Source organism: Ranitomeya variabilis, chromosome 5 (genome assembly GCF_051348905.1).
Source record: "Ranitomeya variabilis isolate aRanVar5 chromosome 5, aRanVar5.hap1, whole genome shotgun sequence".
Lineage (NCBI taxonomy): Eukaryota > Metazoa > Chordata > Amphibia > Anura > Dendrobatidae > Ranitomeya > Ranitomeya variabilis.
In genome coordinates this window covers 411,876,837-412,165,194 of record NC_135236.1, presented here as the reverse complement: position 1 = coordinate 412,165,194, position 288,358 = coordinate 411,876,837, and the positions used below count along the sequence as shown (strand labels likewise).

The window sequence follows — 288,358 nt, the reverse complement described above, 5'->3', positions numbered from 1 at the left end:
CCTAACCGCTTTAATGAGGCTGTCCGTGTCTTTCAGAGGAAAACAGCTGTGACCCCTAGAGGAAGAAGAAGATGATGATGATGATGAAGAGGAGGATTTAGATGTATCTGAGCCCACATCTTCACAATCCGTAACACTGGACTCAGGAGATGGGGACCTGTGTCTGGTCTTCCTTCGCTTTTTACCCCCTTTAGGGATCTAAAAGTGTCTTCCACCTGATTTTTTATCAGGGTTTTGAGGTCTGCTGCGAACCTGGGAAGCCCTTTGGATACTGTCTGTTGTACACACGCACTATAAAGCCTCTTCTCCCAAGTAGTAGGAAGATCCTCTCTACAAAGGGTGCAAATTCTATGCTTAGATTTGCCTAAGCTTTTTTTCCCCTAAAGTAAGAAGAGACAAATATATATCCTTACTATCACTGACTTTCACGAAGATCACTTACCACCTTATGGACACATAAATACCGGTTGGGGATGATCCGCATCTGTCGTTAGCTTATCCCTTGTACCGGACGCCGTACTGGAATCCTTACTATGACCAAAACTTCATGAGGAACATGCCCATATAACAATTGAAGACAAAATAAATCAAAATAAATATTGGGCCATAATGGATATACTATGGGATAATCGCTACCTGAAAACAACTAACCATAGAAAACAAACGATCAAACACCCAACATCATTAAGATGCAAACAAATACTTTATTTCATAAAAAATACAGTATACATAATCAGGATATTAGGGAAAAAACAGGGGGGGAAGAGTTGAAAAACCTCAAGTCACAGGTGCAGCAAGAAACGGTTGAGGGTGCAAACATGTGAACCATGTAATAATATGACTAGTCATCAACTAGGTTCTACACAAGAGAAATTCCTATAAAGTGCCTAGGCAGGAAGGTAAAATAGAAAGATTTTTATTCCTTTACAGGTATATATAGAAGCTAAGATGTTCTTAGTATATTTATACAAAATGTTCCATATACAATAACCACTATATAACAAAATGAGACATGTATATTTTACCTGCAAAGGCACAATAGATAATCACGGTCCACCCACACTTCAGGTGGGCGGGCACTGACTGTGATCGGAACTTCGCCAGGCTTCCTCCTTCGCATGCTGTACGCTGACTATGTGCGACGGTGTATTTGATTTCCATGACTACGGTTGCGTCATGAGAAGGGGGCTGGCAGAATCCAAGCCAAGCTGATGATGTGATCAGACTGCAGCGGTCACACTCGAACATGTGCTAATGGCGGCGTAGATAAACATGAGTGGTCACTGTGATCTTCATGTGTTCTTCCACTAAGTGTTTGGCATCCCCGTGATTGTGATGATAAAATGCAGCTGATGCTTTGAATTGGGATTGGAGGGTGTTTGCTATTTTAATGTCCCTACTTCCCTTTACCCATCACCCCTTGAAAAAGGCTCATACGCCGAAACGTGCGTTGGGGTGGGTGCACGCGGTGGACCGTGATTATCTATTGTGCCTTTGCAGGTAAAATATACATGTCTCATTTTGTTATATAGTGGTTATTGTATATGGAACATTTTGTATAAATATACTAAGAACATCTTAGCTTCTATATATACCTGTAAAGGAATAAAAATCTTTCTATTTTACCTTCCTGCCTAGGCACTTTATAGGAATTTCTCTTGTGTAGAACCTAGTTGATGACTAGTCATATTATTACATGGTTCACATGTTTGCACCCTCAACCGTTTCTTGCTGCACCTGTGACTTGAGGTTTTTCAACTCTTCCCCCCCTGTTTTTTCCCTAATATCCTGATTATGTATACTGTATTTTTTATGAAATAAAGTATTTGTTTGCATCTTAATGATGTTGGGTGTTTGATCGTTTGTTTTCTATGGTTAGTTGGAATCCTTACTATGCAGAGACCCTGAGCGTCCTTTACCGGTAACATCCGGTTGTCCTTTTTGCATCCGTCGCTTTTGCGAGAGGGGTGATGCTCCTAGTTCGCTCATGTTGGGGGACCGCCGGCTAAACTCCATGGAAGCGCCGACCTGAATTACATTTCCCCCTTTATAGCGGTGATTCCCGCCGCCTATTCAAACTTGCACATGCGCAGTAGCCCTGCTCGCACTCGCGAGGCCGCGCGCCTGATCCCGCGCATGCGCAGTGGCCAATCCCCATCATTACAGCGAGAGAAATTCCTAATCCCGCGCACAAGCAGACGGAGACTGCGCCCCCAAAATGGCATCGCGCGCGGGTATGCTGAATCCCGGAAAGCCCTGGGTCTCTGTTGTGAATTCTGTTCTTGGGCTCCCTCCGGTGGTTATAAGTGGTAGCGCTGCTGTCTGTCCTTCACAGCAGTTATCAGGTGTGTCCACTCTGGACTGGGCTATTTAGTCTGGCCTCACCCTTTAGTCAGTGCCAGTTGTCCATTGTATTCTGGAGGATTCACATCCCTTCATGGTTTCTCCTGCTTCCTGGTCTTTTCACCAAGATAAGTTCTGCTTGTTTTGCAGCCCACATGTTGTGTGCCTCATTGTTCAGTGCATTTCATGTTTTTTCTTGTCCAGCTTAATCTGTGTAAGGATTTATGCAGTCAAGCTGGAATCTCTGGAGAGGCAGATATACCCTCCATATCTTTAGTTAGATGTGGAGTTTTTTGTATTTTCTGTGGTGGATATTTCCTAGTATTTTAATACTGACCGCATAGTTCTCTGTCCTATCTTTCCTATTTAGCTAGATTGGCCTCCTTTGCTAAATCCTGTTTTCAGCCTGTGTATGTTTTTTCCTCTCCTCTCACAGTCAATATTTGTGGGGGGCTGCCTATCCTTTGGGAATTTTCTCTGAGGCGAGATAGTTTTCCCTTTTCTATCTATAGGGTTAATTAGTCCTTCAGCTGTGTCGAGGTGTCTAGGATCAGTAGGTACATCCCACGGCTACTTCTAGTTGCGGTGTTAAGTTCAGGGTCCGCCGTCAGTATAGATACCACCTTCTCCAGAGTACGTCCAATGCTACTCCTGGGCCACCAGATCATAACAGTACAACTGGCCTACAATGAGTTAACCGCATCTCAGAAGAAGGGAAAGAAAGTGCTGAGCCATTTTTTTTTCTGTACTCTGTTGTGTTTTTTTTTCCCTCTTTACCTCTGGGTGGTTCAGGAGTTTGGCGCTGACATGGATGTTCAGGGACTTGCTTCTCGTGTGGATCAACTTGCTGCTAGAGTACAGGGTATTTCTGATTATATCATTCAGACTCCAGCTTTGGAGCCTAGAATTCCAACTCCTGATCTGTTTTTTGGGACAGGTCTAAATTTCTGAGCTTTAAAAATAACTGTAAACTGTTTTTTGCTCTGAAGCCCCGTTCCTCTGGTGATCCTATCCAGCAGGTTAAAATTGTCATATCTCTGTTGCGTGGCGACCCCCAGGATTGGGCATTTGCCCTGGAACCTGGGAATCCGGCGTTGCTTAATGTAGACACCTTTTTTCAGGCGCTTGGGTTATTGTATGATGAACCTAACTATGTAGAGCATGCTGAGAAAACCTTGTTGGCCCTGTGTCAGGGTCAAGAAGCGGCAGAATCATATTGCCAGAAATTTAGAAAATGGTCTGTACTGGCTAAATGGAATGAGGATGCTTTGGCGGCAATTTTCAGAAAGGGTCTTTCTGAATCCGTTAAAGATGTTATGGTGGGGTTCCCCACGCCTGCTGGTTTGAGTGATTCTATGTCTCTGGCCATTCAAATTGATCAGCGCTTGCGTGAGCGCAGAGTTGTGCATGCTATGGCGTTGTCTTGTCGTCCTGAGCCTATGCAATGTGATAGGATTGTGTCTAGAGCTGAACGACAAGGATACAGACGTCAGAATGGGTTGTGTTTTTACTGCGGCGATTCTGCTCATGTTATTTCTGATTGCCCTAAGCGTGTCAAGAGAATCGCTAGTTCTGTTACCATCAGTACTGTACAGCCTAAATTTCTGTTATCTGTGACCCTGATCTGCTCATTATCGTCATTTTCTGTCATGGCATTTGTGGATTCAGGCGCCGCTTTAAATTTAATGGACTTAGAATTTGCCAGACGTTGTGGGTTTCCCTTACAGCCTTTGCAGAGTCCTATCCCTTTGAGGGGTATTGATGCTACACCATTGGCTAAAAATAAACCTCAGTTTTGGACACAGTTAACCATGTGCATGGCGCCAGCCCATCAGGAAGATTGTTGTTTTCTGGTGTTGCATAATCTGCATGATGTTATTGTGCTGGGTTTCCCATGGTTACAGGTGCATAATCCGGTGTTGGATTGGAAATCTATGTCTGTGACTAGTTGGGGTTGTCAGGGGGTTCATGGTGACCTTCCTTTGATGTCAATTACCTCCTCCCCCTCTTCTGAAATTCCTGAGTTTTTGTCAGATTTCCAGGATGTATTCAATGAGCCCAAGTTCAGTTCCCTTCCACCGCACAGGGACTGTGATTGTGCTATTGACTTGATTCCAGGCTGTAAGTTCCCTAAGGGCCGACTTTTCAACCTGTCTGTGCCAGAACATGCTGCCATGCGGAGTTATGTTAAGGAGTCTTTGGAGAAGGGGCATATTCGGCCATCTTCTTCTCCATTGGGAGCAGGTTTCTTTTTTGTTGCCAAGAAGGATGGCTCCTTGAGACCCTGTATTGATTATCGCCTCTTGAATAAGATCACGGTCAAATTCCAATACCCTTTGCCTTTGCTCTCTGATTTGTTTGCCAGGATTAAGGGTGCTAGTTGGTTTACTAAGATTGACCTTCGAGGGGCATATAATCTTGTTCGTATTAAGCAGGGCGACGAATGGAAAACTGCGTTCAATACGCCCGAGGGCCATTTTGAATATCTTGTGATGCCATTCGGACTCTCTAATGCTCCATCTGTGTTTCAGTCCTTCATGCATGATGTATTTCGGAATTATCTTGATAAATTCATGATTGTATATTTGGATGATATTTTGATTTTTTCGGATGATTGGGAGTCTCATGTGAAACAAATCAGGATGGTATTTCAGATCCTTCGTGATAATGCCTTGTTTGTGAAGGGGTCTAAGTGCCTCTTTGGAGTACAGAAGGTTTCTTTTTTGGGCTTCATTTTTTCTCCCTCATCTATAGAAATGGATCCGGTTAAGGTTCAGGCCATTCATGATTGGATCCAGCCCACATCCGTGAAGAGCCTTCAGAAATTTTTGGGCTTTGCTAATTTTTATCGCCGTTTCATTGCCAACTTCTCCAGTGTGGTTAAACCCCTGACCGATTTGACAAAGAAAGGCGCTGATGTGACGAATTGGTCCTCTGCGGCCGTTTCTGCCTTTCAGGAGCTTAAACGCCGATTTACTTCTGCCCCTGTGTTGCGTCAGCCGGATGTTTCTCTTCCTTTTCAGGTTGAGGTTGACGCTTCTGAGATTGGGGCAGGGGCCGTTTTGTCTCAGAGGAATTCTGATGGTTCCTTGATGAAACCGTGTGCCTTCTTCTCTCGAAAATTTTCGCCTGCGGAACGCAATTATGATGTCGGTAATTGTGAGTTGTTGGCTATGATGTGGGCATTTGAGGAGTGGCGACATTGGCTTGAGGGGGCTAAACATCGTATTGTGGTCTTGACCGATCATAAGAATCTGATTTACCTCGAGTCTGCCAAACGGCTGAATCCTAGACAGACCCGATGGTCCCTGTTTTTCTCCCGTTTTGATTTTGTTGTCTCGTATCTTCCGGGTTCTAAGAATGTTAAGGCTGATGCCCTCTCTAGGAGTTTTTTGCCTGATTCCCCTGGGGTCCTTGAGCCGGTCGGCATTCTGAAGGAGGGGGTGATTCTTTCTGCCATCTCCCCTGATTTACGACGGGTTCTTCAGGAATTTCAAGCTGATAAACCTGACCGCTGTCCAGTGGGGAAACTGTTTGTTCCTGATAGATGGACTAGCAAAGTGATTTCTGAGGTTCACTGTTCTGTGTTGGCTGGCCATCCTGGGATTTTTGGTACCAGAGATTTGGTTAGTAGGTCATTTTGGTGGCCTTCTTTGTCACGGGATGTGCGCTACTTTGTGCAGTCCTGTGGGACTTGTGCGCGGGCCAAACCTTGCTGCTCACGCGCCAGTGGGTTGCTTTTGCCTTTGCCGGTCCCTGAGAGGCCTTGGACGCATATTTCTATGGATTTTATTTCAGATCTTCCGGTTTCCCAGAGGATGTCGGTTATCTGGGTGGTTTGTGACCGGTTTTCTAAGATGGTTCATTTGGTACCTTTGCCTAAGTTACCTTCCTCTTCTGAGTTGGTTCCATTGTTTTTTCAGCATGTGGTTCGTTTGCATGGCATTCCGGAGAATATTGTGTCCGATAGAGGTTCCCAGTTTGTTTCCAGGTTTTGGCGGGCCTTTTGTGCTAGGCTGGGCATTGATTTGTCTTTTTCTTCCGCATTTCATGCTCAGACAAGTCAAGTCAAGCTGGAATCTCTGGAGAGGCAGATATACCCTCCATATCTTTAGTTAGATGTGGAGTTTTTTGTATTTTCTGTGGTGGATATTTCCTAGTATTTTAATACTGACCGCATAGTTCTCTGTCCTATCTTTCCTATTTAGCTAGATTGGCCTCCTTTGCTAAATCCTGTTTTCAGCCTGTGTATGTTTTTTCCTCTCCTCTCACAGTCAATATTTGTGGGGGGCTGCCTATCCTTTGGGAATTTTCTCTGAGGCGAGATAGTTTTCCCTTTTCTATCTATAGGGTTAATTAGTCCTCCGGCTGTGTCGAGGTGTCTAGGATCAGTAGGTACATCCCACGGCTACTTCTAGTTGCGGTGTTAAGTTTAGGGTCCGTGGTCAGTATAGATACCACCTTCTCCAGAGTATGTCCAATGCTACTCCTGGGCCACCAGATCATAACAGGTCTCAGCAGGCAGACTGATGCTTCGGAGGGAGAGACACGCTGCTCCCCCCATCCACAGAGGGACCCCCCTTGGCTGCTGCTGCGGTTTCTTACCTGGAGAGGTGGCCGCGATCTCCATGCCACCTCTCCTCGCGCACCCTAGAGGCCTACTAGCCCCAGCGGTGGCGCCTCGGGTCACCACACCAGCCGAGGCAGGGGGACCCCTGCTGCCTGAATCGGACTCCCACACTACGTTCGTCCTCTGTAGGTAAGGACTTCTGTAGGTCTCCCATCAAGGACAGGAAACTGTTATGACCTGGTGGGTATGGAGCGGTACTGAGATGACCTGGTGGGCAAAACCAATCATGGACTCACTACGGAGCAGCACTGAAATGACCTGGTGGGTAAAACAGAAATAGGACTAGCTCTGAGGAGGTGGTAACTTTACTGATCGCAATCCCTACTCCTAACACCAACACTAGAAATAGCCGTGGAGCGTACCTAACTCTGCCTAGACGCCTCTGCACAGCCTAAGAACTAGCTACCCCTAAAGATGGAAACGGAAAGCTATCCCGCCTCAGAGAAACCCCCAAAGGAAGATAGCCCCCCACAAATATTGACGGTGAGTGGAGAGGGAAATGACAAACTCAGAAATGAAACTAGATTTTTTAGCAAAGGAGGCCAATACTATCTAAATAGACAGAGATAGGATAGGTTGCTGTGCGGTCAGTATAAAAACTAAAAGTCCACGCAGAGTTTACAAAAATAACCACCACACCGACTCACGGTGTGGAGGGGCAAATCTGCGACCCCAGAGCTTCCAACTAGCCGGAATATTTCATAATGACAAGCTGGACAAAAGAGACATAAATTGAACTGAACAGAAGGTCATAAGCAGGGAAACACCCAAAAAGTAGCAGACTTATCTTAAGCTGAAAATGGACTGGCCAACAGAGAACTTCCAGGAAAGGACTGAATCCACAGGAAATACATTGACAGCTGGCATCCACTAAAGCCAAAAGCCCAGTTAAATAACAAGGCCAGGAAACCGATTAGTGAACGCAGCTGCTAAGTTCCACTTGAAACCACCAACCACCAGAGGGAGCCCAAGAGCAGAACTCCCAAAAATACCATTCGCAACCACAGGATGGAGCCCAAGAACAGAATTCACAACAGTACCCCCCCCTTGAGGAGGGGTCACCGAACCCTCACCAGAGCCCCCAGGCCGATCGGGACGAGCCAAATGAAAAGCACGTACCAAATCAGCAGCATGGACATCGGAGGCAAAAACCCAAGAGTTATCCTCCTGGCCATAACCCTTCCACTTGACCAAATACTGAAGTTTCCGCCTCGAAAGACAAGAATCCAAAATCTTCTCCACCACATATTCCAGCTCCCCCTCAACCAACACCGGAGCAGGAGGGTCAACGGAGGGAACCATGGGCACCACATATCTCCGCAACAAAGATCTATGGAACACATTATGAATGGAAAACGAAGCTGGAAGGGCCAAACGAAAAGACACCGGATTGATAATTTCCGAAATCCTATAAGGACCAATAAAATGAGGTTTGAACTTAGGGGAAGAGACCTTCATAGGAACATGACGAGAAGACAACCAGACCAAATCCCCAACCCGAAGCCGGGGACCAATGCACCGACGGCGGTTAGCAAAACGTTGAGCCTTTTCCTGAGACAATGTTAAATTGTCCACCACATGAGTCCATATCCGCTGCAACCTGTCCACCACAGAATCCACCCCAGGACAGTCCGAAGACTCAACCTGCCCTGAAGAAAAACGAGGATGAAAACCGAAATTGCAAAAAAAAGGCGAAACCAAAGTAGCCGAACTAGCCCGATTATTAAGGGCAAACTCGGCCAACGGCAAGAAGGTAACCTAGTCATCCTGATCAGCAGACACAAAGCATCTCAAGTAGGTTTCCAAGGTCTGATTGGTTCGCTCCGTCTGTCCATTTGTCTGAGGGTGAAATGCCGAAAAAAAAGACAAATTAATGCCCATTTTACCACAAAAGGACCGCCAAAACCTAGAAACAAACTGGGTACCTCTGTCAGACACAATATTCTCCGGAATACCATGCAAATGAACCACATGCTGGAAAAACAAAGGAACCAAATCAGAGGAGGAAGGCAACTTAGGCAAAGGTACCAAATGGACCATTTTAGAAAACCGGTCACAAACCACCCAGATGACAGACATCTTCTGAGACACAGGAAGATCGGAAATAAAATCCATGGAAATATGCATCCAGGGCCTCTCAGGGATAGGCAAGGGCAAAAGCAACCCACTAGCTCGAGAACAGCAGGGCTTAACCCGGGCACAAATTCCACAGGACTGCACGAAGGAACGCACATCCCGTGACAAAGAAGGCCACCAAAAGGACCTGGCAACCAAATCTCTGGTTCCAAAGATCCCAGGATGACCAGCCAACACCGAACAATGGATCTCAGAAATCACCTTATTAGTCCATCTATCAGGAACAAACAATTTCCCCACAGGACAGCGGTCGGGTCTATCAGCCTGAAACTCCTGAAGCACCCGCCGCAAATCAGGGGAGATAGCAGAAAGAATCACCCCCTCTTTGAGAATACCAGCCGGCTCACGGACTCCAGGAGAATCAGGCAAAAAACTCCTAGACAAGGCATCAGCTTTCACATTCTTAGATCCCGGAAGATACGAGACCGCAAAATCAAAACGGGAGAAAAACAAAGACCACCGAGCCTGTCTAGGATTCAAGTGCTTGGCCGACTCAAGGTAAATCAGATTCTTATGGTCGGTCAAGACCACAACACGATGCTTGGCTCCCTCAAGCCAATGTCGCCACTCCTCGAATGCCCACTTCATAGCCAACAACTCCCGATTGCCGACATCATAATTACGCTCAGCAGGCGAAAACTTTCTGGAGAAGAAAGCACATGGCTTCAACACAGAGCCATCAGAGCTTGTCTGAGACAGAACAGCTCCTGCCCCAATCTCAGAAGCGTCAACCTCAACCTGAAAAGGGAGAGAAACATCTGGCTGACGCAACACAGGGGCAGAAGTAAAACGACACTTAAGCTCCTGAAAGGCCTCCACAGCCGCAGAGGACCAATTCACCACATCTGCACCTTTCTTGGTCAAATCGGTCAGAGGTTTAACCACAGTAGAAAAATTAGCAATGAAGCGGCGATAAAAATTAGCAAAGCCCAAAAATTTCTGAAGGCTCTTCACAGATGTGGGCTGAGTCCAATCATAAATAGCCTGGACCTTAAAAGGGTCCATTTCAATAGCCGAGGGAGAAAAAATGAACCCAGAAAAGAAACCTTCAGAACTCCAAAAAGGCACTTAGACCCCTTCACAAACAGTGTATTAGCACGAAGAATCTGAAATACCATCCTGACCTGCTTCACATGAGTCTCCCAATCATCGGAAAAAAACAAAATATCATCCAAATATACAATCATAAATTTATCCAAATACTCCCGGAAAATATCATGCATAAAGGACTGAAACACAGATGGAGCATTAGAGAGCCCGAAAGGCATCACAAGATATTCAAAATGGCCTTCAGGCGTATTAAATGCTGTTTTCCATTCATCACCCTGTTTGATGCGGACCAGATTATACGGCCCTCGAAGGTCAATCTTGGTAAACCAGCTAGCCCCCTTGATCCGAGCAAACAAATCAGAGAGCAAAGGCAAAGGGTACTGGAATTTGACCGTGATCTTATTGAGAAGGCGATAATCTATACAGGGCCTCAAGGAGCCATCCTTCTTGGCAACAAAAAAGAACCCCGCTCCCAACGGTGACGAAGATGGGCGAATATGCCCCTTCTCCAAGGACTCTTTTACATAAGTCCGCATAGCGGTATGCTCTGGCACAGACAGATTGAAAAGTCGACCCTTAGGGAACTTACAGCCAGGAATCAAATTAATAGCGCAACCACAGTCCCTATGAGGAGGCAAAGGACTGGATTTAGGCTCCTCAAATATATCCTGGAAATCTGACAAAAGCTCAGGAACTTCAGAAGAAGGGGACGAGGAAATTGACATCAGAGGAATGTCACTATGTATCCCCTGACAACCCCAACTAGTCACGGACATAGATTTCCAATCCAGCACTGGATTATGTACCTGTAACCATGGAAACCCCAGCACAACCACATCATGCAAATTATGCAACACCAAAAAGCGAATATTTTCCTGATGTGCTGGAGCCATGTTCATGGCTAACTGTGTCCAGTACTGATGTTTATTCTTGGCCAATGGCGTAGCATCAATCCCCCTCAAGGGAATAGGACTCTGCAACGGCTCCAAGGAAAAACCACAGCGCTTGGCGAATTCCAGGTCCATTAAGTTCAGGGCAGCGCCAGAATCCACAAATGCCATTACAGAAAAGGACGACAATGAGCAAATCAGGGTAATAGACAAGAGACATTTAGGCTGTAAAGTACTGATGGTAACCGACTTAGCAACCCTCTTAGTTCGCTTCGGGCAGTCAGAGATAGCATAAATGGCGTCACCACAGTAAAAACACAGCCCATTCTGACGTCTGAACTCCTGCCGTTCGCATTGCATAGGCTCAGAACTCTGCCCAGAGGACACCGCCATATGGTGCACCTCCTTACGTTCACGTAAGCGCCGATCAATCTGAATGGCCAGAGACATTGATTCGTTCAAACCAGCAGGCGTGGGAAACCCCACCATAACATCTTTAAGAGCTTCAGAAAGACCCTTTCTGAAAATAGCCGCCAGGGTATCCTCATTCCATTTTGTAAGCACAGACCACTTTCTAAATTTCTGACAATATATCTCTACTGCTTCCTGACCCTGACACAGAGCCAGCAGAATTTTTTCTGCCTGATCCACAGAATTGTGTTCGTCATAAAGCAGTCCAAGTGCTTGAAAAAATGAATCTATATTGAGCAATGCAGGATTCCCTGGCTCAAGAGAGAATGCCCAGTCCTGCGGGTCGCCACGCAACAGAGAAATAACAATCTTCACCTGCTGAATGGGGTCACCAGAGGAACGGGGTCTCAGAGCAAAAAATAATCTGCAATTATTTTTAAAATTCAAAAACCTAGATCTATCCCCAGAAAACATATCAGGAATAGGAATTCTAGGCTCAGAAACAGGAGTTTGAACAACATAGTCTTGGATACTCTGTACCCTTGCAGCGAGATGATCAACACGCGCAGACAGACCCTGAACCTCCATATCAGCACCAAGCTCCTGCACCATCCAAAAATCAAGGGGAAAAAAAAGGACAAAACAAGCAACACAAAAAAAAAAAAAAAAATGACTCAGAACTTTCTCTTCCTTCTTTTGAGATGCATTTAACACATTGTGGGCCAGCTGTACTGTTATGACCTGGTGGGTACGGAGCGGTACTGAGATGACCTGGTGGGCAAAACCAATCATGGACTCACTACGGAGCAGCACTGAAATGACCTGGTGGGTAAAACAAAAATAGGACTAGCTCTGAGGAGGTGGTAACTTTACTGACCGCAATCCCTACTCCTAACACCAACACTAGAAATAGCCGTGGAGCGTACCTAACTCTGCCTAGACGCCTCTGCACAGCCTAAGAACTAGCTACTCCTAAAGATGGAAACGGAAAGCTATCTCGCCTCAGAGAAACCCCCAAAGGAAGATAGCCCCCCACAAATATTGACGGTGAGTGGAGAGGGAAATGACAAACTCAGAAATGAAACTAGATTTTTTAGCAAAGGAGGCCAATACTATCTAAATAGACAGAGATAGGATAGGTTGCTGTGCGGTCAGTATAAAAACTAAAAGTCCACGCAGAGTTTACAAAAATAACCACCACACCGACTCACGGTGTGGAGGGGCAAATCTGCGACCCCAGAGCTTCCAACTAGCTGGAATATTTCATAATGACAAGCTGGACAAAAGAGACATAAATTGAACTGAACAGAAGGTCATAAGCAGGGAAACACCCAAAAAGTAGCAGACTTATCTTAAGCTGAAAATGGACTGGCCAACAGAGAACTTCCAGGAAAGGACTGAATCCACAGGAAATACATTGACAGCTGGCATCCACTAAAGCCAAAAGCCCAGTTAAATAACAAGGCCAGGAAACCGATTAGTGAACGCAGCTGCTAAGTTCCACCAAAAAGGGCACCAGAGGGAGCCCAAGAGCAGAACTCCCAAAAATACCATTCGCAACCACAGGATGGAGCCCAAGAATGGAATTCACAACAGGAAACCAACTGATGTGGGAGAGAGGTACCGCCGTTTTATCTGTAGGTTTCCTGTCCTTGGTGGGCAGATCCCCTCTCTCTGTGGTGCCGTCATGGGCGTCAGAGAAATGTAGTTATAAATTATGTATAACAGTGCATACTGTGACTGTCTGCATCATTATAGTCAATGGACCTGTTTTCCAGGGGTTCGGATGTACATGCTGATGTGTTGTAAGCATAGCCTACATACCGGACATAGCGCCAATGCATCTGCGCAGGGACCCAAAGGTGGACGGGGGCCCTTGCAGACATGCACTGCCAGTGTCACCATCTGGTGCACCCGACAAGTGCCATCGGGGACAACGACACCCCCCCATGCTTTAAACTGCCCTGTATTCGCGTTTTCTTACTCTGTGAAGTCTCAGGGCAGAGGGTGTGATGATGTCACTTCAGCGTGTCCTCTGTCCTGAGCACTGGAGAAAGACAGAAGTCGCTGAGGAGACCAGCCATGTAGCGGAAAGAGGGAGGGGTAAGTATTTGATTTTTTTTTTTAATGTATCAACCTTTTTATGGGACTCATTCTGTATGGAGCATTACAGTGAAGGAAATAATTATTTGATCCCTTGCTGATTTTGTAAGTTTGCCCACTGACAAAGACATGAACAGTCTTTAATTTTAATAGTAAGTTAATTTTAACATTGAGAGATAGGGTATCAAAAATAAAATCCAGAAAATCACATTGTCTAAATTATATAAATGTATTTGAATTTTGCAGTGAGAAATAAGTATTTGATCCCTCTGGCAAACAAGACTTAATATTTGGAGGCGAAACCCTTATTGGCAAGCACAGCAGTCATACTTTTTTTGTAGTTGATGATGCGATTTGCACACGTCAGGAGGAATTTTGGTCCACTCCTCTTTGCAGATCATCTCTAAATCACTAAGATTTTGAAGCTGTCTCTTGGCAACTCAGAGCTTCAACCTCCTCCATAAGTTTTCTATGGGATTAAGGTCTGGAGACTGGCTAGACCACTCAGTGACCTTAAAGTGCTTCTTTTTGAGTCACTCCTTTGTTGCCTTAGCTGTATGCTTTGGCTCATTATCTTGCTGGAAGACCCAGCCACGACCCATTTTTAATGTCCTGGCGGAGGGAAGGAGGTTGTCACTCAGGATTTTACGGTACATGGCTCCATCCATTCTCCCATTGATGTGATGAAGTAGCCCTGTGCCTTTAGCAGAGAAACGCCCCCAAAACATAATGTTTCCACCTCCATGCTAGACAATGGGGATGGTGTTCTTTGGGTCATAGGCAACATGTCTCTTCCTCCAAACATGGTGAGTTGAGTTAATGCCAAAGAGCTTAATTTTTGTCTCATCTGACCACAGCACCTTCTCCCAATCACTCACAAAATCATCCAGATGTTCACTGGCAAACTTCAGACAGGCCTGCACTTGTGCCTTCTTGAGCAGGGGGACCTTGCAGGCACTGCAGGATTTTAAACCTTTACGGCATAATGTGCTACCAATGGTTTTCTTGGTGACTGTGGTCCCAGCTGCCTTGAGATCATTAACAAGTTCCTCCCATGTAGTTTTAGGCTGATCTCTCATCTTCCTCATGATCAAGGATACCCCACGAGGTAAAATTTTGCATGGTTCCCCAGATCGATGTCGATTGACAGTTGTTTTGTATTTCTTCCATTTTCTTACTATTGCACCAACAGTTGTCTCCTTCTCACCCAGCATTTTACTTTTGGTTTTGTAGCCCATTCCAGCTTTGTACAGGTCTATGATCCTGTCCCGGACATCCTCATAAAGCTCTTTGGTCTTGCCCATGTTGTAGAGGTTTAAGTCTGACTGAGTCTGTGGAGTCTTTTATAAAGGTGACTGTGTAAGACAGCTGTTTTTAATGCAGGTAACGAGTTGAATAGGAGCATCTAAATGGTGTGTAGGAGCCAGAACACTTAATGGTTGGTAGGTGATCAAATACTTTTTTCTCACTGCAAAATGCAAATAAATTTATACAATTTATACAATGTAATTTTCTGGATTTTATTTTTGATATCCTATCTCTCAATGTTAAAATTAACCTACCCTTAAAGTTATAGACTGTTCATGTCTTTCTCAGTGTACAAACTTACAAAATCAGCAAGGGATGAAATACTTATTTCCCCCACTGTAGATATATATATATATATATATATATATATATATATATATATATATATATATATATATATATATATATATATATATATAAAATATATATATATACGCGTTTCCAAAAAAGCAGGCAGCACTCCATTTTCTTAAAGATAGTATGTAGGATTTTAATGAACCCACATGTCTCTGCGACGTTTCGGTTCTGAATGAGCCTTTCTCAAGCAGTGAGTGTTACATCTTAGTGCATATATATAGACAATCCCATCATCCAATTAAAGTGCCATGTTTAACTTGTCATCGTACATATTTACATTGATTGCATAAAGTGCTTAAGTGCTTAATAGTGTCCGGTGTTTACACATTTCATCTGGTGGATTATTAATAATCACAGCAGTTATTCCTGCTTACCTCTGGAGAGACATGCTGTCAATGGAGGAATCACGGTTCTAAATTGGTCACTGCGCATGTCCCAGCGCTTACCAATACGTCATGATCACATGTGTGACTGAAGGCCAATCAGATACCAGGAGGTGGTATCCAAAACCAGGCGCATGCGCTGTAGCGTCTATTAGCGCCATATTGGATGTGGCGAACCACACAGAGTTCTATCCACCGCCATCTTGGTTGTGGAATATCCAGGTACTAGCGATAAATATATTCTAGATGGGAGATCAAATGCCTCTATGCCACTTCTACAAATAGGCGCACGCGCAAAGCGCCCATTATCGCCATATTAAGTATGGCATATCTCCCATACCCATAGAAGTTGTTGCATGCCTCACAGGGTGCTTTATCTCCACTGATCCATTTACTTATCAAACAGCGCTTATAATACACGCCTGTTCTAACGGCCTATAAAATAAGAAATTCTCACTAAGATGCAATTCACTCTTTCCCTGCCGCTCGGACGTTTTTATGCTTAATCCTGCCCTGGCAACCAGAACTGGCCTTGTTACAGACCATCCTCCAGTAACCAAACAGTGTCTAGAGGGTGCACTAAGCCTTTCATGGCAAACTGCCTCACCTCCTGACTCCTGCATAGCGGTAGCAATACAGTCCCGGCTACCACCTAACCAAACGCTGTGTGAACAAAACACAATGATATAGTACTCTTAAGTATGGATCACAAGGAACTATTAACCCTTTCAGGCAAAAGCCACTACTTCTGGACTTTATATTCATATAAAAAGAACAAGAATATTAGGGATTTTTTAATTAAATCTGATGTAGGCCCAAGTAAGATGAGCAGACAGTTGTTCCTGACTGGCTCCAGAAAAAATGGATGTTTTCCTTGCTTGAGTTGCGTGAATTGTACGTATATGGTTAAGGGTGGAATATTTCAACACCCAACAACAGGAAAGACATATAAAATTAAACATTATTTGACATGCAACTCAGATTATGTCATCTACCTCCTGATTTGTCCGTGTAATCTGTGGTATGTCGGTGAAACAACCTGTGAGTTCAAAGTTAGGATGAATCAGCACCGATACACTATAAGAAAGAAGAGAACTGATCTCCCTGTGCCTAAACACTTTACTGAATGTAATCATTCCGAGAGAGATCTAAAATTTAAAATTATAGATAGGGTACCAGTGGATAGAAGGGGAGGTGATAGGGAGCAAGTCCTCAAGAAGAGGGAATTAATGTGGATATATAAGTTGAATACTCTCAGGCCCAATGGTCTAAATGTGGATTTCAAAATGCATGCAATTTTGTAATGTACTGTTTTTCGTCTTGTACTGTGTTGTTGAGGACACAGAAGTGATGGTTTATTACTGTTACTGTAATTTTATATTTAGGAATATTTGATCGGTTGTGGTTATGTTCCTAATTTTATATATTTGTTTTATCTAGGTGATTCTGCTGCCTACATACGGTTATAAGATCTTGCCTGGAGGGACGTGTGGTGATGGAGAGAAATTGAATCTTCTTTTAAGAGATTATTTTCAAGAAATGCAACATAAAATTATGTGAAATAATTAGGCATACATTTGATGTGATTGAAGGCCAATGAATAAATTTTTGCTAAATGATATTTTTTTGCTATTTTTTTGCTATAATAATAGATTATGATGTGATATATAAAGTCCAGAAGTAGTGGCTTTTGCCTGAAAGGGTTAATAGTTCCTTGTGATCCATACTTAAGAGTACTATATCATTGTGTTTTGTTCACACAGCGTTTGGTTAGGTGGTAGCCGGGACTGTATTGCTACCGCTATGCAGGGGTCAGGAGGTGAGGCAGTTCGCCATGAAAGGCTTAGTGCACCCTCTTGACACTGCCTGGTTACTGGAGGATGGTCTGTAATAAGGCTGGTTCTGGTTACCAGGGCGGGATTAAGCATAATAATGTCCGAGCGGCAGTTTAATAGTGCTGTATGTAAGTGAATTACATCTTTGATTAGGTGGTAGCCGGGACTGTATTGCTACCGCTATGCAGGAGTCAGGAGGTGAGGCAGTTTGCCATGAAAGGCTTAGTGCACCCTCTAGACACTGTTTGGTTACTGGAGGATGGTCTGTAACAAGGCCAGTTCTGGTTGCCAGGGCGGGATTAAGCATAAAAACGTCCGAGCGGCAGGGAAAGAGTGAATTGCATCTTAGTGAGAATTTCTTATTTTATAGGGCGTTAGAACAGGCGTGTATTATAAGTAAATGGATCAGTGGAGATAAAGCACCCTGTGAGGCATGCAACAACTTCTATGGGTATGGGAGATATGCCATACTTAATACGGCGATAATGGGCGCTTTGCGCGTGCGCCTATTTGTAGAAGTGGCATAGAGGCATTTGATCTCCCATCTAGAATATATTTATCGCTAGTACCTGGATATTCCACAACCAAGATGGCGGTGGATAGAACTCTGTGGTTCGCCACATCCAATATGGCGCTAATAGACGCTACAGCGCATGCGCCTGGTTTTGGATACCGCCTCCTGGTATCTGATTGGCCTTCAGTCACACATGTGATCATGACGTATTGGTAAGCGCTGGGACATGCGCAGTGACCAATTTAGAACCGTGATTCCTCCATTGACAGCATGTCTCTCCAGAGGTAAGCAGGAATAACTGCTGTGATTATTAATAATCCACCAGATGAAATGTGTAAACACCGGACACTATTAAGCACTTAAGCACTTTATGTAATCAATGTAAATATGTACGATGACAAGTTAAACATGGCACTTTAATTGGATGATGGGATTGTCTATATACAGGTCCTTCTCAAAAAATTAGCATATAGTGTTAAATTTCATTATTTACCATAATGTAATGATTACAATTAAACTTTCATATATTATAGATTCATTATCCACCAACTGAAATTTGTCAGGTCTTTTATTGTTTTAATACTGATGATTTTGGCATACAACTCCTGATAACCCAAAAAACCTGTCTCAATAAATTAGCATATTTCACCCGTCCAATCAAATAAAAGTGTTTTTTAATAACAAACAAAAAAACCATCAAATAATAATGTTCAGTTATGCACTCAATACTTGGTCGGGAATCCTTTGGCAGAAATGACTGCTTCAATGCGGCGTGGCATGGAGGCAATCAGCCTGTGACACTGCTGAGATGTTATGGAGGCCCAGGATGCTTCAATAGCGGCCTTAAGCTCATCCAGAGTGTTGGGTCTTGCGTCTCTCAACTTTCTCTTCACAATATCCCACAGATTCTCTATGGGGTTCAGGTCAGGAGAGTTGGCAGGCCAATTGAGCACAGTAATACCATGGTCAGTAAACCATTTACCAGTGGTTTTGGCACTGTGAGCAGGTGCCAGGTCATGCTGAAAAATGAAATCTTCATCTGCATAAAGCATTTCAGCCGATGGAAGCATGAAGCGCTCCAAAATCTCCTGATAGCTAGCTGCATTGACCCTGCCCTTGATGAAACACAGTGGACCAACACCAGCAGCTGACATGGCACCCCACACCATCACTGACTGTGGGTACTTGACACTGGACTTCAGGCATTTTGGCATTTCCTTCTCCCCAGTCTTCCTCCAGACTCTGGCACCTTGATTTCCGAATGACATGCAAAATTTGCTTTCATCAGAAAAAAGTACTTGGGACCACTTAGCAACAGTCCAGTGCTGCTTCTCTGTAGCCCAGGTCAGGCACTTCTGCCGCTGTTTATGGTTCAAAAGTGGCTTTACCTGGGGAATGCGGCACCTGTAGCCCATTTCCTGCACACGCCTGTGCACGGTGGCTCTGGATGTTTCCACACCAGACTCAGTCCACTGCTTCCTCAGGTTCCCCAAGGTCTGGAATCGGTCCTTCTCCACAATCTTCCTCAGGGTCCGGTCACCTCTTCTCGTTGTACAGCGTTTTCTGCCACATTGTTTCCTTCCAACAGACTTACCATTGAGGTGCCTTGATACAGCACTCTGGGAACAGCCTATTTGTTGAGAAATTTCTTTCTGGGTCTTACCCTCTTGCTTGAGGGTGTCAATGATGGCCTTCTTGACATCTGTCAGGTCGCTAGTCTTACCCATGATGGGGGTTTTGAGTAATGAACCAGGCAGGGAGTTTTTAAAAGCCTCAGGTATCTTTTGCATGTGTTTAGAGTTAATTAGTTGAATCAGAAGATTAGGGTAATAGGTCATTTAGAGAACCTTTTCTTGATATGCTAATTTATTGAGACAGGTTTTTTGGGTTATCAGGAGTTGTATGCCAAAATCATCAGTATTAAAACAATAAAAGACCTGACAAATTTCAGTTGGTGGATAATGAATCTATAATATATGAAAGTTTAATTGTAATCATTACATTATGGTAAATAATGAAATTTAACACTATATGCTAATTTTTTGAGAAGGACCTGTATATGCACTAAGATGTAACACTCACTGCTTGAGAAAGGCTCATTCAGAACCGAAACGTCGCAGAGACATGTGGGTTCATTTAAAATCCTACATACTATCTTTAAGAAAATGGAGTGCTGCCTGCTTTTTTGGAAACGTATCGACTAGAGACGACCGGTGGACGGGTGGTCTGGGGGCTTTGCACCCGAAGATAAGTAAAGAAGTTGTGCTGTTCCAATTTTTTGCTATTATATATATATATATATACATATATATATATAATTAAAAAGATTACAACACAAAAAAGAGAAACAACACTAATTTGACTAAAATAACTAACAAACAATTGGTATTATATCAACATACGGAAAAAGGAGTCCAACCGCTGTCACTTATAGTTTTGATAAAAGGTAAATGTTTATTTTGATAACAACAAGTTTTTAGGCTATCAAGCCTGACTTAAACAAAAAATAATAAAATCACAGTATAACAAAGGTACGGGTAACAAACTACCCCACACATCACCAAAATTGTACAGCTGAAGGTTGCAGGTACCATTAATCGTGGTATAGTTAAATAATAGCACTCTCAACCATGTTGAGCCCCCGGAAGAAGCCTACGCGAAACACGTGTAGGGGCTGCCATACTCCACACACACACCACGGCTCACATGGGTAAGGTGCAGTCATTGACTGTTTTGTTTATGGTTACTCTGAATGAGTCCTTTACATGGTTGAGAGTGCTATTATTTAACTATACCACGATTAATGCTCCTACTAAAATAGTGAACCTGCAACCTTCAGCTGTACAATTTTGGTGATGTGTGGGGTAGTTTGTTACCCGTACCTTTGTTATACTGTGATTTTATTATTTTTTGTTTAAGTCAGGCTTGATAGCCTAAAAACTTGTTGTTATCAAAATAAACATTTACCTTTTATCAAAACTATAAGTGACAGCGGTTGGACTCCTTTTTCCGTATGTTGATATATTATATGGGAGTTGTTTCTGTCCAGATTTGGACATATATGTGGCTCTGTTTTAATTTAGTACAAACAATTGGTATTGTAGTATGTAAGGAAACTAGGACATCATGGAAAAATACTCTATTCTTGATATTATTCTATAAGCAATAAAAGTAATAATTTAATTTTATTTATATATATATTATAGTGCTTAAAATATCTTGTAGTGCGTAGTGCTGTATAGAACTTGCCATCTCTCATATCACATATAAGATATTTTGCTAATGGCTGTACCTCCTAACTTTGATGTTGGAAACAATGTTAGTTCTGAACAGTTACACATTTCCACAGTAATTATTAGGTTGCAATATGCATTTATGGTATTCAGACCGGCTGCAAAACGGAGCATGGCGCTAATTACCGGAACTAATGTGTTGCCTGTTAATGTGGTCTGCTTTTTAATTAGATTTGTCTGCATATTTTCTTAATGTTTTATTTTATTATTGGGTGTATAATCACTCAGTATTCAGCTATACCACTCCGAGCCTAATAAATGCATTACTAGTTATTACAATTACCAACAATCTTCATAAGGGTAAATGACATTAAACCACCCGCTCTACCATTAAATACTAACCCAAGGAAGATGTCTTAAAAATTCAGCCCAATCAATTATTGGAAACCAGTTACTCTAACTGCATATAAAGTATATTTTCCCAGTAGCAACTTCAGCAGTTTAATGTTTAGAGGGGTTGCCAAAAGATTATCATGGCAGTCAAGTGTCTAAAGGATGCTTTCTTAAGGACGCATTCAGAATTCTTTCTTGCACAGATGTGTTTTATTTGCATTTTTCACAGATAGCACATGTAATCATTATAAACCATGGTACTATTTACATGTCTGTGTTTTTTCCATGAACAGTGTGTCTATGCAAAACTCATGGACACTAGTCCGTTTTTTCCAGTATCACAGATTAAAAGTGCCAATATAAGTCAATGGGTCCAGAAAAAGATATACGGCATACGGATGGCATCCATAGACTGTACGTATTTAACATTGCTTAGGTTACGAGAAGCTTAGTAATTTATACAGTATATTTCTTTATACATCTGTGAAAAACACTGATGATAATCTGATGACAAAAAAATGGACACACTGATCAAACACTGATGACATACTGTCATGGGGAGACTAGGTGAGCGAGAGCTAATAACCCGGGCCCCTGCAATTTCCCTCAGACTAGGGAAATCCTGACTGACACTCTACCTGGAGTTTACACTGATGGTGTGCATGTCCAGGCCTCGACCCTCGCCCTGTCTCCTGTTTCAACCCTAGGCTGAAACCAACCGCCCACCACCCAGTGAAGAGGTAATACACCAATACCCACAGTAAGCACAGACAAGGATAAAGTAAAATATACACCACGCCACTCAGGAATACACTATAAATGTGCAGGGCAAAATAAATACAAATATAGGAAGGAGTAAATAAGACTAAGGAAAATACACCACCAGCAACAAATCTCCAACAACCAGCTCTCCACTCCGGACCGAGATAACAACGCACAAGACAGAAGCTATAATCAGCGACGCCCAATGATCAGGAGAACTATTTAAAGGCAATGGGCATGGCCCAGCTTCCAATCCGAGGATCAGGTAAATTAACCCCGGAACAGCTAGATGAAATCTAGCCGACGCTGTCTGTCGAACGACCTGGTCTGAACAGCGTCCGACATGACACATACTGATCCAAACCACTGATGACACTGGTACCGTTTTTTACCTCTTCATGACTTTGGATGTACTCATTATGTCCTGGTAGGGAAGTTATAGCTTTCAGAATAAAGCGCTGCAAAAATAAATTTTGTCTATAAAATAGTTTTTGTGTAAAAGCGCCAAAACTAAAAAAAAACTGTATAAATTTGGTATCGCTGTAATTGTACTGCCCGTAGGATAACGCTGCCTTTTGAATTTTAACACATATAGAACTACATTAAAAAAAAACAAAAAACAATTCCCGAATTGCTGGTTTTTGTTCATTCTGCCTCCCAAAAATTGGAATAGAAAGCAATTGAAATTCATCATGGGCCGAAAGTGGTGCCAATAAAAAAGTAAACTCGCTCCACAAAAAACAAGCCATAACATGACCCTGTCAGCTAAAATATGGAAATATTATAGCTCTCAAAATATGGCAATGCTAATTTTTGCAAAAAAAAAAAAATTAGTGTGTGACAGCAGCCAAACATAAAAAAACTATATAAATCTGGTCTTGCTGTAATTGCACCGACCCCAAAAGTCACCTAATCACTTATACTGCATGAGGAATGGCATGAAAAATAAATAAAACCAATTATTCAGTGAAGCTGCGTTGCCAGCAGGGATGAACTGTGGTGACCTCAGCACCGTGGGAAAAAGCCAGTGATGAGGTCACCGCAGTTCAAGCTCAGTGTCTTCACAGCAGATCACCGTGAAAAATTCTCACGTTGCTGAGGTCACCGCAGTTCAGTACTGCTGGGAATGCAGTCTCACTGACTGGCGGCAACCTCGATGACATCACCACTAGTCACTGATGCTGCGCTTGCAGCAGCTCATTCACCAGTTGTTCTCAGCCTGGACGGTCGCATCTTGGCCCCGTCCACGTTGAAATTATTTATCCCCCAGACATGGATTACGGCGTGGGACAGAACGAGGTGAAGGATATTGTTGTTTTATTTTTTTAGTTTTATTGCAGGAGACGAGAGCTTTGATGGATTTAGGTGTTGGGTGAGTATAACTGTGTTTGTTTTTTTAAAATAAAAATGGAAAAGTGTGTTTTGTTTTATTTCTAATAAAATACTTTATTCTGGCTGTGTATTTATTTACAATACAACTATAGGATTAGTAATGGAGAGGTGTCTTATAGACACCTCTCCATTACTAAGCAGTGGGCTTGATATCACCTGACAATACAAAGTTTACATCAACCCCACAAAGTTAGCAAGGCTGGTTGTCAAAAATGAGGGGGACCTCATGCCATTTTTCAAATTATTTATTTAAATAATTAACAAAACAGTGTGGGGACCCCTCTATTTTTGATAACCGGCCTTGCTGAAGTGGACAGCTGAGGGTTGCAGCCCCCAACTCTGAGTTTTGCCTGGCAGGTTATAGAAAATACAGGGGAACCCAAACCTTTTTTTTTATTACTATTTGTTTACAACGCATGAGCCGGCTGATGAATACTCCCATCAGCTGCTGCCTGCTCTCACTGCTATTAGTGGCAGCAGATATAGGATAATAGTCCCATCATCCGCCACCTGCTGTCATTGTTATCACTTGAATATAACTCGCATCATTCTCCCCTGCTCGCGCTGATAGCCGTCAGAGCAGGTCAGAATAATGAGAGCCGTCTTCAGCACCCGGTCCTGGGAAACAGTGCTTACTGTAGTGCTTCTTCCCTGGTGCCCATCTGTGTGGTACTGATGCTGCACACGGTTGCCACACGTGTGCGCCAAGTATTGCACACATAGACACTGTCATCTCTGGCACTGTTTTTTACCGGTACCGGAAATATCAGGAAGTGTGAAACTGGCCTTAGGCTCGGCTCACATTTTTCCTCCACTCTGCTGAGTGCTTATACCGGGGTTTCCATGTAAATCTCTGAATTATGTGATTCAGACGGAAACCCTGGAGGAAGATTTCCTATAATGAGACAGATAGAGGCACTGTAGACGCCATCTGGTCTATGATCTGGCGGTGTCAGTCTTTTTAGGTGTTCATAAAAGGGCCGTTGCCAACAGTTTTGTGCACTTCTGAAAAGAACAATGCTGAACAGAGGCCAGATGGAGTCCAGAGTATCTCTGCTGCCTCATTATAGCGAATAGATCGCGCAGAGGTTTCATCTGAATCACGTCACTTGGAGATTTAGAAGGAAATCCTGATGTAAACACTCAGCATAGCGAGCAGGATAAATGTGATCCCAAATATTATGCAAAATGCCACGGCGATTAGGGATCAGCTGACTCCACACAGTCTGAAGAAGGCGGAGGGAGATGAGTGAGAGGCTTAGATATGCACTGCGCATGCCCAGGAATCCCAGCCCCGCAGTGCCTTCTGATTTATTCTCACTGCGGGGCGGGATATCGGGCAGGGCGGCCGCACAGGCGCTGTCAGCTAGACTGCATATGAGGACAGAGGACGGGCAGCGCTCACTGCGCCTGCCCAAGGCATGAGAAAAGAGCGCAGGCACCGGCTCATTTGAAAACAGCGCTGAGGAGGCGGCGCCAAGAGGACATGAGTGACGGTGGTGCTGGGGGGGGGGGGGGGGGGCGGAGACCTGCCTCCAGGACTGATTCAAGGTGTTTGGGACAAATTATAAAATGGATTATTTCTGAAGTTACAGCACCAATAACTAACAGAGCCACCCTGTCAGAATGCAGCATTAGTGCTACACAAGGTGGCTCTTTTAGTTACAAACGCCCTTGGGGGGGGGGGGGGGGTGACAGGTTCCCTTTAACTATTTTTTGTGACATAACTCTGATTTTAGGTCATAAATATTGAAAATGTGAAAATTGTTAAATTTACCACTATCATGAAGGACAACATGTCACGAAAAAAACAAACTTAGAATTAGTGGGATCCATTGAAGAGTTCCAGAGTTATTGCCTGATAAAGTGACACTGGTCAGAATTGTAAAATTTGTTCTGATCATGAAGGTGAAAGCTTGGAGCGTGAAGAGGTCAAACACTGACACATGAATCAGGCCTAAGGGTATGTGTCCACGTTCAGGATTGCATCAGGATTTGGTCAGGATTTTATGCAGGTAAAATCCTGACCAAATCTGCACCTGAGGTCACTGGCAGGTCACCTCCGTTGTCCTTGCGTTGTTTCAGCATTGTAAGGACATGCTGCGTTCTGAAAAGACGCGCCACATGTCCGTTTCCGCGGGTCTGCCGCATGCGTCTTTTACTGCATAGTGGAGAAGGGATTTCATGATATCCCCTCCACTATGCTGTAACATCTGGACGCTGCGTGTTTGACGCTGCTGCTCTACGCAGCGTCAAACACGCAGCGTTTCCTGAACGTGGAAACATACCCTAAGGGTATGTGTCCACGTTCAGGATTGCTTCAGGCCAAAACTGCACCTGAGGTCACTGGCAGGTCACCTGCGGTGTGCCTGCGTGTTTTGCTCATTGTAGCAACATGCTGCGTTTTGAAAAAACGCACCGCGCATGCGTTTTCGCGGCAAAAACGCATGCGTTTTTTAATGCATAGTGGAGTCAGGATTTCATGAAATCCCCTCCACTATGCTGTAACATCTGGACGCTGCGTTTTTGACGCTGCGGAAAAACGCAGCATCAAAAACGCAGCGTTTCCTGAACGTGGAAACAAGAGTGTGCTGTATCTGCATTCTGTAAAAAACTGCAACAGGGTGACCCTGGCTTCACTATACTCTTGCCTTGCACATGGATGAACAATAACAAGACAGCTTTAAATGTCATGAAATAATTTGATGAGGAATAAATCTACTTCAAGAAGATTTTCTGACAGAAGAGCAAGGTGCTCTCTATGGAGACCAATTTAAAATGGTTGTCCACTTTTAACAATCCTTTCACTCTGTGGAGGAACCTAGAAGAAAGTGTTGGAAACGTAGCATTACACTGTTCTCTTTCACTTTGTTTGACTGACCATGTAATGTAATGTTCTGGGTTCTTCAGAGCATGAAGCGCATTTTATAGCTGCTTTCTGTTCTAGCTAATTGATTTAGATCTGAGGAGAAGGGATGCACCTTCTCTGTTCTAATAGGAATTGTAAAACTATGTTTTCTAAAACAGACAGCCTCTTTAAAGCTTAGTTTAATTCAGGTTTATCCTAAAAGCAACATTACTTTAGCACAAAAACAAAGGGAACTATTGAGCATATTTTTTTTTATGTAAGGGCTCCCTCACCAGGACAGATGTAGTATTTATTAAAGTGCTTTATAGTGAATCTGTCAGTAGGATTATTATTATTTACTATTACAGCGCCATTTATACCATAGCGCTTTACATGTGAGGAGGGGTGTACATAATAAAAACAAGTACAATAATCTTAAACAATACACGTCACGACTGGTATAGGAGGAGAGAGGACCCTGCTCGCGAGGGCTCACAATCTACATGGGATGGGTGAGGATACAGTAGGTGAGGATAGAGCTGGTCATGCAGCGGTTTGGTTGATCGGTGGTTACTGCAGGTTGTAGGCTTGTCGGAAGAGGTGGGTCTTCAGACTCTTTTTGAAGGTTTCGATGGTAGGCGAGAGTCTGATGTGTTGTGGTAGAGGGTTCCAGAGTAGGGGTGATACGCGAGAGAAATCTTGTGTGCGATTGTGGGAAGAGGAGATAAGAGGGGAGTAGAGAAGGAGATCTTGCGAGGATCGGAGGTTGCGTGCAGGTAAGTACTGGGGACGAGGTCACAGATATACGGTGGACACAGGTTGTGGATGGCTTTGTACGTCATGGTTAGGGTTTTGTACTGGAGTCTATGGGCAATGAGGAGCCAGTGAAGGGATTGACAGAGGGGAGAGGCCGGGGAATAGCAGAGGGACAGGTGGATTAGTCGGGCAGCAGAGTTTAGAATAGATTGGAGGGGTGCAAGTAGGGGCGGGCTGGGCCGGGTGGCAGAGAGGCAAATGCCCCCCAGGCTGCTCCCCCAGCAGCTGTACAGGGCTGGCCACACAGCAAATTGTGCGCGGCCGTGTCCGCTGTACAGTCTGTGACGCGGCCGGCAGCAGACACAGCTGCCCACATCACAGTCCTATCACGCCGGGCCAGGAGCTGTGCCTAACATTGACGGCTGCGCAGCTCCCGCTCCCTCCATGTACAGAGAGTCCTTCTGGGTCAGGTGTCAGACGTGCGCGATGATGTCATGTGCAATCACCCTACTAACCAGAATCCCTCAAAAATGAAGCAAATGAGGCAAAGTCTTCAGCTGAGATGAGTGGGGAGGGAGGAGGTGCTGGGGGATGGAGGATAGAATTGAAGGTGTTGAATAACTGTTTAGGGTTGTGAGACAGGGAGGATATGAGAGATGAGAAGTAGGTTTGTTTAGCTGTGGTGAGTGTGGCCTTGAAAGTAGTGAGGGACTGTTTGAATGCAATGAAGTGCTTGTTGGAGTTGGATCTTTTCCATCTCTGCTCAGCAGCCCTGGAAGCTCGCCTCAGTTCTTTGGTCAGGCTGGTGTGCCAGGGCTGACTGCTGATTTTGCGAGCTTTGGCGTGTGTGAGAGGGGCAACAGATTCCAAAGCTACAGCTATTGTGGTGTTATATAGAGCGGCAGCAGCATCAGCAATGTGTAGGGAACTTATGTCTGTAAGAGGGAGGAGGGATTCAGAGAATGAGTGTAGATCGAGGTGTTCAAGATTTCTGCGAGGGTGTGCAAGTTTGTGGGTTGGGGATTGTAGGCAAGGAATGGAGGGAAAAGTATGTGAGCAGGTTGTGGTCAGAAAGAGGAAGAGGTGAGTTAGAGAGGTTAGATAGGGAGCAGAGACGGGTGAAGATGAGGTCCAATGTGTGGCCATCTTTGTGAGAGTGGAAATAGCTTTGGAGGATATTCACTATATTAAAACATAACTTTTAATAAATATATAAAATACCTGGGCCCTTACCAAAAACACATATATAGACAGTGTAACAGAGTGCTAAAGTGAACCAGTGCTGAATAGATTAAAAAAACTGGAATAGTCTTACCAATTTAGACGGACAAATGGAGGAGGTCTCACCAATTCTGTGGGGTAGGTGGTTCCAGATGAGTACAAAACGAAGAAAAACAGGGTCAGGGGTAGGGAAATGTAATATAACCACTATCTTCCCTGTGAACCCCTGTAGAGCTCCTGTCCTCACAAGGACAGGCCCCAAGTGAGCCCTGCTATGGCCACCCACCAACCACAGTAAACCCTAAATGTCTCTTATCTCCCTACGCGTTTCAACTCCAATGAAGGAGAATCATCAGGGGAGTTATTTATGAAAAATGCCAATGGGTCTTCTTAGTAAATAATAAAAAGACAGTCCATCATAAACCAAACTGGTCCGTGTGTAATTCTATGCAGAACGGGTCCCGCAGTGGCTGGGAGTCCCGCCATAAACCAGCAGAAACCTCAGTAATGTCCGCAGTTTATAATCCTTCTTCTTCCATCTTTGTGAGAGGCTGCAGAAGACCATTGAGTGAGGCCGAAGGAGGAAGTGAGAGATAGAAGTTTAGTAGCAGCTGAGAGGGAAGTGTCAATGGGGATGTTGAAGTCACCCAAGGTGATAGTGGGGATGTCAGCGGAGAGGAAATGAAGTAGCCTGGTGGTGAAGTGGTCAAAGAAGATGGTGGCTGGCCCTGGAGGGCAGTAAATGACAGCCAGTTGGAGGTTGGAGGGGGGTAGATGCGCACAGAGCACAGAGTGCACCTCAAAGGAAGGGAGGGTAACAGAGGGTGGTAATTGGATTGGGGTGAAGGAGCAGTTATCTGACAGGAGAAAACAAACTCCTCCACCATGCTTGCTGCTGGGGCGGGGTGTGTGGGAAAGGTGGAATCCACCATACGAAAGTGCAGCAGAAGAGGCTAAGTCAGAAGGGGTGAGCCAGGTTTTGGTGATGGCGACGAAGGAAAGTTTGGTAGTAACAAAAAGATCATGGATGTAGGAAAGCTTGTTGCAGACAGAGCGAGTGTTCCACAGAGCACAGGATCAACTCTCTTAAATTAAACCTCTCAGCAGTTTTGACCGATATGAGTTATGGCTCTTCCCTCAACAGGGCAGAAACGTACGCCTACGCAAGAGCGCAAACCTTATGTAAAATGTTCTCAATAAAAGCTTCAACTCAATCCACAAAAAAAGCAAGCCTTCACTCAAGTCTGTCATCTATTAACGGAAATACAGGGGGCATCCACATTACTGATAGCTCAAAGGCTCTGGAAAAGCAGAATGGCTCCTGACCAGGCAAAAATAAATTCAGCACATTTTCGGCTCCAAAATCCAAATGCCCCCTCCCTTCTGAGCTGCACAGTGTACCTAAACCACATATAGAGTCCACATTTGGCATTTCTGAAGCGATGAGAGCCTGTCTAACTTACGGGTGCGTACCTCCAGAAGTACGGGCTGGGCATAACGTACTGGTGACTGCAACGTACTGGTGACTTCAATATACTGGTCAATACAGCGTACTGGTCACGACAAGGGGAATTGGCAATTTTCACTCGGTAACATTCATTGTTGTTTGTTTCTGGAAAACACCCAGAGTCAAAATCGTCACTACATCTGTAGATAAATTCCCCAAGGGGTATAATTTCCAAAATGGGGACACTTGAGGGGAGATTCTGCTCTTCTAGCAATTAGGGGCTCTGTATATGGAGTCCGCAAACTGTTCTATGAAAATCTGTGCTTCAGAAGGCAAATAGTGCTCCATCCCCCCTCCTTCCCCGAGTCTTTCCATATGGCTAAGTAACACTGTGCAGTCACATATGGGGTATTGCCACATTCAGTAGAAATTGTGGGACACATTTTGGTGCCATCCTTACCCACTTCTTGTATGAAAACATAAAATCTGGGGCTAAAACTAAATTTTGGTGGTAAAAATATAGTTATTTTTTCTTCACTGCCCAATGGTATAAAATTCTGTGACACACCCGTGGTGTCAATATGATCACTGCACCCCTAGATGAATTCAATGAGAGGTGTAGTTTGTAAAATGGGGTCACTTATGCGGGTTCTGCTGTTCTGGCACTTCATTGGGTCTTCCCGTGGGTCATGGCACCTGCAAACCATAAAAGTAAAATCTGGTACTCTTTGCCTTCTGAGCTTTGCACCACGCTTGAAAGCTTGAAAAATATTTCCCGATTACATGTAGGGTATTGGTTCACTCGGGAAAAAATGGACCTCAGTTTGTTGTAAAAAAAATTCCTATTAGCCCTTAGCAAAATTAAAAACTTGGGGCTAAAACAATATTTTAGTGGTAAAAATGTAATTTATTCTTTCTTCGCCGCTCAATGATATAAAATTATGTGAGGCACATGTGATGTCAATATGATCACTGCACCCCTAGGTGAATTCACATACAGGGAATTTCTGTTCTGTCACCTCAGGGGCTCTGCCAATGTGACATGGCACCCTCAAACCAAAATGGCGCCTCTTCCCTTCTGAGCTTTGCACTGTGTCTCAAAAGTAGTAGTCCCCCACATATGGGGTATCGGCATACTCAGGAGAAATTGGAAAACAAATTATATGGTGCAATTTCTCCTGTTACCCTTATGAAAATGCTAAAATTTAGGCCAAGATAACATTTTTGTGGGGAACATGTGATTTTCTTTTTTAATTTTCTCGGCTCAACGTTATAAACTTAAGTGAAGCACCTGGGGGTTCAAGGTGCTCACCACACATCTAAATACATTCCTTGAGGGGTATAGTTTTCAAAATGGGTTCACTTGTGGGGGGTTTCCACTGTTTAGGCACATCAGGGGCTCTGCAAATGGGACATGACGTCCGCTAATGATTCCAGGAAATTTTACATTCAAAAAGACAAATGACACTCCTTCCCTTCCGAGCCCTGCCATGCGCCCAAACAGTAGTTTTCTCCCACATGTTGGGTATTGTTGTGCTCAGGAGAAATTGCACTATAAATTGTATGGTGCAATTTCTCCTGTTACCCTTATTAAAAGGCAACATTTGGGGCTAAAACATATTCGTGTGGAATATTTTTTTTTTTTTACATTTCCATGGCTCAATGTTATAAATTTCTCTGAAGCACCTGAGGGCTCAAAGTGCTCACCACACATCTAGATTAGTTCCCTGGGGGGTCTAGTTTCCAAAATGGTGTCACTTGTGGGAGATTTTCACTGTTTAGGCACATTAGAGTCTCTCCAAATGCGACATGGCATCCACTACTTGTCCCAGCAAATTCTGCATTCAAAAAGTCAAATGGCGCTCCTTCCTTTCCGAGCTCTGCCGTGTGCCCAAACAGTGGTTTTCTCCCTCATATGAGATATCGACATGCTCAGGAGAAATTACACAACACATTTTTGGGTCCATTTTTTGTTCTTACCCTTGTCAAAATGAAAAAAATAGATCTGAAGTAAATTTTTGGGAGAAAAAAAAGTTAAATGTTAATTTTTTTTCCACATTCCAAATATTCCTGTGAAGCACCTGAAGGGTTAATAAATTTCTTGAATGTGGTTTTGAGGACTTTGAGGAGTGAAGTTTTTAGAATGGTGTCACTTTTGGGTATCATATAGACCCCTCAAAGAGACTTAAAATGTGATGTGGTCCTTAAAAAAATGGTTTTGTAAATTTTGTTGGAAAAATGAAAAATCACTGGTCAACTTTTAACCCTTATAACTTCCTAACAAAAAAAAATTGGTTCCAAAATTGTGCTGATGTAAAGTAGACATGTGGAAAATGTTAATTATAAACTATTTTGTGTGACATATCTCTTGAATTTTTATGCCCTTAAATCAAAATTGAAGTACAATATGTGATGAAAAAACAGTTTCAGAATCACCTGGATCCGTTGAAGCGTTCCAAAGCTATTACCTAATAAAGTGACAATTATCAGAATTGTAAAAATTCTTAAAAATTGGCCTGGTCATTAAGGTGCAAACAACCTTAGGGGTAAAGGGGTTAATGTTATATTGAAATGGTTGTCCAGGTTTGTGATAAAAGTCTACACACAGTCTAGGTTTCTCACAACACACACACCACACGCTGTCAGGACTATCTGGTGCTGCCGGCACGAGTGAATGGTCATGTGAGTAGAAGTATGTATACTTCCGGCCACATTACAATTGGACGTGTCTGGCCTCGCTCAATTCACTTGTATTGAGTGTAGCCACGCATGTCTAGTTGAAACATAACTGCATGTATGCAAATCACCTACTTGCGGTTGCAAGACCTCTTGCTCTCAACGCTGGCACCAGAGGATCCTGACTGCGTACAATGCGTTCACTGTAAGGATTCAGAAGTCTGCAGTTACATAGGGTGACTGCAGACTTTCATCACAGACTTGGACAACCCCTTTAATGCTTTTAACATAAATAAAAACTGTAACGGATGGGGTACTGGGACCGAGGATAGCCTGGAGTGGTGTGACAAGGTGCCTCACCAAGTGTGACCTCAGATGCACGGCAGCTGACGATACCGCGATCCAATGAGGGACGAGGGAGACGTAACCAGGTGCTACCCCAGGACTTACCTTAGGTAGATGACAACTGATCCCCAAGGGACAGAAGGCAGGAATGGCCAGAAATGGTAGATTTAGCAATTTAGCTTTCAGCAGCGCGGAAACCGTCCACTAACCCCTTTTATCTTTGATGTTTGATGGTCACTTATTGTATTTTTCGGATAAGACCCTATTTTGTGTTGATTTCTCCTACAACTCCTCAATAGAAAGAACTGCTTGTTATTATCTGGACAATACAGCACAGGAGCTGAGAAGGCCTGTTTTGAAGACACAAAGGCGTTCTCTGCCTCTGGAGTTCATATCTTAGGATTGGCCACATTGCGGGCAGAGATAGGAGCAGTCTGAGAGGAGAAATGTGAAATAAACAGGTGGTAATAGTTTGAATCCGAGAAACTGCTGGATGGCTTTCAGACTGTCTGGATATGGCCAGCTTAAGGTGGTGGAAACCTTTTAGGGATCCATTTTCAAGCTGGTCTCGGAGATGATGTACCCAAGAAATTGAAGAGAGGTCTGCTTGAAGACGCACTTTTAAAATTTGGCGTACAGATGGTTCTTCCTTAACCTCTGCAGGACATGGCAAACATCCCTTCGGTGTGAAGGCAAATTGTGAGAGAACACCAATATATATTCTAGGTATACTAGCGCACACGTGTAGAGAAAGTTCTGGAAGATGTCATTCACCAGTTCTTGAAATACAGTGGGGGGCATTACAGAGTCCAAAGAGCTTTGCCCGATACTTTTAATAGCCATCTTGGGTGTTAAAGGCAGCCTTCCATTCATCTCCTTGACAAATGGAAATCAGGTTATATGCCACACGAAGGTCGAGCTTCGTGAAAACTCAGGAACCCTTAAGTCGATCGAACAACTTGGAGATGAGAGGCAGAGGGTACATATTCTTGATAGTAACATGGTTGAGACCCCTGTAATCAATACAGGGTCACAGAGAACCATCCATTTTCTTCACAAAAAAGAAACCTGCTCCAGCCGGGGAGGAAAATTTCCTGATAAATCCCCTGGCAAGGTTCTCTTTAATATACTTGGGACATGACATGGGTCTCTGTCTGTGACAGGCATAGATTTGGCTACTTGGGGAGAAGCACCTGGCAGGAGGTCAATAGGACAATCACACAGATTATGAGGTGTGTTGTGCATCCGCTTTTTGGGCTCCCCTGGTGGTTGCTGGTGGTACTGGTGACTTGTTTGCACTTTGCTGCTTCTGTTCACCTGCTTCCATCAGCGTTTGGGAGTTTCCTATTTAGCCTTGCTCTCCAGTCATTTCCTTGCCGGTCATCATTGTAACCAGAGCCTTCGGTTGCATGTTCCTGCTACTAGTCTGCTGATCAGCTAAGTGGACTTTGTCCTTTTGTTTTGTACCTTTTGTCCAGTTTGCAGTTTTTGTAATTCTCTGTAGCTGGAAGCTCTTGCGGGCTGAAATTGCCACTCCTGTGTCATGAGTTGACACAGGAGTCTTAAAGTAATTTCAGGATGGTTTTTGAAAGGGTTTTCAGTTGACCGTGAAGTCCTCTTTTGTATCCTTCTGCTATCTAGTAAGTGGACCTCTCTTTGCTAAATCTACTTTCATACTGTGTATGTCTTTTCCTCTTAATTCACCGTTATTACATGTGGGGGGCTGCTATCATCTTTTGGGGTATTTCCCTAGAGGTAAGCCAGGTCTGTTTCTTCCTCTACCAGGCGTAGTTAGTCCTCCGGCTGGCGCGTGGCATATAGGAAGCCGTAGGTATGCTCCCTGGCTACTATTAGTTGTGTGGTAGATTTAGCTCACGGTCAACTCGAGTTTCCATCACCCGAGAGCTCGTTCGTTATTTATATGTTTCTTACGTTCCCTTGCCATTGGGAACCATGACAGTATGACCGGCCAGTGTTAAACTTATTGGCAGAAGAAAGGAGAGAAAAAAGAAGTCTGTAAATTTTTTTTATTTTTTTTTCTCTTTTTCCCCTATGCTTGCTCCATAGTTGGATCAGTTGTATTTCAGCTCTAATTACAGCCTTTGCCTTTCTCTCCTTATAATCCTTGAATGGCTCTGAGCTCACCTGTTTAAAGATGGATCCTCAGAGTTTGGCTGCAGGTTTAAATAATCTTGCTACGAAGGTTCAAAATTTACAAGATTTTGTTATACATGCTCCTATTTCTGAACCTAAAATCCCTACACCAGAGGTGTTTTCCGGAGATAGATCTCGGTTTTTGAATTTCAAATATAATTGTAAATTATTCCTTTCTCTCAGACCTCACTCCTCAGGAGATCCTGTCCAGCAGGTTAAGATTGTAATCTCTTTGCTGCGAGGTGACCCTCAAAATTGGGCATTTTCATTGGCACCAGGGGATCCTGCGTTGCTCAATGTGGATGCGTTTTTCCTGGCTTTAGGGTTGCTTTATGAGGAACCTAATTTGGAGATTCAAGCTGAAAAAGCTTTGATAGCCCTATCTCAAGGGCAAGATGAAGCGGAGATATACTGCCAAAAATTTCGTAAATGGTCTGTGCTTACTCAGTGGAATGAGTGCGCCTTAGCGGCAAATTTCAGAGAGGGTCTTTCTGATGCCGTTAAAGATGTTATGGTCGGGTTCCCTGCGCCTACAGGTCTGAATGAGTCCATGACAATGGCAATTCAGATTGATCGGCGTTTGCGGGAGCGCAAACCCGTGCACCATTTGGCGGTATCTTCTGAAGAGACGCCAGAGAAAATGCAATGTGACAGAGTTATGTCCAGAAGCGAGCGGCAGAATTATAGGCGTAAAAATGGGTTATGCTTCTATTGTGGTGATTCTGCTCATGTTATATCGGCATGCTCTAAACGTACTAGGAAGGTTGACAAGTCCATTTCAATTGGCACTTTACAGTCCAAATTTATTTTGTCTGTAACCTTGATTTGTTCATTATCAGTTATTACCGTGGATGCCTATGTGGACTCTGGCGCCGCTCTGAGTCTTATGGACTGGTCCTTTGCCAGGCGCTGTGGGTTTGATTTAGAGCCTCTGGAAGTCCCTATACCTCTGAAGGGTATTGATTCTACACCTTTGGCTTGTAATAAACCACAGTTCTGGACGCAAGTGACTATGCGTATGACTCCAGACCATCAGGAGGTGATTTGCTTCCTTGTGTTATACAATTTACATGATGTTTTGGTGCTTGGATTACCATGGTTACAGTCTCATAACCCAGTCCTTGACTGGAAAGCTATGTCTGTGTTAAGCTGGGGATGTCGGGGGGCTCATGGGGACACTCCTATGGTGTCCATTTCGTCATCTATTCCATCTGAGATTCCGGCATTTTTGTCTGATTATCGTGATATTTTTGAAGAGCCTAAGATTGGTTCACTCCCTCCTCACAGGGATTGTGATTGCGCCATAGATCTAAATCCTGGCAGTAAATTTCCAAAGGGTCGTTTGTTTAACCTATCTGTACCTGAACATGCTGCTATGCGCGAGTATATTAAGGAGTCCCTGGAAAAGGGACATATTCGTCCTTCTTCATCACCTTTAGGAGCCGTTTTTTTCTTTGTCTCTAAAAAGGATGGCTCTCTGAGGCCTTGTATTGATTATCGACTCCTGAATAAAATTACAGTCAAATATCAGTATCCATTGCCTTTGCTGACTGATTTGTTTGCTCGCATAAGGGGGGCTAAGTGGTTCTCTAAGATTGATCTTCGTGGGGCGTATAATTTGGTGCGAATTAAGCAGGGGGATGAGTGGAAAACCGCATTTAATACGCCTGAGGGCCATTTTGAGTATTTGGTAATGCCTTTCGGCCTTTCTAATGCTCCTTCGGTCTTTCAGTCCTTAATGCATGATATTTTCCGTGAATATTTGGATACATTTTTGATTGTTTACTTGGATGATATTTTGATTTTTTCTGATGACTGGGAGTCTCATGTTCAGCAGGTCAGGAGGGTTTTTCAGGTTTTGCGGGAGAATTCTTTGTGTGTAAAGGGTTCAAAGTGTGTTTTTGGGGTTCAAAAAATTTCCTTTTTGGGGTACATTTTTTCCCCTTCTTCTATTGAGATGGACCCTGTCAAGGTTCGGGCTATTTACGACTGGACGCAGCCTACTTCTCTGAAGAGTCTCCAGAAATTCTTGGGCTTTGCTAATTTTTATCGTCGATTTATAGCTGGTTTTTCTGGCGTTGCTAAACCTCTGACGGATTTGACTAAAAAGGGTGCTGATGTTGCCAATTAGTCCCCTGCTGCCGTGGAGGCCTTTCGGGAGCTTAAGCGCCGCTTTTTGTCTGCCCCTGTGTTGCGCCAGCCTGATGTTTCTCTTCCCTTTCAGGTTGAGGTCGATGCTTCCGAGATCGGAGCGGGGGCGGTTTTGTCGCAGAAAAGTTCCGACTGCTCGGTGATGAGACCTTGTGCGTTCTTTTCGCGAAAATTTTCGGCCGCCGAGCGAAACTATGATGTTGGTAATCGGGAGCTTTTGGCCATGAAGTGGGCATTTGAGGAGTGGCGTCATTGGCTTGAGGGTGCCAGACATCAGGTGGTAGTTTTGACTGATCACAAGAATTTAATTTATTTGGAGTCTGCCAGGCGCCTGAATCCTAGACAGGCACGTTGGTCGTTGTTCTTTTCCCGGTTTAATTTTGTGGTCTCGTACTTACCGGGTTCTAGGAATGTGAAGGCAGATGCTCTTTCTAGGAGTTTTGAGCCTGACTCTCCTGGGAATTCTGAACCTGCTGGTGTCCTTAAGGATGGAGTGGTTTTGTCTGCTGTCTCTCCAGATTTGCGACGTGCTTTGCAAGAATTTCAGGCGGATAGACCTGATCGTTGTCCGTCTGGTAGACTGTTTGTTCCTGACGAGTGGACCACTAGAGTCATCTCGGAAGTTCATTCTTCTACTCTGGCGGGTCATCCGGGAATTTTTGGCACCAGAGATTTGGTGGCTAGATCCTTCTGGTGGCCTTCCTTGTCTCGAGATGTGCGTGTTTTTGTGCAGTCTTGCGATGTGTGTGCTCGGGCCAAGCCTTGTTGTTCTAGGGCTAGTGGGTTGTTGTTGCCCTTGCCTATTCCGAAGAGGCCTTGGACGCACATCTCTATGGACTTTATCTCGGACCTCCCTGTTTCTCAGAAGATGTCTGTCATCTGGGTGGTGTGTGACCGTTTTTCTAAAATGGTTCATTTGGTGCCATTGCCTAAGTTGCCTTCCTCATCTGAGTTGGTCCCTCTGTTTTTTCAAAATGTGGTTCGCTTGCATGGTATTCCGGAAAACATCGTTTCTGACAGGGGTACCCAGTTCGTGTCTAGATTTTGGCGGGCAGTCTGTGCCAGGTTGGGCATTGATTTGTCTTTTTCGTCTGCATTCCATCCTCAGACCAATGGCCAGACGGAACGAACTAATCAAACTTTGGAGGCTTATTTGAGGTGTTTTGTGTCTGCGGATCAGGATGATTGGGTTGCCTTTCTGCCGTTGGCAGAGTTTGCTCTTAATAATCGGGCTAGTTCTGCCACTTTGGTTTCTCCTTTCTTTTGCAATTCAGGGTCTCATCCGCGTTTTTCATCTGGTCAGGTTGAATCTTCGGATTGTCCTGGAGTGGATGCGGTAGTGGATCGGTTGCATCAGATTTGGGGACAAGTGGTGGATAATTTGGAATTGTCCCAGGAGAGGACTCAGCAGTTTGCTAACCGCCGTCGTCGTGTTGGCCCCCACCTTCGTGTTGGGGACTTGGTGTGGTTGTCTTCCCGTTTTGTCCCTATGAGGGTTTCTTCTCCTAAATTTAAGCCTCGGTTCATCGGTCCTTATAGGACTTTGGAGATTCTTAACCCTGTTTCCTTTCGTTTGGACCTCCCGGCATCTTTCGCTATCCATAATGTGTTCCATCGGTCGTTGTTGCGGAGATATGAGGTACCGGTGGTTCCTTCTACTGAACCTCCTGCTCCTGTGCTGGTGGAGGGTGAATTGGAGTACGTGGTAGAAAAGATCTTGGACTCCCGTATTTCCAGACGGAGACTTCAATATCTGGTTAAATGGAAGGGCTATGGTCAGGAAGATAATTCTTGGGTAACTGCCTCTGATGTTCATGCCTCGGATTTGGTTCGTGCCTTTCATAGGGCTCATCCAGATCGCCCTGGCGGTTCTTGTGAGGGTTCGGTGCCCCCTCCTTAAGGGGAGGGTACTGTTGTGCATCCGCTTTTTGGGCTCCCCTGGTGGTTGCTGGTGGTACTGGTGACTTGTTTGCACTTTGCTGCTTCTGTTCACCTGCTTCCATCAGCGTTTGGGAGTTTCCTATTTAGCCTTGCTCTCCAGTCATTTCCTTGCCGGTCATCATTGTAACCAGAGCCTTCGGTTGCATGTTCCTGCTACTAGTCTGCTGATCAGCTAAGTGGACTTTGTCCTTTTGTTTTGTACCTTTTGTCCAGTTTGCAGTTTTTGTAATTCTCTGTAGCTGGAAGCTCTTGCGGGCTGAAATTGCCACTCCTGTGTCATGAGTTGACACAGGAGTCTTAAAGTAATTTCAGGATGGTTTTTGAAAGGGTTTTCAGTTGACCGTGAAGTCCTCTTTTGTATCCTTCTGCTATCTAGTAAGTGGACCTCTCTTTGCTAAATCTACTTTCATACTGTGTATGTCTTTTCCTCTTAATTCACCGTTATTACATGTGGGGGGCTGCTATCATCTTTTGGGGTATTTCCCTAGAGGTAAGCCAGGTCTGTTTCTTCCTCTACCAGGCGTAGTTAGTCCTCCGGCTGGCGCGTGGCATATAGGAAGCCGTAGGTATGCTCCCTGGCTACTATTAGTTGTGTGGTAGATTTAGCTCACGGTCAACTCGAGTTTCCATCACCCGAGAGCTCGTTCGTTATTTATATGTTTCTTACGTTCCCTTGCCATTGGGAACCATGACAGAGGTGATAGAGTCTGATCCTGCTTTTAATTAAAGACGTCAGCATACGTCTAGTATGCTGCTGCAGCAGGCAAGCCAAGTAAATTAGATGGAGAAGCCGGAAGTCGAGCAGGATGAATGGGCACTAAACATTTTTCGTGGCACTCCTGGCCCCAACGAAAAACATCTCTGCTGAGGATGCTCAGCTTGGTTCATCAAAGACCTTTCAGGAGACCTCTAGAAAGGACTGAAGGTTTGACACTAGAGGATCCCTTCTCCCATAGGGGGTTAAAACACGCCAAAACCTCACCAGTGAGGTGGTACATAATGAAGGCCACCTTAGTCCAATCCGAGATGAACTAATGAGCCAACCGTTCGAAGTGTAGCGTGCACTGATTATTGAACCACCGACATAGAGCAGGGTCACTGTCATAACATGGATGAGCAGTGCGACAAGATCTGAAGACAGATATAGAGCTGGCATACTGTTGGGGCACATTCAACGCTGTTGCAGCTTGGGTAGATGTGAATGCAGGTAGGATAGGATATTAGGAAAGGAAAAAAAAAAAAGTTGAGTTCCAGCTCCTTAAAATTGAAATTGTTTAATGGTGTCCAAAATATTAAAAAACGATACATACAGGTGGATAGATTCCCTCCAGTGGGTGCCCCAAAGCATGAGGGACTAGATGGCAACGCGTTTCGATCAAACGATCTTTCTCAAAGCCATAACTTAATCTGGTTGTGCTGCTCTATATAAGGAGACTCGCCCAACCAGATTCCCAGAATGAATCACATGACAATTCTTAAGGTCCTAATTTAAAATCATTAGCAAACATTGATACATAATAAAATATTCACTTCTTAATCAACAGTAGTGCAGCATAGTTTCATTGCGTTTATTAAGTCCCATCGGGGATCGGGTATTTAAATGAAATATCCAATATGCCTCTCGCGTGAGGAGACGCCTCCTGGCGTCCCCACCGCGAGGAGGCATATTAACCTGTTCAATTCCCTGGATCTGGAAACCTGCAGTACTCCGTGCGTGGTGAGTAACAAAATGTCTGGAAGCCGCCGACATATTTCTGTTACCACCCTGTGTGTTACTTATATCATATAAATGTTCCCGGATGCGTATCTTGAGTTTTCTCATCGTGCATCCCACATAGGATAAGTTGCAATCTCTTCGCTTTGGACATGCGCACACCACTACGCCACCAACGTAATGATGAGCAGGATTCTGGGGGAGAAACAGCGCTGTCACCACGCCCATAGGACCAGACCAGCGTGAGTGACAGCAGAAAACGGCGACTTTACAAAGGTATTTCGGAGTTCCGTGCACCTGCGGTGGTTACTGGTGAGCTGGCTACAAAACTTCTTTTCTGTTATATTAGGATAGGATATTGTACTGTTGGTCTTTCTAGCGGGAGACCTCCAGGTACAAGTCAGAGATAGAGGAATTCCAAGATCCAGCGGATTCCATGGCCTGTGCAAACTGTAACGGACTGGATGGTGGAACCACTGTGCCGTGATCAGAGTAGAACATGGAGGGGCGTGACTAGTTGCCTATCCAAGTCCGACCTTGGATGCACGGCAGCTGGTGATACCGCAATCTAAGGAGGGACGAGGGAGACGTAACCAGGTGCTACACCTGGACTGACCACGGGTAGATGGCAGCTGACACCCAAGGGACAGGAGGTAGAAACAACCAGGAATAATAGATTTAGCAAGTACTGGCTGGCAAGACTGGTATAGTGACTAGCACGACATTCACACAGGAAGGCAGGTACTAACGGGCACGACTGACATCCTGGCAGGTGGGCACAACTGATATACAGACAGGCAGGCAGACACAGCTAAGAGGCAGGCGGGCTAACGTACAGGACAGGTGTACTGGGATACAAGCACTGAGACCTAGCAAGCATGTTAGAAACAAACTACAATGTTGCACAGGCACCTCCATGAAAGTGGATGTACGCTAAATAGTACTTGTCTTCCATCCATTGGCTGGGGACACTTTAGGACAGTGCACGTGGCCCGTGTAAGAAGGAGGGAGCAAGCATGAACCCTATAGCACAGTGTACGGGGATCTGCAAGCGGGTTGTGTGCCCCGGACATCAGCAGCAGGAGAGGAGGGAGGAAGTGAGGGACTGTGGCAGTGAGTGAGTCGGTGTCTCTGCTGGGGAATGGAGGCAGAGGGCAGAGACACCGGCACAACAAAAACGTTGCAACCCTTAACTTGTCAGACAGCACAATACTTTATATTAACATAGCCATGTATTACGAAATCTTATAAGTTATGGATTGCTACATGTGTACGGGATTAGAACCAATAACAGCGCAAGGATAAACCAGCTGTGAAGGGTTGCCACTCTCAGTAGAAGCCTTCAGATAGACTCAGGAGCACATGCACTTGAAAACACCAGTGGGTTTATTGTGTGCAGCATAAACCATGGAGCTTACAACAAAACACTGGCCTCCGGGCACGACAGAAAAACAAAACAAAAATGGTAGCATACAGTTGAGTCCTCCTTTGTGCGGGGTCCTCCCGCACATGGTTAGGGAAAACCACTCTTAGTCCTTTTGTGGGAAGTACAACTTCTCCCGACAGCACCACACACTGAATGAAGCACAGGTCCAGGTATATCACGTCATGTTCTAGTCATGTAATAATGACATCATTGCAGGTCCTCAAACACCTGCAGGTCTTGCAGGGAAAGGGGTACGGTGAACACCCTCCCACCCACACTGCAGGTGCTCACATGAAACTGGCCCATTAAACTCTGTACACGGCCTTTCAGCATCTAGTGTGCTGGAAGCACAAAACACTCTGGTTTCACATCACTGACCGCTGCATGCGTGGTGACACATACCTCCCTTCCTCTACAAAGCCAGTGTCTCTGTCACACAGCATAACTACCATCAGTACAGAAACACATTACCAGAACCACAATCAGTACATAAAAACATCAACAGAACCACCATCAGTACATGAATACCCCCTCTTCATACTGTCTACTCACACATTTCCCCTCCTCTCTCCATACTGTTTCCTCATACATCCCCACTCCCGTTTCCGCACCCATTCCCCCGCTTCTCATACTGTTTTCTTATGTATTCCACACTCTCCATACTGTATCCTCACAGAAATTCCCTTGCTTCCCAAACTACCATACGGTTTCCTCACAGGTCCGCTTCGCTCCCCTTACTGCCATTCTGTCTCCTCATACTGGCACCAATCCCCCCACTTCTCATACTGTGTCCACACCACTTTCCCGCCTCATACTGTGTCTGCACCATTTTCCCCTGTAACTCATTCTTTGTCCACGCCACTTCCCCCTCTGTCCCCATACTGTGTCTCCACCAATCCCCCACACCCACCCTCTTCATACTGTGTCCACACCAATCCCCCTGCAGCTTCTCACTGTGTCCACAGAAATTCCCCACACTCCTCATACTGTGTCCACACCCATCCCTCCCTTGCTCCTCATACTGTATCCACACCAATGCCCCGCGCTCCTTATACGGTGTCTGCACAATCCCTTCATTCCTCATACTGTATCTGCACTAATCCCCCCACTCCTCATACTGTGTCCACACTATTCCCCCACTCATCAATGTTTGACAATCTTCTGAACTCCCCTCCTCAATGTTTCACACCCAACTCCTTATATAGTGTGTCTGCACAAATCACCCCCTAATTCTTCCTACTGTGTCCCCAGAAATTCCCACATTATACTGTGCCCATCTTGTTCCTCATGTCTCCTTAAATTTCCGCCCCCCCAATTACCATAAATCTTTGGACATTCACCGAGGCTCTGGTGAGGCACATCAATAGCATGATCAGATGATCTGGCTGCGCTATTGACGTTGTCAATATACACAGATGACAACGAAGCATGGTAGAATACATATATATCAAAAATTAGTAACCATGCAAACGACAGGACATGAATAGCCTATCATCAACTACTACATAGAAAAACCCCACACAAAGATGATTAAAAGGCAGTATGTAATGTAATCAAATTTAATTTTATTGAAGTATAACAAAATTTTAAAAACCATATTGACAGCTTTGGGGAATAGGACAATATCCCTCTCCCATTACCAATGTTGACGTGCAGCAACAGGTGAAAAGCAGGGTACATCCCATATCGGATGTTACAATAGGAAACATTCACGTCATTAATAATTTAATAATAATTTAATCCATAATAACCACATATAGTTCATCTATGACCGATATGCATCCATATATTTGTACACCCTATCTCACCCCACTCAGTAAAAAGTCTACACCGCTACCATAAAAAAGGCACTAACTGTGTAAGATGTTACCATATACGTAATAGGCAGTCAGAGGACCGGTATAATTACCTATTCAGAGGTAGAGACTGGGATGTGGACTCCCCGCTGTCACCTGGACCCGCACGTCTGCCCCGACGCGCGTTTCGGACTCCTTTTTCAAGGGGCCTATGGTACACACATGTCCAACGCTATTTATAGTTCCGGTAAGCGGCATGTACGCCGCGAAACCGGAAGTGATGTACACTGTCCCGGAAATGACGCGCACTGTTGCCAGGTAACCAGGCACGCCGGCCGGCGTCGGCGTCATAGCGCGGGCGGAGCCGGGGCGGGCCCCACACACACCAGGAGACGCCGAAGGCCGGTGGGCGTGACAGCAAGCCAGCAACATGCGCGTGCAGGGACAGGAGTATAAGGACAATTGGATGTACCTGATATATCTACAAAACAAAGATTCGCCTCCGCAAAGATGAAGATCACTATTGGTAATAGTCTGTCCTAATATGTATGTCTAGAAACCGCATAAATACAGTATAGCATACTCATCAAAATGCATACAAAATGAGCTGAATATCACTGGGCCACCTATAGATAACATGTATACACATATATGGGTGATCATATATGGCGTTCAGATTCTTCTTGTGTTGCTTCACCATGTGGCGCCATATGTATCCATCCGTGTCCTGCCAAAACTGGTTCACACCGGACTCACACGAACCATAGAAGACCAACAAACAGACTATGAGAATAAACTAAAAGAAAAAATAAAACATAAATTAAAAACACTGAAATGGGAAAAGGATACCTTGTTGCAAAATTATCTAGACGCAGGCAATGAGGAGGCGCTATAGGAATGGGGCATAACTCATATATTCATTAAGTCCAGATGGATGGACAGTGCCCAGAGTCCATATCCACCTGGACTCCAATTGGGATAATCTCCTGGTCATATCCCCACCACGGATGTTGATGTCTAACATATTAATTCCCCGTATCCTAAAAAGCGTCTCATCACAATTATGATACATTCTAAAATGGCGAGGAATCGTTTTTAGGGTTGCAATATCCTTTGTGGTCGCCGCGGCTGATATCCCCAATATGTGCTCCCTAACACGTACTTTGAGCTGCCTGGTCGTCATGCCTATATATATCTTCCGGCATGGACATATACCGTAATAGATCACATATCTGCTATTGCATGATATCCTTTTCCTGATCTTAAAGGTACGGGAACCATCCTGGCTCTCGAAGTGATCTATGCGATCGATATTTGTACACGCCACGCAGCGACCACACGAAAAACAACCACATTGTGGATTTACCGAATTTAAGAACGTATTATGGGGCTCCCCAATATAATGGCTCCGGACCAAATGGTCCCGTAAGTTTTTAGATCTCCTAGCTGCTATAGCAACCCTTGCGGGAATAAACCTAGAAATCACCGGGTCCGCTTTTAGTATATGCCACGATTTGTCCATAATTTGCCTCATACGGGCAAACTGTGAATTGAAATCAGTTACAAATCTGGTGGTATTCTGATCACTTTTAAATTCTTTGGGTCCGTATAATAACGTATTTCTGGATGAATATTTAGCCCTATTGAAGGCTTTTTTTATCATACGGTTACTATAACCGCGTTCCCTCAACCTTATTTTTAGATCTTCCGATTGGACCATAAAATCATCATTAGTTGAACACAACCTTCGAAGACGTAGAAACTGTCCGGTTGGGACCGACTGAATCATGTGCCCCGGATGGGAGGAGGCTGCTGCCTAACTGAGAAGAGCCAGCATTCTGGGCTTCAAGTGTACTCGCGATTGAGGGAAGCAAGCACAATTAATTGCTTTTCTGAGCTGTCAGCTTGACAGCCGACAGAGAGAGTGGCTGACAAATGCAGCTACCGTGTAGACAAGTTGAATTGCCGAATCAGGCCCTCCTGTCGGCTGTGCCTGAAGCAAATGCCCCACCTGCCATCCTCCCTCCATACACCTCTGGCTGGACTTATGTGTAACTCCTAAAGGAAGCCTGAAGTTCTCTTCCCTCTCTATAGGATCCACTCCTGATTTAAATTTAGAAATACTGATGAAAAATACTGACCAAATACTGAAGTGTGACTCAGGGTGCTTTCAGATTGCAGTCTACTACATCTCAGTGTCTGCCTCCAGTAGGTGCATATGCCCGAAAATGATGCACAACAAAGAGCAGGTTTGCTCTGCTGGCACCGTTATAATCTATGGCCAAGCGGGCGCATATGTCCAAATCCCATTTTGCGAGGAGGTTCAGACGCAAGCTCCAACGAGACCCGTGAATGTGCAGAAAATTGCAATTTGAAAGCACCTTAAGGCTTTACGCTAAGTCTACATGTAGGTAATTTGATGCAGATTTGTAGTGAAGACACTGCACTATAAATCCACAGCAAAATATAGTACAATACACAAGTAAGGAGGCTATAAAAACCTGATCTGCATGTAAGCAAGAAAACAAGCATGCTGCAGATTTTTATATCCACATAATGTCAACTATGTTGCAGATTTGTTGAGGATTTTCATCACAGATTTCACCAATTCTTACAAAACATGCTGGTTTTGCTGAAAAATTGTCAAGAACTTCTGTAAAAATCCACAATGAATTTCCCCCAACTGTGTGTGGACTATAGCTAAGGTCACTGGGGACAGAAAGAGGCTAAAAATATAGCACCTCATTTGTGATTTTTTTGGTCATGGAGATGTCACTACAGTTGAGTCACATGAGCAACAACATCATTGCCTCATCAATGATTTTTACAGTTCCTATAGTGCCAAGTAGGAATCACTGCATGTGATGAAGTCATGGGTCGCTCTCCCTACAATGCAATCCTCTCCCCCCTGCATGTCTCTCCCCATGGGTCGCCCTCCCTCCTATGCACTCCTCTCCCCCCTGCATTTCTCTCTCCCCATGAGACGCTCTCTCTCCTATGCACGCCTCTCCCCCCTGCATGTGTCTCTCTCCATGGGCCGCTCTCCCTCCTACGCACTCCTCTCCCTCCTGCATGTCTTTCTCCCCATGGGTCGTTCTCCATCCTATGCACTCCTCTCCCCCCTGCATGTCTCTCTCCCCATGAGTCACTCTCACTCCTGTGCACTCCTTTCCCTCTTGCATATCTCTCCCCATGGGTCGCTCTCCGTCTATGCACTCCTCATTCCCCTGCATGTCTCTCTCCCCACGGGTCATTCTTCCTCCTATGCACTCTTCTCCCCCCTGCAAGTCTCTCTCCCCATGGGTGGCTCTCCCTCCTATGCACTCCTCTCCCCCTGCATGTCTCACTCACCATGGGTCGCTCTCCCTATGCACTCCTCTCCCCCTGCATGTCTCTCTATGGGTCGCTGTCCCTCCTATGCACTCTTCTCCCCCCTGCATGTCTCTCTCTCCATGGGTCGCTCTCCCTCCTACGCACTCCTCTCCCTCCTGCATGTCTCTCTCCCCATGGGTCACTCTCCCTCCTATGCACTCCTCTCCCCCCTGCATGTCTCTCTCCCCATGAGACGCTCTCTCCTATGCACGCCTCTCCCCCTGCATGTGTCTCTCTCCATGGGCCGCTCTCCCTCCTACGCACTCCTCTCCCTCTTGCATGTCTCTCTCCCCATGGGTCGCTCTCCCTCCTATGCACTCTTCTCCCCCCCTGCATGTATCTCTCCCCATGGGTTGCTCTCCCTCCTATGCACTCCTCTTTCCCCTGCATCTCTCTCTATGGGTCGCTCTCCCTCCTATGCTTCTCCCCCCTGCATGTCTCTCTCCCCATGGGTGGCTCTCCCTCCTATGCACTCCTCTCCCCGAATGTCTCTCCCCCATGGGTCGTTCTCCCTCCTATGCACTCCTCTCCCCCCTGCATGTCTCTCTCTCCATAGGTCACTATCCCTCCTATGCACTCTTCTCCCCCTGCATGTCTCTCTCTCCATGGGTCGCTCTCCCTCCTATGCACTCCTCTCCCCCCTGCATGTCTGCCTGATACAGCGAGCAGCACCAACCAACAGAATCGTTGCTGCCTGCCTGTTGGTGACTGTCTACTTGTCAGTATAACTTTGCAGTCATCAACAAAATGGCTCCACAATGTGTTTCTAAATCTCATCATTTCTTATCCCTTAGCAAACACCCAGAAGGGGAGGAGAGGAGTGACATCACACACCAGCAGATTCAGCCCATAATTACAGCAGTGTAGTAATGTGAGCTAGTTGTACACTAGGTTTTTGTTACATTTTAGTAGCTGCTCCCCCTAGTGTTTAAAAGTGGAAATAACAAACCTTTTAAAATTATTTTTCATATTTTACTAAACTATAAACAAATGACAATATTTTTTAAGAAAATGTAAACCTTAATTCTTTAAATTTTTTCAATTGCTGAAAAAAATTTTTTTTGATGGCACCTTTCCTTTAACGTCACAAATGGAGGTGTGATGTACTATGCTAATCCTATAATTTAAGTGGCAGCCTCATTTAGGAGCAGGGCAGGCAAAAGCTTGAGTTACGCCCTACCCTCCAAAGAAGATATTCGATCAGCTAATTCCCCACTAATAAAACTTGCATGCTTGTTCTGTCCATGTGTGCACATTTATGAAAGAGTTGGAAGAGAAAGCAGAGACGCCAACATCTGTGTCATGTATTCAAGCATTAGCCATGCTGTTATAATTGCTTGCCCATGTAAGATATATGACTATTGCTAATGGTAATTAGTTGAGGTGTTATAAAGCTAAAACACAAGGTGACAAGATATGGCTTCTGTCTATGTTTTCCTTGAAATACAATTAGTAACGAGTATAGAATTTTTGTGTTGCAGTTTCAGTTTGGCTATGTTCACATCACGTTTTAGCCACACATCGTGGCTCCATTGGGGGTTATGTCTGAAGCCCTGGAAGACGTGATTGGGACTTGTACGCTGATGGAGTCACTGTGTGCTATGTCAGACATCATTTATGGCTAGATCTACCAATTTGAGGTGGGCTCTAAGATGTGGCTAATTGTGTTTTGGTGAAAGTCTCTAACAGGCAGATACAAAAGAAACATTTGTCCGAAAAAGCACACAATGCTTCCGTCTGCATCATTGAAGTCAATGGTCATGTCAGCGCACCTCCATATCAGGTTTTCCAGGGCTTCAGACGTAAGATCCAACTGAGCCACTGATGTGTGGCTCCAATGCAACGTGAACCCAGTCTGAGCCTTTTGCAAACTGTAAATGTAGACAAGTGAATCCATTGTGAAATGTATCTATGGTTTGTATATAAGAAGTACAGGAAAGTTGCACTGCATTTGGGGGAATAAATACTTTTATTACGTACCCCTAAGTGCTTTATCATAGCCATCCTGACAATTTCTACACCAAATAAAAGAATGCACAATATTTCATAAAGTTTAGTCAGTCACCAGACTCCCATGTATTTTCATAGGGATGGGACATTTAATACATCAAAGAAACTTCCTCTGTTTGTTTTGTCGTTTGTAAAGAAACCAATTTCTACTAAACCACACGAAGTTTACACAACTGACACTGCTGAGTTCAAAGGCAGGGATGAAAAGTCCAATCCAGTGAACGGTAGAGCCAAATATTCTAAAAAATCAGAGGAATACTAACGAGATGATTATTTATTCACCACTGAGGTATGCAATTACTGATAATTATTAAACCATAATTTAGGGGACTGGTTTAAAGCCTGAATTTATTTAAAGGGTCATAAGTTCTTTTGGGGTCTGATCTGAATGTATTAATGCTTTTAGGCTGGGATCTGACTTTATTGAGGGATCTGGCTTGAGGTTTGAATTTATTTATGTTGCTATAGAGAAGGGATCTCAAACTCGGCTGGGTGTATGGGCCACATATAGAAAAAAATTGAATCTGGGCGGACGCATTTTTTTTGAAGGACAAAGTGACATTTTTAGTGATACCATTTTTTTCTATACACCTTTTGAACATTTTTGCAGTGTTTATTTTATTTATTTAGAACTTTGGACAACATCTGCAAAGAGTTTGTATGTTCTCTCCGTGTTTGCGTGGGTTTCCTCCGGGTACTCCGGTTTCCCCCCACATTCAAAAGACATACTGATAGGGAATTTAGATTGTGAGTCCCATCGGGGATAGTGATGATAATGTGTGCAAACTGTAAAGCGCTGCAGAATATGTTAGCGCTATATAAAAATAAAGATTATAGATTATTATTAACTTGGGTCGTTATGAATGTGGTGATAACGAATGTGCACTCATATTGTAGTTATGTCCTCATGTTGTATGTAGTTATGTCCCCATATCCAGGTCCCCATATTGTAGTTATGTTCCCATACTATAGCTATGTCCCCATCCAGGTCCCCATATTGTAGTTATGTCCCCATTTTGTAGTTATATCCCTATCCAGGTTCTCATATTGTAGTCATGTCCCAATATCCATGTCTCCATATCCAGATCCCCATATTGTAGTTATGTCCCCATCCAGGTCCTCATATTGTAGTTATGTCCCCATATTGTAGTTATGTCTCCATATCCAGATCCCCATATTGTAGTTATGTCCCCATCCAGGTCCTCATATTGCAGTTATGTCCCCATCCAGGTTCTCATATTGTAGTGATGTCCCCATATTGTAGTTATATCACCAACCTGGTCCTCATATTGTAGTTATGTCCCTATATCCAGGTTTCCATGCTGTAGATATGTCCCCATCCAGGTCCCCACATTGTAGTTATGTCCCCATCCAGGTCCCCACATTGTAGTTATGTCCCCATCCAGGTCCCCATATTGTAGTTATGTCCCCATTTTGTAGTTATATCCCTATCCAGGTTCTCATATTGTAATCATGTCCCAATATCCATGTCTCCATATCCAGATCCCCATATTGTAGTTATGTCCCCATCCAGGTCCTAATATTGTAGTTATGTCACTATCCAGGTCTCCATATTGTAGTTATGTCCCAATCCAAGTCCCCATATTGCAGTTATATCCCTATCCAGGTTCTCAAATTGTAGTCATGTCCCAATATCCATGTCTCCATATCTAGATCCAAATATTGTACTTATGTCCCCATCCAAGTCCTCATATTGTAGTGATGTCCCCATATTGTAGTTATATCACCATCCAGGTCCTAATATTGTAGTTATGTCTCCATATCCAGGTCCCCATATTATAGATATGTCCCCATCCAGGTCCTCATATTGTAGTTAGCTTCCCATATTGTAGTTATGTCCCCATCCAGGTTACCATATTTAGATATGTCCCCTATTGTGCCGTACACATGAAAGAGAAAAAAGAAAAAAAAAATTCTTCTCATCTGTCCTCTGCTCCCTCCCCATCCTTACTGTACATGTGGCCACAGGCACTGTAGACTGCTTGACGATCGCTGCCCGATACAGGAGCCGCCGCTGGCAGCACTTTATTTCAGCTAAATGTGTGCCCTTGGACGCACATTCAATTGAAATGTATTGCTGCGCAGACTCTCTGCAAAGCAATACTAAGGGTATGTGTCCACGTGCCGTTTTACATCCGGAATAGCAGCGGAATGAACGCTGCGTAGAGCTGCAGCGTTCAATCCGCAGCGTCCAGATGTTACAGCATAGTGGAGGGGATTTTATGAAATCCCGTCTCCACTATGCGTGGTAACACGCACCCAGCGGCCCTGCGCTTACGGACATGCGGCGCGTCTTTTTAGATCGCAGCATGTCCATTTACCTTGCGGCGACACTGCACCGCCGCAAGGTAAATCACAGGGCCCTATGTGTGGGGTGCGATGATGCCGGATGTGTGCAATGAACACATCCGGCATCATCGCGTCTCCAGAAGGGGGTGGAGCTTTGGGCGGAGCGAGTTTGCCGCACCGTCCAAACTGCCGGCCATCCTGAAAGTGGACACGTACCCTTATACAAGCCGCTGGCCAATCAGAGGCCAGCAGCTGACCTCTGCATGCTGGCGCATGACAGTGATATCATACGCTGCCATGCCAGAAGGCTTATTTCACCTGCTGGTCTCTGACTGGCCGGAGGCTTGCATAGGTATGGTTGTGTAGAGCGTCTCTTCTCGGCAATACATTTTAACTGAATGTGCGTCTAAGGACGCACTTTCAACTGAAAAAAAAATGCTAGTCGGTGGCCCCCTGGATCAGCAGGGATCGCCAAGGGGTCTACAATGCCTGTGGGCCGCATGAAGCAGCCTCAGGGGGCGCATGTTAGAGACCCCTGCTATAGAGGCTGGAGAAAACCATGACTGGCCAGCAACTCTAAAGTAGTTGAGAGAAGTCATCACAGGTGTTAGATTACATTTCTAAAATGTAAAGTGCTACGGAATATGTTGGCACTATAGAAATAAAATTATTATTTATGTGTTTTGTTCGTGATATATTGAGCCTATTATCAGTGTTATTCGTTTGTATAATTTGCAGGCAATCCTACACAGCAGACTTCCTGTTCTGACCTAATACAGGTGCATCTCACAAAATTAGAATATCAACAAAAAGTTGCTTTATTTCAGTTTTTCAATACAAAAAGTGAAACTTGTATATTATATAGAGTCATTACAAAACAGAGTGATCTATTTCAAGTATTTATTTCTGTTAATGTTGATGATTATGGCTTACAGCCAATGAAAACCCAAAAGTCATTATCTCAGTAAATAAGAATACTTTATAACACCAGCTTGAAAACTGATTTAAAAATCTGAAATGTTGGCCTACTGAAATGTACGTTAGGTAAATACACTCAATACTTGGTCGGGGCTACATTGGCATCAATTACTGCATCAATGCGGCGTGGTATGGAGCCGATCAGCCTGTGTCACTGCTGAGGTGTTATGGAAGCCCAGGTTGCTTTGATAGCAGCCTTCAGCTCATCTGCATTGTTGGGTCTGGTGTCTCATCTTGCTCTTGACAATACCCCTTAGATTATCTGTGTGGTTAAGGTCAGGTGAACTTTCTGGCCAGTCAAGCACAGTGATACTGTTGTTTTTAAACCAGGTATTGGTACTTTTGGCAGTGTGGACAGGTGCCAAGTCCTGCTGGAGAATTAAATTTCCATCTCCAAAAAGCTTGTCAGCAGAGGGAAGCATGAAGTGCTCTAAAATGTCCTGGTAGACGGCTGCACTGACTTTGGTCCTGATAAAACACAGTGGACCTACCTCAGCAGATGACATGGCTCCCCAAACCATCACTGATTGTGGATACTTCACACCAGACCTTGGAAATCAAGGTCCCAGAGTCTGAAGGAAGAGTGGAGAGACAGATACAGGTCCTTCTCAAAAAATTAGCATATAGTGTTAAATTTCATTATTTACCATAATGTAATGATTACAATTAAACTTTCATATATTATAGATTCATTATCCACCAACTGAAATTTGTCAGGTCTTTTATTGTTTTAATACTGATGATTTTGGCATACAACTCCTGATAACCCAAAAAACCTGTCTCAATAAATTAGCATATCAAGAAAAGGTTCTCTAAACGACCTATTACCCTAATCTTCTGAATCAACTAATTAACTCTAAACACATGCAAAAGATACCTGAGGCTTTTAAAAACTCCCTGCCTGGTTCATTACTCAAAACCCCCATCATGGGTAAGACTAGCGACCTGACAGATGTCAAGAAGGCCATCATTGACACCCTCAAGCAAGAGGGTAAGACCCAGAAAGAAATTTCTCAACAAATAGGCTGTTCCCAGAGTGCTGTATCAAGGCACCTCAATGGTAAGTCTGTTGGAAGGAAACAATGTGGCAGAAAACGCTGTACAACGAGAAGAGGTGACCGGACCCTGAGGAAGATTGTGGAGAAGGACCGATTCCAGACCTTGGGGAACCTGAGGAAGCAGTGGACTGAGTCTGGTGTGGAAACATCCAGAGCCACCGTGCACAGGCGTGTGCAGGAAATGGGCTACAGGTGCCGCATTCCCCAGGTAAAGCCACTTTTTTTCCACAGAGAAGCAGCACTGGACTGTTGCTAAGTGGTCCCAAGTACTTTTTTCTGATGAAAGCAAATTTTGCATGTCATTCGGAAATCAAGGTGCCAGAGTCTGGAGGAAGACTGGGGAGAAGGAAATGCCACAATGCCTGAAGTCCAGTGTCAAGTACCCACAGTCAGTGATGGTGTGGGGTGCCATGTCAGCTGCTGGTGTTGGTCCACTGTGTTTCATCAAGGGCAGGGTCAATGCAGCTAGCTATCAGGAGATTTTGGAGCACTTCATGCTTCCATCGGCTGAAATGCTTTATGGAGATGAAGATTTCATTTTTCAGCACGACCTGGCACCTGCTCACAGTGCCAAAACCACTGGTAAATGGTTTACTGACCATGGTATTACTGTGCTCAATTGGCCTGCCAACTCTCCTGACCTGAACCCCATAGAGAATCTGTGGGATATTGTGAAGAGAAAGTTGAGAGACGCAAGACCCAACACTCTGGATGAGCTTAAGGCCGCTATTGAAGCATCCTGGGCCTCCATAACATCTCAGCAGTGTCACAGGCTGATTGCTTCAATGCGGCGTGGCATGGAGGCAGTCATTTCTGCCAAAGGATTCCCGACCAAGTATTGAGTGCATAACTGAACATTATTATTTGATGTTTTTTTTGTTTGTTATTAAAAAACACTTTTATTTGATTGGCCGGGTGAAATATGCTAATTTATTGAGACAGGTTTTTTGGGTTATCAGGAGTTGTAGGCCAAAATCATCAGTATTAAAACAATAAAAGACCTGACAAATTTCAGTTGGTGGATAATGAATCTATAATATATGAAAGTTTAATTGTAATCATTACATTATGGTAAATAATGAAATTTAACACTATATGCTAATTTTTTGAGAAGGACCTGTAGTCTACACTGCTTGAGGTCTAGTGTGAAGTTTCCACAATCAGTGCATTCCAGGGCTGATTCCCAATATGATAGGTTCTGCATTTGTTTACATCAGAAGGATGGCCCTGATAGGTTGTTGGTCTCTATGCCAACAGAGATGCCTAGCTGGGATTGGCTAGGACTGTACACAGAGGGTTAATTTGTTCACTTTTTGCTCTTCCGAATTTTTGTTTTTATTGTTTTGTATTTTAAATGGGCAATACCTTGATAGTGATTGGTGAGCATGTGCCACCACACTATATAAGGCTGCCATTTTGTGTATTGTGCATGCTTGACAAAGACCTTTTGGGTCGAAACGTTGCATCATGGCAGAACAAAGGTATTGATTTTTTATTTTTTTATCACCCGGACTGGATGCCGTTTCGGTTTTATTTGGGACTGTTTATCTCCAATTGGGTCGTTGGACTGGAACGTGCATCCGAATATTGATGTGCTGTCGGCTGTTCTTTTTTATACCGGTCTATAAAACTGTCCCACTAGTTAACCCCTTCAGTGAACACCGTAAAAAATAAATAAAAAAATTAGGCAAAAAAAACAATGCTTTATCATCATACTGCCAAACGAAAAGTGCAATAAAACATGACCAAAAAGATTAATGTAAATAAAAATAGTACCGCTGCAAGCATCATCTTGTCCTGCAAAAAACAAGCTGACATACAGCTCCATCAGCTAGAAAATAATAGTTATAGTTCTCAGAACAAAGCGATGCAAAAATAATTATTTTTTCTATAAAAGTTTTTATTGTATAAAAGTGCCAAAACATAAAAAAAGATAAATGAGATATCGCTGTAATCGTACTGACCCGAAGAATAAAACTGCCTGATCAATTTTCTCACACATGGAACAATATAAAAAACAAAAAGCAATCCCTGAATTGCTGTTTTTGTTCATTTTGTATCCCCAAAAAACGGAATAGAAAGCGATCAAAAAGTCATGTGCCCGAAAATGGTACCAATAAAACATTAGCTCGTCCCGCAAAAAAACAAACCATAATATGACTCTGTCTGCCGAAACATGGAGCAATTATAGCTATCAAAATGTGGTTACGCTGTTCCTCGTTCCGTATAAGTGATTAGGCGACTTTAAATGTGAGGTGGTCCCTAAAATAATGAAATTTTTGCCAAATTTCCGTTTTTTGCACAAATAAACGCAAGTCATATTAAAGAAATTTTACCACTATCATGAAGTACAATATGTCATGAGAAAATCTCAGAATCAGTGGGGATCCATTGAAACGTTCCAGAGTTATGACCTCGAAAACTCAGAGTTGTCAGAACTGTAAAAATTGGCCTGGTCAGGAAGGTAAAAACAGGCTTTGGGGTGAAGGGGTTAATAAAAGATGTTCCTGTGCTGAGATAATCTTATAAATGTGCCCCTGCTGTGTACTGTGTAATGGCTCCTGTTTTTTTAAACATATCCAATTGTGAAACTTACTTCTATTCCAAGATCTATTAGATTAAAATGAACTTTATTTATGGGACAACCCATTTAAAATTTTCCCTGATTATGTAAGGAGATAAGGATAAAGAAATGTAAATTAAGCCACCAATCCATTTGTGCACAGCGATAAGCCATCAGGGGTGTTGCTGCTTATGCTCCTCTCACCATCCAGAACAAATATATATATATATATATATATATATATATATATATATATATATATATACACACACACACACATACTTAGCCAAGCCGAGTGTGCATTGGTATGGTGGGATTGAGAAAGACAGTATTCAATCGAAAGTGTGTGCCCATATAAAGCTTATTGTAATGTACACAAACTGCTTTATATTATATCTACAGGGTGGGCCATGTATATGGATACACTAAGGCTATGTGCACACGTTGCGGATTAGGCTTAGGAATTTTTGGTGCGGATTCTGCATCTCTTGGCAGAAAACGCAGGTGCGGATTTGACATGTTTTTTGTGCGGATTTGCTGCGTTTTTTACCCCTGCGGATTTCTATAATGGATTGGGTACAAAAACACTGCAGATCCGCAAAAAATAAGTGACGTGCTACTTCTTTTAATCCGCAGCATTTCCGCATGGAATTTTCCGCACCATTAGCACAGCATTTTTTTTTCCTATTGATTTAGATTGTACTGTAAATCACTTGCGGATCTGCGTTTCTGCACGGTAAAAAAAAAAGCTGTGGATCCGCAGGAAATCTGCAACGTGTGCACATACTCTTAAGGTACCTTCACACATAACGATTTCGTTAACGATATCGTTGCAACGTCACGCTTTTTTGTGACGTAGCGACGATCCCGCTAACAATCTCGTTATGTGTGACAGCGACCAACGATCAGGCCCCTTCTGGGAGATCGTTGGTCGTAGGGAATGATCAGGACCTTTTTTTGGTCGCTGATCACCCGCTGTCATCGCTGGATCGGCGTGTGTGACGCCGATCCAGCGATGTGTTCACTTGTAACCAGGGTAAATATCGGGCTACTAAGCGCAGGGCCGCGCTTAGTAACCCGATATTTACCCTTGTTACCATTGTAAAAGTAAAAAAAAAAAAAAAACTACATACTCACATTCCGATGTCTGTCACGTCCCCCGCCGTCAGCTTCCCGCACTGACTGTCAGTGCCGGCCGTAAAGAAGCGCACAGCGGTGACATCACGCTGTGCTCTGCTTTACGGCCGGCGCTGACACAGTCAGTGCGGGAAGCTGACGGCGGGGGACGTGACAGACATCGGAATGTGAGTATGTAGTGTGTTTTTTTGTTTTTTTTTTACTTTTACAATGGTAACCAGGGTAAATATCGGGTTACTAAGCGCGGCCCTGCACTTAGTAACCCGATGTTTACCCTGGTTACCCGGGTGCTGCAGGGGGACTTCCGCATCGTTGAAGACAGTTTCAACGATGCCGAAGTCGTTCCCCTGATCGTTGGTCGCTGGAGAGAGCTGTCTGTGTGACAGCTCCCCAGCGACCACACAACGACTTACCAACGATCACGGCCAGGTCGTATCGCTGGTCGAGATCGTTGGTAAGTCGTTCAGTGTAACGGTACCTTAAGAGTGGCTTGCGAAAGTATTTGGCCCCCTGGAACTTTTCAACCTTTTCCCACATATCATGCTTCAAACAAAGATACCAAATGTAAATTTTTGGTGAAGAATCAACAACAAGTGGAACACAATTGTGAAGTTGAACAAAATTTATTGGTTATTTTAAATTTTTGTGGAAATTCAAAAACTGAAAAGTGGGGCGTGTAATATTATTCGGCCCCTTTAACTTAATACTTTATTGCACCATCTTTTGTTGCGATTACAGCTGCAAGTCGCTTGGGGTATGTCTATCAGTTTTGTACATCGAGAGACTGAAATTCTTGCCCATTCTTCCTTGGCAAACAGCTCGAGCTCAGTGAGGTTTGATGGAGATCGTTTGTGAACAGCAGTTTTCAGCTCTTTCCACAGATTCTCGATTGGATTGAGGTCTGGACTTTGACTTGGCCATTCTAACACCTGGATACGTTTATTTGTGAACCATTCCATTGTAGATTTTGCTTTGTTTGGGATCATTGTCTTTTTGGAAGACAAACCTCCGTCCCGGTCTCAGGTCTTTTGCAGACTTCCAACAGGTTTTCTTCAAGAATGGTCCTGTTTTTGGCTCCATCCATCTTTCCATCAATTGTAACCATCTTCCCTGTCCCTGCTGAAGAAAAGCAGGCCCAAACCATGATGCTGCCACCAACATCTTTGACAGTGGGGATGGTGTGTTCAGGGTGATGAGCTGCGTTACCTTTACGCCAAACATATCGTTTGACATTGTTGCCAAAAAGTTCTATTTTGGTTTCATCTGACCAGAGCACCTTCTCCCACGTTTGATGTGTCTCCCAGGTGGCTTGTTGCAAACTTTAAACACTTTTTATGGATATCTTTGAGAAATGGCTTTCTTCTTGCAACTCTTCTATAAAGGCCAGATTTGTGCAGTGTATGACTGATTGTTGTCCTATGGACAGACTGTCCCACCTCAGCTGTAGATCTCTGCAGCATCCAGAGGGATCATGGGCCTCTTGGCTGCATCTCTGATCAGTCTTCTCCTTGTTTGAGATGAAAGTTTAGAGGGACGGCTGGGTCTTAGTAGATTTGCAGTGGTATGATACTCCTTCCATTTCAATATGATCGCTTGCACAGTGCTCCTTGGGATGTTCAAAGTTTTGGAAATCATTTTGTATTCATATCCGGCTTTAAACTTCTCCACAACAGTATCACGGACCTGCCTGTTGTGTTCCTTGGTCTTCATGATGCGCTCTGCTTCAAACAGAACCCTGAGACTATCACAGAGCAGGTGCATTTATACGGAGACGATTACACACAGGTGGATTATATTTATCATCATTAGGCATTTAGGACAACATTGGATCATTCAGAGATCCACAATGAACTTCTGGAGTGAGATTGCTGCATTGAAAGTAAAGGGGCCGAATAATATTGCACGCCCCACTTTTCAGTTTTTGAATTTCCACAAAAAATTAAAATAACCAATAAATTTCTTTCAACTTCACAACTGTGTTCCACTTGTTGCTGATTCTTCACCAAAAATTTACATTTGGTATCTTTATGTTTGAAGCATGATATGTGGGAAAAGGTTTAAAAGTTCCATGGGGCTGAATACTTTCGCAAGGCACTGTAAATAAAATGGGATGAGTTGGTGATATCAACTTCCTGTTTGTCGCACATTAGTATATGGGAGGGGGAATTATTTTCAAGATGGGTGGTGACCATAGCGGCCATTTTGATGTTGGCCATTTTGGATCCAACTTTAATTTTTCCAATGTGAAGACGGTTATGTGACATCAAACTTATTGAGAATTTCACAAGAAAAACAATGGTGTGCTTGGTTTTAATGTAACTTTATTCTTTCATGAGTTATTTACAAGTTACTCTTTGTTTACAGCCATTGACATGTCGCAGAGGTTAACACGTGAGGAGCAGATAGAAATTGTGTTGATGTCTGGTGAACACAGTACCTGGGTCATTGTAGCAGATTTCAATGCAAGACACCCTACGCAAGAAAACTGTCACCATTCCCATTTGATTTAGATGTATCCATATAAATGGCCCACCCAAAAAAGTTTGCCTCATCACTGAACATAATGTTCTGTGTAAACTGAGGGTCCTGTTCCAATTTTTGTTTTGCCCATTCTGCAAATTCAGTGAGTTGGAAAAAATCCCATTGGAAAAAATAAAGTTGGATCCAAAATGGCTGACTTCAAAATGGCCACCATGGACACCACCCATCTTGAAAAGTTTTCCCCCTCCCATATACTAATGTGCCACAAACAGGAACATGATATCACCAACCATTTCCATTTTATTTAGGTATATCTATATACATGGCCCACCATGTATATACATAGACGAGTAAATATGTTGCAATAATCAAATTTAACAAAGCGGTATTATAATATTACAAAATACAGCTTGATGAGGGTTTAATGGCAATTAGACAATTTTTTCTCATTCAAAATGTTTTGTTTTTATAATACACAACTAAAAACAAATATCAACAGGTTCATACGAACACACCATATGGCATAGTAACTACTGAAACAGAGAATTGTTTAGATACATGAAAACAAAACTCCACACGGTATCAACAGTAGTTTGCAGAAGACAATTGACAACCTATTTAACTAAATAACAAGAAGGAGAAAAAAGAAATGTATGTACCATACTATGATACCGCCATTTGTATGGGTAGGGCAATATTCATGGCCTCAGATTTTTCAAGATTGATCTTAAAATTTGACCAACTACTAAAACATGCCAGCTCAGACATCGGGAAAGGAAGCGAAATATGTGGATTAGTTAAATAAATTAGCAGGTCATCAGCAAATGCAGAACACATACTGAGCCCGCTATTTTCATTCCCTGTATATCAGGATTAGCACATATGGCCTCCACAATATGCTCCATTATCAGGATATACAACATTGGGGAGAGGGGGCAACCTTGTCGAGTACCATTCTTTATAGTAAAGGGGGCCGAAAGGGAGCCGCTAATTTTTAGCTGGGCTAAGGGGGGATTGGTAGAGGGCTAACATTTTTGGAGTAAATACAGGACCCAAACCGATGTGGCTCAGGGTTTGAGAGAGAGAATTAGACCATTTTTAAAATTATGACAGTGGTGGTCAAATACGAGGGGTGTTCTACAGTTTACCGGATTATGTAAAAAAAAAAATTGTAAGAAAATTGTACTTACTACTTTTTAATGTAATCCCCCTTGACTTCATCACACCTATTCCACTTCGCCTCCAGTGATCGCATGCCCTCAGAACTCAGAATACAAGGCCAGCTACTTGATTTGCAATAACCCTGCAACGGCCTCTTTTACTGCTTTATCATCAGAAAATAATTTTCCATGCAGAAATTTGTGCAGATTGTGAAATTGAAAGTAATCACTGGGAGCCAGATTTGGACTGTAGAGTGGATGATTAAGCTGCATGAAGGAGTCTTCCCTGATAGTATCTCGTGATTTGCAAAACTTGTGAACTGGTGCATTCTCCTGATGCAGCAACACACCTGTCGTCAACTTCTGACGTAATTTCTCATTGATTCATGTAATGCCTTTATTGTTGAAGCATAGGTGTCTTCTCTAGTAATTGTCTTCGGTGGCATGAATTCTAGTGTAGCTCAATGGCCAGTACCCCTGCAGGGTGTCCCCTTCTCCCTCCATGCAAGTACGTCGGTTTATTCACCGTCACGGCCCTGTGGTGTGCTCTTCTTTTCCTGGTATACACGCCACAGTTTCCAGTGGTGCTTAGTGAGAACGCTCCCCTACTCTTAAAGGGGCAGTGCGAACACATAGTAAATGACCTCAGCTTGCTGCTGAAAGGAATTTAGGATTAGTATACCTGCAAGATGGCTCCCAGCCAATTGCTAGGAGTCATCCTGTATATAAGATTCCCTCTCCCTTAATGAGTCGTCAAGCAATGCGTTGAGTCAACTGGTAGTTGGTGTTCTACCAGTGCAGTTGCGAGATCCCCTAGTCCTGGTGCAACCAGTGTATTGAACCCAAATCCCTCGTTCAGACGTGGCCAGTTCTGTTCCCGATGCGGCCAGTCCTCTTCCGGAAGCCCATTGGTCCTGGTGTGGTCAGTGCCTGAACTTTGTTCCCTGATCCCAGTGTGGCCAGTTCTGTTCCCAAAGTCCCCTGGTCCCGATGTGGCCAGGGCATGAACATTGTCTCCTGGTCCTGGTGCAGCCAGTCCTGTTACCAAAGTCCCCTGGTCCCAATGTAGCCAGTGCCTGAACACTGTCCCACTAGACCAGTGTGTCTGAACATACCCCTAGTCCGTGTAAGCAAACATGCCACCTGGGGTTAGCAGCTGCTGTACCAGGATCTGCCTATGGCTGGTGTCACACTTGTGTGTGCAATGAAAGAAACTCGCATGAATACCCGGCACTGCGGACCAAAGTGTGTGCTGCATGCATTTCTATGCACCTGAATGCTCAGGTCCGAATTGTCGGGTATTGATGCGAGTTTCTTGCATTGCACACGCAAGTGTGACACCAGCCCATGAGTGGTATCTGGTGGCTACGTGCAGCCCAGTTTGTCTCCGCCATCAGAAGCTCCAGTGAACACCTGGTAGCCGCTTAGCTACGCCCCTTCCTGAGCAGGCCAGGTCCTGTGGCAAAGTGGGTCCACAAACCCACATGGGCCACCGTTGGGCATAACATATAACAAAACATAAAAAACTGTTGCCTTGATCTTTCCAGCTGATTGACTCCATGTGTTTCCATTGCATGGACTCTTGTTTGGTGTCAGGATCATTTTGATGGACCCATGTTTCATCACCTGTACTACATTGAGAATAGAAGTGTTCCGAATTTTCTCTAAGCAAGTCTAAATTCTCTTGGTTAAATTGCTGGCGACATTTTTTTTTGCTGAGGCATCAACATTCGTGGCAACCTGTCACATCATCAAAAGTTCATCCGCGACAACTGAAATTCCCAATTCATGAGTTATACACTGAGAAAAATTGAGGAAAGGTTGCCAACGCAGGTTAGTCCAGATGGTGGATTCCCCAATCAAGCTGTCCTGCAGACTGCTTAAAGAGACACAAAAAAGGTGGACTGCATATAGGGTGGAGGTTCAAAGATGTTTTGAGTTTGTTTTCCTGACTCTGGCACTGGGTGCCTTGACTGTGTGCAAGGCATCATGAAATCTGAAGGTTACCAAAGGATTTTGGGTTGCAATGTAGTGTCCAGTGTCAGAAAGCTGGGTTTGCGTCCTAAGTCATGGGTCTTCCAGCAGGGCAATGACCCCAAACATACTTCAAGAAGCACCCAGAAATGGATAGAAAGAAAGAGTTCTGATGTTGCCAGCAATAAGTCCGGATCTAAATCACATTGAACACATGTAGAAAGATCTTAAAACTGCTGTTGGGAGAAGGCACCCTTCAAATATGGGTGACCTGGAGCTGTTTGCAAAAGACGAGTGGTCCAAAATTCCAGTTGAGATGTAAGAAGCTTGTTGATGGTTATAGGAAGTGACTGATTGCAGTTATTTATTAAAGAGGGTGTGAAACCAAATATTAATTTGAGGGAGCCAACAATTTTCTCTGGCCCATTTTTGGGGTGTGTGTGAAATGATGTCCAATTTTCCTTTTTGTGTGTGTTGTTCCAATAACCACAAAGGAAATAAACATGTGTAATTGCAAAAATAGCCTGAAACAAATTCAAAGGGTGCCAACACTTTTGGGTAAGACTGTACGTATTTTATCATGGATACTGTACATACACATTATCTATGCTGCTATTCACATGTCAATGTTTTTCATGGATCATGTGTCTGAGCAAAACTCACAGATGATCGTTATCATCCATCAGCACAGATAAAAAAAAGGGCAAATAGAAGTCTATGGGTCTGTGAAAAACAAGTACAGCATCCTTGTGTGGACCGTGTTTAAAATTGAAAAGTATTGAAGAAGCTTTGTCATTTATTGCTTTATCCGTTAAAAACACTGATGACATACTGACAGGACAAACAGATACATGGATGAACACTGATGGTATAAATGGGCACAGTGATGCACAACACTGATTGACACTGGTACCACTTTTTCACATACGTGTTTAAACACGAATGTGTAAATGATGCCTTAGGCTAGGTTCACATTCGCGGTTGAGTCCGCAGTGTTTTGTACACAAAAGCAAACGCATGGCAAAACGCATACAAACCCATGATAACGCTGCGTTTTTTATCCGCATCAACTTACGCATGACGGATAAAAAAATGCAATGTTTGCATGCGTTTGCATTGATTATGCGCATGCGTTTGTTATGAAAAATTTTTTCAAGGAGAATTTCCTTGACACAAGCCCAATGGGCGTGGCTCATGGGATTTCTGTATATAGACCCTTGTGCAAACGCAAGCGAACGCATGTCCTTGTGTTCATATAGACTGTAATGCATTTTTTTTTTACGCACTCCTTCCGCAAGTGTCCGCATGCGTATGGCGGCGGAAATTTGACACCCAAAAATTCTAACATGGTGTGTCAGCCGCGCGCCCAGCTGTACACCGCGAAAATACACATGCGTAAGCAAACGCATGCACCTGCGTCTACAATGTAAAAGATAGGAAATCAAGACGCATGCGGACGTATGCGTCAGAAACGCTGTGGACACAACCGCAAATATGAAACCAGCCTTACGCTGACATAACGAGCAGGGGAAAATCATTTATTGAACACCCCTTGTATATAAAAATAGTGTCTCCATTTTGGCTTGAGACCAGGCCATTTAATTACAACCATGGCATCTGTGGAAGGAGTTGAGCACACAACCACTACAATGGACCGCGCACAGGAGTTTGTGATGTCAAGGACACAAGTGTCACAGATTTTCTTAGTTACAAGGGCTTGTCTTGATAAAGGAATCCATTTGAAAGGATGTGTGTTGCGTTTTTCCATCTTCTGATAGGTGAATGAAAAAAAAGTAAAATTCATAAAGACACAACATGGCCTAAGTATATTTTGATTCTGTCCACAGTGACATGGATATCATACTAGAAAAACAACATGCACCTTTTTCTGAGGCTTGAAGCATCTAACACATTATTGGCCTCCTTAAAGGAGTTGGGTGCATTTAACTTTGTCTTCTAATATGAATACACTTTTATAATATTTAAATATCTGTAATATTTTATGTGTCTTTGGTCCTCAAGCTGAGATGTTGAGGACTGTGGCAGCATAAAGATGCACATCTGTCCTGCAGCAAATATATGAGCTGCGTAGTGTGTGTTCACTATACCTTTAAACTTCAGTAAAGAGGTGAAAAATATTAATATTTGCACAAGTACATGGTAAAAGTACAGAATCTATTAAGTAACAGTATTTTCAAACATTTTCCATAAATAAATCTAGTGGTTCCTAGTGCAGTCCAGTGTTTCATTTTTCCTTACGGAGAAAGGTCTTTTCTAAAGTTTCTACAAACTTGTGTTTCAGTTTTAATTTGAATTGTCGGTACCATTCTAGTATCTTCTTTCTTCTTTGAATCTTCTCTTGTAAACTCATGTTTTTTTCCTGGATTAAAACGGCAGGAAGTTCTTTCCAGGATTTTATAAAAATAAATGGAGCGCCATAAGCCTTCAGTATTTGCAAAGGCGCATTACTGTAAACAGACGAGTTTCCACAGTCTCCATGTGTCATCACATCTTCTACTACAGGAACGGAGCCATAGGAACAGGCCTCATAGATTCGGTAGCACTCTGTGTTTACTCCCACTGGGCTCAATGTTAGGTCGCTCTGTAACAGGGCGTCATGGTAGCTCTTGTAGCTCTCATTAGTCTCCTGTGGTTGCCACCTGAAGAAACACAATGACAGTTTACTGTACAGTCCCCCCTTTATGTTTTACCTGTGTCGCCCCCTAATATAAGGTGATATACTGAACGTAATATAAATTGCTACCCCTTAAGCCCCAGTATTTCCATACAGATTACATGTACATGTCCTCTGAATTTGTGAACACAGTCTTAAAACTCATTTGAATGGTAAAGGCAGTAAGATATTGTGAGAGCTGTCCTCTAGGAACAACCCCTTCAATGCACTCAACATGACCCACAGGGCAACTACTCGGGGAATCTTTCCCATTTAGCAGTATACAGCTCTGGCAAAAATTAAGAGACCACTGCAAAATGTTCATTTTGTCTGATTTTTCTCTTTATAGTTATATTTTTGAGTAAAATGCAAATTTTTATTCTATAAACTACTGACAACATGTCTCCGAATTTCCAAGCAATAAATGTTGTATTTTTTTTCTGAAAATGAGAAATGGTCAAAATTACAAAAAAACAGTGCTTTCAGACCTCAAATAATGCAAAGAAAACAAGTTCATAATCATTTAGAAACAACAATACTAATGTTTTAACTCAGGAAGAGTTCAGAAATCAATATTTTGTGGAATAACCATGATTGTTAATCACAGCTTTCATGCGTCTTGGCATGCTTTCCACCAGTCTTTCACACTGCTTCTGGCGCAAAAATGTAAGCAGTTCTTCTTTGTTTGATGGCTTGTGACTATCCATTATCCTCGATTGCATTCCAGAGGTTTTCAATGGGGTTCAGGTCTGGAGATTGGGCTGCCCATGACAGGGTTTTGATGTGGTGGTCTCTTGATTTTTGCCAGAGCTGTATTAGAGAGAGGCCCATGGCTTTCAGTGGGTACAGTGCAATTCTTCAGTCCAACCTAATGTAGACACTGTATCAATATAAGCATCTACAATTTATGGGTTCGAGCAGTACCTCACAACCCTTTGGGAGGAGAGACCACAAGGAAGGGGTTATACAGTCTGTAAGAGGAACAATACTTACTCATTCCTAGATGAGATCCAACAGAACTGGTCAAGACCCTCTTTCCTTATAACCTCCAAAAGAATCTCTCTAGATGAGTTGCCATATACAGTCCCTAGAAAGTTGCACAAGTATGGCCGTGAATCATGAACCAGAGACCAACTTGGATCAATGACTGGAAAGTTTCTATACCTGAAATGTTAACATGTGTAATTAGTGCTTTGAAGAGCATGGATATACGGAAAACACAAACGTAACCTGAGAAAAGAAAAACAATTGTGAAAAATGGATATTTAGAAAGTCTGTATAAATGTTCTAAAAAGTAGTGTGGATCTGCAATACCTGACACAGCACACGGACCCTGTTGTAGTGGCAATTGTGCGACTCTGGAATCCCAATAAAAGTAAATACTGCATACAGTCATGACCAACAGTGTTGGCACCCTTGGCATTTTGTTATAAACATGTTTGTTTTGTGTGTATTGGAACGACAACAAAAAAGGCAAATAGGACATAATTTCACAAAAAAAAACAACCAAATGGACCGGACAAAATTGTTGGCACCCTCAACTAAATATTCTGTTGCACACCCTTTGCAATAAATAACTGTAATCAATCTCTCACTATAGCCATTAACAAGCTTCTTACACCTCTCAACTGGAATTCTGGACCACTCTTCTTTTGCAAACAGCTCCAGGTCTCTCATATTTGAAGGGTGTCTTCTCCCAACAGCAATTTTAGGATCTCTCCACAGGTGTTCAATGGGATTCGAACTCATTGCTTATTCTAATAGTAAGTGGTTTATTCATCACCGTGTTTCAAAGCATATAGCTTCTTCATCAGGACAACCACAATCAGGTTGCCCTGATGAAAAAGCTATATGCTATGGAATGTGTCGACGAATAAACCACTTACCGTATTTTTCGGATTATAAGACACTTTTTTCCCCAATAATTTAGGGGAAAAATAAGGGTGTGTCTTATAATGCGGATATTCCCTATCGGCGTGCCACTACGGGAGTCCAATGCTGCTGCGGGGGGCTCTGCCAACATTTTCTGAAAGGCCAGAGCCCCGGGAGTTCCGTGGTTTCCTGTACGGTGGACTCCGGAAAAATGGCCACCGGGGGCGGCGCATGCGTAGATGCAGATCTCGGGAGATGAGATCTCAGCGCTGAGATCCTATCTCTCGAGATCTTGGTACCGAGATCTCGATCTGCGCATGCGCAGCCCCTCTGCGGCCATTTTCACAGTGTCCTCTGCATAGGAAACCACGGAACTGCGGGGGCTCTGGCCTTTCACAAAATGTCAGCAGAGCCCCCCCAGTACCGCCGGACACAGCGCAGCACCGGACACAGCGCAGCAGCAGCACCGGACACAGCGCAGCAGCAGCACCGGACACAGCGCAGCAGCAGCACCGGACACAGCGCAGCAGCAGCACCGGACATAATCCGAAAAATATGGTGCTACTATTAGACTTTAATCCGCCATTCTTTTTCCTACAGAAGCACAGAATTAACCTTTTTGTGTTTTCCATTGCTTATGCTTTTATCTCCTCGTGGGTCTGCAGCAACCTCAGGTTTTTTCAGTGGTTGTGAATACACAACAAAATAAGGTGAGCGCAATAGTGCTATCTCCTCTAAATCGGTTTTCCCAGATTTTTTTTTTTATTTTACTCACTTATATAGCGTCATTAATTTCACAGGGCTTTACAAACATTATAGGCACTGTCCCTATTGGGGCTCACAATCTAGATTCCCTATCAGTATGTCTTTGGAATGTGGGAGGAAACCGGAGAACCCGAAGGAAACCCACGCAAATGCAGGGAGAACATACAAACTCCTTGCAGATGTTTTAAGACCCTATTTGTGCTTTGTCTCTTTCCAGTCTCTCTCTCCTGCAAAGTCTCTACAGTCAAAGCACTCCGTGCCAGAGGCAGCAGTAGAATCACAAAACATATTTGAACCTCCACCATATTCGACTGTAGGTATTGTGTGCCTTTCTTTGTAGGCTTCATTCTGTTTTCGGTAAACAGTAGAATTATGTGCTTTACCAAATAGCTCTAACTTGGTCTCATCTATCCACAAGACACTTTCCCAGAAGGATTTTAGCTTACTCCTGTACATTTTGGCAAACTTCAGTCTAGCTTTTTGTTATGTCTCAGCAGTGTGGTCCTTCTGGGTCTCCTGCCAGTTTCATTTCATTCAAATGTTGACGGACAGTTTGCTCCGACATTTATGCACCCTGATCCTGCAGGACAGCTTGAATTTCTTTGGAACTTGATTGAGGCTGCTTATCCACCATCTGGACTATCCTGCATTGCAACCTTTCATCAATTTTTCTCTGCAGTCCACGTCCAGGGAGATTAACTACAGTGCCATGGAGATGTACATTTCTTGATTATGTTGCACACCATGGACAAAGGAACATCAACATCTCAGGAGATGGACTTGTAACCTTGAGATTGTTGCTATTGTTCAACAATTTTGGTTCTCAAGTCCTCAGACAGTTCTCTTCTGCTCTTTCTGTTCTCCATGCTTAGAGTGGCATAAACAAACAAACAATGCAAAGACTGAATCATCTTCTCCCCTTTTTATCTAGTTTGAGGTGTGATTGTCATATTTCCCACACCTGTTACTTGCCACAGGTGAGTTTGAACAAGCATCATACGTTTGAAACAAAATTATTTGCCCACAATTTTGGAAAGGTGCCAACAATTTTGTCTGGCCTATTTTTGGATTTTTTGAGAAATTATTTCCAATTCGCCTATTTATCTCTGTTTATTTGTGTTGTTCCAATACATACACAGGAAATAGACGTGTATAACAAAACGTGTATTTGTAATAATTTTCTGGTAAAAATACTTCATTTTATGGAAGGGTGCAAACACTTTTGGCCATGACTGCATTTATGACTATGCCCTCCTCTCTAGAACCTTTTTAACGTTTTACCTATCTATAGAGAAAATACATCATCATATGGGGTCATTACGTTGAATAGATTACCATGCAATACAAGGACAGCAAAAGTCTACTAAAATAAGAGCCGCTCGCACAGGGCGCCTCTCTGTTCCAAAACCCTCTACAATGTTAATATGCTCTAAAAAGACTTATGGACTGGACTTGTTTTCATGATACAGTCAAAACCAGCCATTAATCCACCTTTCCTGCCCAGGCATATTTTCATACTTTTTTCGTACGTTCAGTTTAAAAAAAAGTTTTGTTGTGATTTTTTTTCTTTACCGATATGAGACAGACAGTAAGGGAATAAGTGTCTGTTTTCCCACTTTTTTTATGACCACAAAAATACATTTAAAAATGTATTGCCTTGTGTATTAGTGTATTACAATCATTTGTATATACTTAACCATTATTTTTTTTTACCAGGGTGGGAATATTAACAACGATTTTGATTGACAGTGTCATTTTTATTTGCATTTAATTTTTCAGATATTTTACACATTGTGGCCTCCATAAGGTTATAAAAGACCTTTGGGGGTCATTTAATTTATTTTTATTATGTCTCTTGTAACGGTGGTTGGTATATTATCGCCAGTTACAAGGAAAAAGCAGCTTCTAACTACTGTGAACAAAAATCCCAGTTGCATTCTAGATGTCGAAGTGGCGACACCGGTGGTAACCCACCCTGTAAAGAAAAAAACGAGCGTTGAGGTCTTGCCATCCGGTTCAGGGTCATCCTCCCATCTCTGGTAACCTCTGTCCCTTTCCTTTACATGTTACCCCACTGCAATTACTGACTGTCATGTACTCTCATGCATTGGGACAGGTTTTACCAGGGTGCACCTCTTAATATCATTATTGCTTAAGTAGGTGCTGTTAGAGAAAAGAGCGCAAATAGGGTCTTATCCAAAATACAGTTGGACTAATGCAATCAAATTGCACTCACCAGATGGAGCTATAAATTAAGCTTATAGGAGATATTCACTGCAGCAGATCCACAGATAACGGCCACCAGATAAATAGAAATTGGGAAAAAAAACGTGGACTTATTTTGCGCTGTTTACCGTGTGGTATTTCCTGATGAAGAAGTCTCAGTACTTTGAAACGCATTGAATAAAACCACATTTTATTTAATATACCCGTATCTTCAGTTATTCAGCAGCGTAGAATAAGTCCACGTTTTTTTCCCAATTTCTATTTATCTGCTTTATTGCTTAAGCATACAGGTGATGTCTTATTACTTTTCTACTTACCATGTATGACCCTGTCACATGTATTTGTCTATGTATCTCGTCACTTACCGTATATACTCGAGTATAAGCCAACCCGGGTATAGGCCGAGACCCCTAGTTTTGGCACAAAAAACTGGGAAAACTTATTGACTCGAGTATAAGCCTAGGGTGGGAAATGCAGAAGCTACTGGTAAATTTCAAAAATAGAAAATAGATACCAATAAAAGTAAAATTAATTGAGACACCAGTAGGTTAAGTGTTTTTGAATATCCATATTGAATCAGCAGCTCCATTAAAGTTCATGATGGGCCCCATACAAAATGCACCCCATATAATGCTCCATAAAGTTCATGATGGGCCCCATAAGATGCTCCATAGAAACAGTTGCCCCATACAATCCTGCATAAAGGTTGATTATGGCCCCATAAGATGCTCCATAGAAACATTTGCCCCATATGCTGCTGCTGCGATAAAAAAAAAAAATGACATACTCGCCTCTTGTCATGAGCAGGTGGGGACACCGGCATGGCACTTGTGATATTCACCTGTCCCACCGCCGCGTGCCACTCCATCTTCCGTCTCTCTGCAGTGACTGTTCAGGCAGAGGGCGGCGCGCACACTACACTCGTCATCGCGCCCTCTGACCTGAACGTCACAGCCAGAGGACGCGGAAGACAAAGCGGTGCATAGCGGTGGAACAGGGACAGGTGAATATCTCAATGCTCACCCTCCCCAGTTATACTCACCCTCCCGACGTGGCCCCTGGCAGCTTCTCCAATGCGATGGTCTCTGACGCCGGCAGCTTTTCCCGGTGTTCAGCGGTCACTGATACCGCTCATTACAGTAATGAATATGCGCTCCACCCCTATGGGAATGGAGTCGCGTCCATATTCATTACTTTAATGAGCGGTACCATGTGACCGCTGAACATAGGAAGAGCTGCGGGCGCCGGAGAAGCAGGGACATGCAGAGACGCACCGGGAGCAGGCGAGTATGATTTGACAGCTGCAGCTCTCCCTCCCCCGTTGACCCCCTGGGACAATGACTCGAGTATAAGCCGAGAGGGGCACTTTCAGCCTAAAAAAATGGGCTGAAAATATCAGCTTATATCTGAGTATATACGGTAATTCTATTGTCTTTTTATATTAATACTCTATTAAAATTTGCACATGTTTTTACTACATTAATCTGATCTGCCTTATTCTCCTATTGCTCTCATGTCTTTTCGAGTTAGCTTTTTTCTTTACAGGGTGGGTCAACACCGGTGTCGCCATCTCGGCATCTAGGATACAACTGGGATTTTTGTTGTAGATTTTCGAGCGCGTGACTGTACATGACGTGCACAGATCAATGACGTTTTCCAAGACCACACAGATGGGGGTGTAGATGGGCATGACAGGGATCTGCAGGAGGTCATCTACCAATTTAAGGACCTACTTAGAAAGAGGACACGCATATGGTGTCTTGCCCTCCTTTCCCATACAGGATGAGTTTTAAAAGCAAATGGGAGGAACTGACTGACACTTGCTTTAAAGGGTTCATGGAACTACTCAAGGAAATTAATCACAATTCCTTGAAGTCTCTACAAACCGAAATTGAGAGTTTACAAGTTATCTTACAGAGAGACATGGCAGGTGATGCACTCAAAAAACTTAATGAGGAGACTGATGTAGAATTACAGAAGTGGGCCAATGAGATTCAAACCACCAAATCAAAAAAATTTATAAGAGACATCCAGGAAAAACAGTCATCCAGAGTTTACAGGTGGCAAAATGCCAATGACAGCTCTAGCCAACAATATTGGAATTCTTCCTACTCGAGGTCCACTATGAGATCTAATAGATCTTGTGATGAGGACACATCACACAAGATGTCACAACATGAAAGTCTGCCCCAGCTGGTTTCCAGGGGGGGGGGGGGGGTGTTGTGAATTAGACTTTTTTGGCTCCCTCTTGTGGTCACTAGTGATATGCCTCTGGGATTGTCTTTCCCTAGTTTGGCACCCACCTGGGTCGTTAGTCCAGGGGTGTTGCTATATAAACTTCCTGAATTCTCAGTCTGGTGCCTGGCATCGTTGTAATCAGTCCTTTCTGTTTGCTCCTGTCTGCTGGTCCTGGTTCTTGCAAAATTAAGCTAAGTCCTGCTTCCTTGTTTTTTGGTTATTTGCATTGCTCTTATTTTTTGTCCAGCTTGTACTAAATGTGATTCCTGATTTTGCTGGAAGCTCTAGGGGGCTGGTATTCTCCCCCCGGGCCGTTAGACGGTTCGGGGGTTCTTGGATATCCAGCGTGGAAATTTTGATAGGGTTTTTGCTGACCGTATAAGTCATCTTACTATATTCTGCTATTAGCTAGTGGGCCTCTCTTTGCTAAATACCTAGCTCATTCTTATGTTTGTCTTTTCCTCTTACCTCACCGTTATTATTTGTTGGGGGCTTGTATCCAACTTTTGGGGTCTTTTCTCTGGAGGCAAGAAAGGTCTATCTTTTCCCTTCTAGGGTTAGTTAGTTCTCCGGCTGGCGCGAGACGTCTAGAACCAACGTAGGCACGTTCCCCGGCTGCTGCTATTTGTGGTGCTAGGATTAGATATACGGTCAGCCCAGTTACCACTGCCCTATGAGCTGGTTTTTTGTGTTTGCAGACTTGGTATTTATTTCTGAGACCTCTGCCATTGGGGTCATAACAGGGGGGCTTCAGATACTGAACCTCTCCACTCATATTCACACCAATGCACAATTGGAGGTCTTGGGTAAGGGCTTGACCTTCTCCCCAACTCTTTATTACTTCACAACTCTGAGGGATCTGCAACTCTTTTCCGTAACATTGTGTTGAGAAAACTACACAGCAAAAATCAATGTCAGGAACTTATGAGCAAAACTGAGAGGGAGGCACTACGTAACTTGGAGGATCTCCTTGGTGAACAAACCAATCCACACCAAGGTAGGCTCCCATCCTCCATTTTGCCCAGATCGAAGAGGCTCCCCCCTCTGTCACTTAGTCCAGCTATTCAAATCTTTACTAGACTTGTGCCTGAGGATTTTAAGACGCTCTCCTCAAGACGCAGGTATGACAATCTAACATTTAAACGACGCCAAGATATTACACAACTACAATCGTTGTTGGACATTGTTTTTAAACCGGCGGACAAGAAAGGGGGGACATCATCGTCTGGCGAAATGAAAAATACGAACGCGAAGCGTTTCGTCAATTGAGGGACCCCAACACATATGTTACATTTTCTTCTAACCCAGTGTCCGCCTTCTCAGTTGAACTCCAGCAGATTCTTATCAGAACCTATGAGTATAGTGTTATTACCAAAGGGGTTCTGGAGGGCCTTACGGTTAGGTCCCCTAGAATCTCTACTTTCTACCTCTTGCCCAAAGTCCACAAGGATGCCCTTAACCCCCCGGGATGTCCGATCGTCTCGGTGATCGAGGGACTTTGTGATTCTATTTGTAGATTTATTGATTTCTACCTTAAGCCCTCGTTGAGATGTTACCATCATACGTCCACGACACAACGGACGTCCTGTCGCGGGTTGATGGCATCCTTGTGGACAACAATACTCTTCTTGTCACTGCAGACATAGAAACCTTGTACTCCTGCATTGGTCACTCACAGGGTCTGGATGCGATCCGCCTCCTCTTGGGGACCTCCAACCTGGACGGTCCTTTGTGTGAGCTCATCCTCGAGCTAATGCACTTTGTCCTTACCCACAACTTCTTTTCTTTTACTTGCAGAAGCACGGCATGGCCACGGGTTTGGCCTGTGCACGCCCTTATTATGCCAATCTCTTCCTTCGTGCTTGGGAGAGATGCCTCTTTGGCGATGGGGGGTGCGCCGGCCGCCTCCCATGTCCTGTGCTGGCTCAGGTATATTGATGAAATTCTGTTGTTGTGGGATGGGATGGTGCATCAGCTCAAGGAATTCATGATATATTTTAATTCATACAATATCATGCTGACATAACTGTGATTATAACAAAATAGACTTCCTAGACATTTCTCTGGATATTGACTCGAACAGGCGTACCCAGGCAAATGTCTACAGGAAACCAACATCCGTTAACACCCTGATACATGCCAAATCAGCACACAACCCCGCCACCATTAGGGCGGTCCCGGTCGGACAGTTCCTAAGGATGAGGCGGATCTGCTCCTCCGATGATAGATTCGAGGCACAAGCCTCAGACCTCAAGACATGTTTTGGAACTCATGGGAACAGCCGCAGGTGCATAAAGGATATGATTAGGCAAGGAAAACTTCCCGTAATAGCCTACTTTATTCATCTAAGAGAGGAAAAATATGGTTCATCTCTATCTCTCATTGGGACAACATGAGACAAATTCTTACCAAGCATTGGGCTATTCTCAATGCCAAGCCCTCCCTGGGACCTTCACTGGATAGCCTACCCTCCATGACCTCTAGGAGGTCTAAAAATCTCAATGACCTCTTAGTCAAGAGTCATTTAACTCCGGCCGTTACCAACCCGTTTGGCACAAGGTGTAAGCGCTGATCGCAGAGTGCAGGATAAATGTGCGCTGATCCTTACTGCGATCTTTGGGAGGCAGAATGAAAAAAATCAACAGTATGTAAACAATTGGTTTTATTTTTTACCACGTTCCTCGTGCGGTATAAGTGATTCGGCAACTTTTTTCTTCGGGTCGCTGCGAATACAGCGATACTACATTTACATCAGGTTTTTATGTTTGGCTGCTGTCACACCCTAAAAGACGCTTTTTATTGCGAAAACTAACCATATTTTGAAAGCTATAATTTTTTCATATTTCAGCTGACAGTCATGTGAGGGCTTGGTTTTTGTGGGATGAGCTGATGTTTTTATTGGTACCGCTTTGGGGAAAATGACATTTTTTAATCGCTTTCTATTCTGATTTTTGAGACTGAATGAACAAAAAACAGCAATTCAGAAATTGTTGTTTTTTTTTAATACTGTTCCACATGTGGTAGAATTGGTAAGGCAGTTTTATTCTTCGGGTCAGTATGATTAAAGCGATACTTAATTTATATAGTTTTTTTATGTTTTGGCGCTTTTACACAATAAAAACTAATAGAAAAAATAATTTTTGCATAGCTTTATTTTGAGAGCTATAAATTTTTATTTTTCTGCTGATATAGCTGTATGGCGGCTTGTTTTTTGCAGGACAAAAGGACGTTTTCAGCGGTACCATTTAATTTATATTTACATCCGTCTTTTTGGTCGCGTTTTATTGCACTTTTTGTTCGGCGGTATGATAAAGCATTGTTTTTTGCCTTGTTTTTTTTTATGGTGTTCACCGAAGGGGTTCACTAATGGGTTAGTTTTATAGAGCAGGTTGTTACCGATGCAGCGATACCAAATATGTGTACTTTTATTGTTTATCTATTTACATAAATGTATTTAATGGAAAAATGTTTTTTCTTTATTTAGGGACTTAATATATTTTTACTCTTTTTAATATTTTTTTAAACTTTTTTACATGATCCCATCCTGGGATATCACTGTATAGTGTCAGATCGCTGATCTGATACTCTGCACTGCAGAGTATCACATCAGGATCTGACAGGCAGGGAAGGAGGCATGTCAGCGCCTTCTCTCAGCAGGTGTTCACAAGCCACCTTCCCTGCAGGACCTGGAAGGACCCCGTGGCCATCTTGGGGATGGCAGTCTCCATAGAGACCATCAGGACAATGCGATCAGATAGCGTGGTCCTGATGGAAGCGCACAGGGAATCATTTTACTACTGACTGCAGCATCAGAGGGGTTAAATGTCTGCGATCAGTTCCAGCACCGAATGTGGGAATTGCTGCGCGGTGTCAGCTCTCATACAAAGCTGAAAACCCACATGCAATTGCAGCTACGCTCAGCGTGAGGTCGTGCGATCGCCACGCCTTACATATACTTACATATACTGCTGTTTGTGGGAACGCAGCTCCCGTAGAGCAGTATATGTACGGCGCATGTCGGGAAGGGGTTAAACTCTATGGAGAGAGGTTTGGGAGCAGCTAGAGCCAAACACAGACATTCTAATGCAAGTTCTCCAGAAATGACCGTTGAGTTGAGTGCCAACTGTAATATCCTATCTCGTAATGGGAAAGTCTGTATTCACTGAAGACTGATTTTACTGGCTAGTTCAGAATTTTGAGAATGAAAGATCACTCCAGGAACAGAAAGAAGCAGATTTCTCTAATAAGATACATTACAAAGTTCCTTGATACACATGTACTATTAATATATGAAACAAAAAGAAATTAAAAAGATGGTTACTCTTTAAACAGTATTATCCATTCATTTTTTATTATGAGATGGTGGAAAACTGTAAAAGAATAACAACTTACGTGGCCACTCCTAGGGGCCATTGGAAGACATCTTCCTCATTAATCCATGTACTGTCATAGACAAGATAGAGAGCCTCCACAAACCCTCTGTTCTTCTTTAAATATGGAAGGATCCAGTCATTATTGCATTTCTCACTTCCTAGCAGCACTACAGCAACATGTCGGAGTTTATGGTTTTCAACCAGAGTCTGTGTGTACTGAAGCCATTGAGTGGCAAAAGAAATCTTTTCTTGTTCTCTGCCATTGAGTATAAGAACTACATTCTGGGCTTCCACTGAAAAGTAACCTGGAACAACTGCAGGGCCAGTGATGAAGCTAGAGAAAAAAGATGAAACAAAATAAATCAAGATCTTCCATAGATGTTTCAAAGCCTGATCCTAATACAAGTACCAATGTTACTGAGGTTAAAAGGGTTTGCCACTGTCTTATAATTAACCCCTTTCTGTCAATGGACGTACTATTCCGTCCATGTGGGGTGGGCCCTACTTCCCAAGGACGGAATAGTACGTCCAGCGCGATCGGCCGGTCGGCTATCGCAGCTGACATCCGGCACTATGTGCCAGGAGCCCCCCGGCACATTAACCCCCGGCACACTGCGATCAAACATGATCGCAGTGTTCCGGCGGTACAGGGAAGCATGCGCAGGGAGGGGGCTCCCTGCGGGCTTCCCTGAGACAATCGGTACAAGGCGATGTGCTCACCTTGTACCGAGCGTCTCCTCCCTGCAAGCCCCGGATTCAAAATGGCCGCGGGGCTGCATCCGGGCCCTGCAGGGAGGTGGCTCCACTGCGCCTGCTCAGAGCAGGTGCCGGGAAGCCTCCCTTTTGTGCACTTCAGATCGCGGAGCTGACACAGTGCACAGCAAAGTGTCAGATCGTCGATCTGCCACTTTACTATGATGCCGTACCCCCCCCCCCCCCCCGGGGCAAAGTAAAAATGTAAAAAAAAAAAAATTACATGTGTAAAAAAAAAAAAAAAAATTCCTAAATAAATAATAAAAAAAATTATATTGTTCCAATAAATGTTTTCCTTTAGCTAAAAAAAAACAAACAACAAAATAAAAGTACACATATTTAGTATCGCCGCATCCGTAACGACCAGACCTATAAAACTGTCCCACTAGTTAACCCCTTCAGGGAACACCGTGAAAAAAAAAAAAAAAAGAGGCAAAAAAACAACGCTTTATTATCATACCGCCGAACAAAAAGTGGAATAACATGGGATCAAACAGACGGAAATAAATAAACATGGTACCGCTGAAAACGTCATCTTGTCCCGCAAAAAACGAGCCTCCATACAGCATCATCAGCAAAAAAATAAAAAAAGTTATAGTCCTCAGAATAAAGCGATGCAAAAAGAATTATTTTTTCTATAAAATAGTTTTTATCGTATAAAAGCGCCAAAACATAAAAAAATGATATAAATGAGGTATCGCTGTAATCGTACTGACCTGAAGAATAAAACTGCTTTATCCATTTTACCAAACGCGGAACGGTATAAACGCCCCCCCAAAAAGAAATTCATGAATAGCTGGTTTTTGGTCATTCTGCCTCACAAAAATCGGAATAAAAAGCGATCAAAAAATGTCACGTGCCCGAAAATGTTACCAATAAAAGCGTCAACTTGTCCCGCAAAAAACAAGACTCCACATGACTCTCTGGACCAAAATATGGAAAAATTATAGCACTCAAAATGTGGTAACGCAAAAAACATTTTTTGCAATAAAAAGCGTCTTTTAGTGTGTGACGGCTGCCAATCAAAAATCCGCTAGAAAAAGCTCTATAAATAGTAAATCAAACCCCCCTTCATCACCCTTCATAACCCTTAGTTACGAAAAATTAAAAAAATTTATTGATTTCCATTTTCCCATTAGGGTTAGGGCTAGGGCTAGGGTTGGGGCTAAAGTTGGGTTGGGGCTAAAGTTAGGGTTTGGATTACATTTACGGTTGGGAATAGGGTTGGGATTAGGGTTAGGGGTGTGTCAGGGTTAGGGGTGTGGTTAGGGTTACAGTTGAGATTAGGGTTAGGGGTGTGTTTGGATTAGTGTTTCAGTTATAATTGGGGGGTTTCCACTGTTTAGGCACATCAGGGGCTCTCCAAATGCGACATTGCGTCCGATCTCAATTCCAGCCAATTCTGCGTTGAAAAAGTAAAACAGCGCTCCTTCCCTTCCGAGCTCTCCTGTGCGCACAAACAGGGGTTTACCCCAACATATGGGGTATCAGTGTACTCAGGACACATTGGACAACAACTTTTGGGGTCCAATTTCTCCTGTTACCCTTGGGAAAATACAAAACTGGAGGCTAAAAAATAATTTTTGTGGGGAAAAAAAAGAATTTTTATTTTCAAGGCTCCGCGTTATAAACTGTAGTGAAACACTTGGGGGTTCAAAATTCTCACAGCACATCTAGATAAGTTCCTTGGGGGGTCTAGTTTCCAATATTGGGTCACTTGTGGGGGTTTTCTATGGTTTAGGTACATTAGGGGCTCTGCAAATGCAACGTGACGCCTACAGACCATTCCATCTAAGTCTGCATTCCAAATGGCACTCCTTCCCTTACGAGCTCTGCCATGCGCCCAAACGGTGGTTCCCCCCCACATATGGGGTATCAGCGTACTCAGGACAAATTGGACAACAACTTTTGGGGTCCAATTTCTCCTGTTACCCTTGGGAAAATACAAAACTGGGGGCTAAAAAATAATTTTTGTGGGGAAAAAAAAGAATTTTTATTTTCACGGCTGTGCGTTATAAACTGTAGTGAAACATTTGGGGGTTCAAAGCTCTCACAACACATCTAGATGAGTTCCTTAGGGGGTCTACTTTCCAAAATGGTGTCACTTGTGGGGGGTTTCAATGTTTAGGCACATCAGGGGCTCTCCAAACGCAACATGGCGTCCCATCTCAATTCCAGTCAATTTTGCATTGAAAAGTCAAATGGCGCTCCTTCCCTTCCGAGCTCTGCCATGCGCCCAAACAGTGGTTTACCCCCACATATGAGGTATCAGCGTACTCAGGACAAATTGGACAACAACTTTTGGGGTCCAATTTCTTCTCTTACCCTTGGAAAAATAAACAATTGGGGGCAAAAAAATCATTTTTGTGAAAAAATATGAATTTTTATTTTTACGGCTCTGCATTATAAACTTCTGTGAAGCACTTGGTGGGTCAAAGTGCTCACCACACATCTAGATAAGTTCCTTAGGGGGTCTACTTTCCAAAATGGTGTCACTTGTGGGGGGTTTCAATGTTTAGGCACATCAGGGGCTCTCCAAACACAACATGGCGTCCCATCTCAATTCCAGTCAATTTTGCATTGAAAAGTCAAATGGCGCTCCTTCCCTTCTGAGCTCTGCCATGCGCCCAAACAGTGGTTTACCCCCAAATATGGGGTATCAGCGTACTCAGGAGAAATTGTACAACAACTTTTGTGGTCCATTTTCTCCTGTTACCCTTGGTAAAATAAAACAAATTGGAGCTGAAGTAAATTTTTTGTGTAAAAAAGTTAAATGTTCATTTTTATTTAAACATTCCAAAAATTCCTGTAAAACACCTGAAGGGTTAATAAACTTCTTGAATGTGGTTTTGAGCACCTTGAGGGGTGCAGTTTTTAGAATGGTGTCACATTTGGGTATTTTCCATCATATAGACCCCTCAAAATGACTTCAACTGAGATGTGGTCCCTTAAAAAAATTGTGTTGTAAAAATGAGAAATTGCTGGTCAACTTTTAACCCTTATAACTCCCTAACAAAAAAAAATTTTGGTTCCAGAATTGTGCTGATGTAAAGTAGACATGTGGGAAATGTTACTTATTAAGTATTTTGTGTGACATATCTCTGTGATTTAATTGTATAAAAATTCAAAGTTGGAAAATTGCGAAATTTTCGAAATTTGCGCCACATTTCCGTTTTTTTTCACAAATAAACGCAGGTAATATCAAAGAAATTTTACCGCTATCATGAAGCACAATATGTCACGAGAAAACAATGTCAGAATCACCGGGACCCGTTGAAGCGTTCCAGAGTTATAACCTCATAAAGGGACAGTGGTCAGAATTGTAAAAATTGGCCCGGTCATTAACGTGCAAACCACCTTTGGGGGTAAAGGGGTTAACATGAAATGGGTATTCCTATCCTGTAACGTGACAGTTTGAAGTTATAGTATGCCATCACCTTATATATCAGCTGTGATTCGACATTTGGTAGATCCTGTAATACCTAGCAAATGTGGTCCAAGGAAAGGCAAGCGGAGAACTGCTGATAGGGTCATACTTGCCCAAGACGCAGCGATGTATCGGGGAATTACAGGCTAGCCCACAGAACACAGATCCCACAGAACGAATAGTGACGCAAAAATTGCTGCAAAAAAAATGCTGACCACAATAGAAAAGTATCAGAAGCCACAAAGCTGTGCATAACCGCAGACCACTGAACAACAATATATCTGGTGGCTTAGATGAAGGACAGCAATGGTGGAAATAAAGTAAAGCCAGGTGTAGAGTAAATGCACCATTAAAAATGCATAAAGTATTTTATCCGTTTCCTTATAGAAAAGTATTGTTAGCACTATCAAATCTATGCTTATTTAAGGGGTGAACTTGTTTACACATTGCTTTCAGGGACTAAAATATATTGCGGACTCCTGCAAACTGGTTATGTATATTACTCACTTGTATAGAAACATTAAAGTTGTCCACTACTAGGACAAGCCCTTCTCAATCTAAATGTTTGTCCCGTTAAAATAAAAACAGCTATCTGGAGCTAGCGCTGTTCCAGTAGTGTCGGCACTCACTCTCCTGGGGCTCATGTAACGTTGTTGCATCATGCGAGCCTTGCGCCCCAATCAGCGCTGGCCACACTTTCCGAGCCGTCAGATGTATCATTAATCAAGAGAATGTGAGCTCTTCGGCTGGCCGCTCACTATCTCTTGATTACTTATATGTCCAAAGGTGGGGGCAGTGAGGCCAGTGCTGATTGGGAAGCAATGCTCGCATGACGCAACAACGTTACATGAGCCCCAGGAGAGTGAGTGCTGACACTACTGGAACAGCGCTAGCTCCAGAGGTGAATATAGCTGTTTTTATTTTAACGGGTAAACATTTAGGTTATCTTAGTAATGGACAATCCCCTTAATTTCCACAGCGCTTTACAGACATCATGATTACTGTCCCCATTAAAACTCACAGTCAGGAATTCCTATCAGTGTGTCTTTGGAGTGTGGGTGAGAATCAGAGAATCCAAGCAAACACGGAAAGAACACACATCACTTTACATGCTTGCCTGGTACTACAGCTAGCTAGGACTCTTATAAAACAGTACTGTGACCTCCTGAAAAGTATCAGAGTATCATACCTGATATCTGTTCTTCCAGTTTTGAGTTTGCCCTCCCTCCAATGAGCAGTATAATCAACAGGTTCAAGAGGTCCTTCCAATATATGCTGCCACAAGTAAAGCCCTGAAGAAAATAACAGAAAAATAGTGAAGCAGTATTGATCACATTTTCTTCTGGAAGTGTGGCATCCCTTCTTTTTGTAGATCTGATTTCCTAAGTAACTGTTCAGCTGCACTCACAAATCTGCATGATACATCTGTGTGCTGTTTTTTTCTTGGACAGCACATGGCCTCAGTTTCATATATTCATATACAGAATGTTAAAAACAAGAACCCATGTGTGAGATCTAATAGACTCGGAGCATTTCCTGTTCTGATCTGTGTTTGCAGGTCGGAATTCAAGTCTATCAGGATCCATGAAATACAGATGCAAACTGGAATGCTTCAGACTTTCATGTGTACCTCGCCGTTATTACTTACTGATAAGTTTGAATAAAAACATGTGACTTCCAGGGCTCTTTTATTGGCTTGGAAACAAAGACACAACTCATTCAGTGGAAAAAAACAAACAACTAGGATTCAACACAGATGAAACTAGGATGACCGATGAAAAAAAGAGGTCTGTTCCTCATGGATGAGTGAATGTAGAGCCTTAAGGTACCTTCACACTAAGCGACTTTGCAGCGAGAACGACGACGATCCGTGACGTTGCAGCGTCCTGGATAGCGATCTCGTTGTGTTTGACACGCAGCAGCGATCTGGATCCCGCTGTGATATCGCTGGTCGGAGCTAGAAGTCCAGAACTTTATTTCGTCGCTGATCACCCGCTGTCCATCGCTGGATCGGCGTGTGTGACGCCGATCCAGCGATGTGTTCACTTGTAACCAGGGTAAATATCGGGTTACTAAGCGCAGGGCAGCGCTTAGTAACCCGATATTTACCCTGGTTACCATTGTAAAAGTAAAAAAAAAAACACTACATACTCACATTCCGATGTCTGTCACGTCCCCCGGCGTCCACAGGGTTACGCGCTGCTGCTCAGAGCTTCCTGCACTGACTGTCAGCGCTGGCCGTAAAGCAGAGCACAACGGTGACGTCCCAGCAGTGCTCACTGGAACCTTCAGCATTTTTTTTCACAACAATAAGGCTACATAGGTCTTGAGAAAGCTCACTAGTTTACCCATCATGAAATGAATCTTACGTGGCACCTTGGTAATGAGACACCTTTTTATAGGCCATCTATTGAACCTATTTTTGCACTAAGCTGCAGAATTGCTTTCTAATTACTGATACATCACAGATGGTGTCATGACTTTCCATGTCTTTTTGCACTTGTCTTTCTTCATATGTTCAATACTTTTTCCCCGTATCATTTCTTATTATTACACATAGCTTAAATAGTTTGTCCTGTACTTGAGCATTGACGACCTATGCTTAGGATAGAACAGGTCATCAATGTCTGATCGGTCAGGGTCAGGCACCCCGTAGTTCAGCTGTTACCGATGTTGGCAGCCGCAGTCTGGAAATACTCACTTGAGGAGCTGCTCCATCCTCTGATGGTGACCACCAAACGGTACTACGCATTTGCCTCCTATTGATTTGAATAGAAGGTGGATGTGCAGTACCCTGCGGCAGTCACTATCAGAGGATGGAGCCGTTCCGCAAGTGAGTACTTCTGGACTGCGGCCGTTGACACCGATAACAGATGATCAGTGGGGGTGTCAGGTTTCAGGGGTGTTTTTTTTATACACTACAAATCCATGAGAGTACATAAAGTATATATATATATATATATATATATATATATATATATATATATATATATATCTATCACCATTTTCATCCACATTGTGTGAAATTATAAGAACAGCATTTTTGAGCCATCACTTACCAATAGCGGCTTTGCCCCAGATTTGTACCTGGAGTTCTGCATGCTCTTGATGGGAGTTCTGGTTAAATAGATCTTTCCAGTTGTTTTCTACTTTTTGCAATTGTGAGCCCTTATGTCCCTTTTCCTCATCTTCCCAAGGATTCCATTGCTCGTTGCCAAAATAGAGATACCCTGACAAGCAAGAAAAGGTCACATTTAGAGAAACAGGGGGTGTCCAGTTCAGAATAAGCCTATAGAAGGAATTATCCCACCACATACATTTCCCATAAATGTCTGAGGCCATGCTCCCATGTGTGAAAAGTCAGTGTTTTTCTTCAAGTGTCTGCTGCAAAATAGGCAAATGTGCTTTTTCAAACCAAGAATGGGTGTTTGGAGCATGATGGCATCTCCAATCATTTATATACACCTTCCCTCTGTCTTCACCTCCCTTCTTCTTTGATTGACAGCTCTGACTTCATAAAGCCAGAAAAGGGTGGAGATAGATAGAAACAAGCAGGTGTGAAGGTGCATTTCAATAATTGACCAGACCATGATGCACCGAGCAGACCTTTATAGAACGGACCACAGTTACCAAAACATATACTGTGTGGATACTGATCAGGATCTACATCCTAAGAGTATATTGATACGATACGGATTTTACTGAAGCTTCAGAAAAAGTGTCCTGACTAGTGACGAGCGAACGTGCCCAGAGAAGGTATTATTCGAACACACTCATGCGCTAACCGAGTGTCTTCAGCATGCTCGAAAAATACATTCGAGTCCCTGAGGCTGCATGTTTCGCTGCTGTTAGGCAGCCTCAACACGTTAGGGCAGAGGAGTCAAACTGCATTCCTCGAGGGCCGCCAACAGGTCATGTTTTCAGGATTTCCTTAGCATTCCACAAGGTGCTGGAATCATTCTGTGCAGGTGAATAAATTATCACCTGTGCAATACAAGGAAATCCTGAAAACATGACCTGTTGGCGGCCCTCGAGGAATGCAATTTGACTCCTCTGCGTTAGGGATTGCATGTGTAACAGCTGCAGCAACTCGTACATATTACGCCCCTTTCACACATCAGTTTTTTGCCGCCAGATCCGTTTTTTTTCTTATAGACTTGTATTAGCGACGGATTGCCTCACGTGTCATCCGTCGTTCGCTGGATCTGTCGAAAATTGTTTGTCCGGCGACAACGCACAGAGGAACTTTTTTGTGTACGTTGAAAAAACGGACAGCGACGGATCCATCACCGTCCGTCGTTTGCTAGAATGGAAGCCTATGGCGCCGGATCTGTCAAATGACAGAGTCCGGCGACGGATTCCTTTTTTTTAACTGAGCATGCTCCGATCCAATTAACCAGATCCACTAGTCGGATCCGTCGATCCAACGGATTGTGACTGACGGCAAAAAACTGATGTGTGAAAGGGGCCTTACTCGAGTACGCCAAAGCTACTTGGATAACACAATATCCGAGCACATTCGCTCATCGCTAGTGTAGCATTGTGTCATCGCATCCAATGATTTCTATGGGGCCGCATTGTGATCTGCAACCATGACAGCCACACACGTGCTGTACTTTCTGTTGCTGGTCGCATGCGACTCACTTGACATAGACTTCAATGCAAGCCACATGCGAATTATCCAATTTGGCTCTTTGATTATACTAATTCATTATGTCTCTCTCCTCATATGCAGGACCTTAGATATCCATGGTTACAAGCACTGATATGGTGAGTTAATTAGCTAGTTGCTAGTGGTTATAACCAAGGATACCTGAGGTCCTGCAATACCTGCACATGAGGAAACAGACATAACGAATTAGTAAAACTATACATTTCTATTTGGAGGTATTTGCTAATATTATTATTACACCTATAGAATCTTGGAGCTGGGCATACCCCTTTAAGTGTAATCAGATATGCTAATTAAGGCGCTTGGTGCACCCTTGGTATAGCCATTAGGCTTTGTTCCCCCTCCCTCACTAAGTTCTAGCTGCTTGAGCCAAACCAGTGGGCACTGACCCCATCTCCAGTTAGCGGTAATCCATATGTAAGGGGTAATCCCGCCTCAGCCACTGGCACCTCAGTAAATAAAGCATTTCTATGGCTGCAGCCTTGTTGTCTGCCCTCCACCATGTCTGGGCAGCGGGTAGCTATACAGGGTGACAAGTAGCCCTCCTCCGCTGTAGGCCACACTGCCACTTTTACAGAGCCCTTGCCACAGCCGTCTACGTACACGCTGGCTGAGTGACAGACCAATCAGAGCACTGCTTTCAAAACGGTTTAAGTTTTTGGAAATGACAGCTGCGACGCGGTTGGCTGCCTGACTGTTCTCGTTTTCCGTACTGGTTAACCCTATCAGCTGTTTCCCTAACATTCCCGTCCACGCCACGGTCCAGCGCTGCAGACACACGGTTACCTCTGCTGCCTGCTTCCTTTTTACCCACTACCCTGTGCACACGGGACACCTGTGGCGGGCGGAAGAAGACATTATAGGCGGCATAGAAGGAGAAGGCGCAGTACAGGAACACTAGGACATAGCAGCACAACTTCTTTCGGGTGAATCTCATGCTGCTGTCGCTGCCATATCCTGCTCCTGTGCTAGCAGTGACTCCGCCTCCTCCCCGCGCCCTGATTGGTCGGTACTGGGACAATGCCGCACAAAGGGGGTCGGACTTCCGGTTAGCAGAGCGCGTGCGCAGTTTCTCAGTGACTGGAGAAGAGATCAGCGGCGGTCGGCTGTGGTCTTCGCTGCAGACTCCAGTGCAGAGCACACTATTACCTCAGTGTATGCTTGTTAGTGCGATGGAAAGGATTTTGTTCTGAACCTTGCGGTTTTCTGCTGTAGAAATGCTATTTGTAGGAATGAAATCTGACATAAAAGGTGTTTTCTGCTTTCAAATGAAAACTGTAGTATTTCTCTGTTGGGGCGTACATAGACATGATGGGGCCCCATAGCAAAAGTTTTCTGTGCTGCATGCTCCCCCCCAAAAAAAAAATAAATATGCGTCTGTCACAAAAGAGCATATCTCACAACTTTGCAGCTTTTACAGAGTAATTTTCCTATTACTATAGCCCTAGATTCCCTTTTCATTACACCAATAATAATCTTTATATAGCGCCAACATATTCCGCAGTTCTTTACAGTTTAACAGTTTCAAACACCATAATCATAAGTAACAACGTTAGCAATACAGTAATTAAAGCAAAATAAGACGACCCTGCTCGTGAGAGCTTACAATCTAAATAAAGTATGATGCCAGCAAAAATGCCCATCAGTATAATACTCGCACAAGGAATTCCTCCGCTATACCCTCCACACACAGTATGATGCCCCCCCCCAGCACAGTATGATGCCCTAACTGTGACCCCCGCGCAGCCCTCCATTCAGTGTAATGACCCTACAGCTCTCTATATATATAATTGTCTAAGGGGTACTTCCGTCTTTCTGTCGGCAACTTCCGTCACGGATATTCATTCGCTGATTGGTCTCGCCAGCTGCCTGTCATGGCTGCCGCGACCAATCAGCGACGGGCACAGTCCAATTAGTCCCTCCCTACTCCCCTGCAGTCACTGCCTGGCGCCCACTCCATACTCCCCGCAGTCACGGCTCACACAGGGTTAATGCCAGCGGTAACGGACCGCGTTATACCGCGGGTAACTCACTCCGTTACCGCCGCTATTAATCCTGTGTGACCAAGTTTTTACTATTGAGGCTGCCTATGCAGCCTCAATAGTAAAAACATCTAATGTTACAAATAATTTTTTAAAAAAAAATCATTATATACTCACCTTCCGCCGCCTTTCCAACGCTCCGGTGACCGGTCCATGCAAGCAGCAGGTTCCGGTGCTAAGGTTGGTGTGCGACAAGGACCTGCCATGACGTCACGGTCATGTGACCGTGACGTCATCACAGGCCCTGCGCGAGGGGACCGCGTGCAAGTACATATCCCTACGGTGGAGAGCAAGTTCCTAGCCAAGGGGCCAGGCCCATTTGAGGTGGTGGAAAAACTGGGCGAAGTTAATTGCAAGGTACACCAACCGGGGTGAAGGAACCCTTTGCCTGTGAGCCAGTCTCAAAGTCACCGTGGACGATGTCACAATTGCAGAGACTGACGCCGGCCCAGAGGCAACAGTGTCGGGAGCTGGTGCAGCGGAACCGGGACTTATTCTCAGAGTTGCCGGGGCATACGCAGGTGGTCGAGCATAACGTGGTGAAGGAACCGTACATACGAGTGAACCTCAAGGCCTATAGAATTCTGAAAGCACAGAGGGAGGTGATATCTAATCAGGTGAACAGGATGCTAGACCTCGGGGTGATAGAGGAGTCAAAAAGTGGATGGTCGAGTCCCATCGTCCTTGTACCGAAGCCTGACGGTGAGTGGCGGTTCTGCGATGACTACCGCAAGCTGAATGAAGTCTCTAGTTTTGATGCTTACCCGATGCCTCATGTGGACGAACTCATTGAGAGACTTGGACCCGCGAGGTACATTACAACCCTGGACCTGACAAAGGGCTATTGGCAGATCCCCATGTCCCAGAGTGCCAAGGAGAAGACAGCCTTCTTGACGCCTGATGGGTGTTTTCAATATGCCAGGATGCACTTCGGTCTACAGGGGGCTCCAGACCCCTTCAAGAGGGCGATGGATCAGCGTACCTCGATGACATAGTGGTCTTTAGCCCCGACTGGGCTAGTCATCTGTCAAAGTTACAGGCGGTTCTGAATGCTTTAAGAAATGCGGGGTTCACAATAAATCCAAAAAAATGTGCCATAGGGAAGAAAGAGGATAAGTACCTAGGCTGTGTTGTCGGGAGAGTCAAAATGAAGCCGCAAATCAATAAGATCAAAGCTATTCGAGAGTGGCCGCAACTTCTTTCAAGAAGCAAGTGATGGCGTTTCTTGGAATTGTGGGGTACTATCGGCAATTCATTCTGAGTTTCGCTATAATCGCCGCACCATTGACAGATCTTCTTAAAGGCACCAAATCGACGATGGTTAAATGGACTGATGACACAGAGATGGCGCTCCAGGAACTGAAGAAAACTCTGTGTAAACATCCGGATCTGGTCGCACCAGACTTCAGCAAAGAGTTGGTGGTCCAGACGGATGCGTCAGAAGTTGGCTTGGAAGCCGTGCTGTCTCAATAAATGGAGAAGAACATCCTATCCTGTATTTGAGCAGGAAGCTCTCGTCATGCAAGAAGAACTACGCCATTGTTGAGAAGGAGTGTCTAACCATAAAATAGGCCGTTGATACATTGAGGTATTATCTACTAGGCCGGAAGTTCAAACTTGTGTCCAATCATGCCCCTCTGAGATGGTTAAGGAAGAAAAAGGATAAGAACGCTCGGGTGACTAGGTGGTTCTTAGACCTCCAGGATTTCAAGTTCCATGGCCCGGGAAGTCACACGGGAATGCAGATGCCCTCTCCCGAATTGCCTGATTGGTGTCTGAAGGTGCCAAAGCCCCCGGCTTTGGACCGAGGGGGGGAATATGTGACAGGGTCACTGGCACTGTATGTGAGGTGAGATATATGTCACGGAGATTGCTTTCCTCCCTGATCTAGAAACCCATAAGTTTCTTTTCAGCATGTTATGTGTGAGTTAAGTAGCCATATTATGGGCGGGTTTTTAGGTGAGTATGTAAAGAGATGGGCTGGATGTCTGCTTGCCATATCTCCACCTCAAGAGTGTGGCTGAGGAAATAAATGTCCAGCCAGTTTTTTCCTCTGTGTTGTGGTGAGGGAAGGAAGTTTCCATACTGAAGCTCCTGTGAGAACTGCCATATGTGTTGTTCCAGAGGACCTGGGCAGGACTGTGTATAAACTATTTTCTTTTGAGCTGGACAGGCTGTTTTTCTGTTACCATTTTTGGGTTTTTGGTTCATGATACAATAACCCACCCAGAGACTTTAACTCCACATGTGCCTGTGTCTACCTCGAGGAGCCGCTAAGTGAGCTGACCTTCCACAATATATATATACAGCTCTGTCAAAAATTCAGAGACCACTGCAAAATGTTCAGTTTGTCAGATTTTTCTCTTTATAGGTATATTTTAGAGTAAAATGTAAACTGTTCTTTTATTCTATAAGCTTCTGGCAACATGTCTCCGAAATTCCAAGCAATAAATTTTGTATTTTTTTTCTGAAAAAGAAAAATGGTCAAAATAAAAAAACCTCAGTGCTTTCAGATCTCAAATAATGCAACGAAAACAAGTTGATAATCATTTAATAACAACAATACTAATGTTTTAACTCAGGAAGAGTTCAGAAATCAATATTTTGTGGAATAACCATGATTTTTAATTATTATTATTTATTAATATAGCACCATTAGTTTCATGCTGCTGTACATGAGAAAGGGGTTACATACAGAGTTATAGATATCATTTACAGTAAACAAATTTACAATGACAGACTGGTACAGAGGGGAGAGGACCCTGTCCTTGCGCACTTACATTCCACGAGTTAATGAGGAAGAGACAGAAGGTCGGGGGTGCAGCAGCTCTGGTGGTGGTGAGGCGGCAGCTCGGGTGGTGGTGAGGCAGCAGAATGGTTATTGCAGGGTGTAGGCGTTCCTGAAGAGATGGGTTTTCAGGTTCCGTCTGAAGGATCCCAGGGTGGTGGATAATCGGACGTGTTGAAGCATGGCATTCCAGAGGATGGGGGATATTGGGAAGAAATCTTGGAGGCGGTTGTGTGAGGAATGAATAAGTGTGGTGGAAAGTAGGAGGTCTTGGGAGGATCGAAGATTGCGTGAGCTAAGATATTGGGAGATTAGTTCAGAGATATAGGGAGGGGACTGGTTGTGGATGGTGTTATGATCCGGTGACCTTGGAGCCGCATGAAACTTTCTCTGGAGTAGGTGGAAACTATACTGACCGCAGATCCTGAACTAACACCGCAACTAGAAGTAGCCGTGGGGTGTGCCTAACATACCCTAGACACCTCGACACAGCCGGAGGACTAAATACCCCTATAGATGGAAATAGGAATACTACCTTGCCTCAGAGCAGAACACCAAAGGATAGGCAGCTGTTGTGAACTATACTTCTTGGCTCCCTCTTGTGGTCACTAGTGATTTGGCACTTGGATTGTCTTTTACCAGGTTGGTACTCACCTGCTTCGTTAGGCCTGGGGTGTTGCTATTTAAACTTCCTGGATTCTCAGTCCAGTGCCTGGCATCGTTGTAATCAGTTCATTTCTGTTTGCTCCTGTCTTCAGGTCCTGGTTCTTTGCAAGATAAGCTAAGTCCTGCTTTCTTATTTTTTGTTATTTTGCTTGTTCATATTTTTGTCCAGCTTGTACAAAATGTGATTCCTGATATTGCTGAAAGCTCTAGGGGGCTGATATTCTCCCCCCTCACCGTTAGTCGGTTTGGGGGTTCTTGGATATTCAGCGTGGATATTTGCAGGGTTTTTTGCTGCCCATATAAGTCATCTTACTATTTTCTGCTATTAGTCAGTGGGCCTCTCTTTGCTAAAATCTAGTTCATTCTTACGTTTGTCTTTTCTTCTTACCTCACCGTTATTATTTGTTGGGGGCTTGTATTACTTTGGGGTCTTTTCTCTGGAGGCAAGAGAGGTCTTATTTTCCCTGATAAAGTTAGTTAGTTCTCCGGCTGGCGCGAGACGTCTAGGATCAACGTAGGCACGTTCCCCGGCTACTGTTAGTGTTTGTGCTAGGATCAGGTATATGGTCAGCCTAGTTACCACGTCCCTATGAGCTGGTATTTATGTTTGCAGACTTTGCTGTAATCTCTGAGATCCTTGCCATTGGGATCATAACAGTATGCCAGGCCATGAATAGTTAATGCATTGCAGAAGTGGGATTAAAAGAAAAGGAGGAGTTTTTTTTTTTTTTTTCTCCTCTTTCTTCCTTTCCCTTTTTCTCAGAGTGGCTGTAAGCTTTGCTGCAGACATGAATGTTCAGACCTTGATTACTAGTATGGACCAGCAGAGTCATTTCCGAGATTCATTCCTCGGTGTTGGCGGGGCATCCGGGAATTTTTGGTACCCGAGATTTGGTGGCTAGGTCCTTTTGGTGGCCTTCCTTGTCACGGGATGTGCGGTCATTTGTGCAGTCCTGTGGGACTTGTGCTCGGGCTAAGCCTTGTTGTTCTCGTGCTAGCGGGTTGCTTCTGCCCTTGCCCGTCCCGAAGAGGCCTTGGACACACATTTCCATGGATTTCATTTCTGATCTTCCGGTGTCTCAAGGAATGTCTGTCATCTGGGTGGTGTGTGATCGTTTTTCCAAGATGGTCCATTTGGTACCCTTGCCTAAGTTGCCTTCCTCTTCCGATCTGGTTCCTTTGTTTTTTCAGAATGTGGTTCGTTTACACGGCATTCCGGAGAATATCGTGTCCGACAGAGGATCCCAGTTTGTGTCCAGATTCTGGCGATCTTTTTGTGCTAAAATGGGCATTGATTTGTCGTTTTCATCTGCCTTCCATCCTCAGACTAATGGTCAAACGGAGCGAACTAATCAGACACTGGAGGCTTATTTGAGATGTTTTGTTTCTGCGGACCAGGATGATTGGGTGACCTTCTTGCCATTGGCGGAGTTTGCCCTTAATAATCGGGCTAGTTCCGCTACTTTGGTTTCGCCATTCTTCTGCAACTCTGGTTTTCATCCTCGTTTCTCCTCGGGTCATGTTGAGTCTTCTGACTGTCCTGGGGTGGATTCCGTGGTGGATAGGTTGCAGCGGATTTGGAATCATGTGGTGGACAATTTGAAGTTGTCACAGGAGAAGGCTCAGCGTTTTGCCAACCGCCGCCGCGGTGTGGGCCCCCGACTTCGTGTTGGGGATTTGGTTTGGTTGTCTTCTCGGTATGTCCCTCTGAAGGTTTCGTCTCCTAAGTTTAAGCCTCGCTTTATTGGTCCTTATAAAATTTTGGAAGTTCTTAACCCGGTTTCTTTTCGTTTGGATCTTCCGGTGTCGTTTGCCATTCACAACGTGTTCCATAGGTCTTTGTTGCGGTGGTACGTTGTGCCTGTGGTTCCTGCTGTTGAGCCTCCTGCTCCGGTGTTGGTTGAGGGCGAGTTGGAGTACGTGGTAGAGAAGATCTTGGATTCTCGTCTCTCTAGACGGAGGCTTCAGTATTTGGTCAAATGGAAGGGCTATGGTCAGGAGGATAATTCCTGGGTGGCCGCCTCTGATGTTCATGCGGCTGATTTGGTTCGTGCCTTCCACGCTGCTCGTCCTGGTCGCCCTGGTGGTCTTGGTGAGGGTTCGGTGACCCCTCCTTAAAGGGGTACTGTTGTGAACTATACTTCTTGGCTCCCTCTTGTGGTCACTAGTGATTTGGCACTTGGATTGTCTTTTACCAGGTTGGTACTCACCTGCTTCGTTAGGCCTGGGGTGTTGGTATTTAAACTTCCTGGATTCTCAGTCCAGTGCCTGGCATCGTTGTAATCAGTTCATTTCTGTTTGCTCCTGTCTTCAGGTCCTGGTTCTTTGCAAGATAAGCTAAGTCCTGCTTTCTTATTTTTTGTTATTTTGCTTGTTCATATTTTTGTCCAGCTTGTACAAAATGTGATTCCTGATATTGCTGGAAGCTCTAGGGGGCTGATATTCTCCCCCCTCACCGTTAGTCGGTTTGGGGGTTCTTGGATATTCAGCGTGGATATTTGCAGGGTTTTTTGCTGCCCATATAAGTCATCTTACTATTTTCTGCTATTAGTCAGTGGGCCTCTCTTTGCTAAAATCTAGTTCATTCTTACGTTTGTCTTTTCTTCTTACCTCACCGTTATTATTTGTTGGGGGCTTGTATTACTTTGGGGTCTTTTCTCTGGAGGCAAGAGAGGTCTTATTTTCCCTGATAGGGTTAGTTAGTTCTCCGGCTGGCGCGAGACGTCTAGGATCAACGTAGGCACGTTCCCCGGCTACTGTTAGTGTTTGTGCTAGGATCAGGTATATGGTCAGCCTAGTTACCACGTCCCTATGAGCTGGTATTTATGTTTGCAGACTTTGCTGTAATCTCTGAGATCCTTGCCATTGGGATCATAACAGGCAGCCCCCACGAATATTGACTGTGAGTAGGAGAAGAAAAGAAACACGCAGGCAGAAAACAAGATTTAGCAAAAGAGGCCACTCTAGCTAAATAGAAAAGGATAGGACAGAATACTGTTATGACCCCAATGGCAGAGGGTCTCAGGAATAAATACCAAGTCTGCAAACACAAAAAAACAGCTCATAGGGCAGTGGTAACTGGGCTGACCATATATCTAATCCTAGCACCACAAATAGAAGTAGCCGGGGAACGTGCCTACGTTGGTTCTAGACGTCTCGCGCCAGCCGGAGAACTAACTAACCCTAGAAGGGAAAAGAAAGACCTTTCTTGCCTCCAGAGAAAAGACCCCAAAAGTTGGATACAAGCCCCCAACAAATAATAACGGTGAGGTAAGAGGAAAAGACAAACATAAGAATGAGCTAGGTATTTAGCAAAGAGAGGCCCACTAGCTAATAGCAGAATATAGTAAGATGACTTATATGGTCAGCAAAAACCCTATTAAAATATCCACGCTGGATATTCAAGAACCCCCGAACCGTCTAACGGCCGGGGGGAGAACACCAGCCCCCTAGAGCTTCCAGCAAGGTCAGAAATCACATTTAGTACAAGCTGGACAAAAATAGTAGCAAAGCAAGTAACTCAAAAAACAAAGAAGCAAGACTTAGCTTAATTTTGCAAGAGCCAGGACCAGCAGACAGGAGCAACAGAAGGATCTGATTACAACGATGCCAGGCACTGGACTAAGGATCCAGGAAGTTAATATAGCGACACCCCTGGACTAACGACCCAGGTGAGTGCCAAACAGAAAAAAGACAATCCCAGAGTCATACCACTAGTGACCACAAGAGGGAGCCAAAAAGTCTAATTCACAACAGTACCCCCCCCTTAAGGAGGGGTCACCGAACCCTCACCAAGACCACCAGGGCGATCAGGATGAGCAGCGTGAAAGGCACGAACTAAATCGGCCGCATGCACATCAGAGGCAACCACCCAGGAATTATCCTCCTTACCATAGCCCTTCCACTTGACCAGATACTGAAGCCTCCGCCTGGGGAGACGAGAATCCAAGATCTTCTCCACCACGTACTCCAACTCGCCCTCAACCAACACCGGAGCAGGAGGCTCAACAGAAGGAACCACAGGTACAACGTACTGCCGCAACAAAGCCCTTTCGAACACGTTGTGAATGGCAAACGACACAGGAAGATCCAAGCGAAAGGACACAGGATTAAGGATTTCCAATATCTTGTAAGGACCGATGAAGCGAGGCTTAAATTTAGGAGAGGAGACCTTCATAGGAACAAATCGAGAAGACAGCCATACCAAATCCCCAACACGAAGTCGGGGACCCACACCGCGGCGGCGGTTGGCAAAACGCTGAGCCTTCTCTTGTGACAACTTTAAGTTGTCCACCACATGATTCCAGATCTGCTGCAACCTATCCACCACAGAATCCACCCCAGGACAGCCAGAAGGCTCCACATGTCCCGAGGAAAAACGAGGATGGAAACCAGAGTTGCAGAAAAATGGCGAAACCAATGTAGCGGAACTAGCCCGATTATTAAGGGCAAACTCAGCCAACGGCAAGAAGGTCACCCAATCATCCTGATCCGCAGAAACAAAACACCTCAAATAAGCCTCCAGAGTCTGATTAGTTCGCTCCGTTTGTCCATTAGTCTGAGGATGAAAGGCAGACGAAAACGACAACTCAATGCCCATCCTAGCACAAAAGGATCGCCAGAACCTGGAAACAAACTGGGATCCTCTGTCAGACACAATATTCTCAGGAATGCCGTGTAAACGAACAACATTCTGAAAGAACACAGGAACCAGATCGGAAGAGGAAGGCAGCTTAGGCAAAGGTACCAAATGGACCATCTTAGAAAAGCGATCACATACCACCCAGATGACAGACATGCCCTGAGACACCGGGAGATCTGAAATGAAATCCATGGAAATGTGTGTCCAAGGCCTCTTCGGGACAGGCAAGGGCAAGAGCAACCCGCTGGCACGCGAACAGCAAGGCTTAGCTCGAGCACAAGTCCCACAGGACTGCACAAACGACCGCACATCCCGTGACAAGGAAGGCCACCAAAAGGACCTAGCCACCAGATCTCTGGTGCCAAAAATTCCCGGATGCCCTGCCAACACCGAGGAATGAACCTCGGAAATGACTCTGCTGGTCCACTTATCAGGAACAAACAGTCTGTCAGGTGGACAAGAGTCAGGTCTACCAGCCTGAAATCTCTGCAACACACGTCGCAAATCCGGAGAAATGGCTGACAAGATAACTCCCTCTTTAAGAATACCAACTGGTTCTGTGACTCCCGGAGAGTCAGGCACAAAGCTCCTTGAAAGAGCATCAGCCTTCACATTCTTTGAACCTGGTAAATACGAGACCACAAAGTAAAAACGGGAGAAAAACAATGACCAGCGGGCCTGTCTAGGATTCAGGCGTTTAGCAGACTCGAGATACATCAAATTTTTGTGATCAGTCAAGACCACCACACGATGCTTAGCACCCTCGAGCCAATGACGCCACTCCTCAAATGCCCACTTCATGGCCAACAACTCCCGATTGCCAACATCATAATTCCGCTCAGCAGGCGAAAACTTCCTCGAGAAAAAGGCACAAGGTCTCATCACAGAGCAACCAGGGCCTCTCTGCGACAAAACGGCCCCTGCCCCAATCTCAGAAGCATCCACTTCAACCTGAAAGGGAAGTGAGACATCAGGCTGGCACAAAACAGGCGCCGAAGTAAACCGGCGCTTCAACTCCTGGAAAGCCTCCACGGCTGCAGGAGCCCAGTTAGCAACATCAGAACCTTTCTTGGTCATATCCGTCAAAGGTTTAGCAATGCTAGAAAAATTAGCAATAAAACGACGGTAGAAGTTAGCAAAACCCAAGAACTTCTGAAGACTCTTAACTGACGTGGGTTGAGTCCAATCATGAATAGCACGGACCTTGACTGGGTCCATCTCCACCGCAGAAGGGGAAAAAATAAACCCCAAAAAGGGAACCTTCTGTACTCCAAAGAGACACTTTGAGCCCTTAACAAATAAAGCATTCTCACGCAAAACCTGAAACACCATCCTGACCTGCTCTACATGCGAGTCCCAGTCATCAGAAAAAAACAGAATATCATCCAGATAAACGATCATAAATTTATCCAGATACTTCCGGAAAATATCATGCATAAAGGACTGAAACACTGAAGGAGCATTAGAGAGCCCAAAAGGCATCACCAAGTACTCAAAATGACCTTCGGGCGTATTAAACGCGGTTTTCCATTCATCTCCTCGCTTAATGCGCACAAGGTTATACGCACCACGAAGATCTATCTTGGTGAACCACTTGGCACCTTTAATTTGGGCAAACAAGTCTGACAACAGAGGCAAAGGATACTGAAATTTAACAGTGATTTTATTCAAAAGCCGATAGTCAATACAAGGTCTCAAAGATCCGTCCTTTTTGGCCACAAAAAAGAATCCCGCACCAAGAGGGGAAGAGGAAGGACGGATATGCCCCTTCTCCAGAGATTCCTTGATATACGAACGCATTGCGGTATGCTCTGGTACAGACAGATTAAATAGTCTTCCCTTAGGAAATTTGCTACCTGGAATCAAATCTATGGCACAGTCACAGTCCCTATGAGGAGGCAGAACACTGGACCTGGACTCGCTGAACAAATCCTGATAATCAGACAAATACTCAGGAACTTCCGAAGGAGTAGAGGAAGCAATAGACACCGGCGGGGAATCACCATGAATACCCTGACAGCCCCAACTTGACACAGACATTGCCTTCCAATCCAAGACTGGATTATGAGTCTGTAACCATGGCAACCCCAAAACGACCAAATCATGCATTTTATGCAGAACAAGAAAACGAATCACCTCCCGATGTTCAGGAGTCATGCACATGGTTACCTGTGTCCAAAACTGCGGTTTATTTTCCGCCAATGGCGTAGCATCAATACCCCTCAGAGGGATAGGATTAACCAACGGCTCAAGAACAAAACCACAGCGCTTGGCAAATGACAGATCCATAAGACTCAGGGCAGCACCTGAATCCACAAACGCCATAACAGGGTAAGAGGACAATGAGCAAATTAAAGTCACAGACAAAATAAATTTAGGTTGCAAATTACCAATGGCGACAGGACTAACAACCCTTGTTAGGCGTTTAGAGCATGCTGATATAACATGTGTAGAATCACCACAGTAAAAACACAACCCATTCTGACGTCTATGATTTTTCCGCTCATTTCTGGTCTGAATTCTATCACATTGCATCAAATCAGGTGTTTGTTTAGACAACACCACCAGAGGATTAGCGGTTTTGCGCTCCCGCAAACGCCGGTCAATTTGAATAGCCAGCGCCATGGAATCATTCAGACTTGTAGGAATGGAGAAACCCACCATCACATTCTTAATGGCTTCAGAAAGGCCATTTCTGAAGTTTGCGGCCAGAGCACACTCATTCCACTGAGTAAGCACGGACCATTTCCGAAATTTTTGGCAATACACTTCAGCTTCATCCTGGCCCTGAGAAATAGCCAGCAAGGCTTTTTCTGCCGGAACCTCAAGATTGGGTTCCTCGTAAAGTAATCCGAGCGCCAGAAAAAACGCATCAATATTTGCCAATGCCGGATCTCCTGGCGCTAGTGAGAAGGCCCAATCCTGAGGGTCGCCCCGTAAAAAAGAGATAACAATTTTAACTTGCTGAACTGAGTCTCCAGATGAACGGGGTCTCAGAGATAGAAACAATTTACAATTATCCCTGAAATTCCTAAACTTAAATCGGTCTCCAGAAAACAGTTCAGGAATAGGTATTTTAGGTTCAGACATAGGACTACTGGTAACAAAATCTTGTATGCTTTGCACACGAGCAGCAAGCTGGTCCACACTTGTAATCAAGGTCTGGACATTCATGTATGCAGCAAGCTCAAGCCACTCAGAGGTAAAGGGGAGGAAGAGAGGAAAAAAAAAAAAAAAAAACTTCAGAATTTCCTTTCTTATATCCCACTTCTGCAATGCATTAAACATTCAATGTTGGCCTGGCATACTGTTATGACCCCAATGGCAGAGGGTCTCAGGAATAAATACCAAGTCTGCAAACACAAAAAAACAGCTCATAGGGCAGTGGTAACTGGGCTGACCATATATCTAATCCTAGCACCACAAATAGAAGTAGCCGGGGAACGTGCCTACGTTGGTTCTAGACGTCTCGCGCCAGCCGGAGAACTAACTAACCCTAGAAGGGAAAAGAAAGACCTTTCTTGCCTCCAGAGAAAAGACCCCAAAAGTTGGATACAAGCCCCCAACAAATAATAACGGTGAGGTAAGAGGAAAAGACAAACATAAGAATGAGCTAGGTATTTAGCAAAGAGAGGCCCACTAGCTAATAGCAGAATATAGTAAGATGACTTATATGGTCAGCAAAAACCCTATTAAAATATCCACGCTGGATATTCAAGAACCCCCGAACCGTCTAACGGCCGGGGGGAGAACACCAGCCCCCTAGAGCTTCCAGCAAGGTCAGAAATCACATTTAGTACAAGCTGGACAAAAATAGTAGCAAAGCAAGTAACTCAAAAAACAAAGAAGCAAGACAGCTTAATTTTGCAAGAGCCAGGACCAGCAGACAGGAGCAACAGAAGGATCTGATTACAACGATGCCAGGCACTGGACTAAGGATCCAGGAAGTTAATATAGCGACACCCCTGGACTAACGACCCAGGTGAGTGCCAAACAGAAAAAAGACAATCCCAGAGTCATACCACTAGTGACCACAAGAGGGAGCCAAAAAGTCTAATTCACAACAGAATACTAAGCGGTCAGTATTAAAACCCTTCCAAAAATATCCACAGCAGATAATACAAAAAGTTCCACAATCTAACTAAAGACATGGAATGTATATCTGCCACTCCAGAGAATCCAACAAGACTGAGAAAATACTGACACAATCTAAGCTGGACAAGAAAACACAAAAGAATAGCACTGAATCATGAAGCACACAGCATGTGTGCCACAGAAAAAAAACCAGACACTTATCTTTGCTGATTTGGCAGAAAGGCAGGAGGAACCAGGCAGAGGTCCAACACCTCCCAACAACAATTGACAACTGGCAAGGACTAATGGATCCTGCACACCTAAATACCCCAGTCAGAACTGCAATCAGCAGAAACACCTGACCAGGACTGCAACTCAGGGACAACTGCATTACCACCGGAGGGAACCCAAAAGCAGAATTCACAACAGTACCCCCCCCCCTTGAGGAGGGGTCACCGAACCCTCACCAGCGCCCCCAGGCCGATCAGGACGAGCCAGATGAAAGGCACGGACCAAATCAGCAGCATGGACATCAGAAGCAAAAACCCAAGAATTATCCTCCTGGCCTTAACCCTTCCATTTGACAAGGTACTGAAGCCTCCGCCTCGAAAAACGAGAATCCAAAATCTTCTCAACCACATACTCCAACTCCCCATCAACCAACACAGGGGCCGGAGGATCAACAGAGGGAACAACGGGCACCACATATTTCCGCAATAAAGATCTATGGAAGACATTATGGATAGCAAAAGAGGCCGGAAGTGCCAATCGAAAAGACACCGGATTAATAATCCCAGAAATCCTATAAGGACCAATAAACCGAGGCTTAAAATTAGGGGAAGAAACCTTCATAGGAACATGACGGGAAGACAACCAAACCAGATCCCCAACCCGAAGCCGGGAACCAACACACCGACGACGGTTAGCAAAACGTTGAGCCTCCTCCTGAGACAACACCAAATTGTCCACCACATGAGTCCAAATCTGCTGCAACCTGTCAACCACAGAATCCACACTAGGACAGTCAGAAGGCTCAACCTGCCCAGAAGAAAAACGAGGATGAAAACCAAAATTACAAAAGAAAGGCGAAACCAAAGTAGCTGAACTAGCCCGATTATTAAGGGCAAACTCGGCCAATGGCAAAAAGGCCACCCAATCATCCTGATCAGCAGACACAAAGCATCTCAAATAGGTCTCCAAGGTCTGATTAGTTCACTCGGTCTGGCCATTTGTCTGAGGATGAAATGCAGAAGAAAAAGACAAATCAATGCCCAGCCTAGCACAAAAGGCCCGCCAAAACCTAGAAACAAACTGGGAACCTCTGTCGGACACAATATTCTCCGGAATACCATGCAAACGAACCACATGCTGAAAAAACAACGGAACCAAATCTGAAGAGGAAGGCAATATAGGCAAAGGCACCAAATGAACCATCTTAGAAAACCGGTCACAAACAACCCAGATAACCGACATCCTCTGGGAAACCGGAAGATCAGAAATAAAATCCATAGAAATATGCGTCCAGGGCCTCTCAGGGACCGGCAATGGCAAAAGTAACCCACTAGCACGGGAACAACAAGGCTTGGCCCGCGCACAAGTCCCACAGGACTGCACAAAAGAACGCACATCACGCGACAAGGAAGGCCACCAAAAGGACCTACCAACCAAATCTCTGGTACCAAAAATACCAGGATGACCAGCCAACACGGAACAGTGAACCTCCGAAATCACTCTACTAGTTCATCTGTCAGGAACAAACAATTTCCCCACAGGACAGTGGTCAGGTCTGTCAGCCTGAAATTCCTGAAGAACCCGCCGTAAATCAGGGGAAATGGCAGCAAGGACCACCCCTTCTTTCAGAATGCCGACCGGTTCAAGGGCCTCAGGAGAATCAGGCAAAAAACTCCTAGAAAGGGCATCAGCCTTAATATTCTTAGAACCCGGAACATACGAAACCACGAAATCAAAACGGGAAAAAAACAAGGACCATCGAGCCTGTCTAGGACTCAGCCGTTTGGCAGACTCGAGGTAAATCAGATTCTTATGATCAGTCAGGACCACAATACGATGCTTAGCTCCTTCAAGCCAATGTCGCCACTCCTCAAACACCCTCTTCATAGCCAACAACTCCCGATTGCCGACATCATAATTGCGTTCAGCAGGCGAAAACTTGCGGGAGAAGAAGGCACACGGTTTCATCAAGGAACCCACAGAATCCCTCTGAGACAAAACGGCCCCTGCCCCAATCTCAGAGGTGTCAATCTCAACCTGAAACGGAAGGGAAACATCCGGTTGGCGCAACACCGGAGCAGAAGTGTTATGATCCCAGTGGTAGAGGATCTCTGATATTCCGGCAAGATAGCAAAAACATAAATACTGCTCTAGGGAGGTGGAAACTGGGCTAACCGCATACCTGATCCTAACACACACAACTAGAAGCAGCCGGTGAACGTGCCTACGTTGGTTCTAGACGTCTCGAGCCAGCCGGAGAACTGACTACCCCTAGAGGGAAAATAAGACCTCACTTGCCTCCAGAGAAATTGAACCCCAAAGATATAGAAAGCCCCCAACAAATAATAACGGTGAGGCAAGAGGAAAACACAAACGTAGAGATGAACTAGATTCAGCAAAGTGAGGCCCACTAGTCTAGATAGACAGAAAATAGATAGTGGACTATGCGGTCAGCAGAAAACCCTACAAAAACATCCACGCTGAACATTCAAGAACCCCCACACCGACTGACGGTGCGGAGGGAGAATATCAGCCCCCTAGAGCTTCCAGCGAGCCAGAAAATCAAATATTGAGCAAGCTGGACAAAGACACTGAAAAATGCAAACGATCCAAATTATACAAAACGGACTTAGCTTTTCTTGCATGAGACAGACTGAAAGGAATCCGGAGGAGACCATATAGGTCTGGATACAACAATGCCAGGCAAGAGACTGAGTCCGGAGGAGACTTAAATAGGGAACACCCGCTGCTTAACGACACAGCTGGAGCTCAGGCCTGCAACAAGACATGCCTAACACAATACCGTTAGTGACCACCAGAGGGAGCCCAGAAACACAGTTCACAACACAGAAGTAAATCGGCGTTTAAGCTCCTGAAAGGCAGAGACAGCCGCAGAGGACCAATTCGCCACATCAGCGCCTTTCTTCGTCAAATCGGTCAAGGGTTTAACCACACTGGAGAAATTAGCAATGAAACGGCGATAAAAATTTGCAAAACCCAAAAATTTCTGAAGGCTCTTCACGGATGTGGGTTGAATCCAATCATAAATGGCCTGAACCTTAACCGGATCCATCTCCATAGATGAGGGAGAAAAAATGAAGCCCAAAAAAGAAACCTTCTGCACCCCAAAGAGGCACTTAGACCCCTTCACAAACAAAGCATTGTCACGAAGGATCTGAAATACCATTCTGACCTGTTCCACATAAGACTCCCAATCATTGGAAAAAAATCAAAATATCGTCCAAATATACAATCAAGAATTTATCAATATAAGTCCGGAAGATATCATGCATGAAGGATTGAAAAACCGATGGAGCATTAGTGAGCCCGAATGGCATCACAAGGTATTCAAAATGGCCTTCAGGCGTATTAAACGCAGTTTTCCATTCATCACCCTGTTTAATACGAACAAGATTATATGCCCCCCGAAGGTCAATCTTAGTAAACCAACTAGCCCCCTTAATCCTAGCAAACAAATCAGAAAGCAAAGGTAAAGGGTATTGAAACTTGACCGTGATCTTATTCAAGAGGCGATAATCAATACAAGGTCTCAAGGAGCCATCCTTCTTAGCAACAAAAAAAAATCCCGCTCCCAACGGTGAAGAAGATGGCCGAATATGCCCTTTCTCCAAAGACTCCTTAACATAACTCCGCATGGCGGTATGTTCAGGCACAGACAGGTTGAAAAGTCGGCCCTTAGGAAACTTACTGCCTGGAATCAAGTCAATAGCACAATCACAGTCCCTGTGCGGTGGAAGGGAACTGGACTTGGGTTCATCGAATACATCCTGAAAATCAGACAAAAACTCTGGAATTTCAGAAGAGGAAGAAGAGGAGATTGACATCAATGGAACATCATTATGAACCCCCTGACAACCCCAACTAGTCACAGACATAGACTTCCAATCCAACACAGGATTATGTACCTGCAACCACGGAAAAACCAGCACGATAACATCATGCAAATTATGCAACACCAGAAATCGACAATCTTCCTGATGGGCTGGCGCCATGTGCATGGTCACCTGTGTCCAAAACTGAGGCTTATTTTTAGCCAAAGTTGTAGCATCAAGGAATAGGGTTCTCCAAAGGCTGCAAGGGAAAACCACAATGCCTGGCAAACTCAAAATCCATTAAGTTCAAGGCGGCACCTGAATCCACAAACGCCATGACAGAAAATGATGACAATGAGCAGATCAAGGACACCGATAACAGAAATTTAGGTTGTACAGTACTGATGGTAAATGAACTAGCGATCCTTTTTGTCCGCTTAGGGCAGACTGAAATGACATGAGAAGCGTCGCCACAATAATAACACAACCTATTCTGACGTCTGAGTCCTTGTCGTTCTGTCCTAGACAGAATCCTATCACACTGCATTGTCTCAGGAATTGGCTCTGAGGACGACGCCACAGCGCGCACAGTTCTACGCTCCCGCAAACGCCGATCAATCTGAATGGTCAGAGACATAGAATCATTCTGACCGGAAGGCGTGGGAAACCCCACCATAACATCTTTAACGGATTCAGAAAGACCCTTTCTGAAAATTGCCGCCAAAGCATCATTCTATTTAGTCAACACAGACCATTTTCTGAATTTCTGACAATACAATTCTGCCGCCTCTTGACCCTGAGACAGGGCCAACAAGGTATTCTCCGCTTGATCCACAGAATTCGGTTCATCATATAATAATCCTAAAGCCTGAAAAAAGGAGTCTACATTAAGCAAAGCAGGATTCCCAGATTCCAGGGAAAATGCCCAATCCTGTGGATCACCACGCAGCAGGGAGATGACGATTTTAACCTGCTGAATGGAATCACCGGAGGATCGAGGTCTCAAAGCAAAAAACAGTTTACAATTGTTTTTAAAACTCAAAAATTTGGACCTGTCACCAAAAAACAAATCAGGAGTAGGAATCTTCGGTTCTAAAACTGGAGTCTGAACAATATAATCAGAAATACCCTGTACCCTAGCAGCAAGCTGGTCTACCCGAGAAGCTAATTCCTGAACATCCATGCTAGCACAAGACTCCTCAGCCACCCATAAATAAAGAGGGAAAAAAAGACAAAACAGACTGCAGAAAAAAAAATGGCTCAACACCTTTCTTCCCTTCTTCTGAGATGCATTTAGCTCATTATTGGCCAGTTGTACTGTTATGATCCGGTGACCTTGGAGCCGCATGAAACTTTCTCTGGAGTAGGTGGAAACTATACTGACCGCAGATCCCGAACTAACACTGCAACTAGAAGTAGCCGTGGGGTGTGCCTAACATACCCTAGACACCTCGACACAGCCGGAGGACTAAATACCCCTATAGATGGAAATAGGAATACTACCTTGCCTCAGAGCAGAACCCCAAAGGATAGGCAGCCCCCACGAATATTGACTGTGAGTAGGAGAAGAAAAAACACACGCAGGCAGAAAACAAGATTTAGCAAAAGAGGCCACTCTAGCTAAATAGGAAAGGATAGGACAGAATACTAAGCGGTCAGTATTAAAACCCTTCCAAAAATATCCACAGCAGATAATACAAAAAGTTCCACAATCTAACTAAAGACATGGAATGTATATCTGCCACTCCAGAGAATCCAACAAGACTGAGAAAATACTGACACAATCTAAGCTGGACAAGAAAACACAAAAGAATAGCACTGAATCATGAAGCACACAGCATGTGTGCCACAGAAAAAAAACCAGACACTTATATTTGCTGATTTGGCAGAAAGGCAGGAGGAACCAGGCAGAGGTCCAACACCTCCCAACAACAATTGACAAATGGCAAGGACTAATGGATCCTGCACACCTAAATACCCCAGTCAGAACTGCAATCAGCAGAAACACCTGACCAGGACTGCAACTCAGGGACAACTGCATTACCACCTACCACCACCGGAGGGTACCCAAAAGCAGAATTCACAACAGGATGGCTTTGTAGATCAGTGTTAGTAGTTTGAACTGGATTCGTTGTGAAATTGAGAGCCAGTGGAGGAATTTGCAGAGGGGAGAAACAGGGGAGTAGCTAAGAGAGAGGTGGATTAGGCGAGCAGCAGAGTTGAGGTCAGACTGGAGTGGTGCAAGAGAGTTAGCGGGGAGGCCATAGAGGAGGGTGTTGCAGTAGTCGAGGTGGGAGATGATGAGGGCATGCACAAGAGTTTTAGTAGATTGAGTGCTGAGGAAGGTACAGATTCTTTCAATATGTTTGAGTTGGAGGCGACATGAGGTGGCAAGAGTTTGGACATGCGTTTGAAGGACAGGGCAGAGTCGAGAGTTACTCAGAGCAGCGGATTACAGGTGCGGGAGAGAGCGTGATGCTTTTTACCATAATAGATAGATCGGGTAGGGGAGATACGTGAGGTGGAGGAATGATGATGAGTTCGGTTTTGTCTACATTGAGTTTTAGGAAGCGAGGGCTGAATAAGGAGGATATGGCTGATAGACACTCCGGGATTCTGGACAGGAGGGAGGTGATATCTGGGCCAGAGAGGTAGATCTGAGTGTCGTCCGCATAGAGGTGGTACTGGAAGTCATAGGACTTTATGAGTTGTCCTAGGCCAAGGGTATAGATGGAAAAAAGTAGGGGCCCCAGGACAGAGCGTTGAGGGACACCAACAGAGAGAGGTAGTGTGGGAGTGGGAAATGCTAAATGTGCGATCGGAAAGGTATCAAGCAATCCAGGACAAGGCAAGGTCTTTGATGGCAAGGTAAGAAAGAATCTGTAGCAGTAGGCAGTGGTCAACAGTGTCAAAGGCAGAGGACTGGTCGAGAAGGAGGAGGATGGAGAACTGTCTGTTGACTTTGGATATGAGTAAGTCATTAGTAATTTTGGTCAGGGCAGTTTCAGTGGAGTGGTGGGGCGGAAGCAAGACTGGAGGTTGTGAAGGAGAGAGAGGACAGGTGGGAGGAAAGTTGAGCATGGACATGCTGCTCAAGGAGTTTGAAGCAAACGGGAGCAGTGATATGGGGCGATAGCTGGGCATAGCAGTTGGGTCAAGGTTTGTTTTTTAGAGGATGGGTGTGATGGTGGCATGTTTGAAGGCAGAGGGGAAGATAGCAGAAAATAGCGATAGGTTGAAGAGATGGGTTAGGGCTGGAATGAGCATGTTAGTGAAGTTGGGGAGCAGGTGGGAAGGGATGGGGTCAAGTGCACAGGTGGTGAGGTGTGATTTGGAAAGGAGGTGAGTAAGCTCTCCTTCAGTGATGTTGGAGAGGGAGGTCATTAGGGAAGGGCAGAGGTCTGGAATATGGAGTGGTTGGGGTGGTGGAACAGTAAATATTTGCCTTGTTTGGTCAATCTTATTTTTGAATTAGGTGGCAAAGCCCACGGAAGAGATTAGGGGAGTTGGAGGTGGCAGTGGTGGGCGGAGGAGAGAGTTGAATGTGCTGAACAGTTGTTTTGGGTTGTAGGATAATGAAGATACAAGGTTTGTGAAATAGGTCTCTTTAGCAGAGGTGAGGGCTAATTTGAAGGCAAGTGTAACTTGTTTGAAAGCAGTGATGTCGTCTGGCAGGCGTGTTTTCTTTCAACGCCGCTCCGCGACCATGGATGCTTGTCGAAGTTTTTTTGTGAGATTGTTATGCCAGGGTTGCCTATTGATTTGTCGCACTTTGCCATGCATGAGAGGGGCGACTGAGTCTATGGATGATGTGAGGGTGGCGTTATAGAAAGCAGTGGCGCTGTCCATGTCATGGAGTAAAGATATGGAGGACAGAGGTAGAAGAGAGTCAGAGAGTCTGTGAATGTTTAGGTGACCGAGGTTTCTGCGGGGGATGTTCTAGTGGCTGGACGAGGGGGGCGGGTGAGGAGGACAAGGATGAGAAGGTGAGTAGATGGTGGTCAGATAGGGGGAATCGACAGGTTGTGAGATTACATATGGAACAGAGGTGAAGATGAGTCTAGTGTTTGTCCGTCTGTGTTGGTTGCTTTGAAGGGATGAGGTAAGGGACAGGAGTTTGGAGGCTGCTGGCTGGCAGGTGTCAGTAGGGATATTAAAGTCACCCATGATGATGGTGGGGATGTCAGTAAAGAGAAAGTGAAGAAGCCAAGTGGAGAATTGGTCAATGAAGGCAGTTTAATCACAGCTTTCATGCGTCTTGGCATGCTTTCCACCAGTGTTTCACGCTGCTTCTGGCGCAAAAATTTAAGCATTTCTTTGATGGCTTGTGACTATCCATCATCCTCTTGATTACATTTCAGAGGTTTTCAATGGGGTTCAGGTCTGGAGATTGGGCTCCCCATGACAGGGTTTTGATGTGGTGGTCTCTTAATTTTTGCCAGAGCTGTATATATACACTACCCTTCATAAGTTTAGGGTCACTTAGAAATTTCCTTATTTTTGAAAGAAAAGAACAGTTTTTTCCAATGAAGCTAACACTAAATGATTCAGACATACACTCTATACATTGTTAATGTGCTAAATGACTATTCTAGCTGCAAACGTCTGGTTTGTAAAGCAATATCTTAGGTGTGTAGAGGCCCATTTCCAGCAACAATCACTCCAGTGTTCTTATGGTACTTTGTGTTTGCTAACTGTGTAAGAAGGCTAATGGATGGTCCCTTGTGCAAGTATGTTAGCACAACTGAAAATAGTTTTGCTGATTAGAGAACCTATAAACCTGACCTTTCTTTGATCTAGTTGAGAATCTGGAGCATTACATTTGTTGGTTCCATTAAATTCTCAAAATGGCCAGAAAAAAAGAACTTTCATGAGAAACTCGACAGTCTATTCTTGTTCTTAGAAATGAAGGCTATTCCATGCGAGAAGTTGCCAAGAAACTGAAGATTTCCTACAACGGTGTGTACTACTCCCTTTAGAGGAGAGCACAAACAGGCTCTAAACAGAGTAGAAAAAGAAGTGGGAGGCTCCGCTGCACAAGTGAGCAGGGACGCATCATCCACACGAACCAAGAAGGAGGGCGGCATTGCAAGAAGATGGGAGGCCCCGGACCAAGACCAGCAACACCCCTCGGACCGGACCAGACCGCCCCGCAGGTGAGTATAATAAAAGTTATTTTTCTTCTCTTCCAGGTGGGGTTGGAGGCTTATATACAGCATAAAAGAATGCTGTATATAAGCCCTGAAAGACGGTGCCTAATAATTGGCACATCAATGAAATTTGTTTCTCGGCCTCTAAATTATGCTGTCCTCAGATTACATAGCAAAATGCTGGTTTTTCCTTTAAGCCCTCAATTTCCTTCTTGCCTTTCATTAGTTTGAAAATGGTCCTACCAGCTACAGCTAGTGCTCTGTACCTGTGTTTCCTGTATATCTGGTATTGTACTGACATCTTGTGGCCATTTAGTATTAGTAAACTGATTCCTTGCCCTGCAGACAGTGGATCTAAAAATTCTACATACCCTTCTGTCTTGTAAAAAATCATACCAAAAAGAATCATTTACGATTTTTTCCACTGTCACTCATAATCTGTACAAATCCATTGAGAAATAAACTAAAATCATTTTGAGTGTGAAATTAAAATAACAAAACTGAAATAAAGTAATTGCACAAGTGTGAATACTCTTATTATTGCAGATGCAGTTGTGTTCAGAAACAGCAAATCACATTTAGACTTCTGTTAAAGGGGTTGTCCAGTCTAAGATGATAAATCTGTAGTTATTCTGTGTGACTGCAGACTTATGAATCCCCCCTGCGCACATACTGTGCACTCTGAGGATTCACCGATTTCTGAGTTGCCACCGGCAGGTACGTATGAGTTATGCATACTCCGGGCCAGAGCTCGACTGGTGGGCGCAGCCTCTCTCCATAGACTTGTATATATACAGAGTGACTGCAGACATCAATTTAGACAGGACAACCCCTTTAACCACTTACCGACATCGGGCGTAATAGTACGCCGATGTCTGTATCCCCCTGCTTTTATGTGGACTCCGGAGGTGAGCCCACATCTTTTCCGGGACATGTCAGCTGTTTTGAACAGCTGACATGTGCCCGCATTAGCCGCGGGTGGAATTGCGGCATTTAACACTCGCTTCAGGCCATCAGCCCAGAAATACGTGCACCGGTGCCCCCGTCACGTGATCGGGGGTCATCAGTTCATTGGCATGACAACCAGAGGTCTCATTGAAACCTCTATGGTTGTCAGTGCCTGATTGCTTTGAGCGCCACCCAGTGGTCAGCGCTCATAGCAAGTCAATATATCTCCTACATAGAGGTGATCTGTAGTGATGAGTGAATATACTCGTTGCTCGAGTGTTCCTGAACACGCTGGTTGGTCTCCGAGTATTTGTGACTGCTCGGAGATTTAGTTTTTGTTGACACAGCTGCATGATTTACAGCTGCTAGCCAGCCTGAGTACATGTGGGGGTTGCCTGGTTGCTAGGGAATCCCCACATGTAATCAAGCTGTCTAGTAGCCGCAAGTCATAAAGCTGCGGCAAGGAAAACTACATCTCTGAGCAGTCACAAATACTCGGGAAAACCCGAGCAACGAGTATACTCGCTCATCACTAGCTGTTAGGGCTGGCGGAGCGCACCGAGTATATTTAGATATTATTGTGTGTTCGCAGCCCGGGGTCCACCGAGCAGGAGACCAACCTGATGCTAGCAAATGGTGGCACAATATGGCGGTAGAAGCGAACTCTGTTACTTCACAGAGTCGAACAGAAGGGAAAACGCTGTGCCCTGTTAACGTCACAGGGGAACACAGCTGCCTAACAGAGCAAAAGCAATCAGTGGTCAGGGAGTAGCAAGCACACAAACACCTCCTCTCCGGTGGAGCCGGAATTCTAATGGCTTTATGCCAGCCCTGAATTCACCATACAAACTCCTCACCGGAGGTGCCGGTATTCTAGTGGCTTATTTCAGCCGGACCCTGACCACAAGCAGATAAGACCACTGAGTAGCTAAAGCTCATAACATAAGCTGATCCTAGTGCATGGCCGTGCGGCCATGCGAACCTTTTATAGCTGCAGCAACTTCAGGACCTTCCTAGAGGACCAATAGGAGCTGCTACAGTACCTGAGCAACTTTAGGACCTTCCTAGAGGACCAATGGGAGCTGCCACAGTACCTGAGCATGTGACCCCGACCTCCAATGAGAGGTCTTACCCCGGGCATGCTCAGAAGGGGAAAAGCGGACTTAGTCCCAGAGACGTCTGCTCGCCGCTGACCACTACTGGCTACAATGGCTGAGCCTGGAAAAGGCAGCAGTAACCATCCGCGCAGTATCAGTCTGAGCAGGCTCCACTGCGGCTGGAAAAGAATGGGATACCGCAGCGGAGAGAGTTCAAGATTCCCCCTGTGCAGAGGTGGGAACTCGACCCCTAACACTAGCGATCTGAACATCGCCTCTATATAGCAGAGCTGATCGAGTTGTGTGAGCTTCTAGTCTCCTATGGAAAAAAATAAAAGTTCAAATCAAGCTCCTTTCGCCCAATTCAAAATAAAAATAAAATCAAACCTACACATATTTGGTATCGCCGCTTTCAGAATCTCCCGATCTATCAATAAAAAAAGGATTAACCTGATCACTAAACGGCGTAGTGAGAAAAAACGCCAAAATTAAATTGTTTTGGTCGCTGCGACTTTGCATTAAAATGTAATAATGGGCGATCAAAAGATCGTATCTGCACCAAATTGGTATCATTAAAAACGTAAACTGGGCGCGCAAAAAATAAGCCTTCACCCAACCTGAGATCACGAAAAATGGAGACACTACGGGTATTGGAATATTGTGCAATTTTTATTTTTTTTTTAGCAAAGTTTGGATTTTTTTTTTACCACTTAGATAAAAAATAACCTAGACATGCTTGGTGTCTGTGAACTCGAAATGACCTGGAGAATCATATTGGCATGTCAGTTTTAGCATTTAGTGAACCTAGCAAAAAAGCCAAAAAATGAAACCAAGTGTTGGATTGCAATTTTTTTGCAATTTCACCGCACTTGGAATTTTTTTTCCCGTTTTCTAGTACATGACATGGTAAAACCAATGGTGTAGTTCAAAAGTACAACTCATCCTGCAAAAAATAAGCCCTCACATGGCCATATTGATGGAAAAATTTAAAAGTTATGGCTCTGGGAAGGATGGGAGTGAAAAACGAGAATGCAAAACCGAAAAAAGCTCCGGTCGTGAAGGGGTTAAATAGTATACAATACACAGCTGACACAATTTAAATGGAATTAGCTTTAAATGGGATTAATCATAAAGATTAGCCGTGCTAGTGGGATTGATTAAAAGACAATTGAATTTATGAAAATACAAGAAGCAATTTTTGCCCTGGACGTTTCCAAGAAGCCTACAGCAACATTAACCCCTTTACCCCCAATAGTGGTTTGCACATTAATGACCGGGCCAATTTTTACAATTCTGACCCCTATCCCTTTATGAGGTTATAACTCTGGAACAAATCCCGGTGATTCTGACACTGTTTTCTCATGATATATTGTACTTCATGATAGTGGTAACATTTCATTGATATGACTTGCATTTATTTGTGAAAAAAACGAAAATTTGGCGAAAATTTTGAAAATGTAACAATTTTCCAACTTTGAATTTTCATGCCCTTAAATCACACAAATATATCACACAAAATACTTAATTAGTAACATTTCCCACATATCTACTTTACATTAGCACAATTTTGGAACCAAACTTTTTTTTTGTTAGGGAGTTATAAGGGTTAAAAGTTGACCAGTGATTTCTCATTTTTACAACACCATTTTTTCTTAGGGACCACATCAAATTTGAAGTTGCTTTGAGGGGTCTATGTGATAGAAAATACCCAAAAGTGACACCATTCTAAAAACTGCACCCCTCAAGGTGCTCAAACACTTGGCGTAAGACAATACGGTCCGTATTTTACGGCCGTAATACGGCCGTAATACGGAGAAATGTTCCCAAAATAGTGATCCATAGGCAGGGTGTGTCAGCGTATTTTGCGCATGGCATCCTCCGTATGTAATCCGTATGGCATCCGTACTGCGAGATTTTCTGGCAGGCTTGCAAAACCGACATCTAATAGATTTATTTGCTCAAATGTTTGGGAAAACATATATACAGTATAGATATATATATATATATATATATATATATATATATATATATATATATATATATACACTCACCGGCCACTTTATTAGGTACACCATGCTAGTAACGGGTTGGACCCCCTTTTGCCTTCAGAACTGCCTCAATTCTTCGTGGCATAGATTCAACAAGGTGCTGGAAGCATTCCTCAGAGATTTTGGTCCATATTGACATGATGGCATCACACAGTTGCCGCAGATTTGTCGGCTGCACATCCCAAAGATGCTCCATACAAGGCAGGATGGATCCATGCTTTCATGTTGTTTACGCCAAATTCTGACCCTACCATCCGAATGTCGCAGCAGAAATCGAGACTCATCAGACCAAGCAACGTTTTTCCAATCTTCTACTGTCCAATTTCGATGAGCTTGTACAAATTGTAGCCTCAGTTTCCTGTTCTTAGCTGAAAGGAGTGGTACCCAGTGTGGTTTTCTGCTGCTGTAGCCCATCTGCCTCAAAGTTCGACGCACTCTGCGTTCAGAGATGCTCTTAGGCCTACCTTGGTTGTAACGGGTGGCGATTTGAGTCACTGTTGCCTTTCTATCAGCTCGAACCAGTCTGCCCATTCCCCTCTGACCTCTGGCATCAACAAGGCATTTCCGCCCACAGAACTGCCGCTCACTGGATTTTTTTTCTTTTTCGGACCATTCTCTGTAAACCCTAGAGATGGTTGTGCGTGAAAATCCCAGTAGATCAGCAGTTTCTGAAATACTCAGACCAGCCCTTCTGGCACCAACAACCATGCCACGTTCAAAGGCACTCAAATCACCTTTCTTCCCCATACTGATGCTCGGTTTGAACTGCAGGAGATTGTCTTGACCATGTCTACATGCCTAAATGCACTGAGTTGCCGCCATGTGATTGGCTGATTAGAAATTAAGTGTTAACAAGAAGTTGGACAGGTGTATCTAATAAAGTGGCCGGTGAGTGTATATGTCATTGAGACACATATATATATATTCTGTATTTATATTTACTTCAGCGCGATATCTGTGAAAAGCCGGTAATTCAATTTCCGGCTTTTCATTTCTCCTTCCCAAACCCGACAGGATATGAGACATGGTTTACATACAGTAAACCATCTCATATCCCCAATTTTTTGCATATTCCACACTACTAATGTTAGTAGTGTGTGTATGTAAAATTTGGGCGCTGTAGCTGCTAAAATAAAGGGTTAAATGGCGGAAAAAATTGGCGTGGGCTCCCGCACAATTTTCTCCGCCAGAGTGGTAAAGCCAGTGACTGAGGGCAGATATTAATAGCCAGGAGAGGGTCCATGGTTATTGGCCCCCCTGGCTACAAACATCTGCCCCCAGCAACCCCAGAAAAGGCACATCTGGAAGATGCGCCTATTCTGGCACTTGGCCACTCTCTTCCCACTCCCGTGTAGAGGTGGGATATGGGGTAATGAAGGGTTAATGCCACCTTGCTATTGTAAGGTGACATTAAGCCAGATTACTAATGGAGAGGCGTCAATTATGACACCTATCCATTATTAATCCAATTGTTTGAAAGGGTTAAAAAACACACACACACACACACATGATTTAAAAGTATTTTAATGAAATAAACACAGCGGTTGTTTTAATATTTTATTGCTCTCTCAATCCATTTGCAGACCCTCGCTTGGCAAAACAATAAATGCACAAGATACATACCCTCTGTTGAACCGTCACGTCCCACGAGGTAATCCATCTGAAGGGGTTAAAATAATTTACAAGCAGGAGCCCTGCAAATGCAGCTGTGCTCGTGCTTGTAATTCCCCGGCGAATGAAGGAAATGTAGGTCAGTGACCTACATTTCCTTCAGTCGCGGTGATGCGCCCCCTGGTGGATGTCCTCATATGACCTGGAGCGTGGGAAAAAGTTCCCAGGCTGCAGTTCATGAGAACATCCAGCAGGGGCGCATCACCGCAACTGAATGTAAGTATAGATCACTCTGCTTTCCTTTCAGCACCCGGGGATTAAAGGCACGAGCGAGTGGTTTAGCGCAGCTCATGCCTGTAATATTAGTTAACCCCTTCAGATGGATTACCTCGTGGGACGTGATAGGACATCAGAAGGTATGTATATTGTGTGTTTATTATTTTGCCAAGCGAGGGTGTTGCTGATGGATTGAGAGAGCAATAAATTATTAAAACAACCTGTTTGTTTCTTTCATTAAAATACTTTTTAATCATGTGTGTGTGTGTTTTTTAACCCTTTTAGACAAATGGATTAATAATGGATAGGTGTCATAATTGACGCCTCTCCATTATTAATCTGGCTTAATGTCACCTTACAATAGCAAGGTGGCATTAACCCTTCATTATCATTACCCCATATCCCACCGCTACAGGGAGTGGGAAGAGAGTGGCCAAGTGCCAGAATAGGCGCATCTTCCAGATGTGCCTTTTCTGGGGTGGCTGGGGGCAGATGTTTGTAGCCAGGGGGGGGCCAATAACCATGGACCCTCTCCTGGCTATTAATATCTGCCCTCAGTCACTGGCTTTACCGCTCTGGCGGAGAAAATTGTGCGGGAGCCCACGCCAATTTTTTCCGCCATTTAACCCTTTATTTTAGCAGCTACAGCGATGAAATTTTGCACATACACACTACTAACATTAGTAGTGTGGAATATGCAAAAAAAAAAGGGGATATGAGATGGTTTACTGTATGTAAACCATGTCTCATATCCTGTCGGGTTTAGGCAGGAGAAATGAAAAGCCGGCAATTGAATTACCGACTTTTCACTAACACCACTGCGTATTTCTCGCAAGTCACACTGCTGGTCCGTGTGGAATCCGTATTTTTCTCGCCCCCATAGACTTTCATTGGCGATTTTTTTGCGCAATACGCTGACAAACGCAGCATGCTGCGATTTTGTACGGCCGTAGAACGCCGTATATTACAGATCCGTAATATACGGCTGATAGGACTAGACCCATTGAGAATCATTGTGCCGTATGTTATGCGAGTTTTACGCACGTAGTTTCTGCGCTCTTACGTTCGTAAAACTCGCATGTGTGACGCCGGCCTAAGGGTATGTGCACACGTCAGGATTTCTTGCAGAAATTTTCCTGACAAAATCCGGACATTTTTGCCAGAAATCCGCATGCGGTTTTTTTTTGCGTTTTTTGCATGTTTTTTCCTTTTTTTTGTGCGGATTTTTGGCGGAATTTTTGCGTTTTTTTTCCAGACACTCCAATTTCATGGGAAATCCACAAAAAATCCGCAAAAATAATGAACATGTTGTTTCTTTTTCCGGATTGCGGGTTTTTTTTGCGGGAAAAAAACGCAACATTTGCACAAAAAATGCGGAATGCATTCTAAATGATAGGATGCATAATGTATGCGTTTTTTGTGCAGAATTATAGCGTTTTTATCGGGGAAATCCACAAAAAAACGCAAAAAATCCTGAAGAAATCCTGACGTGTGCGCATACCCTCAAGAAGTTTATTGACACTTCAGGTGTTTCACAGGAATTTTTGGAATGTTTAAAAAAAATGAACATTTAACTTTTTTTCACCAAAAATTTAATTCAGATCCAATTTGTTTTATTTTGCTAATGGTAACAGGAGAAATTGGATCCCAAAAGTTGTTGTACAATTTGTCCTGAGTACGCTAATACCCCATATGTGGTGGTAAACCACTGTTTGGGCACATGGCAGAGATCGGAAGGGAAGGAGCGCCGCTTTACTTTTCAATGCAAAATTGGCTGGAATTGTGATCGGACGCCATGTCGCGTTTGGAGAGCCCCTGATGTGCCTAAACAGTGGAAACCCCCCACAAGTGACACCATTTTGGAAACTAGACCCTCTAAGGAACTTATCTAAATGTATGGTGAGCACTTTGAAATCCCAAGTGCTTCACAGAAGTTTATAATATAGAGCCGTAAAGATAAAAAATCATATTTTTTTCACAAAAATGATCTTTTCGCCCTCAATTTTTTATTTTCCAAAGGGTAACCGGAGAAATTGGAGCCCAAAAGTTGTTGTGCAATTTGTCCTGAGAACGTTGATACACGATATGTGGGGGAGAACAACCGTTTGGGCACATGGCAGAGCTCGGAAGGGAAGAAGCGCTGTTTTGGAAAGCAGACTTTGATGTAATGGTCTATGTGCATGACTTTGTGTTTACAGAGCCCCTGATGTACCTAAACAGTAGAAACCCACCACAAGTAACCACATATTGGAAACTAGACCCCCCAAGCAACTTATCTAGATGTGGTGTGAGAACTTTGAACCACCAAGTGTTTCACTAAAGTTTATAATGCAGAGGTGTGAAAATAAAAAATCATTTTTTCCACAAAAATGATTTTTTAAGCTCCCAATTTTGTATTTTTCCAAGGGAAACAGGAGACATTGGACCCCAAAAGTTGTCCAATTTGTCCTGAGTACACTGATACCCCATATGTGGGCGAAAACTACTGTATGGGCACACGTCGGGGCTTGGAAGGGAAGTAGTGACGTTTTGGAATGCAGACTTTGATGGAATGGTCTACAAGTGTCATGTTGCGCTTGCAGAGCCACTGATGTGCCTAAACAGTAGAAACCCCCCACAAGTGACTCCATTTTGGAAACTAGGCCCCCCACGGAACTTATCTAGATGTGTTGTGAGAACTTTGAACCTCAAAGTGTTTCACTAAAATTTATAACACAGAGCCGTGAAAATTAAAAATCATTTTTTTCCCACAAAAATGATTTTTTAGCCCCCAAATTTTTTTTTTCCAAGGGTAACAGGAGAATTTGGACAGCATATGTGGGGGTAAACCACTGTTTGGGTGCACGGCAGAGCTTGGAAGGGAAGGAGCACCGTTTTACTTTTTCAATGCAGAATTGGCTGGAATTGAGATCAGATGCCATGTCGCGTTTGGAGAGCCCCTGATGTGCCTAAACAGTGGAAACCCCCCAATTCTAACTCTAACCTTAACCCCAACACACCCCAAACCCTAATCTCAACCCTAACTATAACCACACCCCTAACCCAAACACACCCCTAATCCCAACCCTAACCACACACCCAACCCTAATCCCAACAATAACCACAACCCTAATCACACCCCTAACCCTGACAAACCCCAAATCATAATCCCAACCCTAACCCTAATCCCAATCGTAAACGTAATGCAAACGCTAACCCCAACTCTAACCCCAACCCTAACTTTAGCCCCAACCCTAACTTTAGCCCCAACCCTAACCCTAACTTTAGTCCCAACCCTAACCCTAACTTTAGCCCCAACCCTATCCCTAACTTTTGCCCTAGCATTAAGCCTAATGGGAAAATGGAAATAAACACATTTTTTTTATTTTATTATTTTTTCCCTAACTAACGGGGTGATAAAGGGGGGTTTGATTTATTATTTATAGCAGGTTTTTATATCGGTTTTTATGTTTGGCAGCTGTCACACGCTAAAAGACGCTTTTTATTGAAAAAAATAGTTTTTGCATCACCACATTTTGAGAGCTATAATTTTTCCATATTTTGGCCCACAGAATCATTTGATGTCTTGTTTTTTGAGGGACAAGTTGACCTTTTTATTGGTACCATTTTTGGGCACATTACATTTTTTGATTGCTTTTTATTACGATTTTTGGGAGGCAGAATGAACAAAAACCAGCAATTCATGAATTTCTTTTGGGTGGGGCGTTAATACCGTTCCGCGTGTGGTAAAATTGCTAAGGCAGTTTTATTCTTTGGGTCAGTACGATTACACCGATACCTCATTTATATCATTTTTTATATTCTGTCGCTTTTATACAATAAAAACTATTTTATATAAAAAATAATTGTTTTTGCATCGCTTTATTCTGAGAGCTATAACTTTTTTATTTTTTCGCTGATGACGCTGTATGGCAGCTCGTTTTTTGCGGGACAAGACTACGTTTTCTGTAGTACCATGACTATATCTGTCTTTTTGATTGCATGTTATTCCACTTTTTGTTCGGCGGTATGATGATAAAGCATTGGTTTTTTGCCTCTTTTTTTTAATTTTTTTTTTACGGTGTTCACTAAAGGGGTTACAGTTGTGGCCAAAAGTATTGACACCCCTGCAATTCTGTCAGATAATACTCAGTTTCTTCCTGAAAATGATTGCAATCACAAATTCTTTGGTATTATTATCTTCATTTAATTTGTCTTAAATGAAAAAACACAAAGAGAATGAAGCAAAAAGCAAAACATTGATCATTTCACACAAAACTCCAAAAATGGGCCAGACAAAAGTATTGGCATCCTCAGCCTAATACTTGGTTGCACAACCTTTAGCCAAAATAACTGCGACCAACCACTTCCGGTAACCATCAATGAGTTTCTTACAATGCTCTGCTGGAAATTTAGACCATTCTTCTTTGGCAAACTGCTCCAGGTCCCTGATATTTGAAGGGTGCCTTCTCCAAACTGCCATTTTTAGATCTCTCCACAGATGTTCTATGGGATTCAGGTCTGGACTCATTGCTGGCCACCTTAGAAGTCTCCAGTGCTTTCTCTCAAACCATTTTCTAGTGCTTTTTGAAGTGTGTTTTGGGTCATTGTCCTGCTGGAAGACCCATGACCTCTGAGGGAGACCCAGCTTTCTCACACTGGGCCCTACATTATGTTGCAAAATTTGTTGGTAGTCTTCAGACTTCATAATGCCATGCACACGGTCAAGCAGTCCAGTGCCAGAGGCAGCAAAGCAACCCCAAAACATCAGGGAACCTCCGCCATGTTTGACTGTAGGGACAGTGTTCTTTTCTTTGAATGCCTCTTTTCTTTTTTTCTCCTGTAAACTCTATGTTGATGCCTTTGCCCAAAAAGCTCTACTTTTGTCTCACCTGACCAGAGAACATTCTTCCAAAACGTTTTAGGCTTTTTCAGGTAAGTTTTGGCAAACTCCAGCCTGGCTTTTTTATGTCTCGGGGTAAGAAGTGGGGTCTTCTTGGGTCTCCTACCATACAGTCCCTTTTCATTCAGACGCCGACGGATAGTACGGGTTGACACTGTTGTACCCTCGGACTGCAGGGCAGCTTGAACTTGTTTGGATGTTAGTCGAGGTTCTTTATCCAACATCCGCACAATCTTGCGTTGAAATCTCTTGTCAATTTTTCTTTTCCGTCCACATCTAGGGAGGTTAGCCACAGTGCCATGGGCTTTAAACTTCTTGATGACACTGCGCACGGTAGACACAGGAACATTCAGGTCTTTGGAGATGGACTTGTAGCCTTGAGATTGCTCATGCTTCCTCACAATTTGGTTTCTCAAGTCCTCAGACAGTTCTTTGGTCTTCTTTCTTTTCTCCATGCTCAATGTGTTACACACAAGGAAACAGGACAGAGGTTGAGTCAACTTTAATCCATGTCAACTGGCTGCAAGGGTGATTTAGTTATTGCCAACACCTGTTAGGTGCCACAGGTAAGTTACAGGTGCTGTTAATTACACGAATTAGAGAAGCATCACATGATTTTCCGAATAGTGCCAATACTCTTGTCCACCCCCTTTTTCATGTTTGGTGTGGGATTATATCCAATTTGGCTTTAGGACAATTCTTTTTGTGTTTTTTCATTTAAGACAAATTAAATGAAGATAATAATAACAAAGAATTTGTGTTTGCAATCATTTTCAGGAAGAAACTGAGTATTATCTGACAGAATTGCAGGGATCTCAATACTTTTGGCCACAACTGTAACTTGTACTTAACGCGTACTGACCATGAAGTGAACAGTTTTTTCCTTCTGATCAGGCGAAGCATTAAATGCTTTTTTAGTACTCAAGACAGACTTCTTTAAGGGTATGTGCACACGTTGCGGATTTCCTGCAGATCCGCAGCGTTTTTTTTTCAGTGCAGATTCTCTGCATATCCACAAGTGATTTACAGTACAATGTAAATCAATGGGAAAAAAATGTTGTGCTAATGGTGCGGAAAAATCTACAAGGAAAACGCAGCAGATTCAAAAAAGGGCCATGTCAATTCTTTTTGCGGATCTGCAGCGTTTCTGCACCCATTCCATAATAGAAATCCGCAGGGGTAAAAAACGTATGAAATCCGCACAGAATCCGCAGCAAATCTGCAAAAAAAACCGCATAAAATCAGCAAAAAAAAAAAGCGCAGATTTTTTACCTGTGTTTTCTACCAAGAAATGCAGAATCTGCATAGAAAATTCCACAGTCTAATCCGCAACGTGTGCATATAGCCTAAAGGTACCTTCACACTCAGCAACTTTACAACGAGAACGACAACGATCCGTGACGTTGCAGCGTCCTGGTTAGCGATCTCGTTGTGTTTGACACGCAGCAGCGATCTGGATCCGCTGTGATATCGCTGGTCGGAGCTAGAAGTCCAGAACTTTATTTGGTCGTCAGGTCGGCGTGTATCGTCGTGTTTGACAGCAAAAGCAACGATGCCAGCAATGTTTTACATGGAGCTAACGACCTGTGAGAACGATAAGTGAGTCACCGTTACGTCACAGGATCGCTCCTGCATCGTTCTGGAGCTGCTGTGTTTGACCTAAACAGCGACACTGCAGCGATCGGCTCGTTGTCTATATCGCTGCAGCGTCGCTGAGTGTGACGGTACCTTAAGGCTCCTGTTCTCAGTCAACCCAAGGTCGATCTGCCTTTCGTGGTGGAGGTAGACGTTCTACTATGGGAATGGTGGCTGTTTCCCCCCCCCCCAAAAAAAAAAATGGGTACCTTCATTCTTGTGCTTTTTAATTCTCAGAAGTTCTCTTAAGTCCAACTGTGATATACGTGACTGTGAGGTTCTGGTCGGTTAAAAAAGCCTTTGAGGAATGGAGACACTGGTTGGACGTGGTTGGACATAAGGTAATGGTATTTACTGATCATAAAAACCTATTGTATGTTGATGCAGCTAAGTGTTTAAACACAAGACAGGCTTGGAGGGTATCCCCCCCCCCGGTTTGATTTTACTGTGACTTAAATGCAGATTCTTGTCAGGCCCAAAAGTTACCTCTTGCATAGCTAGATTCCGTCACAGCCCTGGACCCACTTGTCCATGGGGTTTGCCACTGATTTGCCTAATTAATTTTGGTGGTAATACTGTGATGTGAGGGGTGTTGGACCGTTTCAATAAAATGGTTAATTTGGTTCCACTTCAAAAGTTTCCTACAGCTAAGAGCTTAACTACATTGTTTATTTCTCATCTTGTTAAATTACATGGTGTTCCCAAGAACATTTCCGATAGAGGAGCTTAGTTTTTGGATCGCTTTTGGCTTAGTTATTGCTCCAGATTAGGTATAAAACTGTTGTTTTCTTCGGGTTATCACCCCAAGACTGATGGACATACAGAGTATGAACCCAAAGGTAAAGCAGTATTTGAGGTATTTTGTTTCATCTAATCAGGCTCGTATACTGAGTGGCAAGGTAGGTGGATGCAAGTATGGCTGGTATACAGGCTGACATGGAAGGTACAGGCAGGTACAGCTGGAATACAGGCTGGCACGGCAGGTGCAGGCAGGTACAGCTGGTATACAGGCAGGCACAGTAAGTGCAGACAGGTGTTGGAGGGCATGCCTGATATGCAGGTATGCAGGTGCTGGCAAGTATGGTTTGAATACAGGAACACACAGCAGGTATGAGAAGACATTTACAGGTAGGAACAGGCAGATACTAGCAGGTACAGGCAGATACAAGGGATCTAAGAACTAGCAAACTTGCCACAAGGCAGAGTGAACATGTTGCTCAGACTCCTTCCATTGGGTGTAGGTGACTTAAATAATAAGTGTCTACCAGCCATTGCTGGGGACACTTTAGGACAGCGCATGCTGTACCTTTAGAAAGCAGGGATCACGTTCGCCCTTAGCACAGTACCCAGGGATCTGCAAGCTGAACGCAGACCCCAGGCAGCAGCAGGAGGAGGAGGAAGTGCAGGACTGAGGCCACAGCGGTGAATGAGTTGGTGTCTCTCTTGGGAGAAGAGGGAAGCGTGCAGGGATGCTGGCACTACACTTAGCTTCTTCCATCTCCATGATGCATTTCTTCAGATTGATGGTAACGCCAGCCTTCCTTAGAGCGTCAAGTATTGCCTGGACTTTGTTCAGGTCACTTCTCCAATCCTGGCTGAATATTACCATGTCATCTTGGTAGGACGCTGCATACTTTTCCTAAGATCCAGCCATAGCTCTCTGGAAGATGCCTAGAGATCCTTGCAACCCAAATGATATCCGAATGTATTTGTAACATCCATCTGGTGAGAAGGCCATCCTTTACCTGGCCACCTGGGACAGTTAAATCTTCAATAACCTTTCATGAGGTCAAGGGTGTTAATTTACTGTGATGGCCCTAGCCTTTCAATAGAGTCTTCCACTCGGGGCATTGGCAGGTGTCAAATTTAGAGACCTGATTGATCTTTCGATAGTCGTTACAAAAACACCACTCCCCATCTGGCTTTCACACCAACACTATTGGACTGGACCAGCAACTCTTGAATTATACATTAGCTCCCAGGCTCGGCATCCGTTTCACCTATTTCAAGATCAGCTCTAGGTGGTCTTCTAGAATATAGGCTTTAAGTAATGCGAAAATGAGGCTCCTTGAGAACCGCATGCTTGGATGACCCGAGTAAGACCTGATGACTCCGATAACGGGTATCTGATCCAGTCCAGTTCAACAACTTCCAGCACTGCTGCTTTTAGAAGCGCAATAAAGTTTCTGTTCCTTTGACGTCTTCCACGTTGGCTTCTGACTTGGCCGGCAAACAAGGAGCTTCCAGAAGTTCCCTGTCCTGCTGTGGTTTGATTAGGTTGACATGATAAACCTGGAAGGTCTTCATTTTCCTTGGTTAGTTGGTGAACAATATAGTTGTCTTCACCAACCCTTTTCATCACTTCGTAGGGTCCCTGCCACTTGGCCAGAAACTTTCTCTCCACCGTGGGCACCATCACCAGTAATCAATCCCCAGGGTTGAACTGTCTGACTCTAGCTGACCTATTATGCACTCTTGTTGCGCCACTTGTGCTTTGATGAGGTGCTCTTTCACAGTGGGCATCACATTGGCAATCCTCTCTTGCATTACACTTCTGTAGGGTTTTCCAGGTCTTCTTCGCTACATTCAGGAGTCCACAAAGGTGTCAGCTGTACAGTAGTTCAAACGGAGAGAAGACTGTAGTGACCTGTGGAACTTCTCTGATGGAGAAAAATAGAGTAGAAGTTTCGGCCGTCCTTCTTTACCACCTTTTTCAATATGGTCTTTAATGTTTTATTAAATCTTTACACCAGGTCATCCGTCTGTTGATAGTACATTGAAGACCTGAGCTGTGAAATTTGTAGCACCTTACATAATTCGCTCATATACTTTGTAATTAACGGGGTCCATTGATCCTTTAATATCTACTTAGGCAGACCTGTTCGAGAGAAGATATGGAACAACTCCTGAGCTATACATGTTCTTAACAGCACTGCCTCCGAGCACTTTGTAGCATAATAAAGGACCATTAATATATTGATGTTCTCTCACAGACTTTATCAGGGGTCCCACTAAATCCATAGCTATATGTTCGAATGGTACCTTGGTGATGGGCAATGGAACTAGGGGACTGCAGAAGTGGGTCACTGGGGAGTTTAGCAGGCACGTGGGACAAGAGTGACAGTAGCTCAGGATTTCTCTTTAGTATCCATTCCAGTGGAATCTCTGGAGGATCCACTTCTAGGTTTTGTCTACTTCCAGATGACCAACCAACACTTGAGAATGAGCCATGTATAACAACCTGTGTCTGTAGGGCCTTGGCATCAGAAATCAGAAATCTATTACCTCACCCCTTAGTTTGGTCACTCTACACAACAGATACAACAGATCTCCTTTCATGGCAAAGTATACAAACCAATTGTTGGCCCACAGCTTCTAAAGAACATAATTTACCACCGTCACATTTTCAAGAGTACCTTTTAGAGTTAAGTTCCTTAGTTGGGCGGTTCCAAAGTTTTCATTGGATACATTTGTCACCTGGTTATCAACCGAGCTACCCAGCAATGCCGCTTTCACTCATATGTCCCAATAAAATAACATCCAATAATTACAGGATGTAACAAGCCCTTGATCACTCTCACTTAGTGGAACATGGAGCCAGAGTCTGTGCTTATGTCGATCGGGGCCACTGGATATTTCCTGTCATATCCATAGATATGTAAGGAGGAGAGCCAAGCTGACGGTCTCTCCAGCGCGACTGGGCCGGAACCGTCGGGGCTGTCACCAGTGTTTCAGGGGGAAGAGATTGCTGACCGGAGCAGTTCAGGACACCTGACTGATGAGGGCGGGTCCAACATAAATAGCAGTTTGAGCAGGAAGGCAGGACACTTGGCGGGGAATGAGCTTGTGAGTAGTGAGACGGTTAGCTCCCTCTCCACGGACCTACACCCGCTAGCTGTGCCTATATCCCCAGCTAGCCAGACTGTTGTCACATCCTACCCTCAGCCCAGAGAGACTTCCGCACTGTGTAGTGACCAGGATAGAGTACATACCTTGGCTCCGCTCACTATCTCGGATGCACCGCTTAGTCCCATCCTTGCTGTGCTTGCTAAGGACTGGCCCGTGTCTGTGGCTGTGTCTGCTGGACTGTGTGCTTCTACTGCGGCCTTGCCTACTGAACTTTCTGCTTCTGTGCCGCCGACCATCAGATCTACTCTACTGTGTGCACGGATCAAAAGATCACGTGCCGAAGAACCTGGAGGATTCGTCGTCACATGGAGAAAGTGCATTGCTCATCTGCGGGACCGGATCAGAGACATCTTGCACTGCCCGCGGCGCCGCCAAGGGATCTTCCAGCCACCTTCCATCAGCGCACAGAGACTGATAAGTTAACCAGTTATATTCTGTTGCATTTGACTTTCCCCTATCTTCCAATCACATCCTTTAACCCCCCGTGTGTACCATTACTGTTTCTATATATAAAGAACCTGTTAACCCTTTCTCTGCCTCCTGTGTCTCACTGCATCCTATGCACCTGTTAGCATCCTACAGATACTCCGACCGCCTTCACAGGGACTAGCACATGCGAGAGTGTGGTCCTTACTAGGGTCACCAAACTCCCTCAATCCAGAAGTCTGGTCACTTCCACACTGTTTACAATCACTTGGCATGCCTGAAGCCTCTCTCCAGGATGAGAAACAGCACTGCAGACGCAGTGAGTGAATTAGGACCAGCTCCATCCTATGTTGTAGTCCATCAGCTCCAAGGTCATGGGACAACGGGCAGCTATATGACCAGCGCCATGACTCCTCCAGCAGACAATGGTATGGGACTGATTCCCCAGCAGTGGCTCAGATGCCTCCCGGGACTTTGGACGCCCCAGAGGTGCTGGTTTAGTCCCTTTTTTTTGGCTGTCAGCCCCCTATGAGAACCTTAGTAAGGTGATCTTATACCCGCTTGACTTCCTAGGGAATTCTCAAGCACCAGGCACCTCTCCACCAGGCTCACAAGGTCACCTGTATTCTGGGGATCTCCCTGGGCAACCCAGCACTGCACTGACCTTTGCAGTGAGTGGATGAACCAAACCATCACCATTCTCTCCATCATCTGTGCTGGGGAACAAGTCTCTGGCTTCAGCCATTTTTGCACCAAGTACATGAGATCAAATATCTTGGATTGGGGAGGTTTGTGTCATGATTCTCAATGGCGAGAGAACATAGCCCAGCATATATGAGAACTAGCTCTTGGAAGATGGAAACTATACTGACCATGAACTAAACCTGCCGCACAACTAGAAGTGGCCGGGTAGCATGCCTACGTTTTTTTATCCCTAGATGCCCAGCGCCAGCCGGAGAACTACCTAATCCTAGCAGAGGAAAAGACAGTCCTGGCTCACCTCTAGAGAAATTTTCCCAAAAGGCAGACAGAGGCCCCCACATATATTGGCGGTGATTTTAGATGAAATGACAAACGTAGTATGAAAATAGGTTTAGCAAAAATCGAGGTCCGCTTACTAGATAGCAAGAAGACAGAAAGGGCACTTTCATGGTCAGCAGAAAACTCTATCAAAACACCATCCAGAAATTACTTTAAGACTCTGGCATTAACTCATAACACCAGAGTGGCAATTTCCGCTCACAAGAGCTTTCCAGACACAGTAACGAAACAGCAGCTGTGAACAGGAACAAAATGCAAAAACACACAAGGACAAAAGTCCAACTTAGCTGGGAGTTGTCTAGTAGCAGGAACATGCACAGAAAGGCTTCTGATTACATTGTTGACCGGCATGAAACTGACAGAGGAGCAAGGTTATATAGCGACTCCCACATCCTGATAGGAGCAGGTGAACAGAGGGGATGATGCACACAAGTACAATTCCACAAGTGGCCACCGGGGGAGCCCAGAATCCAATTTCACAACAGTACCCCCCTCTCAAGGAGGGGGCACCGAACCCTCACCAGAACCACCAGGGCGATCAGGATGAGCCCTATGAAAGGCACGGACAAGATCGGAGGCATGAACATCAGAGGCAGTGACCCAAGAATTATCCTCCTGACCGTATCCCTTCCATTTGACCAGATACTGGAGTTTCCGTCTGGAAACACGAGAGTCCAAGATCTTTTCCACAACGTACTCCAACTCACCCTCAACCAACACCGGAGCAGGAGGCTCAACGGAAGGCACAGCCGGTACCTCATACCTGCGCAACAATGACCGATGAAAAACATTATGAATCGAAAAGGATGCAGGGAGGTCCAAACGGAAGGACACAGGGTTAAGAATCTCCAATATCTTGTACGGGCCGATGAACCGAGGCTTAAACTTAGGAGAAGAAACCCTCATAGGGACAAAACGAGAAGACAACCACACCAAGTCCCCAACACAAAGCCGAGGACCAACACGACGACGGCGGTTGGCAAAAAGCTGAGTCTTCTCCTGGGACAACTTCAAATTGTCCACCACCTGCCCCCAAATCTGATGCAACCTCTCCACCACAGCATCCACTCCAGGACAATCCGAAGATTCCACTTGACCGGAGGAAAATCGAGGATGAAACCCCGAATTACAGAAAAACGGGGACACCAAGGTGGCAGAGCTGGCCCGATTATTGAGGGCGAACTCCGCCAAAGGCAAAAAAGCAACCCAATCATCCTGATCCGCAGACACAAAACACCTCAAATATGTCTCCAAGGTCTGATTAGTCCGCTCGGTCTGGCCATTAGTCTGAGGATGGAAAGCAGACGAAAAAGACAAATCTATGCCCATCCTAGCACAGAATGCCCGCCAAAATCTAGACACGAATTGGGTCCCTCTGTCAGAAACGATATTCTCCGGAATACCATGCAAACGAACAACATTTTGAAAAAACAGAGGAACCAACTCGGAAGAAGAAGGCAACTTAGGCAAGGGAACCAGATGGACCATCTTAGAGAAACGGTCACACACCACCCAGATGACAGACATCTTATGAGAAACAGGCAGATCCGAAATAAAATCCATCGAGATGTGCGTCCAAGGCCTCTTCGGGATAGGCAAGGGTAACAACAATCCACTAGCCCGAGAACAACAAGGCTTGGCCCGAGCACAAACGTCACAAGACTGCACAAAGCCTCGCACATCTCGTGACAGGGAAGGCCACCAGAAGGACCTTGCCACCAAATCCCTGGTACCAAAGATTCCAGGATGACCTGCCAACGCAGAAGAATGAACCTCAGAGATGACTCTACTGGTCCAATCATCAGGAACAAACAGTCTACCAGGTGGGCAACGATCAGGTCTATCCGCCTGAAACTCCTGCAAGGCCCGCCGCAGGTCTGGAGAAACGGCAGACAATATCACTCCATCTTTAAGGATACCTGTGGGCTCAGAATTACCAGGGGAGTCAGGCTCAAAACTCCTAGAAAGGGCATCCGCCTTAACATTCTTAGAACCCGGTAGGTAAGACACCACAAAATTAAACCGAGAGAAAAACAACGACCAGCGCGCCTGTCTAGGATTCAGGCGCCTGGCAGACTCAAGGTAAATTAAATTTTTGTGGTCAGTCAATACCACCACCTGATGTCTGGCCCCCTCAAGCCAGTGACGCCACTCCTCAAAAGCCCACTTCATGGCCAAAAGCTCCCGATTCCCAATATCATAATTCCGCTCGGCGGGCGAAAATTTACGGGAAAAAAAAGCACAAGGTCTCATCACGGAGCAGTCGGAACTTCTCTGCGACAACACCGCCCCAGCTCCGATTTCAGAAGCGTCGACCTCAACCTGAAAAGGAAGAGCAACATCAGGCTGACGCAACACTGGGGCGGAAGAAAAGCGGCGCTTGAGCTCCCGAAAGGCCTCCACAGCATCAGGGGACCAATCAGCAACATCAGCACCCTTCTTAGTCAAATCAGTCAATGGTTTTACAACATCAGAAAAACCAGCAATAAATCGACGATAAAAGTTAGCAAAGCCCAAAAATTTCTGAAGACCCTTAAGAGAAGAGGGTTGCGTCCAATCACCAATAGCCTGAACCTTGACAGGATCCATCTCGATGGAAGAGGGGGAAAAAATGTATCCCAAGAAGGAAATCCTTTGAACCCCAAAAACACACTTAGAACCCTTCACACACAAGGAATTAGACCGCAAAACCTGAAAAACCCTCCTGACCTGCTGGACATGAGAGTCCCAGTCATCCGAAAAAATCAGAATATCATCCAGATACACAATCATAAATTTATCCAAATAATCGCGGAAAATGTCATGCATAAAGGACTGGAAGACTGAAGGGGCATTTGAAAGACCAAAAGGCATCACCAAATACTCAAAATGGCCCTCGGGCGTATTAAATGCGGTTTTCCACTCATCCCCCTGCTTGATTCGCACCAAATTATACGCCCCACGGAGATCAATCTTAGAGAACCACTTGGCCCCCTTTATACGAGCAAACAAATCAGTAAGCAGTGGTAACGGATATTGATATTTAACCGTGATTTTATTCAAAAGTCGATAATCAATACACGGCCTCAAAGAGCCGTCTTTCTTAGACACAAAGAAAAAACCGGCTCCTAAGGGAGATGACGAAGGACGAATATGTCCCTTTTCCAAGGACTCCTTTATATATTCTCGCATAGCCGCGTGTTCAGGCACAGACAGATTAAATAAACGACCCTTAGGGTATTTACTACCCGGGATCAAGTCTATGGCACAATCGCACTCCCGGTGCGGAGGTAGTGAACCAACCTTGGGTTCTTCAAAAACGTCACGAAAGTCAGACAAGAATTCAGGAATCTCAGAGGGAATAGATGATGAAATGGAAACCAAAGGTACGTCCCCATGAGTTCCTTTACATCCCCAGCTTAACACAGACATAGCTCTCCAGTCGAGGACTGGGTTATGAGATTGCAGCCATGGCAATCCCAGCACCAAAACATCATGTAGATTATACAGCACCAGAAAGCGAATAACCTCCTGGTGATCCGGATTAACACGCATAGTCACTTGTGTCCAGTATTGTGGTTTATTACTAGCCAATGGAGTGGAGTCAATCCCTTTCAGAGGTATCGGAGCCTCCAATGGCTCCAAATCATACCCACAGCGTTTGGCAAAGGACCAATCCATAAGACTCAAAGCAGCGCCAGAGTCGACATAGGCGTCCGCGGTAATAGATGACAAAGAACAAATCAGGGTCACAGATAGAATAAACTTAGACTGTAAAGTGCTAATTGAAACAGACTTGTCAGGCTTCTTAGTACGCTTAAAGCATGCTGATATAACATGAGTTGAATCACCACAATAGAAGCACAACCCATTTTTTCGTCTAAAATTCTGCCGCTCGCTTCTGGACAGAATTCTATCACATTGCATATTTTCTGGCGTTTTCTCAGTAGACACCGCCAAATGGTGCACAGGTTTGCGCTCCCGCAGACGCCTATCGATCTGAATAGCCATCGTCATGGACTCATTCAGACTCGCAGGCACAGGGAACCCCACCATAACATCCTTAATGGCATCAGAGAGACCTTCTCTGAAAATCGCCGCCAGGGCGCACTCATTCCACTGAGTAAGCACAGACCATTTGCGGAATTTTTGGCAGTATATTTCAGCTTCATCTTGCCCCTGAGACAAGGACATCAAGGCCTTTTCCGCCTGAAGCTCTAAATGAGGTTCCTCATAAAGCAACCCCAAGGCCAGAAAAAACGCATCCACATTGAGCAACGCAGGATCCCCTGGTGCCAATGCAAAAGCCCAGTCTTGAGGGTCGCCCCGGAGCAAGGAAATTACAATCCTGACCTGCTGTGCAGGGTCTCCGGCAGAGCGAGACTTCAGGGACAAAAACAATTTGCAATTATTTTTAAAATTTTGAAAGTGAGATCTATTCCCCGAGAAGAATTCAGGCAAAGGAATTCTAGGCTCAGACATAGGTGCATGAACAACAAAATCTTGCAAATTTTGTACCTTTGTGGCGAGATTATTCAAACCTGTAGCTACACTCTGAAGATCCATTTGAAACAGGTGAACACAGAGCCATTCAAGGATTAGAAGGAGAGAAAGAGAGGAAGGCTGCAGTATAGGCAGACTAGCAAGTGATTCAATTAAGAGCACACTCAGAACTAGAGGAAAAAAAAAAAATTGTAGCAGACTTCTTTTTTCTCTCCTTTCTCAGCCAGTAATTTAACCCTTTTTTTTGGGCCGGTCAAACTGTCATGATTCTCAATGGCGAGAGAACATAGCCCAGCATATATGAGAACTAGCTCTTGGAAGATGGAAACTATACTGACCATGAACTAAACCTGCCGCACAACTAGAAGTGGCCGGGTAGCATGCCTACGTTTTTTTATCCCTAGATGCCCAGCGCCAGCCGGAGAACTACCTAATCCTAGCAGAGGAAAAGACAGTCCTGGCTCACCTCTAGAGAAATTTTCCCAAAAGGCAGACAGAGGCCCCCACATATATTGGCGGTGATTTTAGATGAAATGACAAACGTAGTATGAAAATAGGTTTAGCAAAAATCGAGGTCCGCTTACTAGATAGCAAGAAGACAGAAAGGGCACTTTCATGGTCAGCAGAAAACTCTATCAAAACACCATCCAGAAATTACTTTAAGACTCTAGCATTAACTCATAACACCAGAGTGGCAATTTCCGCTCACAAGAGCTTTCCAGACACAGTAACGAAACAGCAGCTGTGAACAGGAACAAAATGCAAAAACACACAAGGACAAAAGTCCAACTTAGCTGGGAGTTGTCTAGTAGCAGGAACATGCACAGAAAGGCTTCTGATTACATTGTTGACCGGCATGAAACTGACAGAGGAGCAAGGTTATATAGCGACTCCCACATCCTGATAGGAGCAGGTGAACAGAGGGGATGATGCACACAAGTACAATTCCACAAGTGGCCACCGGGGGAGCCCAGAATCCAATTTCACAACAGGTTTGTCCCTGTGATAGCCCCTGTGATGTTCCCATTGTTCCCTGACTTCCAGGCGTTATGTTCAGATGAGCTAAAATCTCTGTCTTTAGCTTGCCATACTCCTTGGCATCGCAAAGGGTCAGGTCATCATATGCCTTATGTGGTTCCCCAGTAGGATATGGCACTAGATCTCCTTCCCATTGATTCGGTGGCAGTTTCCCTCGGCAGTTTCTTGAGGCAGGATTGCCTCAACGTCATCACTTGGAGTTATTTTCTGCATTGCCTCTCTTACCAGCTTTTTCACCTGGGTCTCGTCACTATAGTTTGGGGGAGGTGCAGTTTCCAAGACTCGGACAACTTCTGCCAGGAGATCCCTATGCTGCCGAAGCTGTTGTTACCTTCACCCAGGACATACAGACTTTACCCAAAGATTGTCCTCCTTGGGATTGTCTCAATGGGCGTGTCTAAATCAGTTCCTGGATATTTGCAGTTCGAAGTGCGCAAGCGCATCAAACGCATGCGTACGCAAAGACATGTGTACGGAAAGACATGTGTTGTGAAATTGGATTTTGGGCTCCCCCGGTGGCCACTGGTGGAATTGAACTGGTGTGCATCATCCTCTCTGTTCACCTGTTTCCATCAGGATGTGGGAGTCGCTATTTAGCCTTGCTCCTCTGTCACTTCCATGCCGGTCAACATTGTAATCAGAAGCCTTTCTGTGCATGTTCCTGCTGCTAGACAACTCCCAGCTAAGTTGGACTTAGTCCTTGTTTGTTTTTGCATTTTGTTCCAGTTCACAGCTGTAGTGTCGTTTCTGTGTCTGGAAAGCTCTTGTGATCTGAAATTGCCACTCTGATGTTATGAGTTAATACTAGAGTCTTAAAGTAATTTCAGGATGGTATTTTGATAGGGTTTTCAGCTGACCATGAAAGTGCCCTTTCTGTCTTCCTGCTATCTAGTAAGCGGACCTCAATTTTGCTAAACCTATTTTCATACTACGTTTGTCATTTCATCTAAAATCACCGCCAATATTTGTGGGGGCCTCTGTCTGCCTTTCGGGGAAATTTCTCTAGAGGTGAGCCAGGACTATATTTTCCTCTGCCAGGATTAGTTAGTCCTCCGGCCGGCGCTGGGCGTCTAGGGATAAAACGCAGGCTACGCTACCCGGCTACTGTTAGTTGTGCGGCAGGTTTAGTTCATGGTCAGTTTAGTTTCCATCCTTCCAAGAGCTAGTTCGTATGTTTGCTGGGCTATGTTCTCTTGCCATTGAGAACCATAACAGACATGCGTACACATGCGTTCCCATAGACAGTAATGCGTTTTTAATGCACTCATCTGCATGCGCATGCCTGTGCATTTTTAATGGAAATTAGCTGCCTCAAAATTTGCAACATGGTGCGTTAGCTGCTCCCCACCGCACATCGCGAAAAGACGCATGCGTAAGCAAATGCGGGTGAACGCAACGCATGCACCTGCGTCTACAATGTTAAAGAAAGTAAATCAAGACGCATGCAGATGTATGCGTCAGAAACGCTGCGGACACAACGTCAGAAACGCTGCGGACACAACCGCAAATGTGAAACCAGCCTTACAAAGTAATTTTCCTACTGTCTAACCCTCTAAATTTCACTCTTATTGCCCCCATAAAGTAGGATGCCAACAAAAGTACCCCCAAACTGTATAGTATGATGACCTTACTGTACCCCTTGGCATAGTATGGTGACCCGAACACAGGTATCATGCCCCAACACAGCCCTCCATACTGTATAATGACCCCAACACAGCCCTCCATACAGTATGAAGGGCCCAACACTGTACACTGTATGATGGCTCCACTAGCTATCAAAACAGTATAATAGCACCCACACATCCCTCCAAACAGCATAATGGCCCCACAAAACCCTCCAAACAGCATAATGGCCCCCACATAGCCCTTCAAACAGCATAATGGCCCCACACAACCATCCACACAGTATGATAGACACTACACAAACCTTCACACTGTACAATTGCTCGCATACAGTATAATGGCCCTACTAACGCTCCAAACAGTATAATGGCCTCTCACAAAGCCTTGAAAACAGTATAATGTACCCCCCCACATTTATATCTAGGCTTCATATCTCACCATCCACTACTGCTTTGAAAGTGAGACTATCATCATTTTATAGACAATCATCTTGGCTATCTCATTCATAAATTTGACTTGCAAATATTTAGCATATGATTAATTAAGCAGATTTTTGTCCTGTCCCTGCATTGTTACTGTTTTGCTCCTGAAATTTTAAATTTAAATTTTTATTATTTTGTTAATATTTTTTAAATCCACTTTTGTCTTTCAACACTGCTTGAATTCTTCTGGGTATGCTCTAAATCAGATTCAAGCATGTCTCAACCAAAATCCCAGGTCTCTTCTACACGTTCCCAAAGTTGGTACATACTGGTCGACTCACTTGGGTATATGTATACCGCTTTTTCTTCAACTCTACCCACAAGGGTTTGATTGGGTTGAGGACTAGGGATTTTGGGGGTCAAGCCAGCACCTCTACTTCATTGTAATTGAACCATTTCTTCACCAATCTTGTCCTGTTGGAACACTGTGTCATCCTTTTCATATCCATAGTACTCGAGTGTATCAAGTAACTCATCTTGTAGGATATTCAATGGAGTTCAGTTAGTGAGGTCAATGATTTTGTGAAGGAACAGGTGTGAATCATGTGGCCCTTTTTTAAGGGGGAAGCCAGGACATGTTGTGCATGCATTTCTCCTTAGAAGCCTGAGACATCTGGGTATTTTGAGAGATTGTTCAGAAGAACAGCATACTTTGATTAAAAAGTTGATTGGAGAGGGTAAAATTTATTAAAAAAAAACTGCAGACAATGATAGGCTGTGCAGCTAAAATGATCTCCAATGCTTTAAAATGGAGAGCCAAACCAGAGAAATGTGGAAGAAAATGGAAGACTACCATTTGAATAGATGGAGGAATAGCCAGTATGGCAAAGGGTCAGCAAATGATCAGCTCCAGGATGATCAAAGATAGTCTCAAGTTACATGTGAGTACTGTGTCAGTTAGAAGACACCTAAGTGAAACTGATCTCTTTGCAAGAAGTCCCCGCAAAGTCCCACTGTTAAAAAAAGACATGTACTGAAGCGGATACAATTTGCCAAAGAACACATCAACTGGTCTAAAGAGAAATGGAGAAACATTTTGTGGTCTGATGAAAGTAGTGTTTGGGTCTAAGGGCCGCAGACAGTTTGCAGACGACCCCCAAACTCTGCATTCTAGCCACAGTACACTCTAAAAACAGTGAAGCATGGTGGTACAAGCATCATGATATGAGCATGTTTCTGGAGCCAGACCACGGATCGTGGACCAGTTTGCATATATTAAAATTCTTTAAGAGGTCATGTTACCTTACGTTGAAGAGGATATGCCCTTGAAATGGGTATTTCAACAAGACAACAACCCTAAACACACCAGTAAACGAGCAAAATCTTGATTCCAGTCCAACAAAATTGAGGTTATGGAGTGGCCAGCCCAAGACCTTAATCCGATAGAACACTTGTGGGGTGACATCAAAAATTCCATTTCTGAGGCAAAGCCAACAAATGCCAAAAAATTTGGGGATGTAGTCAAAGCATCCTGGTCTGGAATAACAGTTGACTGGTGCCAGAAGTTGGTTGCTTATTTTCGGTAAAGTAGTTAAAAATTATATACATTTCTCTTCCTGTTTTGAATTAGAAAACAGTGTGCAATGTTCCCAATTGATGGAAATAAAAACTGTACTGACTTAATTTCGTAGTCATTCAACTGTCATGGCACTCACTCGCATCTTTTCTTGTGAAATATTCTTTATGGCTGCTCCCCGATTCGAACCAGTAACTTTTTGCATGGGAATGAACCTAATAACACACTGAGCTATTAGGGAATGTGAGAACAGGTTGTAAATTGTAGTATACAGGGAGAAAAAGATTTTTCCACCACCAGGAGCAAAACAGTAACAGCGCAGTGACATGACAAGAATCTGCAAAACTAATCGTATGCTAAATAGTTGCAAGTCAAATTTATTTATGAGGTAGCCAAGATGATTGTCTATAAAATGATGGTAGCCTCACATTCAAAGCAGTATGGGATGGTGAGATATGGAGCCTGAAAGTCAAAAGTTCAAAACATTGTCACATTTTTGCTCGTCAGTATTGCCCTGCACACAGTATAATGGACCTCCACATAGTCCTGCAAACAATATAAATGCCCCCCAACATAGCCCTGAAAAGCAACATAATAGCCCCCCACATACCCCTTCAAACAGTATGATGGCCCCCACATAGCCCTCCATGAAGTATAAAGGCTTCCACATAGCCCTCCAAATATTATAATGGCCCCACACATAGCCCGCCAAATAGTATAATGGACCTCACATAGCCCTTCAAATAGTATAATGGCTCCCACATAGCCTTCCATATAGTATAATAGGCCCCACATAGCCCTCCAAATATTATAATGGCCCCCACATTGCCTTCCATATAGTATAATGGCTCCACAAGACCTTCAAATAGTATAACAGCCCCAACATAGCCTTCAATCTATATATATAATTGTCTAAGGGTTTTTCCGTCTGTCTGTCTGTCTGTCTGTCTGTCCTGGAAATCCCGCGTCTCTGATTGGTCGAGGCCGCCAGGCCTCGACCAATCAGAGACGGGCACAGCATGGCAACGATGATGTCATAAAGGTTGCCTCGACCAATCAGCGACGGGCACAGTCTGCTGCGAATTCGCCTCGACCAATCAGCGACGGGCACAGTATCGACGTAGATGTCATAATGGTTGCCATGGCGACGATGATGTCATAAAGGTTGCCTCGACCAATCAGCGACGGGCACAGTCTGCCGCAAATTCTGGAATCATCATTGTCCATATACTACGGGGACATGCATATTCTAGAATACCCAATGCATTAGAATCGGGCCACAATCTAGTATATTATAATAGGCCCACATGGCCCTCTAAATATTATATTGGCCCCCACATTGCCTTCCATATAGTATAATGCTCCATTGACCTCCATATAGCATAATGTGCCCCCATTGCCCTCCACAGAATATAATGCACTCCCATTGCTCTCCATATAGTATAATGCACTCCCCATAGTACTCCATATAGTATAATGTGTTGTGAATTTGGATTCTGGGCTCCCCCGGTGGCCGCTTGTGGAATTGGACTTGTCATCCTCTTTCCTGTTTCACCTGATTCCATCAGTAGTGGGTGTCGCTATTTAAGCTCATTTCTCTGGTGGTTTCTTGCCGGTCATCAATGTTATCTGATGCCTCTCAGTCCTTGTTCCTGCTTCTAGACTACTACTAGATAAGTTGGACTTTTGTCCATGTTTTGTTTTGCCTATTTGTTCCAGTTCACAGCTGAAGTTTTGTTACTGTGTCTGGAAAGCTCTCGTTGATCAGGGATTGCTACTCTGGCGTTATGAGTTAATGCCAGAGTTTAAGGTAATCTCTGGATGGTGTTTTGTTAGTGTTTTTCTGCTGACCATGAAAGTATACTATCTGTCTTCTGCTATCTAGTAAGCGGACCTCAAATTTGCTAAGACTATTTTCCTGCTGCGTTTGTTGTTTCATCTGAACTCACCGTCATTATATGTGGGGGGCTACTGTCTTCTTTGGAATATTTCTCTAGAGGTGAGCCAGGTCTTATATTTCCCTCTGCTAGCTATTTAGGTCTTAGGCCAGAGCTGGGCATCTAGCGATAAATAGGAAATGCTACCTGGCTATTTCTAGTTGCGCGGCAGGCTTAGTTCATGGTCAGTATAGTTCCATCTTCCGAGAGCTTGTCCCTCTATAGGCTTGCTATGATCTCTGCCTGCAGAGATCATGACAGTTTGACCGGCCTATAAAGTGTTAAAGACCCAGGTTGAGAAAGGAGAGTTATAAGAAGTCTGCTGAAATTTTTTTTTTTTTTTTCCTCCAGTCTGCCTTGCTGCAGTCTTTTCTCTCTCTCTCCTCCTAATCTCTGTATGCTCTGTGTGCACCTGACAATAATGGATCTCCAGAGTGTAACTGCGGGTTTGAATAATCTCATCACGAAAGTACAAAATTTACAAGATTTTGTGGTACATGCTCCGGTATCTGAGCCGAGAATTCCTTTGCCGGAGTTCTTCACAGGGAATAGAGCTAGCTTCCAGAATTTCCGAAATAATTGTAAGCTTTATTTGTCCCTGAAGTCTCGTTCAGCTGGAGACCCTGCTCAGCAGGTTAGGATTGTGATTTCCTTGCTCAGGGGTGACCCTCAAGATTGGGCCTTCTCATTGCCAGCAGGGGATCCTGCGTTACGCGATGTGGATGCGTTTTTTCTGGCCTTGGGCTTGCTTTATGAGGAACCTCATTTGGAACTTCAGGCAGAAAAAACTTTGATGGCACTATCTCAGGGGCAAGACGAAGCTGAAGTTTTCTGCCAAAAATTCCGTAAATGGTCTGTGCTTACTCAGTGGAATGAGTGCGCCTTGGCGGCAACTTTCAGAGAAGGTCTCTCTGATGCCGTTAAGGATGTTATGGTGGGGTTCCCTTTGCCTGCAGGTCTGAATGAGTCCATGACAATGGCTATTCAGATTGATAGGCGTCTGCGGGAGCGCAAACCGGTGCACCATCTGGCGGTGTCTATGGAAAAGACGCCAGAAAGTATGCAGTGTGATAGAATTCTGTCCAGGAGCGAGCGACAGAATTTTAGACGGAAGAATGGATTGTGTTTCTATTGTGGGGATTCTACTCATGTTATATCGGCATGCTCTAGGCGTACAAAGAAGCTTGATAAGTCTGTTTCCATTAGCACCATTCAGTCTAAGTTTATTTTGTCTGTAACCCTGATTTGCTCTTTGTCATCCATTGCCACGGACGCCTATGTTGACTCTGGCGCCGCTCTGAGTCTTATGGATTGGTCCTTTGCCAATCGTTGTGGTTTTGATTTAGAGCCTTTGGAGACTCTTATTCCTCTGAAGGGGATTGACTCCACCCCATTGGCTAATAATAAACCACAATACTGGACACAAGTAACCATGCGTATCAATCCGGATCACCAGGAGATTATTCGTTTCCTGGTGCTGTATAATTTACATGACGATTTGGTACTGGGATTGCCATGGTTGCAGTCTCACAACCCAGTCTTGGACTGGAGAGCAATGTCTGTGTTGAGCTGGGGATGTAAGGGTATTCATGGGGACGTACCTTTGGTTTCTATTTCGTCGTCCATTCCCTCTGAAGTCCCTGAGTTCCTCTCTGATTATCAAGACGTCTTTGACGAACCCAAGCTTGGGTCGTTACCTCCGCACCGTGAGTGCGATTGTGCCATAGATTTGATACCGGGTTGTAAATATCCAAAGGGTCGTTTGTTTAATTTGTCTGTGCCGGAACATGCTGCTATGCGGGAATATATAAAGGAGTCTTTGGAAAAGGGACATATTCGTCCATCTTCTTCTCCCTTGGGAGCTGGGTTTTTCTTTGTCTCAAAAAAAGACGGCTCTTTGAGACCATGTATTGATTATCGGCTTCTGAATAAGATCACTGTTAAGTATCAATACCCATTGCCATTGCTTACTGATTTGTTTGCTCGTATAGAGGGTGCTAAGTGGTTCTCTAAAATTGATCTTCGTGGGGCGTATAATTTGGTGCGGATCAGGCAGGGGGATGAGTGGAAGACCGCATTTAATACGCCCGAGGGCCACTTTGAGTATTTGGTCATGCCTTTTGGTCTTTCTAATGCCCCTTCAGTTTTCCAGTCTTTTATGCATGATATTTTCCGCGATTTTCTGGATAAATTTATGATAATATATCTGGATGATATTCTGATTTTTTCTGATGACTGGGACTCTCATGTCCAGCAGGTCAGGAGGGTTTTTCAGGTTCTGCGGTCTAATTCTTTATGTGTGAAGGGGTCTAAGTGCGTTTTTGGGGTCCAGAAAATTTCCTTTTTGGGGTATATTTTTTCTCCCTCTTCCATTGAGATGGATCCCGTCAAGGTGCAAGCTATTTGTGACTGGACTCAGCCCTCCTCTCTTAAGGGTCTTCAGAGATTTTTGGGCTTTGCCAACTTTTACCGCCGATTTATTGCTGGTTTTTCGGATGTCGTTAAACCACTGACTGATTTGACCAGACAAGGCGCTGATGTTGCTAATTGGTCCCCTCATGCTGTAGAGGCCTTTCAGGAGCTTAAGCGCCGTTTTGCCTCTGCCCCTGTGTTGCGTCAGCCTGATGTGAATCTGCCTTTTCAGGTTGAGGTTGACGCTTCGGAGATCGGAGCTGGGGCAGTGTTGTCGCAGAAAGGTTCCGACTGCTCCGTCATTAGGCCTTGTGCCTTCTTTTCTCGCAAGTTTTCGCCCGCAGAGCGGAATTATGATGTTGGGAATCGGGAGCTTTTGGCCATGAAGTGGGCGTTTGAGGAGTGGCGCCATTGGCTCGAGGGGGCTAGACATCAGGTGGTGGTATTGACTGACCACAAAAATTTGATTTATCTTGAGACTGCCAGACGCCTGAATCCTAGACAGGCGCGCTGGTCTTTATTTTTTTCTCGCTTTAATTTTGTGGTGTCATACCTACCGGGTTCTAAGAATGTTAAGGCAGATGCCCTTTCTAGGAGTTTTGACCCGGACTCTCCTGGTAATTCTGAACCCACAGGTATCCTTAGGGAGGGAGTAATTTTGTCGGCCGTTTCTCCTGATCTGCGGCGGTCCTTGCAAGAGTTTCAGGCGGATAGACCGGATCGTTGTCCGCCTGATAGACTGTTTGTTCCGGATGATTGGACCAGCAGAGTCATCTCTGAGGTACATTCTTCTGCATTGGCGGGTCATCCCGGAATTTTTGGTACCAGGGATTTGGTGGCAAGATCCTTCTGGTGGCCTTCTCTGTCACGAGATGTGCGAGTCTTTGTGCAGTCATGTGACGTTTGTGCTCGGGCCAAGTCTTGTAGTTCTCGGGCTAGCGGACTGCTGTTGCCCTTGCCTATTCCTAAGAGGCCTTGGACACACATCTCGATGGATTTTATTTCAGATCTGCCTGTTTCCCAGAAGATGTCTGTCATCTGGGTGGTCTGTGACCGTTTCTCTAAAATGGTCCATTTGGTTCCTCTGCCCAAGTTGCCTTCTTCTTCTGAGTTGGTGCCTCTGTTTTTTCAGAATGTTGTCCGATTGCACGGTATTCCTGAGAATATTGTTTCTGACAGAGGTACCCAATTTGTGTCTAGATTTTGGCGGGCATTCTGTACTAGGATGGGCATAGATTTGTCTTTTTCGTCTGCTTTTCACCCTCAGACTAATGGCCAGACCGAGCGGACTAATCAGACCCTTGAGACATATCTGAGGTGTTTTGTCTCTGCTGACCAGGATGATTGGGTTGCTTTTTTGCCATTGGCAGAGTTCGCCCTCAATAATCGGGCCAGTTCTTCCACCTTGGTGTCCCCGTTTTTCTGTAATTCGGGGTTTCACCCTCGATTTTCCTCCGGTCAGGTGGAATCCTCGGATTGTCCTGGAGTGGATGCGGTGGTAGAGAGATTGCATCACATTTGGGGGCAGGTTATGGACAATTTGAAGTTGTCCCAGGAGAAGACTCAGCGTTTTGCCAACCGTCATCGTCGTGTTGGTTCTCGGCTTTGTGTTGGAGATTTAGTGTGGTTGTCTTCTCGTTTTGTCCCTATGAGGGTCTCTTCTCCTAAGTTTAAACCTCGGTTCATCGGCCCTTATAGAATATTGGAGATTCTTAATCCTGTTTCTTTCCGTTTGGACCTCCCTGCGTCCTTTTCCATTCATAACGTTTTTCATCGGTCGTTATTGCGCAGGTATGAGGTACCTGTTGTAACTTCAGTTGAGCCTCCTGCTCCGGTGTTGGTTGAGGGTGAGTTGGAGTACGTTGTGGAGAAAATTTTGGACTCTCGTGTTTCCAGACGGAAACTCCAGTATCTGGTCAACTGGAAGGGTTACGGCCAGGAGGATAATTCTTGGGTCAATGCATCTGATGTTCATGCTTCTGATCTTGTTCGTGCCTTCCATAGGGCTCATCCTGGTCGCCCTGGTGGATCTGGTGAGGGTTCGGTGCCCCCTCCTTGAGGGGGGGGTACTGTTGTGAATTTGGATTCTGGGCTCCCCCGGTGGCCGCTTGTGGAATTGGACTTGTCATCCTCTTTCCTGTTTCACCTGATTCCATCAGTAGTGGGTGTCGCTATTTAAGCTCATTTCTCTGGTGGTTTCTTGCCGGTCATCAATGTTATCTGATGCCTCTCAGTCCTTGTTCCTGCTTCTAGACTACTACTAGATAAGTTGGACTTTTGTCCATGTTTTGTTTTGCCTATTTGTTCCAGTTCACAGCTGAAGTTTTGTTACTGTGTCTGGAAAGCTCTCGTTGATCAGGGATTGCTACTCTGGCGTTATGAGTTAATGCCAGAGTTTAAGGTAATCTCTGGATGGTGTTTTGTTAGTGTTTTTCTGCTGACCATGAAAGTATACTATCTGTCTTCTGCTATCTAGTAAGCGGACCTCAAATTTGCTAAGACTATTTTCCTGCTGCGTTTGTTGTTTCATCTGAACTCACCGTCATTATATGTGGGGGGCTACTGTCTTCTTTGGAATATTTCTCTAGAGGTGAGCCAGGTCTTATATTTCCCTCTGCTAGCTATTTAGGTCTTAGGCCAGAGCTGGGCATCTAGCGATAAATAGGAAATGCTACCTGGCTATTTCTAGTTGCGCGGCAGGCTTAGTTCATGGTCAGTATAGTTCCATCTTCCGAGAGCTTGTCCCTCTATAGGCTTGCTATGATCTCTGCCTGCAGAGATCATGACAATAATGGGCCTCCATTGCACTTCATGTAGTATAATGAACTCCCATTTCACTTCATATAGTATAATGCACCTCCATATAGTATAATGTACCCCCATCGCACTTCACATGGTATAATGCGCACCCATTATACTTCATATAGTATGATGAGCACTATTACACGTCATATAGTATAATGTGCTCCCATTGCAGTTCTTATAGTATAATGCGTTCACATTGCACTTCATATGGTATAATGCACCCACGTTGCACTTCATATAGTATAATGCACCTCCATATAGTATAATGTACCCCATCGCACTTCACATGGTATAATGCGCACCCATTATACTTCATATAGTATGATGAGCACCATTACACGTCATATAGTATAATGTGCTCCCATTGCAGTTCTTATAGTATAGTGCGTTCACATTGCACTTCATATGGTATAATGCACCCACGTTGCACTTCATATAGTATAATGCACCTCCATATAATATAATGCGCCAAAAAAGTGAACACATTGATTAAAAAAAATAATGAACACTCACCTTTCCTTGGTCCCCTGCTTCTCTGATCCTCAGCATGTGGTCTAAAGTGCTGTACAACTCCACGCAGCAGGCACCATGTAGTGACATCATTGCACCTACGGCGATGAGATTGTTAATCTCAGACACAGAGGGAGAATGATGGGGGAGACAGCTTCCCTCTACAATCATTGCTTTCAACTGTATCGACATCCACAATGCAGAGGGGGTGCCAGCTCTAACAATGCCCCCTTCCCCCCCCCGATTCACAGGCTCCATAGCGGTTGACTGGCCTGCCACCATGGGTAGTACGCTACTGGACACAGAAAATAGATGGGTTATTACATTTAATATGTTATAGGATTTCTGTACTTATGTGACCATGTATATAGTTACTTCCTCCGTGGTGATGTCAGATACGCAGTATGTACTCCTTCCTTAAATCCCCAAAGGTTAACTCAATAATTGTTACCAGCTGTAAACAGATGTGGCATCACGGTCCATGTGATGCATGTCGGGCGTCCAGGACTCAACGTCATAAGCAAGTCAGTGCACAAGCGCACCATTGTCCAATCAAAGCGCACCATTGTCCAATCAAAGCATACATGCGGGCCCAGCGTCATCAGTCAAGAACTCATGCACTAGATACCTGGGCAACAGAATGCAAGCTCCGGGAGCGAGCGGAGCATGAGGCATAGTACGTATGTGCCAATGGCGATATCTAGTGCGCATGCATTAGGTGCTCCAGTTCGCTGTGAAAAAGAGTATTCCGCAAGTGTTTAAGGACAAAAACAACAATGATAGCTATAGAGAGAATACATTATACGCAGGCGCTCAAAAGTAATCAACATGAGTGGGTAAGATAGTATGAAAGGTCATATATTATAAGAATCACATATAGATATATTTGAAACAATGGTTAAAAAGCAGTTATATTTAGTCTGATTTAAAGAGACACAAAATAAGAAATAAGGCTGGAGACTGGAGATATCCCCAGAAATAACTGTAAAGATAAATCCTAAAGGAACAATGTGCTAAAAAGTGTGGCACAGACTGTTGTTGTGAAGCTAGGAGAAATACAGGAGAGACAATAACAGAACTGTCAATAGCGTATAAACAAAAAAGGAATGGAAGAAAGGGGAAGGTGGACAGAGAAAAGGGGGAGGAGGGGAAGAAAAACAAGATGGATGGTGAAGGCAGACATTTAATGATTTAATGATGATAGCAGGTAGTCCAGTCACAATGGATAGGTGCTTGGGGGCATCTTATGGTGGAACCCTTGCTTCAAAAGGCTATGATACGTGGTGACCAAATTGATTGTTTGAATGGGAGCCTTTACGACGGGCCTTAAAACGTCCATGAGTTCAGAATGTTGGGCATGTTTGAAATCCTGTGAGATGATCCTGCGTGGGTAACCCCTAGCCTTGAATCTTTGAGCAACTTTGTTAGATTCAGCTTGAAAATCGACTAGGACACTGCAGTTACATCTCAGACGTAGGAATTGTCCCTTTGGGATGCCATTGCGCAGGTGTGCCGGGTGCGCGCTTGAATAGTGTAACAAGCTATTCGCTGCGGTTTCCTTACGATATAAACAAGTACGTAATCGATTCCCCTGAATGGAAATCTGAAGATCCAAGAAGTTAACCATGGTGGTAGAGATACATGACAACAATGTGATGTTCCAAGGGTTGGCATTAAGGTCATTAACAAAAAGATTGCAATCCTTCAAAGTGCCAGTCCAACATAGCAGTATATCATCAATATACTGATACCATTTCGGTACGTGATGCTGAAAGGGTGCCAAGAGTCTCACATGAGTGTCCTCCCACCATCCCATAAAGAGATTTGTGTAGGAGGGCGCACATCTCGCTCCCATCGCTGTACCAGATGCCTGTCTATAAAAAACTCGATAAAAAATTACGTGTTTTTTTCTAGGACCACCCTCAGGAGATCCAAAATGAAAGAATCAAGTCTTCTATCTCTACTCGAGTTTTTGTCTGAAAAATATGCAACCGCATGAAGGCCTAATTGATGTTCAATGATTGTATAAAGCGACTCAACATCAAGTGGCTAAATTATGGTATCGGCTGGTATGATGCGCTGAATCCGTGACAAATAAACCTAAGGAACAGACAAAAGGTTGTAGGAAATAGTCCAAATAAATGCATGAACACTCAAAAAGCCCACCAATCCCAGAAATTAGCGGCCTACCTGGTGGATTTTCTAAGGACTTGTGCACTTTTGGTAGCATGTATAGCGTTCTAATGAACAAACGTAAAATAAAATCCTGTAATAACACTTATATAACTGATGTTACCTTCACCACTAGTTATAGTTCCCAATTCAATCAAATAGTTTCCATCATCAAAAATATTTACCCATGTTAAAACAAGATAAAAAATGTAAAGAGATTTTAAAAAATTCTGTGCATTTTGTACCAAAAAGAGCACCTACTTTAGGTTCAATGTTGTCCCCAAGCACTTTCCAAGATAATTCCAATACATACTCTATCCAAAAAAATTGGCTTAATGTCAAAGGTTTTTTAAATGTGGAGCTAATAGGCGCAAAGCATGTCAATATGCACGTAAAACGGACACATTTTGTTCCATGCATAACACTGATAGTTTTCCCATTAGGGACTATATCAATTCCAATAAATCCTATGTAATCTATTTAATTGAATCTATTTCTTGTAAATTACAGTACAACGGATGTACTATATGTCCTCTTAAAGTCCGCATCAGAAGACATCTAACGGACGCGGTAAACCCCAATGTGCTTTCTCCCTCTGCGGCTTCTAAGCATTTTGCAATTCATCATAAAGGCAATATCAATTCCTTTAGATTCAATGCTATAGAGAAAGTCTACAGGCCTTTTCGTGGTGGTGATTTTAAACGCAAGTTACTTAGCAGAGAATCCGTTTGGATTTTTATGTTAAATACGCGGACACCATTAGATCTAAACAATAGACATGATCTTATCAAGTATTACCACTAACATATGTTGTTCGCATGCAATTATAATTGCTCATTATTTAATCTGATTGCTCGTGCATATTTTTCATTTTCTTTTTTGTTTGTTGTTTTTTTTTAGCAAGGGTTTTAATTTTATTTTTTATTTTATTTGAATAATTATTATTCATATATGTTAATTATATACTACATTTATTCAATGATTCCTTTTCAGCACACTATAAGAATCTACCCGTTGCATCATGGGATTAGATCTTGACAAAAACTTTAATTAAGTTAATTTTAAGCTGCTATTGAGATTGTTGGATTCTTCCCTCCTGCTTTATCATGTATAGCGTTGGTACCCTTGGGTAATCCGTGGAAAGAAAATCCTTTTCTTTTTTGTTGATGATACCATGATGATGAGCAACCGAGATGAGCAGATCAATCTGTTTCTTGAATACTTCTGTCGGGTTAGAGGGCAAAATCTGGTAATGAGAAATGTATTGCCGTTTGGCCTCATTAATATACATCTCTTTAGGCCAGATAACTATATTGCCCCCTTTATCAGCCTCTCTGATGACGAAAGAGTCTTGATGTTTAAGATGTTGCAGAGCCCGAATTTTCTCCCTGGTCAGATTTTTAGGGCCGCCCTTACTGGGTTTAAGTTTATGAATATCTTTACTAACTGTATCAAAGAATATTTGTTCTGTGAGAAAGAGAGAAAAAGTGGGGGTGGCCTGAGAGGGTAAGCAGCCAGTGAATCCCCTTGACTTACCAGGATCAGTCTCGTTTTCTTCCAGTAGTTCAAGCAGATCCCGAAAAACTTGTCTATCAGTTTCAGGGAGGGTGTCTATCACAGATGGTTAGTGATACAGGAGTTTAAAAGTAAGTTGCCTACAAAAGAGGTACAAGTCTTTTGTGAGTTACAATTTGTCCAGAGAATTAGTTTGTAGGAAAGAGAGGCCTTTTGACAGAAGGGACATTTCACCAGGGGAGAGTATATACGAATACAAATTAATTATTTGTAGCTCACCAATGTTGTGGCCGTCCCCATCCGTGGGAACCTGCATTAGCATTTCCTGTTGTTCTTCCTCGTGTCTCTCCTGAAGGTAGGGGACCAATCCCTGTATCGTCTCCCCCTCTTTGCTTCTATCCATACAGGTTGGATGCTCATTTGGTAACTGCTCTAATCCTTTACAAGGCATATCCTCTTTGCTTTTCATTCCCCTTGATTTATATGGGGATTGTGATTCTAATAGGGCTGGCAGTACATCATCTTATAATATTTTTCTGTTTTGGAACTTAACACTATGGCTTTTAGTATAAGTTTGTATATGTGATCGTATACAATACACCATTTTTTCTCTATACTGTACTATTGGTCACTGTACACTCCTCTATTTGATTGTGCCATGTGATTTGTGCCCTGGGAACGATCTCATTTGGTCTGGGTTTTGTTAGCCTTTGGGCTTTTTAAGTGTTTTTATTGGTGTGTATCTGTCTTTCTTGTTGTCCCCAATTTAATAAAATTCATTTTTTAATGTGATCCCTTTTGATGTGCATACTCTTTTTTCTTCTGTCTTTTTCATGCATTTACTTGTATGCACAAGGTTGAGCCCTGCTTGATATTAGCGCATATTTTCACTTGTTGTGTGGTGCCGACTCTTCTCCTTTTTACCTGTCACTGCCTCACACTCCCTTTTAGCATATGTTCCCATGGAGTGTTTTGGCTTTAGTTTTTCCTTTAACATTTGTGAGGGCTCTCACTCACTACCTTTGGAAGGTCCCTCCCTCATTCCAAATTGTTAGCTAGATAGTGGAATACATATTCCCCATCACTTTACAATGCCAGCTAAAACATGCCCATTTGAATTTTGGGCTTCGCACACCACCACGACCATGTCCACTGCCATGTCCACTGCCATGTCATTATGCGGCCCCCGCTTCACATTTTTTCAGAGGGCCAGCAGGTGCCGTGAAACCTGAGTTTGGGAAGGGCCCTCAGGTACCCCTGTATCATACATCTGGGAGAGCTCTCACTCCTATATCTGGGAGATCCCTCCCTCATTCCAAATGGTTAGCTAGATAGTGGAATACATATTCCCCATCACTTTACAATGACAGCTAAAACATGCCCTTTTGAATTTTGGTCTTTGCATGCCATCACCACCACATCCACCACTATGTCATTATGCTGCCCCCGTTTTACATTTTCAGAGGACCAGCAGGTGTCGTGAAACCTGAGTTTTGTGCACTCCATAGTTCATTTGGACCACCAAATCCCAATGGAGCCACAGTCAGCGGATGAAGCTGCTGTAATGTGAATATAATACAGGAGTTGTGGGAGCTGTATGTGCAATGTCAGTAAATTGCATTCTACCAGACACCAAAAGCATTAGAATTAAATTCTGAATACAGTGTATGCAAGCGAGGGCCTGTATTGTGGTCTGTGTCAGGCCTGAAACCCATGTCAGGAACATGTACAAGACTCATTTTACTTGGAAGCAGCCTCCTCAAGGGAAAAACACAGGAGTGCCATTGACCAATCTGCACAAGCTTTCACACTTCTTCTGTAAACTACCCAACCAGGTAGAAAGTATCTTTTGCTTGGTTTTGATCAACAATGGAGTAATTACAGGACAAGTCCCAGAGAGTGACAAGGTCTGTGAAGTGTATTACTCAGGTGACAGGCACTGCTACAGAGCTCAGGTAAAGGCTTTAGCGTGGCAATAACCATGTTCCAATATGTGTAAGTCTGCGACCTGAATAGGTCTATGGAGCGTATTAACCCAGTCTCTTAGACGTGCTTAAAATGTACAGAAACTGGGCAATACCCCACCACCATTTTTTGGGACCCAAATTTAGCAAATTTAAGGAAAGTGGCAGTTTAATAAAGAGACACTAGCAGCCTGGAAAAGTGTTTGTCCGGCACCGGACAATTGAAGTGCTAACAAATATGTATGCCCTATCTCACTAACAATTTGGGAAGAGACATATATGCTGACAAGGGACAACTGAACGCTGCACTGAGGCAACGAACTGGATGTGGTTGCTGACTGTTGTGTGCCAGAATGTACAGTACAGACCAAAAGTTTGGACACACCTTCGCATTTAAAGATTTTTCTGTATATTCATAACTATGAAAATTGTACATTCACACTGAAGGCATCAAAACTATGAATTAACACATGTGGAATTATATACTTAACAAAAAAGTGTGAAATAACTGAAATTATGTCTTATATTCTAGGTTCTTCAAAGTAGCCACCTTTTGCTTTGATGACTGCTTTGCACACTCTTGGCAATCTCTTGATGAGCTTCAAGAGGTAGTCACTGGGAATGGTTTTCCAACAATCTTGAAGGAGTTGCCAGAGATGCTTAGCACTTGTTGGCCCTTTTGCCTTCACTCTGTGGTCCAGCTCACCCCAAACCATCTCGATTGGGTTCAGGTCTTGTGACTGTGGAGGCCAGGTCATCTGGCGTAGCACCCCATCACTCTCCTTCTTGGTCAAATAGCCCTTACACAGCCTGGAGGTGTGTTTGGGGTCATTGTCCTGTTGAAAAATAAATGATGGTCCAACTAAACGCAAACCGGATGGAATAGCATGCCGCTGCAAGATGCTGTGGTAGCCATGCTGGTTCAGTATGCCTTCAATGTTGAATAAATCCCCAACAGTGTCACCAGCAAAGCACCCCCACACCATCACACCTCCTCCTCCATGCTTCACGGTGGTAACCAGGCATGTAGAGTCCATCCGTTCACCTTTTCTGCGTCGCACAAAGGCACGGTGGTTGGAACCAGAGATCTCAAATTTTGACTCATCAGACCAAAGCACTGATTTCCACTGGTCTAATGTCCATTCCTTGTGTTCTTCAGCCCAAACAAGTCTCTCCTGCTTGTTGCCTGTCCTTAGCAGTGGTTTCCTTATCAGCTATTTTTCCATGAAGGCCTGCTGCTAAAACTCTCCTCTTAACAGTTGTTGTAGAGATGTGTCTGCTGCTAGAACTCTGTGTGGCACTGACCTGGTCTCTAATCTGAGCTGCTGTTAACCTGCGATTTCTTAGGCTGGTGACTCGGATAAACTTATCCTCAGAAGGAGAGGTGACTCTTGGTCTTCCTTTCCTGGAGCGGTCCTCATATGAGCCAGTTTCTTTGTAGCACTTGATGGTTTTTGCCACTGCACTTGGGGACACTTTCAAAGTTTTCACAATTTTTCAGACTGACTGACCTTCATTTCTTAAAGTAATGATGGCCACTCATTTTTCTTTACTTAGCTACTTTTTTCTTGCCATAATGAAAATTCTAACAGTCTATTCAGTAGGACTATCAGCTGTGTATCCACCAGACTTCTGCACAACACAACTGATGGTCCCAACCCCATTTATAAGGCAAGAAATCCCACTTATTAAACCTGACAGGGCACACCTGTGAAGTGAAAACCATTCCCGGTGACTACCTCTTGAAGCTCATCAAGAGAATGCCAAGAGTGTGCAAAGCAGTCATCAAAGCAAAAGGTGGCTACTTTGAAGAACCTAGATAAGACATAATTTCAGTTGTTTCACACTTTTTGGTTAAGTATATAATTCCACATGGGTTAATTCATAGTTTTGATGCCTTCGGTGTGAATGTACAATTTTCATAGTCATGAAAATACAGAAAAATCTTGAAATAAGAAGGTGTGTCCAAACTTTTTATCTGTACCGTATAATAAACTAGGCACTCAACTTGTACTGATTTTCAGAGTTTTATGTAGTCAACAAATTAAACGTTTCAGCCACATGCAGCCTTCTTCAGTAACGGGTAGAACAAAGCTGCTTACATAGAGAACGTAGGTGAACATGGTATATAAGCCAGTAATCCCTGTACTGTGTTGTAAGGGTCCAACTGGTATGACCGGTATATGGAAGAGACCAGGCGAGGTGGCATCTAGGCATGTGAGGCAGTGACGTGGATAAACCTCTACCTTTTCCTGCCTGTTTTCGTGCTACAGATCTATCCCTCTCTGCACTGCTGTGCTCGCTAGACGTGCCACTGTGCCAGGTTGGATCAGTGGCTTCATCATCGACCATGTCGTCTTCCAATTCATCAATCTGATCCTCCTTCTGAGTTGCTATTTTAGGCTGACCTGATGTTAACTGTCAATCATGATTATCCTCCACATCTTCAGACATTAATTAACCTTCCCCAACGTGGCTTTCTCCTGGCCTTGGGTGCTCAAATGTTTGGGCATCACTGCACTCCACCTCCTCATGACCCTCTTTAATGGTGCATGTTGAGAGGCCTAAAAAATTACAAGGGAAAGTAAACTGTTCCTCGGAGTGGCCAGCTTTGGGGTCATATGTCTACTGAGACTCTTGATGGGGAGGAAGGAGGACCAGGTTGAGGATTCAGAGGCCCAGTCTCTTGGCTACTGAGACTAGACCGTCTGGAAGACTTCGTGGTGCTGCTTGTCAACTCACTGGAGCACTTGTCTGAGTTTGTCAGTGGTGTAGTGTGCTGACCAAATTTTGACAGGAAGCTAGAACGAGATAGTCACCTTCTAATCTGTCACACGGCCTTGGCTGGCACCACCGCATCCACATTCACGTTCCTTAAGTCACCCTTTCCCATATTAAATGTGTTATGAAAAAATATTTCTGGCTTTTTTTTTAACAAGTACCCTCACAGAGGTGTACAAATTTAGATACACAGGCGGTGTAGCTAGCTTCACAGACGGGCTACTCCGCTGACGTGCAGACACTGCTCCTAGGCCCAAAATGATTTACTGGGTTAGATGCAGTAAAAATTTATATACACAGGCGGTGTAGCTAGCTTCACAGGCGGGCTACTCAGATGACTACCAGACAATGCTTCTAGCCCAAAAGGATTGGCTGAGCTAGATTACACCAAATGCTGTGACAAACACTTGCACAGCATTGGCACAGACCTGCCTGGAAAAAGTGCTATGAACTGCTGTAACCTACCCTGAAAAGGGCTGATATTACAACTAGTCCTGACACCCTAAACCTATATCTCTCTATCTAACAGAAAATTTGCTTGCAAAAAACACTCTTAGACTGTATAGCGCCCACAGCAGCAGCGGTGCTGTCTAACACTAGGCTGCAGCAGTGAGGAAATGGTGGCAACAGGGAAAATGGCTGGTTCTTATAGGGCAAGGACATGTGACATACACAGCCAATGACACATGCCCTTGCTTGTGTGCATCACATGCACATTGCTGTGTGTGTGTGCACTACTGAGAGGCTGCACCGCCCCACTGTAAATGCGGAAAAAAAAAAAAAAAGGAGATCGGCATTATTTCAGCACAGATCTATCCACTGTCCCCCCCGCCCACTATACACTGAAACAGTCTATTAACATTGATAAACAGTTTTTATGTGAAAAACAAGTTAGGCTTTTGGTGAACGAACAGTTATCAAACAGAAACTCGAACAGCTGAATTTTAAGCAAATTGTTCGAGTTCGTCGAACGACTCGAACACCGCCCAAAATAGCTTGAATTTGAAATTGGCGAACACTTCGACTCGAACACTACTCATCTCTACTTGGGAGTGGCACATGTCCACAATTCCCATTTAAACTGTTAGTTAAGGTTTGGTTGTGTCAGTTTTTGGTTTGCAAACATCAGAGCCAGAGAAAGCAAAGCCACTGACACACCCACGAGTGATATGGTGGTGTAGTCACCCATGGCAATGGATTGATATGGATGTTTGGTCTGCAAACCGGAGGAAAAAGTTCTGGACTTATTTTGAGAGTTTGAAAATAAAGACTTTATGTTGAACTTTCTTGGGTCATGGCCTAATTTCCGTACGGATGAGGAAACCACTGCCTTAAAATAGGTTCTGGTGAACAACTTCAGAGACACGAGTTATCTTCCAGTGATTTTTTGTCCTTGGATTAGAGCGATATCGAGGGAGCTATAGGAGGAGAAGGAAGAGGAGGGGGAGACGGAAGACCGGGTCCAAACAAAAGAAAGGGGAAAGGCTATCGGAATTGGTCACCAACCTACAAGAGAGAGACCAGATTCACTCGGAAACGCTAGAAAAATCAGGTATGTCGACATATTCCACTATTACAGAGGATTTACAAGTGATAATAAATCTATCCACATATGTTTTGTCGGACCTGGAGAAAACAGTGTTAACACGGGGCCTTTCGTTTTCGCCTAAAAACACCCTGGATAAATGTACTCTTGTTAAAGACCTACAGTACAGACCAAAAGTTTGGACACACCTTCTCATTTAAAGATTTTTCTGTATTTTCATGACTATAAAAATTGTACATTCACACTGAAGGCATCAAAACTATGAATTAACACATGTGGAATTATATACTTAACAAAAATGTGTGAAACTACTGAAATTATGTCTTATCTAGGTTCTTCAAAGTAGCCACCTTTTGCTTTGATGACTGCTTTGCACACTCTTGGCATTCTCTTGATGAGCTTCAAGAGGTAGTCACCGGGAATGGTTTTCACTTCACAGGTGTGCCCTGTCAGATTTAATAAGTGGGATTTCTTGCCTTATAAATGGGGTTGGGACCATCAGTTGTGTTGTGCAGAAGTCCGATTCACCAGCCACAGAAATTGCAGGTTAACAGCAGCTCAGATTAGAGACCAGGTCAATGCCTCACAGAGTTCTAGCAGCAGACACATCTCTACAACAACTGTTAAGAGGAGACTTTGTGCAGCAGGCCTTCATGGTAAAATAGCTGCTAGGAAACCACTGCTAAGAACAGGCAACAAGCAGAAGAGACTTGTTTGGCCTAAAGAACACAAGAAATGGACATTAAACCAGTGGAAATCTGTGCTTTGGTCTGATGAGTCCAAATTTGAGATCTTTGGTTCCAACCACCGTGTTTTTATGCGATGCAGAAAAGGTGAACGGATGGACTCTACATGCTTGGTTCCCACCAAGAAGCATGGAGGAGGAGGTGGTGTAATGATGTAGGGGTGCTTTGCTGGTGACACTGTTGGGGATTTATTCAAAATTGAAGGCATACTGAACCAGCATGGCTACCACAGCATCTTGCAGCGGCATGCTATTCCATCCGGTTTGCGTTTAGTTGGAACATCATTTATTTTTCAACAGGACAATGACCCCAAACACACCTCCAGGCTGTGTAAGGGCTATTTGACTAAGAAGAAGAGTGATGGGGTGCTACGCCAGATGACCTGGCCTCCACAGTCACCAGACCTGAACCCATTCGAGATGGTTTGGGTTGAGCTGGACCGCAGAGTGAAGGCAAAAGGGCCAACAAGTGCTAAGCATCTCTGGGAACTCCTTCAAGATTGTTGGAAGACCATTCCCGGTGACTACCTCTTGAAGCTCATCAAGAGAATGCCAAGAGTGTGCAAAGCAGTCATCAAAGCAAAAGGTGGCTACTTTAAAGAACCTAGAATTTAAGACATAATTTCAGTTGTTTCACACTCTTTTGTTAAGTATATAATTCCACATGTGTTAATTCATAGTGTTGATGCTTTCAGTGTGAATGTACAATTTTTGTAGTCATGAAAATACAGAAAAATCTTTAAATGCGAAGGTGTGTCCAAACTTTTGGTCTGTACTGTATATTTGTTTTGTCGACAGATGACATTCAAACTATTATATCAGAAACCATCTCTAGTTGACTCCTTTCCTGAGAATGAGAAGCAGACCTTCCGGGACCTCCTAGAACTCCTACAGGAGAATGAGAATTCATCGGATCAGACGAGGTTCACCAGGAGAACTCCATCACAGGTGACACCCTCCTTGTCGCTTTTTCCAGCGGTGCAGATTTTCTTTGAGAGTGTTTGCAGAGACATTGAAAGTTTAAAACTGGATACTAGCAGGTGTAGTAATTTAAATACTGAAGAAAGGAGAGCCTTACAGGAACTACGTAACAATGGGGAGTTTATTATTTGGGAGGCAGATAAAGGATGAAATGTGGTCCTTTGGCCACATGATATGTATGTTATGGAGGCATTACGCCAACTCAACAATACTAACTTTTATCATGCTCTTCCCTCAGACCCTATGTGGGTATTCAAGGACAAATTGGATCGTCTGATAAAAAACGCAATGTATAAGGGTACCCTGAATAAGAAAGAAGCTGATTTCCTGGTCACTCATCATCCTGTAGTTCCTACATTCTACATCTTACCAAAAGTGCATAAGTCACTCATCCAACCTCCGGGGAGGCTGATAGTATCCAGCATTGGTGGCATGGAACGGCCATGCCTCTACCTAGATCATTTTCTCCATCCACTAGCCTTTTCCTTGGATTCCTATATAAGAGACTTAGTGCACCTGATGACACATCTTGAAGAGTTGTATATCCTGGAGGGCACCATCCTGATCAGTCTTGATGTGGAATCCTTATATACCAGCATAGCTCATGATCAAGGAATCCAAGCGGTCTCCTTCTTTTTGGATAGACATCAAGATGACGGTGAGCATAATCTGTTCCTGCTGGAACTACTCCACTTTGTCCTTGACAAAAATTACTTTATCTTTGACAGGAAATACTACAGGCAGATCTCTGGGACTGCTATGGGGGCGCGGTGTGCACCCTCATATGCAAACCTGTTCTTAGGGTGGTGGGAGGAGACTGTGGTGTACAAGCATGAAATGTTCTCCACAAAAATTATTACCTGGCGATGATATATAGATGACGTCCTTTTTTTGTGGACATGATCCTTAGATAAATGCAGGCGCTTCATTGAAGACCTTAATTGTAATTCTCTGAACATCAGGCTTACCTCAACTATCTCTGAAACCACAGTTGACTTCTTGGATATCAAATTATCGGTGAAGGAGAACCATGTCTCTTCGTGTCTGTTTCGCAAATCTACAGCAACAAATAATTTATTACATTATTCCAGCTTCCATCCATCACACTTGAAGAACGGGATACCGAAAGGTCAGTTCTTGAGACTTCGTAGAAACTGTAGTTCATCAGATGACTTTCGGATGTTGGCAAAAGACTTATCCACTCGCTTCATTGACAGACAATACCCATGCAGAATTGTGTCAAAGGCATTCCAGGAGGCAAGAGAGAGGGACAGACCAAGTCTCCTTAAGAAACAGGTGCGTGAACAAGGCCACCCGTTGTCTCTTAATAGCACCTATAACAACCAGTGGTCAGACATTTATAAGATTTTAACTAAAAAGTGAACATTTTGCTTTGCGAACCAAGGCTCTCTTCGCATATTACATCAACCCCTAAAATAGTGGCGAGGAGAGCCTCAAATTTGAAGGACCAACTTTGTCATATCCATTACCAATGGCCTAAAAGAAAACTTGAAGTGGGTAGAAAAACTCTTGGTACTTACCCCTGTGGGGGGTGTAATGTGTGCCAATTCATGGTTGCACAGGAGAGAATTTCTATTGCCACACTACCCTTTCTGATTAAATCTAAATCTTATCTCAATTGTAGGTCAAAAAAATCTGCTGTATGTGAGCCTATGTGATTGCCCAAAGTTGTACGTGGGCCAAACAACCCAGGAGCTGAGGAGGAGAAGCCAACAGCATATCTCAAACATTACGACAGCAAAACAGGATCGGGAAAAGGGGAAGACAATAACTTCAGTGGCGGCACATTTCTTGGACATGCACAGAAGCAGTACCAGAGGTGACTATTAGGGGTGGAAATGTAACAAATCAACTACTGAGATGTGAATCCAAATGGATATACAAGCTACGGAGCCTCACACCAGTTGCACTGAATGAAGAACTTTTGTTCACTGGCTACTATAAACAACTCTAACTGTAGGTGGTCTGATCGAACTTTTGGTAAAACTGGCTAATCTCCCCTTTACTTTTCCCCCCCCTCCTCTCTTCGTTCTCGGATTGGTGCCCAATATAGGGAGACAGTCCTCCTTTCTTTCCTTTTTTGGTGCTATATATGTATAGGGTGAAATTAAAAAAAAGGCATCTTATGATGTGTCCTAGTGATGCTTTTTGGGTCACATAGTTAGGGAAATATAGTAGTGCCCTTTAATTTGAATGGCTGGTGTTTTGATAGCCTTAATCTGTTTGGTACGCAGTATAGAGGGGCCTTTACCATAAACCTCTATGAGGTTGGTTTGGCTCTTAAAAACTGTTACATCTGCATATAGACAGAATATACTGGTCTATAGGATATACAGTATAAATAATAATAAAAATCAATATAAAAATGAATACCACCAATGGCGGGGTAATAAACCGGTCTGGTTTAAACCACTATTGGTGGCCCTATGGTTTAACCTGTGCCCTTTTTTACCTCTGTATGGTTAAGTATGGTTGGGACAGTCAATAAGCTATTTGTTGCAATTTGGGATGTTCTGTGACTTAAGGGGCTCTTGCTCTTGGGGGAAGCAGGCGCAGTCGTACTTTATCCTCTTGGCGACTTGTATGGATTTGAATCGACATATGTGATGATATGAGTTTCACAGCGTGTGCGTAATAGGTGAGATGTTCTGTCATCTCTTTCGGCAGCCCCTTACTCTGCACGTGATAGTTTTCTCAGACTATAAGAGATATCAAAAGGGTATCCGTATTTTTAAGTACGCCGCAACAAGTATAGTATCTAGAGGTGTGCTGGACACTTATGCACAGATAACCGCTCGGTAAAGTATGTTCCCTCAGCAGCTACTTATAGCCTCTGTTGATACTCAATTTGCGCAATAGAGTGGACATTGATTCGTGTCTATGGTGACTTTCGCTCATCCGCATTTTGCAACTGTTTGGCTGACCGTATAATGACGTATTGTCTATCTCTGATGATGTCTACGTTGCTGCGCCTATACATGACATTAAGAGGTATCTTCATATTCTAGCATGCTATGATAAGCCAACACTTTGAGGAGCGCTGGGTATTCTTGCTTTTACAACCGCTTGATAACTGCATGCTCTTAATAGGGATTTGTAGTTATCCCAGCCTCTGTTTTTATGCAATTTGCTGTGCTTGCGCAATATAGTTGACGCCGACTCTTCACCATGGTGACCTTTGCTCATGCGCATTGGCCTGGTTAATTACGTAGTGATCCGTTGCCTACTCAATTCTTGATGGCGTCCAGGTTACTGCACCTGTGCAACAGAGCTGATGTCGTTCTATCTCTATGGAGATTTTTGGTCATGCGCACAAATTACTTCCGGGATTCAATGGGGATAATGTGTTAGTGCTGTTTGCTCCGGCGTGACTTGTGCTGCAGCTGTATTGAATCCTTTAATCTGTAAGTATTGTAGCGTGGCTAAAGGGTGTCTAATCGACGGGAGTTATGTGTCACATAGATGGCTTGCCGCTGTGATGTAACCATAGCTATCTATATGTGTTTCAGGACCTGTGGTGATGTCACAACCACATGTCTAATCATGTGATGGGTTCTGGGTGTGGCTAGACCTATAAAAGAAAGCCTAATGCTTAAGCACAGTAGATATGTGTGGAGGTGCTAGCCTCCAGAGTGTGTTAAGGCTTCAGAACTGAGCCTGAAGGACTGAACACTTATTTTTCCTTGGGCCCCCTGCATGATTAGTACCTGGTAGCACCCCTTTTTTTTAAAGTATTACAACCTGGTAAATGCTTTCTGCAGCCAGCCAACTGTCTTTTAATTCATATTTCAGGGATTTTCATACATTCTTCCTTGGAAAATTCTTCCAGTTCAATGAGATTCCTGGATTGTCTTACATGCACTGTTATTTTGTTAAAATAAAATTTCACTGAATCCATTCTTCCCTCTACCCATGAAATGTTCTCTGTGCCATTGGCTGCAATACAACCCCAAAGCATGATTAATCCATAACCATGTTTATTGTTTTGTGAGATGTTCGTTTTCTGAAATTCTGTGCCCTTTTTTCTCCACACATACCTTTGATCATTGTGGCCAGAGAGTTCTATTTTAACCTCACCGTTCCACAAGACTTGTTTCCAGAATGCATCAGGCTTGTTTACATGGCATTTTGCACACTTCTGATGCTGAATTTTATGGTGAGGACATGGGAGAGGTTTTCTTCTGATGACTCTTTCATGAAGGCCATATTTTTGCAGGTGTCTTTGAAGAGTAGAACAATGTACCACATCTCCAGAGTCTTCTAAATCTTTCTGAAGGTTTTTTGCAGTCAAACGGGGGTTCTGATTTGCCTTTCTATCAATCCTATGAGCAGCTCCCACTAAAATTTGCTTGGTCTTCCATACCTTATCTTGACCTACAATGTTCTTGTTAACTGCCATTTCTTAATTAAGTTTCAAACTGAGGAATGGGCACCTTGAAAATGCTTTGCTATCTTCTTCTAGCCTTCTCCTGCTTTGTTGGCCTTAACTATTTTAGTTTTCAAAGTGCTAAGCAGCTGCTTAGGAAAACCCATGGTTGTTGTTTTTAGCACACGGTTAGAGGAAGCTGGGTTTTTTTTAAAGCTGGGAAATTTGCATCACATGTCCTTTCCTAATGTTGATAGTGAACAAGCCATAACCCTTACAGGCTAATTAAGGTCTGAAACCTTAGTCAAAGTTGTCTGAGCACACAAATCTCCAATGATACCCAAACTTTTGCATTGGCCCATCTTCCTTTTTGTAATTTTCAAAATTAAAAAAATTACAATATTTTTTGCCTGAAATACAAAGGAAATGTGTCATCTTTAAGAGATCATTTAATCTTTAACTTGCTTAACTGTTCACAATAACAGTTATTTTGACCAAGAGTACCCAAACTTTTACATGCCACTATCTAAAATATATATATATATGTTCCCCAATAATCTGCATCATCTACCTCATTTTTGTACTTTTGACATATGTTTTTAAAAATGGAATAAAAGCTACGTTTTATCCCCATGAGAATTCTCTCATGCCTCGGATCTTTCTGAAATCGTGTTGCCTTGGACCGTGTGGGGGTTCACCCCGAGTCTGCACAGAACGGCCATTGGTACAATTGGTGCATGAGAACTATCCACTGGATTCAGTAGGCCTAGCAAAGCATCACAAAGAAGGTGTCATGGTTTAGACAGGGTTAATGCACTGCCCTTTCAGGGTTAAATGTTGTGGCCTCCTTTTGGATTTGGGAGAGATATGTTTATACCCACACTGGACTAGGATTCTCTGTCAGTTATACTTTTGTTTTGTCTTTGAGCCTGACCCCCTGGTGTGCGAGTGCATACTGTGTTGTTTGTTTGCTCTTCGTACTCGATCTGGTCTGTTTGATTATATCGGCTTTCTAACCTCTGGTTTCCACCTGACTATCCTTCTGCCTCACTCTCCTGTACCTCGCTTATCTCCAGGTTATTGACCTCGGCATGTTTGACTACTTTCCGGCGCCATTCTCCTCCTTTGCACCCCGACACCTGGCTCCGTCCCTGGCCACTCCCCCTCTGTCACATGGTTCAGTTCCTGTTTGCTACCCGGTGAGTTCCCTGCCGTTCTGCTCTTGGCTCCCTTACTGCTGTGTGTAGTCTCCCGGCAGTAGTTTCACCCGGGATCCGTGACAGAAGGGAACCCAGCGTTTGGTGACGCCCTGTTGTGAATTTGCTTTTTGCTCCCTCTAGTGGTTACTAGTTTTTTGACTCTGGTTTTTCTGTCATTCCTTTTATCCGCACCTGGGTCGTTACTTAGGGGTGTTGCTATATAAGCTCCCTGGACCTTCAGTTCTATGCCTGGCAACGTAGTTATCAGAGCTAGTCTGCTGTGCTCTTGTCTACTGATCCTGGTTCCAGTTATATCAGCTAAGTCTGCCTTTTGCTTTTTGCTATTTGTTTTGGTTTTGTATTTTTGTCCAGCTTGTTCCAAATCTATATCCTGACCTTTGCTGGAAGCTCTAGGGGGGCTGGTGTTCTCCCCCCGGACCGTTAGACGGTTCGGGGGTTCTTGAATTTCCAGTGTGGATTTTAATAGGGTTTTTGTTGACCATATAAGTTACCTTTCTTTATTCTGCTATCAGTAAGCGGGCCTCTCTGTGCTAAACCTGGTTCATTTCTGTGTTTGTCATTTCCTCTTACCTCACCGTCATTATTTGTGGGGGGCTTCTATCCAGCTTTGGGGTCCCCTTCTCTGGAGGCAAGAAAGGTCTTTGTTTTCCTCTACTAGGGGTAGCTAGATTCTCCGGCTGGCGCGTGTCATCTAGAATCAACGTAGGAATGATCCCCGGCTACTTCTAGTGTTGGCGTTAGGAGTAGATATATGGTCAACCCAGTTACCACTGCCCTATGAGCTGGATTTTTGTATTCTGCAGATTTCCACGTTCCTCTGAGACCCTCGCCATTGGGGTCATAACAGTTTGCCAGGCCCGTATTAAATGTTTAATGCATTGCAGAAGAGGGATTATAAGAAAGAAGATTGTGAGTTTTTTTTTTTTTTCTTCTTCCCCTTTACCTCAGAGTGGCTATGCTTGCTGCAGACATGAATGTCCAGACCTTGATTACAAGTGTGGACCAGCTGGCTACTCGTGTGCAGGGCATACAAGACTATGTTATCAGAAATCCTAGGTCAGAACCTAAAATACCGATTCCTGAACTGTTTTCCGGAGACAGGTTTAAGTTTAGGAATTTCGTGAATAATTGTAAATTGTTTTTGTCCCTGAGACCCTGTTCATCTGGAGATTCTGCTCAGCAAGTAAAAATTGTTATTTCGTTCTTACGGGGCGACCCTCAGGATTGGGCTTTTTCGCTGGCGCCAGGAGATCCGGCATTGGCTGATCTTGATGCGTTTTTTCTGGCGCTCGGTTTACTTTATGAGGAACCCAATCTTGAGATTCGGGCAGAAAGGGCCTTGCTGGCTGTGTCTCGGGGGCAGGACGAGGCTGAGGTGTATTGCCAAAAATTTCGGAAATGGTCCGTGCTGACACATTGGAACGAGTGTGCACTGGCCGCTAATTTTAGAAATGGCCTTTCTGAAGCCATTAAGAATGTTATGGTGGGTTTTCCCATTCCCACAGGTCTGAATGATACTATGGCACTGGCTATTCAAATTGACCGGCGGTTGCGGGAGCGCAAAACCGCAAATTCCCTCATGGTGTTGTCTGAACAGACACCTAATTCGGTGCAATGTGATAGAAAAACCGCAAATTCCCTCATGGTGTTGTCTGAACAGACACCTGATTTAATGCAATGTGATAGAATCCTGACTAGAAATGAGCGGAAAATTCATAGACGCCGGAATGGCTTGTGCTACTACTGTGGTGATTCTACACATGTTATCTCAGCATGCTCTAAACGTATAGCTAAGGTTGTTAGTCCTGTCACCGTTGGTAATTTGCAACCTAAATTTATTCTGTCTGTAACTTTGATTTGCTCACTGTCATCTTATCCTGTCATGGCGTTTGTAGATTCAGGTGCTGCCCTGAGTCTCATGGATCTCTCATTTGCTAAGCGCTGTGGTTTTACTCTTGAACCATTAGAAAATCCTATTCCTCTTAGGGGTATTGATGCTACACCATTGGCAGCAAATAAACCGCAGTATTGGACACAGGTTACCATGTGCATGACTCCTGAACACCGCGAGGTGATACGTTTCCTGGTTTTACATAAAATGCATGATTTGGTTGTTTTAGGGCTGCCATGGTTACAGACCCATAATCCAGTCCTGGACTGGAAGGCTATGTCAGTCTCAAGTTGGGGCTGTCGTGGTATTCATGGGGATTCCCTGCCTGTGTCTATTGCTTCTTCTACGCCTTCGGAAGTTCCGGAGTATTTGTCTGATTATCAGGATGTCTTCAGTGAGTCTGAGTCCAGTGCACTGCCTCCTCATAGGGACTGTGACTGTGCTATAGATTTGATCCCAGGCAGTAAATTTCCTAAGGGAAGACTGTTTAATCTGTCGGTACCTGAACATACCGCTATGCGTTCATATATCAAGGAGTCTCTGGAGAAAGGACATATTCGTCCGTCTTCTTCCCCTCTTGGTGCGGGATTCTTTTTTGTGGCAAAAAAGGACGGATCTTTGAGACCTTGTATTGATTATCGGCTTTTAAATAAGATCACTGTCAAATTTCAGTATCCTTTACCGCTGTTGTCTGACTTGTTTGCCCGGATTAAGGGTGCCAAGTGGTTCACCAAGATAGACCTTCGTGGTGCGTACAACCTTGTGCGCATTAAGCAAGGTGATGAATGGAAAACCGCATTCAATACGCCCGAAGGTCATTTTGAGTACTTGGTGATGCCTTTTGGGCTCTCCAATGCGCCTTCAGTTTTTCAGTCCTTTATGCATGACATTTTCCGGAAGTATCTGGATAAATTTTTGATTGTTTATCTGGATGATATTTTGGTTTTTTCTGACAATTGGGATTCGCATGTGGAGCAGGTCAGGTTGGTCTTTAAAATTTTGCGTGAAAATTCTTTGTTTGTCAAGGGCTCAAAGTGTCTCTTTGGTGTACAGAAGGTTCCCTTTTTGGGGTTCATTTTTTCCCCTTCTGCTGTGGAGATGGACCCAGTCAAGGTCCGAGCTATTCTTGATTGGACTCAGCCCTCGTCAGTTAAGAGTCTTCAGAAGTTCTTGGGCTTCGCTAACTTCTACCGTCGTTTTATCGCTAATTTTTCTAGCATTGTGAAACCTTTGACGGATATGACCAAGAAGGGCTCCGATGTAGCTAACTGGGCTCCTGCTGCCGTGGAGGCTTTCCAGGAGTTGAAACGCCGGTTTACTTCGGCGCCTGTTTTGTGCCAGCCTGACGTCTCACTTCCCTTTCAGGTTGAGGTGGATGCTTCGGAGATTGGGGCAGGGGCCGTTTTGTCGCAGAGAAGCCCTGGTTGCTCTGTTATGAAACCTTCTGCCTTTTTCTCTAGGAAGTTTTCGCCTGCCGAGCGAAATTATGATGTGGGCAATCGGGAGTTGTTGGCCATGAAATGGGCATTTGAGGAGTGGCGTCATTGGCTCGAGGGTGCTAAGCATCGTGTGGTGGTCTTGACTGATCACAAAAATCTGATGTATCTCGAGTCTGCTAAACGCCTTAATCCGAGACAGGCCCGCTGGTCATTGTTTTTCTCCCGCTTTGATTTTGTTGTCTCGTATTTACCAGGTTCAAAGAATGTGAAGGCCGATGCTCTTTCTAGGAGCTTTGTGCCTGATGCTCCTGGAGTCGCTGATCCTGTTGGTATTCTTAAAGATGGAGTTATCTTGTCAGCTATTTCTCCGGATCTGCGACGTGTGTTGCAGAGATTTCAGGCTGATAGGCCTGAGTCTTGTCCACCTGACAGACTGTTTGTCCCGGATAAGTGGACCAGCAGAGTCATTTCCGAGGTTCATTCCTTGGTGTTGGCAGGTCACCCGGGAATTTTTGGCACCAGAGATCTGGTGGCCAGGTCCTTTTGGTGGCCTTCCTTGTCAAGGGATGTGCGGTCATTTGTGCAGTCCTGTGGGACTTGTGCTCGAGCTAAGCCTTGCTGTTCTCGTGCCAGCGGTTTGCTCTTGCCCTTGCCTGTCCCGAAGAGACCTTGGACACATATCTCCATGGATTTCATTTCTGATCTTCCGCTATCTCAGGGCATGTCTGTTATCTGGGTGATATGTGATCGCTTCTCCAAGATGGTCCATTTGGTTCCTTTGCCTAAGCTGCCTTCCTCTTCCGATCTGGTTCCTGTGTTTTTCCAGAACGTGGTTCGTTTGCACGGCATCCCTGAGAATATTGTGTCAGACAGAGGATCCCAGTTCGTTTCCAGGTTCTGGCGATCCTTTTGTAGTAGGATGGGCATTGATTTGTCGTTTTCGTCTGCTTTCCATCCTCAGACTAATGGACAGACGGAGCGAACCAATCAGACTTTGGAGGCTTATTTGAGGTGTTTTGTCTCTGCTGATCAGGACGATTGGGTGACATTCTTGCCGTTGGCTGAGTTTGCCCTTAATAATCGGGCTAGTTCCGCCACCTTGGTTTCGCCTTTTTTCTGCAACTCTGGTTTCCATCCTCGCTTTTCTTCGGGTCATGTGGAGCCTTCTGACTGTCCTGGGGTGGATTCTGTGGTGGATAGGTTGCAGCAGATCTGGAATCATGTGGTGGACAACTTGAAGTTGTCACAGGAGAAGGCTCAGCGCTTTGCCAACCGCCGCCGCGGTGTGGGTACCCGACTACGCGTTGGGGATTTGGTATGGCTTTCTTCCCGCTTTGTTCCTATGAAGGTCTCCTCTCCCAAATTTAAACCTCGTTTTATTGGGCCTTACAAGATATTGGAAATCCTTAATCCTGTATCTTTTCGTCTGGATCTTCCTGTGTCGTTTGCTATTCACAATGTATTTCATAGGTCCTTGTTGCGGCGGTACATTGTGCCTGTAGTTCCTTCTGCTGAGCCTCCTGCTCCGGTGTTGGTTGAGGGCGAGTTGGAGTACGTGGTGGAGAAGATCTTGGATTCTCGCCTCTCCAGGCGGAGGCTTCAGTACCTGGTCAAGTGGAAGGGCTATGGTCAGGAGGATAATTCCTGGGTGGTCGCCTCTGATGTTCATGCGGCCGATTTAGTTCGTGCCTTTCATGCCGCTCATCCTGATCGCCCTGGTGGTCGTGGTGAGGGTTCGGTGACCCCTCACTAAGGGGGGGGTACTGTTGTGAATTTGCTTTTTGCTCCCTCTAGTGGTTACTAGTTTTTTGACTCTGGTTTTTCTGTCATTCCTTTTATCCGCACCTGGGTCGTTACTTAGGGGTGTTGCTATATAAGCTCCCTGGACCTTCAGTTCTATGCCTGGCAACGTAGTTATCAGAGCTAGTCTGCTGTGCTCTTGTCTACTGATCCTGGTTCCAGTTATATCAGCTAAGTCTGCCTTTTGCTTTTTGCTATTTGTTTTGGTTTTGTATTTTTGTCCAGCTTGTTCCAAATCTATATCCTGACCTTTGCTGGAAGCTCTAGGGGGGCTGGTGTTCTCCCCCCGGACCGTTAGACGGTTCGGGGGTTCTTGAATTTCCAGTGTGGATTTTAATAGGGTTTTTGTTGACCATATAAGTTACCTTTCTTTATTCTGCTATCAGTAAGCGGGCCTCTCTGTGCTAAACCTGGTTCATTTCTGTGTTTGTCATTTCCTCTTACCTCACCGTCATTATTTGTGGGGGGCTTCTATCCAGCTTTGGGGTCCCCTTCTCTGGAGGCAAGAAAGGTCTTTGTTTTCCTCTACTAGGGGTAGCTAGATTCTCCGGCTGGCGCGTGTCATCTAGAATCAACGTAGGAATGATCCCCGGCTACTTCTAGTGTTGGCGTTAGGAGTAGATATATGGTCAACCCAGTTACCACTGCCCTATGAGCTGGATTTTTGTATTCTGCAGATTTCCACGTTCCTCTGAGACCCTCGCCATTGGGGTCATAACACGCCCAAAGGATTCTCTGCAAAGTATTAAAATTAACATTTTATTTATGATAAAGTGAATTTGTCCAATTACTTTTGAACCACTAAAATGAGGAGGCTTTGTAAAAAATGTTTGCAATTCCTAAACTTTTCACAGGATATTTTTGTTTAACCCCTTTATTTAAACGTGAAAGTCTACATTTGTTTTGTATCTCAGTTGTTTCATATTAAATCCAAAATAGTGACATGTAGAGCCCGAATCACGATGATTTGTTCACTGCCAAAATATTTCTGGACCTATCTGTATATAACTTGTCGTTATCTAAGAATGGGGTGTCAGAATTTTACATCTTTAGCATAGATGCAAAAATGACACTATTGCATATGAGATTGCATATTCGCTTGCTGATTTCATGCATCTGCGATATTGTGATCATGAAAATTCTAAGGGTACCGTCTCACTATACGATTTACCAACGATCACGACCTGCGATACGACCTGGCCGTGATCGTTGGTAAGTCGTTGTGTGGTCGCTGGGGAGCTGTCACACAGACCGCTCTCCAGCGACCAACGATGCCGAGGTTCGCTGGTAACCAGGGTAAACATCGGGTTACTAAGCGCAGGGCCGCGCTTAGTAACCCGATGTTTACCGTGGTTACCAGCGTAAAAGTTAAAAAAAAAAAAAAACGTACATACTCACCATCTGATGTCTGTCAGGTCCCTTGCCGTCTGCTTCCTGCTCTGACTGAGCGCCGCCGTACAGTGAGAGCAGAGTGCAGCGGTGACGTCACCGCTGTGATCTGCTCTCACTTTCCGGCCGGCAGTCAGTCAGAGCGGGAAGCGGACGGCAAGGGACCTGACGGACATCAGATGGTGAGTATGTACGGTTTTTTTTTTTTTACTTTTACGCTGGTAACCACGGTAAACATCGGGTTACTAAGCACGGCCCTGCGCTTAGTTACCCGATGTTTACCCTGGTTACCAGCGAACGCATCGCTGGATCGCTGTCACACACAACGATCCAGCGATGACAGCGGGAGATCCAGCGACGAAAGAAAGTTTCAAACGATCTGCTACGACGTACGATTCTCAGCAGGGTCCCTGATCGCTGCTGCGTGTCAGACACTGCGAGATCGTAACTATATCGCTAGAACGTCACGAATCGTGCCGTCGTAGCGATGAAAATGCCACTGTGTGACGGTACCCTAACACTTTGATTTTTAGAGAAAATTCCATAGTTTATCTTGTGCCTACTCACTATTATCTCAGTTAGCATATCACATGCAAGCTTATGGTGCAACCTTACAGTAGACTGCATGACAACCCACAGTTGTGGACCCCTGGCTCTGTGGCACATTTTCTCCACAGATCTTGCTTTTGTTGCTATATAATAGCGGGCACATCCTGAAGTGCAACAATCACTGTGGAATTTTAACGTGATTTAGAAAAAATGACAGCAAAGACCATGATGTGTGCAATGAAGTAATACACCCTATATCTCCATCCATTTGTTAGTGCTTCTTGTAGTTCATATATTTCACATCAGAGTCCTGGTAACACCTCCTTTATGCCCTGTATCACCTTAACACTGTTTCACTACACAATCAGTATGGAGATAGCCACATTATTCAGGAGTTTACAATCTACAGAAGACCAAATGTTCTCTTTGTGAGCTTCCTCAATAACAAAGAGATGCTAATGATCAGGTAAAGTGAGCTGCCCCTATGTAAACCAGCTGTCTCCAGCCCACACAATATATATCAGAATGGGACAATGAATACGCAATATTTCAATGCTATCTCAGTAATAATCTGATATAAAAAGAAAGCCACTGATATTTCCGTGATCAGGGAACATAATCGCTTCTGTGGTTTCAAGTGCCTGGAATTTTGGCTTTAGGAAGCCCCGCAAATGCTATATGGACCCAAATTATGGATATATTACAGTCATGCTTGGTGTGTCTGAGATGGGAATAATACTTTTTGAAACATGGTGGTCATATAACTCTACTAGGAGGTTCCTATGCCGTGAATTAGAATAATGTCCTATCCATATAATTAGCCATCCTCCTCTCACCTGACCAGGAGGAGGGGTAGTGGTCTAGTTGGGACCTTTTCAAACCTCTCAAGAGACATTAAGGGTCAGAGCCTGGAGAGGCATCTAAGATTGTAGACCTCTCTTAATCTGGTTCTTTTTTTGCAGGATTTCTCAACAGTAAGTAGTCTCTTTATTTTATGCTTATGTTTTTGTAACCGTTTTGCCTTTGTATATATCTTTTTATGTCATCATTTGAATATTTTTGCAAGCAATCTACCTTTTTGTATAGTAAATCGAAAAAGTAAGTGTTTTTTTCTCTTGCTGCCCTGAGCATACCTACAACTTCGAAGTGATAGAGTTTAACTGAGCTGTGTTACATGTGATTGCTAGAGTGCTAAGGGTTGTCCTGTCTGATGCTAGAGTGCATGTGTACTGGTGCCTTACCCATTGTAGGCATCTTCCCAGCCTAAGAAAATGGCAATTTATGGCAGCTAGTGTGGACTGTCCTAGGGGTGCGCTCAACCTATTTTTAGCCTATTGCAATAAGTGAGTGGATGAGTGAGTGTGGGCAGTAGAGTAACCATCTGCAGCTGTCTGTGAGTCACATGTTCACTGAGTGATCAATTCATGACAAACACTTATTGTGTAATTTAAAAATCTATGTAACCAAAAAAAATCAACTCCATGATATATGCTTCCAATGAGATATATTCATTCTAGAATGTTCAAAGAACCACACAAATGCCATCAAATATAAGAAATATACTAAATGGACTTGACTTGTAAATATGTCACTGTAAGGTCGGGTCGAGATAGACAGATGTCATGGTTCATATCTGGACCGTGATGCACAGAGGAGCAGTAGATGTTCTAATCCGAACTAACAGCCTTGTATTTATCTTGTGAAACATGTTCATCTGAACCTAGCCAAATAATGTCTGATGAGCACATAAAAGCAGGTAAAAAAAGAAGAATACAGCGGACTTACAATCATTCAGCAAATTTGAAAGTTTGTAATATTTTCTCAGATCTGTAACTAGTGAATTGTCAACCCGCTTCCTCCCGCTGCACTCTAACACATTTTTTTATACAACATATAGACACAAGGCACTTATGGTGGGTATCGCTTTTTCTTTCTTCCTTATTTTATTTTACTGTGCTGCCTTTTTTCATGCTGAGCACCACCTGTTGTCTTCTTTGCAGAGTGGACAGTGTTATTTGTTGCACATCTGGTTACAGTTTGCCATTCAGTAGTTGCCCACTCATAGCCTTCACGCACATTATTCAGGGTACGTTCCCGCGTTCAGGATTTGCTGCAGTTTTACGCAGCGTCAAAAATGCAGCGACCAGATCTTACAGCATAGTGGATGTGATATCTAGACATCCCATGTCCACTGTGTGTCTATGTTCACCTGCGGATCACCCACGGACACTGACATGCGTCGCGTCTATCCGATCCCCAGGATGTCAATTTCTCTTGTAAAGACGTTAGTCTCCGCAACAGAAATGTTCACAATAGGATGTATTGAACGCTGTAAATTCGCACGGTTCAATGAACACATGCAGATTTACCTGCATTCAATAGAACGCAGCAAAAGTACGCTGCATGCCAAACGCTGCTTGGCGGTACATAACCTAACTGCAAATTTCTAATTTAGAGCCTGCCGCATGGGAACATAAGCTAAGGGCGATTTGCAAGGGAAACTTCAAATATCATAAGTAGTGTTGAGCATTCCGATACCGCAAGTATCGGGTATCGGCCGATACTTGCGGGTATCGGAATTCCGATACCGAGATCCGATACTTTTGTGGTATCGGGTATCGGTATCGAAACAACATTAATGTGTAAAAGAAAGAATTAAAATAAAAAATATTGCTATACTCACCTCTCCGACGCAGCCTGGACCTTACGGAGGGAACCGGCAGCGTTCTTTGCTTAAAATGCGCGCGTTTACTGCCTTCCGTGACGTCATGGCTTGTGATTGGTCGCGTGCCGCCCATGTGGCCGCGACGCGACCAATCACAGCAAGCCGTGACGTAATTTTCAGGTCCTGAATGCCTAATTCTAGGCATTCAGGATTTGAAAATTACGTTACGGCTTGTGATTGGTCGCGGTCACATGGGCGACGCGACCAATCACAAGCCGTGACATCACGGGAGGCAGGAAACGCGCGCATTTTAAAATTACGTCACGGCTTGTGATTGGTTGCGTGCCGCCCATGTGACCGCGACGCGACCAATCACAGCAAGCTGTAATTTTCAGGTCCTGAATGCAGAATTAGGCATTCAGGACCTGAAATTACGTCACGGCTTGCTGTGATTGGTCGCGTCGCGGTCACATGGGCGGCACGCAACCAATCACAAGCCGTGACGTAATTTTAAAATGCGCGCGTTTCCTGCCTCCCGTGACGTCACGGCTTGTGATTGGTCGCGTCGCCCATGTGACCGCGACGCGACCAATCACAAGCCGTAACGTAATTTTCAAATCCTGAATGCCTAGAATTAGGCATTCAGGACCTGAAAATTACGTCACGGCTTGCTGTGATTGGTCGCGTCGCGGCCACATGGGCGGCACGCGACCAATCACAAGCCGTGACGTCACGGAAGGCAGTAAACGCACGCATTTTAAGCAAAGAACGCTGCCGGTTCCCTCGGTAAGGTCCAGGCTGCGTCGGAGAGGTGAGTATAGCAATATTTTTTATTTTAATTCTTTCTTTTACACATTAATATGGATCCCAGGGCCTGAAGGAGAGTTTCCTCTCCTTCAGACCCTGGGAACCATCAGGGATACCGTCCGATACTTGAGTCCCATTGACTTGTATTGGTATCGGGTATCGGTATTGGATTAGATCCGATACTTTGCCGGTATCGGCCGATACTTTCCGATACCGATACTTTCAAGTATCGGACGGTATCGCTCAACACTAATCATAAGGTATAACATATGCATGTGCATTTGACAGGTCGGGCTCTATTAAATTTAGACATTCATACTGATCATTCACATCATGTAAATCTCATGCAATGTTAGTGCACAGAATGGAAGGTGTGCAATTTTGCAATCACTTAAGTCCAACAGTAATTGCAGAAATCCAATTATTGTCCCTCTTAACAATTTCCAACTATTATGGTTATTGTATTGTATACGTGTAGAACCATAGCCCAATATAGACACCTACAGCTCTGGCAAAAGTTAAGAGCCCACCACATCAAAACCCTATCATGGGCAGCCCAATCTCCAGACCTGAACCCCATTGAAAACCTCTGGAATGTAATCAAGAGGATGATGTATAGTCACAAGCCATGAAACAAAGAAGAGCTGCTTACATTTTGCGCCAGGAGCAATGTGAAAGACTGGTGGAAAGCATGCCAAGACGCATGAAAGCTGTGATTAACAATCATGGTTATTCCACAAATTATTGATTTCTGAACTCTTCCTGAGTAAATACATTAGTATTGTTGTTTCTAAATGATTCTGAACTTGTTTTCTTTGCATTATTTGAGGTCTGAAAGCACAGGTTTTTTTTTTATTTTGAACATTTTTCTTTGTCAGGAAAAAAATACCAAATTTATTGCTTGGAAATTCGGAGACATGTTGTCAGAAGTTTATAGAATAAAAGAACAATTTACATTTTACTCAAAAATATATCTATAAAGAGAAAATTCAGACAAACTGAACATTTTGCAGTGGTCTCTTAATTTTTGCCGGAGCTGTATATGTAAATATATAGAATTTTTTTAAACTAACTCTAAAAACAAGAAAGGGTGTGCCTTACTGCTCTGCTTGTAATTGGTCACCTATCCCTAATCATTAACTTTAAAGGCAGAGTTGGTGACCTGTATGTCTTCACTAATGACATGTCAGTTTAGGCAGCAAAACTAATTCTGAACATCATCTTTTGCAATCAGAGTAGCTGCAACTCTGTCAAGAAATATGCCGAGATACACCGTGCACGTGCGAGGAGAATGGCTATCGGTGCCTTGTAAAGATCCCTCCAAAACCATTAGATGTCTGGGCAAGGAAGCTCTAAGGAGGTACATCAAAAATAAGCCGGATAATGGAGGCTTTGTGACTCTGGAGAACGTGAAGTTTTACCTGCGAAGATGTAAAGGCTTGGGCTTACTGGACCTTGATGACAAACTGGAAAACGCATTGGAGGATAATGAGTTTGTAGAAGTTGGTGAGTTTACTTGTATTTTTATATATATAACTTTGAAACTTTTTTTTTTAGTAATAGTACCGTAAATTAAATTTTGGGAACTTAAATATATTTGTATACAAGTCAATGCATTGTTTCATTAACTAAAATAACTAAAAAACAAATGACAGAATACAATATATTGTATGCTAATGCTAGTTTAGGTAGACAATGTGAATAAAGCATTAGGGCTCAAGGTGTGTACATGGACCTTGTACGAGACACATTAAGTCCTCCCTTGGTATTTCTGACCCGTAGGTTCTTCTTATGAAGTGCTGTGCTTCTAGGGATGAATATTGGTGTAAAACTGGATATGATGGGGCATGTGATTTTTTAAAAATTATTACACGTCAATCAATTAGAAAATAATTGTGTGTGCTTTCATAGGAAATAAAAGGCACACAGAGGCGTAATGTCGGCCACTACTTGTCAAAGAAGGCGGGATTTTCACTACTGATCAGCACAACATGTATAGAAAAAGAACATATATTTTACTTATAGATTATATTCATGCTGATTTTTTTTTTAGAGGAGTCTAATCGAACAGATCTGCTTCAAAAGAACTCTTGGAAAACATATGCTATTCATTTCTATGGGAATTTTACTTTGTTGTTCATAGGAGGAGTTTTTGGAGAGTTGTTTTTTTTTTCCTGAAGAGAAAACCATCTGGTGGAAAAAAAAAGTGCATGTGTAAAACTAGGCACTGTCAAATCAAAGGGGTGCAACAAACGTCAGGAGAAAAACTGTTTCAGGAAGCACTTCAAGAAAAGCAATAGGTCTTCCAAAAGCTTCTCCTCCACAAAAAAAGAGTGTTTCCTCCTAGATAAACTTATTTTTTTAATGAAAAAAAAAACCCCTGTGAGAACATAGCTTCATGCTTTTCTCACACAGTATGATGTCAGTCAATATTTTGCAACCTTTGCACTGTGTATTAAGGCTTAGTCTCCTCTTCTTTCTTGGAATCTTACTTGTTTTTCATTCCCTCCTCTGCTATAGTTGTGGAAGGTGATGTGATGTCACCAGACTTTATACCATCTCAGCCTGAAGGTGTTCATTTGTATCCTTTACTGAACGGCATTGTACAATTATAGCCAGGAGCCCTTTAAACAGCTCTATATCTGTTAACTGTCACAATACAGTAGAAAAATTCAATTTATTTAAATAGCATTCACCAACATGAGTGCACAAACTGCTAAGATGAGACTTAAAAGGTATTCCCATCTCCAAGATCCTATCTCAATATGTAGTAGGTGTAATAATAAAATTATTATCAAATACCTCCACTTAGAAATGTAGTATAGTTCTTCTGATTTTCTATATATCTCTTTTTTCATTTGAAACCATTGCAGGACTTTAGGTATCCATGGCTACCAGAACTAATATAGTGACAGTAAGTTAGCTAGTTGCTAGTGGTTGTAACTGTGGATACCTAAAGTCCTGCAATGCCTGCATATGAGAAAAGAGACATCGCAAATCAGAAAAACTATACTAAAATCATTTAGGTGAGTGAAAAAATATCATTTATCTTTCGAATATTGTGTAATGTAAATGGAGATTATCTGCTCATTCAACGATTTGACTGCCAAAAAGGAGATGGAACGATTATTATTCAACCATTTCATTTACGATTCTCATCCTGTGCAAACACTTGTCTGGCGTAATTTGCTGGTCGTGAGTCACAATCTCATCGTTCCTAGTTGAAACGATTATCTGACTGTGTAAACGAACCTTTAGGCCCCTGCAAATTGTCAATGTGTAGATGGTAATCTTTTCGGATGCAGTTTATTGGTAAACTTGATGGTGGTTTGGTTTAACACGTCTACTCAGAATTTACTGTAAACTATACACACTACCTAATACAGTATGATTCCTTTATTCTAACTTCAATGCCACTTACTAGGTGAGAAGACATCACAGCTAAGCATATAAACCCCATTTGAAACTTTGGGTAACTTTAGGAAGACAGCCAAGATAAAAAGTTACATTCATGGTAACATATCGGGGCATATGTATAGTTAAAAACACCAGAAATCTGGCATCATTTTCACCCCCAAAACATTTTTCCATGACCACCATATTTATGTGTTTTAAACACTTTCTGCGCCTGATTTGTTGGAAAAGCAGCTTGGTCTAAGGGGTACACATTTTTGGTGCAAAGTTAGCATACTAACAGATGCTATTAATTTATATTTTTTGGATTATCAGATGTCAGATTAAATACATTTCTCCATAACTATCTTTGTAAATACTGTTTTTTTATTGGAACTTTATGAATGGTAAATTATTTGGCTTACAAAATGTGCCTTGAAATTTCATTAACAAATAAATAGATATAGCAAATATAAAGAACCTGACCAGGTAAGTTCTTAAAAGCCTGTAGTACTGTATGCAACTTCTGCGTCTTAGTTTTTCATTTAATAAAAATAATTCTGCACTGATGAATGAAAGTATACATATAAAAGACATGTAAGAGTATGATGCATTTATCCTGGCTCCGAGCTCTGCAAACTACAGAGACTGCTGATACATTAGGTGTTTTGTGAGAAGCAAAACAGCTGGAGATATAAGAAAAAAGAAAAGTACTATCCTGGATATAGTAATTTTATCAAGAGTCCCACAAAGGTATCCAGCACACCTCAAAATCATGACATAAGACCAAAAATTTCCCCAGAACATATGAAGGGAAAAAGAGGCATAGGCTATAAATTTAAAAACCAATTTTAATGAACATAATTAAAAAATACAAAATATGTAGAAAAAAGCAGGGTAAAGTTCATTAAAATGGCTGGGAACAATAACCACACCAGAAAATACAAAAATAAACAATTTGCTACAAGAGCAAGCCAGTACTAGAAGAGGTATATAACATACAATCAAATGGACAGGAACCAACAGTTCCTATAGTACCAAGTGTAATTAGCCTCAGTAGTAACCCATGACTTGCCCAATCTAAAGTGCTCTAATGCTACATCTGATAGATTTCTCTATATACTACAATGCAGTGTGTAAGCATATGGCACGCCATTGTAGACAAACAATAATGAACTTACAAATAACTGTCCTGGTGGGAGATGTTCCACAGCGACTGTTCGCTGTGGAACATCTCCCACCAGGACAGTTATTTGTAAGTTCATTATTGTTTGTCTACAATGGCGTGCCATATGCTTACACACTGCATTGTAGTATATAGAGAAATCTATCAGATGTAGCATTAGAGCACTTTAGATTGGGCAAGTCATGGGTTACTACTGAGGCTAATTACACTTGGTACTATAGGAACTGTTGGTTCCTGTCCATTTGATTGTATGTTATATACCTCTTCTAGTACTGGCTTGCTCTTGTAGCAAATTGTTTATTTTTGTATTTTCTGGTGTGGTTATTGTTCCCAGCCATTTTAATGAACTTTACCCTGCTTTTTTCTACATATTTTGTATTTTTTAATTATGTTCATTAAAATTGGTTTTTAAATTTATAGCCTATGCCTCTTTTTCCCTTCATATGTTCTGGGGAAATTTTTGGTCTTATATCCTGGATATAGGTATGGCCACAGGGGGTAAATCTGCACCCGGGGCAATGACTGACTCATGAAAGCCTCTAGTTGCATGTGAATGTCCATATGGACAATCCTTCCCATTCATACTAAACACAATTTGACACATGAATAGTTTGATTGTTGTCCTACAGATTGTAGGTTATTTAGGTTTTTCTTATTAGTCTATCTGTTATAAGAACATTTTTAGGACGTGACAATTTCTTGTTTTCTCATAAGATACATTTGCTATATGTATTACTGAAATTTAAAGGGGTTGGAAATGTCAGTATGTGACTGCGGACTGATGAATCTTGACAGTGTGCATGCTTTTCATACTTACAATCACGTGCTCACGAGGCTCATTTTGCTTCTATCAAATCTCTTTTTTTGAGAGAAACCAGATGACTCTATTCCGCACAAGATCTGAAATATGCAAATCACATGAATGCAGTCACGTGACCACACACCCGCATAGGGAATACTGGGGAATTGTCACAGCAATGCAAACTATCATGATTCAGAAGTTTGTTGTTAAAAAAAAGTGACTGCAGACTTTTCATTTCAGCATGGACAAGCCCTTTAAATAAAGCATGGGCAAAGGGTTCATGACAGTCAAGAGCCAGCTGATATTGACTGGAGATATTACCAGTTTCTGGATCCTGCCATGTTTCTCTGACTTTCTTTACCCAGAAATCCAGTGCCAAGTCCCTTTGCTCCGTATGTGAGATTCACATAGTTCTTGTATTACCTGCAATGAAAGAACTATGATAATAATAGTTTTTCACTTTCCAGGACTGTCTGAGTCAAAATAGTGTCTCAGACTGCTAGCAGAATAGGCAAGTTTCCGTAAAGCTCACACTGATTGCTCCTTTGGTCCTCCTGGGTCATACATTTTCGAGCATCAATTTCTATTAGTAAAATTAAAGGGAACCTGTCACCACCAAAATCGAAGATGAGCTAAGGCCACCGTCATCAGGGGCTTATCTATAGCATTCTATAATACTGTAGATAAGCCCCCGATGTAACCTGAAATATGAGAAAAACGGGTTATATTATACTCACCTGGGCGGGCGGTCCGATCCGATGGGCGTCGCGGTCCTTCATAGGATGACGTCCTCTTCTTGTCTTCACACTGCGGCTCCAGCGCAGGCGTACTTTGTCTGTCCTGTTGATAGATATATATCTTATATTTCTTTTTTGTTTATTCACTTTGCATTTTGTATATATATATATATATATATATATATATATATATATATATATATATATATATATATAAATATGTAGGCTGTGGGTGGGCAACTCAACTACTAAACAACACAAATGTAACCAGCAGTGTAATAAGTAACACCGTCCACGGTGCAAATGTGGTGGTGAGCATGGAAAAAGACAGGTGGTGCTCAGCACGAAAAAAGACAGGTGGTGCTCACCATAAAAAAGACAGTCCAGTAAAACTATAGGACAGAAAAAAAAAAGCGGCACTCATTATGTGTCTTGTATCTTTAATTATAATAAAAAAATGTGGCATTTAGAATACAGCAGGAAGAAGCTGGTACATGTAGGCGGCTTCAGCAAGGAGGTATCAGAGTAATATTTTGGGCCAGAAGGTAGGCCCAGGGTCCTTGAAAATGTGAAAGTGACTTCAGTAAAATATATCCTGACTGATCACTGTCTTCCATTCTACAAAAAGAACAGTGCCATCCATAGCAAAATCATCAAAAATGCACCATCTCATGCATCTCATGCTACAAAGAATACCTCTGAGTCATTGGCTACTAAGGGCTTAAAATGAGAAAAATGCATGGTGTGGCCACAATCCTGCCATGACCTCAACCCTATTGAAAACCTTTGGGGTATCCGCAAGCGACAGATCTAGGAGGGTAGGAGGCTATTCTGACATCCCACAAAGAAATTCAAGCAAAAACTCTCCAAAATCTCTCAAGTTCAATAGATGCAAGAATTGTGAAGGTGCAATCAAAGAAGGGTCCTATGTTAACACGTAATTTGGCCTGTTAAGATGCTTTTGATTGAAAAAGCTTTTGATTTCAGTAAATGTGACCTATTAATTTGTTGAATTCCAATTCAACAAATGACTCTTTTTCAGTTCTGCCGTGCATTTTGAGTTTTTTTAGCTTTGAAAATAATACTGTTATCATTTGGGAGGTTTGTCCAATGAAAGTTGTTTTACACTCGAACAGTTCGTGATTTGAACATTATACTGACTCCTTTGCATTGACCATTTAGGAAAATCAGCAAAAATAGCATTTGCATAATAATTTGGATCTAAAAAATACATTTAAATCAAATTAATATTTGGTGTGACTACTCTTTTGCCTTCAAAACAGCATCAAAGCATCAATACTTCTAGGTACACTAGAAGTTTTTGAAGAAATTCAATAAGAAGGTTGTTCCAAACATCATGAAGAACAAACTATGGGTCTTTCTCTTCATATTGTTGATATCAGGGCTCTATGGGGGTCAAATCATCACTTGCATGACTCCTTGTTCTTAATTACATTATTATTATTTATTTATATAGCACCATTGATTCCATGGTGCTGTACATGAGAAGGGGTTACATACAAATTACAGATATCACTTACCGTAAGCAAACTAACAATTACAGACTGATACAGAGAAGCGAGGACCCTGCCCTTGTGGGCTTACATTCTACAGCAGTGTTCCCCAACTCCGGTCCTCAAGAGACACCAACAGGTCATGTTTTCAGGATTTCCTTAGTATTGCACAGGTGATAAATGTATCACATGGGCAGGCAAGCATTCAATAACCTGTGCAATACTAAGGATATCCTCAAAACATGACTTGTTGGTGGCCCTTGAGGACCAGAGTTGGGGAACACTGGTCTACAAGATGTGGGGAAGGAGACAATAGGTTGGGGGTTGCAGGAGCTCTGGTGTTGGTGAGGCGGTAGCTTCGGTAGTGGTGAGGAGGCAGCAGGGTCAGTGCAGGCTGTAGGGCTTTATGTCTGGAGTTGAACTGCTCAGAATAAATTTGGAGCCAATCAGACATCTCCCTGATGGTATTGCATGATGGATGGTATTACATGATTGATGGACAGATATCTGTCTTAGATGGTTCAGTGAATCCTGCATTGTGCAGAGGATTGGACATATTGAGCCTTGAGGTCCCTTCCACCTCTAACATTCTATGATTCCATGATTCTAAGTACCTGCGTGTATTTTTCAGCGTTGAGGATACAATTAATCGTGACCATAATTTACAACTCCCATTTGCTGAAATGCAACCACAAACTGGCAAGGAATCTACACTATGCTTCACTTTATAGACACACATTATTGTACCACTCTTCAGCACTTCAGGAAAGTACAGGCAAATATTTCACATTTTGACTCCTTATTACAGAGCATTTGAAGCCATTTTGTAACATTTGTGGCCTGTCTTCTCCGAATAATAGATGGGTGTATCTGTGTCCTAGTCTTTGCTACCAATTCTGAGTTGATGGCACTGCTGGATATCTACCAATTTCATAGGGAAGTAAGTATGATTTGTCTTTCATCCACTGCACCAAGTTTCCTTAACTGACCACTGCATCTATGGTCTTCAATGTTGTATGTTTGTGTCCTCAATGCCGAGAAATACAAGCAAATAATTATCCATCATTCAATACCATCAGGGAGACATCTGATTGGCTCCAAATTTATTCTGTAGTAGAACAACGACCTCATCCATGCAGCCAATGTCACTAAGAATTATCTTCAGTATAAAGAAGAACAAGGAGTCTTAGAAGTGATGATATGGTCCACGCAGAGTCCTTGATATGTGAGAATACACGAAGAGACAAAAGGATTTGCACAGCCTATACTAACAGAAGATCTGTGATTAGTTCTCCAAGATGTTGGGAACAACCTCTCTGCCGATTTCTGTTATGGACCTGGTGGTTAGGTGCACCAGGAATGACCTGATAGTTAAACACGGAATTGGGACGAGCTCTGGGGAAATGGGAACTCTGCTGACTGCAAACCCTACTCCTATCAACACAACTAGAAATAGCCGTGGAGCGTGCCTGACTCTGCCTAGACGCCTCTTCACAGCCTAAGAGCTAACTACCCCTAAAGAAAGGAAACAAAGCCTCACTTGCCTCAGAGAAATTTCCCCAAAGGTAAAAGCAGCCCCCCACAAGTATTGACTGTGAGTTAAGAGGAAATCACAAACACAGGATGAAATAGGCTTTAGCAAAGGGAGGCCAGTCTAACTAAACAGATTGAGGATAGAAAAGGGATCTTTGCGGTCAACACAAAAAACTACAAAACCACGCAGAGTGTGCAAAAAATACCCCCGCACCGACTCACGGTGCGGTGGTGCCACTCTGCACCCCCAGAGCTTCCAGCTAGCCAGGCAGTTTCATGATAGCAAGCTGGACTAGAACTTAGCAAGAAAAACCATATGTAACAAATGAACAAGCAGGAACTTAGCTTCGCTGGAGTAGACAGGTCCTCAGAAAGATCCAGGAGAGATCTGAACCAGTACTAGAACATTGACAGCTGGCATGGAGTAACGATCTGAGTGGAGTTAAATAGAGAATCCAACCTTGCCCTAAACGAGGGCAGGTGGGAAAGGAATCTCAGAACCAGCAGCTCCACTCACAGCCACCAGAGGGAGTCCACGGACAGAACTCACCGAAGTACCATTCATGACCACAGGAGGGAGTTCGAGAACGGAATTCACAACAAATTTCCTTCAAAAACTGTGTACAAATGTACCTAGAAAAATGTATGCATTGATGCTGTTTTGAATCTAAAAAGTGATCACACCAAATATTGATTTGATTTACGTGTCAATTTTGTTCATTCACTTTGCATTTTGTTTATTCATAATAGATTATTCGTAACACTTTTTGAAAGCATTCCTACAATGCATTTACGGTAAGTATTGTGTATTTGCATTGCTGCATGGAACTCAGACAGGTGATCAGCAGTAATCTGAGAAATACATTCATCTGATGTCATGCTACATTATTGTGTTGCAAACCAGTAACTATAATATGTTCTATTTAATACAATATACTATACACAATTTAACTATTTATCCTTTCAAATGAGTTTGTGTATCTGGTATTCTAGTTTATTCTTTTACGCTACGTACAACACAACAATGGATAAGTCTGCCTCTATTTCCATTTTATGACACTAACAGTCCTTCTATGCAGTATATTGAAATAGACGGAGAGAGTCTTACAACAGAGGATTTGCTTAACCTAGGAAAAGGACTCTATAAAATAAAGGTAAATTTCCTATTTAATTTAAATAAGCTACAAATTAAAGAACTTGTACCCTTTCAATGAACATTTGCCCATGGGCTCCATTAAAAAAAACCCTGAACTTCACCTCACCTTCCCGGGTTCAGTAACACATCTCCGCTGCTGCCCATTCTGTGTCGACCAACTGCAGTAGTAATATCTCATCAAGAGCACTGCAGCCAATCACTGAACTCAACGGCTCGTGTGTGTCATCTACATGGTTTGTTATCAAGGGATAACCCATTTAATATATCAGAAATTTAATTTATAACTACTTATGAAACCCAAATCTAATCTGACAATGAAATAGGCAATGTGTACCGTAATAAGAAAGTAAAATAGATAGCAATTTCCCATGTGTTCATAAAATCTGATATAATAAAAAAATACAAAAGTAAGAAAAATAAAATTCTCTATTTGAGAATAGAGAATTTTCTTTTTCTTACTTTTTTAAATTTTTTATTAAATGAGATATTATGAACAAATAGGGAATTGTTATATATTTTGCTTTCTTACTACACATTGCCTGTTTTTATTTTGTTATTAAATCAGATAGAATTATGATTCATGGAAAAGAAAAATAATATGTGACATATATTATTGCTAATTAGAACAATTATTTGTACAGGCTTTAAAAAAGTTAACTTAACTTTAAAAAAGTTAAGCTATTTTCCCCTTTCAGGAAAGTGGACCCCGAATGCTCTAAAATGCCTAAAATAAAAGAGCATGTACTCACCCTCCCCAGTTCCAGTGCCAGCATACCGCTACTGCTCTGAACTCAGTATTTTTGGCAGCAACAGTGACATCTTAGCAACAGCCCCCATTATTGCTGTAGCCATTCACTGAGCTTAGTGGCTTGTGCCATCTACCCTGGCATAGCGCTGAACTCGGTGATTGATTGCAGCCAAAACCCCTAGACCGGAGTGGTGGCTAGGAGTCAGCGCTAGACCATGGGAGATTGAGTACTTGCCTGCTCTGATTGTTATTTTAGGTATTTTAGAGTGTTTTGAGTCTATTTTCCCAAAAGTGGAACGCTCCTTTATGGTGACGTTGAGTATGAGTGGGAGGATGGTGTTTTATTTATTATTTTTCTATCAGCAGTTTTGCAATTAAAGCTAATGATTTTTTTTTCCTGTTTTGTAATTTTGCAAGCTCACCCCAGAGGCTGAGCATAGAGTGACGCAGTCCAGGCTTCTCATAGAAAACATTGTGAAAGAGCAAAAAGGTACCTGGCTGGCTTTGTGACATATTGGGAAAGCGTAAAGTTATTGCCGTGCCTTGTCTCATATGTATGATATAACATTTATTCCAGTGGTGTATGGAATTACAACAGGATTTGGGAAGTTTGCGCGCACTGTAATACCCGTTGGCCAGCTGAAGTAAGTGATATATATATGCCAGCATTACGATAATCCTCTTTGCATACACAATTAGCAGTCTCATAATGTATAGGGGTTGCTTGGGACTTTATCATTGATGACCTATGCTTAGGACAGTGTTAATGGAAAAACAGCCGCACACATAAAACTTGAAGGTTTATGCAAAAAATATTCTTTTATTTGTGCGTACAGTCATCAGCAGGTGCTCAATAGCATATGAAGGATTTGATGGACAGTAAGTTTAGGTTAACGTTTCGACCAAGGATGGTCTTTGTCAAAACCTCTCTTTAAATAAAGGTAAAGGGTGTGCCAAGAAGAAAAAGTCCCGTCTGGGCGGTGTATGTGGAAGTCCAGGAACGCTATGTCCGTCTCATTGGTGATGACATAGCGTTCCTGGACTTCCACATACACCGCCCAGACCGGACTTTTTCTTCTTGGCACACCCTTTACCTTTATTTAAAGAGAGGTTTTGACAAAGACCATCCTTGGTCGAAACGTTAACCTAAACTTACTGTCCGTCAAATCCTTCATATGCTATTGAGCACCTGGTGATGACTGTACGCACAAATAAAATAATATTTTTTGCAGAAACCTTCAAGTTTTATGTGTGCGGCTATTTTCCATTAACATTGTGACTGTTTGTTCAGCCTGCACCTTCCGCTCCAAGAATACAGTGTGCACCACATTTTTTCAGTCTGTCTATCAGTAGGACAGCTCATTAATGTCTGATCAGTGGGGGTGCGACATCTGGCACCTTCGCTGATCAGCTGTTTGAACTGATGCTAGTGAACTGATAACTCGTGTGTTTTATTAGAGTGCCAATCTCTGTAGTCAGGTAGAGGCACAAATAGGGAACAGCAAAAAGGGAAAGCATTGATGTGCATTTTTTCCTTCCCCTCCCCCCACCTACTTTAAATCCTTGTGTTTCTTAAGGTACTGTCACACAGTGCAATTTTGATCGCTAGGACGGCACGATTCGTGACGTTCTAGCGATATCGTTACGATCTCGCAGTGTCTGACACGCTACTGCGATCAGGGACCCTGCTGAGAATCGTACGTCGTAGCAGATCGTTTGAAACTTTCTTTCGTCGCTGGATCTCCCGCTGTCATCGCTGGATCGTTGTGTGTGACAGCGATCCAGCGATGCGTTCGCTGGTAACCAGGGTAAACTTCGGGTAACTAAGCGCAGGGCCGCGCTTAGTAACCCGATGTTTACCGTGGTTACCAGCGTAAAAGTAAAAAAAAAAAAACCGTACATGCTCACCATCTGATGTCCGTCAGGTCCCTTGCCGTCCGCTTCCCGCTCTGACTGTCTGCCGGCCGGAAAGTGAGAGCAGATCACAGCGGTGACGTCGCCGCTGCGCTCTGCTCTCACTGTACGGCCGGATCTCAGTCAGAGCAGGAAGCGGACGGCAAGGGACCTGACGGACATCAGATGGTGAGTATGTACGGTTTTTTTTTTTTTACTTTTACGCTGGTAACCACGGTAAACATCGGGTTACTAAGCGCGGCCCTGCGCTTAGTAACCCGATGTTTACCCTGGTTACCCGGGGACTTCGGCATCGCTCCAGCGCCGTGATTGCAACGTGTGACCGCAGTCTACGACGCTGGAGCGATAATCATACGACGCTGCGACGTCATGAATCGTGCCGTCGTAGCGATTAAAATGGTACTGTGTGACAGTACCCTTACATGTGGCCTTGTGTTTGCACACAGGACTGTATGCAAACAAACGCCAATACACATATTTGTTGTTTTTTTATCCAAAAAGTGAAACTCCTATATTATATAGCGTTATTACAAACAGAGTGATCTATGATTTACGGCTGCTAGCCAGCCTGAGTACATATGGGGGTTGCCTGGTTGCTAGGGAATCCCCACATGTATTCAAGCTGTCTATCAGCTGTAAATCATGCAGCTGCGGCAACGAAAACTAAATCTCCGAGCACTCACAAATACTCGGAGACCACCCGAGCGTGCTCGGGAAAACCCAACAACGAGTATACTTGCTCATCACTAATCACCACAGCTCCGTACACTGTTTAATGGCAGTAGCTCTGCTCCTACTCCACTGCCAGAGCAGATGACAGATGAGCTGCAGTTTGACAAAATTGCTACTAAGCTATGTACAGAACAATGATGTTCAGCTCCCTTCAATGTTTACACCCAGCTGCTCTCATTCCAGTGGTGGTGCCACATGTTAGACCCCAAACAATCAAATTTTGATTACCCATAACAAGGATAGGTTAAAGTAATGGACATCCCCTTTAAGGGGTATTCCCATCGCCAAGATCCTATCCCAATATGTAGTACGTGTAATAATATCAAATACCTCCAATTAGAAATATAGTATCTTTCTTAAGATTAGCTATAACGCTTACCCCATGTGCAGTGCATTGCAGTAGTTTAGGTATCCATGGTTACGACCACCAATATAGTGAGTTGTTAGTGGCTGTAACCATTGATCTCAGCTACTGCAATGCCCTGCATATGGGGTAAGTGACACAACAAATCAGAAAAACTATACTACATTTCTAATTGGAGGTATTTGCTAATATTATTACACTTACTACATATTGGGATAGGATCTTGGAGATGGCAATAGTCCTTTAAGAGCACCCTAAAATAAGAACTATTATATAATCTATTGGTTTTGGAGATCAAAAACTTCAATTCTATTGCCCATTAATATCCTGAGCTGCATGCTTTTATGATTTGAGTTTGCCATATTATCCCTACTCCTAAGCCCACAGTTAAAACGTTTAGTGGCAATGTTGGCATATTTCATGGCATCTCCATAAATAATGCTGAAGATTGATAAATGATGTGCAGTACCCACGAGATGCTATACTAATATGATGTTTCCTTATACCATGGAAAAACCGTATACTGGTGCTTGTCACAAAATTAGAATATCAAAAGGTTAATTTATTTCAGTTCTTCCATATAAAAAGTGAAACTCATTATAGAGAGTCATTACAAACAGATTGATCTATTTCAAGTGTTTATTTCTGTTAATGTTGATGATTATGACTTACAGCCAATGAAAACCCAACAGTCATTATTTCAGTAAAGTAGAATACTTTATAACACCAGCTTGAAAGATTATTTTAAAATCTGAAATGTTGGCCTGCTGAAATATATGTTCAATAAATGCACTCAATACTTGGTCAGGGCTCTTTTTGCATCAATTACTGCATCAATGCTGCGCAGCGTTGAGGCGATCAGCCTGTGGCACTGCTGAGGTGTTATGGAAGCCCAGGTTGCTTTGATAGCAGCCTTCAGCTCATCTGTATTGTTGGGTCTGGTGTCTCTCATTTTTCTCTTGACAGTACCCCATAGATTCTCTATGATGTTAAGGTCAGAAGAGTTTGATGGCCAACCAAGCACAGTGATACTGTTGTTTTTAAACCAGGTATTGGTACTTTTGGCAGTGTGGACAGGTGCCAAGTCCTACTGAAGAATGAAATTTCCATCAACAAAAAGCTTTTCGGCAGAGGGAAGCATGAAGTGCTCTAAAATTTCTTGGTAGACAGCTGCGCTGACTTTGGTCTTGATAAAACACAGTGGTCCTACAACAGCAGACGATATGGCTCCACAAACCATCACTAATTGTGGAAACTTCACACTAGACTTTAAGCAGCTTGGATTGTGTGCCTCTCCTCTATTCGTCCAGACTCTGGGACCTTGATTTCCAAATGAAACGCAAAATTTACTTTCATTTGAAAACAAAACGATGGACCACTGAGCAACAGTTCTTTTTCTCCTTGGCACAGCGAAGACGCTTCTGGCGTTGTCTATTGGTCATGACTGGCTTGACAAAAGGAATGCGACATTTGTAGCCCATGTCCTGGATACATCTGTGCGTGGTGGCTCTTGAAGCAATGACTCCAACAGTAGTCCACTCCTTGTGAATATCCCCAACATTTTTGAATGGCCTTTTCTTAAAAATTCTTTCAAGGCTGCGGTTATCCAGCGTCTGCTTCTGTACCTTTTTCTACAACACTTTTTCCTTCCACTCAACTTTCCTTTAATATTCTTGGATACAGCACTCTGTGAACAGCCAGCTTCTTTAGCAATGACCTTTTGTGGCTTACCCTCCTTGTGGAGTGTGTCAGTGACTGCCTTCTGGACATCTGTCAAGTCAGCAGTCTTCCCCATCATTGTGGAGCCTGCTGAAACAGACTAAGGGGCCTATTTAAATGCTTAGGAAGCCTTTGGAGGTGTTTTTTGTTAATTTTCTGATTTACTGAGATAATGACTTTTGGCTTTTCATTGGCTCTAAGCCCTAGTCATCAACATTAACAGAAATAAACACTTGAATTAGATCACTCTGTTTGGAATGACTCTATATAATATGTGAGTTTCACTTTTTGTATTGAAGAACTGAAATAAATTAACTTTTTGATGATATTCTAATTTTCTGAGAAGCACCTGTATATATATATTCCTTTTAACAAGCGTGATGCAGTGATCACTAATGGGTTGGGAATATTCGCTTGGCAACGGAATAAATGCAAACAGGACTATATTTTCTTCCAAAGTTCAACTGGGTTTATTACTCCATAAACCCCAGTGGCTCTGCTCCATCAGGACTGTGACCATACACACTTGGTAGAGTCCAATATTCAGGCTCGCTCTGGAGCCAAACACAAACGGTCTGGGTTACCTGCTTGTCAGCGTTGCAGGTTTTCACTGGCTGGCATCACACGGGTCCTGTCCTCCAGAGAAGCTGCCTTACGGGTTCCAGAACCACTGAAGGATGGTAGCTTCCCCGACACAGTAGCCGGCTCTGCAGATCCATTTCCTCACCTCATGCTCTTCAGGGATCCCATCCACACACAGGACCTCCCAACACAGAGGCCACTCAGGATCACGCCCTCACCAGGTGCTTTTCAGGGATCCGGTCCACACTCTGGACCTCCCAACACCCAGGCCTTTCCTCTCACAGGACTTTACAGCCAAGAACCATTCAGGCACGTACACAGGAACCATGTGACCCATACCCTGGTCACATTACATAGTTGTAACCACTCCCATAGGTGGAAAGTGTGTGTATCTAGCCAGACCCGCCCAGCTCTCTGACTAACCCTGCAAGCCTCCCTTTAAAGCTAAGCAAATACTTGTGGGACTACAGGTCCCAGAACAACATCACTGGCTTACAGCGCAGACTTCCTCTGTGACACATACCGGCCATTCACAATACTGCCAGTCACTTTTTCACCATCACAATTACGCCTCCAAGCGCATCCTGAGGAGCCCATACAGTGCCCCTTAGCTGTGACAGGGGTCACTGCCTCACATTTCCCCCTCTGTTCAAACTTGTGGGGTTGAACATTTGTCATAAACCAGGGGCCTCGAGACCGAGTACCCAAGTCACCTTGCCCTACAAGTCACGAGGGCCCTCTTAGTTGCGTTTGGGCATCACAGTCAACCCGACGTCGCCATTCCCTTGCACCCATACCCGCTGTCTGGTCTGACTTTGTCAACACGTCCGCTGCAGGGTCTCCCACCTAAGTCACTCAGCCCTGAGCTAACTGAGGTCACACTACTTCTACCTCTTTCAGCAGGCCTCTTTCTGTAATCTCTCTGCTGGCCATTTCTCGTATGGCCTTTATTGCCCAGAGAGCAATTCTCCCATATGTCTCTATGTCCTCTGTTAGCTGCATCTTGAGGACCTTCAACCCTTAGCAAACCTCTTCGCCTCTCTATCCCGCGAGATGAAGTTGACGGCCATCTGTTTCTCATTTTCTGCAGCTGTTTATTGATCTGCTCCCTCTCACGTCTTAGCTGCTTGATTTCTTTTAGGTACGCCACGTGATACCCCAGGAACATCCGTTATTCCCAAGACTCTCTATGGATCCAACAACAAGGAATGGAACCCATCCCATCTTCACCCACGACCTGGGCCTTGTCAACCGCCGAAATCCTCAGTCTCTTCACACCAGATTTATTCACAGTCTCCTGCATCACTCTCCCAAGTCTTCAGATGACTTTCCCCACCAAATTTCTGGGTACCAGGACGATGTCTTCCACAAAGCCCAGCCGATTTTGAGCTTCTCTTGCAAGCTCCAGACGTCGATCGGCTTCCTTATTCCTCCACATGATCATTTGTTTCGTGCGGAGGCATTGTAGATGCATATCCCTCAGGACAGCCACCCGATTCACTGTGACTTCCCTAGTCGACAGTATGACCAATTGCTGAGTTGCAGATGCCCAGTAAACACTACACACTTTGACTGCCTTTTTAAAGGCCTCATGCACATCCTCACTTGTACATGTTTCTCGCACCTCTTCGGGTACCTCTATAACGCACTTGAAGAGCAAAGTCTCATTCTTTCCATGAACAGACGACTCTCGCTTTGCCACGGACCTTTCCAGCAAGACTTCTGCCACGTCCGGGTGATTGTCTTGTTCTACTCTTAGCACACACTCTTCCTCAGTTTTACATTCTTCAAGTCCCCTCACTAAGATGGGCTTTTGCAGCTCCGCCTTGTTATCACTTGGGCACAGCTGCTGTAAGACTCCAACCACCAACTTCTCCTCTTGCAGAAGACCTCTTACTGCTTCTCTGAGCACCTCCACATCTTCGCTTAAGGCTTTATTCACACTGTGCCATGCTGACAGGTGACATCTGTGCTCAGAGACTTCCTTCTCCAGCTCATCCAGTCTGTGCTCCGCCGTTTGTCTCAGGGCCTTTTCTTGTTCGACATGCTCTTTTATGGTTTTTAATTTGGACTGTAAAACTGCCACCTTTTTCTTCTCACGAGACAACTCTTTAGCAAGGTCCTGGAATCCCTGTGCTTACTTCGCTCCAAGCTGGGCCTTGACTGCAAAGAGCTCAAACTCCAGGTGATGCACCTGATCTAACTGCATGGAGTTGTCGACTTTCATATTCGCCACCATCAAACTTTCCTTCGCCAGCTGTTGACAGACCTCTTTGCGCTCTTTCTCCCAGCTTTGTACGTGTGCTTCTACCTGGCAAAAACTGTAGACTCGCTATTTCCACGTGTACATTTCCTTGGTCAGTTTGTCAACTTGAACCTCTAGTTGTCAGATGATAGCGGTCGAATTGGACAGCTTTATATTTCCTACGTCCTCAACTACCTCAGTGCTGGGTTTTGTCAGTTGTAAAGTTATCTCTTTATCAATCTTCTCAGAGGGTGCAATTTGTTCAGCCCCTTTGCCTCTTTTAAATCTCCAGCGATGGGAGGTAGTCTTGCCATTTGTACCTGAGTCAGCCTTACTGCACTCTTTTCCGCTTTCGTCACCATCTGAATGGGAGTCACCACAACCCGATCGGTCATCCTGGAACCAGCGGTCCCCATTTCTAATGCTGTTGGACCCCATTCCTGGAGCTTCCCCATCTTCAACGGTCACACCTTTGGTCACCTTTGCCAAGTCCCAGAGTTGGTCAGACCCACACTTCCGTCCGGTCATACGTTCTGGTATGGCTACCTCCGTCATCCTGACTTCACCTTGTGGGGCACTGTCGTTCCTCTGTGTCAGTGCTTCTGTTAGCACACCATTGTACTCAGCCCTATCGGTTGCTACTGGCAACGACACGTCACAGTCACCCCCGGAGTCTGTGTCACACCCCACAGGATGGTGAACCCTCAAGTTCCTCTCTAACTGGGTGTCAGCTCCACACGTTTTATCTACCACACCACTGACAGTCATCTTGGGGTACATGTCAGGTGACATCATGTCCGTAAGTTGGGCAGATGCACCCTTCCCACTGGTCAACCCGACATCTGACCCGTCAAATTTGGGAGGTATTACTGCTTTTAAGTACGCAACCCCATCAGCCGAGAGCTGTCCATTCTCCTATTGCAGAGGAGCTCCCTTCTCCCACAAGTCTGAGTATAACCTAGAGTCCTGGCCTATTATCACCGCACAGGTTAAGTTTGGGACTATAGTGACATCATGAAATGCAATGTCCCTGGCCGTCTCGAAGGTTTATAGTGACCCCAAGGATGCAGATGACCCCGATCTTCCCATTTGACACTACCCATCCGCTGGGCGCAACCCTCACCAGAGTCATCGAGCTCCCATAATCGACCAGTCTGAATATTTCTTCTGCATTCATCAGCAGGGCACACCCAAGTAGCCTCTTGCAGGGTGGGTAGTTCATATAGCAGACTGGACACATATAGTGTACTTGCCCCTGGCAATAGTTCTTCTGTGGCACCCCTTCGGGATGCTCCTCCCCTTTTGGGAAACTACCATTACCCAGGACTCTGCCCCTTTTGGGTCACTATCCCTGTTCGGGTTACGACCCCATTTTGTGATTCCACCCCTTTTTGGGCAACTATCCCTGTTCGGGTTACCCACCCTTTTGGGACTCCACTCTTTTTTGGGCAACTATCCCTTTTCAGGTTACCACCCACATTTAGGGACACCACCCACTTTTAGGGACACCACCCCCTCCCTGGGGTACACCCCGTGGACTTCCCACAGTATTCTCAGGCCCCAGTTCGCACAGTACACCAATATGTCTCTTTGGGTTGCATTGGCCCTTTATGAGTCTGCACGATCTTGACCACCAATGTTTTTATGACACCTCACCAGCTCCTGCTGGTACTGCCACAGCTCCTGCTGCAGTCACAAACCGCTGGCATCTCAGGATGCCGATCACAAGCCGCTGCTGCCACTGCAGCTCCGGCTGCTGCAGCTCCTCTCCACAATGCTCTGCACCGCAGACTTCGTGGACACGCCGATCCACAGCAAAACTTTGTAACCCCGCCGAGTTACAGCCAGAAGATTGTCAGCTTCGTGGACCCACCGATCCACAGCAAAGCTTCGTAACCCTTTCGAGTTATCGCAATCATGTCCACATGCTTCCTGGACTGTTGCCCGCAGTCTAGCACCATACATGATGCAGCGATCGCTAATGGTTTGGGAATACTCGCTCGGCAACGGGATAAATGCACACAAGACTATATTTTCTTCCAAAGTTCAACTGTGTTTATTACTCCATAAACCCCAGTGGCGCAAAACACAAAGTAGCAGCCGTCATAGCATGGCAAAACAAAGTAACAGTGTTAATAGCATGGCTCTGCTCCATCAGGACTGTGACCATACACACTTGATATAGTCCAATATTCAGGTTCGCATTGGAGCCAAACACACACAGTCTGGGTTACCAGCTTGACAGCGTTGCAGGTTTTCACTGGCTCGCATCACACGGGTCCTTGTTATGTTTGAACTGGTGGTTAGGAGCACTAGAAATGACCAGATGAGCAAACTATTAATACAGGACGAGCTCTGGGAAGTGGGAGCTCTGCTGACCGCAACCCCTAATCCTATCACAACAACTAGAAATAGCCGTGGAGCGTTCCTGACTCTGCCTAGACGCCTCTTCACAGCCTAAGAGCTAACTACCCCTAAAGATAGAAAATACAGCCTACCTTGCCTCAGAGAAATTCCCCAAAGAAATAGGCAGCCCCCCACACATATTGACTGTGAGTTAAGATGGAAGTCACAAACACAGGAATGAAATAGGTTTCAGCAAAGGAGGCCAGCCTTAACTAAACAGACTGCGGATAGAAAAGGTATCTTTGCGGTCAGCATAAAAAACTAACAAAAAACCACGCAGAGTGTGCAAAAGAAACCACCGCACCGACTCACGGCGCGGTGGTGCCACTCTGCATCCCAGAGCTTCCAGCTAACAGGACAAAATCATGATAGCAAGCTGGACAAAAAAACAGTGGTAACAAATAAGCTAGCAGGGACTTAGCTTTTGCTGAAGTAGACAGGTCATCTGAAAGATCCAAGAGAACTGAACCAGTACTAGGACATTGACAGCTGGCATCAAGTAATGATCTGAGTGGAGTTAAATAGAGCAGCCAGCCAAGGCCTAAACGAGATCAGCTGGAGAAGGGATCTCAGAACCAGCAGCTCCACTCACAGCCACCAGAGGGAGTCCATGAACAGAACTCGCCGAAGTACCATTCATAACCACAGGAGGGAGCTCGAGAACAGAATTCACAACAGTACCCCCCCCTTGAGGAGGGGTCACCGAACCCTCACCAGAGCCTCCAGGCCGATCCGGACGAGCCAAATGAAAGGCACGAACAAGATCGGCATGAACATCAGAGGCAACCACCCAGGAATTATCCTCCTGACCATAACCTTTCCACTTGACTAGGTACTGAAGTTTCCGTCTCGAAATACGAGAATCCAAAATCTTCTCCACCACACACTCCAACTCCCCCTCAACCAACACCGGGGCAGGAGGATCAACGGAGGGAACCATAGGAGCCACATATCTCCGCAATAACGACCTATGGAACACATTATGGATGGCGAAAGAAGCTGGAAGGTCCAAACGAAATGACACAGGATTAAGAATTTCAGAAATCTTATAAGGACCAATGAAACGAGGCTTAAACTTAGGAGACAAAACCTTCATAGGAACAAAACGAGACGACAACCAAACCAAATCCCCAACACGAAGTCGGGGACCAACACAGCGACGGCGGTTAGCGAAACGTTGAGCCTTCTCCTGGGACAATGTCAAATTGTCCACTACGTGAGTCCAAATTTGCTGCTACCTGTCCACCACAGAATCCACACCAGGACAGTCCGAAGGCTCAACCTGCCCTGAAGAAAAACGAGGGTGGAAACCAGAATTACAGAAAAAAGGCGAAACCAAAGTGGCCGAGCTGGCCCGATTATTAAGGGCGAACTCAGCCAAAGGCAAGAAGGACACCCAATCATCCTGATCAGCAGAAACAAAGCATCTCAGATATGTTTCCAAAGTCTGATTGGTTCGTTCGGTTTGGCCATTTGTCTGAGGATGGAAAGCTGAAGAAAAAGACAAATCAATGCCCATCTTAGCACAAAAGGACCGCCAAAATCTTGAAACAAACTGGGAACCTCTGTCCGACACGATGTTCTCTGGAATGCCATGTAAACGAACCACATGCTGGAAAAACAATGGAACCAAATCAGAGGAGGAAGGCAATTTAGGCAAAGGTACCAAATGGACCATCTTAGAGAAGCGATCACAAACCACCTAGATAACTGACATCCTCTGAGAGACAGGGAGATCTGAAATAAAATCCATGGAAATATGCGTCCAGGGCCTTTTCGGGACCGGCAAGGGCAAAAGCAACCCACTGGCACGAGAACAGCAGGGCTTAGCCCAAGCACAAGTCCCACAGGACTGCACAAAAGAACGCACATCTCGTGACAAGGAAGGCCACCAAAAGGATCTAGCCACCAAATCTCTGGTACCAAAGATTCCAGGATGACCAGCCAACACCGAACAATGAACCTCAGAGATAACTCTACTAGTCCATCTATCAGGGACAAACAGCTTCTCCGCTGGGCAACGGTCAGGTCTATCAGCCTGAAACTCCTGCAGCACCCGCCGCAAATCAGGGGAGATGGCAGACAAAACTACCCCCTCTTTGAGAATACCAGCCGGCTCAGGAACTCCCGGAGAATCAGGCACAAAACTCCTTGAAAGGGCATCAGCCTTCACATTCTTAGAACCCGGAAGGTACGAAACCACAAAATTGAAGCGGGAGAAAAACAGCGACCATCGAGCCTGTCTAGGATTCAACCGCTTGGCAGACTCGAGATAAGTCAGATTCTTGTGATCCGTCAAGACCACCATGCGATGCTTGGCTCCTTCAAGCCAATGTCGCCACTCCTCAAACGCCCACTTCATAGCCAACAACTCTCGATTGCCCACATCATAATTGCGCTCAGCAGGCGAAAAGTTTCTAGAAAAGAAAGCACATGGTTTCATCACAGAGCCATCAGAGCCTCTTTGAGACAAAACAGCCCCTGCTCCAATCTCAGAAGCATCCACCTCGACCTGAAACGGGAGCGAAACATCTGGCTGACACAACACAGGGGCAGAAGAAAAACGACGCTTCAGCTCCTGAAAAGCCTCAACGGCCGCAGAGGACCAATTGACCACATCAGCACCTTTCTTGGTCAAATCAGTCAATGGTTTAACAACACTAGAAAAATTAGCGATGAAGCGATGGTAAAAATTAGCAAAGCCCAGGAATTTCTGAAGGCTCTTCACAGAAGTAGGCTGAGTCCAATCATAAATGGCCTGAACTTTAACAGGGTCCATCTCGATAGTAGAAGGGGAAAAAATTAAGCCCAAAAATGAAACCTTCTGAACTCCAAAGAGACATTTAGACCCCTTCACAAACAAGGAATTAGCACGAAGGACCTGGAACACCATTCTGACCTGCTTCACATGAGACTCCCAATCGTCCGAAAAGACCAAAATATCATCCAAATATACAATCATGAATCTATCCAGGTACTTTCGGAAGATGTCATGCATAAAGGACTGAAACACAGATGGAGCATTAGAAAGCCCGAATGGCATCACCAAGTACTCAAAATGGCCCTCGGGCGTATTAAATGCTGTTTTCCATTCGTCGCCCCGTTTAATACGCACAAGATTATACGCCCCTCGAAGATCTATCTTGGTGAACCAGCTAGCCCCCTTAATCCGAGCAAACAAATCAGACAGTAGCGGCAAAGGGTACTGAAATTTGACGGTGATTTTATTGAGAAGGCGGTAATCTATACAAGGTCTCAGAGAACCATCCTTCTTGGCCACAAAAAAGAACCCTGCTCCCAACGGTGACGACGACGGGCGAATATGCCCTTTCTCCAAGGACTCCTTTATATAACTCTGCATTGCAGCGTGTTCTGGCACAGATAAATTGAACAGTCGGCCCTTAGGAAACTTACTACCAGGAATCAAATTAATAGCACAATCGCAATCCCTATGAGGAGGTAGGGCACTGGATTTGGGCTCATCAAATACATCCCAGTAATCTGACAAGAACTCAGGGACTTCAGGAGGATGGGAAGACGAAATAGACAACAATGGGACATCCCCATGTACCCCTTGACAACCCCAGCTGGATACAGACATTGATTTCCAATCCAATACTGGATTATGGACCTGTAGCCATGGCAAACCCAAAACGACCACATCATGCAGATTATCCAACACCAAAAAGCGAATATCCTCCTGATGTGCAGGAGCCATGCACATGGTCAATTGAGTCCAGTACTGAGGCTTATTCTTGGCCAAAGGTGTAGCATCAATTCCTCTCAATGGAATAGGATACTGTAAAGGCTCCAAGAAAAAACCACAGCGCCTGGCAAACTCCAAGTCCATCAAATTCAGGGCAGCGCCTGAATCCACAAATGCCATAACAGAATAGGACGACAAAGAGCAAATCAGAGTAACGGACAAAAGAAATTTTGGCTGTACCGTACCAATGGTGGCAGACCTAGCGAACCGTTTAGTGCGCTTAGGACAATCAGAGATAGCATGAGTGGAGTCACCACAGTAAAAACACAGCCCATTCTGACGTCTGTACTCTTGCCGTTCAGCTCTGGTCAAGGTCCTGTCACATTGCATAGGCTCAGGCCTCTGCTCAGAAAACACCGCCAAATGGTGCACATTTTTGCGCTCACGTAAGCGTCGATCGATCTGAATGGCCAAGGACATAGACTCATTCAGACCAGCAGGCGTGGGGAATCCCACCATAACATCCTTAAGGGCTTCAGAAAGACCCTTTCTGAAAATTGCCTCCAGGGCACATTCATTCCACTGAGTAAGCACAGACCACTTTCTAAACTTCTGACAATATACCTCCGCTTCATCCTGACCCTGACACAAAGCCAGCAAAATTTTCTCTGCCTGATCCACTGAATCTGGTTCATCATAAAGCAATCCAAGCGCCAGAAAAAACGCATCTACATTACGCAATGCAGGATCTTCTGGCGCAAGCGAAAATGCCCAGTCTTGAGGGTCGCCACGCAGCAAAGAAATAATGATTTTTACTTGCTGAATGGGGTCACCAGAGGAGCGGGGTTTCAAAGCAAAAAACAGTCTACAATTATTTTTGAAATTCAGGAACTTAGATCTATCCCCAGAAAACAAATCAGGAATTGGAATTCTGGGTTCTAACATCGGGTTCTGAACTACATAATCTTGAATGCCTTGTACCCTTGCAGTGAGTTGATCCACACAAGAGGACAGACCTTGAATGTCCATCTCTACACCTGTGTCCTGAACCACCCAGAGATTTAGGGGAAAAGAGAAACAAAACACACTGCAGAGGAAAAAAAAAATTGTCTCAGAACTTCTCTTATCCCTCTATTGAGATGCATTAACACTTTGCGGGCCAGCTGTACTGTTATGTTTGAACTGGTGGTTAGGAGCACTAGAAATGACCAGATGAGCAAACTATTAATACAGGACGAGCTCTGGGAAGTGGGAGCTCTGCTGACCGCAACCCCTAATCCTATCACAACAACTAGAAATAGCTGTGGAGCGTTCCTGACTCTGCCTAGACGCCTCTTCACAGCCTAAGAGCTAACTACCCCTAAAGATAGAAAATACAGCCTACCTTGCCTCAGAGAAATTCCCCAAAGAAATAGGCAGCCCCCCACACATATTGACTGTGAGTTAAGATGGAAGTCACAAACACAGGAATGAAATAGGTTTCAGCAAAGGAGGCCAGCCTTAACTAAACAGACTGAGGATAGAAAAGGTATCTTTGCGGTCAGCATAAAAAACTAACAAAAAACCACGCAGAGTGTGCAAAAGAAACCACCGCACCAACTCACGGCGCGGTGGTGCCACTCTGCATCCCAGAGCTTCCAGCTAACAGGACAAAATCATGATAGCAAGCTGGACAAAAAAACAGTGGTAACAAATAAGCTAGCAGGGACTTAGCTTTTGCTGAAGTAGACAGGTCATCTGAAAGATCCAAGAGAACTGAACCAGTACTAGGACATTGACAGCTGGCATCAAGTAACGATCTGAGTGGAGTTAAATAGAGCAGCCAGCCAAGGCCTAAACGAGATCAGCTGGAGAAGGGATCTCAGAACCAGCAGCTCCACTCACAGCCACCAGAGGGAGTCCATGAACAGAACTCGCCGAAGTACCATTCATAACCACAGGAGGGAGCTCGAGAACAGAATTCACAACAGGTCCTGTCCTCCAGAGAAGCTGCCTTGCGGGGATCACCAACTTGCCTGGCAGGCACACTTCAGTCAGTTCCAGACCCACCGAAGGATGGTAGCTTCCCCGACACAGTAGCCGTCACCGGCTCTGCAGATCCATGGCCTCACCCCGTGCTCTCCAATGATCCGGTCCACACACAGGACCTCTCAACACAGAGGCCACTCAGGATAATGCCCTCACCAGGTGCTTTTCAGGGATCCGTTCCACACTCTGGACCTCCCAACACCCAGGCCTTTCTTCTTACAGGACCTTACAGCCAAGAACCATTCAGGCACATAGACAGGAACCATGTGACCCACACGCTGGTCATATTACATAGTTGTAACCACTCCCATAGGTGGGAGGTGTGTGTGGCTAGTCAGACCCGCCCAGCTCTCTGACTAACCCTGCAAGCCTCCCTTTAAAACTAAGCAAATACTTGTGGGACTACAGGTCCCAGAACAACATTACTGGCTTACAGCGCAGACTTCCTCTGCGACACATACTGGCCATTCACAATACTGCCAGTCACTGTTTCACCATCACAATTATGCCTCCAAGCACATCCTGAGGAGCCCATACAGTGCCCCCTAGCTGTGACAGGGGTCACTGCCTCAAACAAGGTATTATTAAAGTATATTTTTTATTGGCTGATATTAATTTCTTGTGAAACACGTTTAACATTCTCCACTTTATGACTATACTGTATATGTTAGTCCAATCATAATCTGCACTGGGAAGGGCCTGATAGGCTAACTGCCAGTCAAATAGTGACAGGTTGGATAATTATCAATTCAATGAAAGGATCACATGTCCAAGTCCCCTTGTAGGACTAGCAAATTATGGAAAAAGAAAAAGAGGAAAAAAAGTGTTTTTGCATTATACAAAATGTAAAAATAAAAAACACAAAATCCCAGTTTTAATAATAAAAAATTGTGTATTTGTTAAAAAATACAATCCTTTGCAAAAACGACTCATATTTGGCATCGCTGCCTTTGTAGCAATCCACAGTATATAAATATATAATTTTTCATCCCATATGGTGAACTTCGTTAAAATAGAGGTTATGTAGAAATCTGACAACAAAAAAAGTGATGTTTTACGTAAAAAAGTAGCACAGTATAAAAAATATATAAAATTGGTGTCAATGTAATTATATCACCACGCAGAATAAAGTTAGGATGTCAGTTATACTGCATAGTGAACTCTGTAGAAAATAAAATGTAAAAATAATTCCAGATTTAATGTTTTGTTCATGCCTGATGCCAAAAAAAGTAATCAAAAAAGTTGTATTTACTCAAAAATCATAGCAATAAAAAGGATCACTTATCCTGCAAAAAAGTAAACTCTCATACTTCTACACCTATGGAATAGTTATGGGTATCAGTATATGGTGACCAAAAATTTTTTTTAAAAAGTAATTTCTTGTGCAAAGGCAGATACAGGGTGGTCCAAAATTAGGTGGACAGTATTTGTAATAGGGTTATGAAGGGGAGATTTATCAAACATGGTTTTTGGGGTTCAAAATTCTCACCACACATCTAGATAAGTTTCTTGGGGGTCTTGTTATGATCTGGTGGCCTAGGAGCAGCATAAGACGTACCCTGGAGAAGGTGGTATCTGTACTGACCGCAGACCCTGAACTTAACACCGCAACTAGAAGTAGCCGTGGGATGTACCTACTGATCCTAGACACCTCGACACAGCCGGAGGACTAATTAACCCTATAGATAGAAAAGGGAAAACTATCTTGCCTCAGAGAAAATCCCCAAAGGATAGACAGCCCCCCACAAATATTGACTGTGAGAGGAGAGGAAAAAACATACACAGACTGAAAACAGGATTTAGCAAAGGAGGCCAATCTAGCTAGATAGGAAAGATAGGACAGAGTACTATGCGGTCAGTATTAAAATACTAGAAAATATCCACCACAGAAAATACAAAAACTCCACATCTAACTAAAGACATGGAGGGTATATCTGCCTCTCCAGAGATCCCAACTTGGCTGCATAAATCCTTACACAGATTAAGCTGGACAAGAAAAAACATGAAATGCACTGAACAATAAGGCCCACAACATATGGCTGCAAAAACAAGCAGAACTTATCTTTGTTGAAAGGAACAGCAAGCAGGAGAGACCAGGAAGGGATGTGAATCCTCCAGAAACAATGGACAACTGGCACTGACTAAAGGGTGAAACCAGACTAAATAGCCCAGTCCGAAGTGGAAACACCTGATGACTGCTGTGAAGGACAGACAGCAGCGCTACCACTTATAACCACCGGAGGGAGCCCAAGAGCAGAATTCACAACAGGGTCTAGTTTCCAAAATGGGGTCACTTGTGGGGGGTTTCTACTGTTTAGGTACATCAGGGGCTTTGCAAACGCAACATGACGCCCGCAGACCATTCCATCAAAGTCTGCATTCCAAAGCGCCACTACTTTTCTTCCGAGCTCCGACGTGTGCACAAACAGTGGTTTACCCCCACATATAAGGTTTCAGCGTACTCAGGACAAATTGGACAACAACTTTTGCGGTCCACTTTCTCCTTTTACCCTTGGGAAAATAAAAAAATTGTTGCTAAAAAATAATTTTTGTGACTAAAAAGTTAAATGTTCATTTTTTTCTTCTATATTGCTTCTGCTGCTGTGAAACACCTGTAGGGTTAATAAACTTCTTGTCTGTGGTTTTGAGCACCTTGAGGGGTGCAGTTTTTAGAATGGTGTCACTTTGGGGTATATTCAGCCATATAGACCCCTCAAACTGACTTCAAATGTGAGGTGGTCCCTAAAAAAAAATGGTTTTGTAAATTTTGTTGTAAAAATTAGAAATCGCTGGTCAACTTTTAACCCTTATACAGTAACTTCCTAACAAAAAAAATGTTGTTTCCAAAATTGTGCTGATGTAAAGTAGACATGTGGGAAATGTTATTTATTAACTATTTTGTGTCACATAACTCTCTGGTTTAACAGAATAAAATTTCAAAATAAATAATAATAATAATAATAATAATAATAATAAAAAAATCAAAATAAATGTTATTATTTTCTGTCCACCTACTTTTGGACCACCCTGTATATTTATTAAAAATGTTAAAATCTATGGCTCTCAGAACGGATACCCAAAACAAATGAATAATAAAATATGAATAAAACTATATAAATTTAGTATCGCCTTATTTGTACTGTCCCATAAAATAAAGTTATTATTATTATTATTTATTTATTTATATAGCATCATTAATTCCATGGTGCTGTACATGAGAAGGGGTTACATCAAAATACAAATTAACATTTTATTTGTGAAGCACAGCAAATAGCGTACAATTTAATACACAACATAACAGTGGGAGAATTGTTGCTTTGTTTATACTCCTTCCAATAAAGAGTTAATAAAATCCTGAAGTGATGCCCTTGACAAATACAACTTGTCCAGAAAAAAAAGCCTTCATATGACTATGTCATCAAAAGCATAAAAACTTGGAATGAGGTAATAGAAAAGTGAAATAAATAATGTTTGTTTAGACATAAATGCCAAAACTCTGTGACGCCAAAGATATAAACAGGTTGTGCAGAGGTTGTTTTTTTTCTTTTACGAAAGAATGGGGTAAAAAAAATCAAAAGAAACAATACTTGCCTCCCTTGATTTCCCTCCACTTTGGCACTTCCTGGGTCCACATTGGACTGTTTCTTAGTCCATCTCAACACACGGGATATGCTGTTCAGCCAACCATTTACTGAGGTTACTAACTGATGTGGCTGGTGATTGGCTAGTAAGTGACTACTATTTGTCATTTCCTGTGTGTTGAGTGAGACAGGAAAAGTCATTAGACATATGGAAGTATGTGAGAAGTTCTGGAACAGGAGATTTTATATATATATATATATATATATATATATATATATATATATATATATATATATATTACAGACCAAAAGTTTGGACACACCTTCTCATTTAAAGATTTTTCTGTATTCTCATGACTATGAAAATTGTACATTCACACTGAAGGCATCAAAACTATGAATTAGCACATGTGGAATTATATACTTAACAAAAAAGTGTAAAACAAATGAAATTATGTCTTATATTCTAGGTTCTTCAAAGTAGCCACCTTTTGCTTTGATGAATGCTTTGCACACTCTTGGCAAAGCTTCAAGAGGTAGTCACCGGGAATGGTCTTCCAACAATCTTGAAGGAGTTCCCAGATATGCTTAGCACTTGTTGGCCCTTTTGCCTTCACTCTGCGGTCCAGCTCACCCCAAACCATCTCAATTGGGTTCAGGTCTGGTGACTGTGGAGGCCAGGTCATCTGGCGTAGCACGCCATCAATCTCCTTCTTGGTCAAATAGCTCTTACACAGCCTGGAGGTGTGTTTGGGGTCATTGTCCTGTTGAAAAATAAATGATGGTCCAACTAAATGCAAACCAGATGGAATAGCATGCCGCTGCAAGATGCTGTGGTAGCCATGCTGGTTTAGTATGCCTTCAATAAATCCCCAACAGTGTCACCAGCAAAGCACCCCCACACCATCACAGAATGCCAAGAGTATGCAAAGCAGTCATGAAAGCAAAAGGTGGCTACTTTGAAGAATCTAGAATATAAGACATAATTTCAGTTGTTTCACACTTTTTTGTTAAGTATATAATTCCACATGTGTTAATTCATAGTTCTGATGCCTTCAGTGTGTATGTACAATTTTCATAGTCATGAAAATACAGAAAAATCTTTAAATTAGAAGGTGTGTCCAAACTTTTTGTCTGTACTGTATATATATATATATATATATATATATATATATATATATATATATATATATTGTAAGGTTTTACTCACTTGGCTGCGGGTTGAGGTAAGCACAGGAAGCAGTTTTCATAAAATTGTTCCGTCAGGTTTATTCGCTCCATAAACCTGCTTAAGTTTAAGCGAACAAAAGATAGCCTTCTACAGCATAGAATGAAAACAGAAAAACAATCAGCTCCTATAGCACTACTGGTCCTCCCGCTCAGGTCAGTGTCTTAACAAACACCCATTGGAGGCCTCCATGCCTCCAGTCACACAATCATGTGCCAAACAACAGCCTCCATTATGTAACACTCCAGGTAACCGATTGCTACAGTGATGTTGCTTTTCCTTTGGGGAAGGTAATGTCAAGCTCAGAGGCAATGGAGTTCTCTTCACCAGGTAAGGCACCCACATGCAATATATTCTGAATCCAGGCCAGGAGGGGGAGCTCAGGACACGGATTCAGGGGAGTTTCCCTCGGATATATGTATCCTGACCTGGAGGAGGAGTTAGACAGTTGGTCCAGGGAGACCAAGGGAGCAGGTCAGTGTGAGACACTGAAGTGGAAGGACGTCTGGAACTGAGAGCAGACAGAGAGGCCTGGCAGCATGAGGGAGCTGCAGCCTCTGGGAAAGGAGAAACAACCTGGAGGGTTGGATGTGGAGTACCTGGAGATGAAAGGAGCAAAGGAGAGGAATAGGTTCCAGAGGGGAACTGTGACCGGTCACCCTCAGAGGTGAAGCGCAGTACCGGGTACTGTGATCCCGAGACTTTTGTGGGACTCTAGGACACACAGCCAAATTATAGGGCCAGGAACTGTATATAATTGGTCCACCCCACGCCTGAGACACAGCAGCAACTAAGGAGCCCGGGGCATGTTAGAGTTTCTGTAAAATGGCTCAAGCTGCCCGTCGTGCAGGTACCTGTCCCCGGACAGGGGAAAACTGGAGGATCCTGTAGGAAGCTTCAGGCAGCAGGGACCTCACCTTTAATGGCGCTAGAGGAGAGGCTCACGGACCTCACGTGGAGAGGGGGACTCTCCGTTGCCTCTGAGCTGGCCAGGCCATACCACCACCTGTGCCTGGTGCCCTGGAGTGTGGCCAGCCAACTACAGTAAACCAGGTAAAGACTTACAACTTGTCTCCTCCACTTATTCATCGACACTTACCATCGTCTTGGCCACACACCATAGGACCCCTGCAGGCCAAACGGCATCCGGACATACTGGAAGCATCCGTCTGGTGTAGAAAACGCAGTTTTCTCCTTGTCTCCCTGTGCCGTGGGGATCTGCCAATAGACCTTCATCAAATCCAAGGTGGTTATGTACTTTGCGGGTCCAAGTCTCTTGATCAACTAATCATCGCTTGGCATGGGATATGCGTCAAACTTGGAGACCTCATTCAACTTCTGATTGCCCAACCTCCATTCCCTATTGGGACCAGGACAATCAGGCTTGACCAACCACTCTTAGATTCCTCAGTGACCCCGAGTTTCAACATATGCTCCACCTCCTTGGAGTTCATTTCTCGACTGGCCTCCGGAAACAGATAGGGCTTCACGCTTACATGCACATGTCACTCCATCAGAACTTTGTGCTCTATGACATTTGTGCACCCTGGGTATTCCGAGAACAGGTCCCTGTTCTTCTGGAGCAACTCCCTGCATTGCTGTTTTTGAGCCTTCGATAGCTTCTCTGCTATGGCAACACCTCCAACCTCACCTTTTGGCTGGCCCAGCAAGCATGGAGTTTCAGCCAGCCCTCTGTCTTGCCATGGCTTGATGAGGTTGACATGGTAGACCAGATATAGTTTCCATCTTCCTGGTTGATGAATCCTATAGTTTACATCACTAAGCTTCTTCACCACCTCATATGGCCCTTGCCATTTGGTCAAGAACGTGCTCTCCACAGTAGGAATTAGCACAAGGACTCGTTCTCCCAGATGGAGTGCCTTACTCAGGCTGACCAGTACGCTGGCAGAGCTTCTTGTGCCTGGAGGAGATGTCCTTTTACGATGGGCATCACCTTCGCAATCCTCTGCTGCATCAGTGCTACGTGTTCGATGATGCTTCTGCGGGGCGTGACTTTGGCTTTCCAGGTCTCCTTGGCTATATCTAGGAGACCTCACGGATGTTGGCCATAAAGTTTGAATGGCGAAAACCCCGTAGAGGCCTATGGAACCTCACGGATGGAGAGCAACAGATATGGTAAGAGCCAGTCCTAGTCTCTACCATCCTTTTCTATGGCTTTCCTGAGCATGCTCTTCAGCGTTTTATTAAACCTTTTGACAAGGCCATCTGTCTGAGGATGGTACACTGAAGTCTTCAACTGGGAGATTTGCAGGACCTTGCATAACTCCCTCATCACCTTACTCATAAAAGGTGTTCCCTGGTCAGTCAGGATCTCCTTTGGCAATCCTGTCCAGGAAAAAAATGGACCAACTCGCGGACTCTACTCCTTGAGGACGAGTTTCCTAGGGGAATTGATTCAGGATAGTGTGTGGCCCAGTCCAGGATGACCAATGTGTATTGATGACCACAAGCAGGGAACCGACCAAATCCATAGCAATTCTCTCAAACAGTACTTCAATAATGGGCAATGGCACGAGGGGACTTTGAAAGTGAGAGGTGGGGGTGGCAAACGAGGTGTAGGGCAGGACCTGCAATCATTTACAATAGGACCTCTGCACGATCCATTTTTTTCTACTCCCAGATGTCCTCCCAAGATGTGTGAATGGTCCATATCCAACACCTTCTGTCTTTAGAGCCCTGGCACTATTAACTATTCCACCAACTCCTCCCTCACTTTCGTGACCTGACACAACAACTCCCCACTCATCATAAAATAGGGAAAGCTTGCGTCAGCTCCCGACTCCTGTGCCACCCCATCTTTGACAGTTACATTATTAAAGGCTTCGCTTAGTTAGATCCCTGTGTTGAGCAGACCCAAAATTGTCACTGGTTACCCTTAACTCTGGAATGTCAGACTCAGGGGACACTTCCTCCTCCTCCCCCACAAGGACACAAAAGGGAAACCCGTCTACCTCTGGGTGTCGTGATACCCTATTAGGGTTCATTCATTTCCTATTCGCGCCAGCGAACTCAGAACCCTTCCCCCACAGATCCCAAAATAAACAAAAGTCCCGGCCTATAATAATAGGGTATAACAAGTCCTGAACGACGCCGACCTCATGGGACTTAGTACCATGGGCCATGAATGCACCGCATGCCGACGTTTTCTCCTTCTTTTGTGCACACATTCTTCTCTGTCTGTCCTAGGGTTGATGGACTTATTATTAATAAAATTTTCTTTTTCTATCACGGTGTTTCTGAGTTACATGGTGTTTCCGGTGTCTTCTTTCTATTAAAGTAATTTTCTATTAAAGCATCTTTCTTCTGGTTATGATTTATTCAGCCGCTGAATAAAAAATGTGTACATGTTACATTATATTGATATTTTCTTTCTGTCTTATCCTGTTATTATAGACTTCCTTGAAGAAGGCATTGTATGCCGAAACGTTGGAATTTTTTTGATGTCTGTTTTTTTGCTGGCTGTCTCCGTCAATAAATAAATATAAAATAATATAAAAAATAATAAGTTGTGCACTAGTTGAGTGCCGAAGGTTTTCTCTTTCTATATTTTGGCTTTTTTCCTTTGAGCACCACATAAATTTTAGAGTGCACCACTCTTGACCTGACTATTATATATATATATATATATATATATATATATATATATATATATATATATATACTCACCGGCCACTTTATTAGGTACACCATGCTAGTAACGGGTTGGACCCCCTTTTGCCTTCAGAACTGCCTCAATTCTTCGTGGCATAGATTCAACAAGGTGCTGGAAGCATTCCTCAGAGATTTTGGTCCATATTGACATGATGGCATCACACAGTTGCCGCAGATTTGTCGGCTGCACATCCCAAAGATGCTCCATACAAGGCAGGATGGATCCATGCTTTCATGTTGTTTACGCCAAATTCTGACCCTACCATCCGAATGTCGCAGCAGAAATCGAGACTCATCAGACCAAGCAACGTTTTTCCAATCTTCTACTGTCCAATTTCGATGAGCTTGTACAAATTGTAGCCTCAGTTTCCTGTTCTTAGCTGAAAGGAGTGGTACCCGGTGTGGTCTTCTGCTGCTGTAGCCCATCTGCCTCAAAGTTCGACGCACTGTGCGTTCAGAGATGCTCTTAGGCCTACCTTGGTTGTAACGGGTGGCGATTTGAGTCACTGTTGCCTTTCTATCAGCTCGAACCAGTCTGCCCATTCTCCTCTGACCTCTGGCATCAACAAGGCATTTCCGCCCACAGAACTGCCGCTCACTGGATTTTTTTTCTTTTTCGGACCATTCTCTGTAAACCCTAGAGATGGTTGTGCGTGAAAATCCCAGTAGATCAGCAGTTTCTGAAATACTCAGACCAGCCCTTCTGGCACCAACAACCATGCCACGTTCAAAGGCACTCAAATCACCTTTCTTCCCCATACTGATGCTCGGTTTGAACTGCAGGAGATTGTCTTGACCATGTCTACATGCCTAAATGCTCTGAGTTGCCGCCATGTGATTGGCTGATTAGAAATTAAGTGTTAACAAGAAGTTGGACAGGTGTACCTAATAAAGTGGCCAGTGAGTGTATATATACAGTGCCTACAAGTAGTATTCAACCCCCTGCAGATTTAGCAGGTTTACACATTTGGAATTAACTTGGCATTGTGACATTTGGACTGTAGATCAGCCTGGAAGTGTGAAATGCACTGCAGCAAAAAATAATGTTATTTCTTTGTTTATTTTTTTTTTAAATTGTGAAAAGTTTTTTCATAGGGTCATTTATTATTTAACCCCTCAACCCACCATAATTCTGTTTGGTTCCCCTAAAGTATTAAGAAGTAGTTCAGGCACAAAGAACAATGAGCTTCACATGTTTGGATTAATTATCTCTTTTTCCAGCCTTTTCTGACTATTTAAGACCCTCCCCAAACTTGTGAACAGCACTCATACATGGTCAACATGGGAAAGACAAAGGAGCATTCCAAGGCCATCAGAGACAAGATCGTGGAGGGTCACAAGGCTGGCAAGGGGTACAAAACCCTTTCCAAGGAGTTGGGCCTACCTGTCTCCACTGTTGGGAGCATCATCCGGAAGTGGAAGGCTTATGGAACTACTGTTAGCCTTCCACGGCCTGGACAGCCTTTGAAAGTTTCCTCCCGTGCCGAGGCCAGGCTTGTCCGAAGAGTCAAGGCTAACCCAAGGACAACAAGGAAGGAGCTCCGGGAAGATCTCATGGCAGTGGGGACATTGGTTTCAGTCAATACCATAAGTAACGTACTCCCCCGCAATGGTCTCCATTCCAGACGAGCCCGTAAGGTACCTTTACTTTCAAAGCGTCATGTCAAGGCTCATCTACAGTTTGCTCATGATCACTTGGAGGACTCTGAGACTGACTGGTTCAAGGTTCTCTGGTCTGATGAGACCAAGATCGAGATCTTTGGTGCCAACCACACATGTGATGTTTGGAGACTGGATGGCACTGCATACGACCCCAAGAATACCATCCCTACAGTCAAGCATGGTGGTGGCAGCATCATGCTGTGGGGCTGTTTCTCAGCCAAGGGGCCTGGCCATCTGGTCCGCATCCATGGGAAGATGGATAGCACGGCCTACCTGGAGATTTTGGCCAAGAACCTCCGCTCCTCCATCAAGGATCTTAAGATGGGTCGTCATTTCATCTTCCAACAAGACAACGACCCAAAGCACACAGCCAAGAAAACCAAGGCCTGGTTCAAGAGGCAAAAAATCAAGGTGTTGCAGTGGCCTAGTCAGTCTCCTGACCTTAACCCAATTGAAAACTTGTGGAAGGAGCTCAAGATTAAAGTCCACATGAGACACCCAAAGAACCTAGATAACTTGGAGAAGATCTGCATGGAGGAGTGGGCCAAGATAACTCCAGAGACCTGTGCCTGCCTGATCAGGTCTTATAAAAGACGATTATTAGCTGTAATTGCAAACAAAGGTTATTCCACAAAATATTAAACCTAGGGGTTGAATAATAATTGAACCACACTTTTATGTTTAAAATTTATAAAAATTTAACTGAGCAACAAAACTTTTTGGTTTGTAAGATTTATGCATCTGTTAAGAAATCCTGCTGTTGTTTGCAGTTTGAAGGCTATAACTTATTAGCATCTTATTAAACCTGTCAAATCTGCAGGGGGTTGAATACTACTTGTAGGCACTGTACATATATATATATATATATATATATATATATATATATATATATATATATATATATATATATATATATATATACACTGTATATATGTGTATATATATATATATATATATATATATATATATATATATATATATAATTTAAATGTAATTCTTTTTAATCAGTCTGAACCTTTCTGAATGGTAATAAAGTCATTTTTTATGCACTGGACAATCCCTTTAAGGGGGATACATCATTGTTACTTAATTATAAAATGCTTATTGGTCTTTATGTATATGATATATTTTTTCTTTGCACTTAGGGATCTTCAAGTCAACCTTGTTCGTTCCCATTCAGCAGGTAATGGCTTAATTAATTGTTATAAATTTTTTGCTGGACTGGATTTTAAGGTAATTTTATGATTTTTGATGTATCAACAGGTGTTGGAAAGCCGCTAAGTCCTGACCGCACACGTATGCTTTTGGCTTTGAGGATCAATGTCTTAGCAAAAGGATATAGTGGTATTTCTCTAGAGACACTTCGACAAGTGATTGACGCATTTAATGGTAAGCCTGTATCTTAGAAGCTACTGTGTTTTATTTTTTAAAGTGACAAATGGGGTGCATTGTGACTACTTCAACTACAGTTTGAGGTTCTCGACTTTTTCTCTTAAGTTGTAATCATATTAATAATTAATTAATTGAATCCAGAGGAGCCGTCCCCTATTTACTAGAGTGCACACATTTCACATCCACTACAGTCCACATTTTTGCAGAACTCTTCTTGCTAAAGTTCTATTTTTTTCCTTCCAGCTTGCTGCTTGCCATACATCCCTGAGAAAGGCACGGTTGGAGCCAGTGGAGATCTTGCCCCTCTTTCTCATCTTGCTTTGGGCTTAATTGGAGAAGGAAAGATGTGGTCACCAAAAAGTGGCTGGGCAGATGCTAAATATGTAAGAAATGATCAGATGACACACAGTTATGTTGGGCCTGATTTACTAATACTATTCTAATTACCGTAAGCGTTAAAGTAGAAACTGTATAACAGATGCATAAGTGTATATTCATTTGTTTTATTGGGTGCAAGATGTAAAAATGTAATTTTTTTTATATCACATATATTTAGAAAACGTTTAGTACTGCAGTAAACAATATAATTACCTATTTTATGAAATTATATTTTTTTTGTATTCAGGTTCTTGAAGCTCATGGATTAAAACCAGTATCTTTGAAACCAAAAGAGGTAAATTATTTTTGTATATTAAGTTTTTAGTGAAGTGAAGCGCCCCCACGTGAAGGGCAATGGGGTACTCGGTACCGGGTCTTTCGGTTCGGGGGATGTCACGGTGGCCTGACCCGGTCCGTGGCCCTTTGAGGGGCGTCCAATTAAAAGGTCTTATTTGTCTAGTGTTCGTGACGCCACCTGTGGTATTCGGTCAGGGTGACCGACGCTGCTAGGGGTCCGCTGGGGTGATGGAATGGCAGCTAGATGTTGTAACTTCCCACAGGTGAAGTGTGTCCCCAGGGCATCCCGTGATGAGTAGATGGTAATAGTGTGGGTCGCAGTAAATGACGAGGACACAGGGTTGCAGTCTCTTTACTGAAGGCTTCGGCATCCGCAATCCAGAGCACTGCTAACAGGGCTGGCTGAGACCGGCCGGTCCGAAGGCACAACCAGAGTTCCATTTGCAGGTGGAAATCAGTAGCCTTCGTACTAGCGCCTGGGTGTTGTAGTACCTTCCTGCTGAGCACCACAGGATAGTCCTCACAACTGTCGTGTATGTTTCTGTTCTTTCTCTCCGTCCCCCAGATGGTTTGGATAGGACGCACCCATATGACGGGTAGGCCTGGAGTTATTTTATAAGGACCCTAGAGACGCCCCTCTCCCACAATTGCCTCCGTTGTCTTCATTAGGTGTAAAGGTGAGGCAGCCAACCTAGAGTTAACTGCCCTGCCGTAGTTCAAAGTAATGCGTAGAGTCTATTACTTCCTCGGCGTTCCGGCCGCCGGCTACGCGACTCAGAAGGATGTTGCTGATCTTGGGGCACGACTCCTTCTGGTTCTATCTCCTTTGTGCTGTGATCTCGTTTCTCACTTCTCCACAATATACTTCGCTTCATGTCCTTTCTTAGGATGCTGCCGCAATGAGGTGCAGGCACGGCTCCGTAACGATCTGTCTGTGCTAGGCCACTGCCAGGATCCCACCCCTGACAGGGACCTCCCTGAATCTTCCCAAGCAACGCTCTCTCTCACTAGATGTTACCTGGGCAAAACCCAGTCAGCTTCTCTCTAACTTCCTATCCGACTCCCAGTTTTACCAGAGTGTGAGGAGTGGCCTAGTAGATAGGACCTTTTGCTCCCCCTGGTGGCCAGAGTGTGAAGTGTAGTGTGTGACTGTGATACCTGGTCAGGTGAACTCTTTTAGTGCCATCAGACGTACCATCACTCCCCTTAGCGGCAGAGCGACGTTACTGGAACGACCAGGACTCTGGGGTGCTGCACTGGCAACGTAGAAAAATCCTCTAAATGACACATTTTGTAAGGTTTTGGTTAAAATCTGTTTACTCCTTGGTGATATCCACTATACATTGATAGCAGATGCGCACACTGTATGTATTAAGCAGGCTCAGGAGCTGAACCTGCTCCATATAGTAGAGGTGCTGACTGTGTTATACCGAAGTCACCCTAGAATAACTGCTGTTGCAACAGATTGATCTGTCAATCATGACTGACTGCGGCATTTAAGAAGCTAGATACTGAAACTACCGTTTGTTGACAATTGCCTGGGTTGTGATTGCGGGGTGTCATGGGGCTACTGTCTGTCATATTTGTACCCCCTGAAGACCAGTCTTTGGGTATGATAAGTGTGAAAACAGAGATCAGTAATTATGTGAAAGATTGCAATACTACAGTACTTTCTAGAGAATACTCACTTTTAGCAACTACCTCCAGTATTGTATTACAGTATATTTAGCCCATATTTTCAGGTTATTTGGGAGATTGTTTTTGTGTCCATATTTATTATAACATGGACCCCTCTCAGGCAGGCCAGTCTTATTTTTTCACTTCATCAGTCTTGTATACACCTAATATATTTCGTTATTACGGGCTTATTGGTGTCTTATATACACTTTTCCTCTCTTTATAAATATTGCAGGTTCATGTTACCTAAGGAGACTATTAACAAATGTAAAAAAAAAGAGAAATATATATTTTTAAAAGATGTAAGAAATATTAAAACACTTACTTTTCCTGAAATGCAAATAGTGAAATCTAAAAAAAGGAAAATAATATTTGGAACACCCAAATATGTATTTGTCCAAACTGCAATAAAATATCAAAAATATTTATCCTATACAGTGAGCATCAAAACGTAAAAAAAAAAGATCAAAATGGCAATATCCCTGGTTTTTGGCCAGTACACCTCCGGAAAAAAATTGGAATAAAAAGAGATGATAAAGTTGTATTGATCTCAAAATCCTATCAATAAGAATGTAATCTTGTCCTGCAAAAATCAAGATCTATTCATCTCCATTAACAGAAAAAAAGTGATGGCTCTCAGGATATGAGACCGAAGGCAAACTTTTGATATTTTTTTTTAAAGCAGGGATTTGTACCCCAAAGTGAACATCATAATAACACCCCCCCACCCCAACAATATGTCTGAATTGCTGTATTTTTTTTTTCATTTCTAATCCAATTTTTTTTATATTTATTTATGAAAAATGTTTGATGTACATAGTTACATAGTTACATAGTTATTAAGGTTGAAGGAAGACTGTAAGTCCATCTAGTTCAACCCATAGCCTAACCTAACATGCCCTAACATGTTGGCAAATGTGAACACTTTTAGAAGGCAGCAGGATTTTTGGCAAAGTTTTCCTCACTGACCCATCTGTGAACATGCTTGTATCTCTTCAGAGACTATCTTCCTATATACTACAATCTCCTTATACTATATATAGGCGAGTGTCTTTCCGCTACCTCTGCCACTATAGGTCATACAGTGGTATACCTTGACCTTTGACTACAACTGTAAGAACATATACCAGTTGGTGTGTTCTTTGTTGTTTTAATAAAGTTCCCAACTGTAGGTAGGTTACATTTTTTAGAAAGAAATGCTGATACATACGAGCTAAGTGTATACGAAAACCACACCATTGTCATACGCTGGGTGCATGGGGGACCATGAGTATGTCACAGTAAACATCAGAGCACACTCCCAGCATTTCCTGCAAATCTTGAGAAACAAGATGTGAACTGAGCCTAGTTGAATGACATGTTGGAAGCCTGAAAAACAATAAGGAGGAATAATAGGATATTGCCCAGAGCAGTCCATAGTAAGGTAGACTTTGTGGTCTATAATGGAGACTGGGTGGTCATTGGTCCTTTACTAGCGACTGGCATTAGTTAATCAAATAATTGTAGTAGTATACTTTAATTTTGGGCTATATTTAAACAGTGAATACTAAACAACGTATAGTAGGAAGAACAAGCCTAGACTACCAAATAGGTCTATTAACCCCTCCACTTTCTTAGATCTACAGGGAAGTTTCCTGGAAGTACTCTGGTTAAATCTCTTTTCTGAAACCACCCCTGTAATTAGTAGGATATTTTTCTGGTCTAGTTCTCTAAATTTGAGTGTGTGTTATAGTCCAAAACAAACTGTAATTGGTATATAAATTCTGAACGCTTAGTACTCATCAAATTCTCGCCGATTAGGACGAAAAAGTGTCTATGTAACAAAAAAAGAAGCAAATTTGGATTACGTCTCGAAATGATATAACTTAGAAAAAGTTATTCACAGTATAGATGATAACTTTCAGATCTGTGTGGGTCTGACAGCAGGGACCCCTCCAATTGCCAGAATGGGGCTCTTTTATTCCCGTTCGAATCGAATAACAGTGTGCATGTTCAACTGCCTCTCCATTCCATCTCTATAGGACTGTTGGAGCAATGTATTAGACTTTCCCAGCAGTCAAATAGAAAATGAATTGAGCAGCAGTCAACCTTGTGCGCTGCTGGTCCAATCTAATGTTGTGCCGATCTGTTGATTGGTGAGGGTCCCAGTGGTCCTTATCCTACACAAAGGTAATAACTTGATCCAACCAGAATATTCCTGACAAATTCCAACCAAATACATGACAAAACAATGTTTATTAAATGACATTAACTATTGGTGTAGTGTAACTTTTCACAATAAACATGGAAGAGCGCAGCATGAGAAGCACTAGGTGATTTGTTTGGGATGTTTCAATGGAAGGTGGGGGGATTAGCCTCTAACCTGGAAGGGTTGTGCACCCCTGCACAACTCCGGTAGCGGATGTCTCCGTGCACTCCTGCTCTGTTGCTCCGGGACCGCTCCTGTGCTGTGCTTCCAGGTCTGGTCACGTGGGCCCAAGATCCTGTCACGTGATGCCATTTCACAGGATGTGATGTCACTTCAGGTCCTGTTGCCTGGAGATGGACTCTATGGCCCCAAGCTGCTCCAGACACAATCCCTCAAGGGGAATGAAAACTTTTTTACATTCCACCTGAGGAAGGCAGCAGTCCTCTGCCAAAACGCGTACTGGTTCAATAAGAGGTTTGTTTACCAATAATCTATTGCAGTGTGCTCTATAGCCATAGCACTCCTTAAATTGACCACATTTTTTCCCAAAAAACTGTAACTTTTCACAATATACATTTTATTTGCAGGGTCTCGCACTGATCAATGGTACGCAGATGATTACATCTTTAGGCTGTGAAGCTGTAGAGAGAGCCAATGCAGTCGCCAAGCAAGCAGATATAATTGCCTCCCTTACATTGGAAGTCCTGAAGGGAACGACAAGGGCATTCGATTCCGGTTGGTTATTATTATACTACTGATCTGAAGTACAAGCTGGGTACAAACCATTTTATTAATGAGTGTTTTCTCTTTTAGACATACACAGACTGAGGCCTCACCCTGGACAGGTGGAGGTAGCTTTTCGATTTAGATCACTTTTAGATTCGGATCACCATCCTTCAGAGATAGCTGGTACTTTAAAATGGTGTTTTGTACAAGTAATATGTAATATACCGTAATTTAAAAACAGTTTCCCTTTAAGTAACATATGTATCTGTAATGTTTAAACTAATCAGCCTTATCATTAAAGGCAACCTGTCATCATGTTTTTTTTTTACATATAGAATCATGGTATGGGTGTATAGGTTTTTGCTCTCCAACAAAAATGATTCCTTTTTTTGTTCAGATGCGATGTACCAATCATGAAATCTAGTTAGACGCCATGTGCAAATCAGTCTGTAAGTGCATTGGGGGCCTGTCAATACACACATTTTCAATTCTTTACATGCCTGATTTATACATAGCTTCAATGCTAGAATTTCCATTGAAGGTTCCATTTAAGACCAACTTTTTAATATTGTAAAAGTTCCCCTGTGGACAGCAAAACAGCTCTGATCCTTTGAGGTATGGATTCCATAAGACCTCTGTTGGTGTCCTGTGTTATATGGCACTAAGGGGTTGGCAGTAGGTCATTTAGGTATTGTAAATTACAAGCCGAGGCTTCCATTGATTTTCCGACATCCCACAAATGGTTTATCAGATTGATATCTGGGGAATGACGAGGACAAGTCAGCACCGTCAACTCTTTGAAGCATTTCTGAACAAATTTTGCCGTATGGTATTATCCTAGTAAAACAGTCACTGAAATTAGAGAATACCACTGCCTTGATAGCAATGGCCCTTGCTAAAGTTTGCATAACTGTGCTGCTTCCAACACACAAAACTGACTGGAAACTTGCTATCTAATTTACCAACCCCCCTGATAAGTGATAACCAATGCTATTCACTTAGCCTACCAGTGATTATGCTGTTATAGCTGATTGGTTTGTACTTTTTGTAAATAATATACAGTATGTATAATATATAGGCTTACATCAAAAGTAGAAGGAAAATCGCACTCACCGTCCCTTAAAACATCTCCAAATTATTCAAAAATTAAAAGATCGGGTTGCAGGGGTGAACGGAATGCATGAAGGATGACGACCGCTTCTCGTCAAACAGCACTTCAACGGGTCCTTGCATTTATTTTTGTGCTTTTGGTGTTTTCTCACCTATGTAACGTTTCTTTTTTCCATTGACATAGCCATATTAGGGCTTGTTTTTTATTTTGTCAGATGAGCTGTATTTTTTTATTAATTTTACCATATAGTGTATGGAAAAATGAGGGAGAAAATCCAATTATTATTACTATTATTATTTATTATTATTATTATTATAGCGCCATTTATTCCATGGCGCTTCACATGTGAGGAGGGGTATACAATTCTGCCAGTGTTTTTTTTGTTTTGTTTTTATGCCGTTCATTGTATGGTAAAAATGACCTTTGAGCATATTTTTCTTTTAGTCCCACTTGAGCCTGCAATCATCTTATCACTTATTCTTTGTATTGCAATGCCACAGTATACAGTGTATATCATGGTATCCTAGGAAGTTCATAATAACAATCTAATAACTTTTAAAGTTGATTATTGCATTGTTTCATGATTCCATTGTGTGTATTGTTGGGTGTTGTATATTTATTTATTTCAAACACCAAGTTAAAATGGATACTTTGTCTTTCAGAAAGTCACAGATTTTGTGACAGGGTCCAAGATGCTTATACACTACGTTGCTGCCCACAGGTACGAACATTGCCAGCAAGTGAAAAGAAAGCATTGTGTGTGACAATAGTGATGGAAAGAACATTTGAAATTTATATTACTTTTTTTAGTTTACAATTCAACATTACGATAAAAAGTAAGATTTAGTAAGAACCAACATAATTCATCTCAATGTCGGCAATAACAGAAGCATCGGTGTCAGTACAGGAAAAGGAGAAACAAAGACAGGAGAAGAGTAGGCAGCAAGAAAAGGAAATACCTCCCTGGTAGCAATGGGCTGGGGTTTTTCGTTTGTTTCTTGGAGTGTTTTTTTAGTCAGATATTTTTCATTGAGATTTTGTGTATCCTGTAACATAACTACAAATGACGTAAAGAAAGAAAACAAACTTCCAAAACCCTCACACACTTGGTTTTACTCTGAAAAGCCGAATAGTTGCTTGTAATGAATAATGTTGTGTTTCTAGGTGCACGGTGTGGCGAATGACACTATTGACTTTGTTAAGAACATAATTTCAACAGAAATTAACAGTGCAACAGACAACCCTGTATCCTTTTATGCATGCTGTATGATTTATAGCGCCATCATATTCTGCAGCGCTTTACAGACATTATCATCACTGTCCCATTGGGGCTCACAAGGTGAATATCAGTATGTCTTTGGAGTGTGGGAGGAAACCGGAGAACCCAGAGGAAACCCACGCAAACACGGGGAGAACATACAAACTCCTTGTAGATGTTCTCTTTGGTGGGACTTGAACCCAGGACCCCAGTGCTGTAAGGCTGCAGTGCTAACCACTGTGCCATCGTGTAAATTTCTTGTAATTTAACTAACCATACAAAATGCAAACGTGTTGAGAAATGACATGACCTGTTTTAGATTATGGTGCAACTGTGGTGCTATCTTGGCTGCGTTCACACAATGAGGCTGCGTTGTGGCAGTGATGTATAGTAAAACCGCGCAGACATCTCTCTACTTACAGCTCACAGGATTAGAAATTAGCAGGCGGCAAGCTTCAGCTAGTAGAGAGGAATGCCTGCACTGATACTGCATGATGAGTGGGCACGCAGTGTCAGTGCGGGAAAGCGCCCATCCCTCTCTTCTGTTTGCAGCAGTTGCTGGCAGCAGACCGGATCATACAATAATGGGCAGTCGCTGTATATAGGAGAGATGAGACGGATGATAGCTTGCACACATTGACACTGTGTGTGTATTCGGCCCCTGCAGTGTTAGTGCAGATGCGCAAGGTCAGAGTCCAGGATTCAGTTCAGGCAGCAGTCAAAGTGAACGCTGTTGTCATGTCGGCTTCGGACTCGGTTCACACTGGGGAGTTGGCTGTGCACTCTAAGGCCGGAGTCACACTAGCGTATTGTATCTGATGCGAGAGCATCGGATGCGATATGCTAATGAGCCTCGGCTCTGCTCTGCTGCGAGCAGGAGCCGAGTGTCATGCGTCTGTGCTCCGAGCCTCTCGCACAGAGCTGATTGGAGCACAGCTGTGGAGGAGGCGGAGAAATTAAATTCTCTATCTCCTTCATTGCCGGGGTCAGCGTATAACGCACATCACTTGGATGATATCGGAGTGATATTCATTGTTTCACTTGCACCCATAGGCTTATATGGGTGTGAGTGAGCCGAGACTCGGCCGAGTGTCGGTCGCAGTATGCTGCAATTCACTCGCACGTTGGAAACGGCGGAGAAAAAAAAACGCTGATGGGAGCTGCCCCATAGATGAATACTGGTCCGAGTGCTATACAATGTTTGATCGCATAGCACTCGTCCATATTATACGGTAGTGTGACCCCAGCCTTAGACTTTCCTGTTGCTCAGCCTGAGTTTGGGCGTCGGCAGTGGTTTGTTCTCTGATGTTCAGTTTTCCAGGAGTTAACTTTTTGATTAGTGTCAATTGAAGACTTAGGCCGGGGTCACACTTGCAAGTGTGATGCGAGAAATTTGCGCATCAATACCCGGCACTGCCGATTGCACTCGGACCGGAGCATGCGGCTGCATGTATTTCTATGCAGCCACACACTCCAGTCCTGAGTGCCGGCGGCAGTGCTGGGTACTGATGCAAGAGACTCGCGCAAGTTTCTCGCATCACACTCGCAAGTGTGACCCAGCCTTAGGCCAGTCTCACACATCCAGATAATTCCGGTACCGGAAAAATCGGTATCAGAGTTATCCGTGTCTGTGTGTCCGTGTGCTCACGTGGCACATCAGTGTGGCACACGTGCGGCAGCCATGTGCCCCCTGTGTGCCGACTGAGTACCACACGGACCATGCAGGAGACAGTGCTACAGTAAGCACTGTCCCCTGCTTTGGGTGCTGAAGCCAGAATTCATTACTTCTTCCCAGCAGCGTTCGCTAGAGAGAAGGAATGAAAAATCATTGGGTTTTTTTTTTGTGGTAAAAATAAAGTTCCCGGTAACCTTCCCCCTCCCACCCCCTGTGCGTCCGCCCGCTGGAAATAAAATACTCACCCAGCTCTCTCGATGCTTCCTCTCAGCGTCGCAGCTTGTCCTGTATGAGCGGTCATGTGGTACCGCTCATTACAGTGATAAATATGCGGCTCCACCCCTATGGGAGGTGGAGCCGCATATTCATTACTGTAATGAGCGGCACCACGTGACCGCTCATACAGGACAAGCTGCGACGCTGAGAGGAAGCATCGAGGGAGCTGGGTGAGTATTTTAATGCCAGCGGGCGGGCACACAGGGGGTGGGAGGTGGCAGGTGACAAGGATCTTTATTTTAAACACAAAAATAATAAAAAAACATTGATTTTTCATTCCTTCTCTCCAGCGAATGCTGCTGGGGAGAAGAAATGAATGGCGGCTTCAGCACCCAAAGCAGGGGACAGCGCTTACTGTAGCGCTGTCTCCTGCACGGCACACGGACAGCATCCGTGTGCGGTACGTGTTTAAACGGACCCATTGACTTTAATGGGTCCGTGTGATCCGTGCGCTCCCACGAACACTGACATGTCTCCGTGTTTTTCACATGGACACACGGTCCGTGAAAACACGCTGACATGTGCAGAGACACATTGATTTTAATGTGTCTACGTGAGTCAGTGTCTCCGGTACGTGAGAAAACTGTCACCACATGTACCGGAGCCACTGAGGTGTGAAACAGGCCTTAGGCTGAGCAACAGGAAAGTCTAAGACTGCACATCCGACTCCCCAGTGTGAACCGAGTCTGAAGCCGCCATGACAGCTGTCAATAAAGCTGAAGTGGGGAATAGAGTTGAGCAAATTTGTTTGGGTCCCTGATTATTTAGCAAGCTATAGCGCTTACCGAATAAGCTGCAGAGAGAACCCAGAAGCATGGAGCGCGCCGGCTCTTCCTCTGATCGGCACCGCAGCTGCATGTGTCGCGGCTGTGTGACGGTGACAGCACGTGCGTGGAGAGCCCAACAAACAGGCAATGCATGCATTGATCCAATTTATTTTGCCATATAGTGTACTGAAAAAACAGGAAACAAATTCCAACTATGGTGAAATTGCAAAAAAATGTACAATTCCACAATTCTTTTTTGTGTTTTTTATTTACCATGTTCACTATTTGATAAAACTGACCTGCCATTATGATTCTCCAGGTCATTATGAGAATGCAGATACCAAATATTTATAGGTTTTAAGTGGTAAAAAAAAATTCAGAAATTTGTATGAAACAAATTTCACTTATGTCACCATTTTCCGAAACCCATAGCGTTTTCATTTTTCGGGCTCTGGACCTGGGTGAGGGCTTATTTTTTGTACCCCTTGTTGACATTTGTACCATTCATACTATTTTGAGGTAAATGCACTGTTTTGATCACCTTTTATTGAAATGTTGCAACAGCCAAAAAAACGTAATTCTGACATTTTATTTTTTTCTTGTTACCCCATTTACCTACCAGATTAACTGTTTCTATATTTTGATTGATCGGGCATTTCTGAACGCTGGGATAAAAAATATGTATATTGTTTTTTGTTTGTTTTATTTTCAATGGGGCAAAGGGGGGTAATTTGAATTTTTGTATTTTTTTTTTTTTACATTTTTTAAAATAATTCTTAAAACTTTTTTTCACACTTTTTACTCAATAGTCTCCTTAGGGGACTTGAAGATGTGATTGTCTTATTATTTGTGTTATACACGGCGGGGCTTCGGCACTGCTGTGTATAGCACGTGACAGGGAAGCAGATAGGCGGGATTAATGATCCACTTCCATCCGATGCATGTTAAATCCCGCTGTCAGTGATTGACAGCGGGATTAAACAAGTTAACAGATACGGGAGGAGCACCACTCCACCTGCGGCTGTTAAAGGCACTTGATAGCTGATTAACCCCTTCATGACCTTGGGATATTTGGTTTTTGTTTTTCTGTTTTTGCTCCCCTTCTTACCAGAGCCATAAGTTTTCTATTTTTCCGTCAATATGGCCGTGTGAGGCTTGCATTTGTGGGACGAGTTGTACTTTTGAACAACACCATTGGTTTTGCCATACAGTATACTGGAAAACTGAAAAAAAAAATCCAAGTGTGGTGAGATTGAAAAAAAACTGTAATTCCACAATTTTTTTTTTTTATTACCATGTTCAGTAAGTGCTAAAACTGACCTGCCTTTATGATTGTCCAGGTGATTACGAGTTCACAGACACCAAACATGTATAGATTTTTTATTATTTATGTAATGAAAAAAAAATCCAACATTTTTTTTAAAAAAGCACCATTTTTTGAGACCCATAGCGTCTCCATTTTTGATCTGGGGCTGGGAGAGGCTTATTTTTTGCGTCCTGAACTGACGTTTTTATTGATTCCATTTTGGGGTAGATACAATGTTTACCGATCGGATGAATTATTTTTACATCATGATAGATCAAGTGTTTCTGAATGCAAAAATGCCAAATATGTGTATATTTTATGTTTTATTTTGAATGGGGCAAAAGGGGGGTGATTTGTTATATATTTTTTAAAACATTTTTTTTAACTTTTACTGGCTTCAATAGACTCTTTTAGGGTACATGCCCACGATCAGGAATAGCAGCGTTTTTGACGCAGCATACCTGCACTGCGCCCAAAACGCTACATTCTACATTAGAAGCACAGTGGATGGGATTTATAGAAATCTCATGCCCACTGTGCTTCTATTTACCGCTGCGTAAACTCGCCCATGGTGCGGGTTTACAAGCCGCAGCATGTCAAATTCTGTGGCGGAAATGCTAATCTCCACAAGAGAAATTTCTACAGTAGAATGTATTGGATGCGATAAATCCGCATAAATAAATAATAAATAATAAATAAATAATAGTGCCGTGAACACATGCAGATTTACCTGCGTGACTAGAACACAGCATTTTGGACGCAGCGAACACATGTTGAGTCCAAACTGCTGCTACTTCCTGATCGTAGGCACATACCCTAATAGAATTGAAGCTGCGATCATCTGATTGCTTGTGCTACACATAGCAGGGCTTCTTTGTAAATTATGTTTCAGTTTTCAGTCTTGCTTGATTTTTCCTCGTCAACTTTTCTTATCCAGATTCTTTATATGTGCCCTTTACCAAATGTCAAATTTTTTTTTAGTACGTCTCACCCAAGTCACTGCCCCAGAGTAAGACTTCGGGGGAACTTTTCAATTTGGATTATTTTAGACAGATTTGCATCTTTTTAAAGGATTTGCAACTCTTGGTGCTGAACAGTTGCAAAAAAACAAAAAAAATTAAAGACAAAAACGAAGAATATTATTAATTGTGTGGCAAATTTGTATACCAAGTGTGCTGTTTGAGGTTAATAACGGCAGTGAAAACCACAAGACAAAAATAGAACAGCGACTTCAATAAGTTGCAAATGATAAATCGGGGCCATAAGCTATTGAGTTTCTGGGAGAACTCTATTTAAACTGTTACCAATAGGTATCTAATTATTCCATTTGGACAAGCCTTGTAAAAGGTAAGACAGGCGAGTGTAGCGGTTAGTCTCTCAATGAGCGGGTGCCAGCTTTGTTGTGCAGCCAGCACCTTCCCATAATAGCATGGATCTGAACTAACTCTGATCACTGTCATTTAACCACTTAAATACTGCTCTCAATATTTGACATCGACAATTAAATAGTGCAATCCTGATAGTGCACTGATTTGGGTGTCCATTGACTCCCTTTTGCTGCCGCAATGGTCTCCATGGCAGGCGGAGACCTGAGAAAGGACTTCTATACCTCCATTATGTGTGTCTATGAAGCCCAGTTTGAATACATCTAGATGTGGGCAACAGAGTGCACAACCTGGTGATACCCTATGGAGGGACAGTAGGTAAGGGCTGGTTACGCTCACCTGATGGAGTGGTGACAGGCACAACTCGTACACAGTGGGGGTCTCAATCAATGGATTGGCAGCTATCATGCACATATTCCACATGTGGAATGGGTTGTCCATATGGGGATAACCCCTTTAATTTATGGATGTAGCTTAAACATTTTAAGTTTTTGTGAAAATAGACCTTAACTACTCTTTTAAGATGGTTTTTGCAGAAAGAGGTGAAACCATTTCAGGTGGAAACTTTCATGGTGAATATCCTGCAAAGGTACTATTTGAATAATTTTTTTTCAGATTATTTTTATTGTAATATTTTGACCTATGTTTTTCACCTCAAAGAGTTTGTCAGCTCAAGAATTTACTGTCATTTGCAGGCCCTGGATTATCTTGCTATTGGGGTCCATGAACTTGCATCAATTAGTGAGAGAAGGATAGAAAGACTCTGTAATCCCTCCCTAAGTGAACTACCAGCATTTTTAGTTACCGAGGGGGGGTTGAACTCCGGCTTTATGATCGCTCATTGTACAGCTGCTGCCCTTGGTAAGAGGTTGTTAAATTCCTAACCTGTATGTGATCATTGTTAAAGCTTTTAAAGATCCATCTTGAAGAACTTTTTGAGCTGTTTTTGCTTTAATGAATTTAATGTTAAATGTATTTTTTTATTCTCAATTTGTCCTCCAGTTTCTGAAAATAAAGCTTTGTGTCACCCATCCTCAGTGGATTCACTCTCCACAAGTGCTGCCACTGAAGACCATGTATCTATGGGAGGCTGGGCAGCTAGAAAAGCTCTAAGAGTAATTGAAAATGTGGAACATGGTAGGAACTAAACTTGGCTATTTAATATATTCTCTAAATTATCTTCATTACACAATGACATTTCATATTACTAAAAGTGGAGAATTTAACTTCTATTTTTTAACATCTAGTCTAGATTGGCTCAAAAATCTTTAGCTCTGGAGGACCAAACATGGATTCAAACTACATGGACAACCTATTTTTTTCAATTTGATCTCTGTAGTGCTTAATTTCCTCTATGGTGTTGCTGTAGGTAAATGGCTAACTGTACCCACTGCTGGATTCCTACATGAATTACAACTGATTTCAGTGAGACACAGTGTTATCAATATTTTATCAGAGTACCTTCTAAACAAAGGTATTATAAAAAAAATTCAACCCCTTTAATCCACCATGACTTAATTTTACATCATGGAAACAATTTGCACTGCACAATCATAATGTCATATATTTACAGCATGCAGCAGAGGAGCTCAGTGGTTGTGTGACTGCCAGGCTTCCTTTGCAGCGGCTGGTATTTGACAGCAAGTCAAGTAATGACTTTTTGGCACTCTCAATTGCTCAATTGACGTCACCGCAGGTCCTGTTCGCACAGCAACTGAGACCGGGGACGGCCACGTGCAGCGCTGAGAGGTGAGTATAGCATCATTTTTTATTTTAATTCTTTTTTTTTACACTATTTATGCTTCCCAGGGCCTGGAGGAGAGTCTCCTCTCCTCCACCCCGGGTAGCAACCGCGCATTATCCGCTTACTTCCCGCAATGTGGGCACAGCCCCATGCGGGAAGTAAGCGGATCAATGCATTCCTATGGGTGCCGAATCGCAGCGATTCTGCACAAAGAAATGACATGCTGCGGGTTGTAAACCGCTGCGTTTCTGTGCGGTATTTCCCACAGCATGTGCACTGCGGTTTGCGGTTTCCATAGGGTTACATGTTAATGTAAACGCTATGGAAACTGCTGCGGACCCGCAGCATCAAAATCGCCGCGGATCCGCGGTAAAAACCGTGAAGTGTGAACATGGCCTAAGCGGTCAGTATTAAAATCCTAAAAACATCCACAGCAGATAATACAAATATTCCACATCTAACTAAAGACATAGAAAGTATATCTGCATCTCCTGAGAATCCAGCATGACTGAAAAATCCAAACAAAGTCTAAGCTGGACAAAAACACAATAAATTGCACTGAATTGCAAAGCACACTGCATGTGTGCACAGAGACAAAAAAACAGACACTTATCTTAGCTGAATTTGCAGCAGGGCATGAGGAGCCAGAGAGAGATACAATCCCTCCAAGTACAATGGACAACTGGCACAGACTCATGGATCCTGCACACCTAAATACCTAATAGAGCTGCAATCAGCAGAAACACCTGCCCGGATTACAACCCCAAGACACCTGCACTACCACCAACAACCACCGGAGGGAGCCCAAGAGCAGAATTTACAACATAGGACGCACCCGTATGACGGGTAGGCTCGGAGGTCTTCCGGGACCCTAGTGTCGCCCCTCTCCAACTGTTGCCCCCTATGTCTTCTTAGGTGTGTAATAGAGTGCAGGGTTGCGTATGTCACCACGGAACAGACAGACCAACTGTTGAGGGGAATTTATTAACAGGAGTAGATTCTCCTCGCAGGGAGTAAACAGGGGGTTAATAGAGGTAAATCAATAGTAAACAGTTAAACGGAAACGAAAGGGTTAACGAGTGTTCTTGTAACTTATCAGTCCAGGGAGGTCCTGACTGAAGGGTCCTTATTCCAACGTGGGTACCGTCACCAGCAACACTTGAAGAGTCTGAAGTCTTTCCTGTCTTCTGAGAACTGGAGACTCCTGGAGACTCCGGGGTTAAACTTTTGCAGTCTGTTCTTCTCAAAGTGAAACTGGAACCAGGAAATAGCACAGTCTCCGTCGCTGCTGCAAGAGCCTCTGTGTACCAGGACGACAGTCTCTCTGTAGTAACGGTGTCACACACACACTGGGCAGTTACTTATCACACTCAGGGATCTTTGCTTGTCACTGCGGTCACCAGGGTTGCACAGTCACTGTCTCTGATTCAGGAGGCTTCCAAATCTACACCCCCACATCCAGCCTTCACTCTGGTGGGTATCTCAGCCTCAGTGCCCTCACGGGGAGCACTACTTTTAGGGGAGCACGGCCCTGCAGCCTGCCCTCTCTTTGGCGCGCTGCCTTTTCTCTGCTCTCCCGCTCTTTTCTGACCACACCTCTCTCTTCCCAGCAGTCACCACGTCCCCTCTGTCCAGGGCAGAAAGTCTTCCCCCCAACAACCCAGCTGTCTGACTATGTGGTTCCAGGCAAGGAGCAGGGAAAGCAACCTCCTTACATTCCCCCTCTCTTAAAGCTCGCCATTCCACGGGCGAGGTCTCTTCGTGCTTCTCTTTGTTCTTCTGAGGGGAGTCAGATACTGGCAATCCTTGCATCTCCTTCTGCCTTTCTTCTTGCACATACTCCCAAACTAAATGGTTTAGGAGCTGTTCATCAGTCAGGTTGAGATATGCTTTCTCTGCTTCATCAACAACTGCTGTCCTCTTCTTTTTTTTCTTCTTCTTCTTAGCCTTGCTGGTAGCAGGTGTTTGCGTAGGGGCTTCTTGCTTGGGTTCCTCAGTCTGGGGGCTTAATACAGGTAATTCTTCTCCATAGCTCCCCCTCTCTTTGACAGGAGCATTCTCGTCGAAGCTTGAGTCAGATGAATTAAGACCATGCAGGCCGGACTCTTTGTCATCTGCGCCGGGCTCTGCGGACATCACTTCCCAGGGCTTCTCAACCACACGCCCTGTCTCACACAGCTGTTCCATTTCCCCTGTCCGATCAGGAACTGGTGAGCTGACAGCCAGCACATTCTTTACCTCAGGGGATGACATCAGTGGTTTCTCCTTCTCATTGGCTCGGATCTTGAAAACGAGTGTCGCAGGAACATTTGGCACTTTCTCTCCTTCTTCGGGAACTCGTGCTGGGCAAGGTAGTAAAGCACTTCGGTGGTCTTCTTGAGTGAACGTCACTTTCTTTCCTCCGGACTGAGTCTCACCAACAAAACCTTCAGACCCAGGCTCTAGATCCACCAGGTTCGCCTTTACGCATTGGGACAGCGCAGTCATTTCACCAGAGATGCTTGACACCTTCTCCACCTCTCCTTGGCGTCCGACATTGTGATACTGTCTTGTCCTAGGTGGAACTCTTCTCTTTCCGCCGTACCATTCCCTCCAGGGGCGACGTTCCCTCCAGTTAGCAGGACCCTCAGAGGGGTGAGCGGATCTCTGCCACCGCTCTTCTCGGGTAGGGCAATTTCTGGACATGTGTCCCACCTTTCTGCACGACCAGCACTCACGTCTGCGACGGTCTGGAGGGCGCTTCAGTCTGGATCGTCGACCTCGGCGGGGGACATCTCTCATCTGCGGCTGCTCTTCACCCCAGGATATGGAGTTACACTCTGGGGCCACCACCGAAGCCTTCTTCATGCTGCTCACCTCTCCTCTATCTCTTTCTGGCGGCTTCCGCACGTTGCCTCGGGGTATGCCGCTGGTCCCCAAAACGGCAGTAAGGGCTTTCCCCAGACTCTCAATCTCCTCCCAGATTCTTCTTATCTTCAGCTGGGAATCTCGGGTCCACATCGCCTCCTCTTCATTGTGACTGGGTGCTCTGCAGTTGTAGCATCTAGGCAGTCTTCTTTGCTGAGCGGCACTAGTCTCACTTTGGGGGGCGGTCTCTCTTTCTCGCACCGGAGGGCTGTACTCTGCAGCAGAGATCTTCCTATATTCAGCCACCTCCTCACGGACTCGCTTAACCTCCTTCTTCAAGTCTTCTACCCATTGAGGGGCTGTTACCTCCCTGCTCCATACCTTTCCCACTGGCCCTACCACCCCTTGCTCTTGCTCGTGCGTGTGTGCCTCACTCCCGACCTCAGAGAAAGTCATATCTAGCTTTACGCGCATGCGCTCTCGCAGGGCCTGTTTCATCAACACATCTCGCAAGCCTGTCACCAGTTGGTCTCGCAGCACAACGTCAACTGACCCCACACCTACGCCGTCCTTCCGTATAATGGCAGTATGAATCTCCTGCAGTGCGTTCATATATTGCGTCACGGTCTCCCCCTCTCTTTGTACCCGGCGGAACAGTCGCATGCGCAGCTCCCCTACGTCAGTGGGGTCCCCATGCGTCTCCTCAAGTATACGTAATACTTTGTCCAGGGTATCTCTCGCCTGAGGGGGTCTGAGCATAACAGAGTCCCGTGCATCCCCCTCTAGGGCCATCACAGCTATTTCCGCCTGCAGAGCCGGTGTCATAGGATGCATCCGCATCATCCCTCGGATGCGCTCCGTCCAACCCCACAACATGACATTACTCCCTGAAAATCTTGGCAGGTTAGCTAACATGGCTCCCAGGGAGATGCTAGACCTGGGACCTCCATCAACTGCTTGGTCTGCCCCTTCCGCGCTACCGTGTGACATCCTGCCGACTACGCCAAGTGTAATAGAGTGCAGGGTTGCGTATGTCACCACAGAACAGACAGACCAACTGTTGAAGGGGATTTATTAACAGGGGTAAAATTCTCCTCGCAGGGAGTAAGAAGGGGGTTAATAGAGGTAAATCAATAGTAAACAGTTAAACGGAAACGAAAGGGTTAACGAGTGTTCTTGTAACTTATCAGTCCAGGAAGGTCCTGACTGAAGGGTCCTTATTCCAACGTGGGTACCGTCACCAGCAACACTTGAAGAGTCTGAAGTCTTTCCTGTCTTCTGAGAACTGGAGACTCCTGGAGACTCCGGGGTTAAACTTTTGCAGTCTGTTCTTCTCAAAGTGAAACTGGAACCAGGAAATAGCACAGTCTCCGTCGCTGCTGCAAGAGCCTCTGTGTACCAGGACGACAGTCTCTCTGTAGTAACGGTGTCACACACACACTGGGCAGTTACTTATCACACTCAGGGATCTTTGCTTGTCACTGCGGTCACCAGGGTTGCACAGTCACTGTCTCTGATTCAGGAGGCTTCCAAATCTACACCCCCACATCCAGCCTTCACTCTGGTGGGTATCTCAGCCTCAGTGCCCTCACGGGGAGCACTACTTTTAGGGGAGCACGGCCCTGCAGCCTGCCCTCTCTTTGGCGCGCTGCCTTCTCTATGCTCTCCCGCTCTTTTCTGACCACACCTCTCTCTTCCCAGCAGTCACCACGTCCCCTCTGTCCAGGGCAGAAAGTCTTCCCCCCAACAACCCAGCTGTCTGACTATGTGGTTCCAGGCAAGGAGCAGGGAAAGCAACCTCCTTACAGGTGATTTGAGTGAGACAGCCCGCCTATAACTGACTGTCCTGCCGTAGGTTTGAAGTAAGGGTACTGTCACACATTGGCACTTTGATCGCTACGACGGTACGATCTGTGACGTTCCAGCGATATCCATACAATATCGCAGTGTCTGACACGCAGCAGCGATCAGGGACCCTGCTGAGAATCGTACGTCGTAGCAGATCATTTGGAACTTTCTTTCGTCGCTGGATCTCCCGCTGTCATCGCTGGATCGTTGTGTGTGACAGCGATCCAGCGATGCGTTCGCTTGTTACCAGGGTAAACATCGGGTTACTAAGCGCAGGGCCGCGCTTAGTAACCCGATGTTTACCGTGGTTACCAGCGTAAAAGTAAAAAAAAAAAACAGTACATACTTACATTCCGGTGTCTGTCCCCCGGCGTTCTTCTTCTCTGCACTGTGAGCGCCGGCCGGCCGGAAAGCGAGCACAGTGGTGACGTCACCGCTGTGCTTTCCGGCTGGCACAGACACAGTGGAGAGAAGCAGAACGCCGGGGGACAGACACCGGAATGTGAGTATGTACTGTTTGTGTTTTTTTTACTTTTACGCTGGTAACCACGGTAAACATCGGGTTACTAAGCGCGGCCCTGCGCTTAGTAACCCGATGTTTACCCTGGTTACCCGGGGCCTTCGGCATCGTTGGTCGCTGGAGAGCTGACTGAGTGACAGCTCCCCAGCGACCACACAATCACTTACCAACGATCACGGCCAGGTCGTATCGCTGGTCGTGATCGTTGGTAAATCGTTTTGTGTGACAGTACCCTAAGGCCTGGAGCTCAATACTTCCTCGGCGTTCCGGCCACCGGCTACGCGCCTCAGTAGGATGTTGCCTCATCTTACAGCACGACTCCTACTGGTGTTTCTCCTTGTTGCGTTGATCTCGTTTCTCACTCAGCACAATAAATCTCGCTTCTTGTCCTTTCTTAGGGTACCGCCGCGATCAGGTGCAGGCGCAGTCCCGTAACGTTCTCTCTGTTCGCTAGGCCTCTGTCAGGATCCCACCCCTGACAGGGACCCCCTGAATCTTCCCCTGCAACACCCTCTGCCACAGGATGTTGCCTGGTTCCAACCCAGTCAGCTTCTGACTAACTTCCTATCTAACCCCCAGTTTTACCAGACTGTGAGGAGTGGCCTAATACATAGTACCCTTAGCTCCCCCTGGAGGCCAGACTGTGAAGTGTATTGGTGTCTGTGATACCTGGCAGGTGAACTCCTTCAGTGCCATCAGACGTACCATAGCCTCCCTTAGCGGCGGAGCATCAGTACTGCAACGACCAGGACTCTGGGGCGCTGCAATATTACTCCAAGTAAATCAAACTTCTGTGAAATCAAACAGTACACTTAGGAGGCAATACTGTTTGGCAATCAATTTCACATGCTGTTCTGCAAATGGAATAGACAACAGATGGAAATTATTGGCAATTATCAAGACACACTCAATAAAGGAGTAATTCTGCAGGTGGGGACCACAGACCACATCTCAGTACCAATGCTTTTTAGCTGATGTTTTGGTCACTTTTGAATGGTGGTTGTGCTTTCACACTCCTGGTAGCCTGAGACGGACTCTACAACCCACACAAGTGGCTCAGGTAGTGCAGCTCATCCAGGATGGCACATCAATGCGAGCTGTGGCAAGAAGGTTTGCTGTATCTGTCAGCGTAGTGTCCAGAGGCTGGAGGCGCTACCAGGAGACAGGCCAATACACCAGGAGATGTGGAGGGGGCCGTAGGAGAGCAACAACCCAGCAGCAGGACCGCTACCTCAGTCTTTGTGCAAGAAGGAACAGGAGTAGCACTGCCAGAGGCCTGTAAAATGACCTCCAGCAGGCCACATATGTGCATGTGTCTGTGGAGCGGCCCCCAAATGCAGGGCAGCGGGGTACTCGGTACCGGGTCCCTCGGTTCTGGGGATGTCACGTGGCCTGACCCGGTCCGTGGCCCTGCTAAGGGGCGCCCAATTAAAGATGTAGGTGACGGTGTTTGTCAAGTGTTCGTGACGCCACCTATGGTATTCGGTTAGGGTGACCGACGCTGCTAGGGGTCCGCTGGGGTGATGGAATGGCAGCTAGATGTTGTAACTTCCCACAGGTGAAGTATGTCCCCAGGGCTTCCCTTGATGAGTAGATGGTAATGGTGTAGGTCGCAGTAAATGACGAGGACACAGGGTTGCAGTCTCTTTACCTCTTTACTGAAGGCTTCGGCATCCGCAATCCAGAGCACTGCTAACAGGGCTGGCTGAGACCAGCCGGTCCGAAGGCACATCCAGAGTTCCCTTTGCAGGTGGAAATCAGTAGCCTTCCTACTAGCGCCTGGGTGTTGTAGTACCTCCCTGCTGAGCACCACGGGATAGTCCTCACAACTGTGGTGTATGTTTCTGTTCTCTCTCTCCGTCCCCCAGATGGTTTGGATAGGACGCACCCGTATGACGGGGTAGACCTGGAGTTATTTTATAGGGACCCTAGAGATGCCCCTCTCCCACAATTGCCTCCGTTGTCTTCATTAGGTGTAAAGGTGAGACAGCCAACCTAGAGTTAACTGCCCTGCCGTAGTTTAAAGTAATGCGTAGAGTCTATTACTTCCTCGGCGTTCCAGCCGCCGGCTACGCACCTCAGAAGGATGTTGCCGATCTCGGACCACGACTCCTTCTGGTTCTATCGCCTTTGTGCTGTGATCTCGTTTCTCACTTCTCCACAATATACTTCACTTCATGTCCTTTCTTAAGATGCCGCCGCAATGAGGTGCAGGCATGGCTCCGTAACGATCTGTCCTGTGCTAGGCCACTGCCAGGATCCCACCCCTGACAGGGACCCCCTGAATCTTCCCAAGCAACCTCTTCTCTCACTAGATGTTACCTGGGCAAAACCCAGTCAGCTTCTCTCTAACTTCCTATCCAACCCCCAGTTTTACCAGAGTGTGAGGAGTGGCCTAATACATAGAACCTTTTGCTCCCCCTGGTGGCCAGAGTGTGAAGTGTAATGTGTGACTGTGATACCTGGTCAGGTGAACTCCTTTAGTGCCATCAGACGTACCATCACTCCCCTTAGCGGCAGAGCGACAATACTGCAACGACCAGGTCTCTGGGGCGCTGCCCCCCCCTGTTAAATCCAGTACTCCCGGACTGGGAAAAGAAGAACAACAATACATGTTAGCAAAAGACATACAAAATTTTAGAATGCTGTAACCAAGTAAATTTAACAGTGCTTCCCTTTATGGGAGGTGAGAACACTTGAACGTTACAAACAGAAACATATTTACATTGTGTTGAAGATTTTAAAAAACACTTATTAAATATCTAGCTATAAATAACTATCATTACCCAGCCGGGCATACTATCTACTATCTACAAAGTGCAAACTTTTCTGGAACAATAATTTAACTTTTCCTTTAAGAGCGTATACTGGACCCACTAAAGGTATACTATAAGACTAAAAGTGCAAATCAACATTTTTTTTTTTCTAGTTCTCTTTCTCATATGCAGGACTCTCTTGTCTACCCCCACGGGCCTACTGCATCTTTCCTTGGCTTCCTATCATCAGTTCTATTAATCACTTTAACTTCAGTTTTATTCATATAACGTTATCAACATTTCTATTTCTTATCACTATCTTTCTAACTACATACTACTACTATGTAAAACATTATTACGGTCTAACTATTTAAGGCATGTTATGGGTTAAGCTAAGTGCAACAATTAGACATTCCCTTTAAGAGGGAAACCAAGTCTCTTCTGAGGTAGTGCAAACTCTCAAGTTGCAAGTCTGTTTAAAGCAAGAACTTCTGCGCTGTAATCAGGAACAGTCTCTTCAAAAAGCACTTCTTGTTGTAAAACCAGTAGAGGGCACCTTTAAGAAGGTGCAAACTATATACAGCAACAGTTTGTGAATCATTCACCGTCCATGATTCGGCAGTCTTTTAGAACAATGATGAACTTGTGCAAAAACATAAAACAATAAGGATCCCGGGTCAACAAAGGGATCCCTTTAAGAACTAACCCTGGTCAGGTTTAAAGCAGCAAAACAGCAGGAAAACAAACAGTTAACTATTTACATACTCGTGGTTCCGAGGTTTATTCTCATAGTAGGTTGCAAGGCATCATTCGGTAGCGGACGCTTCCTGACGGGAAAGCTTCGATTCCGTGTCCTCATCTGATGCGGTGTCAGTATCAATGGTTTGTCTCTCAGGTGCGGCCAGGTCACCAGGGGTCTGAGTTCGGATGTCAGTTTTTGTAGCAAGTTCAGTAGTGGCAATAATGCACACAGTGGTGACAGTGGTAGAATTTGTCAGGTCAGAGTTAGTCGTAGTCAGGACAGCAGGTGGCGCCACTGCAGGCTCGCATCATTGGACGTTCCGAGCGCATCACCCTTGCGCACTCCTATGGTGAGTGTAGGTCACCTGGTCCCCTTTACATAGAAGTTGGTTGTCACATCTGTTGCGGGACGGGGTCTTCACATTGTAACTGGTAAAGAAGACTTCAGTCGGCAGTCCCGGTTCCTGTATAGAGCCCCAACCCCGTTTCGGGTGAAAGGCTAGTACAGTCCCCTGTTTTACCAAGTTTTTCTTACCGCGTTCAGGCTTTGGTTCTTGTGCTTTCGGTGGGTCACTTTGTTCTGTCTCTTTTCGTTTTTTCCAGTGTAGAATTAAGCATTGTTTATATTGTTCGCAGGTGAGCACAGAAATGCTGAGGCCCTCCTGCCTGGCCCCGTCTGGCCCAATCCTTGGGGTATCCCATTGGAAGATCACCCCCTCTGAGCTCACATCTAGTGGTTCCCCCATAGTTGTCGGTAACGGAGGCACCAGCTTCTCCATAGTGTCGGGGGTTATCACTACCAGCTCAGCGGCGAGGAATCGGTCATTGTCGGGACGGGGAGCGGTCACGGGAGCAGGATTGGTCAGTGGAGCAGGGGCGCTTTCCATACCTGCGTCTGATGTGGTTCCACCGATGCTGGTCTGTTCCATTGACGAGGACACTGGAGTCGGACCGCGGTTCTTCCAATGCGACCCTCTGGGACAGCTCCGACTTCCATTGCTTCACATCTGCTGGCTCCATGTTCGGGATAGGTTGACTCGGCTCTTCCGCCTGCGGCCCCAAGAGGTTCGGATCCTCCAGCTGTGGTGGGTTCGGATCCGCCTCCAGTTGGTGGGGATAGTCCGGGATCACTTCGTCGTCATTCAGGTACTCGCTGGTCACCATCGCTGTTTCGTGATCGGCAGCTACATACACACATGGTTCCACCATTTTCTGAGGGTGGAGCTCCTTCTCGTCTTGGTTCCCGCCATTGCAAATCAGGGGGCAGTTCTCCTGTACTTCGGGGCATGTCGTCTTCTCGCAGCAGTAGTCGGAGGGGGCGGTCATCACTTTCGGCGCCACTTGGGTAGTTCCCTCCCATGGCACACCCTTCTTCTTCCCCTGCGCTCCTCGTGGCGCTGTAATGGCGGCGGTTTTGGCGGGAATTTTTGGCGGCAAATAGCAATACACAGTCTTTGCAATAAATCACGGTTCAAGCACAATTCAGTCACAGTTCCAAGGCACACATGACCTGATTCCTCAGGCTTAAGTAGATCCTGTTCGTGACGCCAAGTTGGAGCGGCCCCCAAACGCAGGGCAGCGGGGTACTCGGTACCGGGTCCCTCGGTTCTGGGGATGTCACGGTGGCCTGACCTGGTCCGTGGCCCTGCTAAGGGGCGCCCAATTAAAGATGTAGGTGACGGTGTTTGTCAAGTGTTCGTGACGCCACCTATGGTATTCGGTCAGGGTGACCGACGCTGCTAGGGGTTCGCTGGGGTGATGGAATGGCAGCTAGATGTTGTAACTTCCCACAGGTGAAGTATGTCCCCAGGGCTTCCCTTGATGAGTAGATGGTAATGGTATAGGTCGCAGTAAATGACGAGGACACAGGGTTGCAGTCTCTTTACCTCTTTACTGAAGGCTTCGGCATCTGCAATCCAGAGCACTGCTAACGGGGCTGGCTGAGACCGGCCGGTCCGATGGCACATCCAGAGTTCCCTTTGCAGGTGGAAATCAGTAGCCTTCCTACTAGCGCCTGGGTGTTGTAGTACCTCCCTGCTGAGCACCACGGGATAGTCCTCACAACTGTCGTGTATGTTTCTGTTCTCTCTCTCCGTCCCCCAGATGGTTTGGATAGGACGCTCCCGTATGACGGGGTAGGCCTGGAGTTATTGTATAGGGACCCTAGAGACACCCCTCTCCCACAATTGCCTCCGTTGGTTTCATTAGGTGTAAAGGTGAGACAGCCAACCTAGAGTTAACTGCCCTGCCGTAGTTTAAAGTAATGCGTAGAGTCTATTACTTCCTCGGCGTTCCGGCCGCCGGCTACGCGCCTCAGAAGGATGTTGCCGATCTCGGGGCACGACTCCTTCTGGTTCTATCGCCTTTGTGCTGTGATCTCGTTTCTCACTTCTCCACAATATACTTCGCTTCGTGTCCTTTCTTAAGATGCCGCCGCAATGAGGTGCAGGCACGGCTCCGTAACGATCTGTCCTGTGCTAGGCCACTGCCAGGATCCCACCCCTGACAGGGACCCCCTGAATCTTCCCAAGCAACCTCTTCTCTCACTAGATGTTACCTGGGCAAAACCCAGTCAGCTTCTCTCTAACTTCCTATCCAACCCCCAGTTTTACCAGAGTGTGAGGAGTGGCCTAATACATAGAACCTTTTGCTCCCCCTGGTGGCCAGAGTGTGAAGTGTAATGTGTGACTGTGATACCTGGTCAGGTGAACTCTTTTAGTGCCATCAGACGTACCATCACTCCCCTTAGCGGCAGAGCAACAATACTGCAACGACCAGGACTCTGGGGCACTGCATCTGCACAAACGGCTAGAAACCGTCTCCATGAGGATAGTCTGAGTGTCTGACGTCCACAGATGGGGCTTGTGCTTACAGCACAACACCATGCAGGACGCTTGATATTTGCCACAGAACACCAGGATTGGCAAATTCGCCACTGGCGCTCTGTGCTCTTTACAGATGAAAGCAGGTTCACACTGAGCACATGTGTCAGATGTGACAGAGTCTGGAGATGCTGTGGAGAGTGATTTGCTGCCTGCAACATCCTTCAGCATGACCGCTTTGGCTGTGGGTCAGTAATGGTGTGGGGTTGCATTTCTTTGGAGGGCCGCACAGCCCTCATTGTGCCAGCCAGAGGTAGCCTGACTGCCATTAGGTACCGAGATGAGATCCTCAGACCCCTTGTGAGACCATATGCTGGTGCAGTTGGCCCTAGGTTCCTCCTAATGCAAGACAATGCCAGACCTCATGTGGCTGGAGTGTGTCAGCAGTTCTTGCAAGATGAAGGCATTGAAGCTATGGACTGGCCCACCCGTTCCCCAGACCTAAATCCATTTGAACACATCTGGGACATCATGTCTTGCACCATCCACCAATGTCACGTTGCACCACAGACTGTGCAGGAGTTGGCGGATGCTTTAGTCCAGGTCTGGGAGGAGATCCCTCAGGAGACCATCTGTAGCCTCATGAAGAGCATGCCCAGGCGTTGTAGGGGGGTCATACAGGCACGTGGAGGCCACACACACTACTAAGCATAATTTCCTTGGCTTGAGGCATTTCCCCTGAAGTTGGATCAGCCTGTAACTTCATTTTCCATTTTGATTTTGAGCATCATTCCAACTCCAGACCTCCGTGGGATATTAGTTGTGATTTACGTTGATTATTTTTAGATTTTATTGTTCACACATTCCACTATGTAATGACTAAAGATTTACAATTGGAATATTTCATTTAGTGATATCTAGGATGTGGGATATTAGTGTTCCCTTTATTTTTTGGAGCAGTGTATGATCTAGTAACATTGTAGGACTGATCAATATTATAAAAAATGTGTAAATAAACATAAGAATTTTTACTTCACCATAAAATATGCATTGTTATGTGGAAAAAAGAGACATGTTTGTATTGCTGCACCCATAATATCCCATACTATAAAATGAGGATTTTATATTTCTATAATTTCTTTTAAAAAATAAACTTGAAAAACAATGTCATACTTGATATACGTATGAACTTTAAACATGTTTGTTTATTAATTTTTATTATATTATAATTTTAAAAGATACATTTTTGTGTCATAGTTTAGGTATTTTAAAATATATTTGTCAGGTGGGATCAGGTACTTTCTGCTATCTACCTAATATATACTTATAAATTTAATGGAATCAGCAGTTTTATACAGTAGAAATTCGTCTGTCTCTGATATTATCTATTACATGTTCAGAAAAAATGTGAAGACAATATATTTTAAAAGAAATTAAAGTACATTAATATTCTATTATTTCTAAAATATTGGATGATATCTTGTGCAAAACCAGAATTTTTTTGAAAAAGAAATTTATATTCATTATTATTTTTTTTTTGTGTAAACTGTGAATTACATTTGTTTTCTTTCAGTTCTGGCTATTGAGCTTCTTGCAGCCTGCCAGGGGATTGAATTTCTACGCCCTCTTAAAACCACAACTCCATTGGAGAAAGTGTATGACCTTGTTCGCTCTGTTGTCAGGTAAAAACAAACAGTATCTCACAGTCTATGTTTTGAAGGCCTGCATGTTGTAGTGGTTAATGATCAATAATTGTCCCTAACTGTCATCTTGTAGGCCATGGATTAAGGATCGTTTCATGGCCCCAGACATTGAGGCAGTTCACAGATTACTCGTTGACCAAAAGGCAAGACATTTCTTTAATATTTTTTAAATGTTTATTTTGTGCGTTATAATAATTGCTTATAGAAAAGAGAAATTGTATATGGGGACACTTTTCTTACTCTCTCTACCATAGCTCCCAAACAGCCCATCTCTTTTGATTGAGATGTCTCACTGTCCCGGGAGGCCAGGGCTATGTCACTCTGTGTCTGTGACACCTCCCAGATGTTGTGCAGGCTCACTGCAAGTGTTACTGAGGAGTTCATTGCACAATAATTCCCCTTCCTCCTACTCATTCTTCACTGTCTTTGAAGTGTGGTCATCCCTGGATTAGAACACCCCAACTCTTGGATGGTAGCTAGCAGCTGTTTCAATGACTCACAGGCTGCAATACACTGGCAGACACAGACAGAAAAGGGCTACCGTGCAAGAGCAGTATATGGGCCCTTTGCAATCCAATAGCTCATCATAATGTACAATTCCACTTGCTTTGGAGGTGGTAGTGGGCTCCTGTCACATGAGTGTCAGCAGTTGCAGACAGTCCCACAGCATCTGGCTACAGAAGGTCTCTGTGGTTGGCTTTGCAGATGCCTTCCTAGTCCTTCTGACTCTTGGACCCAATGGCAACCTCCCCCGGTTCGAATTGGCTCACCTGGACTGGGTGTTTACAGTCTTCCTGTCTGCTTCTGGGAATTGCCAATGATATATCCATCTTCCCCTGTTGAGGCTTGGAGCTATAGCAGTCAGCTATTTTCCTCTTTGGGGCTGCTGGAGGACATCTGTGTTACCTATCTGTGCCTACTCAAGATAAGTGTTGCCCTTGTTTGTCTATCCCAGCTGTCTTTAGTTGTAGTGGGGATTGACTAGTGCAACCCCATCCTTCCCTAGCAGGGCTTATTGCCAGGGTCAGGCAGGGACTAGGTTCCTGCTCGGCGATAGGTGTAGAACCTATATAGGGACATTTAGGCCAGACAGGGTGACTTTAGATCTGCCTAGGGGCCCCCACTCCCCCCTTCCCTAGTGTTGGGCTCTCTTCACCTCATCCCTTCACACTTAGTCTTTTCTACACTGTGCATGACAGCTCCCTTCCCCCATTGAGCTCCTGTGCAGGTTGCACCAATGATACATCCTACTACAATATCAAGTATATGAGTATTTTCTTTACTTGAATGTAGCTACATAGTTATACTTTATACTAGTAACAATCTATGAAAATGCTGAAAAATACTATCTGCACGTTTTCTGCTGGTTTCCACATCTCACTATGCAAAAACAATCTTATCCGATAACTGTGTTTTTGCTCTAGGTTTTTAATTCTTTTTCCTCCTTATTGGATGCATTTTTGGTGCAGCGTTTAAAGCAGTATTTTTAATATGTTTTTATGGTATTTTTCATGTGTTTTTAACGTGTTTTTTCCAGATTCACCATAGAAGCTTATAGAGAAAAAACGCATCACTAAACTCTCAGTTCAACAACATCTTTAGATGCACAGTGGGCAGGAGTTTTCATGAAATCACATCCATTTTTCCCAGAACGTTAAAAATTTTCAGCCCAAAAAAAGCAGCAGAAAAAAACAAATTTATGCTGTGTGAACTAAACCTTTTGGACATGTTTGGCAAACTGGTGTTTAAAAGAAACTACAACTCCTCTCACAGGAAAAATAACCTCACATAGTGAAGTTTACATAAAAATGAAAAAGTTATGGCTGTTACAACTCTGAATTAAAGAACGAAAAATAAATCCATAGATCCCAACCATCCCAAATATACATTGGTTCTAGCTGTTTGGATTAAGAAGACCTGTGGACATTCCATGCATCATGGTCTGTGCCCAAACCATGACATATAAATGCCGCCTCATTAGAACTTAAAAATAATAAAATGTAGAAAAAATGTTTACACAGGAAAAAAAACACAAAAATATATTTTTCCCATAAAACATTTTTATGTTGTAAATGCAAAAAATTATTTTGAGGTAGATATAAGTTTCCTCTTTATTTTAAAAATGGCTTATGCTGCAAGCAATACATAATATTAAAAAAAGATATGGCTTTTAAAATGCAGCCATAAAAAAACACTTGTGTAAAAGTAGTAAAATATATTTGATATTGCCATAATTGTATTGACCAATTGAAAAAAATGTAATACATAATTTATGCCACACAGTGAACAATGCAACATTTTTAATGAAAACAATTGCTGACTTGTTAATTAGCAAGTTATACTGTATGTGCGGCGCGCCCCCACACCGCCGCAGGGCCGAGGGGATACCCGGAGCCGGGCCTCTGGGTCTCAGTCTCGGGGTTGTCACGGTGGCTAGACCCGGTCCGTGGCCCTGTCCGTCAGTGGGGGACGTCCGGTGTAATGGATGGTAGTAATGATAACGATGGAGCGGTGCAGTTGTGGGGTGTAAGTCGCGGTAAATAACGAGGACACCAGGTTGCAGTCTCTTTACCTCTTTACTGGAGATCTCTGAGTCCTCAGTCCAGAACACGGTTCACCAGGCTACGCAAGTCCGGCCGGTCCAATGGCACCTCCAGAGTTCTCCTCTCAGGTGGAAATCTGTGCCTTCCTTCTAGCGCTATGTGTTGTAGTCCTTCCCTGCTGTGCTTACGGAAAGTAACCCCACAACGGTTGTGTCTGTTTCTTAAGTTCCCTCACAACTCGATTTGATGTTCCTCTGTAATCCACCCCTTCCCTGTATTCAGGTTGGAATGGCACCCGTTTGTCAGGTAGGCCTGGAGTTCTTCCGGGACCCTAGAGTCGCCCCTCTCCCGCAATTGCCCCCCAAGACTTCATAGGTGATATGTGGTAGACAGCCCGCCTGAGACCGACTGTCCTGCCGCTGTTTGGAGTATGGCTTGAAGCTGTATTCTAATCCACTCCCTCGGCGTTCCGGCCACCGGTATTGCGCCTCAGCAGGGTGCTGCCTCTTTCAACAAAACCCCTGCTGGTATTCTCCTTCTGCTTGATCTCGTTTCTCACTCAGCACAATCTGTCTCGCTTCTAGTCCTTTCCTTGAGTCCCGCCGCTTCCAGGAGCCTGCGCGGACCCGTTACGTTCTTTCAATGCCAAGCCTCTGCCAGGATCCCACCCCTGGCAGAGACCCTACAGTCTCTCCCTTCACAACACCCCCTGCCACAGGGTGTTGCTCCGTTCAATCCCGTCAGCGTTCTCTCTAACTTCCTGCCTGACCCCCAGTTTACCCACTATGGTGGGGAGTGGCCTAATGAATAGCACCCTTAGCTCCCCCCGGAGGCCCAGCTGTGAAACATATTGGTGTCTGTGATACCTGATTGGAGGAACTCCTTCGGTGCCATCGAACGTACCATGGCTCCCCTTAGCGGCGAAGCCACAGTACTGCAATGACCAGAACTCTGGGGCGCTGCACTCCCCCCTGGTTAAACACAGTACTCCGGGACTGGGAAGAAAAACAACAATACAGATTAGTAAACAGACATACAATTTTGTTGAGTGCAAAACAATAAGTATACTTGAACAGGCTTCCCTTTATGGGAGGTGAGGACACTTTTAACGTTACAAACATGGTCAACATTATAAATTACAGGCTATGCATAACTCCTGTTACCCAACCGGGTATTCTACTTAGTGCAAATTCTGAAACAATAAATTAACATTGCCTTTAGGAAACATACACTCTTAGTTTACCAAAGGCCTTCCTATAATCACATTACAGGGTAAGGTAACGTCACATTCTCCTACTTTGAACCTGCAGGACCGCCTGTCCCTATGGCACCAGACCTACTGCCTCTCCTTTCTTTTACAGGACCACCCCGTTCAGCCAGGGCCTACTGCCTTTCTCTACTATACATGGTATAGACATAACATTCCTTTCGTTTAAAGAACTCTGAGCCAGCTCTACTCGGCTCCTTTAAGGACTCACTCTCTAACCCCTACGGGTTCACTCTCTGTCCTTAGTAACAAAGTAACTTTCTATGGGGACGCGGGGTTTACCTTCTATCCTCACCTTCATTATTACTTTGCTTACTTTCAACTATGCAGACCTCTATCTCTACCCCTACGGGCTCTCTGCATCTTTTCTTTCTGCAAAACATTATTTAGACATTTCAACAAATTCAACACATATAACTTAGCATGTAAAACAGTTACATTTCTTTTCAAAGCATCATTATGGCATTACTGTTCTGCAACAGTATCTCTCTCAAGTTCAGTTTCTCACATCCCCTTTAAAAGGGGACCAAGTCTTTCTGAGGTAGCTCGTCTTCTCAGCCTACCGGCCCATGCAAAGGTTCCGGCATGGTATCTTCGCAAAGTGTCTTTAACTAGAACCGGTAGGAAAGGTATCTTCACAAAGTGTCTTTGGCTCAAACCAATAGGGCAAATATCTTCGCAAAGTGTCTTTGGCTAAAACCAGGACGGGTTTTAGCAGCAAAACAGCAAGGAAATAAACAGTTAACTATTTACAGTTTCAGGTTTCCGAGGCTTAGTTGGACGGCTTCCAGGGCAGCACCTGGCACTTAACCCTTCCTGGCCTGGGAAAAGTGAGGTCCAGGGCTACACCCAGTGCTGGACACACGCCGTTAATCCGTCTTTCATGTATGGTTAAATCATGCGCAGCGATGGAGGTCTGCGCAGCTTGAGTATGGGCATTTGTGGCAGCAAAGGTAGCGGCTGCTGCAAGATCAGTCACTGGAACCGAGTCAGCAGCTGTGGCACTAGCAGTCACTGGAGTGGTGTCGGTCGTCAGGGCAGGGTGGCTCTTCCTACCTGCTTCAGATGCGGTTCTCCCGGTGCCGGTCTGCTCCGTCTCCGCTGGGGTCTGGAACGCTGGCTGCGGGGCCTTGTGCTGCGACGCTGTCATCTCTGCTTGCAGCACCTCGCTTTCCGGCAGGGCCTTGCTTTCCAGCTTCGGAGCGCTGGGACTTCTTTCCTGCTCCGGACCAGATGAGGCTGCCGACAGATGTCTGGTGAGGCTCCTGATGATGGCCTTCTTCCACCCGGCCTCAGTGCTCAGCTGCGTCCGCCGGGGTCGGTCGCTGAGCTCGTCCACTCCGGCCTGCAGGAATTCAGCATCAGCGGTGGACGCCTGGTTGCGGTGCCCCTCCGGGTGGCTGGGGGAGTCCTCTGCTCCGACCCCACGCTCCGGCTCCGGGCGGCTCGCCATGGCGTCCTCCATGTCGCTCGCTCCTTCTTCCTGGTCCTTTTCCCGCTCTCTTCTTCGTGGGCGGTTTCGTTTTCGTTGTCTCTGCCCACCATTAAGGATCAGGAGGCGGATCTCGGCTGCTGACGGACACGTCCTCAAGGGGCCGAGATATTTAGACTGGGCGGCCATTGTCTTTCGCGCTCTTCAGCTTGTTCACGCCCACTTCCACGCCCTTCTTCTTCTCCTGCGCTCTCCTTAGCGCTGTAATGGCGGCGGTTTTGGCGGGAACTTCTGGCGGCAAGTGGCAACACACAGTCCTTGTAATAAAGCACAGTCCAGGCACGATAAATCACAGTTCCAAGGCACACATGACCTGATTCTTCAGGCTTAAGTAGATCCTGTTCGTGACGCCAAGTCTGCGGCGCGCCCCCACACCGCCGCAGGGCCGAGGGGATACCCGGAGCCGGGCCTCTGGGTCTCAGTCTCGGGGTTGTCACGGTGGCTAGACCCGGTCCGTGGCCCTGTCCGTCAGTGGGGGACGTCCGGTGTAATGGATGGTAGTAATGATAACGATGGAGCGGTGCAGTTGTGGGGTGTAAGTCGCGGTAAATAACGAGGACACCAGGTTGCAGTCTCTTTACCTCTTTACTGGAGATCTCTGAGTCCTCAGTCCAGAACACGGTTCACCAGGCTACGCAAGTCCGGCCGGTCCAATGGCACCTCCAGAGTTCTCCTCTCAGGTGGAAATCTGTGCCTTCCTTCTAGCGCTATGTGTTGTAGTCCTTCCCTGCTGTGCTTACGGAAAGTAACCCCACAACGGTTGTGTCTGTTTCTTAAGTTCCCTCACAACTCGATTTGATGTTCCTCTGTAATCCACCCCTTCCCTGTATTCAGGTTGGAATGGCACCCGTTTGTCAGGTAGGCCTGGAGTTCTTCCGGGACCCTAGAGTCGCCCCTCTCCCGCAATTGCCCCCCAAGACTTCATAGGTGATATGTGGTAGACAGCCCGCCTGAGACCGACTGTCCTGCCGCTGTTTGGAGTATGGCTTGAAGCTGTATTCTAATCCACTCCCTCGGCGTTCCGGCCACCGGTATTGCGCCTCAGCAGGGTGCTGCCTCTTTCAACAAAACCCCTGCTGGTATTCTCCTTCTGCTTGATCTCGTTTCTCACTCAGCACAATCTGTCTCGCTTCTAGTCCTTTCCTTGAGTCCCGCCGCTTCCAGGAGCCTGCGCGGACCCGTTACGTTCTTTCAATGCCAAGCCTCTGCCAGGATCCCACCCCTGGCAGAGACCCTACAGTCTCTCCCTTCACAACACCCCCTGCCACAGGGTGTTGCTCCGTTCAATCCCGTCAGCGTTCTCTCTAACTTCCTGCCTGACCCCCAGTTTACCCACTATGGTGGGGAGTGGCCTAATGAATAGCACCCTTAGCTCCCCCCGGAGGCCCAGCTGTGAAACATATTGGTGTCTGTGATACCTGATTGGAGGAACTCCTTCGGTGCCATCGAACGTACCATGGCTCCCCTTAGCGGCGAAGCCACAGTACTGCAACGACCAGAACTCTGGGGCGCTGCATATGTACTCCAAAAATGGTGTCAATGAAAAATACAAGTCCACAAACGTGTTTGTAAAGAGGCAACATTCAGCTCTCATGTACTGTGTTAGTTATTATTACACACAGCTCTGCAATGAGATGAGGAGAGCAGAGAGCAGCCATTACGCACTGGAAACTCCCACCTTTCATTTGAAATAAGCTCTGGAGGCCGATTCTCATTTAGATCTGTGTCTGGCCTGTAGATCTTAACATCCCACTTACATATTAAGAAAAATGTGGATTTCTCTGGACATCAGATTGGATGACCTGCATGCCCATATAGATGGCTTAGGCAGATTGATCCTTCTGATTCCCTTTAAGTGGTGACGACCCTGGGGAAATTGCCCCATCATAAAATTCCATTTTGACAAGAATAGTAATTGATATTATCAAATAAGGTATTGGTAATTATGTCTACATGACTTAGTTGTACAGTGTTTTTTCTTTAATTTTTATTGAAAACATTCTCTTGTCCTTACAAGTGGAACATATTTGGCACATTAAGGCAAAAACTGTTTTGTGAAGCTGAGTCAATGATTAATGTGGACAACACACTTTAGATGGAATCAAATTTTGCATGTAAAATGTGGTCAAAGGTTCACAAACTAGATAAGTTCATATTTATTTAGCCAAGAGGTGTTGGAGCCACACACCAGTCTCAGCATTTGCTTATCTTTCCTTATTGACCTATGCTAAAATGTAAGGCTGGGAAAACATCATATGGTTTCAGAAAGAACACCTAATACTACTCACATAAAATACTCGTGTAGTATGTGAGTGTGATCTACATATCCTCTCCCCATGTACCACTCTGTCATCGTAAATTTGTTTACTGTAAACGATATCTATAACTTTGTATGTAACCCCGTCTCATGTACAGCACCATGGAATTAATGGTGCTATATAAATAAATAATAATAATAATAATATACAGTCATAAAAAAACTAAGTATACCCTGTTTGAATTCAGCTTTTTTGTATTGGAATATTTTAAAAAATCTGGTCCTTAAGTAGGTCTTAAAATTGCAACCTCTGATGAACAACAGATTACATAGAGTTTATATTATTTAACAAAAACTAGGCTAAAATTCTGAAGCAGTATGTGAAAAATATACACCCCTAAGAATCTCTAGCTTGTAGACGTAGAAGCACCCTCAGAAGCGATAACTTGAAATAATAATTTTCTGTATTTATTCATCACTCTCTTACATTGTTCTGGAGTAATTTTGGCTTCTTTGCAACATTGCTTAAGTTCGAGGTTTGTTGGCATTTGTTTATGCCCAGCTCTCTTAAGGTCCTGTCACCACATTTCTATTGTATTGAGGTCTAGACTTTGACTGGGCCAATGTAACTGTCACGGCTCCACCCCTCAGTGTGTCTGGGATGCAGTTACTGACAGTTCGGCCATCCCATCTGGTTTAGGGGCGTGCTGAACTGTCAGTGTGTTGATTGACAGCCCAGCTATCCAATCTGCGACTGGGAAGCGTCGGCTGTCTCCATGTGTTCATTATTCCAATTAATTGCCATGCTTCTTAACTGAGCTGAGTCTCCCAGAACTCTGCCAGACGTACATTCAGCTGGTGAGGATTGTGCTGTGCTCTCCTGTGCCTTGAGTTCTGTTTGCTTGATCTGTTGCCTGTCCTTGGACTTCATTCTGACCATACGCCTGTTTAACCCCTTCAGCTCTAATCCGTTATCCTCCTGGTACTCTGACCTTGGAACGTTACCTGACTACGCTTTTGTCTGTTCCATCTGTTTACAACGTACCCTCCTGGCTTCTGACCTTGGACTCCTTGACCACCCTCACGGCTTTGCCGTGAGAAGTGACTAGTGTCACAGCAACAGCTTGATTCTTTTATTTGCCATTCATTCTGATGTAGTTGTGTTTGGGGTCATTGTCCTACTGCATGACCCAGTTTTGGCCAAGCTTTAAATTCTGCACAGATGGCCTCCATTTGACTCTAAAATACTTTTTTGTGTACAGAGGAGTTCATTATCAACTCAATGACTACAAGGTATCAAAGTCCTGTGGCTGCAAAACAAGCCCAAATCCTGACCCTTCTACAACCGTGCTTGACAGTTGGAATGAGGTGTTTGTGCTTATATGCTATATTTGTTTTTTGATAATAATCAAAATCACAGGGCAGTATGGCTAAATATGTCCACTTTGGTCTTGTCTGTCCCAAGAAATTGCATCTGAACAAACCATAAAACTTTTGGCACAAGATTGCAAACTTATGTCGTGCTTAAGTCATGTTCTATTTAGAAACAGGTTTTCCCCTGGCAATCCTTCCAACCAAACCTTACTTATTCAGTCTTTTTCTAATTCTGATTTTACACTTGAACATTTAGCAAACTACGGCCTTTAGAATTATTATTTATATTTTTTAGCAATTTCTCTGAGCATTGCAAGGAGGTGAATTTGCTGGGATATCCACTCCTGGGAAGATTGGAACTGTCTTGAATGTCTTTCACTTAATCTCTCTAACTGTGGAATGATGAACTTCAAATTGTTTGGAAATTACCGTGCAAACCTTCCCATATTAATGGACAGCAACAATTGTTTCTCTAAGGTCACTGTTCATATATTTCCTACTTGGAAATAATGCATTCAGACACCTGAATGCTCCAGATCAACAAACTGCCAAAAATTCACCTTTTTTCATAATTAATTTTTATTCAATTTTCAAAATAAAGTTACTGAATAAAAAAACAGAAAATTCAAGGTAGTAGCATTCAGTTCATATCAGTTAATTTAGTAATCTACCACCAACAATGCATGAACTCCACACTGAAGAGTGCACATCTTATAATTATATTTAGACAATAACAATGACAGGACAGGACATTAAAGGGAATTTGCCACTCCCTGGTACACTTTTCAGCTATTACTATGGACATACAGGTAATAGAAATGTTAATGTAGTCTTACCTGTATGCATCATAGTTACAGTCTAGATGTGGAGAATGACTTTTATTTATGTTAATGATTTTTTCCAAGCTCCAGGAAGTGAGGAGCTGACCTTTCTCAGAATCATCCTTACCCCCACGAGACCAGATCTTGCTTGGATCCCCAAATTGACAGTCATCTTGTTTCTTCCATTTTGTAATAATTGGCCATCAGTTGTTGCCTTCTTACCAAGCTGCTTGCCTATTGTCCTGTAGCCAATCCCAGCCTTTTGCAGGTCTACAATTTTGTCCCTGGTCTCCTTAGACATCTCTTTGATGTTGGCCATGGTGGAGAGGTTGGGGTGTGATTGATTGCGTGGACAGGTGTATTTTATACAGGTAACGAGTTCAAACAGGTGCAATTAATACAGGTAATGATACATCCCATAAAGTCACAAGGAAGTCAATACCAAAACGTAAAAAAACAATATAAATTTTATTTCAGCACTAATAAACATAACATTTAAAATACATGCTTCTTCCAGGGGGGTTGTCGTATCGTACGCACTTTGCTGAACTAAATCTGTATTGCATAAGGAATGGATATGTGGCGGACTCATTTATTATACTTTGGGCTTGTCTAAGGTATTGATTTAATATAAATTTGTAATTTATTGGATGAAGACAGGTGCTGACTTTTTTTGATACATGCAGTGTTTGCAGCCTTTTTGTGACTGTGTTCCCTTCTACATGTATTTTAAATGTTATGCTTATTAGTGCTGAAATAAAATTTATATTGTTTTCTTACGTTTTGGCATTCACTTCCTTGTGAATTTATGGGATGTATTGATATTGGAAGTGCCAATTATCTAGGCCTAGAATCTCTTTAAGGCCTGTCCCACACGTCCAGATAATTCCGGTACCGGAAAAATCGGTACCGGAGTTATCCGTGTCCGTGTGTCCGTGAGCTCACGTGGCACATCAGTGTGGCACACGTGCGGCAGCTGTGTGCCGACTGGGTACCACACGGACCGTGCAGGAGACAGCGCTACAGTAAGCGCTGTCCCCTGCTTTGGGTGCTGAAGCCGCCATTCATTTCTTCTCTCCAGCAGCGTTCGCTGGAGAGAAGAAATGAAAAATCATTGTATTTTGTTTTTTTTTTGCTGTAGAAATAAAGATCTTTGTTTCCCCCCCCGCTGGAAAGAAAATACTCACCCGGCTCCCTCGAAGCGTCCTCTCCGCGCCGCAGCTTCTCCTGTATGAGCGGTCACGTGGTGCCACCCATTACAGTGATGAATATGCGGCTCCACCTCCCATACGTGGAGACGGACATGCGGCGCGTCTTTCCAGACTGCAGCATGTTTATCCATCTTGCAGAGACGCTCAGGAACGCAGCTTACTACGCATGTGTACTAATTTAAATAATGGTGAATCTTGTGACACAGCCGGATGTACATGGCACAGGATGTGGAGGAAAGCACAGAGAGAGGTCCCCTCCTTTTTTAATAAATAATAATTTTAAAAAAATTAGCATCGGGTCCCCCTATATTTGTTAACCAGCCAGAGTAAAGCAGACTACTGGGACTGGTATTTCAGGCTGGTAAGGATCCAATATCCATGAACTTTACCAACCTGTTAATAACAGGCTGCTGCAGTCTGCTTACTTTGGTTAGCAAAAATACTGGGATCCCCTCCAAAAAAAATAACGTAGGGTCCCCCTATTTTTTGTTAACAGCCAAGGAAAAAAGCAGACAAATGCAGCCTGGTATTCTCAGGCTGGCAAGGCCCAAGGATTTTAGCCCTCACCAACCTAAAAATAGCCTGCAGACATCCCACAATTGGCACATCCAAAGATGTGCCAAGTGTGGCACTTTACCCACTTCTTCCCACTTGCCCTGTAGAGGTGGTAAGTGGGGTTCATGTCACCTTTGTATTTTCAGGTGACATTAAAGGTACCGTCACACTAAACGATATCGCTAGCAATCCGTGACGTTGCAGCGTCCTGGATAGCGATATCGTTGTGTTTGACACGCAGCAGCGATCAGGATCCTGCTGTGATATCGCTGGTCGTTGATTAAAGTTCAGAACTTTATTTGGTCGTCAGATCGCCGTGTATCGTTGTGTTTGACAGTAAAAGCAACAATACCAGCGATGTTTTACAATGGTAACCAGGGTAAATATCGGGTTACTAAGCGCAGGGCTGCGCTTAGTAACCCGATGTTTACCCCGGTTACCAGTGTAAAATGTAAAAAAACAAACACTACATACTCACCCTCTGATGTCTGTCACACGTCCCTCGCCGTCCGCTTCCTGCACTGACTGAGCGCCGGCCGTAAGTGAAAGTACAGCACAGCGGTGACGTCACCGCTCTGCTGTTAGGGCCGGCGCTCACACAGTGCAGGAAGCGGACGCCGGGGGACGCGAATGTAAGTATGTAGTGTTTGTCATTTTACATTTTACACTGGTAACCAGGGTAAACATCGGGTTACTAAGCGCGGCCCTGCGCTTAGCAACTCGATGTTTACCCTGGTTACCCAGGGACCTCGGCATCGTTGGTCGCTGGAGAGCGGTCTGTGTGACAGCTCTCCAGCGACCAAACAGCGACGCTGCAGCGATCGGCATCGTTGTCTGTATCGCTGCAGCGTCGCTTAGTGTGACGGTACCTTAAGACCAGGGATTAGTAATGGAGAGGTGTCTATAAGACACCCATTCATTGCTATTCCTAAAGTTACATGGTAAATAAAGACACAGCCAGAATAAAGTATTTTAATTGAAAGGATGACACAGACTCCTTTAATAGATCTTAATTAGTGATGAGCGAATACACTCGTTACTTGAGATTTCTCGAGCATGCTCGGGGGTCCTCCAAATTATTTTTTTAGTGCTCGGAGTTTTAGTTTTTCTTGCCGCAGCTGAATGATTTACATCTGTTAGCCAGCATAAGTACATGTGGGGGCTGCCTGGTTGCTAGGGAATTCCCCCATGTACTTATGCAGGTTAACAGATGTAAATCATTCAGCTGCGGCAAGAAAAACAAACTCCGAGCACTAAAAAATACTCTGAGGACCTCTGAGCGTGCTCGAGAAATCTCGAGTAACGAGTATATTCGCTCATCACTAATCTTAAACCATACTATTCCACCGACGCCCTCGTCTCATGGAAGAGAATTAAAATAAAAAAGCAACAATATCCTTACCTGTCCACCAAGAAGATATACATACTGTCCCACGATGAGTCCAGCTCTGCTACATCTGGATGCCTTTGGCTGAACGGTGGCATTATACCACTATCCAGTTTGACATCCAGAACACAGCTGAACTTGAAGATGATCACCGGAGATAACTATGTCCCCGGCGGTCACGTGCACTGCAGTTCTTGCTATCAGTTGATCACGAGATCTGCAATGCACGTGTACTTCTGGCTAAACAAGGTACACCATTATTTAAATTAGTAAACATGCATTACTGCACTTAATACGCATGTGACTAGGAAGAGGATGCGGTTTTACCGCATCTAATGAAAGTGTATGGGTAATTTACGCAGCGGAGACTGAGAGTCTCCGCTACATAAATTGACATGCTGCGGCCTGGAAAGACGTGCCACATGTCCGTCTCCACAGGGAACCCGGAAGTGTCTGTGCGTGCATAGTGGGCATGGGATTTCTTGAAATCCCATCCACTATGCTGTAACATTTGGATGCTGCGGAACTATGCAGCGTTCAACCCGCAGTGTTTACTGACCGTCGGAAATTGTCATGAAAGCAGTAATAGTGTATTTAAATTTTTTGATACTGATTCTGCATTATGGATATATATTTGTTAAATATTGACTGCAATTTGTCATATGTTGAAATATTTACCCAATTATACCTTTAAAGGTATTTTTTATGCCCAGATAGGAAAACTAAATTAAATTCTGTAGTTTTACATAATGACTAACTATAAATGAAATATACAGAGATTCCAATAAAAGCAAATGTCATTAACAATAATAAAAAAAAAAATGTGTCGGCTTGCACTAAAATAGGAGAACCGATAACATGATTGGCATTTATAAAAATATTTATATCATGTACTATATATATATATATATATTTATTTTTTTTACAAGATTACGTTAAGTTCTCACGAAAACTGAGTTTGGGTGTACGGAATAAAAAAAAAAAAAAGGGTCAGCTTCTTTTCTACAATAAAAAAAGTGTTTTTCTTAAATTGTTAAATTTGTTTCTTCTGCAGGTTTGGCTTGTGGTGGTACCATACATTGAAAAGTACAGAATGGAACACATTCCTGAATCCAGACCCGTTTCACCAACTGCTTTTTCTGTGGATTCAATGTCGGTCAGCAGCTCTTCAGTGACTGACCACCAAGACCTACCTTGTGATCATGATCACAATGAACCCTAGGGCTGCCTTATTTTGAATAACAGTAAAACCACAGCTAGCTTTATAGTGAAGCACCAGCTGCCAAGCTGAGGTGGTAATTAAAACCTTTTATATATGTTACAAATGTTTTAATAAAATCTTAACTCCATGTACTGTATTGTAATTGCGTGGTGTAATTATGGTATTAAATAATTATTGGAACTCTACTTGTAAATGACTACTGTAAGGAAGCCGCATTCGTGTCCTTGCGTCAATGAGGCAGTGACCCAAGAAAGCTCAACTTAAAAGTCTTTATTTTCAAACTAACAAAATAAATCTAGAGCTTTTATCCTCCGGTACGCAGCCGGAGTGTCCGTATCAGTCTTTTTTTTGTTGTTGTTTTAATCAGATAAATTTTTATTAACCCCTCCCCCCTATTAATGTACACAAACAGCATTTTAACAGTAAAATACATTAATATAACACAGACTTTCTGGGTTCATCATCTCTCCACCCAGGGTTTTCACAGTATTTCAAAAGTAGTACCTTTTTTCCTTTAGGCATAAATAAATTTTTCTATTCCTACAATAATGTCAGACTGTCTGTAAAATTCCTGCACTGTTGGTGGTTCTTCATTTATCCAATATCTAGCGATCAGTTTTCTCGCAATATATAATAACCTGGCTATTGCCAACTTATGACAATTAAGTACCCGGATATCCTCCACGTATCCCAAAATACACACCATAGTATCCCTCTCAATTCTACAGTTATATAGCCTTCCAATTGCAGCACCCACTTCCAACCAAAATGTATTCAGTTTTGGACATTGCCATAGCATACAGTACAGACCAAAAGTTTGGACACACCTTCTCATTCAAAGATTCTGTATTTTCATGACTGCAGTCATCAAAGCAAAAGGTGGCTACTTTGAAGAACCTAGAATATAAGACATTTTTTTCCGTTGTTTCACACTTTTTTGTTAAGTATATAATTCCACATGTGTTCATTCATAGTTTTGATGCCTTCAGTGTGAATTTACAATTTTCAAAGTCATGAAAAATCTTTAAATGACAAAGTGTGTCCAAACGTTTGGTGTGTACTGTATGTAGAATCCCGGGCCCCCTCAGCCCAACACCTAGGAAATTCCGAAGTCTGTCTCAACCCAGCTTTGTACATTCTGTCTTGCGTCCTATATACTCTATGGAGTACATATATTTGTGAAAGTCTGGCTGGCTCGCTTAATGACAGATGTGGTATATATTCTAATATTTCCTCCTCTATCCTTCCCACCTCTACTTCCCATTTCTCTTTTGCTTTGATCGGGTAACTTTGTAAGGTGGTAAGCAGAAGGTCCCTGTAAATATTCGACAACTCCTCTTGTCCCCACTTTTACACATATAATCCACAAGGATATCCATCTGGACCGACATATCAACCATTTTACTCTGTGCCATGCAAGCATGATGAAACTGTCTATACTATACTGAAACCTACAGAACTCCGGTAACCCATAGGTCTCCTGTAATTTCTCAAAGGATAACAGACCTTGCCCATCCCGTATCTGGCCAGTGTAATGCATTCCCAATCCCTTCCAAATTTTAAAGTCCCCCATTTTAACAAACTCCGGTAAATTATCATTCTGCCATATCGGGGAGAAATTAGTCAAGTGTTCCACACCCCTAGTCCTCTTAATTGCCACCCACACCCTATGGATCATTATCAGAGTGGGGTAAGCCAACCCAAACTTCCTAAAACCATTGCCTATTAACCTTAATCCTAGCAGTCAGGAATGTATACAGTAACTGTACCCATGATATAATAGTTGGCTTAAACCCAAAACTCATCAAGACTTCCCAAAGATAGTGTTGAATGGGGCTATCAAACGATTTACGCGCATCCAGCGACACCACCACCCTACGACCCCTGTTGTCTGACGGTATATTCAGATTTAAAAATAGTCTACGCAGATTTATCGCTGTAGACTTGTTCGGCATAAAGCCAGACTGATCAGGATGAACAAGGTCCTGAACCACACTCGTTAAAATCGGTTAGCCAGAATCTTAGCAAGCACCTTAACATCCGCCGTCAGCAACGAGATGGGCCTATAGGATTCTGCCAGTTCCAGATCCTTACCCTCCTTTGGAATAACCACCACCACCGCCTCCCTCATGGACATCGGTAATTCACCTTCCTTCAGTGCCTCCTCAAAGACTGCCTTCAATTTGGTCACTGTCACCCACCTTAAGTGCTTATAAATTTCACCTGAAAGACCATCCGCCCCAGGGGTCTTCTTGTTAGACATTGACATGATGGCGGCATCAATCTCCTCTTCCGTTTTGGGCTCCTCCATCCTATTTCTATCACTATCTTTAAAGGGAAACTGTCACCCTCCCCCTGGCGTTAACTAAAAGAGCCACTTGTGCAGCACTAATGCTGCATTCTGTCAAGTTGGCTTTTTATTTGGGGTCCTTTCCAAAACTGCAATATTCATTTTTTTAAATTTGCCCTCCATAACTGTAGTCTGTCCGGGGGGGGCATGTCTTTTCCCTTCGACACAAACGCCTCCCAGCCATCACTCAGCTCCTCCGTGCGCTGGCGCCTCCATTAACGTCCCCGGCACCTGCGCTGTAAGTTCCCATCATGTGATGCGAGTCAAAGGGCAGCGCAAACTGCGCATGCCCGAAAAAGGAACTTAGAGCGCAGGTGCCAGGGAGTGAAAGGCATGTAAGAATAGCTGTACAATCCTTTCTGAAAGGCGTAAAGCGTAATGAGTGAATTTCTTCAGAAACGATAGTCAAACAAATTCGGCATGAATATGGCACATTCTGATTTGTGAGCAAAATTTTATAAAATTTGGATCTGTAGCATTTGGTAAAGTGTGAGAAAATATTTGCATTGCCATTAAAGTATTTTCAGCACTTTGGCTAGAATAGGGGTGGTGTATCATGAGCAAATGGCACCTGTTTGATGAGGGTAGGTGGTTGTCAGAGCTCAGAGGCGCAGCATGCTTGTAAACACTTATATATAACACTGCACATTGCAGCTAGCCAATCAGGGCGCAGGAACCACAATGTCCTGACAACAGCTTGTGTCATTGCCTGCTGAAATCATATAAGAGTGGACATGTTTTAGCACCATTTTTACAATGTAACAGCGCAGAGAGGCTGCTCCTGATGCTGGGACTGGTTGCTGATAGCTAGGCGGTTGTTTCTAACTAGCTAAAATCCAAGTCAGATAGCTAGTGTCCTGTATGGCTGTGAAATCGACCTTCCAGCACTTTGTCTATGGACCTCTATAATGGCACAAAAAAAAAAAAAAAAGACAGACAGCAGGGCACAGTTCATTCAAGTGTGTTGTGCACTACTATTGTGCTCCATGCACGAGTGGACCTTTCTAAATCTTATTTTTTCAGTTGCTAAATGCGATATATGCTTCGCTGTGTCACCTTGTCATTTAGTGGTGGTGAGTGGCATTGTTCTGTGATTTGAGTGTTGGGGGGTGGGGGGCAAGAATCTAATTTTTAAATTGTTCGGAGCACATCTGTTTAAACAGGCCTTATCTACACTGAATTAGTTCTCTCCTGTGACCAACGCTATTCAGCACACCATTTCACCTTCTCATTTAGTGCCACTGAAATTCAGCTGTGTGCAGAGAGGGTGCAGAGTAATGCTAATACTATGCCCCTACCACACTATCTGCTCAACATGACTGGGAAAAAAAAAAAAAAAAAAAAAAAAGGGGGTCACAGTGGAAGGGGGGGGGGGGGGGGGGAATTAGGCTTGGTGTTCAGGGTGTACATGGCGGTAGGTGGTAGTGTTCGTATGGGACATACCACCAATGTTAACTACTGCTTTCCACAAAGACAACTTCTGTTCCTGGACAGCCTACACAACTACCTTTCTTTAGCAGAAGAACAGCAGTACACCTTGTTGATGAGGCCCAGTAAGCATTTGCTTGAGTAGTTGGCAAGCACAACTTCGAGTTGCCTCTCCTCTTCTTCCTTCATCACACCCAGTATAGTCTTCAGAAGTGGCACCCAAATTTCCATGGCTTCCCCCACGTCACAACCCTGCAGCTGCCCCACTGACTGTAGGGAACCACAGAGGGATGAGTCTGCAGAGCTGTTCACACATTCTATGCCATGGTCATCTTCATAAGTGTACTCAAAAGCTTCAGAGTCAAGAGGAGGAAATCTGCACCAATGTCTAAAATTTTACCCTTCTATTAACCCCTTCCCGACCCATGACGCCACGTAGGCGTCATGAAAACCCGTGCCAATCCGACCCATGACGCCTATGTGGCGTCATGGAATGATCGCGTCCCTGCAGATCGGGTGAAGGGGTTAACTCCTATTTTACCCGATCTGCAGGGAGAGGGGGAGTGGTGCTTCAGCCCAGGGGGGGTGGCTTCACCCCCCCGTGGCTACGATCGCTCTGATTGGCTGTTGAAAGTGAAACTGCCAATCAGAGCGATTTGTAATATTTCACCTAAAAAAATGGTGAAATATTACAATCCAGCCATGGCCGATGCTGCAATATCATCGGCCATGGCTGGAAATACTGAAGTACCCCCCCCCCACGCCCACCGATCGCCCCCCCCGTCCTCTGTTATGGGGTCCGGTCCCCTCCGTCCGCCTGCCGGCTCCCCCGTCCTCCTGTCCGCTCCCTCCTTGCCCAGACCCACCCCCCCTGTGCTCCGTTCCCCCCCCCCCGTGCTCCGATCCACCCCCCCACCACCCCTTCATACTTACCGATCCTCCCGGTGTCCGTCCGTCTCCTCGCTGGGCGCCGCCATGTTGGAAAATGGCGGGCGCATGCTCAGTGCGCCCGCCGAATCTGCCAGTCGGCAGATTCCTTACAGGTGCATTTTGATCGCTGTGGTAGGTTCTATCACAGCGATCAAAATAAAAAAATAATAAATAACCCCCCCCCCCCCTTTATCACCCCCATAGGGACAATAATAAAATAAAGAATTTTTTTTTTTTTTTTTTTTTTCCCTCTAGGGTTAGGATTAGAACTAGGGTTAGAACTAGGGGTAGGGTTAGGGGTAGGGTTAGGGTTACGGGTAGGGTAATTAGGGGTAGGGTTATGGCATGTGCACACAGAGCGGATCGGCCGTGGATCCGCAGCGGATCCGCAGCGGATCGGCAGCGGATCGGACGCGGATCGGACGCGGATCCGCAGCGGATCGGCCGCGGATCCGCAGCGGATCGGCAGCGGATCCGCAGCGGATGGGCCGCGGATCGGCAGCGGATCCGCAGCGGATCGGCCGCGGATCCGCAGCGGATCGGCCGCGGATCCGCAGCGGATCGGCAGCGGATGGGCAGCGGATCGGCCGCGGATCCGCAGCGGATTGGCAGCGGATCCGCAGCGGATCGGCCGCGGATCCGCAGCGGATCGGCAGCGGATCCGCAGCGGATCCGCAGCGGATCGGCAGCGGATCCGCAGCGGATCCGCAGCGGATTGGCAGCGGATCCGCAGCGGATGGGCCGCGGATCGGCAGCGGATCCGCAGCAGATTGGCAGCGGATCCGCAGCGGATTGGCAGCGGATCCGCAGCGGATTGGCAGCGGATCCGCAGCGGATTGGCCGCGGATCCGCAGCGGATTGGCCGCGGATCCGCAGCGGATCCGCAGCGGATTGGCCGCTGCGAATTCGAAGCAGTTTTCCATCAGGTTTACAGTACCATGTACACCTAAGGAAAACCAAATCCGCTGTGCCCATGGTGCGGAAAATTCCGTGCAGAAACGCTGCGTTGTATTTTCCGCAGCATGTCAATTCTTTGTGCGGATTCCGCAACGTTTTACACCTGTTCCTCAATAGGAATCCGCAGGTGAAATCCGCACAAAAAAACACTGGAAATCTGCTGTAAATCCGCAGGTAAAACGCAGTGCCTTTTACCTGCAGATTTTTCAAAAATCGTGCGGAAAAATCTCACACGAATTCGCAACGTGGGCACATAGCCTTAGGGTTAGGGTTGGAATTAGAGTTAGGGTTGGAATTAGGGCTAGGGTTTGAAATAGGGTTAAGATTAGGCTTGTGGTTAGGGTTACGGATAGGGTTAGGGGTGTGTTGGGGTTACAGTTGTGGTTAGGGTTGGGATTAGGGCTACGGTTGGGATTAGGGTTAGGATTAGGGTTGGAATTAGGGTTACGGGTGTGTTGCGGTTAGGGTTGTGGTTAGGGGTGTGTTGGGGTTAGGTTTGTGATTAGGGTTATGGCTACAGTTGGGATTAGGATTAGGGGTGTGTTGGGGTTAGTGTTGAAGTTAGAATTGAGGGGTTTCCACTGTTTAGGCACATCAGGGGTCTCCAAACGCAACATGGCGCCACCATTGATTCCAGCCAATCTTGCATTCAAAAAGTCAAATGGTGCTCCCTCCCTTCCAAGCCCCGACGTGCGCCCAAACAGTGGTTTACCCCCACATTTGGGGTACCAGCGTACTCAGGACAAACTGGGCAACAACTGTTGGGGTCCAATTTCTCCTGTTACCCTTGCAAAAATAAAAAATTACTTGCTAAAACATAATTTTTGAGGAAAGAACAATTATTTTTTATTTTCACGGCTCTGCGTTATAAACTTCTGTGAAGCACTTGGGGGTTGAAAGTGCTCACCACACATCTAGATAAGTTCCTTCGGGGGTCTAGTTTCCAAAATGGGGTCACTTGTGGGGTGTTTCTACTGTTTAGGCACATCAGGGGCTCTGCAAATGCAATGTGACGCCCGCAGACCATTCCATCAAAGTCTGCATTTCAAATGTCACTACTTCCCTTCCGAGCCCTGACGTGCGCCCAAACAGTGGTTTACCCCCACATATGGGGTATCAGCATACTCACAACAAACTGGGCAACAAATATTGGGGTCCAAATTCTCCTGTTACCCTTGTGAAAATAAAAAATTGCTTGCTAAAACATCTTTTTTGAGGAAAGAAAAATGATTTTTTATTTTCACGGCTCTGCGTTGTAAACTTCTGTGAAGCACTTGGGGGTTGAACGTGCTCACCACACATCTAGATAAGTTCCTTCGGGGGTCTAGTTTCCAAAATGGGGTCACTTGTGGGGTGTTTCTACTGTTTAGGCACATCAGGGGCTCTGCAAATGCAATGTGACGCCCGCAGACCATTCCATCAAAGTCTGCATTTCAAATGTCACTACTTCCCTTCCGAGCCCTGACGTGCGCCCAAACAGTGGTTTACCCCCACATATGGGGTATCAGCATACTCACAACAAACTGGGCAACAAATATTGGGGTCCAAATTCTCCTGTTACCCTTGTGAAAATAAAAAATTGCTTGCTAAAACATCTTTTTTGAGGAAAGAAAAATGATTTTTTATTTTCACGGCTCTGCGTTGTAAACTTCTGTGAAGCACTTGGGGGTTGAACGTGCTCACCACACATCTAGATAAGTTCCTTGGGGCGTCTAGTTTCCAAAATGGGGTCACTTGTGGGGGGTTTCTACTGTTTAGGCATATCAGGGGCTCTGCAAACGTAACATGATGCCCGCAGACCATTCCATCAAAGTCTGCATTCCAAAACGTCACTACTTCCCTTCCGAGCCCCGGCATGTGCCCAAACAGTGGTTTACCCCCACATATGGGGTATCAGCGTACTCAGGAGAAACTGGACAACAACTTTTGGGGTCCAATTTCTCCTGTTAGTCTTGCAAAAATAAAAAATTCTGGGCTAAAAAAATATTTTTGAGGAAAGGAAACACATTTATTATTTTCACGGCTCTGCGTTATAAACTTCTGTGAAGCACTTGGGGGTTCAAAGTGCTCACCACACATCTAGATTAGTTCCTTGGGAGGTCTAGTTTCCAAAATGGGGTCACTTGTGCGGGAGCTCCAATGTTTAGGCACACAGGGGCTCTCCAAACGCGACATGGTGTCCGCTAATGATTGGAGCTAATTTTCCATTCAAAAAGCCAAATGGCGTGCCTTCCCTTCCGAGCCCTGCCGTGCGCCCAAACAGTGGTTTACCCCCACATATGGGGTATCACCGTACTCAGGACAAACTGGACAACAAAATTTGGGGTCCAATTTCTCCTATTACCCTTGGGAAAATAAAAAATTCTGGGCTAAAAATCATTTTTGAGGAAAGAAAAATTATTTTTTTATTTTCACGGCTCTGCGTTATAAACTTCTGTGAAGCACCTGGGGGTTCTAAGTGCTCACTATGCATCTAGATAAGTTCCTTGGGGGGTCTAGTTTCCAAAATGGGGTCACTTGTAGGGGAGCTCCAATGTTTAGGCACACAGGGGCTCTCCAAACGCGACATGGTGTCCGCTAACGATTGGAGCTAATTTTCCATTCAAAAAGTCAAATGGCACGCCTCCCCTTCCGAGCCTTGCCATGCACCCAAACAGTGGTTTACCCCCACATATGAGGTATCGGCATACTCAGGAGAAATTGCCCAACAAATTTTAGGATCCATTTTATCCTGTTGCCCATGTGAAAATGAAAGAATTGAGGCTAAAAGAAATTTTGTGTGAAAAAAAAGTACTTTTTCATTTTTGCGGATCAATTTGTGAAGCACCTGGGGGTTTAAAGTGCTCACTATGCCTCTAGATGAGTTCCTTGGGGGGTCTAGTTTCCAAAATGGGGTCACTTGTGGAGGAGCTCCAATGTTTAGGCACACAGGGGCTTTCCAAACGCGACATGGTGTCCGCTAACGATGGAGATAATTTTTCATTCAAAAAGTCAAATGGCGCTCCTTCCCTTCCGAGCCTTACCATGTGCCCAAACAGTGGTTTACCCCCACATGTGAGGTATTTGTGTACTCAGGAGAAATTGCCCAACAAAATTTAGGATCCATTTTATCCTGTTGCCCATGTGAAAATGAAAAAATTGAGGCTAAAATAATTTTTTTGTGAAAAAAAAGTACTTTTTCATTTTTACGGATCAATTTGTGAAGCACCTGGGGGTTTAAAGTGCTCACTATGCTTCTAGATAAGTTCCTTGGGGGGTCTAGTTTCCAAAATGGGGTCACTTGTGGGGGAGCTCCAATGTTTAGGCACACGGGGGCTCTCCAAACATGACATGGTGTCCGCTAAAGATTGGAGCCAATTTTTCATTCAAAAAGTCAAATGGCGCTCCTTCCCTTCCAAGCCCTGCCGTGCGCCCAAACAGTGGTTTACCCCCACATATGAGGTATCAGCGTACTCAGGACAAATTGGACAACAACGTTCGTGGTCCAGTTTCTCCTTTTACCGCTGGGAAAATAAAAAAATTGTTGCTAAAAGATCATTTTTGTGACTAAAAAGTTAAATGTTCATTTTTTACTTCCATGTTGCTTCTGCTGCTGTGAAACACCTGAAGGGTTAATAAACTTCTTGAATGTGGTTTTGAGCACCTTGAGGGGTGCAGTTTTTAGAATGGTGTCACTTTTGGGTATTTTCAGCCATATAGAACCCTCAAAATGACTTCAAATGTGAGGTGGTCCCTAAAAAAAATGGTTTTGTAAATTTTGTTGTAAAAATGAGAAATCACTGGTCAAATTTTAACCCTTATAACTTCCTAGCAAAAAAAAAAATTGTTTCCAAAATTGTGCTGATGTAAAGTAGACATGTGGGAAACGTTATTTATTAACTATTTTGTGTCACATAACTCTCTGGTTTAACAGAATAAAAATTCAAAATGTGAAAATTGCGAAATTTTCAAATTTTTTGCCAAATTTCCGTTTTTTTCACAAATAAACTCAGAAATTATCGACCTAAATTTACCACTAACATGAAGCCCAATATGTCACGAAAAAACAATCTCAGAATCGCTAGGATCCGTTGAAGCGTTCCTGAGTTATTACCTCATAAAGGGACACTGGTCAGAATTTCAAAAAACGGCAAGGTCATTAAGGCCAAAATAGGCTGGGTCATGAAGGGGTTAAATGCAGGTAAATCCTTATGCGTTAACTGAACCATGCATACTTACTGCATTCAATACATTCTATTGGTGACATTTCTGTTGCAGAGACTAGAGTCTCCGCAAGACAAATTGACATGCTGCAGTCTTGAAAGACGCACCACACGGCAATGTTGGCAGCTGATCCGTATGCTCACATGTACACGTAGTGAACATAAGATTTCTACAAATCTATCCACTATGCTGGAACATCTGGCCACAGCAATTCCTGATTGCAAGCACATACCCTTAGAGCTGTGGAATCCACTCTACGTCCATTGGTTCAATAGTCTTGTCCATGGGCAGCTCCTTACAGTAGCCAACTATTTTGAGAGTCAGCTTAGCAGTTTATAGGCAGATTTTCTGTGGAAAGACTAAACTTCAAAATTTTAAATTAAAAAAAAACACAAAAAAAAACAAAACCTGCACTTCAATATAAATTAACCTTGTGCAGAAGTCCGTTATCTATAGCCACCCCTACTGTAGATGTTGTAGCCTTAACACCAGCCTGTGGTGAAGCAGGTTGTGAGAAACACACATTGGGTTGGCTGGGCATTAGGAATTCTTTACTTGGTTGATACAGAAAGTTCAGGTGAATAGTAACAATTTAAATATTTTGGGTGCTTTTCTCTGCGTGTTTAGTTCCAGTCACCACTTTATACATGTTGGATGTCAAGCATTACAATTTTTATTTATGCTTCTTGATTATAGATGGCACGGCTATACCCATCTTGTATTCATATGCTTTTATTATCTATCACACACACGATTATGCTTGTCCATCTGCAGTGTGCCATTCCCTTGGGGCCTCCATCTGCCTTGTCCATTTTTCCTTGTCTGGTTCTTAATCTACGCAGTATGGATTCCCGTATTTTTTTTTCTTTTTATTTTTCTTCTTAATATATACCCTTTAACTATTTTTCAATGAAACATGTTTACTTCTGCATTTATGTATTGCCTTAGAAATGCTTCCCATGATGGGGTCTTCATGAAATTCTGCATGTGGATAGATATCCATCTAAACACTAAATATATAGTTTGCATTGAAAAGAAGAATACACAAATCAATCTTTATGTTGACAAGTTATTTATTTGGCTTCTAGTATACCCCAACTTTTTACATTCAACCAACAGATCACATTTCTCTAAATACACAGGTCTGTCAAATACTAGCCAATGGTTCAGCTGTCAGATGCAATACAGACAAAGAAATCCAGCAAGGTTTAGATACATTCAATCTTTCTTAGCTCAACCTGTTTGCGTCTGCAGTATTAAAGTTATTCATTGGACAGTTTCATCCATGCACTAAATTATCTAACATATCTACAGAGAGACCGCATATCAGCTGATCATTGTTACTGGTCTGTACATCTTGAAGCTATGGCGGTAGTTCCACACTTGTTATAGGGCAAGAATTCTTTCGCTCTCGTAAACAATTTTGCCTTTAACAACCACATATTCAATTAATTCTTGGTGTCCTCCAAACTGGTAAATCACATGTTCCCATCTACAAATAAGCATGTTACGATCAATATTAGCATGGACCATCATTCATTTTATTTGAAGAAATTTGTCATCACAATATTTCACTTGTACTTTAGGAGCAATGTAGTGTGTTCTTCAATTAAAAAAAAAAACAAAAAAAAAAAACGAAAAAACTTTTGATACCACCTAAAGAAACTTATTTAGTTTTTGGAGTACATATACCTCTTGTTGTTACACCCCCCCCCCCCATCTATTGATTACCTATTCTAAAATATAGGTTCTTAAAGTTGGCACTAATCAAAAATTCCATTTCATGTTGTCTATGGCAGTGGTCTGTGACTGCTGAAATGGGAGAAGGCATATTAACTCTTCCCCGATTGCATTAGTGACTCTGATGTCATTGTTGTGGAAAGGCACATGGGACGCCACTTCAGGTCAGCTGTTCAGAAGAAGCGCCATCAGGCAAGTGGCGGTACTCCCCCTCTGATTTCAGTGGCCAGACCCCAGTCTAGGCTGATGAAAGTGTGTGTGTGTGGTGTGTGTGTGGTGTGTGGTGTGTGTGGTGTGTGTGTGTGTGGTGTGTGGGGTGTGTGTGTGGGGTGTGTGTGTGGGGTGTGTGTGTGGGGTGTGTGTGTGGGGTGTGTGTGTGGGGTGTGTGTGTGGGGTGTGTGTGTGTGGGGTGTGTGTGTGTGGGGTGTGTGTGTGTGGGGTGTGTGTGTGTGGGGTGTGTGTGTGTGGGGTGTGTGTGTGTGGGGTGTGTGTGTGTGGGGTGTGTGTGTGGGGTGTGTGTGTGTGGGGTGTGTGGTGTGTGTGTTCGCCATTTCGTACTATTGGATTAATAATGGATAGGTGTCATAATTGATGCCTCTCCATTATTAATCTGGCTTAATGTCACCTTACAATAGCAAGGTGACATTAACCCTTCATTACCCCATATCCCACCCCTGCACGGGAGTGGGAAGAGAGTGGCCAAGTGCCAGAATAGGCGCATCTTCCAGATGTGCCTTTTCTGGGGTGGCTGGGGGCAGATGTCTGTAGCCAGGGGGGGGGGGGCAATAACCATGGTACCTCCCTAGGCTATTAATATCTGCCCTCACTCACTGGCTTTACCACTCTGGCGGAGAAATTGCGCGGGAGCCCATGCCAATTTTTTCTGCGATTTAACCCTTTAATTTAATAGCTAGAGGGCCCAAATTTTGCACATACACACTACTAACATTAGTAGTGTGGAATATGCCAAAAAAAAAAAAAAAAGGGATATGAGATGGTTTACTGTATGTAAACCATGTCTCATATGTCGGGTTTGGGAAGGAGTGAGAAAAAGCCAGCATTTGAAGTACCGGCTTTTATGATATCTAGCGCTGTCCGAAAAAAATTATATATATACATTGTATATTACACACACACTGTATATATGCTTTAACGAACATTTGAGCACATAAATCCGTTAGATGTCGGCTTTGCAAGCCTGCGAGAAAACATCGCAGTACGGATGCCATACGGATTACATACGGAGGATGACATGCGCAAAATACGCTGCCACACCCTGCCTACGGATGACATACGGACCACTATTTTGGAAACATTTCTGCTTATTACGGCCGTAAAAAAATGGACCATATTTTCATGCACTGAGTGCGACACCGGCCTGAGAGCGAGATTTCCTGCTGGGCATGCGCAGTCTGAAACACTGGATACAACATACAGAAAAACATTCCCTTGAACATTTTTTGCAAAAGACGGCCCATCACATTCCACAGGATCCAGTGCACGACGGACAAAATGTGTGTCCATCCGTCATGATACGTCGCTAATACAAGTCTATGGGAAAATGCAGGATCCTGCATTTTCAAAAAAAAAAAAAAAAAAAAAAGGCGTATTGCGACAGCAGAGGAGAGACAGATGTGAAAATAGCCTTAATTCCAAGTGCCTTAATTCCAAGTGAGTTTTTGTTCGAGGGGGGACAGCAAATTACTTTTTGTAAAAAGTTCACTCTGTGGAAGGAATACCGTGTGAACCTCAACCATCTAAAAGATTAATTGTTTAGTTACAATTTTTTTTGCACTTATTTGGAGACTAATTGAAGTATCAATGATGTTGGAAGTGACTGTACTAGCAGGATGGAGCATACGGAAAGGTTTCTCCATACAGTCCAATTTTTGCCCATGTGTAAAAATGATGTGTGGCGAGTGGGGGGGAAGCAAAGGTGAACAGAATCTAATGATAAGAACTAATGCATGTTTTACACATTGTGGACCTTCTTATATTTTTCGTTTTAGTTATCCAAAATATATTTTAAACTACTGAATTTAAAGAGGGAAAGGTAATATTTGACAAAAAAAAAAAAAAAGTGTAAGAAAAAGGATCAACTTTGTCCTGCGCTTCGTTTTTTGTGAAGAAATGCAGCTGCCAAGTCACTCAAACAAAACAAAAATGTTACCATAAAATCAAGTTCTAGATTGAAGATGCTAATACAAACCGTGGGGCATTGATGATAACCACATCTCCTTGTTTTCCAACCTCTAATGAGCCGTGTGTATGAGATCTTCCCAAAGAGTAAGCAGCATTGATGGTGGCAGCAGCCAGAGCCTCATTCAGAGACATCTTCAAATTGACACAGGCAAGGTGCATGACCATGGGCTGCAAACCAAAGATCCAATGACATGTTAAAGTTGGAGAAGCATGTCTACAAACACATTACCAAGTATAAAGGTAAGGAAAGTAAAGATAAAACTTGCATAAAGGACAATTTGTCTCCATGGAGAAAAGCCAAATAATGCACATTAAAAGGGAAGAAAATATAAAAAGAAAATTATATAACTTGTCAACCTCCATGTTGGTCAAAGATCATAAGAAAAAAGAAAAGAAAAAAAAAAAAAGCAATAAAGACCAATAAGGTAAAATAGTCAAGAAAACATTTTTATTAATACTGAATAATAAAACAAATTAATAAAAGATGAAGCAGATATTGGAGCACGTAACACATAATGGATATATTAAAAATATTGCTTGACCCCGGTAGGTTTTTAAAGTATTGCATAATGCCCCCAAATTAATCAATATATGAAATTACATGATAGCACCTTAACACTACAACTTCGGTCAAAGAAACCAGTGAAAATAAATACAGTGACAGCTAATATATGACATAAGTTTAAAAATAAATGTGCATCTTGACATGCCCCCCCGGAAGAAGGCACAGCGCCGAAACGCGCATAGGAGACCTGGCAGAACGTTTCCCCTTAGGTAAATTATGCCCTACTGAGATGTTTTAACCCCCGGAGCCTTTTTCACTCCACTTCTTTCCAGAACCACAACTTTATTTTTTCGTCAATATGGCCATGAGAGGGCTTATTTTTTGAGGGACAAGTTGTACTTTTGAACAATACCATTGGTTTTGCTATGTCGTATAACAGAAGACGGGAAAAAAAAAAATAATAAATTCCCAAGTGCGATGAAACTGCAAAAAAGCAACCCCACACTTGTTTCTTGTTTGGCTTTTTTGCTAGGTTCACGAAATGCTAAAACTAACCAGCTATTATAATTCTACAGGTCATTATGAGTTCATAGACACCAAACATGTCTAGGTTCTCTTATCTAACTGGTTAAAAAAAAAATTGCGCAATTTCCCCAATACCCGTAGCGTCTCCATTTTTCGTTATCTGGGGTTGGGTGAGGGCTTATGTTTTGCTTGCAGAGATGACATTTTTAATTATACCACTTTTGTGCAGATATGCGCTTTTGATCGCCAGTTATTGCATTTTAATGCAGTGTCGCGGCGACAAAAGAAAATAAAAAAAAATTATGGAGTTTTGATTTTTTTCTCGCTACGCCGTTTAGTGATCAGGTTAATCCTTTTTTATTGATAGATCGGGCGATTCTGAATGCAGCGATACCTATGTGTATATTTGATTTTTTGGTTTGGGGCGAGCCTTTATATTTTTTTATATTCTTAAACACTTTAATTTTGGCATGCTCCAGTAGTAGTCTCCATAGGAGGCTAGAAGCATGCACTACTCGATCGCCTTTGCTACATAAAGGTGATGCACAGATCACCTCTATGTAGCCGAATTACAGCATTGCTATGAGGGTGGCGCTCATAGCAATCTGCCATCAACAACCATAGAGGTCTCGAGGAGACCTCTGCTTGTGATGGCAACGCACCAATGACCCCCAATCACGTGATGGTTGGGGGAGGTGGGCTCACCGCCGGAGCCACCTCAAAGCGGAGGATACTGCCAGCTGACGTACTATTCCGTCAGCTGGCAGAAAGGGGTTAATATATTCTTATGACTTTTTAGCGCAGCGCATTTGCTGTTTACATGGTCATATCAAATCGGTCAGCACTTTATATTTTACTTCATCTGATTACACAGCTTTTTGCTGCAGTATATGCGTTTCAGGAACAGCACTTTTTTTTGCACATTTATTTTTAACCCCTTTCTGACCTCTGACGGGATAGTATGTCCGAGGTCAGATCTCCTGCTTTGATGCGGGCTCCGGCGGTGAGCCCACATCAAAGCCGCGACATGTTAGCTGTTTTGAACAGCTGACATGTGCGCGCAATAGCGGCGAGTGGAATCACGATCTACCCGCCGCTATTAACTAGTTAAATGTTGCTGTCAAATGCGGACAGCGGCATTTAACTACCGCTTCCAGCCGCGCTGCCGGAGATGCGTCGGCATAGCAACCAGAGGTCTCCTTGAGACCTCTATGGTTGCTGATGCTGGCTTGCTGTGAGCGCCACCCTGTGGTCGGCGCTCATAGCAAGCCTGTAATTAAGCTACATTAGGAGCGATCTGAGGATCGCTGCTATGTAGCAGAGCCGATCAGGCTATGCCAGCTTCTAGCCGCCCATGGAGGCTATTGAAGCATGGCAAAAGTAAAAAAATAAAAAATATATATATATATATATATATATATATATATATATATAATAAAATGTTTAAATCACCCCCCTTTCAAAATAAAAATAAAATTTACACATGTTTAGTATTGCCGCATTCAGAATCTCCCGATCAATAAAAAACAAACAAAAAAACCCCCACACTATTAACCTGATCGCTAAACGGCATAGCGAGAAAAAAAAAAAAAAAATTTTCAAAACTCCAAAAATTATTTTTGGTCGCTGCGACACTGCATTAAAATGCATCAACGGGAGATCAAAAGAACGTATGCACCAAAATGGTGGTCATCTCGGCATGCAAAAACTAAGCCCTCACCCGAACCCAGATCACAAAAAATGGAGACGCTACGGGTATCGGAAAATGGTGCATATTTTTTTTTTTTTTTTAGCAGAGTTAGGATTTTTTTTTTCCACCACTTAGATAAAAAATAACCTAGACATGTTTGGTGTCTATGAACTCGTAATGACCTGGAGAATCAAAATTGGTCAGTTTTAGCATTTAGTGAACCTAGCAAAAAAGCCAAACAAAAAAAAAAAAAAAAAAAACACGCATGGGATTGTACTTTTTTTCAATTTTACCGCACTTGGAATTTTTTTTCCCAATTTTCTAGTACACGACATGGTAAAACCAATCATGTCGTTCAAAAGTACAACTCGTCCCACAAAAAATAAGCCCTCACATGGCCATATTGACGGAAAAATTAAAAAGTTATGGCTCTGGGAAGGAGGGGAGCGAAAAATGAACACGGAAAAACCCAAGGTCATGAAGGGGTTAAACATCATATTTTAATTAGCTGTGACCGTATTTTCACTGGTTTCTTCGACAGATGTATTGTTACGGTGCCATCATGTAATTTATGCATAGATTAATTTTTGGGAATTATGCAATACTTTACAAAGCTACCAGGGGTTTAGTGATATTTTTAATATATCCATTATTATGAGTTACGTGCTCCAATACTCGATTCAGCTTTTATTAATTTATTTGTTTTATTAAATAAAATTGTTTTATTGAATATATTTACCGTATTGGTCTTTATTGCACCTTCTTTTATGATCTCTTTATATTTGTGCTTGACCTTTTAGTTTTTGTATGATTTGTTTTCCTTTGATAATACTCCACATTAGTCAGCAGAATGGCCATAACGGGGGAGATTTATCAAGCTAGATTAGTCGGTTTGAGCACAATCTGTAACTTAAAACTTTTATGATTGGCACTACATTTATGTCTCTTAGCTACTTATATCTTGTTGAACAGTACGTTAAGTTTTTGGCACATTTCTGACACCAGGTACGGCAATTAATAGGACCTAGACCAGATTTAATCAGCATGAACCACATCTTGTGTGTACATTTTATGACTGCTGGGGGAGAAAAAAAAAAAATTATATAATTTTTTTTTTTCTCATTCGATTTTTGTTCACTTTGTTCCCATTTTTCATGATCTCTAGTTTGTTGAGGTCTTACCTTTTGCGCGCTGAGCTGACGTTTTTAATGATACCATTTTGGTGCAGATACAATCTTTTGATCACCTGATATTGCTATATTGATTGGGCGATTCTGAACGCGGTGATACCAAATATGTGCATGTTTGATTTTGAATGGGGGTGATTTGAGTTTTTATTTTTATTTTTTTTGTTAAATTAAACACTTGACATGCTTCAATAGAGCTGCCATAACCTGATCGGCTCTGCTACATACAGGCGATGATCAGATCAGCTCTATGTAGCAGAATTGTCTACTTGCTATGAGCGCCACTCAGCAATCTAGTATTCACAACCATAGAGGTCTGCAGGAGAACTCTGGTTGTCATGCTGATCCATCGGTGACCCGTGATCACGTGATGTGCGTTACGGATTGGCAGATTTCTGGAGCCATTGCCGGAAGCATGTTTTAAATGCCGCTGTCAGTTTGACAAAAGCATTTAAACAGGTTAACATTTGCAGGAGGATCGCGATTCCACCTGCAGTTGTTCCGGGCACATCAGCTGTTTAAACAGCTGACATGTGCTGGAAGAGATGTGGGCTCAGCGCCGGAGCCCACAGAGGGGGAGACACGACATGCGCTGTACATAAAATGTACATTAAATATATTGTTCAGGTTGATTCAAAATTCAACCACCTACTTTTTTTATGGCTTTTAAAAAATAAGTAATGGAAAAATGCTTTACTACATTTTCTCTTCTACGGAGTTTTAATACTATCCAGAAATTTGATCTAATACAATGCCTGTGACTTGACCTTTGGGTTATGGGTTATGTATTGCAATGTGTAAAAATTAATCTCGTGTCCTGTAGACTTACCATAGAGAAGCAGTATGCATTGGGATTGAAGTCACTGCCTAGAGAGACTATAACTCCAGCATTAAGCATGTCCCTTGCGCGAGGCTGCTTAAGTCTTTAAGAATGAAAAATAAACATGATGAGCACCAAAATGATTAATATGCATTTCCCAAGTACAAAAGTATGCCTAGAAATCAGTACTACGAAGCCCAATGTCTTATTTTGCTTGATCTTTCATAACTCCTAATACTCTGCAGAGTTTGAGAGAGCCTCTGCCTATAGTATCAAAGCGTGTGCTCGATTTAAAAAGTGTACCAAAATTACTTCAGATGATACAGGACAATGGTTGTTACCTCAGGATGTAGGCAGTTGTAGGCAAAAGAATGGCCGAACATCTTGCAGCAGCCAGTGCAGTTATCCCTTCATCACTTATTTCTTCTAAATGACTAACCGCAAGTGCTTCCAGCTCTGCACCCAACTGGAAAACATACATGAAGTGTCACAGTATGCGGAAGGAGAGAAGAAGAGGAAGAAAAAAAAGCCTACCTTTATTTCATCAAAAGTGAATCGGTCAGTGGAATCAATTTATTAAAATGATACATGACAGGAATCAAGGTCTTATGCCAAAGAAATCCAGGTTTTTCTTAATATGGAAATAATCTGTTAAGTGCCATCGGCTGGACACATCTCCCAGAGAATCTGCCTCAGTGTGAGACATGTAGATCAGGAGAGCAGACCATCAGTCTTTACATGTCTCACACTGGTAATGCCCCCCTTCATTTAATATACGCTCTGGTGGCAGATTCTCAGGGAGATCTGTGTCCGGCCCATAGATCTTAATAGCTCATTTACATTTAGCACATGAGGGTTGATCCTATGACATTCAGTTTAAGCGAACGATAACACATGACTAATAGCGGAAAAAAAAAAAAAAAAAAGCCACTTCCACATGCTGTATCTTAGGGTTACATCTGAGCTGCATGTAGCACACTACAAACATTTAAGTAAACCAGAGTGCTGACACATGTGGAACTGTAGGCAACGGAGAGGTTTACATTTAGTTAGGTTATGATTATGAACTTCAAACAGAAGTAGTTTATTGTAGGGAGGAAAACCAAGTTGATGGCCTCCTGTGTATCTGGGCTGGAATCGTCGGGGCTGTCACCAGCGTTGCAGGGGGAAGAGATTACTGACCAGAGCAGTTCAGGGCACCTGACTGATGGGGCGAGTCAGACAAATAGCAGTTTGAGTGGGAAGACAGGACACTTAGCGGGGACCGAGCTTGTGAGCAGCAAGACGGTTAACTCCCTCTTCACGGACCCACGCCCGCTAGCTGTGCCTATACCCCCAGCAGCCCAGCTAGCCAGACTGCTGACGCTTCCTACCCTCAGTACAGAGACTTCCTCACCAGGGTAAAGTGCAGATCTTCACTCCGCTCACCACTGGAGGCGCCGCTTAGTCCCATCCTTGAGGTGCCTGCTGAGGACCGGCCCATGCCTGTGTGCTCCTACTGCAGCCTTGCTCACTGAACTCTCTGCTTCTGTGCTGCCTACCATCAGCCCTGCCTCAGGAGATCACGTGCCGAAGAACCCAGAGGATTAGTTGTCGCAAGCTCATCTGCGGGACCAGACTGGAGACATCTCGCGCCGCCTGAGGCGCCGCGTGGGATCTTCCAGTGCACAGACTGATAAGTTAACCTGTTACATTCTATTGCATTTGACTTTCCCCCCCAATCACGTTTCTTACCCTCCTGCTTGTACCATTATCGTTCTTATATTTAAAGAACCTGTTAACCCTTGTTCTGCCGCCTACGCACCTGCTAGCATCCTACATTACGACAATAAATATACTTTTACAGAGGAGTGTTGTATACAGGCATGATTTATCAATGCAATTGTTTTTGTCGAAGACACCAATGGGAAGTCGTCAGGTCATCCTGTGGTAGATACACTGTCAGGAGCTGATCTGTACAACCCTTTAAGGACCATTAACAAGAGCCAATATGTTAACAAAAGGTAGTTTGTAATCAGGAATTATTTTTGCCCACCTAAAAAACAAACATGCTAAACACTTGTCAGTTCGTGGTTTGGAATAGTTTGATAGGGGAAAAAAAAAAAAAAAAAAAAGTATTTGCGTGCAGAAATTTTGGCATCTCTTGGCAGGAAGAGTGTGCGTTTGAGCTAAATAAAGATATTTTTAAAAAAATGTTTTGTGATGCAATTTTTTGGTTCAACACCACCTTTTTTATGCTAATGCAGCGCGGCATCACTAGGGCTTGGTGTCAGCAGCTGTCATTGACACCTAGCTCTAGGCTTAGTAATGAGAAGGTGTCAGCGACAGTTTATTTTTTTATTTTAAATTAAAAATAGTGTGGGCACAGTCATAATTTTAATAACCAGCAGAGGGAAAGATTATGGCTAAGGGCTGATATTCTGGGAAGGAGCCAATGGCCATAAAAAGGTTCCCAGGCTATTAACCCCTTTACCCCCAAGGGTGGTTTGCACGTTATGGACCGGGCCAATTTTTACAATTCTGACCACTGTCCCTTTATGAGGTTATAACTCTGGAACGCTTCAACGGATCCTGATACTGTTTTCTCATGACATTGTACTTCATGATAGTGGTAAAATTTCTTTGATATTACCTACACTTATTTGTGAAAAAAAAATAAATAAAAATAAATAATATATGGAAGACTGGTGAAAATTTTCGCATTTTTCCAACTTTTAATTTTTACGCCCTTAAGTCAGATCCATGTCACACAAAATACTTAAGTAACATTTCCCACATGTCTACTTTACATCAGCACAATTTTGGAACCAAAATTTTTTGTTTGTTAAGGAGTTAAGGGTTAAAAGTTGACCAGCAATTTCTAATTTTTACACTTTTTTTTTTTGGGGGGGGGGAACCACATCACATTTGAAGTCACTTTGAGGGGGTCTATATAAAATAGAAAATACACAAGTGTGACACCATTCTAAAAACTGCACATCTCAAGGTGCTCAAAACCGCATTCAAGAAGAAGTTTATTAACTCTTCTGGTGCTTCACAGGAATTTTTGGAATGTTTAAATTTTTTTTTTTTCCCCCTCCACAAAAAATTTACTTCAACTCCAATTTGTTTTATTTTAGCCCCCAGTTTTCTATTTTCCCCAAGGGTAACAGGAGAAAATTGGACCCCAAAAATTGCTGTCCAATTTGTCATGAGTATGCCGATACCCCATATGTTGGGGTAAACCCCTGTTTTGGCGCATGGGAGAGCTCGGAAGGGAAGGAGCACCGTTTTACTTTTTCAATGCAGAATTGGCTGGAATTGAGATCGGATGCCATGTCGCGTTCAGACACATCAGGGGCTCTTCAAACAGTGGACCCCCCCAATTCTAACTGAAACCCTAACCCAAACACACCCCTAACCCCAACCTTAACCATAAACACACCCCTAACTTTAACCTCAACCCTTATCCTAATGGGAAAATGGAAATAAATACAACTTATTATTTTTTCCCTAACTAAGGGGGTGATGAAGGGGGGGTGTTGATCAACTTTTATAGTGGGTTTTTGTAGAGGATCTTTATGATTGGCAGCAGTCACACCCTTAGACGCTTTTTATTGCAAAAAATTGTTTTTGCATCCCCACATTTTGAGAGCTATAATTTTTCCATGTTTTGTTCCACAGAGTCATGTGAGGTCTTGTTGTTTGCAGGACGAGTTGACGTTCTTATTGGTACCATTTCCAGGAATGTGACATTTTTTGATCGCTTTTAATTCGGATTTTTGTGAGGTAGAATTAACAAAAACCAGCTATTCATGAATTTCTTGGGAAGGGGGGGGGGGGGGGGGGGGAGGCACGCGCTTATGCCATACCACATTTTTTTATACGAATATATATGAAAATATATATTATATAATTTTGCATCGCTTTATTCTGAGGACTAACTTATTTTTTCATTGATGACGCTGTATGGCGGCTTGTTTCTTGCGGGACAAGATGACATTTACAGTGGTACCATGGTTATTTATATCCGTCTTTTTGATCACGTGTTATTCCACTTTGTTTGGCGGTATGACAAAGAATCTTTTTTTTTTTTTCTTTTTACGGTGCTCACTGAAGGGGTTAACTAGTGGGACAGTTTTATAGGTCGGGTTATGGATGCAGCTATACTAAATGTGTGTACTTTTTTTTTTTTTTTTTATCTGAATAAAAAACACATTATAGTGACAGATCGCTGATCTGACACCACTTTGCAGTGCACTTTGTCAGATTAGCGATCACACAGGCACTGCAGAGAGGCTTCCCGGTGCCTGCTCTGAGCAGGCGCTTGAAAGCCACCTCCCTGCCGGACCCATAAGACCCCCCGTGGCCATTTTGGATCCAGGCCTGCAGGGAGGAGGTAGGAGACCTTTGGAGCAACGCGTTCATCTTGTCCATGACCGCTCCTGGCACATAGTGCCGGATGTCAGCTGTAATAATCATCTGACACCCGGCCGCGCTCCCCCCGTGAGCGCAGCAGATCGCCTATGACGTACTATTCCGTCCATGGGAAGTAGGGCCCACCCCACATGGACGGAATAGTACGTCTAATGGCAGAAAGGAGTTAATAGCTCACAGCTGTTTGCTTAGACCTTACAGGGGACCACCAGAAAAAAAAAAAAAAAAATTGACATAGGGTCCTCCTATAAAAATCTAACCAGGAAATGCTAGGCAGACAACTGCAGGCTGATATTAATAGCCTAGGTAAGGGCCATGGTATTGACACTAAACATCAGCTCCCAACTGCCCCAGAAAAGGCACATCTTACTTACTTTGTAGCGGTGGCAAGTAGAGTTCATAATTGTGGTGTTGATGTCACCTTTGTATTGTCACATGACAAAGCCCACAGGTTAGTAATGGAGAGACGTCAATAAGACACCTATCCATTAGAAACCCCATAGTGATATTGTATTTAAAAAAAAAAAAAAAAAAAAACATCCACAGACACCCAGAATAAAGTCCTTTATTTGAAATAATGACAGACTCCTTTAAATAAATTTTAGTTACACGATACTTACGGAACACCTAATCCACCGAAGATAACGTTTCCTCCAACAAAAATAAACTACAATATTCCTCACCTATCTGCCGAGATGGTAATCCATAATGTCCCATGACGATCCTGATGACTGCTCTCAAAGACAACCGGCGACACACACTGGGAGCAATTACCTCCTGTCAGTGTATCACTGAGCTGCCGTGAAGTTCATCCGCTCTGGTGATTTCCCTTACGGCACCAACGCAGTGTGAGAAAGTTCTCACACAGCGGTGCCGTAAGTGAGCACCAGAGCTGATGAACTCTCACAGCAGCTCAGTGATACACTGACAGGAGGTAATTGCTCCCACAGTGTATCGCTGGCAGCTGGGTAGAGCGGTCACATCTCCTGATGTGACTGTTCTACACGTGAGATTGTCATGGGACACGGGATTACGTAGACTACAGCGGACAGGTGAGTATATGTTGGTTTATTATTTTACATTAATTCTAGGAGACAGGGCTTCAGGGATTTGGGTTTTTATGTATGGGTTTTTTGACTATGTATGCAATTATTTTACTCTCTTCCTTTAACTGTAAGCACAGGCAGATGATGCGTCTCCCATCAACGGCACCTGCAGGTGCAGCCCGATGGGAGCAGTAGTCTCATCAGCCCACACCTGCAGTAAGCCTTCTACCCCAGATCACAGTTACAGCTGCGGGGGGGGGGGGGGATCACGCTGACATCTGTCAGCATGATCCCGCAGTGCTAATACCGACAGTCTGCAGTAGTGTTACTGCGGGTCGCTGTCACAGCTGCAGGGGTCATACTGACAGTGTAGCGCCCCCACCGCCGCAGGGCCGAGGGGTACCCGGTACCGGGCCTCTGAGTCTCTTCTCTGGGGTTGTCACGGTGGCTAGGCCCGGTCCGTGACCCTGCTGAGGGGCGCCCAAATAATAGGGTGTGGATAGTGGTGGTGGTGCGGTGCAGTAAATAACGAGGACACCAGGTTGCAGTCTCTTTACTGAAGGTCTCTGGGTCCTCAGTCCGGAATATGGTTCACCAGGCTGCGCAAGTCCAGCCGGTCCAATGGCACCTCCAGAGTTCTCCTTGCAGGTGGAAATCTGTGCCTTCCTGCTAGCGCTATGTGTTGTGGTCCTCCCCTGCTGTGCTTACGGGATAGTCCCCACAACTGTTGTGTCTGTTTCTCGTGTTCCCTCACAACTCGATTAGATGATCTTCTGCTAATCTTCTGTCCCTCCCAGGTGTTATGGTTGGGACGCACCCGTATGACGGGTAGGCTCGGAGCTCTTCCGGGACCCTAGAGAGTCGCCCCTCTCCACAGGTTGCCCCCTATGTCTGCGTAGGTGATTTAAGTGAGACAGCCCGCCTGTGACTGACTGTCCTGCCATTGGTTTGAAGTATGGCTTAGAGCTCTGTACCTCCTCGGCGTTCCGGCCGTCGGTTGTTTACGCCTCAGTAGGATGTTGCCTCGATCTTACAGCACGACTCCTACTGGTATTCTCCCTGTTGCGTTGATCTCGTTTCTCACTCAGCACAATAAATCTCGCTTCTTGTCCTTTCTTAGGGCACTGCCGCTATGAAGTGCAGGCGCGGTCCCGTAGCTTTCTCTCTGTTTGCCAGGCCTCTGTCAGGATCCCACCCCTGACAGGGACCCTACCGAATCTTCCCCTGCAACACCCTCTGCCACAAGGTGTTGCCTGGTTCCAACCCAGTCAGCTTTCTTCTTTAACTTCCTGCCTGACCCCCAGTTTTACCAGTATGTGAGGAGTGGCCTAATGAGTAGTACCCTTAGCTCCCCCTGGAGGCCCGACTGTGAAATGTATTGGTGTATGTGATACCTGGTCAGATGAACTCCTTCAGTGCCATCAGACGTACCATACCCCCCCTTAGCAGCGGAGCCACAGTACTGCAACGACCAGGACTCTGGGGCGCTGCAACAGCGTTACCCTGCAGCGCTCTGATCGGTGGTAGCGTTACTGCCAATAAGAACCACTGCAACGGTGTTTCCCACGCTGTCAGACCGATGACAGTGTGGGAAACACCATAGGAAGATGGTAACATGCAAAACAGAAACTGTAAATTCGCAAAGATTTTTTTTTTTTTTTAATACACCGCATTTTTGCTGTGCATTTGACTGACTACATTGAAGTCAATGGGTAAAAAAAACAAACAACAAAAAAAAAAGTGCTGAAGTGCACAAATAATTGACATGCTGCGTTTATTTTTTTTAAAGGGCAGAAACGTAGCATTTATTCCGTAGCATGTCAATTCTTTGTGCAGATCCGCAGCTGTTTACACCTGCTCCATAATAGGAATCTGCAGGTGTAAAACCGCAGGTGGAATCCGCAGGAAATCTACAGTGCGGGTTACCTGCAGATTTACCAAAATCAGTCTGGAAAAATCCGCCGAGTAATCTGCGACGTGTGCACTTGGCCTCACATTCTGAGCCAACAACACTGTATAGGCAACTATAGTTATTCCTGAAGAAACCTCAGTTTGATAAAGAAAGGACAAGAGCAAAAGGTGTCAAGTTCATTAAGAAAAAAAAAAAAAAAAAAAAAATGAAATACCTCTGCTGCTTTCATCGGGTTAAGTTCATCTCCATGAAAGTTCAGATGCAAGCCAATGTCTTTTCCAGCAAGGAGGATTCGTCTTGTGGACTCCAGGTCAAAGACTCCTTTTTCACAAAAGACATCGATATTTTCCACATGAATTCTGCCATTTATAGCCAAATGCTTCAAGGCAGGAAGATGAAGGTCTATGATGTCATCTGCGGCCTCTTTTGCAGTTTTTCCTCTGACGAATAATTAAAGAGCACATAGATAAGTAACTATTAGGCTAACATTTGGCCTGGCCTACACGGTGACTTGCCGGGACACAAGTCACATAGCTAGTGTTTGCTAGGTGTCACCATTACATTGCAAGTCAATAGGATTACATTACGACAAGCAGGTCGCAAAAAATCTGGCACGGTATTTTTTGCAACTGGCTTGTTGCAGCAGCCTAAGGGCCACAATATGACACCCTACTCTTGTATGGAACTGCGATACCCAGCGAACCTTGACTGACTTGTATGTTCCCATGTAGCCCAACCTTAAATAAAATATTAGCCTTTCCCGAGATCTTGGCCACAGTCTGTACATTATATTCAGTTTTGTTAAGTTTTACGTAGACGTTTTCTGGGAACTTCTATACAGAACATAAGGAACTTATATTTAGTGCCAGATATGCGATACATTAACATGCTTTTAATACTTACTTTGGTACTGAATGAGCCCCACAATATGTGCAGGAGATGCCAATTTCCACCTTCCTCTGAGCTTGTTCAATCACTCTCAGCATCTTAAGCTCTGTATCCAATTTTAACCCATATCCACTCTTGCACTCAACCAACGTGGTTCCGGCACGGCGCATGCATTCCAGGCGCTGTTGAAAGCTATCGAACAGCTCTTCCTCTGTAGCCGCTTCTGTGTGTTGCACTGTAAAATTTATTCCTCCTCCAGCCTGATGTACGTCCATGTAAGTAGCACCTGCAAGCTTTAAAATATATAAATTTTTGTTCTGTTCTTCTATAAAAAGGACTCTGTAAGCAGTCAGTCATACATGGCATATAGGATTTTCAGCTCAAGAATATGCATTTTGCTCATAATGTTTAAACAGTGGCACAATAGTGCCCTTATGCTTCTGTACTATGGAGCCCTAAGCACTGGGTGTGCTGTCATCTCATGCAGTTTTCCTAGAGCAATCTAGCGGGGTGATTGGATGGAAAAAATAAAAAATAAAAATAGTACAACGTCCGCATACATGGCACATTAGGGCCTCTTGCAACCTAATGGCTGTCACATTACAGCTCCATGCTTGAGCAGCACACTCGTCATTTGCCCTGTGTAGCTGCGGTCCTGCTTAACTACGTGTTCTACATTGTGTTCTTTGCCTCCAGTTAAATATTTCTCAAGCCCTATTCGGAAGCGCCATTTTAAAGGGAACCTGTCACATTGAACGCGCAGATTGACAGCAACAGATGAACAGGAGAAGGTCAAGAGCTTGAAAGAGTAACTGTCGTTTTAATTTGTATTTCATAAATTAATAGTACACATGAAAAGCAACTGTGTAATATCTCATCATGGAAATCTTTCTCTGCCAGAACAGATCAGTAATTACGAAAATTCTCAATTTTGAGGTAAAATCTTTAGTCAGCGAAGACAGACTCCAATTAATCAGATCGGAGATGGCGGCTGCTACTGATGAGATTCTATGTAGATGGAGGAGCTCGAGACGGAGCCTCTAATACATACACCAGGAGCTCTATAACACGCTGCCAATACAATACGTGAATATATATCACACTTTTGGCCTTTATCTACAGGTGCGGACTTTCCCTTGCAGTGCGACCAGGCTTCCAAGAGCTACAGCACTGTTCACATCTTCATTAACTTATCCAAAACGTACAGTATGCTGGAAGATTAATAAATAACAGTAGATTAAAGCTTACTTTCATAGCAAATTCATGTACTCTGTCACCTGCCCACACAGGATGGGTGTGAGCATCTACAAAGCCTGCAAAACAAATGGAACATTGGAGACATTAGTGCAGAGTAAACCAAATACATTAGATATTGAGGTTTAATGCACCATTTTATAACGGGCGACTGCCCAAGTATCAGGCGCACACCCCATTTCCTGAAAGGCATCCTCTATGTAGCATGAAATCCTCACGTGGATGACAAGGGCAGCTACAAGAGGAGGTCCGAGAGTGTTCGCCCAACGATGGGATCATCATAGAGGTATAGTCCATGTCTATGAAGCGGATGGCCACTCAGTACAGCACCATTTCATGACTCATTCCATTTGAGAAATCTGTACCCTTGGGTTTATTATGTATTTATTATTTCTAGATTGAGCATGGTGAAGGCCAGGGCAATTGCTCCCTCTTTAATCCAAACTAGAATCATTTGTGATTACACTGCTCACATAAGGAGGAGAAACAGAAGAAAGTGAATCAGTCAGCTAAGAACCACAAAAAAAAAGGTTACCTGCAAAGTGGTAATCTGAAAGCAGAATGTTTTAGTGTGTAATTATAAGGCTAGGTTCACACGTTGAGTTTTTCAGCCTTTTTTTAATTTTCACTTTAATTTTACAGTACCAGCAAGGTCTATGAGATCTCAGAAAACTAATGCTCACAGCTCTTTTTTGCCCTCAGTATTTTGTGCAAAAACCTAGGGTTTTGCAGAATGGAGCATGTCACTTTCAGCGTATTTCACCCATTGAAAGCAATGGGTGGTTCAAAAAAAAAAAAAAAAAAAAAAAAAAAAAAAAAAAAAAGCATAAAAAATGCAGAGGGTGAGCATACACCAAGATTGGCTCCAGGGAGAAAATGAAGTTATATTCTCCCTGTAGCCATTCCCTTCCAGTCTTCTGGGCGCTGCAGTGAGCGGTTGCAGTCACGGCTCACTACACAGTAAAGCCAGGTTCACACAACAGTATTTAAAAAGCTAAAAATCACAAGTGAAACAGAAAAATTATGATATGGAGGCAACAAGTGCATCTGTTCTGCAGATTAGACCCACTTGGCTTCAGCTTTCAAATACTGCCATGTGAACATGGCCTTAGGGCGTAGTGACCGCTCCCCCTGCACCTGGGACATCCTGCCCTGTACACACACTTTGAGGGGCTGGCGGTCACAGCACGCTCCCTGTGTGGTGGGCAGTGATTAACAGTTCCTAGCACCTCCCCGAGCGCCTAAGAAGAACCAGCTCCAATCACTTACCTGGTAACACACATTTTCCTGAGCAGTCAATCACAGTCTCAAACTCTTCATGACAAAATTGATTATGTATGAAGTTAGTGGGTCCTATAGCCTTGATGAAGCCATCTCTACAAAACAACATTGTTATATTTGGAGGTTATAAACCTTTAAATAAATAACTACTACTTTATTAAGATCTTGAGTTCTGTCATAATTTATGGTCTTTATATACACAGTCGCCATGTTATACGAGGTTTGTTTTCCTAGGGAACACAGTTTTCCCCTTGCAGCACCCATTTACCATCCTAACAAAAAAAAATAATAAAAATAAATAAATAAATAATGCATGCAAAAAACATGGCTGCTGAAAGCAAACTGGATTTTGCAGCAGAACAGGGTATGGTCAACATAGCAGTTGTATATCATACACCAAGATATGGTAGTTCTTAGGGCAGCCTCATACATATTTTTGAACAATGGGGCATGGTGGGGGTAAATGACAGCTGTGTAGATTTCATGATGGTATTAACCCCTTCCTAAAAAAAAAAATATATATATATATTTTTTTAAACACATTAAATAGGGTGTTTTTAGTGGTTTTACCCCCCCCCCCATTCTAGCTCAAAATGGGGGGACATGAGATTTAGGCTGCATTCTCACAATGTGCAAGAAGTTTTTTTTTTCTCTCCTCTGAAAAAAAACGCAAGTACCACATTTTACTTAATGGGCGCAGAAGATCTGCAGCATCAAAAGCTCACCAGAGTTCATCATGGGAACATAGCCTTAGACAGCAGGGAATATAGAATGCAGCGGATTCAACAAGAATGGCGTTTTGGACAAGTCTTCATCCAGAGTGCACCAAACTCATTACGAAGCGTGAACTTCCTACAGAATTTGGCACAGCATTCAGCTGTTGTGTGCTACCGTCAGAAATGAAGTGCAGGCATGGACTGGAGGCGTACATTTCTACCTTAATTTACACCCCATTTGTGGCAGATTTGTAGGGCCGTGTACAGCACAAACTGGTGAATTGCTTTAGGTTTTTTTTTTAAACTTCTAATAGAGTACTAGGGAAAGTTAAACATTTACTAGTATAGGAATTAGGTTTTGTCTCTTGCAGCACCTTATTCTACAGATGAGGAACATTTACATTGATCCAACCCAGATGACCATAGTATCTAATGACCTTGTGTTAGTGCACAAAGAATCACCACACCAATACACATGTAAATGGATTCGCATAATTTGGAGGTCATTTTACATATAGTGCCCTTTATTTATGTTTTTCCAGGTTTAAGCAGGTATAGTACATACATAAAGGCATTTCTGGCTTTCTGGACTTACTTGCCCACCACCATGCTGGCTTTCTCCAGTATGGCTAGATGTTGCATTCCCTCCTTGAGCAGGTACTCTTCTTCTTTCTGACAGACAACAACCAGTTGTTGTGCATTTTGCAACAAAAGCCTAAATTTGCCAGGCATCTTGGTAGCTGCAGCCCGGTAGAGGGTTCTGTCCTAAATGCTGAGTTCAGGCAGAGCCTGTTTGCCCTGTACAAAGGCTACTGCACTCAGCAGCAATGACGGACAGGTGAGCTTAGTAACCTCCCATGTATTTATATTGGTAGGAGAATTACATGTTTTCCACTTGTCCCTTCAACATCTTTCTAATCCACTTTATTTTTGTCTGCACACGACTTTTAATCTTTTAGTAAGTGATTATTAACAGTGTAAAGGGTATAAGACCCCTTTTTGGGTTATCCTAAATAGTTTGTATGGTGCGCCCTCTCGTGTTCAAGAATGTTGCTATTGGTACATTTTTATTTTTTTTTCTCTTTGCTTCACACCAGGGCCAGGCTCAGTCAATTAATTTTGTTCAAAAATGTTTTGACTTTTGGCGTTTTTGCACCACTCCTGCCAAGCTCCGCCTGTTTTTTTGAAAAGCAAATGGGGCTTAACATGAACGTGGCCAAGCACATCTGATAAAGTTATCATAATTTTTGCTCAATAGTGGAGTAAATTACGGCAGAAATATATGTTGGTCCCTGCCTGGAGTACACTTTCAGTGCGGACTTATGGCAGTTGAAAAACGCACCAAATGCATAAATTAGAGGCGCTTTACTATTAATGAATTTGGTGCACCTTACTCCTGCGCTGCCTTCATTAGACCATTAATGACCGCCAATACGCATTAAAATGGCTGTCTTTAAGGGTCCTTATTCCTGATCGCCATTTTAAAACAGCGGTCAGGAATGAGTGAATAGTGCCCCTCCGCAGGCGCCAGCTGACACTCTGTGGTATTGGCCGCGGCCAGTTTTGGAACTGATCGAGGCCGATTAACCCTTTAAATACCACTGTCAATTGCGATAACTGATCATAATCACTGGTGCAGATTGTTGCCATGTTGGGCTGCCGTCACACTAGCAGTATTTGGTCAGTATTTTACATCAGTATTTGTAAGCCAAAACCAGGAGTGGAACAAATAGAGGAAAAGTATAACAGAAGCATATGCACCACTTCTGCATTTATCACCCACTCCTGGTTTTGGCTTACAAATACTGATGTAAAATACTGACCAAATACTGCTAGTGTGACGGCAGCCTTAGGCTATGTGCACACGTATTCTGGTCCACTGCAGATTTTTCCGCAGCAGATTTGATAAATCTGCAGGGCAAAAACGCTGCGTTTTTGCTGCAGATTTATCGCGGATTTACAGCAGTTTTTCTGCAGATTTCACTGCGGTTTTACAACTGCGGATTTCTATAGGAGCAGCTGTACAACCGCTGCAGAATCCGCAGAAAGAAGTGACATGCTGCGGAATGTAAACAGCTGCGTTTCCGTGCGTTTTTTTCCGCAGCATGTGCACAGCGTTTTTTGTGTCCCATAGATTTACATTGCAATGTAAACTCATGGGAAACTGCTGCGGAAATGCTGCGGATCCGCAACATTTTCCGCATCGTGTGCACATACCCTAACTCTGAGGTCATCTGATGACCCCAAGGTACAGAGGTATGTAAGATCCAGCCATAAGCTGCGGCTCACACGCACTGTCAGTGAGTCACTGTCAGGTCTCATGCACTGCAGTACACGAATAGTACAATGCATGATATCAGCGATCAAAGTAAAAAAAATATTCATGTCCCACAGTGGGACTAAGTGAAAGAAAATAAAATAAAATATGTAGAAAGGTAAATAAGCACACAAAAAAACTCACATAAATCATGAAATGTCATTTTGCAACTAAAAATGCAGCGTTTGCGTTATAAAAGAGGTAAATATAATTGGTATTGCCGCATCCAAAATGACCTGATCTATAAAACTAGCACATTGTTTATTCCATACGGCAAACACAGTAAAAAAAAAAACCTTAAAAATGCCAAAAATGTTGCTTTTTCATGATACCAATACACAAAAAATTGAAAAGAAATAAACCCTAATTTATCCCACACAGAGCCAGCCTCCACTCAGGTCCATCATCTGTCACTGGAAGTGTAGGGGGTTCCCATGTTACTGGTAGAACAAATGGAGCGCCCACTAGGGCCTAGGGGATACTCGGTACCTGGTCCGGTGGTCGTTAAAGGTGTAGTCACTGTGGCCCTGGGCGTCCAAGTTAAAGGGAAAGTCTTTAAAAGGGTTCTTTTGAATAAATAATTTTGTGACCCACCTGTGGTATTTGGTCAGGGATGACCGACGCTGCTTAAAGGGGTCCACTGGGGATGATGGCACTTCAGCAGGGATGGTATGGCTTCACACAGGTGAAGCTTGATCCCCAGGGCTCCCAGTGTAGTGGGTAAAGCTGACAGACGGTGTAGTGCCAGAAAGAATTGGAGGATATGCAGCGCCCCAGAGTCCTGGTCGTTGCAGTACTGTGGCTCCGCCACTAAGGGGAGCTATGGTACGTCTGATGGCACTGAAGGAGTTCACCTGACCAGGTATCACAGACACCAATACATTTCACAGCCGGGCCTCCAGGGGGAGCTAAGGGTTCTATTCATTAGGCCACTCCTCACATACTGGTAAAACTGGGGGTCAGGCAGGAAGTTAGGAAGAAAGCTGACTGGGTTGGAACCAGGCAACACCTTGTGGCAGAGGGTGTTGTGGGGGAAGATTCGGTAGGGCCCCTGTCGGGGGTGGGATCCTGACAGAGGCCTGGCAACTTGAGAGAACGTCACGGGACCGTGCCTGCTCAGCATAGTGGCGGTGCCCAAGGAAGGATTAGAAGCGAGATAGATTGTGCTGAGTGAGAAATGAGATCAAAGCAACAAGGAGAATACCAGTGGGAGTCGTGCTGTGAGACCGAGGCAACATCCTACTGAGGCGCACAACCGGCGGCCGGAACGCCGAGGAAGTATTCATACATCTAGCTTCAAGCAATACTTCAAACCAACGGCAGGACAGTCAGTCATAGGCGGGCTGTCTCACCTAAATCACCTACGAAGACATAGGGGGCAACTTGTGGAGAGGGGCGACTCTAGGGTCCCAGAAGAGCTCCGAGCCTACCCGTCATACGGGTGCCGTCCTAACCGTAACATCAGGGAGGGACGGAAGATTAGCAGAACATCATCTAATCGAGTTGTGAGGGAACTTAAGAAACAGACACAACAGTTGTGGGGACTTTCCGTAAGCACAGCAGGGAAGGACCACAACACATAGCGCTAGCAGGAAGGCACAGATTTCCACCTGCAAAGAGAACTCTGGAGGTGCCATTGGACCGGCCGGACTTGCGCAGCCTGGTTAACCGTATTCCGGATTGAGGACCCAGAGATCTTCAGTAAAGAGGTAAAGAGACTGCAACCTGGTGTCCTCATTATTTACTGCGACCTGCACTGCACCACCACCCTCATCCACATCTATTACTGTACGCCCTTCAGCAGGGTCACGGACCGGGTCTAGCCACCGTGACAACCCCAGAGCAGAGACTCAGAGGCCCAGTACCGGGTACCCCTCGGCCCTGCGGCAGTGGGGGCGCTACAACTTGGCGTCACGAACAGGATCTACTTAAGCCTGAAGGATCAGGTCATGTGTGCCTTGGAACTGTGACTTATTGTGCTTGGACTGTACTTAATTGCAAAGACTGTACTGTGCCATTTACCGCCAAAAGTTCCCGCCAAAAGTCGCCGCCATTGCAGTGCCACGGGGAGCGCAGGGGGGAGAAGAAGGGCGTGCCATGGGAGGAGACTACCAAAGTGGCGCCAGAAGTAGCGACCGCCCCCTCCGACTCCTGCTGCGAGAGGACGACCTACCCAGCAGCAGAGGAGAACCGCCCCCTGATCTGCAATGGCGGGAACGAGGTGAAGAAGGAGCTCAACCTTGGAGAAATGGCGGAGTCAGGTGCATGCACTGCCACCGACTATCAGACAGCGATGATGAACAGCAAGTGCCTGAACGAGGAGGGAGCAATCCCGGCTTGCCCTCATCCACCAGAGGCGGACCCACGTCCGCTGCAGCGGAGGGATCGGAATTCCTTGGAACCGGCAACGGAGCTGAGCCTACCCATCCCGACCTCGGAGCCAGTGGAGGAGGAACCATGGAGGGCGGAGCCGCATCCGGAGACCGCATTGGAGGAGCCGCGGTCCGGGCTGCAGCCGACTCCAGTGTCCTCGTTAGTGGACCGGATCGACATCGGTAGAATCACATCAGGCGCAGGTATGGAAGACGCCCCTGCTCCCCCGCTCGATCCCGCTCTCGCGACCGACCCTCACCTGTCATGATCTCCATGGCCAGAGAACTAGCATAAGCCTCTATAGGAACAAGCTCTTGGAAGATGTAACTGTACTGACCATGAACTAAACCTACCGCATCATCTAGAAGTAGCCAGGTAGCATGTCCTACTTTTTATCCCTATATGCCCAGCGCCAGCCGGAGAACTAAATAATGCTAGCAGAGGGAAATATAAGACCTGACTCACCTCTAGAGAAATGCCCAAAAGGAGACAGAAGCCCCCCACATATATTGGCGGTGATATGAGATGAAACAACAAACGCAGCAGGAAAATAGTTTTAGCAAATTTGAGGTCCGCTTTCTAGATAGCAGAAGACAGAAAGCATACTTTCATGGTCAGTAGAAAACCCTAACAAAACACATCCAGAAATTACTTTAGGACTCTGGCATTAACTCATAATACCAGAGTGGCAATTCCTGATCAACAAGAGCTTTCCAGACACAGTAACGAAACTGCAGCTGTGAACTGGAACCAAAATACAAAAACAAAACATGGACGAATGTCCAACTTATCTAGTAGATGTCTGGGAGCAGGAACAAGCACAGAGAGGCTTCTGATAACATTGTTGACCGGCAAGCATCTAACAGAGAAGCCAGGTTATATAGCGACACCCAGATCTAATCAGAACAGGTGAACAGGGAAGATGATGTCACAAGTTCAATTCCACCAGTA

The 288,358-nt window shown here is 44.0% G+C and overlaps 3 protein-coding genes across 6 annotated transcripts; 1 reads left to right on the top strand and 2 right to left on the bottom strand.

Moving 5' to 3' along the window:
- The first annotated feature begins 49,775 nt into the window (after window positions 1-49,775).
- HAL (histidine ammonia-lyase) lies at window positions 49,776-252,851 on the top strand. Of its 3 annotated transcripts, none has more exons than XM_077265171.1 (21): window positions 49,776-49,886; window positions 173,448-173,719; window positions 174,734-174,794; window positions 176,068-176,095; window positions 182,458-182,532; window positions 183,700-183,772; window positions 183,860-183,926; window positions 210,267-210,304; window positions 210,385-210,510; window positions 210,757-210,896; window positions 211,139-211,186; window positions 215,641-215,788; window positions 215,867-215,962; window positions 217,553-217,611; window positions 218,055-218,135; window positions 224,081-224,146; window positions 224,253-224,418; window positions 224,560-224,694; window positions 238,409-238,517; window positions 238,612-238,681; window positions 252,500-252,851. In XM_077265171.1, the coding sequence occupies exons 1-21, from the start codon at window positions 49,864-49,866 to the stop codon at window positions 252,665-252,667; spliced, it is 2,049 nt and encodes a 682-aa protein (XP_077121286.1). In that variant the 5' UTR covers window positions 49,776-49,863; the 3' UTR covers window positions 252,668-252,851. The 3 variants fall into 3 exon arrangements, with proteins under 3 accessions (XP_077121286.1, XP_077121287.1, XP_077121288.1); XM_077265172.1 differs by lacking the exon at window positions 49,776-49,886 and adding an exon at window positions 169,629-169,715 and having other exon boundaries at window positions 252,500-252,850; XM_077265173.1 differs by lacking the exons at window positions 49,776-49,886; window positions 173,448-173,719; window positions 174,734-174,794; ... (2 more) ...; window positions 183,700-183,772; window positions 183,860-183,926 and adding an exon at window positions 186,360-186,421 and having other exon boundaries at window positions 252,500-252,789.
- RXYLT1 (ribitol xylosyltransferase 1) lies at window positions 65,415-87,253 on the bottom strand. Of its 2 annotated transcripts, XM_077265174.1 has the most exons (6): window positions 87,045-87,253; window positions 84,646-84,816; window positions 82,776-82,878; window positions 77,426-77,740; window positions 66,926-67,096; window positions 65,415-65,918 (listed from the first exon to the last, which is right to left on the bottom strand). In XM_077265174.1, the coding sequence occupies exons 1-6, from the start codon at window positions 87,193-87,195 to the stop codon at window positions 65,504-65,506; spliced, it is 1,326 nt and encodes a 441-aa protein (XP_077121289.1). In that variant the 5' UTR covers window positions 87,196-87,253; the 3' UTR covers window positions 65,415-65,503. The 2 variants fall into 2 exon arrangements, with proteins under 2 accessions (XP_077121289.1, XP_077121290.1); XM_077265175.1 differs by lacking the exon at window positions 77,426-77,740 and having other exon boundaries at window positions 87,045-87,238.
- Window positions 252,852-263,590: 10,739 nt separating the features above from the next.
- Window positions 263,591-283,559, bottom strand: AMDHD1 (amidohydrolase domain containing 1). The gene is made up of 9 exons (XM_077265162.1): window positions 283,313-283,559; window positions 281,990-282,096; window positions 280,715-280,779; window positions 279,482-279,759; window positions 278,793-279,018; window positions 271,546-271,670; window positions 271,214-271,307; window positions 266,485-266,645; window positions 263,591-264,027 (listed from the first exon to the last, which is right to left on the bottom strand). The coding sequence occupies exons 1-9, from the start codon at window positions 283,447-283,449 to the stop codon at window positions 263,922-263,924; spliced, it is 1,299 nt and encodes a 432-aa protein (XP_077121277.1). The 5' UTR covers window positions 283,450-283,559; the 3' UTR covers window positions 263,591-263,921.
- Window positions 283,560-288,358: the final 4,799 nt, after the last annotated feature.

Excerpts from the sequence above, each read along its gene's own strand:
- HAL (XM_077265171.1), top strand. The coding sequence starts at position 49,864 with ATGATTATTTATTCACCACTGAG. Across the intron at positions 210,897-211,138 it reads GCTGGGCAGATGCTAAATAT|GTTCTTGAAGCTCATGGATT; the intron begins GTAAGAAATGAT and ends TTTTGTATTCAG. Across the intron at positions 215,963-217,552 it reads CCATCCTTCAGAGATAGCTG|AAAGTCACAGATTTTGTGAC; the intron begins GTACTTTAAAAT and ends TTTGTCTTTCAG.
- RXYLT1 (XM_077265174.1), bottom strand. The coding sequence starts at position 87,195 with ATGAGATTCACCCGAAAGAAGTTGTGCTGCTATGTCCTAGTGTTCCTG. Across the intron at positions 77,741-82,775 it reads ACTGGAAGAACAGATATCAG|CTTCATCACTGGCCCTGCAG; the intron begins GTATGATACTCT and ends TTTTTTCTCTAG. Across the intron at positions 65,919-66,925 it reads TGGATCTCATCTAGGAATGA|GTGGCAACCACAGGAGACTA; the intron begins GTAAGTATTGTT and ends GTGTTTCTTCAG.
- AMDHD1 (XM_077265162.1), bottom strand. The coding sequence starts at position 283,449 with ATGCCTGGCAAATTTAGGCTTTTGTTGCAAAATGCACAACAACTGGTT. Across the intron at positions 271,671-278,792 it reads ACCCGATGAAAGCAGCAGAG|TTGGGTGCAGAGCTGGAAGC; the intron begins GTATTTCATTTT and ends TATGTTTTCCAG. Across the intron at positions 264,028-266,484 it reads GTTATCATCAATGCCCCACG|ATGGGAACATGTGATTTACC; the intron begins GTTTGTATTAGC and ends GCTTATTTGTAG.